This window comes from Crocuta crocuta, unplaced genomic scaffold (assembly GCF_008692635.1).
Source record: "Crocuta crocuta isolate KB4526 unplaced genomic scaffold, BGI_CrCroc_1.0 scaffold377, whole genome shotgun sequence".
Classification (NCBI taxonomy): domain Eukaryota; kingdom Metazoa; phylum Chordata; class Mammalia; order Carnivora; family Hyaenidae; genus Crocuta; species Crocuta crocuta.
The window spans coordinates 3620681-3909038 of record NW_027528209.1 but is presented as its reverse complement, the minus strand read 5'-3'; the positions used below and the strand labels follow the sequence as shown (position 1 = coordinate 3909038).

The 288358-nt window shown below is 37.3% G+C and overlaps 1 long non-coding RNA gene and 1 other non-coding gene across 2 annotated transcripts; one reads left to right on the top strand and one right to left on the bottom strand.

The window, feature by feature from the left end:
- Positions 1-47112: 47112 nt before the first annotated feature.
- On the bottom strand, positions 47113-47219 carry LOC144222518 (U6 spliceosomal RNA). Its single transcript, XR_013332420.1, has one exon. It is a non-coding gene; the product is annotated as a U6 spliceosomal RNA (small nuclear RNA).
- Positions 47220-50160: 2941 nt separating this feature from the next.
- Positions 50161-219975, top strand: LOC144222516 (uncharacterized). The gene is made up of 3 exons (XR_013332418.1): positions 50161-50318; positions 165975-166066; positions 219690-219975. It is a non-coding gene; the product is annotated as an uncharacterized LOC144222516 (long non-coding RNA).
- The last annotated feature ends 68383 nt before the right edge of the window (positions 219976-288358 follow it).

Here is a 288358-nt window from a genome sequence, read left to right as displayed (position 1 = left end):
TGAGTTTATTTTTGTGTATGGTGTGCATAAGTGTTCCAGTTTCATTCTTTTTCATGTAGCTATCTGATTTCCCCAACACCATTTGTTGAAGTGTATCTTTTCCTGTTACATATTCTTGCCTCTTTTGTTGAAGATTGACCATGTAATTGTGAGTTTTTTTCTGTGTTTCCTATCGTGTTCCATTGATCTATATGTCTTCTTTCTATGCCAGTGCTATGCTGTTTTGATTAATATAGCTTTGTAGTATAACTTGAAATCTGGAATTGTGATACGTCTAGCCTTTTCTTTTTCTAGATTGTTTTCATGACCCCCTATTTGAGGTCTTCTCTGGTTCCCTACAAATTTTGACATTATTTTTTGTAGTTCTGTGAAAAATTATGTTGGTATTTTGAGAGGGATTGCATTAAATCTGTAGATTGCTTTGGATAGTATGAACATTTTAGCAATATTTGATCTTTCAATCCCAATTTTGAAATTGGTTGGGATCAGTGACTCCTTTCTTCTGTTTTCTCTGTCTTAGATTGGGATTGTCGATAATTGTTACCCTATGCCTGCCAACGTTGTGTTTGTGGACCAGATAATTTGTCATCTAGGTACAGAGGTCCACAGATTTGGAGGAATCTTGCTCGGAAATTTGTCATAGCTTGAGTCTTTTTTTTTTTTTATTGTTTTTATTTCTGGGAGAGAGAGAGACAGCATGAGCATGGGAGGATCAGAGAGAGAGGGAGATACAGAATCCGAAACAGGCTCCAGGCTCTCTCCCTCCCTCCATATCTCCTCCCTTCCCCTCCTCTCTTTTTCTCTCAAAAATAAACATTAAAAACTGTAATAATAAAAATATTTTGACAAAGAGAATTCTTTTAATTAATACATAAAATTGACATAAATACAGAATTACTGATGTTAGAAACTGTGATATTGTGATTTATAATAGTAAATCTATATTTAGTCTTTGTTGTCATTTCTGGCACAGAGTTCCTGAAACCTCTAAATTTCCTAAGTGATAGGAGAGCAACAAAGGTGTCTCTTGTTATTTTAACAAGGTGACTTTTGAACTCTACCTAAGAATGGTGGCTGATTGCCAGGAGAACAAACCATGTGAAACCAGCTGAAAGTTCCAGCTTACTGAACTGGGATGGTGCGTGGGATGGGGGAGAGGAGATGGAGGTAGAATCTATTATCAATGGCCAGTGACTTAATCAGTTATGCCTCTGTAATGCAGCCTCCATAAAAATCTGAAAGGACAGGCTTTGGAGCGTTCTTGGGTTGGTGAACACGTGGCGATACGGGAAAATGTGCACCTCGAGAGGAGGTGGAAGCTCCATCCTCTTTCCCCATATGCTGACCTGTATATCTCTTCCATCTGGCTGTTTCTGAGTCATATAATATTATAATAGACTGGTGACATAATAAGTAAAATGTTGCCCTGAGTTCTGTGAGCTACTCTAGCAAGTTAACTGAACCCAAGAAGGGGGCTGTTGGAGTCTTCAGCCTATAGCCAGTTGGTCAGAAGCACAGGTACACGAGACCGCCTGGACTTGTGCCTGGTATTTGGTGTGTGGGGAGGGCCGTCTTATATAATTGAGCCCTTAACCTGTGGGATCATCACAGATAGTGTCAGAATTGAGTTGAATTATAAGACACCCAGCTGATGTAAGAGAATTACTTGGTGGTGTGGGACAAAACTCTTCCTCCCACATATTAGAATTGGAAGATCAGAATCATTTTAATAACTCAGCTAAAATTTCTGGCATCTTCAGGACTCATCTCATCCATTGATATGGGTAATTAGTTACTTAGTACCACATTTTCCTGCAATTAATTTTGATACTTAGTTTTAACCTTATCAATCAATTTTGGCATTTTAGAATTTAACTTTGAATTTTTATATGAATATAGGCTTCCAGCAGATGAAATAAATGGGTATAATTTAACCATGAGTGACAAGGGACTGTTATCCTTACTGCCAAATGGGGGCTGGTGAGCAATAATATTTAGCAGTGCTTTCACACTTGCTTGGGTATCAGTGGTATGATGCTCCTATGTATCAAGTTTACTATCATTAAAGAGACTCATCTGAACATTGTACTACTGGTTGCTCTAGGACTATCTTACTGTTTTGAAACTCAGAAATGATGATTTCTTATTGGAACTATGTCTATCATCAGTTTTCTTCAAGATGTTTAATATGGCTTGAATATTTTTAAAAATGCCAGAAGAAAAAAAATAAGTAGATTTTTTCTTAGCTATACCTCTGGTAGGGCACTGTACTGTCTTACTCCCCATGAATATGCTAGTGAAATTGGGTTAATCCTAGTTTCTCTAGAATGACTTGCAGCTTTGTTTAAATCTTATTTTTTTATTTCTGTGCATATAATCTAGAAATATTTACTAATATGCCGACATAAATAACTTCAAGTTGCTGTGAAGAACTCACTAAAGGCTGCTGAATCTTTGTGTAATGACTTTTATTTTATAAACCTCTTATAGACTTTTATCTTATTACTTGGCTATGGTACTTTTCTAAAATTGTTGCCATGGCTATAGTAACCTGTTGTGGATGAAGATATGAGCAATAATTAAATCTTGGAAACCTTTTAAGAAAGTTATCTACCTTTAGACTTCTCTGCTGAAGGCAGAAATTGTGAGATCATGGTGATATTAAATCACATTTCTTTTACTAACTTAGAGACAGAGAGTCCTGGGCTTTTTACAAAACGTAAAAAGCGAGTATCATGATTTCTAAAGGAAAAGAGATTTAAAGTAAATGTTTTGCAGATGTAATACTGTTTTAACCTTTACTGAAGGAGTACAAAATTCCTGGCACAACTTGATTTAGAATATTGGTCATAGCTTATTAAAAACTTCTGTTTCTATGAGAACAATATGTTATTTTAACATGGTGCCTGAATCTCCGGTTTGCCCCGAATAATTTTTCTCCAAGAGTCTCTGATAACAGCCTGTGAATATGACCCCCCCCCACACACACACTGTATTAGTAAACTACTTTCAGACTTTTCCTGCATTGCCTGTGAAGACAAGGCAGAGGAAATACAGGGTGCTGGGAAAAGGCAAGGATAGGAGAAGGTATTTTTATGGTGGTAGAAAGGAGAAGGTATTTTTATGGTGGTAGAAGTATTGATCAATTGATGAACTGTTTTCCCCCATGTACTTCGTAGTTATTCATACTCACAACGTGATAAAACTTTCTTATCGACTTACAGATACATAAGTTGGACGTGGTAAATTGTGATTGGTAGATAATTTCAGTTTTCTAATGTTAGTTACAAGGAATTGCATTTTTTTTTTTTTTTTAGAGGAGTTTGATCCCAGTGAACAGAGCTAGCTAAGGTACATAGCTTAAAGAGTTTGTGAATGTGAACATTGTTTCTATATATTTTCCATATTTATTTACAGATGAGGCTTTTTTGGTCTTTCAGTTTGGATAGAAATTATTATGCCATAAAAACACCTCAAGAAGATCTATGATAAATGTTCCATGTAATGAAATATTTATTTTAACAAGTTTGGTAGTAATTTTCATGTTTTTCTATACATACAATTCCTGCTTTTCTCTGAGCTCTTATTACTTTCCTTTGTTCTTATCTCCTGAGATTATTTTTACAATGACTCTGCTAGCTTTTCTGTAAATAAAACCTTTCTTACCTGACTTGACCTCTGTCATTTGAGGCTGTCACCACAAGTTTTAGTTGTGCTGTATAGAATTAACAGATTCTGTTCCATAGGTGCAGGCTGATACAAGCCCCAGTTAGCATTATACAAATGATCAAATGGAGAATGAATAAATATTCATAGAAATCATTATCAGTATTAGAAATAAGGATACTACTATTTTTTGGGCACCTTTTTTGGCCAGTTATTGTCCTAGGCACCTTACATATACCATATAATTCTTTATAGGTAGACATTAGTCATATTTTATACATAAGACTCAGAGAGGCTGTTACTTTTTCAAAGGTATAGTAGGAAACCCTCCAAATCCTATGGGTTTTTTTCCTGTTGAACCAAACTGTGAGTATCATTGCTGATAGACCACTATTGTTGACTCAGCAGTAGCATCTTCTTATGTGAGATTGTACCTGTAATGGATATATGTTAAAGTAAATGTCTGTTGAATAAATAAATTACATCAATATTGAAACAATATAAATGTAGTTTTGATACCTGACCTTTTACCCTTCAGGACCTATAATGAAATGAAAAGGGGAAAATGTAGTGGATAATTCATTCAACAAGTGTTTATGTTGTATTTTATGTATGCATAGTGCATAAGTTAATCAAAAGAGGGTATGGTGTTTGTTCTTAACACAAGGCATAAGGATATGAAAGAAATATATTATGATACAAACCATAGTTTTATGTCAAAATATGTGATAAATATAAGTGCACGAAAGAGTAGATGAAGTAGAAATACGTTGGACAGAAACCGTCAGGAATAGGCTTATGGAATCATAAGTGGTAATCTGGTAATAAAATGATTAGGAACACCATTCATTCCAAGCAACTAGGTTGGCAAAAAAAATTACTGAAATGATGTTTGAGTATGACTGTTATATATTTTATGATTTTTGTGAACTATTCCTCTACCTTCATCTTGTGGTAGGATTACATTTCTCTGCCCTGCTGATGTTAAGCTTCTCTGTATGATTTATTTTTGCTAATAGAATATGACATATGTGACATATGTTTCACCTGAGCAAAAATTTCAAATGTAATGAGTTCACCCTGATCTCTGGCTTTTCCCTGAAAAAATAGGTAAATCGTATTATCTGATCCCTTAACCAGAGAAGAGCCACAGTTAAGTTGCAGTGTACATATAACGAGCAAGAAATAAACATTTGTTGTTTTAAGCTACTAAGATTTTGAAGTCATTCCTTATGTGGCATAGCACACTGAAAGCTGATAAATGCAGTGGTATTTGAGGGTGGCCTGTGAGGAAGCCTGACTGGAAAAGAGGGTTTATGTTGGATGCTAAAGTTAAATAGAACAGTGGAAACAAGTTAAAGATTTGGGCTTTATTCTGTAGTACCTGGAATTGGTTGCCCATCGTGGTATCAACTGTCATGATTTACAAAAAAAGTGTGAGTTTCACCTGACAACATTGTCAACAAGAGTCATTTTTTTTTCTGTGGTAGGGATCAAATGTGAGTGCTTCCGAAGTATTTTTTGTTATGGCTAGAACTAATGGTTTAATGAATAGATTCTCTGATTTTACTTTTACTTTCCTGTTCAGTATCTCCATCATTAACTACCTCTCATCTGGGCTATCACTGGATTGCCTGGAATCCAGCATTGTCTCACTGAGGTAAGAATGAATTGGACTAGGATGTAATTTGGCTGGAATTTTTATGATTTTATCTGCTTCCTAATTAAATGAATGGTAGGAGTTGGTGGATGAATTTGATCTTTAGAATTTTTCTTTCTGAATTAGAAATTATTTCTTTAAGAAGCTCTTCAGTCTTTAGGTTACCATACTGAATGAATGTAAAATCTACATAGTCTCGATAATTAACTTAATATGCCCCTATATTAATGGGATAACAATGTAATTTGTTGCCCAGATAGGGCATTTTTGAGAACAAAATGGAACGCTACTAATAATTGTTCAGGGACAACAGACGTTGAATGAGACTATTTGGGCAAACCTGGATAAATGGTTATCTAATGTATGAATGGACTGAACTATCATGTATGTAACAGTTTTCTCCAAATTTCCTGGAAAAAAAAGAATTATTGACACTAGTGACACTGCTTCTTTGATGTCAGTCATGTGTTATACACATAGGTACTGCCTCTCTGTCACTTCCAATCACTCAAGCAACTCTTTTTTTTAAGTCTATTTATTAATTTTGAGAGACAGAGAGTGCAAATGAGAGAAGGGCAGAGAGAATCTCAAGCAGGCTGTCCAAGTCAGCATGGACCCCACATAGGGGCTTGATCCCACAAACTGTTTGATGACGAACTGAGGCACCCCTCAAGCAACTCTTACGAGAAGTGAGAGAAGGATGAGCTACTGCTGCAGTGAAAACATTAAAAGTTTAAATTCTCTTTGGTTTGAAAAGAAGAATGAAGATGAATATTCATTGATTTTGTTTTAAGAAAAACATTGGAAATTTAGTTTTTTCAGTTTGAAAGAACTTAAGACTTCTCTGCTGGTATTATCTTTCTACATTCTCTAATGTGAAATGTAACGAAAGCAGTGTTATTTGCAGTGCCAAGAAAACTGTCATTGTAAAATGTTTAACTGACTCCAATTTAACATAGACTTCAAAATGGAATATTTGTTGTGGAGTTAAACTTATTTAACAAATTCTATTTGGTATGAGCTCTTCGAGACCAGTAACTATGTTATGTTTTATCTTGTCCTCAAGTCAGAGTACAATTCTGAGCACAGAGTAAAAGTTCAAAAATATTTGTTACATCAGTGAAGAAATTAAAGAATAAATATAATTCCATGTGAAATATATCAATGTAGATTAAAAATCAAGACCTTTTTGAAGTCTAAATAGAGAAGTAGTGGAAAACTTTCTAGAGATAAAGAAAACCTTGAGTTTGAAAATGTGTGGCATTGTTAGGATGCAAACAAAATTTTAAAAGGTATAGAAATAGTGATAAAAAACTAAGAGATCAGAAGGAAGACATATGTTTACTTCTCTCTGAAGTGTTAAGTTATTGAGAGTGAGTAGTTTGTTGGGAATGTTAGTGATCCAGTGTTCCATAAATGGAATTACGCACATGTCGTAAAAAGGAAAGTACTAATATTTACTCTTGAGTTTATATTAGCATCATTAATTTCTACTTTAGAAGATGTTGTGGAATCTTCCTGAATTTTGTAATCCTCTTTTCTAGTTTTCTAATGTACTTTTTCTAATGTAATTTTCTAAATTACATTTGATGAGTCTAAGAGTGGATGTCAGAAACATGAAAAAATAGCAATTCAGAGTTTATCTTTTACAGAACCAAGCACACACAAAGAATCCATAAGAAATTATGTCATTCAGGGGCACCTGGGTGGCTCAGTCGGTTAAGTGTCCGACTTCGGCTCAGGTCATGATCTCATGGTTCCTGGGTTCTAGCCCTGCATTGGGCTCTGTGCTGACAGCTAGCTCAGAGCCTGGAGCCTGTCTTTGGTTCTGTATCTCCCTCTCTCTTTGACCCTCCCCTGCTCTCTCTCTCTCAAAAAATAAATAAAAAAATTATGTCATTCATCAGTATATTGTTCCTGAATAAAATAAAAAGAATATAAGAAATAAGCCGATAATTGTAAGATCATACCTGCTTTTTATATAAAGTGTCAATGAACTAAATTATTTTATTAAAAGAAAAATTAGTTGAAAAGATATACACAGGCCTTTCCCGTCTGCGCTCAAGGAGAAGCAGGGCTTTCGGAGAGATATCCCACCTCTAACTGTGGGGCTTTCCTTGAACTGGTGGCCTCGGTCTGGCACTGGACAGTGGAAGTTCCCTCCGGGTTAGGTGGTACCCCAGGGACACGGTCGGCATCAGGAGGAACCAGCTCCCTGCCCTGAAGTGCCTTGGCTTGTGGGATTGCAAGTTGGGTGGCATCATTAAGAACACATGGAGTGAGGGCGTGAGGCACGGGAGACAGCCCGCCCCCTCTGCGCCTGTGGCCCAGGCTACTTCAAGGAACAAACCTAAAGTGCACATCGTGGAGAGTTCAAAACATCACTACGAGTAGNATACTGAATGTAAATGGACTAAATGCTCCAATCAAAAGACAGAGTAGCAAAATAGATTTAAAAAATGAGATCCATCTATTTGCTGTTTACAAGAGACCCATTTTAGACCTGAGGACACATTCAGATTGAAAGTGAGGAGATGGGAAAACATCTATCATGCTACTGGACATCAAAAAGAAAGCTGGAGTAGCCATATTTATATCAGACAAACTGGACTTTATTTTTTATTTTAAAGGCAAAGAAGGGCATTATATAATAATTTCAGGGTCTATCCATCAGGAAGAGCTAACAAGTATAAATGTCTATGCACTGAATTCAGAAACACCCAAATACATAAGACAATCACAAACATCGATAAGAATGTGCTAATAGCCAAATATGGAAAGAGCCTAAGTGTCCAACTGATGAATGGATCAAGAAAATGCAGTTTATATATACAATGGAATACTACATGGCAATGAAAAAGAATGAAATCTGCCATTTGTAGCAACATGGATGGAACTCAAGGGTATTATCCTAAGTGAAATATGTCAGGCAGAGAAAGATACCATATGTTTTCACTCATGTGGAACTGGAGAAACTTAACAGGACCATAGGGGAGGGGAAGGGGGAAAAAACAGTTGGGGGAGAAGGAGGGAGGCAAACCATGAGAGACTCTTGAATACTGAGAACAAACTGAGGACTGATGGCGGGGACGGGAAGGGGGTTGTTGGCATGGGGAAGGGCACTTGTTGGGATGAGCACTGGGTGTTATACGCAAACCAACTTGACAATAAACTATATTAAAAATATAAAAAAAACAAGAAAAAAAGAAAAGATATACACAAATACATAGATATATACAGACATGAACATATATTCACAACATACATACATACACATAAGTGACTGATCTCAAGAGTAACTCAGAATTCTAAATGCAAAAGTATGTATAAAGACATCTTAGGAATACTTGAAAAGATACGAATCGCATTTAAATAGACAACAGATTTGCAAAGTTGGTACAAATAACATTAAAATAGAAAAAGGAAACCTTGTATTGATAAAGATAAAGCTTTTCAGTTATAAATATCTTTGCACCAACTAGCACTTCATGAAAACTCATAAATCAAATGCAACAAAGGTAGGAACCTATATTGAGTAGCAGATTTTAAATTAGACTCTTAGTCCACTAAACTAAGTGGATAAAACGATATGCAAGCATAGGGAAAGGTTTATAAATATAATAAACATAGTACATATAACTGACATACAATGAAGTTTCTATCTTAAAAATATTTTTTCAAATGTGCATAGAATATTTAAAAAATGACTTTTGTTGTGTGCTGATCAAGAAACAAAGGAAATACCAGGAAATTTCTATAAGAAGACACCAAGAGTAGTATCTGTTAATTATAATTATTAAAAGTGTAAATTGAACATTGTGTTATTTATATGTTGCTGTATAAAAATATGCTTACAAATTTACTTCCTATGAGCACACGCATTTCTTATATCATAGTTTTATCTAGGTCTTCTGCAATGCTGCAGGCATTTAGCCAGAGAAGCAAGGACTTCTCAACTCACATGTTCTTTGGCAAAATCAATTCCTTATGACATGTGGCTACACATCAAAACTGAAGCATTTTTGTGTAGGTTGTATTTGTTTTTGTTTTTGTTACTGTTTAGTGTTAACAAAAAATATAATGAAGTGACTGGCTACAAGATAAATATACAAAACAAAATATTTACTTTCTACTTGCAATTGGCACATAGAAAACATAAATAAAAATATTTTATCTGTAATAATACCATGATATAAAATTGATTGTGATGAATTTGATAAGAGGATCATGTGGCTTTTATGGTTAAAATTATGTATGTATAAAAAACAAAAATGGTCTGAACAAATGGAACTTCATAAGCCCATTTTTGATTAAAGGACACAGTGTAAGATTTAACTTTTTCAAAATTGTCATATATATTTAAAATAATTCTTACTAGAATATTAATAGGGATTTTTGGCAACTAGATATGATTATAGAATATATATGAAATAATACCCCAAAAGACCCAAGTAGTATTTTTCTTACCAAAAATTAGAATATATTCTCAGGTCTCTGATATTGACATAAAAGTGGTATAGAAAAATGAATAGATAATTCAGCTAAACAAGATAGAGGGTGAAGGCGTAGATCCCAATAAAAGTGAATTAATATATTACAAAGTTATAATAAAATTGTGTTAGTATGTAAAATTTATAAACAAGTATGTTTTTCATTATCAAGCTAAAATGTAGAAACAGAGTAAATGTTCAACAATAGAGGAATAATTGAATAATTTAAATTTATATTTTATATAGCTAGGAAAATTATAAATTAAATATAGGTCAATTGTCTGAGTTATACTTTGGTAAGAAAAGCAAGACAGACAAATAGTATGATCACAATTTTATAAAACTGACAAAAATATATGTGCACATGCTAACATATGTTTAGATATATATATATTTCTGTGTAAGATGTGAAGATGATGAAAAATAAGAAAGAACATAGATATTGTTGGTAGGGTAGCTTTGAGTTTGAGGTGGGTATGGCTCATGTAAGTGAAAGATAAAGGAGCAGTCACTGGAAACTATTATTTCTTATATTTAAAAGAAAAGTGACATTCAAGTTAAAGGTAAAAAGAGATTTTTTTTTTCAACTTTTAGTTCACCAAAGTTCAGGATATTTGAAAATAAATTGATGAGAGTTTGAGGTAAGTAACCATTCTTGCACTGATCTCAAGTCAAATTCAACACAGCCTCTATATTTCTATGAAAGCTATTTTATAATATCTATCAAAATTTATAAAAACTTTTTTCCATTAAGCACCCTAGTTAAGTATCAGAGGGGCTCCCTTATAATAGTAAATCAACATGACCTTCTAATATTCCTAAGTAATTTATACTTATAAAACTTAGTATTCACTACAAAAGTTTCAACATTTTATGAAAAAAATTCCTTTATTTAAAAAATAATCTTGAAAAATCATTTGATATTACAAGTATTATTTTTATTGAGGTATAATTGACACATAAGATTATATTAGTTTCAGGTATACAACAGAATGATTTGATATTTGTTTATATGTATTGATATGATCACCACAGTAAGTCTGCCACCATATATAGTTATATTGTAATATTTTTCTTGTCATGAGAATTTTTAGGATTTATTCTCTTAATGACATTTAATTATGTAATACAGTATTATTAACTGTAGTCACTATGGTGTACATTATATTCTGTGGCTTACTCATTTCATAACTCATAACTGTAATTTTGTACCTTTTGACCCCTTCACTTATTTTGTCCACCGTGCCCCTCTCACCTCTGACAACCACCATCTGTTCTCTGTATTTATGAGTGTTTGTTTTATCTTAAATTCCTCACATAAGTGAGATCACATGGTGTGTATCTTTCTCTTTCTGACCCTCACTAAGCATAATGTCCTTAAAGTCCATCCACGCTGTTCCAAGTAGCAAGATTGCATTCTTTTTTATGTCTGAATAGTATCTCATTATCTACATGTACTATACTTTTCTTAAAAAAATTATTTTTTTAATGTTTTTTATTTATTTTTGAGACAGAGAGAGGCAGAGCATGAGAGGGGGAGGGGCAGAGAGAGAGGGAGACACAGAATCTGAAGCAGGCTCGAACCCACGAACTGTGAGATCATGACCTGAGCCAAAGTCGGAGGGTCAACTGACTGAGCCACCCAGGCGCCCCATATACTTTTTTTAAAAAATCATTTCATCAATTGATGGACCCTTAGATTGTTCCAGTATCATGACTTTTATAAATAATGCTGCAGTGAACATGGGGTACCTATATCTCTTCAAGATGGATAGTTTTTATTTACTAACCAGAAGTAGAAATACTGGATCATAAAGTAGTTTTATTTTTAACTTTTGGAGGAACCTCCATACTTTTTCCCATAGTGGCTGCACCAATTTACATTCCCACCAACAGTGCATGAGGATTTACTTCACATCCTTACCAACATTTGTTATTTCTTGTCTTTTTGATTATACCCATTCTAACAATTGTAAGATGGTATCTCATTGTGGTTTGATTTGTATTTCTCTGATGGTTAGTGATGTTGAGCATCTTGTCATGTATCTGTTGGCCATCTGTATTATTCTTTGAAAAAAACATCTATTAAGATTGCCCATTTTTAAGTCAGATTATTTGCTTGTTTGCTATTAAACTGTATGAGTTCTTTCTGGATTTTCAATGTTAATTCCTAATTGGATATAAGTTTTGCAAATTTTTTCTCCCATTCAGTAGATTGCCTTTTCATTTTGTTGATGATTTCCTTTGTTGTGCAGAAGACTTTTGTTTGATAAGAGTCCTACTTATTTATTTTTGCTTTTTTTGTATTTGGAGCTAAATTATTGCCAAGAACCATGTCAAAGAGATTACTACCTATGTCTTCTTCTACAAATGTTACAGGTTCAGGTATTACCTTTACATTTTTAATCCATTTTAAGTTAATTTTTGTGTATGGTGTAAGATACTGGTCTCATTTCTTTTGTAAGTGGTTGTCCAGTTTTCTTAACATCCTTTTTGAAGAGTCTATCCTTTTCCATTTTACATATTCTTGGCTTCTTTGTCATAAAGTGATTGATCCTATATATGTGGGTTTATTTCTGGGCTCTCTGTTCTGACCCATTGAACTGTGTGTCTGTTTTCATGCCAATACCATACTATTGTGATTCCTGTACCTTTGTAATATAGTTTGAAATCAGGGAGCATGTTGCCTACAGTTTTGTTCTTTTTTTTCCCCTCAAAATTGCTTGGGTTATTCAGAGTCTTTTGTGGTTTCATACAAATTTTAAAAGCTTTTTTTGAATTACAATGGAAACAGAAAAGAACACCAGTGTACTTAGATGATTAAAGTAACTGTGTAATGAATTTTCTGGAGCTCACAGGAGTATGTGGTTTGATATTTTAGCTGAGGCTGAAGTTGAAAAAGATGTAATTCTAAAAGCTAATGTCTGTTGTCTGAATTCTCTGACCAAGCCAGAAAATCCGTGGTTTTAACCCCAGTTTCCCCAAATAATGAATGGCAAAACAAACTCATATTTGATAAAAATGATGGTTAAATTCTCAATTGTTTTCTAGAATATAAATATTTTAGGTGTACAATTCTTAACTGCTTTCTGTAGTGATACTTTATGTCTAAAATTTTATGCATTCTCTAAATAGCACTATATAATTTTTATTTTTCTTTAGGTGGTGTTGAGAGTCAAGACAGCCATACTTTTCTGATGTTCCTTTTCTGATAGGATGATAACTATGTCTGTTTAAGACTACATTTTGGAGTAAATGATATGACAATAAAATGAGCTCTCAGGTCTATTTATATTAATTGTATTCATTAGTGTGATCGTAGTGTATCATAGTGTCACCAAAAGTTTTTTGAAATGACAATTGGCTTTTAAGTTTTTTTATCTCTAAAATCTTTATAAGACTACATTAATACTTCCAAAATAAACAAACTATGTTATTCTTATAATACTAATGTGCTTTATACATTTCTTATTAAAACATAGTTTAAAATATATGAAGTAGTAGATTTTAGAATGATTTTTCACTTGGACATTATCCAAAAACAGCAAGGAGAACACAAATCAGAAAGTTGGATTCCATTGTCAGTGAAGTTAGGAGATATAAGTAATCCCAGACCTTGAACATGAGGAGTAATTACCAAATACACTGAAGGTCAAATACAGGTTAGTAAGCATACTGAAACAGGATGCTCTTGGATGTAGAATTTAGACAGAGACTATGGAGTAAGTGGCACTTTAGTGCAAAATTAACCTTCAGTTATTTAAACCAGTAAAAATGTTTTTGTGGGCTGATGGTGAAATCTTTTTTCAACTGAAGGAAAAGACACACATATTTGCAGAAAGTTAACTGTCAGTGAAGGAGTACAGAGACAGAAGAGGTGATTTTATGTACAAAATAAGAGCTCAAAGCAAAAAAACAATATTTAAGAAGGAAAAGAAAAAAATGAAATCTTAGTTCATAGAAATCTAATTTTTAAAGTCAAAGCAGAAATGAAAGAATGAAGGCTAATTTAAAAACAGCTGAAAGGATTAAGGCTTGAAGAAAAGACATACAGACTTGGGGGTAGGGTGAAGAAATACAAGGAAAATTAAGTGAAAAGAGCAAGCAGTTTTTAAACAGTCACTGTTCATGTCAACTCTCATTTCTGATGTTGATAAGTTGTGTCTTGCATTGTCTCTCTCTTTTCCCAGGCCATTCTGGCAAGAAGCTTATCAGTTGTGTTTTTCAATGAATCAACTTTTGGTTTCATTGATTTTCTCTGTTGTCTTTTGTTTTCTAGTTCATTGATCTGACCTTTATTATTTGCTTTCTTCTGCTTATTTTGAGAATCATTTTCTTTCTTAAGTCTCTTATGTTTGAAGCTGAGATCATTGAATAAAAACTTTCTTTTTATTCTAATTTAGGCAGTTAGGGCTTTACTTTTATCCCGAAGTGCTGGTGTAGAACCTTCCCCCACATTCCCATTTTGATATTTTATGGCTTTTTGTTTATTTACTTATATTTATTGAATTGAAAATGTTTTCTTATTCACCTTTTGATTACTTATTTGGCCTATGGATGATTTTGTTATTATTTGAATATTTTCAAATATTGGGTAATTTTCCAGAAATCTATGCATTATTGACTTTCAATTCCTTTATAGTCATTGTACGTACATTGTATGATTTGAACCCTTTTTAATTTCTTGCAACTTGCTTTCTGGTCCAGAATATGGTCTACGTTGGCAAATGTGATGATGCATTTGAATAGCATGTGTATTTGGCTGCTTTTAGAGGGAATGTTCTGTAAATGTTAGTTAGGTCAAGTTCGTTGATTATGTGTCTTCTCTGTATTTACTGATTTCCTGTCTACTTGTTCCATCATTTATTGAAAGATGAGTATTTAAATCTCTCAGTATAATCATGGATTTGTCTATTGTAAAAATTCATTCTTACTAGTGGGAAAAAAAGTTTGTATGCCAAGATCATGTTGATGGCATCAATACACAAAATAATGTCCATAATTATTTCTTTTCAAATCCACTCTAGTGTGTGTCTCTCTCTCTCTCTTTCTCTCACTTTCTTTCTTCTTCCCTCTCCCTCCCGCTCCCCTTCCCCTCGCTTCTTTCTCTATCACTGTAGAGAGATAGATATTTATCTTTTATCATTGTAGTTTTCCTAATGACATTTCAAAGGAATGTGTCAGTTTTTATTTTCATTGAAGTAAAAAAATACATTTAATTTAAATTAGCTAAAAAATGTCCAAGAGTCTATGAATCCATATCAATTATGCTTAGCCACCTGGTTGCCATGCAAACCATTTATTTTATCTGGTCAAGGGGCAATTTGAAAGCCAGTTGACATGGTGATAATATTTCTGTTATGCAGTTGACATGTTGCCTAAAAATAGCATTGCACTGAATAAAGCTCTTTTACTGATCTTTCTAATGCTCTTTTCACTGAAAAATCACTAATGCATTTGTGTCTGCCAATTTCATATTTTACTGTGTAATAATCATATAGAAGAAATCTACAGGGCTTTTTTGTCTCTTCCAGATAAAGACATACTCTTAATACTATCACTTTTCTAACTATTGAGATGAACTGTGATACTGACAAAAATAAGTTCCCTTTTTTCATTAAAGGAATATGGTTTTATTTGTTAAGTAAAATAGTTATACTTAAGAACAGAGAAGTAGACCTATAAATGAAGATGAGATTTTAGGCTTTTAACCTGTGAGGCTGCTAAAGACTTCTGAAGATTAACTATAGATATTCAGGTCAAAGAGCAAAGATTTACCAAAGCATTTTTGGCAGAAATAATGATATACAGAGTTAGACTCGAACTTTCTAAATTATAATTACCAGCAAGGGGATTATGTTGCAACTATGAAACATAGATTTTTCAATAAATGCAGTTAAAAGTAAAATAACTTCTTATTACCTATAAATTTATGAGTGACAATAATCATCATAGTTATATATGGTAAGTAATGAATTGATAGATTACATAATGGTTTTTAGTTAAAAGAAATGTTTTTTATTCTCATAAACAAATCACCATTTATAGAAATAAAATTCTAAAGTGAATATGTAAAACCTCTTAAATAAGAGAGTAGGCAATAATAGGACTTCTGTGAAGGTAAATTTATTCTGAATTCAGTTTATGGAGTTACAGAGACTTTTCTGGCTAAACTTTAGCATAGTTTGGTATACCTGAAGAATTTTTAATAAAGCTTCATATTATGACTACACATGGAAAATGAACAAATGTTTCCATTTGCTGTACATTAATATTAGTTTGAGATATCCATCTCACAGGAGAGTTCTTCATTCATGTAGAAATGTGGATGTGGGAGGTATCTTACCTTAATGGTATATCTTATCCATGCCCTGTTCTACATTTTTTAAAAATGTTTATTTCTGAGAGACAGAGAGGGACAGAGCATGAGGAGGGGAGGGGCAGAGAGAGGGAGAAGGTGACAGAATCTGAAGCAGGCTTCAGGATCTGAGTTGTCAGCATGGAGCCCCATGTAGGGTTTGATCCCACAAGCCGCGCAGTTGGATGCTTAACCGACAAGGATTACTTTAAAAAAGTGGTGCTCAACCTTAATACCTTTTAAAGATTAAATGACTCAAATTACTAAGCCTATATTTCAACTCATTTATTTGTTTGTTTACTTATTTTAGAGTTTGAGTGCATGTGAGTGAGGGAGGGGCAGACGGAGGGAGACAGAGACTTCCTAAGCAGGCTTCAGCTCAGCAGAGAGCCGGATATGGGACTCAGTCCCACAACCCTAGGATCGATCATGACCTGAGCTGAAATCAAGAGTTGGGCATTCACTTGACAGAGGAACAAGGGGGAGAAGAAGGGCAGAAATGGTGGGGGAAAGGGAGAGAAGCAAACCATGAGAGACTCTTGAATGCTGACAAAAACTGAGGACTGATGGATGTGGGGGGAGGGGGGATGGGCATGGAGGAGGACACTTGTGGGGATGAGCACTGAGTGTTATGTGGAAACTAATTTGACAATAAACTATTAAAAAAAAAGAGTTGGGCATTCAAGTGAATAAGCCACCAGGCACCCCTCAGCTCACTCTTTTAAGAAATGTACTTGTTACTGAAGTAAGATATTATTCATAATGATTTGCACATGCTTACACAGTGAATCTTGAGATAAAATGACCACCAGTTGTCCTTTGTAGAGCTTTGAACAATTTGAGAAATGAAGCTAAGGAGTGCAATGGGCCCAAATACTATTATTAGTAGGAGAGGATCAATGGAGGACCAGGCTTGAAGTTAGCCATGTGGGCTTATTGGAACTGATAGTCAGAGTTAGGCTGGACCACGGCAGACATCTCTGCCACCCCCCCTGCCCACCTCCTGCCTATTGGCAGATGCCCAGAAGAAATAGAAAATGTCACTGTGTCTGATCAGTTACTCTTAAGAGGAAAGAAAGAAGTTGAGCCCATTTCTGCAAATTTTTCTCATCTAGTTTATAAGTCAGATAAGGCATTCCACCCTGAAAAGGGTAATAAGCTAAAAGAAAATCTTTCCTTGTGGAAATTCAGAGTGGGCCTTCTAAGAATATTATTTTTGAACTTTCTAAAAGGGCAAAAGAGGAGATAAGTAGTTTGCACAAAAGAGCTGTCCACAAGGACACTGATAAAAGTTATTTCTTTTTCTCTCCTGGTGGGTGTCTTTGTAGATTAAATGACCAAGATTCTTTGATAGATACATGCAAGAAAAAAAAAATACTGGATTGAGGCTGAACCAATAAATGAAAAGAAACTTGAATTATATAAACAGAAGATATGAGCAAAATTATAGTATTTGTGTTGCACACATGGGTGATACAATTATAAAGAAAAGCAAAGACATTATTTCTCTTCTTTTTGGAAGGTAATTTTCCACTGGTGGAAAGAAGGGTTTGTGTCTGGATGTTATACATGCAAGGTCTTCTGAGATGGCCTTTCTCATTTCTTACAAAGATGTGTTCTTGTGAGCTTTTAAGTTCAACTTGTCACCTTACCCAGGAGATCCACACTGACCATCCTGTTTAGAAAGATTTTTATCTCTTTGTTTTATTTTGTCACTCTAATTCTCTAGAATGTCCCCTCCATGAAAATAAAGATTGTTACTGTATTACTAATGTCTATCACAGAGCTGGATATATAATTGGAACTTTGTAGTTATTGATTAAATGAGTGATTGACATTCAGAACCTTGTGATTCCCAAATCCTTGCTTTTAACCACAAATTATGCTGTTTTCTTTAGTCTCATCTTTTGTCACTCTTTGCCTCAGTCCCTGGACCCATAATTCTAACATACACACCTTGCCATCTTTTTTGGTCTGTTTGCTTTTCTGTTCTTTATACCCTCACATTAAATCTTTCTTTCATCTAGCAAGCCCATAATCATTGTTCCAGATTGAGCTCAGGCATAATGTTTTCCAGAGCCTTTTCTGATACTTCCTCTTTTTTCAGGCTAGATTAGGTAGTACCTGTCTTTCATGTTCCCAGAATATCCTGGGGATAATGTCTGTCACTGCACTTGTCAAATTTTATGTGTCTGCTTTTCTTACTGTGCAGTGAGTGAATGTCTATTGAAAGTATAGAAGGAGAACCATTGCTTAAGACCAACCGATTAGTAGAATTATTTGAAAGTATCCCAATACGTGAAAACCTTTCAGAAATAAAAAACAGACTTTGTAAAAATATCCAATTCTATATTGAATCCATAAATCAGGACTCCTCTCATTTCTCTGAGCAAAAATGGATTCAGTGTTTTTGTAATCAGGTTTATTAGTCATTTTAATTCCATTGATGAGACAGTTACAGACTATAGTCTCTTGACATCAAAGAAGAATATGAAAATATGAACAATAATTAATATGTAATTTCTAATAATTACTGATAGCATGTTAGAATAGGTTTTGACTATAACAGAGAACTGTGCCTCAGACTGGCTTAAAATTGGATATTTATCTTAAATAAAAATAATTTAAAGGTAAGGTGATCTCCAGACTAATTTGAAGACACTTCTTGAGGGGTGCCTGGGTGGCTTAGTCGGTTAAGCGTCCGACTTCCACTTAGGTCATGATCTCACGGTTCGTGGGTTTGAGCCCCGCGTCCTGCTCTGTGCTGCCAGCTCAGAGCCTGGAGCCTGTTTCAATCTCTGACTCCCTCTCTCTCTGACCCTCCCCTGCTCACGCTGTCTTTCTCTCTCTCTCTCCTAGAAATTAAAACAAAACAAAACAAAACAAAACAAAACCCATGAAGACACTTCTTGAAGTAATCAGGTTCTTTTATCTCTTGCTCTACATCCTTTGCAAATCAGCTAGGCTGACTTCCCTCAGGATTGTAAGATATTTCGAGCAGTTCCCTGAGTCACTAGGTAAAATTCCGAGGAAGAATGGTGTTCTTTCTTCTGGATCTTCTTTTGAAGAAGGAAGAGTCTTCTCCCAAAAACTCCTAACTGACTTCCCCTTTACGTATCATTGACGAGCAGTGAAGACTTGCCCATTTCTAAACTACTGAGTGGCATGGGGAAATAGACATTTGATCTACTCTAGTTGCTAGGGATGGAAATGATTATAGGAATTAAAGCACTGAGGCCAGTGTATACCTAAAAATCTTGTTGCCTTGAAAGAATTAGGAAATAGTAAATTTAAAAAAAAGGAGTTGCTGGCTATTTTCATGTTGTAAAATTCATAAAAGCCAAAGTTGAGAAGAGAGGTGTGACTATTACCTATATCATTCTTAGATTTTGCAAACATTAAACATACCTGTAGGTAAAAGAACAAAATGAGAAAAACACATTGGGTATATATCTAGCTCCCTGTTCCTGAGTCAGTGTACTTTCCAAAAATGTGATTGACTTACTTTCCTGCCAGTTGGTTTTCATTCATTTTCTCTTTTAACCTCAATTCTGGAATATTTCTACTGCTAAGATAAAGGCTTAAAAAATGTCTCTGTGCTCAGAAGCTTTTTCATTTAACTGTGGCTGAAAGATACATTATGAATAGTATTGACTTTTTTGACCTCAGTCAAGTGACATGAAAGCTTAACCTAGATTCATCTTCTCCTCACATTTGTCATAAATCTCTGACATGTCGATATTCTATATTTGAATGCTTTGTGCACATTAGCAATATTGTAAAATCATATTGTATTGTGACAAGGCACTAAATTTATTTCAGAGAGGGTCCATTTTAGCACTATATGCACTATAAGTAATAAAGCAGTTATTGATTTTAATGACAGATTATTACAACATTAATAATTTAGTTGAAGCAGGACCTTTCTTCATTTGAAATTGGAGAGTTGTTAAAGAATAAAAGAAGCAGCAAGCCAGTTAGCTTTCCTTGTTTTATAATGATGTTGTTCCTCATAATTATGTGGTGTCAGTACACACACTTATATAGGTCATATTGAGTTCAGGAACATAGGCATACAATCTGTACTTTAGTCATGGCTATTTAAATCTTAATTCTCATTGATGATAATGGGGACAAAGCTTATAAATGATCTCACTGTGTTCAGATAAAAATGATTATGTATTCCTTTTCACCCTTGGTAAGACCTACTATCACAAATGATAAGAATGATATCACAGTAAAAACAAAATCAGATGACCTGTCTAAAGAATTAGATTTATTTAAATGAAATGCAAATGTAGTTTAAGGTGGCTGCTTATCCTTAATTGAATTTATTGGAAGCCCTAAGTAGCTGTGAAATTTTTGCCAAAGGACTATATATGAATAGCTGAGTCACTAAATGATCTTTGGGGTATTAAAATATAATATATGATACATTTCCTTATTTTCAATTGTACAGAATTTCCTCACATGAATAAAAGAGCCAACTTTTTTCACCGTTGAACTGTTTGTCATTATTTTGTTAAATTAGATCAAGATTTGCCTTCAAACTCAAGCACACTATGCCCCCTTTTTTTAAACTTATGATGTGATATATGTCCTCTGCCCTAATCATGACTCCTCCATTTTTACATGCAGTGTAGCACGTCCCCATTAAGAACAAAATATTTAGGGTTTCAGGTCTGGGATGGCAGTGTACAATTATCTTTGATCCAATTACCCTTCCTTCTGGAGCCAAACCCAATTATAAGACATTGAAAAATAGAAAAGGTGAATCAATCTCCCAGGAAAATAAGAACTGCCTATAACCCCAAACAGCAAGATATGAAGAAAATAGTTTAGTAATTGGACTGGTATGGTAGATAACATGGGGTAGAGAGCTGTCTATATAGATTTTTTTTTTTTGCAGAATGAAGAGTTCTACAAATTGGGGGCATACCCTGAAAGCTTAAACCTACAACCCCATGCTTAGAACAGTGCTTAGGTATGAGCAATAGAAGTAGGAGGCTTCCTAAAACCTGGGAAGCCATATGGAATGTTAAGATACTTGGGGCTGAGCAAAGACCCAGGTGTTAGCAGAGGAAAAGGTGGTGACAAGCGTCCCTGAGGCTACTCATGTTGGTCAGCGTGAAGGACGAGTAATAACTAAATCAGGACACTCACACACATATACACAAACCCAACACGTCTTGCTAAAGATCTGTTTTTAGTATGAAAGAAATTTATTTTATTTGGACAAAATGTTAGTGAGAAAATTGCCGAAGGCAAGAAACTCCCAACTGCTTGCTACTCAAAGTGGCTTCTTGCTCAGCTTAAAAAATAATTGGACACCAAGCAAAGATGTTGCAAGAAAAATTTGGGAACAGAATTTCGCATTCAAAAGGCAGAGAAAGAACACAATTATGTCTAATGCAGGTAAATAGGAGCAAAAAATATCCAAGAAATAAAAGAAATTGAAAAATATATGAACTCTGGAACCAAAACCAATAAAATAAATGGTATAGAGATTCAAAGAAGATATGGCAAAACTGAAGATGGAGAAGAAAATTGGTTAAATTCTGGGAAAAAATAGTAAAAATTACAAGTAACTGAAAGCAACTGATCAGATCAAATAAGTAGGGGTACATAGGACAGAATAACATAATGAAGTTGGTTACAGTTGATATGCTTACACTATTCCCCCCAAGGGAATAATAGGAAGTTACTCAGGTATCTCTGTAACATATTAAGAAATGACTAGGTATCAAGTTATATATAAAACCAAACCAAAGGACACTTACAGGAAGAAAGTAATATTAATAAGGTCAGTAATGAATTGGTTAGAAAACAGAAACAGACTGTAATTAATGTAATAATGAAGACATTATTGAAATAATGAAATTAATGCATATAATGAAATAATGTAATTAATGAATACTCCAAAGTTAATTCTTTGTAAAAATTAATGAGAATAGGAAAGAACCTTTAATACTGAGAAAATTAGAAGTATACAACAGATACCAATATTTCCTATGCCCACCATTAGTATTCCTGCTTTTTTAGTAATAGAATCCCAGTTTTTTAGCTAGAGACATGGCTACCCACAAAGCCTTGTTGTCCATCCATTTTTACAACTGGTTTTGGCTGTGTGATTAAGTTCTGGCTGCTAAGATGTAAGCAGAAGTGTCATGTTGCAGCTATTAGCATATATTTTTAAAAGCAGCTGCCCTTCCCCCTGCTTTTGCCTAGCTGATCTTCTTGCTCTTCCTTGGACATAATCCAACAAGGAATGTCTAGACCTTTCTACATGTTTTCCCTTCATCTGGATGGCTGTTTCTAAATCTTTTTGTTTCTTATTTCATTCAACCTCAGCTCCAGTGTCACCCTCTTAGACCTCCCTTGACCACTCTGTTGGGAGCTCCACATCAACTCTCTATCCCCCTTGTCTGTTTTATTTTTATTGCACTTGTAGTGCCTGAAAATATTTTGTCAAAATATTTATTAAAATATAGTGATGAAGAAAAAAATCTTAAAAGCAGCAAGACAAAAGAGGTCCTCAACTCACAAGGGAAAACCCATAATGCTTGTATGAAATTTCTCAACAGAAACTTGATAAGCCAAAAAGAAATGGCATAATATATTCAAAGTGCCAAATGGGGAAAATGTGCAGTCAAGAATACTCTATCCAGCGAGGCTATCTTTCAGAATAGGAGGAGGGATAAAGAGTTTCCCATCCAAAAAACAAACAAGTAAACAAACAAAACCCCAAACCCAAAAAGAACAAAAAACAAAAAGTCTCAAAAAACAAAACAAAACCAAAAAAGAACAATCATATGCTGCCTACAAGAGACTCATTTTAGACCTGAAAACACCTGAAGATTGAAATTGAGGGGGTGGAGGAACATTTTTCACACAAATGGAGGTCAAAAGAAATATGGAGTAATAATACTTTTATCAGACAAATTAGACTTTAAAACATTATAAAAAGATACAACAAGGGCATAACAGGGACAATCCAACAAGAAGATCTAACAATATTTATGCAGCCAACCTAGGAGCACCCAAATATATAAAATAATAACTAAAATAAAGTACCTAATTGATAATAGCACAATAATAGTAGGGAACTTTAGCACTCCACTTAGAGCAATGGACAGACCATTGATAAAATAAACAAGGAAGCAGTGGCTTTGAATGACACATTGAACTAGATGAACTTAACAGACGTATTTAGAACATTACGTCCTAAGACACCAGAGTACACATTCTTTTCAAGTGCACTTGGAACACTATCCAGGATAGATGTGTATTAGGTCCAAATCAGGCTTCAGCAAATACAGAAAGTTTGAAATATCATTTACCTTTTATGATAGGGCATACTGACCGTCTCCTACATTGTTGGAACGAGTATGCATTGGGGCAACATAATTAGATAGTAAATTGTTAGTATCTCTCCCAAATACCCTTCTCACTGGGGAGATTTTCAGTTTTTGTGTAAGTAGATAATGTTCATGGACTTGATTCTGCAGTTCACATCTAGGATTGAATTTATTTCTATGTGTGGGTTTGATATAGATACAAGGATTTGTTGCAGTAATAGCTTATAAGAACTACATGTTGAAAACAACTTAAATGCATGTCAGCAGAAGACTGGCAAAAAAGTGATCCACTCCCAGAGGGGATGCTATGCAGCTGTTAAAAAATGATATATGTGTATGTGTGTCTCTGTGCACATGCATGAATACATGTGCTACTCTAGAACACTTTCCTAAATAAATTATTCAGTTATAAAAATGAAAACAAAGTATAAACAGCTATATATTGTTCTTTAACTGGGGAAAATACAAATACGTATCTTTATGTACATATTATATACCTGTAAACAGAAAGACAACTAATGAGACTGGTTGATTATAGTAAGAGGGGCAGAATCCCTGGGGGTTAAGTGGGAAAGAGCATTACTTCTCAGTGTAAACACTTTTGTGTTGTAATTTTAAAAATTATTATATTGATATTACTTATTTAGTACATTTTTAAAAATAAAAGAAATAAGTTTGCCTTCTTACATATATTTACACATTTTTCTTTATGTTGTTTTTGTTTTCATTGTATGCACAAATTTAATTTTGACTTCTTGTATTTTTTTTTTTATTTTACAATGAAAGTAGAGCAACATCATTTCATCTGTATGATTCATTAGAGCTAATGTTTTTCTTTTTTGGAATATTTATCCTAAGATGGAAATTTTCACAAAGAAGCAATGCTGAAAAAAAATCCACCTACCTTTACATCATATAATGCATTTCCCTTTCTATACAATAAAACATGTAGAAACAATGTAAAATGGCTTTATACTTATTGCATTGATGATAATGGAAACGGATGCTTTTTAAACCATGAAACCCTCTTTGCACTGCTTTGAAATAGCCAATTAACTTACACTCCAGTTTGGTTTAAGTGATTTGATAAAACACAGAATCACTCCATCAATCCTTAGTCATGAACCCTTGTTCTCCTAAGGTTAATGCTCCATTCTACTTCATTGAATTGAATGGTTTCATCTGTTTATATATTAAAGCAAAATATATATTTTAACTAGCATTTTAGTTAGTTCTCATTTATATAAAATGCAGTGAGAACAAGGTTGTTATGAAAATAGAATGGTGTAATAAATAGTTTCATTATGGGATTATTCTGCCCTTTCTTCCTAAAAGGGTAAGATAGTGTTCTATGAAAGGAAATCATAGATATAAAATACAGTATTTTCTTCCCATTACTTTATTCCTAATGTTCTGCAAGATTTAATACACAGTGTTTTAAAACTCTGAGCCCAAGCTTTGTAAGTCATAGAACACCACAGGGAAGAGATGGCATGAGCATTAATTTCTTCTTCTCTTGGCTATTGTAGTGAAGCCCTTCTGTGGCTACAGAAGCCAGCCCTTGTTTTTTAATGTTATTTCAGTATGAACTGGAATTTTCCCTGTTTGTATGTTTAGCAGAATTAGTGTGCCAGTGAGTGGAAGTAATAGTCTTAGAGAGAGATTTTATGCACATGAATTCTATCTCTACAGCCTGTCCTGCTCAACGGCTGCTGTTCACATGGTGATTGGACAAGTGCCCAAGGGCATAGGTGCCAGGCAGGGATGCCTTCACCCTGACAGTTTGCACAACACAGCACTGTCATCTCATTAGCAGGCATAAGCATCTTTGCCACATGCTGATTAATACAGTTGCACCTGCTCTCGCCATGTCATCCTAAGGATTAGAGTTGGACTTATTTTGTATTCCTCCAGTCTGCTGGCCACTTAATTTCGTGACATCATTGGACAACAAAGTCATCTCAAGAGGTCATCTGGTTCAGGCTCCTGCTTCCAGGCGTACCAGTAGTTAACTATTGAAGGTGAATGTTTTTCTGTTACATTGAAGAATAGCTAGTGAGATGGTAATTCTACAATTTGTAGCAACTTCACTATTTAATCAGTTTGTAATTGTGGTGGCCCGGGATGACTGATAAAATAAATTACATCTTTTTTTTTTGTTTGTTTTATTTCCTGTGGGTTTTTTTGGTATTTTTTTGTTACTATTTATTTATCATTGTTTTAGTTAGAAGGCAGAAAAGCTGCTTTTCAGAAGTTGCTAGTCTTGTCTGTCTCCATCCGTGAAAGCAATCAACTGCACATGACTTTGGAGGATCTCCCAGGATCAAGAAGATTTTTAGAGAGAGCAAGAGAGAGTGAGAAGAGGGAGAGTGAGAGAGAGAATCTTAAGCAGGTTCCACACCCAGCACGGAGCCCAGCATGGGGCTCGTGAGATTATGACCTGAGCCAAAATCAAGAGGTGCCCCTCAGGAAGAAGAATTTGAGTGGTTCCTTTACTTGTGTAAATATGAAGTACCAGTTGTCCTTGGGCCTTTACATATTGCATATGTTGCTTGGTGGCAACAAAAACCATGCATAGGGAATGGAGGAGCCACCTACTGAAAAGGGAACCACATGCTTCCTCACTTCACTGTTTTTTGTCATAGTAGCAACAACTGGAACATTCCTGACAGATTCAGATCTTCCCATGTAAGATCAGATGGTAAAAATAAGTAGCCCTTCTACACTACACAGAAATTACCATGGGCAGAGAGAGAGTTTATCACCCGAGTGGTATGTGTCCCTCTCAAATTCATATGTTAAAGTCTGAACCGTCAGTACCTTAGAACATGACCGCATTTGGAGATAGGGTGTTTAAAAAGGTAACTAAGTCTGAACGAGGTCCATTAGGTTAGGTGCTAACCCAATGTGATTGGTGTACTTATAAGAAGAGGAAGTTTGTATACTGATACAGAGGGAAGGCTAAGTGAAGGCATGAGGAGAAGGCAGCCATATTCAAGCTAAAGAGAGAGGCCTCAGGGGAAGCCAAACCTGTCAACTCCTTGATCTTTGACATGAGAAGATACATTTCTGCTATTTAAGCCACCCAGCCTGGGTACTTTGTTATGGCAGCTGTAGCAAACTAATACAGAGTTTGAATAATGGTCTTGAGTCAATGCAACTAGCCAGACTTGACATTGCACTATTTGAAGACATGTTGTACAGCTGATGCTGGTGAGGTCCTCTGACTCAGTCACATTAAGCACAGTGAGTATTTTTGGAAGGAGTAGCTTGAGAATGAAAGTAAGGGTCTACCTTGGACTTAAGTAGCCAAAACTGAGCATTAATATTGGGGAGAGGATTCCTCTCTCTTTCCTCCTTTATCAAGAGAAACTATTTCCAGACCAGCAGTGAAGGTGTGGGTCTGCTTGTGAGGGAATGCGTCAGCACACAGGGCTGTCTGCCTTTACAGTGTCAGGCAGGTGCGGGAGGCACGATGTTCTACAGCTTTCCTCCACCTCAGCACTCAGTGAACACGTACTTCCCACCTGTTGATGCTCTTCTCAGAACCATGTGTACAAACCCATTTCATGGTCATAAGTGAAATAGGAATTCAAAAGTGTGTCAGGTGAAGAAATTGGACACAGAGTACACTCAAATTGGGATAATTTGAATTTATTGTTACTTTTTTTTTATTTTTTATTTTTTGGTTTCCTGTTTAATTTTTTTTGCTTAAAAAAATCTTTACTAAAGTGTGAAAGGAGAGTAGGTGAATCACAAAGAATAGTTCAGTAGCCTGGCCCTAAAATAAGTGAAGAGGAGCTATTACCAGAGAGAAGCCCAGGGGGAGAAGGTGTCTTCAGAGTGATTTCAGCAGAGATAGCCAGCTAAGACATACCCTACTGTAGAGAGCCGGAAGAATAAATACCTGGACCTTCCTCTCTTCCTGTCTTCTGCAATCCTGCAGTCCCTATTGGCTGAACCCAGTGTCACACCAGAGCCCACATCTTGCATAAAAATCAGTTTTCTCAGGGTAAAAAAGAGTGCGGAGAAGGATGGAGATTAGAATTGGAATGGCAAATAGAAAAGTTAAAACAATTGCCCAGGGTCACACCACATAGGAGAAAATGATGGAATTTGAACTCAGTGGTTAGTTTGTGAGGAGCCATGTTCTGATTTTGTCACCAGTTGCTTATATCCTAGAGAGGCCATCCTCCTACAGGCAACGGCACACTCTGGTTCCAATACAGTAAGCTCTTGGGATCTGTGTGGCACCCTGATTGTCATGCTATTGGCTGGAAGTCTAGCTGTAATCAAGTCTTCCAAGTACCATAAAGGCTGTGGGAATTCTGAATTGTAGAATATGAGATCCCTTTCATGATAGGCCTGATGGATACAGTCTGTTTTAAATCTGATAAAAATGACACATTATGGGCTCATAATGTGTAATTCTATTTATGTGAAGTTTAAAAACACAAACCAATCTGTGAATTTGAAAATGATTGCCTCGGGGGGACTGAGTGGTAAAAAGCCTAAAGGAAACTTCTGGAAAGAGGGGTTCCTTTTGTCATCAGCCAGGCTCTCACTTCCTATTGTTCAAGTTGGTTTTACTTTGATGGGTCCTCAGAATTGACCACTCTGAATTGACCAATACCAGCCACTTAGTAAAGGTTTTTCTATTTGAAGTCACTTTCATAGCTGACTTTCCCCTCTGGATAGCCAACTTCACCTCTGAGTATTTTAAATTTTTAGTCATTCTGGTTTCATTCTCTGGGCTCTAAGTTTGTCACATCCTTTCAGATACAGATCAATTAAATCCTGATATAATAAGTAATACTGATATAGTAAACTAATTTTGAGCCATGATCTGTAAAGGAGTGCAAGTTGTCACTTTCCAGTCCTTAAATTTTCATTTCTGTTAACCCAAAATCATTAGATAAAACATGTAACTTGTTTTTTTTTAACTTTTACTTTTCACTTGGCTTTGAATACCATGACCTCTTCTGCCACATTTTCCCAATAGTTAATTTTACTTTGTCATCATTGTGATATTTATTACCTTACAATTTGTTTAGTCTAATGCTGCGAAGTAGTAATATTTGCACTATGGTATGTTACGGTACTCAATTATTTTCTTATCAGGATCTTATGATTGAGGACTGTGCTCAGAGCTTGAGAAACAACTGAATAGGAATAGCAGCTGTAAACATATATAATTAATTTGAACACTAAGATGATAAAAACAGTAATCATCTTCCAGCAAGCCGTTCATTATGTTCTCTTCCGTGTATATGGTATTGTTCTAAGACAGGGATATGGCTCTGGCCCACTCAGCTTTATTTCCCTGTCTCTGAAAGGAAGAGCTTTAGTGCAGGAAATGCCAGTTTTACTTGCCCTCATCTAAGGAGGCAGTGTGGTAGAATGGATTAAGATGAATCCATTTTACAAATCCTTGCTTAGTAACCTTCTGACAATATAACCTTTGGCAAGATCCTCAGCTTCTCTGAAACTCTTTTCAATAGTAAAATGTCCATATTAACTCCTATGTATGGCTGTTGTGAGAGATGAGATAATATATGTCAAATTCTTGCATGTAGAGTGCCCCCAATCTGGCAGTTATTACCTGAAGATTGTATCATTGGGTGAAAGTTAGTGTCATGTGTTTCACATCATTAATGATTCTCCATTGAAACTTAGCTTCTGAACTCTCAAGTCATGGATGCTATATTGCTTTTTCTTTTTTATACAGTAGGTTACTATTCCCTTGGCACTATTTGTAGCTCTTCTACACCTAAACTAAACAAAAAAGGAATGGTTACCAGATAATACACAGTAGTGGCTCAAAATTTTCCACACTGGGAACTAAAGAATGCAAGAGAGATTTCTTTACTTAGACATTTACACATGTCAGTAGTGTTCTCCAAGGAGATCAAGATACTTTGCTGAATATGATTTTAGGGCACAATAAAAAGGCTTATTTAAGGGTAATTCTGTTTAACTTAGTAAGGCTCATGCAAATCAATTAAAACCATATTTAGAAGATAAATACATAGTCATTACTCTTTATATTTTATCCCTCCTGTTAAAAGGAGACTGAAATACAATAAATCATTTATTCAGTAAACACTGAATAACTCGAGTATGTCAGGCAGTGTGACTACTTGATTAAAAAAATAATAATCCTGTTTAGTGTCCTCATGAATTTGACATGGATATCCTTAGCTATATGACATAAGATGTATATATCAAATAGGGCTCTTAACTTTAAGCAACAAAATCAAAGCTTTCTTTTAAGTTTATTTATTTATTTTGAGAGAGAAAGAGAGAGAGAGAGAGCGCACAAGTGGGAGAGAGAGAAGGAGAGCAAAATTCTCTCAAAAGAATCCATGTGGAGCTTGAACTTACGAACCATGAGATCATGACCTGAGCCAAAATCAAGGTCAGACATTTAATGGACTGAGCCACCCAGATGCCCCAGGAATTNTATATGACATAAGATGTATATATCAAATAGGGCTCTTAACTTTAAGCAACAAAATCAAAGCTTTCTTTTAAGTTTATTTATTTATTTTGAGAGAGAAAGAGAGAGAGAGAGAGCGCACAAGTGGGAGAGAGAGAAGGAGAGCAAAATTCTCTCAAAAGAATCCATGTGGAGCTTGAACTTACGAACCATGAGATCATGACCTGAGCCAAAATCAAGGGTCAGACATTTAATGGACTGAGCCACCCAGATGCCCCAGGAATCCAGCTTTTAAACAGAAAAGGAGTCTTCTTAAAGGATGTTATGGAGCTCTTTGAAACCTTGGTGGAACTGAAAAACCAGAATTTGGAAATAATGCCTCAAACAAGCGGCCAGTGTGAAATAGAACTGGATGTTTCTCATAACACCTTGTTCTTGTGAGCAGGGAATCACTCATCTTTCTGTCCCAACATGGCAGAAGCTTCAGCTCCCAGAGAACTTGTTCCTGTATGAGCTTCAGTGTCAAAGTGTGTGCTTCTCATTTGTGGATTCTGAGTCACTTGGCAGAGCTACTTGGGAAAGTGTGTTTCTAAAGTTTTGGGGTTTACAATGAAATACCACCTCAAACCTATCAGAATGGCAAAAATTAACAACTCAGGAGACAAATGATGTTGGCAAGGATGCAGAGAAAGAGGAACCCTTCTGCACTGCTGGTGGGAATGCAAACTGGTGCAGCCACTCTGGAAAACAGTATGGATGTTCCTCAAAACATCAAAAATAGAACTGTCCTACCATCCAGCAATTTAGGTATTTATCCAGGAGATACAGGTGTGCTGTTTCAAAGGGGCACATGCCCCCCAGTGTTGATGGCAGCACTATCAACAAGAGCCACAATTATGTAAAGAGCCCAAATGTCCATCAACAGATGAATGGACAAAAAAGATGTGGTGTATATATATACAGTGGAATATTACTAAGTAGTAAAAAAGAATAAAATCTTGCTGTTTGCAGCAAGGTGGATAGAACTGGAGTGTATTATGCTAAATGAAATTAATCAGAGAAAGACAAGTATCATATGATGTCAGTCATGTGGAATTTAAGATATGAAACAGATGAACATAAGGGAAGGGGAGCAAAATATATATATAAAATCAGGGAAGGGGACAAACCATAAGAGACTCTTAAATACAGAGAATAAACAGCATTACTGAAGGGGTTCTCAGTGGGGGGATGGGCTAAGTGGGTGATGAGCATTAAGGAGGGCACTTGTTGGGATGAGCACTGGGTGTTGTATGTAGGGGAATCTCTGGATTTTACTCCTGAAATCATTATTGAACTGTATGCTAAGTTGGATGTAGATAGATAGATAATGAATGAATGAATGAATGAATGAATGAATGAGTGAATGATGTTTGGGGATTCTGTGATGGTGGCAGCCACCAGTAAGTTTCATAAAAAGGGAAATTCCTTAAATATTAAAATAAATAGATGACTTCATAAATATAAATTACAGTTGTCTCAGAAAGTACAGAAATAAAAGATGTTTGTCAGAAATTAGGATACATTTGATGGCAAGAAACCTAAACCTCAACTAAAGAAAATATAGAGCAGAGTTGGTTGATTCAGTGCTTCAAGTGATGTCATCAGACACTCAGATCCTTTCTATTTATAATTTGCCTATTATGGTATCAGTACATTTTATTTATTCTTAACGTTTATTTATTTTTGAGAGAGAGTGCACGGAGGAGTGGCAGAGAGAGGGGGGAGAGAGAGAATCCCAAGCAAGCTCCATTCTGTTAGTGTATAGTCCCAAGTGCAACTTGAACTCAGGAACCATGAGATCAAAACCTGAGCTGAAATCAAGAGTCAGACCCTTAATGGACTGGGCCACCCAGGTTCCCCACAGTATTAGTATATTTTAAATCAGGTTCCCATGGATAATAAGGATGGTATGCTTCATGTTCACGTTCAGTGGGAGAGCAAAAAATACATTACTTCCAACTCTTCCCTTTGTCTGGATGACCTCACTTCATCACTTTCCCAGGGAGCCTTGGAAGGACCATGTGAGGGTTTACCTGTCTGTATTATTGAGCCTGTCACTGAAGAATGAGACGGCATGGTTACTATCCTGGTGCAGGAGAATGCCCAGACCCCAAAACAAAATCAGAAAAGACCAAGGGAGAGGTGAGTGCTATGTTGAAAGCCAATAGTATGTCCTACATTGTTAGCTATTGCATCCTTTGAAACCCTGGGTAAAGCTAAAGACAACGTAGTTTAAGGATTTAATTTAATTGGTCCTGCCAGCAAGCATGTCATTTGAGTGTATGTTGTGAGCATGGTAACTTAATGTCTTGAGCTCTGGAATCCTGTTGCTAATTTCACTTGCTATCAGTTTATGTTCACTATACACTTTAGTGATTAGGATTAGGCATTCCAAGTGGTATGATGGCTCAAAGAGCATGTGCTGGCCACAGGATGAAAATATGTGATCCTATCAGCAACTGTAGTTATTAGTGTAATGAGTGGATTAACATTTTGGCTTTAGACATTAGTCTCTTCGTTTTTGTTTTTAATGTGAGTCAGGATCCCTAAGTCTGAATACATGAAAGACCCTGAAAAAATGTAGCTTCTGAGGCTACAAGAATGAGGGCTGTATTAGTTTGCTATGGCTGCAGTAACAAAGTATCACAGACTGGATGGTTTAAAAACAGGAATTTATTGTCTCACAGTTCTGGATGGTAGACATCTGGAATCAGGGTGTAGGCCAGTTGGTTCCTTCTGTGGGCCTTGTGGCCAGGATCTGTTCCATGCTTCTGGCATGCAGATGATTTTCTTCTTGAATTTTTTTCACATCATTTTCCCTTTGTGCGTTTCTGTCTCTGTGTCCCAATTTACCCTTATAAGGACATCAGTCATACTGCATTAGGGCCCACTCTAATGACCTCATCTGTGCTTAATTACATCTTTAAAAACTCTGTTTCCAAATAAGGTGACATTCTGAGCCACTGGGAATGAAAACCAAAATATGAATGGAGGGTGGGGTGGGCACAATTCAGTCCATAACAAAGACTATACCCTAGACATGGCCGTTGCTTATCAGGTAGGCTTTTTTCAGGAAGTCTGAGATGGCTTTCATTCGACCCCCCACAATTGCCAGAGCAGTAATACAGATTGCTGTGGGTACCCAAAAGAATGAGTAGTACTTGTAGGTAAAAGGGAGCCTTTGAGAAGGAGGCAATATTTGCGTTTGGCCTGGAAGTAGGTCAGATGGAGCTTCACAAAGATGATGGAGTTATTTAGAAATGACTGTTAGAAGAGAGAAAAGAAGCAGTGGAAGCGGGAAGCTGTTGCACCAGTTCTGATAAACTGTGATGTTTCGGTCGACGGGCAGTCCAGGCATGAAAAGAAAAGGATGGGTGGAGAGAGCCTCTGCCATAGACATGCACAGGGCCTGGAGACATATGGGTAAGGAAAGAAAAGGAATGTAGCGACGCATTTGGGAAGAGGTGTTTTCCTGTCAGAGTTCCCCTTCATCTCTCCCTTCAAATATGCATGTTAGTATGAACTGCTCTGTCATCCTTTGACAGGCCCTGTGACAATATTTGCTAGTAGTGTGGATAATGATATGGGCAGAGGAGAGAAAATAGAAGGCTCTCTCTAGTGATCAGAACACAGATACATAGGAAAAGAAATATGTTTATGTCTGAAATATTTCAGCCTGACATCTAGTTCTTCAGTTTAACGTGTTGTCTACAAGTTTGAAACATAAGCTGGACACTGAGATGGCATGCAGAGAAAATTGAGTACACATAGGAACCATCTGTTAAGCAAAGGAAGTCAAAGAAAAGAGACAGTAGATAGGAGGAGCTCAATAGATACATTATGGAATAGGACCTTGAGCCTGGGTGCTAGAAGTACTGTCTGGGACCAGAGGTCCAAGCTTCTGGCTGCCTTACCACTTCCATGAACCTCCTAAATAATGAATAAGTTCTTTGTGTGAAATCATCTTTGAATTGTGAGCCTGGATTTCTTCCTTCACTAGCATTAAGTAAGCCAGAAGAAAACCAACAAATATCATTTTGCTTCTTGAATACTCTTAATACTCTTACTATTTTCATCTCTTTGAGTCTGAGGGATGGAAAGAGGAGGGAGAAGCAATAACACCTCTTAGAAAGCCACCATTCTTAGTCTTTATTTACTTTTTGTTTAATCCATGTCTGACATTTAGGGTAAAAATAAACTACTGAGAAATGTTAGAAAACTTTGGTGAATTGAAGTTCAGTCTTTAAGCTTGGGTGCCTGGCAGGGTAACTTCAGTGCCTATTAAGAGAAATGTACATATTTGCTTTTACATGGAGGAAAGAGGTAAAAACACAGTGTGATATAGATAAAGGATGATTGAATGCAGTATGTGAAACTGGGATTAGATCACGTCTGCCACTTACTGTCCCCAGGAGTTTGAGGATACCACCTAACCACCAGAGTCAGTTTAAGCATCTGTAGCATGAAATGTGGGACCAGGTAGATGGTTTTTAAACTCTTTTTTTCTTTTTTTGACAGAAAATGAATTTATCAAATACACCCCTACTCAAATTCCAGTCTGTATTCTGGATGGGTGGGATAAGGAAATTAAGGACTTTGAACCCCAGTGATTTTGACTTCTTTTTATTCCAAAACAATCCCTCATGTGTTTTCTTGGAACCAGTTAGATTATCCCTAATATATTAACTAGCTCTGTATTGACATCAGTCCTAATAAGACATGCTGACTCAGCAATTCTCTTTGGAAAACACTTGGAGAATTGTGGTGGTGGTGGTGGTGGTGGATGGAAATGATTCACAATACAGGTGTAAGTTATTGCACATTGTTCTAGGATGTGATACATGGATACATGATGCTGTGCACATTAGTGCACATAATACGATCAGATCTTGACTAGAACCTATGATAGTCTGAAGACCTAAGAGCTCTGCTAAATCACTGTTCTCTCTCCACCATTGGACAGAGAACCTCAGAGAAGGAAGTGTGTGGTAGTCTTTCCATAGCCAGATTTCCCCAGAAGGAATTTCTGCTGATTAAATTCATCCCCTTTGAACAGTATTCATTTCTGACCAATCTCCTATATGTTAATATGTTATTTTGTTCAATAAGTCACTGTCTTTAATAAAATAACGTTCAAATTTATCTTAATGGTGACTCTACCTCCTTTCTGATATATCCTGTGTTAATGTGTAAGGTAACTGTCAGAAAGCAGATTTATTAAATATAATATTATCTATGTATTTTTTTCAACTCCTTCATGATAGACACATTGCATGCACCATCTCAGTGTTTATAGTCAGCTGGCAAATGTAGGGATGTATCTTAATTACTTTTCCATGGGAAGAAACAGTTCGAGAGGTTACTTAACTTGCTCAAGATTTCAAAGTTGGGAAAGGGCAGGACTTGGAGATTCTATCATATCCTGTGTCCTCTCCATTCCTGAGGGCCAGGGGTGAGTGTGCCTGGGGGTGGGGACAGAACAGTGAGGAGGACCCTTCAATGTGTCTCCACATACTGGCATCGATGTCCTTACTTAAATATCAGACATACTCTATGCCAGTCCTCTCCAAATTCACTATTTTCTCTCTTCAGACTATAGTTTTTAGTTACATGAAGACACCTAAATGCACTCACATATTATTTTCTCTCTTGTTTAGATTTTTACTACCTTTCTGACCAAAGCTCTTTATAAGATGCAGGTATTGATGTAGCTCTCATTTATACAGTTGTTAATTATTTAATCCACATATCTCCAGGCTACTCCTTAGGAATCCAGCTTGCTTGGGCCTAGAAAACAGGACTATAAGACAGTGACATTGATTATAGAGGGAAAGAAAATCACTAGCCAAGTTCTTCATTTACCTTGCAAGGTGTGTTCGTATTGCCATCTGAATGAATTTTTTTTTTTTTTTTTACAAATAGTTTATTGTCAAATTAGTTTCCACATATTTTTTAACATTTTATTTATTTTGAGAGAGAGAAAGAATGAAAGTAGGGGAGGGGCAGAGAAAGAGGGACAGAGAAGGAATCGCAAGCAGGTTCCACACCACCAGCATGGAAACTCATGAACTGTGAGATCATGACCTGCGCTGAAACCAATAACTTGGACACTTAACCAAATGGGCCACCCAGGCTCCCCTGAATAAATAACTTTTAACTGAAATTGTGGACACCGCAGCTCTCTATAGCCACTTTTCACGTAGTTGCCACAGCAATTTTCCAAAAATCCTGTTATATTCTTTCTTTCCTGTAAGTTTAATTGAATACCAGGTATTCGTATGTAGTTTTTAGTATATATTTATCCATTTTTTGTGTTCAGACAATGAAATGATTTATTTCCTCTTAAAGGAGATGTTTACAATTTAGCATGAAAAGGAACTCTGTTTTAATGTAAAGTTTCAGTCACCTTCTAAAATGTAGATAAATGGCTTTAAAGAGACCGTAAGTTTTCCAGCATGTCAAGATTTTTGTTTACAAAACACTGTCCTAATGAGGTTAATATAGATGAATTTGGAACAAATGGAGTGAATAACTTTGAAACATGCAGCTTCAAATGTAACAGAGTAAGTGTTTGGTAAAATATGTTCTAGATTTCATTGAATTCCACATATTTAGATAATATTCTATTGGTAAATACTCCAATCTCTTAAACATTCTCATCTAAGTTGAAATTTTTTATCCAACATATATAATAAATGTGCCTTTTTGTGTTCTTAAAGTATGTTATAATGTTCTTTGTTAATCTATGACCAAGTCACATTTGAAGTAAGGGGGAAAAAACCCGTTTAAATAAATAAAATCTATCTTAATTCCCTCAGCATGTATAATGTGAATTTCATTGTTGCAATGAGAACCCACACTATTTATAGTGAGCTTGATGCTTGGGTTTGACAGGCAGCCATCTGGGGCACTGCAAGAGGCCATTTTGAAAATGCAAACCTTCAATAAGATCAAAGTGTATCCAGAAGTATTAAATTATATCCAGATAGAAAATATGTGTGTTCATTCTTTTATGTGAAATTTAACATTGATACATGCTCTATAAGTTTTCTTCCATGCATATACATAAAATTCATGCCACTGAAATGCTGAGAGATGGCTGGGAAAAAAAATAAAAGAATCTAAACTCGGATCACATGTCCTTTCCGGGCTCTAACTGTGGCATTCATCTGACATAATAGAGACTCAGAAACACAGTGCGCCTTCACTCTGCGGGGGTTACAAAGCTGTTCAGTGTAGGAAATCAGCACGTGAATATCTCTTCCCCTTGCTAGAAAATGAAAAACACCTGACACTTGAGAACTGTTAGTACATGATTTGAATGCCATTAGGGGCTGCTCCTACACATTTCATATTACAGCTGTGGAGTGTGTAACCCATGAATAGCACTTGTGTTATGTTTGCTTTAGAAAACTGTGTTGATCCCTCCAGGCGCTCTATTTGCAAGTACTCCCACGTGAGGCATAGAGCAAGGGGGAACTGAAGCAAACTGATCTGTCTTACAGAGAGACTGTTCTGTAAGGAAATATTTTTAGAGGCTGGAGACATGGATAGCGTGCCTCCCATTCCGGTTGTCACTTTTGAAAGACGATGGCCAAGGAGATCTTTTATTGACATAACAAAACCTGGGCATTGGATATGCAGGGCTCAAGTTATATGCAACCATTTCTATGCAGCTCAGAGTTTTAATAAAGTCTGACCCCACCTCTTTGGGTTTAGTTTGTGGAAGGAGGGTTATAACATGAATGTTTTTCTTTGGTGAAAGAGATTGCTCTTGAGAATTTTTTGAGCTACTCAAGTTGTGAAAATCAGATCAGGGATAATCTTTCAGTACATTACATGAGGTTTGTATTTCTTTTGTGTTTCTTTCAGGATGGCCTTAATTTAACACTACAGGATTGCAGTAAATTCTCTCAATTTCTTTTCTCTGTATACAATTCAGTCTCGACAAAGTGATATATTTTAGGAATATGTAAGCTGATGACTAAGCTTGCTTTTGAATTAATGAGTGCATCTTGAAAATGATAGCTTGATTTCAGCTGTAATTTTCTGTTTAGATCACAAATTTTATATCTTAGTTCTCTTGATAAGCCCCTTGGGTTATTTTAGGACTTTGTGTTTTTGATTTTAGGTGGCTGTCAGGGCTTATGCAGGTGTCTCTGTAAAGAAGCTTGGCTTAGAATATGGTTGGATATGAAAAGATGTCAGTTACTGAGCAAAGGCTATGTGATGATGATTTATATACTTGACTCCATGTAATGCTCGCACACAAGCTCACAGACACTCTACAAGTTAGATATTATATCCATTTTCACAGATGTGGACAGTTTCTCAAATTACCAAGCTAGTAAATAGCAAAGATGAAAGGCAGCATCAAGGTGTTTTAATTATGAAGTGAATGCTCTTAAACATTATCCTTTATTGCCTTCTACAAATCATTGTGAAACTTTCTCAGAATTCACCTCTTTAAAAAGATCTTTTCAAGTCTTGACATAGCTCTTGCTTACTGAACAGATTTGTCTTCCTCTTTGCCTTCTTAGCAGATACCTAAAGAACTATCTCATGAAGTTGGTAGAATCCTATTCCTGCATATAGTGATTTGCAAGCCTGAATGTCCTTAGCATCACCTGGAAAGCTTTTAAAAAATACTCGTGGCTGATTTTACATGACACCTTTTTTTATCAGAATCTCTGGAAGCTGAGCCAGGACATGGGCATTTTTAAAGCTTTTCATGGTGATTCTAAAATATGGCCAGGTTTCAAAACTTGTGCTATACATTGACATAAAATTCATAAGTTCTAGTTCTCCACATTTCTTTCTCAACTGTAGTAAAAAAAAGTAAAAGTAAAGATTTTCTGTCTTCTTAGAAAGGCAAACTGATGGTATCTTTATGTATTTCCAGAAGGACTTATCAGCACACCATTCTCCTAGTTGGTATGTTCAGATCTGTCTGCATCTGTTTCCCTAGTTCAGGAATATGGGTTAGACCTAGCAACATGGAAGGCAGTGGAGATTTCTAAAAATCAAAGTTGGGGTGCCTGGGTGGCTCAGTCAGTTGGACATCCGACTTCAGCTTAGATCATGATCTCACGTCTCTGTGGGTTCGAACCCTGTGTTGGGCTCTGTGCTGACAATTTAGAGCCTGGAGTCTGCTTGGGATTCTGTGTCTCCCTCTTTCTCTCTGCTCCTCCTCCACTCGCGCCCTGCCTCTGTCTCTCTCAAAAATAAATAAACATTAAAAAAAATCAAAGTTAATACCACTTGATCTTAAAAAATACTTTGTCTCTTCTCTCCAACAATTTAAAGGGGTTGTCATTCAGAGGGCTCTGCCTCACTTCCACTAGCATTTATAATCACTTCCATTAGAGGTGGGGCATGGGTTTAAATTTGTGCAAAGAATATTTATTTGATATTTATCTGTAAATATCAGATGTTTATCTGATATCTATTTATTTAGCAACATCCTGGTACGGAATTCCTTCCAACCATTGTTATCTTTATTTGCTATTGAGTTAGTTTGTGACCAACTATGCTCTCCAGGTTGGCTCATTCCTTTAAGCCCAATTCTGTGAGCCAAGTTTTTATAGATCTAGATTTTTCAGGTGGGAGTTAGCAAACTTCTTTTTCTCTGTTATTAGCAAAGATGAGGAATAATAGCCCATTTGCCTTTTTAAATAATGTTTATGGGCAAAACATCACCCCCATCACTGAAAATGGCAACATGACGTGCCACATGTATCTAGAAAAGTGAGATCTCTCTCAAGAGACAATGCTATGAAATCAAGATAGATGTTACCTGAAAAGAAACCTGTTGTTTTCAAGAGAGATATTTTTGGGGATCCATGTGACATCAAATTTTCACACCAAATGAATTATCTTTGGGAGTTGGATAGCAGGTAAAAGAGTACCCTCGTCTTTGGTAACTGAGGTAAAGCTAAGATTTATAAGTGGAGTATAACATCTGGTTGCCTCTCCTGATCTACTTACTACTATTTTTCCACTCTGTATTTTGCTCTAGAAGGCTGAACTACACAGACTATATAAGCAGGCTTCCTTGTACTCTGGCTATAAGTTGGCCAGTGGGATTATTGACTGGTGATTGGTATAGGATGAAAATAAAGTAAGGGTATTTATCTAACTTACTCATTATGGAGCCAGTAGAGGTTGTAAGCAGTTCTTTAATAAGTCCCATGGTTTTTATAAGGTGGGACTCTTTATACAGCTCTTCTCCCTAATTTCGCTGTTCGTTCCTTTTGTCCATTCATGCCTAACGTGGTTAAATGACTTCCATTTATTGCTGGCCCCAAGGATCTGCATTATTCTTTGTTTTCTCCCAAACCCGACTACATATTTGCTAATAGTTCCTTTGGTAAACTGTCTGAAACTATCAGTTCAAGTGTGCCATCTCCAAGAGATAATCATAGGAAGAACATAGGGCTTCAATTATAGAAGAAATCCTAAATATGATAGCATTGTTAAACTTAGATGTGCCTGACAGTTTTCTTGGGAAGCATTCGTCTTAAACTCTAGGTAGAAATGTTGGTTACTTCTCGGGGCGCCTGGGTGGCTTAGTCGGTTAAGCGTCTGACTTTCGCTTAGGTCATGATCTCGCGGTTCATGGGTTCGAGCCCCGCGTCGGGCTCTGTGCTGACTGCCAGCTCAGAGCCTGGAGCCTGTTTCAGTCTGTGACTCCCTCTCTCTCTGACCCTCCCCTGCTCACGCTGTCTCTCTCTCTCTCCTAGAAATAAATAAAAAATTAAAAAAAATTAAAAAAAAAAAAATGTTGGTTACTTCTTGAGGCTGTTTTTCTGGTTTTTATTTCTTCCTTCCCTTTCTCTCTCCCTCCTTTCCTTCCTTTCCTTCCTTTCCTTCCTTCCCTTGCTTGCTTCCTTCCATCCTTCCATCCTTTATCCCTGCCACCTAATTTTATTTACTGTTTTGCTCGGAGAAATTTGATATCCACAGTTAGTTTTAACCCAGAAGTATAAATTTAGGGAAGAGAAAATATATGGCATTTTTTAGGGTCATAACATATTGATAAATCATTTGCTTTTTTTTTCAAAGAATGGTTACAAGATCTTTATTATAATAGTTAAAATATTTAAGTCTAATCATGTAGTGGTCATTAGTTTTGATTGGCACCAATATTAATCCATCAACTTTCCAGGCATATAGTAAGACTGTACTTCCTGACTCTCACGCGATTGGAAGAGGTAATGTGACTGATTATTATTTCTGGTCAATAATTTGTGAGTGGAAGTGAAAACGGCACTTTGGGGCTGGTCCATTTAATGTCAGTAGAAGGATAGTCAGAGTTCTTTCAGTTTACAATAGTAATGAGAAATTTGCATGCAATGTGTGATCCATCAACTCATGCCACAGAGTAAAGAAGACCTGGCATGGAGTTTTGAACAACTTTGATTTCATGTAGTGGAAGTGAGAATTTTTGTTTGTTTGTTTCAGGCTCTCCTAAGTATATGCTATATTAACCAGCTCAGGCTGCTATAACAAAATACTCTAGACTGGATGGCTTAAACAACAGATACATTCTTTTTCATAGTTCTAGAGGCTGGAAATCTAAAATCAAGGTGGTAGCAGCTTAACTTCCTGGCAAAAACCCTCTTCGAGGTTTGTGGGTGGCTGTCATCACAATGGTTGGAAGAGAGAGGGCTCTGGTCTTTCTTCCTCTTCTTATAAGAAGAGGTCTCTAGCATGGGGGCCTACTCCCATGACTTCATCTAAACCTAACTATTTTCCAGAGCCTCATCTCCAAATACCATTGTATTGAGAGTTAGAGTTTCACCTTGTAAATTTTGAGAGGAGGAGACACAAACATTCAATCCATATCACGTAAAGATATACCTTATTCAAATTCAGATTAAATTCCTAATAATGGAATTAGTTTTTATTGATTTGTATCTTCATACACTTTTTTTAATAACATGGAAAAGGGTAAAGTTATGCCCAGTGAGATAGAGGAATTATGTGTAGGAATATATTTTAGAAATAGATGACAAATTGATGACAAAAAGAATTACTGAGAATTAGAAAAGTGAGGATACTTTGTGCCTAAGTCCACACTGAATTCTGGTATCAGGACAGAAAAGCTGGGCATCTAATATATGCTGAATTGTGCCAAGCCTTTTAATAATATTTAAGAGTCACAGTAATCCTGCAAGAACAGTCACTAAAAATATGTGTGGAGCACCTTCTGTGTGCTAGGCATTTTACTAGATGCTGAGGAGATAGCAGTTAGGAAAATAAACACTCAGAGAACTTACCTGGGAGCATGAAGGAAAGGCAGCAAGAATTTACACTGAAGAATGGTTAAGGGATGGAGGAAGAGGAAGGAGCAGATGCCCTGGGAGCAGATAGAGAGGGTGTCTAATTTTGACTGGTGGCCCAATGAAGGATTCCTATAAGGGTGTCTAGGCTGAGATATGAGTTATAAGAGTTAGCGAAGCAAAGAGAAGGAAGAGTTTTCTAGGTATAAGGTGATGGTCCATATGTGGAGAAAAGCAGACATTTCTTAGGAACTAGAAAAAGTATAACGAGGATCTTGCAGCCATTCCACAGGCTATAAATTCTGGCTTTCTAGACTGCCTGTGGGTTGGGGAATTGATCTAGAAGTGCAGGGAAGTTGACTCACTACAGGAAAACTTGATCAAATGGGAGATAGAAAAGAAGAGAGATATGAATAGATAAATTTCCTTCCTATTGCTCCCTCTACCTCTAAAACAGATGACGATGATGATGATGATAAACTAGGCTTCCTTGAGAACCTAGTATATATCAGGCACCATTCAAAGACTTTAAACTTTCTACCACATTTAGTCCTCAAAACACTTCAAAATCCTAATGTACACACAGATAATTTGCGTAGTTTGCCCAATGTGGCCTTTTTATTATGTGGCAGAGCCAGGCTTTGAACTGAGATCTGTTGAAAGCATAGCTTGTGCTATTCAGTCAGGTGGAGGTTGGGCTTACTGCTAGAAAGGGATAGTCTAAATGGGTTGGTGACTACCTGTTAAAAATAGCACTTAAGGAAACCAGATGGAAATTGCCCAGCACTATTACAGTTTGTAACTAGGTGATAGATTTGGTCTTGTGATACCCCCTCCCCCCCATATTCTTGAGTATAGGGTTGCAGTTTCAATGGTGCCTTAAAGTGTATGCAGTGAAACACAGCTGGTAACTGACTTTAACTATAATTATTGGCCTCTTACCAGTATTTAAAGATGCAATGCATGGATCAGTGCTTTGAACTTTGCTTTTTAGTTTTTATCAACCGTGTACCATTACTTTCCTATGGACCTTTTCTTCACCTTTATTTAGATCTTGCACTGGTCTATAATTACATGAAACCAAAAATTCTCTATGGATTGATTTCCATAAATTACAAATATGTCATGCGTTATGTTACTAGACAAAAGGTCAGCAAACCAATTTGTTACACCAATAGCACATTTATTACAGCCTGGACAATGCTCCGTTTGTTGAAAGCCTTCTGGCTTTAACTCTTTAGCTTGGGTTTCAGCGGAAACACAAATTGTATATAAAATGGAATTTAAATCACTGTTATCCATAATAGTTAGAAAACTACATAATTTTGAATAGGGAGTTGTGAACTGGCTTTTGAGTGTAACACATTTAATTTTAATTCAATAGTCTGTGATGGGGGAATAAATACATGGTATTTTGCAACATACTAAATACATCAATTCCAAATTAATCCTGTCAATGTAGAAAGTAATTTTATCATATTAAATCGCAAGTTTAGTAAAAGGAATGCTAATACCTTATTGTTATCTTAAAAATAATGAAATATTACACATTATGCAACTTGAAAATTAAAGCAGATTCTCTCAGTGCCTTGAGTGGTCCTTATAATCAATTAAAAGTGAATCTAATAAGATGAGATTTAAATGGCACGAATGAGCTAATTAAATTTCAAAGGAGAACCTATATCCTATCTGGCAGCAGCTTGTTTGGAACAATATTCATCAAATGATTTTGGTATCACTCTATTCCCCAAATGTGAACTCAAAGACTTTTGGTCCTTCCCTTAAAGTTTTCTTATTCTCTTAAGAGTAAGAATAATAATAATAACCACATTCTTTTTTGAAAAAAATTAATGTTTGTTTTTAGAGAGAGACAGAGTGCTAGCGGGTAAAGGGCAGAGAGAGAGGGAGACACAGAATCTGAAGCAGGCTCCAGGCTCTGAGCTGTCAGTATAGAGCCCAACACGGGGCTGGAACCCAAGAACCCTGAGATCATGACGTAAACCGAAGTCAGACACTCAACTGACTGAGGCACTCAGATACCCCAACAGCCCATTTTTTAATTCTCCTGGAGTTGAAATGTTAGCATTATTAACTTCCCTCTTCTCTTTGTCTATTACCTTGTGTGATGTCAAGCCCTGCTTTTCTGATTGTAGGTCCCCCACTCTTATCCCCTTTTCTGTGCCACTCAACACCACCAGAGCTTCATTTTCTTATTTTGACTGTTAACTGGTTTTTCCTGCCCTCAGTCCATAATACACATTGATATGTGATATTATTACTGGAACATAAGACTATTCATGTCATACCCTTTCTCAAAACATTCTTTCAGCCACAGCCTGAACTCCCAAGTACCCTGGCATCATTCCAGCCTAGTATAACCCATTCTTTTTCTAACCATTGAATTTCATGATTCTTGCATTTCTTAGATTACTCATTACCCTCAAGTTATGTACTGATCTCTTGTGTTTTTGCTTGTTTCTGAAATCACCAGCTCCCATTTTTTGCCCATCGACATGTTTCCTTTATTTCACAGCTCAATTGAAGTGTTTAGCCCTGTTTTCCTGAGTAGCAGTTAAATTATATTACTTATAATCTATCAGTTATTTGTATACATTTACTGGTGCTGCTGCTACTACTACTACTGCTGCTGCTGCTGCTGCTGCTGCTATCATCACCACACATGCTCACACATTCTTCACAGTGTTTCCATGGCACATATTTTATGTTCCATACTTTAAGTAGATGATAGGCTGAGACTGAGAATTTAAATAGCTTCCCAAGGTCACATAGCCAGCTCTAACAGTTCAGGACCAATGCTATATCAGGTGACTCTAAAGCCACAGGACCTTATATTGTATGGTAATCCATAGGTACTTCCATACCATAATTGGGTGATACGTATACTTGCATATTCATACCTATAGCACTACTCTAGTAATGTAGATGATAGACATAACTCTTGTAATGTAAATTTATACTACTTTGGTTTTTTTAGAGTTTTCAGAAATATTCTGACTCTTAGGCAATTAATGGCATATTTAATAACTAATGTATTTTCTATATTTCCTGAATGCCTTCCTGATGAAAGGCACCTGCTGTGCATCACACTACATATGGAGGAATGAATTCCTCTGAAATTTGAGACTGTTCTCACCAACCCAAGAGTGTTTATTCCATGAATACTTGGTGTATTCCATCTTTTGTGGTTGGACTTATGATCCTCAGTAGGATTCTGAGAATAAATTAAGGAGGCGGACATTGACAGCGAAACAGAACTGTTCCTGTGCCCTAAGAGCCTTGCTTTACTTTTAGTGACAACTAGGGATAGCATTTAGTAGTGTCTGGGCCACCTTGTACTCGTGTGGGGCTACAGGACAGCTCTGTGCTAATTCACAGGGAATCCAGGAGGAGGCACATCAGAGATGTAACAATTAAGCTGCGAGGCAGCTTTGGTTGCCCCTTTGTTTCTCCACCAATTTGAGATCTTTTGTGTGCTTTTTCTCTGTTCATTTTCCATTCTGCGCTCTTATGCTAATTAAAATTCTAATCACTCTGACAGCTAGAAATAGAAGAAATATATATAATTCTTCTGTGCTCAAGAAGGTAATTTCAAGGTGTTTCAGCTGCCAAAGAAACAAACAGAAATGAGACAAAGAAGCTAGTTGTCAGAAGGACAAATGAATTTTGTTGTCCCGTTCTCCCTACAAATATGAAACTTTAGCAAAGGTAACAAATTCCTATTTGGCATTATAATAATTTTAAACACCTAAATGTTAATCAATATGGTTTACTTTCCTATAAGTAAAGGGTTTTTTTGGTGAAAATAGTCGTATATGTTTGTTCATGTAAAACATAACTTAATGTTTTTGGAGAGGCATGAAGTAGAACATCAAAGGTTTGACTTGATCGCTGTGATATGTTGTTTTTGAAAGTGTTTCCTTTTAATCTTTGATTTTTAGATCTTCATTAAATATTTAAGGGACTAGAAATCCATAATTAAAACAAAGAGAAATTTGTGGTATGATTTCTCTAATAAAATTGTGATGTTAAATTTTAATGCCAGCTGGTCTAGAAATGTTAAATAAAATTGCATCCAAGATGTACTTGAAAATGAATTTTTTAGAAAGGTAGGTTTCCTGAGAAATTTTCCAACTCAATTAATAATCAGGCTGAGTTTTTACTGTGTCTGTGAGAGATCCAGAAATTGGGTAGGATTTGGAAGATATTTAGCAGATAAGCTATTCTCTGAATGGATTGACATTGACTGATTACTTAATTTTACTAAATTGACCGGACACTTGTTAAAATACGATGAATTGGCTGACTGATCCAATGTTATTTAAATCTAATTGAAAATATGTTTAAAAAAAGATGCTGTTAATCAACAAGAGTCATTGAATGATTCATGCTAGACATCCAGATACTTACGTAGGTTTACATGCAACACAAGACCTCTAAGGTTTTGTTATGCAATAGGGTTGTTTATCGTGTTGTGTAGTTTTCAAAGAGATAGTACTGGCAACAATGTATTTTTCCAACTTCCATAGCCTAGCCAACTGAGGATTTATTTATATATTACTTATTTAATTTTTTCATTCATTCATTTATTATTTCATGACCAAAAATTAGTGAAGAAAAGATTATACTGATTAAATAAAACCTACATTCAGTGGTGGTTACAACTGTTCTTTTAAATCCGTTACATGTTTTTTTAAATTTTTTAATTTTTTAATAGAGTTTATTGTCAAGTGATTTCCATATAACACCCAGTGCTCATCCCAACAAGTGCTCTCCTCCATGCCCATCACTCATTTAAAAAATATGGAATGCTTTACGAATTTGCATGTCATCCTTGTGCTGGAGCCATTCTAATCTTCTCTGTATCATTCCAATTTTAGTATATGTGCTGCCAAAGTGAGCACCACATGTATGTTTTAGAATCAAATAGCTAGTGCAATTCTTTATAAAAGTAAACCTTCACTGTGCTATTTTATTCATGAGCCAAACTGTGTTTTTGTTGTTCTTGTTCAGTGATTGATTCACTAAGTATATCATCCAGTAATAAGTATTTAATAACACACAGATATCAAAGAGTCCGTAAGAATTCAGTGTTGTGTTTGTATCAACTTCAAGAGACTGATAATTATTGAAATATCTAGGGAGAGTACTACATGGCTCATACGTTGGAGTGAAATATTTAAATCAACTAATGTTCTTTTTTAATTTGTAAAGTAGCACACAACCATGAATGAATGATTTATTGTTGTGTTTATTCTAAAGTGCTTTTGAAGAGACAGTGCTTTAATGAAGAAAGCCTAGCAGAAATTTCATGGATAGAGACAGTATACATACTGAAACTAGTAAGATGAAAATGTATGAAATTAGTCATCAGATTTTCCAAAACCGAAAGAAAAACTCATATCTATGAATATCTCTATACTTATTGGCAGTGCACTAGATAAAAGTTTATGTCTCCACTAGAATATTAGGGGATCATATCTCAGATCTCTTGTAAATATCTGGGTTGTTGTGAGCAAACCCACGTAAGATCTCTGAGTCTCAGTTTCCTCATCTATAAAATAAGGTCAATAATACCATCTCCCAAACATTAGTTATAGTTGCTTATTATTTTTCTGTCTTAGTATGAGTACAAAGGGGTAAGACAAGCCCTAGCTATTTTATCATAATTATGATAAATTTTTATAATTGTTATTGAATACCTGTAATGTTTAAACTTTCATGCCAGGAATTAAGAGAGACAAAGATGAGTAAGGCAGCAGCACTCACCTCAAGAACCATTTAATTTAGTAGTACAGACAGCTATGCACACAAAGAATATAACAAATGAGAGAAAAACTGAGTTAACAGCTGAGTAGGGAATAACCTAACTTCTGTATAATGGACTCAAATAATTGTGTTATTGTTTGCCAGTTTTTACTTCTATCTGACTAGTTAGTTTTAATATTATCTGTGAGTTCAATATGGTCACACACCTTAAATCATTTCATTGACCTTGCCTATTTAACCTGTGACCATAATCAGAATATATGCAGATGCTTCAGCATGGCTTGTGGCCCTCAACAAGGATACAGTGACCATATAATTTTCCTGTAAACCAGATGCAACTGAGACTTCCCTAAACTAGAAGTCACCGAGAGCAAAAAGGGCACCCTTAATAATTATATTGGAGCAATAGCAAAAAATATGAAATCAGAACCTGTAGTTACCTTACCCAGAGCCCATCCTCGGGAATAATGAAGCTGATTTTGAATCAAATTTCTGCCCATTTCCCAGCTTAACCCTAATTCCTATATCCAGATTTCTCCCGCCCTTTGGATTCGGATTTTGTGTTTGGTCAACATAAACTCTGCCTCAAAGGACTTGCCTTTCCTCATTTCTTTGCTTCCTGAGGCACCATACTCTTTCTTGGGGAAGACACTGATGGATGCCTAGCACCATTGTGCTTGGCCACGGAGATCTGCCAAGTCCACAGTGATATCCTGTAAGGGAACATTTGGACATCAGATCTAGGGCTAAGGACAAGGCTGCAGGAGACCTCTATGATTCATTAAGAGTGAGAAGTTAGTTTACTTAAGCCTACGAAATTTGATGATAAAGATTTATATATGTTAAGACTAAGTATCCAATTTTGGCTCTTGCCGACAGGCAAGTATTACGATTTTTCACAGATACCTTCCAATTGATAAATTTTATAAATAAAAACAGTACTTATATTATTTTTAAAATCCCCTCCGTACCTGAAATATTTACATTTAGCTTCCACCTCTTTCCAATATTGTCCTGAGTATGCAACAAAAATGGTTTAATTTGATGGATACTATGATACAGCACACAGAGAAACACAAAGGGCTTTGATCATAACCTTATCATTTATTTCCTTTGTGACTCTGAGCAAGTTGTTTACCCATCTTTGAATCTCAATTTTCAATGAAGACATGAAGTTAAGTGACAACTATCCACTAGTATCTTTGTTGGTATAAATGCTTAAAAAAAATCTGAGTTTTATCCCCCTTCTTTCTTCTTCCATTTTTGTTATTATCCAACTGGCTGTTTCTGTCTTACTTATCTATCCACTGAGAGAAAAACACCCACTAGGAAGTTTATACATGTGCCTGACTCATGTTTAGATTATGTGTTTCTCCCCTGACATTCATGGCTTAGTGACAGCTTACTCTACACACTGTCCTCAAAAAAAACAACTGGCACAGTTGAAAACAAAAGTCATTTCTCTAGCTCAGCTTTGAATTTCAGGAGAGTTTTTTCTTATTCCCTCTTTTACTATGGCAGATTAAACATACAAACAAACAGAAAGTAGTCTTGAAATTCATACTTTTCAGTCATAAGAATCAGGAATTTGAAAGAAACTTTCTACCTTCCAAAAATAAAATATCAAAATCATTGATATCAAGAACTAAAATCTCCCATGCTAAAAATATAGAGCTTATGGAAATTAAATATATAGCATTAAAGAAGCAGGACATAACATGAGAGCATTCTGTTTTTTTTCCTTTCTGGAATGAGGTGAGAATTAGATGAGATGCTAAGAGGGAAAGTTAGAGAGGAAAGCATCAGGATCAGACAGGACCTTCGAGAGATCTCAACTCTACCTTTCCTTGGAGTTTACATCCTCACAGGCAGTCAAACAGGGAATGATTTGAGGAAAAGAGGTTTTGAGCTTCTGAGGCAGAAAAGACTAAAGGTCTGCTTCCTGGTTGTAACCTTCTGAGGACTCAAAACTGTATGGCACCCAACAGCACTATGAGAGTCTTTAGAGTAGGGCAAATGGCCTCCAGAACCAGAGGGTCCACAATGACCACTAAATCTTCTTTGTTCTAGCTACAGTAGAGAAGAAATAAGAAAAAAAAAAACTACTTACGGTCATCAGGGAAGAGGAAGAAATCCCTAGCTGGTCACCAGGAGCTGAAGTATAGTCTTCCCAGAATGTAGTCTGTTTGAAGATATGGCAAACGTGATGGAGCCTCAGATGACCAACAGTCCAGGTGAGAAGGGGTGTAGGGAGCCTGTTACCATGTGTAATCTGTATGACATTGTTCCAGAGGGAGAGGAGCTAAGGGCTTAGGCATGCAGTGCATCCCTGAGCACAGGAAAGTCTGAACAGCTTGAAATCTGAAGCTGGCCTTCACTACTCATGTTACTTTGAGTGCTATATGATTTAGCTCCTGGTAAGTTCTCTAGCTCCATCTGCTCCTACTCTTCTGAGTCTATACTTGCCCTGTAGTTTTCTTACTCTTCTTCAAACATGGGAAGGTTATTCCTACTCAGTCCTTGGCAGTCTGCTCTTTCTGCTGAAAACACTCTTTGTTCAGATCTTCACAACTTTATTCTTTCACTCAAATCTCAAATCTTCATTGAAATTTTTCTTCAAAGCTCTATGGTTCTATTCTTAAAGATGCTACTGCCATCATTTTTCCTAAAATAGCCTCTTCTATCAGCCTTGCTGTCCTTTTATCTTGCTTTGTTTGTTTTCAGATTGCTTATTACTATCTCAAGTTACATATTTAAGTGCATATTATGTGTGTGTGTGTGTTTGTGTGTGTGTGTGTGTGTGTGTGTGTGTGTGTGTCTTAACTAGACTGTAAGACTGTGAGGGCCAAGATGTTTCAGGTCTCCTTCATGTTTATACCTCTAGGGTCTAGCATGCAACAAGTTTCAGTTAATACTAGTTGAATGGCTATATGAATGAGTACATGAATTCCTCTTACACAAATATATGTTCTGGAAGAAAGGGAGCAGAATGAGTAGAAATCTTGATAGGCTGGCTATTTACCGAAAGAGTTTAATGACTTAATAAATCTGAAGTAAGCAGGTTACTTTTAACAGGTGAGATTCAAAATCTATCCACATTCAGACATACAAACACACTTCTGCCTTCCCTCCACAGACCGGAAATCGGGGTTCACATCTAAGCTAAATCGTATCACAATAAAGTCACTTTCCTTCCTATTGGAATTGTGATACTGTATTTTAAGTCTTCCATGCTTTCATTGCCAGTGCTGATAAAGTATCAATATGAATTCAGCTCAGAGCTGCAGCTTATCAAATAATTGTAATTTAAAAAGAGAAAAAAAATTGGAAATATTTTTAATGGGTAAGAGAATATTCTAGATATTTTATCCAGATCATGATAACAAACCCACACCAAATAAAGTACTCTGCTATACAATAAAGTTTGTAAGGCATTTGGCCAGACACATTATGTTTGGAGCTATATATGATTTTTTAATCCATTAGTTTTTCTCTCCCAATTCATAACATCTTTCTAAAAAGCCAGTTTGTCAGGATCTTGAACCTAGCCTGTGCATTTATCCATTATTGCTTCTAAATACCTGCAAGTGACAAATAAATAAGGAATAAATTCTCTTCAGTACTGGGATTTATTTTCCAGTGCCATCAGTGGACCAGGCTCATTAAACAAATGAGATCAGAATGATAAGAAAACTATAGCTGAAAGTATCCTCAAAAGAAAACTATAGGAGAGACTGGGGAAAGATCAAGGTGAAAGAATAAATGCAGGGAGCAAAAGCTTCCCTAGGACAGTTGTCAGAATAATAATTTAAATGTCTTAACGGTATTGAGGTAAACCATGCCCAGCCCATATCTCCCGTCCTACATTGAATGTTTGACTTCACGTTGAAACTTGAGAGCCATATACTTTAGGGTGTGACTTTCCTAGCTGGGAAGAATGCCTAGTATTAGCATTTGAGTTTACAAGAGAAGCCAAGCACAGTTTGAGGTAACTCTGGCCTGTCAATGAAGATTTGAAGTAGGAAAAAACAAACAAGCAAAAACTGGGCACTTCTTTTGAAAAGCAAAATAGACTCAATTTCTTCAATGTCAGAGGAAATTTCTCCTTATTTTGGCAGCTGGGTGGGGGTGGGATGGGGAGTGGAGGGGAGAAAAATTGTCTGCTTGTTACAGACCCCTTGACTTTACAGTGAATGTTAGCAATCAGTAAGTCAAACCACACTGAAAGCATTTGCAGGCCAGACCAGAACGCTATCCTGATCATAGCAGAGGCATGGTGGGGAAATGAAACTTAAACATTTGCAGAGAAAATCCACACCAGCTATTACACGAATTAGCCTCAAACGTCTTTCATGTGTATAAATGCACATCCCAGATATTTGAGGAAACTCAACAGCATGGAATCAAAACACCAAGATAAACAATGAGATTAAATTAGTGTGGAGCAAACAAACAAAATTCAAGAAACAAAAACTGAACGTTCTAACAAGTACACTCAGAAAGATTCGAGAGAATATGCCGTTTCAGAACAAGAGCAGGAATTTGCAAAAACAGCAAATATATTTATTGGGAAACAAACATATGAATGCAACTATAATTCAACAGAAGGGCTGAATAAAATATTTGATATGACTGAAGACTCTTTTAGTAATGCAGGGGAAGAAGTCCAGGAAGTCTCCCAAGGTACGCAGCCAAGAAGCCAAAATGATGGAAATGGTGAGCGCCAGGTTCTTGTAACAGTAGTTTTAACAGGGTAAACAGTATATTGAAGCATAATCCAATGTAAAAATAAAGGACACATCTTCAAAGATAAAAAACAACAACAACACTTCACGAGCTTTCTTTTAAAAGGACCCACTGGGTAGTTTAGCAAAAACGATTTGTAAAAGAACAACAACAACAAGAAAAATCAAACATATACTGGAACTTTTTAGAGCTCCATCAACAAATAAAAAATCTTGAATGCTTTCAGAAAAACAAGAAAGGGAAATTAAGTTGACTTTCAAAGAAAGAGCAATCAACAAAATTATCAGATGCTTGTTATGTAATACCATATAGAGAAAATAATGGCAAATATCCTAGAATAAGTTCAAGAGAGGTATCTTTTATTTATGTCTATTCTAATCTGTGTGGGTCGCTTCCTTCTGCTAGCTTCGGGCTTAGTTTTTACTTTTTCAGGTTTGGATTTTTTTTCTTCCCCCTCTACATTTTTAAATTGTAAACTTAGGTTGTGGACTGACTGGATATCTTTCTTCTTTTTTAATGTAAACATTTAGAGATATAAATTTCCCTTTTAGTAGTGTTTTCATAGCATCACACAGATTTTGGTATGTTGTGTTTTTATTTTCATTTGTTACAAAATATTTTGTACTTTTCCATGAGATTTCTTCTATGACCCTTTGGCTGTATGTGTCATATAATTTTCATATATTTGGGGTTCTTATAGTTTCCCTTCTATTGATTTCTAGTTTAATTTTATTATGAAAAGATGCTTCTTATGATTTGAACCTTTTCAGTTTATTAAGACCTGTTTTGTGGCCTAACATATGGTCTGTCATGGAGAATGTTCCATATGCACTTAGGAAAAGAAAACGTATATTCTGATGTTGGTGGGTATAATGTTCTGCATATGTCTTTTAGGTTTAATTGTTATATAGTGTTAAGTCCTTTATTTTCATATTAATCTTCTGTCTGGTGTTCTTGCATTGAAAGTGGGCTAGTGAAGAATCCTACTATTACTCTAGATCTTTTTATTTCTTTCTTCAATTCTGTCAGTATTTGCTTTATATATTTAGGGCTCTTATGTTTGGAGCATTTGTGTTTATAATTGTAACATCTTGGTGAACTGATCCTTTTATCATTAGAGAATGTCCTCTGTGTTTTGTAACAGCTTTTGACGTAAAGTCTTTTTCATCTCTTATTAGGATAACTAACCCATGTTCTCTATTTGCATGGCATAACGTTCCTATCCTTTTATGGTCAAGCTATGCATGTCCTTAGATGTTAAGTGAGTCTCTTAAACACAGTATATTGTTGAGTTCTGTTGTTGTTTCTTAAATTCATTCAGCCAATATGTGTCTTCTGATTGAATGAAAATTGCATTTACATTTAATGTAATTACTGAAAGGGAAGGCTATATACTGCTGTCATTTTGAAAATTGTTTTCTGTGATTCTTATAGCTTTTTCGTCCATTTTTCCCTTTCTTCCTTCCTTTGTGTTTAGCTGAATTTGTGATGACACTCTTTAATTCCCTTCTCATTTCCTTTTGTGTATTCTATAGATATTTTCTTTGCGTTGACCATATCACATACAATATCTTAGAATTGTAATCATCTATTTTAAACTGATACAAATTTAACATCAATCCCATGCCCAAACTCCTTTACAACCCGCCCCTTTTATATTATTATTTTTTAAAAATTATTTCATGTTTTATTTATTTCTGAGAGAGAGAGAGAGACAGCATGAACAGGGGAGGGTCAGAGAGAGGGGGAGACACAGAATCTGAAACAGGCTCCAGGCTCTGAGCTAGCTGTCAGCACAGAGCCCAATGTGGGGCTTGAACTCATGAACTGTGAGATCATGACCTGAGCCAAAGTCGGACACTCAACTGACTGAGCCTCAGGCGCCCCCCCCTTTTATATTATTAATGTCACAAATTACATCTTTACATATTGTGTGTCTGTTAACATTGACTTATAGTTACTTTTATACATTTACCTGTTAAATTCTATAAAATAATTAGAAATGGAGTTAAAACTAAAATGATAATACTACAGGTTTTTATGTTTATTTATGTATTTACTTTTTAGAGAAATTTATATTTTCATATGGCTTCAAATTATTCTATCATACTGATTTTCTGTTGCAGCTTTCAAGATTCTCTCTTTGTCCTGGACTTTCAACAGTTTGATTATAATGTGTCTCAATCTAGGTTACTTTGAGTTTATCCTACTTGAAATTCACTGAGCTTCTTATATTTGTATATCCATTCTCCCACCCTACCCCACTCCTCCTCCCCCACATCAAATTTGTGAAGTTTTCAGCCATTATTATTTCCAGTAAGTTCTCTGCCCTTTTCTCCTTCATTTCTCCTTCTAGAACTCTCATTATGCTATCTTGGCCCACTTTATAGTGTCCCATAAGTCCCCTGTACTCTGTCCATTTTTCTTTATAATTTTGTGGGTTTTTTTTTTTTTTTTTTTTGCTTCTCAGACTCAGTAGTTTCCAATGACCCATCTTCATGTTTACTGATTCTTCAGTCTGATTAAATCTACTATTGAACCTCTCTAGTGATTTTTTTGCACTTCATTTGTTGTATTTTTCAGCTCCAGAAATTTTGTAATTCTTATACACACATACACACTTAACTTTTTGTTAATATTTTCCTTTTGTTCATAAATCATCCTCCTGATTTTGCATAAATTGCTTGTATTCTTTTCAGTTTATTAAAAATATTTAAGACATTTGTTTAAAATTTTTGTCTAGTCAGAGTTCTTTGTTTCTTTAGTTTTGTTTTCAGAGATTCATTTTGTTCCTTTGAATCGGCCATATTTCCTTGTTTGTATGCCTTGCAATCTTTTGTTGAAAAATAAACCTTGGAAACAACAGCTACTTCTTTCAGTATGGGCAGGCTGGCTATGTGCAGGAGAAACGTTCACAAATCAGCCCAGCATGAAGACTTAAGGTCTTCCCAAACCTTTCCTGGGCATGCATCTTCTTTGAGCCTCTGCGTGTTTATTCTTCCAAATATTCCATACAAATACGTGCTTTTAAATGTTGTAATTTCCCCAGGAGTCTCATTCCTTCTTCTTCTTGGGGACTTAGATGTTCTAGTGCATTTCTCTGCTCATAATTTCTTACCCCCACACATCTTTAGGTCTTCGGTCTCCTGTGCCATGGTGCCTGCTACAGCCTTCCATGGCTTTCAGCCTGGCATCCAGCCCCTGCTGCTATTCATCTCTGAGCTCTTAGTCCAGCAATTTAGAAATTAGTCCTTCATATAGCCCACAGAAAGGGCTGTGTTGCACACAAGTTATGCTTTTTTCCTTTCATCCTAAGGGAAGGAACTTGCAATTGGGTGATTTCCCCCTGACTTGATCATGCTACTATAGGAAGGGGGAGCAGTAAGGACAAGCAAAAACACTGTGAAGTTTCCTACCATTTTGAGTGTGGCTTTTCGTAATTGGTTGCTTGCTTGGTTGCTGCAGATTTTTAACTAGTTTTCAGACCTCCTACAAAGCCGTTTTAGCTAGTCTGGAGCTGTTTACTTGATGTTCCAGGGGAGGATGAGAGCCCGAAGCTTCCTAGTCTGCCATCTTGTTATCTTCACCCCCAAAAAGGTATTTTAACTCTATACTTTATATGTAGTCTAATGAATATTTAACTGTGATATTAAAATGAAGTCCCGTTTTGGCATCCAGAGATTCAGTAAGTTTACCAGTCATGATGTCTTTCTGAATAAAAAATAAAAAATACTGCAACAAAATCTTAATAATAATTTTAAATGTTATTATTGTTATTACTATTATTCAGGTAATAGAAATCAAAGAATGGTGGTAAATTAATAAACACAGAGAACATAGGACTCTGTTTTTAAAGTGTTGATAAGTAATGAAAAACATAACAGTATAGGATAAAAATTCTAGAACAGTGGTTGATTACAAAGAAAACTGGAAGCAAGAGAGAAAAGTGATGGCTTGTTATATTCTTTTTGTGTTCAGATAGTGGATGTGATTTATTGTAGGTTTTGATGACAAAAGCTTATATGTCTGGAAGAGATCATACGGCTAGGATTATATAACTGAGTTTAAAAGCACAGCTCCGTGGGATGCCTGAGTGGCTCAGTCGGTTGAGCACCTGACTCTTGATTTTGGCTCAGGTCATGATCCTGGGTTAGTGGGATTGAACCCTGCATTGGACTCTGTGCTGAGTGTGGAGCCTGTTCACTTGCTTTTTCTGGATTGCCTGGGTGGCTCAGTCATTTGGATGTCTGACTCTTGGTTTCAGCTCAGGTCATGATCTCATGATTTGTGGCTTCAAGCCCTGCATCGAGCTCTGTGCTTACAGTGCAGAGCCTGCTTGGATTCTCTCTCTGCCCCTCGCTCTCTCACTCTTGCACTCTCTCAAAAATAAATAGACTTAAAAAAGATTTTTTTCTCTCTCTCTCTCTCTGCCCCTCTTCCCTGCTCATGCTCTAAATAAATAAATAAATAAATAAATACACAGATCCTGAGGTGCCTTTCTGGCTCCGTCGGTACAACATGCAACTCTTGATCTCAGGATTGCGAATTTGAGCCCCTGTCAGGTGTAGAGATTACTTAAAAATAAAAACTCTATATTTACATTAAAAATTATAGATCCCAAGTAAAGTCCTGTAAATCACAGACAGTAGAATATTAAAACAAATGGTAATATCCAGTGTCCGTGAAGGTATAGTGAAACTGATGACCTTATACACTGTTAGTGCAAGTAGAATGGCTCAAGTCTTTCTGGAGAACAATTTGCAGTATTCATCAATTTTTAAAATATGTAAATTCTTGCCCAGCAATTCTACTTTTATAAAAAGTACCTGGCATTTTATCTAAAAAGACATGTATAAATATTTTATTAATGTATTTTTTTCTGAAATGAAAAATAAAAGGAAACTTGTATGTACATTGCATGAGTTGTTTTGGATGTTAGTGAATACATATTGTGAAATACCATTTAGCAGCTTAACAGAAGAAGATCAATTGACATGGAAACAGCTCCAGGACACATTATTAAGTCAAAAAGCAAGTAGTAGAAAAAGGTATACATTATGATTGTATTATCTAAGTAACAAGACGATAACACATATTTGTGTATGTGTTTATAAATGCATAATGTATAATCTAAATTATAGTAATAGTCAATGATGGGAATGCGATACGGAGAGTCTTGGCGAATCATGAGACTTTTACTTTTTACTGTGTGTGCTTCTGTATTGTTTGAGTGTATTGTCCATAGTTTCTTGTGTGTAAAATATATAAAAGCATGTTTAATCAATCAACCAATTTCGAATAATCCGACCCCCTAGTCACATAGGTAATTTATATTTGTCATTAACATGGCTGTAAGACCTTGCTACCATTTTTAAATGTAAACATTTTTTTCTCAGAGATTTTGGCATAAACACAAAGTAACCCGGTTGTTAGGGTCAATCGTGATATTATTGAAGATTAGTAAATAGGTAGAGAGAAATTTGTTTCTGTTCTAGGAGAAGAAAGAATGCAAGAACTGAGTGCGGAGTGGAATCAAATAGAAATGTGTATACAGTTAAAATGTTTAAATCAGCCAATTCAAAAATAAGGCTAATCCAAAATATGATATCCTAAGATTGTCTCCTGATGTATTAATTTGCCTACCCAGCTACTTATTTTGCTGTTTGTGTGACTTTGATACAGTATTATTTTTAATTTGTATGTGGTGTGTTAATTTTCATATGTGTTTTTTGTTAACAATTAAAAGGAATTCCATTTCATCAAGCTATTTGATTATATCCAGTCTTTTGGGAGGACAGGAGCAGAGGTTTGGCATGCTGGTATTCTCTGCTTTGGAACACTCCCTCCCTCATTTCTTTTAGCAGTCAGCAGAATAAACTGACACGAGGGAAATGCCTGCCAAGGAACTTTAGAAGGAGGCAGTTTTTAATTAACAGGGGCCAGAGAAGGTGATAACCCCAAGGGGTAGTGAAGAGAAATTAACATGGAAAAGCAGTTCCACGCTTATGTGGGTCCCAAAAGGCCAGCCGTATTAGTGGTGTCTGTTCTGATTGAACTTTTGCTGTGTCTTTTTATTGATTCACTTGTCAGAATCTGACACAAGGACCGCTGCCCGTCAGTTGTTTGCTCAGAGTGGTGGGTTATGGCTAGAAAATGCTTCCTTGTACACCTGACTGCAGAGTGAGAGCTGTCGTTTTGGTTATCATCTTACAGACATGATGAATGTTGTTGGGCTTTACGTAAGAATTAAGCATGTGTACACACATACAGCCTGACAGGGTTACTTACCCTGCATCTTAGAGCCTTTATATTCTCTTAGTTCTCTGCCTGGTTTTGCATAAAACTCTTTTAATTATTAAAATATTTTAAAATGCAGTTTCAGGGATAATAATTACGCTGACTGTTGCAGACACTTTTTTCTGCCATTTACCAACTCCTTGCCTTATGAAACATTTTAAAAGGATAATACCTTGTGAATAAATATTTCAAGTTTCTCTCCCAAGGATGAAAATGAATAGTAAATAAAGCATATATAGATCTTGGGAAATCAACTCATGTAATAAAGAGGAGAAAGTGGAGGAATTTTCTCTCTCTCTTTTTTATTTAACTACTGAAGATGGTACATTGAGCTGGCAAGCCTAGGGTGGGCCTCAGGAGAGCTTTTGTGCTTTTAGCACAGTTAGCATGGAAACATTCTTTAAAATATTTTAAGAACGTTTTAAACACTGTGTGGGTCTTTTTGCCTCTTTGAGAATCACGCTTACTATGGAATTCTGTGCAGGCTTACCAGTTTCAAAATAATGCTTTTTCTAAAGCAAGGGAAGACTTCTCATACTTTTAAAAAAGATTTGATGATCACTTTTTCTAAATTCAAATAGTGTTATCTTTGTTAGTTTCCTGAAATATAGTATTTATTAAAAACCATTAGTAAGAAAATAGTATGATCATTGTGATGCTATCCTGATCCCTTCCCTAGAGTTTTTTTCCCCATTTTTTCCCTATCTTTTGAGGTTTTAGACCCACTTGTAAAGACTTGATTCAGCCAGTTACATATCACTCACATTCAGAGTTAATGACCATCTAAATCAGTGACCATTAACCACATGTAGCAATTGAGGACTTGAAATGTGCTCAGTCTGAATTGAGATACACTGTAAGTGTGAAATGCACACTGAATTTTATTGATGTATTATGACAAATAAAATATAAAATATCTCATTAATAATTTTTTATATTAGTTACATGTTTTTATAATTTGATATATAGGGCTAATATATTATTAAAATAATATTACATGATTAAATTTTTTTTTCAATGTAGCTACTAGAAAATTTAAAATTACCTCTGTGTCTCACATTATCTTTCTATTGGAAGCACTATTTTAGGTAATAGTAAAATTCACTATTAAGAATTTGCTATATTACCTGCACTATATCAAACACTTGATATGTATTATCTCATGTAATTTCATAATTACCATTGAGATAGATATTATAGTTATCTCTCTATAGACAAAGAAGTTTAGGCAATAGGTGTGAAGTAACTTGCTTAAGATTATGCAACTGTATAAAAATATTTTATTCTTCTTTCAATAATTATTATTGACTATCTACATCCTATTGGGTGTAAGACACGGTGCTCTTCATGGGCAATGGACTGTACTTAATTAGTCTGTGATATGTATTAGTTCAACTTAAGATGGATTAAATATTGCCAAATTCATTTTTGCAAACTCTATTTATTAGGTGTATTAGGTTTTAGTAGATAAAGCATTAAAGTGCTCACATAAATTTCTTGTATTCCATGGTAGGGAATGTTTGAAATGCATCTTGTGAAAAGTTTGAAGAGAAGACATTATATGAAAGAGACTGACATATAGTATTGAATTTAGAGTGAACTCTGATTTCAAATATAAGATTTAAGGTTTATATATGTTTGGTATAGGAGAGAATCAGGCAGTAGTTCTAGACCTAGACAACTCTCTTATTTTCTACAGAGCGGGAAGTGTTTTGTGGAGCATAGTACACTTCTTCTCAGCCATTTTCAAGTAAAGAGAAAAATCAGAATCAAGAAAAGGACAGAGAATGAGAGAGAGAGAGAGAATGAGTTAGCCCTAAATTGTATTAGCCTTGAAATGCATTGTGTCTCCCCATATCTATTAAAGATCTTAATATCTAACCAGGCTTCCAAAGGGGGAAAAAAACTCAACATCATTTTCAATTCCTTCCTCTAACTTTCTAATCTCCTCTTTTCCATACCCTCAGGTTTGCCTTCTCCTCTCATACTGCTCTCATTTAAAGTCAAATTCTGTAGAAATTTTTATGGTCTCCAACATGGTTCCTGTTTCCAGAACCTTCCCACTATAATTTATCATCCATATTTCCTCTGTGGCTATTTTTCTAAAATATACACTTGACTGTATCATTTCCTTACTTTAAAGCCTTAGGAGGATCTACTTAGCCTCCTTAGATGTTAAGTTTAGACTCCTTACAAAGATATTCCCTGCCTCAATCCATCTGCCCAGCCCCCACCTTTCCCTGTTTAAGCCACCTATTTTCCAGTCACATTGAAACTATGCAATTGCTTCTGCATGAGCAATTGGGAATTAAATGTCTGAATCCTGCCAGTACAGTACCATTTCACCATGTGTGTGTGGTCACAGCCGGAGATGAATTCATACCAGATCCCTGAAGCCTGAAGGCTTTGTACACTCTGGTTGTTATTTGATGATTCAGATTCACACGGCCAGACCTTTGTAAACCGGAGTTTTACCTGATAGATTCCAGAAAAATGCCTTAAGGAACTTTGGCCTTTTCCATTTCCAAATAAAATCTGAAACCACTTCCTGCTGGATAATGTAAACCTGATCCTGATGGTTTTTATTTCTGTATGTCATCATTTAGGTCAAGACAATAGATGTTGAGAAAACATTTATTATTCCTGAAATCAAATCCTTGAAAAAAATATTGACAGATGATATTTTAATTGGTTTGGCCTCTTCGGTGATTAAATAATCATGAAAACGTCTTCTGTTTAACAACGGCTTGAGGTCCTTTGTATTCTTGCCTCGAAGTGGAGCAGTTTCTAGCTGGTAACACTGTGATTGATTTTTCCATATCAAATACAATGTTACGGTCTATTGTTTCCATAGCAAACATATAGCATCTGTCTTCAAATTCAGACTGTGGTCCTGCACTAGCCAGTATTACTTTATATGACCACATCCTTCCATTACAAGTATGAGTGGATTAATATTGATTTTTTTCCCTCTTGTCCAAGACTGAAGGTCTATCTTAACAGAAATAATTTACACAGCTGGCATATAAGGATATGCTTACTCCTTCTTGCTTTCATGGTAAAGATTATTGCTTCGTCTGAAAATCAGATTCTGCTATTTTTAACCCATAAATAGGTTGAAAAGGGTAACATGCTTTGTAGCTCCAGCCATTTATGTTGCCATATGTTTCCAATAACATCTTGGAGCTTTTAGAAAACTTTGACCTTTTATTCTGTTCAAAACTTTAGAAAAACCGCAAGGAGCTGGCAAAAACACCTATCACTCTGACTTGCATGCAGTATGATTTAGCTAAACACCAAGAATTCTAAAGTGTGTGTGTAACCTGTTTTATAACTTTGAATTGTTCCTCTTAAGCCAGAAATTTACAACAGAATCTCTCAGCTTTATCCAATTATAATTCACTAAGTTTCCGCCCACCACGGCCCCAAAATACACCCATCCCCATCTCTGTCCTCTTGCTCAAGAACATTTCCTTGCCTCGAATGCCCTCACTCTTCCTCTGTTGCTACAGTAAACATATCCAGACTTCACAACTTAGATAAAATTTTAACTTACTCCTTGAAGCTCAGTGAAACTGTTTTTGTCCTTGGTGATTTTTCCTTTTATATTCTTCTAATAGTAAAGTGAGCCCTGTAAACATTAAGTATCAATTACATCATCTCTTGTGTGTACCTCATATGAGCCTGGATACCACCCAGGATATAGTCAATTTCTAGATAAAATGTATGTGAAAGAGTCAAACTACAGAACATTGCAGACATTAGTTATATCTGAATTTGTACTGTTTTAGTTCCTTAGTATCTCACCTAGCAGCAGGTGAGGCTAGTGTGAACTGGTAGCTGCAAATTCCAACATGGGGGAGTTCCTTGCTCCAATGCTAGCTAAGTTGAAAGAGGACTGAATTAAGAAATTAAAGAATCTGAGTTCCAGGCCTGGTTTCACTGCTATCAAATTGTATTACCTTGAGCAAGGTAATTACCATTTTAAGAATTCAGATTCTTTGCTTAAAAATGATGTGGTCATGCCTGATTAGACCACAAAGAACTGCTTTTTCTTTTATACTCAGTCCAAAAGTCCATGTGATGGATTCTGCACTGAATTATGTGCCATGACCCTGCCTCCATTTTTCGTGGGTGATGGGAGTAGAACATTCCTGACTCAAGCTGAGCCAATCAAACTCTTGCTTTGAAGAGGGAGATTTTTCTCTATCTTGGTTTATATACTTATTTTACTGAAGTGTATTTTTCAGCAACTTCCTGACAACAAATTCCCTGTATGTTTAAGTGCATCTTTATTCTATCTTCACACTTGATTGAAAGTTTGATCTGGCATGGAGTCATAGGATTAAAAGAATTTTCTCTCAAAATTTTAAAAGCTCTACTATCATCTAGCTTTTGTGGTGCTGATGAAAACCTGAATCCCTTTTCTTGTGTGTTTTTTTTTTTTTTACTTTTTTATTAATGCAATTTTCTTCTGACTCTCTGAGGACATTTATTACAGCTTAAAAAAATTAAAGCTGTTGAACTTCTTGGATTCAGGGAAGGTGCTTATATTTGTCTCTTCATCAAACCTGGGAAATTTTTGGCTATCATTTCTTTAAATAATTTCCCTGACCCTTTCTCTCATCTCTTTCTGGGACTCTCACATGCACATGTTGGTCTCTTGATAGTACCCTACAGGTCCCTTAGGCTCTATTCACTTTTCTTAAATCTTTTTTCTTTCTGTTCCTCAGATTCAATAATTTCAATTTTCCTATCTTCAAATTCACTGATTCTTTCTTCTGCCTGCTTAAATCTGCCTTTGATTCCCTTTAGTAGAATGTTTATTTAGTTATTGTATTTTTTTAGTTCTAGAATTTCCTGTTTCTTTTTAAACTCTCTCTCTCTTTATGGATATTTCATTTTTGTTCATATATCATTTTCTTTGCTTTTCCCACATCTTTCTTTAGTTCCTTGAAGATCTTTACAGTAGTTATCTTAAGGTCTTCTTATAGCAGGTCTTCTATCTGGTATGGATGATTTCCTTTGGTTTAATTTTTTTTTTTCCTTTGAATGGGCCATACTTTCCCATCTCCTTGTATATCTTTTGTTTATTTGTTTGTTTTCATTTTGCTTTTTGTTCGATAACTGGATATTTGCATCTAATCATGTGGGTAGCTCTAATAATCAGATTCTCCCCTTCTCTGGGGCTTGATGTTTCTTGTTTGTTTGTTTTCTGTTCATTTTGGATCAGTCTGAGGTGCAAACTTAAAGTCTTCTCTTTTTTTTTTTTTTTTTTTTTCTGACCCTGTGCCTTTCCCGGAGTATGCACAGTGACCTGCTGATTTCCTCTGTAAACATGATTGCTTTTGAATGTCCTAGTCATTAATATCTGGCTTCTAAGAGGAAGAAAACAGGAAAATCAAGAAGGAGAAGTTGCTCCCAATTTACATCTTCTGGAACTTGCTTCAGCCCAAGGGCATGGGGGTGCAAGTGAACACACACCAAGTTGCCTGCCACAGGGCTGGTGGAGAACAGGCAACCACTGCTGAGCTGAGACTGAAATTAACTGCAGTTTATCCCTTAAGCTTTGCCTTCAAAGTTGCAAAGCTCCTATAGACTCCAGAGTTCTAAAATAGTTTCATTAGTAGATTCTGCCACTGCTCTTGTCGTCCACGTGGGGAAACAGATTCCTGGTGTTTCCTACTCTACCATTTTATCAGAATTCTCTCTGTAAAGTAATTTGTACACACTTATTTCTTAATTTCAGCCACATGCCAAAACCTATTTATAAAAGTACATGTTCAGCCTGGATCTCAAATTTCCTATTTTCACATTCTGCAGTCTCATGGGGCTCGAACCCACGAACCATGAAATCATGACCTGAGCCGAAATCAAGTCAGGTGCCTAACTGACAAAGCCACCCAGGTGCCCCTTAACTACTTTTAATGTAGGTTTTCAAATATTCTCTATTTTCAGCTCAGTCTATAATGTTCAAAGTGCTAAATTTCTCAGTGGTATTTAGGGAAAATTGGGTCATTTATAGTCCATGTTCTCCTTTTCCTGCCACTAAAATTTTAATTTCTTCCACTGTGCTAAGATAGTATCACTCAGCCATTTGCTTCCCATTTCCCAAAAATTGGTTGAAATGAATTCATCTTCCATTTTCCTCCTATTATTTTTCTGTCCTTGTTAGCTTTTTTAAATTATTATACTACTCTTATCTGGTTTTGTGGGGGAAGAAAAGATGTGATTCCTTGCCATATTTGATGCCTTTGCAACATGTGATCCCTTTGTAACATTAAGCCAGAAGTAGGATTCAGGAATATGGATAATTATTAATAAGCTTCCTAGCTGATCTCATTTCACACTTGTTTAAGAAAATTGCTTCACAGGGGCGCCTGGGTGGCTTAGTCGGTTAAGCGTCCGACTTTCGCTTAGGTCATGATCTCACAGTTCGTGGGTTCGAGCCCCGCGTCGGGCTCTGTGCTGACTGCCAGCTCAGAGCCTGGAGCCTGATTCAGAGTCTGTGATTCCCTCTCTCTCTGACACTCCCCTGCTCACGCTGTCTCTCTCTCTCTCTCCTAGAAATAAATAAAACATTAAAAAAAAAAAGACAGAGCCAGTTTTTAATACGAAAATAGATCAGTGGATTTAAAAAAAAAAAAAAAGAAAATTGCTTCACAGAGAAACAGATGTGAATTAGGTAATATTGGTTCTGAGAAAAAGGTAGACATGAAAACAAAATTATATTTCCTGAAATAAGTGCTTTCATAGAGGTGTATATGTTGCTATGGGAGCAAATGATGTTGAGGGGAAACTAGCTAAGATGGGAATGGATCTTTCCTCAGGATGTAAGATTTCAAGGTCAAGGGCAGTTCAACCAAGGAAAAAGTCTAGCAAAGAGACTGAAGAGAGGAAGTAGTTCATTATAGGTTGGAGCTATACAACCCATTAGAGCAATGTCACCATGTTTCGTATGGATGAGGCACAGATGGGGTTGGCAGCGAGGGGACTGTCATGACAGTAGTGGTAACAGATGAGACCAAAATGTAAGAGGGTTGTGGGAAGATTTTAAGCACATAAGGACACTTATTAGCTACAGTGTATTAGTAGATGATGGAAAGACTAAGATGAAAGAAAAATGTGAACCTGGACATAGAAAAAATGATCAATTAAAAACCTCTTGCTATCACCATTGTAAGGGTTGATGATATCATAAACTAGATGGTGCAAAGGCCTAAGTGGATAAGCTCAACACGTATTTGGGAGGAAGAATGAATAAGATTTGGTGACTAGGTATGTAAAGAGATAAAAAAGGGAATAGGAACAATGGCTTTCAAGTTTCTGTTTAGAATTCAGTGGCTGTGATAGCATGCATTCCAAAAGAGAAACACAGATTTTTAAGAGGAGTGGAAGAGAGCTAATAGAGATTATATTTGGTTGTTGATTTTTATGACATGAGATATCCAGTAGAAATGTCCAGTCAATACTTTGGATTAGAAATTTAGGAGAGAGTTTGGGATAGAGAGAAAAGAGTTGGGGGTCATTAGTTTATATATCATAGTTGGAGAGTAGGAATTTCTCTGGAGAGATTATAAAATCAGAGTAATAGCAGCTACCAGCTATCAAATATTTATTATGTGGCATTCATAGTTGTGTTTAATGCTAACGACAACCTTACAAGAAAACTACCTCACATTTTATTACAGAGAAAACAAGAGCCAAAATGACGAAACGGGGGGGGCGCCTGGGTGGCTTAGTCGGTTAAGCATCCGACTTTCGCTTGGGTCATGATCTCGTGGTTCGTGGGTTTGAGCCCCGCGTTGGGCTCTGTGCTGACTGCCAGCTTAGAGCCTGGAGCCTGTTTCAGAGTCTGTGACTCCCTCTCTCTCTGACCCTCCCCTGCTCACGCTGTCTCTCTCTCTCTCCTAGAAATAAATAAAACATTAAAAAAATTTTTTTAAAAAAATGATGAAACGGCTTTCTTTGGGTCCCTTAATAAACTTATGAGGGAGCCAAGATGAAAACATAGATCTTCTTTAATTCTAGAATATATTCTCCATCCATTTTGCTCTCCTCTAAGAGAAATGTAGTTAAGTTGAAGATAAAATTCATTTCAGGAGCAAGCTCCTGAAAGGAATCCTTGAAAGTTAATGATAAGTAGGAGCTCTATTAGTAGAGGAAAAGCAAAAGAATGTGGGGTTGTGGAATTTAATAGAAAAAAGAAAGTCAAGGAAACAGTTAACAGTGGCAAGCACCATAGGAAGTTCAAATAAGACAACAGAAAATTATCTGTTGGATTTATCCACAAAGAGTCCTTAGATGACTTTGGTGAGAGTGAAATCTGTGGTGTGCTAGAAGCTGAAGCACATCACTGTGAACTGTTAAATAAAAGAGGAGTGAGGACATAGAAACAATTAATTCAAGATGTCAGACTGTGAAGGTGAAGTGAGACGAAGGGTTCTTGTTAGGTGTAGTATATGGTAGAAGGATAACATGAAAGAGACTAGAGAATGTCTAGATGCTAATTAGAAAGGGTAAAAAACCAGTAGTGAATTTGGAAAGAAAGGGCCTAATTTATAAACTAATGTTGCTGAAGGATTCCACCAGAGCCCCAGAGTAGCATTTTATCCTTACACTTTTACAATTGGAAAAAAAAAAATTTTTTTCTGGTTATAAATGTAAATCTGCCTTATTAAGAAAATGTAAATGGAAACATATAGAAATTGGAATCTATAACCGTATCCCTTGGGGTGCCTGGGTGCCTAGGAGGTTGAGCAACTGACTCTTGATTTCAGCTGAGATCATGATTTCATGGTGGTGAGATGAGCCCCATGTGTGCCTCCATGCCGACAGTGCTGAGCTGGCATGGGACTCTCCCTCTCCCTCTGCCCCTCCCTGATCACATGTTCTCTCTCTCTCAAAATAAATAAATAAATGAATAAATAAATACCCCTTAATTTCCAACCTTAACCTAGAATAAATGCCTTTGAAAGTCATTTATTCTTTCAACAACTATGGAACTGTAATGTTAATACTGGTATATAAAAAGATTTTTCATTTTTGAACAATATATCATGGACAGACATCTCTTCATGTTTGTAAAAAAGAGCAGTGTCAGCCTTTTAAAGTCTTTATAGTATTGATAGCCTTCACAGTATTGATAGCATTCCATTGTAGGATATTGTGTTAGTCCATTTGGGCTCCTGTAACAAAAATATCATAGACTACTCAGGCTTAAAGAACTGAAATTTATTTCTTACAGTTCTGAAGGCTAGAAGTCCAGCCAGCAGTCTGGAGAATGCCCCCTTCCTGGCTCATGGACAGTTGTTTCCTCAGTTTCCTTATACAGCAATAGAAACAAGGGAGCTTTCTCTGGCCTCTTGTCCTAGATTTACCAACACCATCCATGAGGACTCTACCCTCTTAACATAATCATCTTGCAAAGTCCTCACCTCCAATTACCATCCCAATGGGGATGAGGTTTCTCAATGAATCAATCTGGGATGGACACAAACATTCAGTTAACAGGAGATACAATAAAACCTTGGATTACAAGTAACCTGTTCCGTGACTGTTCCGCAAGATGAGCAGACATTTTTAATAAATATTAACTTGATAAATGAGCTATGTCTTGCAATATGAGGAGTATGTAATGCCAAATGTCACATGATCACAACTGAGCCAATGATTCTTGAAGTTCACTTTGATATACAAGTGCTTTGGATTACAGCCATGTTTCCTGAACAAATTATGCTTACAAACCAAGTGAACATATTCTACTCATTATTTAACTATATATTTTATTTAACTCTATTTAATTTAACTCTGTATTTTACTTTATATTTAATTAATTGCATATTAAAGGACATGCAGAAAATTTTTACTATTTACTATTAAAAACAATAATTATACTATGATCCTTTTTTTTCTTGGAATATCTTTCTAAAAATATATCATCTGGGCCAAAGAACAAAAATTCTTGTTAACATGCTGATAAATAGATCTAATCTCTATTCTCACCATTAGGACAAGGGTCAGGAGGATTTCCTCCAAAGGGATGGTGGGTGGCAATGAAAGGAGATTATAAATGAAGTCCTGATTTTATAGATTGGGCAAAGAAAATTGAGAAACCATCTTGTCCATCTCCTACCCTCCCTTCAACCTCCTGCTATACTTTCTAATTTCTCCGAAGTAGAGGCAGAAGTTTGTGCTTACAGTAGAGATGGAGGAGATGTCATTGGGATTCGAGGGGAATGGAGACTATTTGAAAAAGCCAGTATGAGGAGAGGAAGAGAGCTGAGTGTAGAAACTGAAGGAAATCTGGTAGCAGTGAAACCCCACTGGAGGTCAGAGGCCATCATATTGTACACCTATGATGTTTTTTCTCACTGGCGTCTGTGCAGAGAATGTAGCTGAAGGATTCACCTAGCCTGAGATTTTGTTAGGTGGGTCCAGCCAAGGGACAGAAAGGTAAGAAAGTGTAGAACTGATATGGGATTCAGGCTGGATAAAAAATAAGGGAAGGGAAGATACAGATTTAGAAAACTTAGAGTACTAACTGCCTGGCAGTGACCCAACCAAATGCATTTATACTGTTTTCCCTGTCAGTGTCTTTAGTATATTGTTTACATATTATTGTTTACACATGTACTTCTATTTATATAGCCATGCTTTAAGATGTATACATACCAAACTGCAAATAATCAATTTGATGAATGACTTTTGGATCACTTAGTAAATTAGTATTCACATTGCACCTTTGTCCACGTATGTTTTCATTTCTAGCCGTTTGACCATGACATGCAAACATACTGATTTGTGTACCTGTAGCAATATTGCAGTTGAAGGTTGGCCAACCTACAAGAAAAATGCTTGTCGTAGTCATACTACTAAAGCTAATTAGTTTTATTATAGAATTTAAAATATTGAAAAATATATTGCTCTAATAAATTCATATGACTAGATTCATATAAATATCTTTGAGGCTCATCAACAAGCACTATCTCTATACACCAACACAACAGAACTCTCTTCTGATAAAATACAGTTCAGGAACACCGGGGTGACTCAGTCGGTTAGGTGTTTGACTCTTGATTTTGCTCAGATGATGACATGATTTGTGAGATAGAGCTTCACATTGGGCTCCATACTGACAGTGTGGAGCTTGTTTGGGACTCTCTCTCTCCCTCTTTCTCTTCCCTCTCCCCACTCATACTCTCTTTCTGTCTCTCAGAGTAAATAAACATTTAAAAAGNAGCTTCACATTGGGCTCCATACTGACAGTGTGGAGGTTGTTTGGGACTCTCTCTCTCCCTCTTTCTCTTCCCTCTCCCCACTCATACTCTCTCTTTCTGTCTCTCAGAGTAAATAAACATTTAAAAAATGTAGCTCATAATATCTAGTGTTTCGTGAGCTCCTTAAATTTCTATGTGTAGCAAAATGATTTGAAGTTATACATTACTTTGCTTAAATAGGTACAATTCTTAGGAGTTCTAAACTGTTCTTGATTGCTTTTTTAAAAAAAAAATTGAAAATGACTAAGATTTTATAATATAATCTATTTTGGCATACCTAAACTTGACTCCTTGCATGAACTTAGCATCGGCTCACACTTTTATGAATTATCCAGCTTATACATAATTAAGGTGAAATTAAAGTCATTATCTTTTAAGATATAAATTTGCACAGTGAATTCCTTTCTTTCCTCTTTGTGTTAAAACTCTGTTGCTCCAGTTCATCTATCTGAGAATTTAAAGTAAATTCATTAATTTTATTGTTTTATTATTCTTGGAAAATATTATCTAAAAGATTTAGTGTGTTTGTCACTGAAGTTAATGTATCGTTACTTCTTAAAGAAGGACATGAAATATACTTTATCCTTGATGAGACATTTTCTCAAAATGCTTTTTTTCCCCTTTTAATAAATATCAATCAAATACCTACACACTGTCTAGAACTCTGTAAGACATGGGGAACAGAATGTTGTCTGTGGCATTACTGATCCCTTTCTTCCTGTGTTTATAGTTTAGGAAGTTTAAAGTGATGTTAGGTAGAATCCTTTGCTGTTAAATCAAGACACTGTGTGAGCTTTTGTGCACTTCTTCCAGCTGGGCTACTTTGAGCAGAGAAGGAAAACTCATACCAGAGATATTTGGAATCTTTGGTTTCTCCTAGGTGGAATAGGTTTGTTCTAAACACTTTGCCACCAAGCAGCTAGTTGGTCTCCTCAAGGGATGGAGCTATATCAAAGTCTCAGTGTTTGTCTCTACTGGTAATATGCAAGACATTGAACAGTGGCAGCAGCTAGATTGGCATTGATGAGTGGTGCCCATTATTCTGTATATTTGTATAGCCTCCATCCCTGCCATTATGACTTTCTTCTTCAAAAGCTCTTGTACCAACACCTGGGCAGCTGATATTCCCTGGAGGAGTCATCCAGTGTACAGAGCCTTCTGTGAGTGGATGTTCTCTGGGGAGAATACACTTGAAAGGACACATAATGCCACACTTAGCTTCTTTTCCCATACATTCACTCATATTCTTATCCATACTCCTTGTCTTAGCTTTACAATCTTGTTCCCTTCAGGTCCTGACCAAGCCATTTGCCACTATCTTTTGAGCCTCTTCCTATCTTCACCTCAGACCATTTCTCCCTTTATATAAAGTAGTTGAATAGGTATGTTGCTCAAAGCTCTGTCCACAGGGAGAAGTCACATAAGAAACAACTGTCCCATGTAAAGAGGATGCATTTATCTGTGCTCTGAAGGACTTTCGTCTTTCACCTCTTCGTGATTCTTGCTTCACCCATACTTTTGCTTGGAGCATACATTGTCAGTGTCCTATGCCTATCCCATTACTCCTACTGCTTCCACATGAGTAATAAGTTGTCATGGGAAACACCTGGGACTTTGCCTGAATGTACTTAGGTAGACATTGCTGGGGGGGGTGGTTACCATTAACACTAATGACAGTAGCCCTCTGACTGCATGAGTTCATGCATAAATAGCCCATCTTCCCCACCCCTAGGGTGGAATGACTTTGAGGCATGTTCTTTACAGAACCCTACAAACTAGAGTGTCCCTGAGCTTCAAGTAGCTCTGGTGACAGCATGCTCAGTAACACTCTCTGATTGGCCTCTTTGTCTTACTTTTTATCTCCCTACCGGTGGATTCTAAGATCACCTCCCTGGTAAATAACTTGCTCTGAACTGCTTGGCTCAGGGTCAGTTTCATGGGTGCCAGCATAGGAAAGTTGATTCTAGAAAGCTGCCCTACAGGATTCTAGAACTGGATTAATTGGAAGCCAGGACACTGCTTGTATTAAGTATTAGGATGAGAGATCTTGTGGTCCTGGAGCATGATAATCTTTGTAGTGGTACCAGATAGGGTGTAAGTGAAGGGGGTGCACTGATGTATGCAGTAGCTCTAGAGCCTGATCCTTGACAATATGGCTTTTGTTAATGGACACAGATGCTCTAATGGAAGAGTACAGATCAGCCAACTGTGAACTCAAATTACAGTGTAAAAACGTAAAGTCATCTATGACAGTACTTAAAGAGACCTTTATTCACTATAGCCAAAGGATAGGCTGAAAATCAAGAATCAGATTTGATTGTGAGAGTTCTAAAAGAGTGCTGATATTACAGCTTTTGTGAAAAAAGATAGGAACCAAATACGAAAGTTTTAAGATTCTGAGACTGGAGTTGGGGACATAAAGAGAGGATTCATTTAAAAAAATATGAAATCTTCTGATTCCCTAAAACCTCTATGCTGGGAAAAGTGGCCTTTTCTTGATAGAGGACACCTGTCCCCTACTGCCTAGTGATTTTGCAAAACTCTCACCTGAATCAAATGCTTTTTTATATGGCACTTGTATTCTCAAAACCTGTCCCCATCTCTCTTCTTTGCTTTTAGAGCAGTAAGAACAATCATGCCTCAAAAGTGTTCAAGCAGGGGAGAATGTCCTGAATTTTCAAAGAAAGGCATTATTCAGTGTGAGAGAACTGTATATATAATTTATACTGGCAGAACCAGCCAAAAATACCGGGGGAGAATTTGAGAGTTTTGGGGCAGGGAAGGTGGGATTTGAGACTGAACTGTAGAGTTTACTGATGTGGCAGCATTATCTGGATTTACCATTATGGCAAGGATCATTGGAGCTAGTGAAAACATCCTGGTAGAAGACCCTGTGGTGTTTAAAACAGTGATGGCCTAGAATAAAGGAGGTAGGACTGCTAGAAAGACTTGACATAGTAATAAAGAGAAACCTAAAATGCTTGGACAGCAGGACACAGAAGGCTGGATTTACTACCTAAGTCCAGTGACCTGGCAGCTGCCTCCAATCCCCAAGCCGGCTGCAAAGTCACTGTTATCTGTAAAGTGATGAAGAATTCACTCGTAAATAGGTACCATAATGGTTGAGAAGTTCAGTGGTAAGTGTCTTTCATAGGCCATAGTTGATAGCAAGAGATGCTGCTGTGAAATGAGGTTCTCTGATATATAAAATATTAAAGGACTCTGGAATGGCATAGACCAATTGGTGGTATTTAGCCATCAGGACATTATAACCATGATAATGATATTTATCGTCATAATAATTCTCTATCCACTGGGAAGATTTCCACTCTTCTTGTTTCAGGGATTGCCCTGAGTGGAGCTGTAATGTGAATTGTCCATTTTAAAATATTTTTCTTATTTATTTTTTTATTTAAATCTAAGTTAATATATAGTGTAAAAATGGTTTCAGGAATAGAATTTAGTGATTCATCACTTCAGTACAGTACCCCGTGCTCATCCCAACAAGTGCCCTCATCAATGCCCATCACCCATTTAGCCCATCACCCCACACAACACCCCTCCAGCAACCCTCTGTCTTTGATAACAACTTTAAGATCAATGTCAGGTTCAAGAGAATAACCTTTGTGTGGTACTGAGGAGTAAAGTGGGCTTCAGAGAGAAGAGAATCTTATCACTGAAGTACCCAGGAAAGATATAGCCTGGAGATGAATCAAGAGATGAATGAACAAGAAAGAATAAACAAAGTGACTAGATGTTCTAATAAGGGAAGATTCAGTGAAACGAAGACTCTAAAGCTGAAGTTCTTCACCTGGCGCCCATGACCCTGGAGATGTCTGTGGAGGGAATTCAGGTGGTCAGTGGACTTGACCTAACTTTCGCTAATCTCTAACTAGAGTTTATCATTTCTTTCAATTACGACTATAGACAGTAAGCAACAGTAATATTAACAGCACCTATAACCAACAGAAATCACAGACATTTTCATATTAGATTTGTTGCAGACCTCAAAATACCATTTACATTTACTGTGCTTCAGAATTGCACTGTTTTTTGACCCACCACTAGATCTTGTATTTAACAGATTACTAGATAAGTGCATATATGTGTACATCCCAGAGTTGTTTTTGAACAAAAAGTTAAAACCAATATTGTGAAGTTTGATTTCCTTCGTTATCCTATGTACATTATTTGATGCATTTTAAAAAGTTATTTTGAGAAGGGGTCCAGTGCCTTTCATAGGCTTTCAAAGTCATTTGCTAGTGCTGCACAAACTGTGGCTTAAACAGCAGAAATTTATTGTCTCAGTTCTGGAGCCTAGAAGTCCAACATCAAGGTCGTTGGAAGGACTGATTTCTATTGCAGGCTGTAAGGGAGACTGTTCCATACCTGTCTCCTAACTTCTGCTGGTTTACTGGCAGTCTTTAGCCTTCCTTGACTTCTAGATGAGCCACTCCAATCTTTGCCTTCATCCTCATGTGGTGTTTCTCCTGTGTGCATGTCTGTCTCCAAATTTCTCCTTCTTATAAAGACTCTAGTCTTACTGGGTTAGAGCCTACTGTAATGACTTCTTCTTGATCATGTCTGTAAAGATACTATGTCTGAAAAAAGTCACATTCTGATATTCTGGAGCTTAGGACTTCGCCATATATTTTTGCCAGGACATAATTCAGCCCATAGCACTTCCCAAGTGTCTTTGGCAAGAGATAAGGGCACTGCTTTAAAGTTGGGTGGTTCAGGAGGAGCCTGATAATATTTCGGGTTTAGCCAGGCTGGTAAAATAGGGACTGTGCCTTAAAGTTTACCCAGCCTGTATAGAGTGTGTTTGCTGGCATTTCCTCATACAGGCAAACTACATATATACTTTAAAATGGCTGACTTCCTAGTGAAGCCTGGGGGAGAAGAGTGATACCACCAGAGAAGAGAAAGAGAAAAGACTATAAATTCCCGGGGCCCAGTGTCAGGAGAGGAAATCCCGTCTAATCTCCCCAGGTGGTGGCAGCTGAGTAAATTACCTAGCAAGCATCTGTAACGCATTACATTGCAATTATCCCCGAAGAGTTCTGAAGGCTTGTAAGCAGCTGAAGATAAAAGGCAGCTCTGCTAGAGGAAGAGCTGCTTCCTTTGCAATTTTACAGTGTTTGAGGAAATACACCTCCTAGGACAGCCGTCTCTTTCAGTAAGCCTTAAAGTACAAATAATCCCCTAGTTATGCAAGGATCTTATGCTGAATATACTGCCTACATATGCGTAAGACATGCAAAGAAATTGCATGGGGAAAACTAATATAATGAATCTTAGGAAATAAATATGATATGTACTTCTGGAAGGAAATCCACCAAGAATTTCCACAGTAAATATTATGATTGCCTATTTAAATCTTGACAGCAAAATATATAAAGAGCAAACATTTATTAAGTACTTATTAAGTGCCAGGAAGTGTACTGCAATTTTTTTTACAAGAGATCATCTCATTTAATCTACGCTCTAATTCTAAAAGGTAGGAATCGTTATTAACCCCAGTTTACAGATAGGGAAGAAGAGGATCAGAAGGTATAAATAGCTAGCACATGAAGTGTTTTCTCTGTTAGTAACCACTGGAGCCAGATATTTTATACTCATTTTTAAATTTCCTAATCCTTTCCAGTATAAGCAAATAGTAAACTCTTCCAGGTATATAAGTTAATACCTTAAATTTTTTTTCTACAGACTCAGAAAACTTTTTCTAAGTGTTATTTATATTAAAGGCTCAAACTTAACAAATACAACCATTTACTCAGTGTAACATTGACGTAAAGAAGAAAACGTAATTGTAGCCCTAAGTACCTAGTGTGTTTGCCACAGAGCATGAAGTAGTGAAACACATAAGTATGTATCTATATAAATAGAAAAGTTATAGTTCTTATTTGCCTGTTTTTTTTTTTGTGAACAAACCACTTAAGAGAAATAAGGACCATGTAATCTATCAACCATGTATACTTGGGCTTTGGCTTCCAGTCTGAAACAAAATGTTTCCCAAATCATGTGTACAAGCTTTTTTCAATTATGTTTATTATTTATTATGCTTATTTACCAAACTTCCTTCCTTTCCTTCCAGGAACATCATTTTCTAATTACAGGGTCAAACAAATTTATTGTCTCATGCATTTCCCCTCAGGATTTTGTCACTTCTGGCTACCTTCTCTGGTCCACATGGCACTGGTCTGGAAATGAAGGAATAAAGCAGGCAGTGATGTACTCATAAATGATTAACAACCAGCTGTCTGGAGGATACAAGCTCGGATTTGTAGTGGTTGCCCATTTTTGTGGTGGCAGTATTCGACAGTGTCCAATTTCAATCTGCCAAGATGGCAGCTGAATTCAGAGCTTAGAAGATGTGTGGAGTAGGACACTATTATATAGTGTACCTATCCTACAGATGAGATAGGTATGAATCGCCTCAAGTTCATAAATAATATTAAAAAGGGGCAAAATTAGGAAGAAGTGATGAGTTTTGAGTATTTTTACCTTTGCTGTTAATATAATTTATTTAATCCATGAGTTTGTATAACTTATTTTTTTAACAGCTTAAGGTGTAATTTACACAGCATAGAATTCAGTGTACAGTTCAGTGCTTTCCGTATACTTGCAAGTTGTGCAACTACCGTGACAATCTCACTTTACAATATTTCATCACCCCCAAAGAAATTAGGTGCTTGTTAACTGTTACTCTCCTTTCCTGACTGTCCATTCCTTCTTCTCTCAGCCTCTGGCAGCCACTCATCTACTACTATTAGTTTCTATAGTTTTGCCCATTTTGAACAATCAGATAAATACAATCATTCAATATAGGTTCCTATTATTGAATTGTAAAATATGTTTTATGTGTTTGTGTGTATACATGTGTGTACATACATATATATTTCCAATGGATGTGCCTTACATTTTCCCTTGTTCTTGCCTTACTGTGCTGATTAAGAACCTTCCAGTTCAATGTTGAATAGAAATAATGAGACTGGTAATCATTGCCTTGTTTCCGATTTAACATGAAATGTGAAGTTAGTTGTAGGCTTTGTTTTTAGTCTGTTAGTATGGTGCATTACGTCAACTAATTTGTGAAAGTTAAACCAACATTGCATGCTGTGATAAAAGTCACAGTCATGATGTATTCCCTTATTTATATATTGTTTAAATACATGTCCTAAAAGTGTGTTTTGAATTCTCATGCCTGTGTTCATGAGAGTGTTGATCCAAAGTTTTCCTATGTTTTTTGGTGATCTGGGTATCAGAATAATGCTGATTTCATAGAGTGAGCTGAGAAGTATTTTCTTTTATTGTTTTGAAGGATTTTTAAAGACTCAATAGTCCTTCTTTATTAAGTGTTTATGGAATTCATAACCTAACTCATCTGGTGTCGTTGGGGGAATATTTTCAGCTCCAAATTTAATTTCCTTAATAAATATGGGACTTTCACATTTAACTATTTCTTCTTGAGTGAGTTTTGGTAGCTTGTTTTTTTTTTTGAGGAGTATATCCAGTTTATGTAAATTGTCAAATTTAGTGGCATAAAGACCTTTATCATATTTATTATTATTTGAATATCTGTAGGGTATTTAGTTGGGTCTTGCTTTTATCCAATCTGTCAATTTTTACCTGTTCACTGGTGAACTCAGACTACTTAGATTTAATGTGGTTATCAAAATGGTTGGTTTTCAACCTATTATGTTGCTCTGTTTGTCCTACATCATCTTTGTTCTCCTCTTTTGCTTCTCATGCCTGTTTTTGGATTGCATTTTTCCTATGATTCCATTTTCTTTCCTTATTGACTTATTAATTATAACTCTTGGTGTGTGTGTGTGTGTGTACATGTCTGTGTTTGCTTTAAATTTTCTAGTGTACACACTTAAATTATCACATATATACAAGTAATATTACACCCCTTCAGTTACCCGGTAAGAATATTACAACAGTATATTGTCTTTCTACTCTCCCAGACTTTACACTGTTGTTAATCATTTTCTTTCTGCATCTGCTTTAAACCCCACCATATATTTTTATAATTTTTACTTGAAACATCTGTTTTCATAAGATATTTTAAGGACGCCTGCATGGCTCAGTTGGTTAAACATCCACCTCTTGATTTCAGGTCAGCTCATGATCTCATGGTTCGTGAAATTGAGCCCCAAGTATGGCTCCTCCCTGGGCATGGAGCCTGCTTGGGATTCTTCCTCTCTTTCTCTGCCCCACCTCAACATGCACGCGAGTGTGTGTGTGCACATGCCCACACTTTCTCTCCCCTCACAATAAACTTTGAAACTAAATAAATAAAAGATATTTTAAAACTAAGAAAAATATTTTTTTACAACCACCTACTTACCATGTCTGTTGCTCTCCCTCGTGTCAATCCAGATTTCCAACTTGATGTTATTGTTCCTTCTGCCTGATAGACTTTGTTTAATATTTGTTGTAATACAAATCTGTGTGTGATCACTTTTATCAGTTTTTTTTTTTTTTATTTTTGCAAAAATTCTTATATCACTTTTGCTTTTGAGAGATATTATCACTGGATATAGAATCTTCTGCTGCCAGTTTTTCTTGCATTCCTCTTACGGATGCTGCTGTATGATCTTCTGACTTGTGTTGTTTCTGATGGGAGCTGGCTGTTACTCTTATCCTGGTTTCTATGTAAGTGATGGGTTCTTTGGCTGCTTTTTCAGATTTTCCCTTTATACTAGTTTCAAGCACATTGATGATGTTCTACACTAGTGTAGTTTTCTGTTTTCTGTACATGTCTTGTACATCTTTATTGTGTTTCCTGGATCTGTTGGTTTAGATAGATGGATAGAGTGAGAGAGTGAGAGAGAGAGAGAGAAGGAGAGAGAATATCCCAAACAGGCTCCATGCTCCCAGTGCAGACCCCAACACAGGGCTCAAACTCATGAACCATGAGATCATGATCTGAGCCGAAACCAAGAGTCAGATGCTTAACCCACTGAGCCACCCAGGTGACCCGAGAGAATATGAAGCAGGCTTCGTGCTCAGTGCAGAGCCCTCCGTGAGACTCTGTTCCACTACCCTGGGATCATGACCCGAGCCAAAATAAAGAGTTGAATACTCAACCAACTAAGTCACCCAAGCCACCTATGGATTATAATCTTTACCAAATTTGGAAAATTTCATACATTACTCCAAATATTTATTCTGTATACTTTTCTTTCTTTTTCAGGATTCTACTTGTATCAGTATTAGGCTGTTTTAGTTAGCCCCAGATTTCACTGATGTTATGATCATTTTTTTCCAATCTTTTTTTCTGTGTTTTATTTTTAAAGGTTTTTTTTTTAATGTTTATTTATTTTTGAGAGAGAGACAGAGTATGAGCAGGGGAATGTCAGAGAAAGAGGGAGACAGAATCTGAAGCAGGCTCCAGGCTCTGAGCGGTCAGCCCAGAGCCTGATGTGGGGCTTGAACTCATGAACCAAGAGATCATGACCTGAGCTGAAGTCTGACGCCCAACCGACTGAGCCACCCAGGCGCCCCATCATTTTTAAAGTTTTTATTGCTGTTTTTAAATTCACTAATCTATTTTTATGCAGTATCTAATCTGTACTTAATCATATACAATATATTATATTGTATATTATATATATGGAATTTTGATTTTTAAAGAGTTTTTAATAATTTCTTATTTATGATATTTTTTAAATGTTTTTATTTATTTTTGAGAGAGACAGCACAAGTAGGAGAGGGGCAGAGAGAGTGAGGGAGACACAGAATCCAAAGCAGGCTCCAGGCTCTGAGCTGTCAGCACAGAGCCCAACACGGGGCTTGTGAACTCGTGAACCATGAAATCATGACCTGAGCTGAAGTCAGATGCTTAACTGAGCCACCCATTATTTATGATATTTTATGATCTCCTTAATGTATACATGCTTTCTTGCTCTATATTTTTGAACATATAGAATGTTTGTAATTATTTTAATGTATTTGTCTGCTAATTCTATTACTTTTATTGATTTGTTTCTGTTCTATTCTTTCCTTTTTTACATGCTCAATTGTTTCTTTTTATTGGATATCACATATTTTAGTTTTACTGTATTAGGTATATTTTGTAATTCCTTAAAATATTCCTGAACTGTATTCTGGGATGCAGTTTGTTATGTGGCTTTTATGCTAGGGCTTATTTTCCTGAGTAGTGAGACTATAAACTTCTGGGTGTTTCCTGTGATGTGTCAAGTAGTACTGAGGATTTCCACTGTGGCTGCTGGGAGCATGAACTTCTCCTGGCCTTGTGTGATATCTGAAACTTTTCCACTTGCTGCTTTCTGGTGATTCTTTCCCTAGCCTCATGTATTTTCTTATATTAATACAGTTTTTAGGCCTCAGTAAAAGACTCCTGATAAAACCAGTGCAAATGTCTGGAACTTTCTTTGCAGTTCTCTTGACTCTGGTTCTCTGTTCTGAAAATTCTAGCCCACAGAGACTCCCCAGATTTTCAACTTGGTTTTCTCTTTTCACAGAGACCACAGATTCTGTTTGGGTGTCCCGTCCCTTTGCATGGCTGGGACACATTTATTGGGCAGTTAGGCTGGGGCAATTATAAGGATCACCCCCATCCCTTTTCTAAATGATTTCTGCCCTGTCTTTCCTAGGAACCACTGTCTGAAACCCACTAGTTGATATATTTGCTCTAGTTTTTCAGTTGTTCATGTGAGAAGATAAATCTGGCCTTTGTTACTCCATCATAGCTGGAACATGTATGATCTTTTGGCCATAGAGGAAGTGACCCACATTCAAACTGGTGATTATGACTGTCACATGTATATAGTTATCCCTATTTGAAAATACTTTATGGTCACTTATGAATCTTTTGGAACATGCTCCATAACTTATTGCCTTGATGTATGGACATTCCCTATATATGATCTTTGTGTATAAAATACAGATGACACAGGTAGATCACTTCAATATATGACTCAGCTCCACATGCAAAAATGACTTGAACAACTTGGAGATGGAGTCTGTGGAACTGCTCTTTGTGGCCTACGGTGAAGGGTAGAGGTGGGAGAGGCATGGGCCATCAAGAATCCAGGAAGTCACTGATACTGGGTGCAGTGTTGTTACCTAGTACTTCTTGGGTGAGTGAACACAGAAGTGAGAGGTCAGCATGTTTCCTGCCCGTGTTGGTTGTTCACAGGGTTTGCTCCAGTGTCAGTGCTTGTGGCAAGCTTGCAAGTAGAATGAGGACAGAGTACTTTATTTCCCCATTTGTGCACCCAGTATCATTGATGTTTAAGGAACAGAAGCCTAGCCCAAATGAAAATGGGGTTGATAGAACAGAAGAATATAAAGGATTCAAGAGTTAGAAATATATGTAAACCTCATAAGAAGTGATAAGTCACAGGGAAAAATGAAGGCAACTACTTTTTAACTCTGTCTTTTGCCTCATATTTTCTTACCCTGCTTGTCTCCATAACTCCATTCTGTGTTTTTTCTCCTGTGGATCAGCTTCCTTTACTCATAGACATCATGTTCAATGCAAAATAGCACCTTCAATTTTTGGTCTCCAGGATCTTTCAGCTCAGCTCTGTAGACTTAATTGGCTCAATATTTCAGGGAGAGAAATTTGATTGGCCCAACCTTGGCTAGGTGTCTACCTAATGTTACTGTGGCCAAGATGGTGAGGAGAGTCACTCGATACAGATATAGACAACCAAGTGCACCTATGAGAAATAGAACAGAGAAGGCTCTTCTAATGACATTTACCATAGTCACATGCTTAGTGTACCAGGCACCAAGGGCAGAATAAATGAGAGGAAAAGAGGGAAGTGAGAGCCCAGCTTATTCTTCCCTGAAGTGTTCTGCCTTTCAGCTAACACTAAGAGGGGCGCCTGGGTGGCTCAGCTGGTTAAGCAGCTGACTTTGGCTCAGGTCATGATCTCACAGTTCATGGGTTCCAGCCTCGCATCAGGCTCTGTGCTGACAGCTAGCTCAGAGCCTGGAGCCTGCTTCGGATTCTGTGTCTCCCTATCTCTCTGACCCTCCCCTGCTCACACTCTGTGTGTCTTTCTCTCAAAAATAAATATTTAAAAAAATTTTAAAAAATAAACTAACACTAAGAGCCAACAAGAGTCTTCATCATGTTAAGGCCTCTTTAGTATGACTGAGTCATTGATTGTGTCATCTCTCATTCCTCATTGCCCTTAAGTCTCACGAAGGATCTTGCTCATTTTAAGCAAATAGACTCTGTGGAAATCCCAAGTAGGATGAAATACCATTTTTGAAGAAATCCTCTGCCCCTGAGAGATTTTCCCAGAGCCAGCTCTACTCTAATGTCTGGTTCTAGAAGTCGAGGAAACTACCTGCTTCAGATTCATTATAATTGATATCAATGACAGCCTTGCTTGAATGAGAGTTTCAGCCTCCATCCTCCTAAAGTCAGCATGAGGACACAAACATGAAAATTTTGAGGAATATAGATGCAGTAGTTCTTCTCACATCACATTGCTTATCCTCTGGACAGAGTAATGCCCCTCCTTCCCAATATATGCAAACTATTATGTATATAGTTTTCTTGTGTTCCATTAACAGAGGCCCTAATACTTCCCTCAAAATTCCATTTCAGTTTTGAAAACACAGTTAAGAAGACACAGGNAAAAAAAAAAAAAAAAAATTAAAAAAAAAAAAAGAAGACACAGGACCAACTGGATTTGGCAGAAAATTCTACCCTAATCAAGTCAGTATAAAATGTGAAACAGATTCTAAATTATTCTGCCATTAGGGATTGTTCTTCCTAAACTAGTGTCAATTCTGGTTTTTAAGAGTATGAAATGTTCACTTAAAAGTCACTAAATCTAAGCGAATTTGCCTACACTGATGACCTGCTGCTCCTGAGAAAAACACAATGTGTGCCCCTAATTACTGTCGCTTTGCGGTACCTCTTTTCAGTTGCTCGTTCTCTAACAAAGTTCTACAAAGAGGTGATGTGACTATCTGTGCTTTGCAATTCAAGCTGTTTTTAGAGTAGAGAGAATTTCCCTGGAACTGCCTCTCTCTCCCTTTCCTGACCCCTTCACCCTTGCATTCATTAAAGTCAAGTTCCTGGCTCAAGTTAAGGGAAGATTTTCATTATTATCTTTGGCAAAGGAACTCTCTATTGTGGCTTTGATTTGAACTTCAGCTCTGTGAGTGCAGGGGTCACATGTGAATTTGTTATGCTTCCTGGCAAATGTTTCAGAATAAATGAATCTGATGAAATTCTCATGAAGTATTTGTTTTTTAGTGTTTCTCTAATACACAATAAATTGTAATTTATGAGCTGTAATTGAAGAAAATTCTGGAGGAAGTTGTGTATAAGATTAGGGGGATTATTAAATCAACTTTATTGTGTTTTCAAAACTTAAAAATGGTTTACAGCTATAATAAATTGCTTGAGAGTGCTATCAACCCATAAATTTTAATAATTTAATAAACATTCTGCAGTTGAGTCGGGCTCATGGCCAAATCCCAGGGCTGGGTTTGTGTCGTGCCTAGTAATATGTGTTTTAGTTTACCTGGCTGATAAAGGAATGAGCTGTTCTCCTGCATGATACATAGTGATCGGTCATTAATTTTAATGAACTAAAACTGGGAACTGAATTTTGAAGTCAGAAGAGTGTACTGGGCTTCTCTGCCTTTCTGCATCTGTTGAACTGGTGGCCATTGTTGCTATTTAGTATCTTCAAAGTAAGAGGCTCATTTCATTTCCAGTAGCCTTTTCACCTTGAAAATTAGTTAAAAATGTAATCAGGGACTCACCCATTAGTGAGCTGTTAACTGCATTTAAAAAATATTTTTAAAGTAATAAAATCTTGTAATAATTTGCAGATAGTTTTCCCAGTTTTCCATTGCCAATTAAAATAAGTGAAATCTCTATAAATTTAGTCAAGAAAATGTGTGATATTTTTGCTATCTCTTGTGAAACTCCATGGTGAGATTCTCGCTGAGAAGAGCAAGCCCTGTGTGGAGAGTCTGGGTTGGCTATAAATGTGTGCCTTAAAGAAATGTACTTCTTCTCGGAGTTTTGCATAAGACATTATTCTCCTGTCTGTCTACACATGCCAATGCCTAGATTGTAACCAAATTGGTTCATGTTTACTTAATAAAATATTATTTTGCTCTTTTTCCTTCTGCTTTCAAATGAATAAACTTATCTTAAGACTGAAGTGACTGCTCTATTTAGACTTTGGGTTTGCTTGTTCTTCCTTTGCTTTTTATGATGATCACAAAAATAGTCACTGGCATACTAACGGATACTTATGTAAGATTTAAACTATTGACTTTAGACTACACATTCTGTCTTTAAAAAGCAATTTTATGACCATGGCAAAAGTAAGTGCAATGAATACTGGTGTCTTCCTTCTGATTATTTAATTCTCACTTTCTCATCTTACTGATTTGTCTGAAAGAAATATATCATACTTGATAATTCTTATCAACAAAAGAATGTCATTTGGTAACTAGATGTGTGTATATTTATGTATTCATCCACGCAAAACAGGCACATGCTAATATATGCACTTGCCGTGCCTACGTTTCACTTAATGAAGAGTTTCACTTAATAAAAATCAGCATTCATAGCCCCTGCGTAGTCAGATAAATTAGTTAATGCACAATAAGCAGCTCTTATGTATAATGCAAAAGATTAGTCTTATCATTTGCATAATGTGCTACAAACGGCCCACTGTTTCAAGCAGTAGAAGCTCACCCATTAAATGTGAGTTGAAAGCTGAATGACGTCAATAAAGTAATTATGCTTCATTTGGCATATCTCATTCATTCTCTAGAGTTCAGGACCCTATCTGAGCTCTGTCGACAGCATTGCTGAAAGGCATTGGTAATGGTTCAGAAGCATAACAGTGGAGCTCTGGAAGGGAGTCTGTTGTGCTGAGTCTTCACTATGTACTTATTCCCCAGCACAAATTTGTTTTACACTCTGGCTTATGCACGTACCCATGTATAAATCTGTGCATGTAGGAACTTGTTAGTCTATAGTGAGAGTAAAAAGTAAAAAAAAAAAAAAAGAAAGAAAGAAAAAAATCAGGCCAGTGGAGTATCTACACCAGTGACTTCTATATTTACCACAATCCCCAGTGAAAAGACTGTGAATGAGGGCATTTGTGTCTTCCTCAGGGACATGTTTACGAACTCCCTACTTTTGCCAGTAGTATACTCAGCATTCACTGCCACAGGGTTGCTTCTCGCCCCGTCGTCTATCTTCAGACACGTTCCATGTCCTTGAGAAATTAAAAGGCATTCTTTGAAAATCTAGTTCTAAAATAACATGCATGCGCATACACACAGGTGCACACTTTACTAATATGAAAATTGAGATCGCGTAAAGTGACACNATGACCTAAGCGAAAGTCAGTCGCTTAACCGACTAAGCCACCCAGGCGCCCCATAAGTCTCTTGATTCTTAAGAGTAGTGTTTTCCTGGGGCACCTGGGTGGCTCAGTCGGTTAAGCGTCCGACTTAGGCTCAAGTCATGATCTCACAGTTTGTGGGTTCGAGCCCTGCGTTGGGCTATGTGACAGCTAGCTCAGACCCTGGAGCCTGCTTCAGATTCTGTGTCTCCCTCTTTCTCTGACCCTCCCCTGCTCACACTGTCTCTCTCTCTCAGAAATAAATAAAACATTAAAAAAAAAAAAAAGAAATCCTAGTGTTTTCCTGTTTATGTAAGTATTAAAAAAAGTTTCTTTTCACATTTGTTTACTGTTTCAAGGATAGGGAGAGAAATCATTTTATATTTGTCATGGTCAGCTGGCAAATATTTTTGCAAAGCTTCATATTAAAACCATAAAAATGGTGGCTATGGAATTGCCTCTGGAAGATGATGCATTTGCACGCTCAGTATCTCTCTCTAACCCATTGTTCAAAAGCAGACTGTAGCTGATCTTTTTTCCATAACCCCTGCAGCAACAGCATTTGGACAAACATGGTAAATGATGACTTTCTTCTGAAAATAGGATTTTACTGAAATCCTCGTTTTCTGATTAATTGAATCTTGCTTACTGACTATAGAAAATAATTTTGTTTGCCAGAAAATGTTTTTGTTTTGAAATCATTTATTCTGCATGGTGTTGTTCATTATATTCCATAATAATAATTTTTAAAAAATCAGTTGACTTCCTAGTACCTAGATAATTTTGTCATTTTCTACAGGACATCTCACTTATATGTATACTTATGTGACTCTATATGCAGTAGTTCTGCCATGGCATATCCAGGGTTTAATGCTAAAAGTAGACTAAAATACTGACATATGATCTATGATTTGTTGCCCTTGTTTGCTAATAAGAAGCTAAAAATCAAAGATATTGTTAAGAAATGAATGAAGATATTTATATTCAGAAGCCTACAAAATAGGAGACGTTTTGATATTTTAGCCAAAGAAAGCAATCAGAGAAAGAAAAAAAGGCTTAAGTTTCTTATAATTATGAAAAACTGAAGAAACATTTAAGCAGAAATTATTGCATTTCAGTTTGATAATTTTATTCATTTACATATATACTTTTATTTATCGAGGTAAGTTCAAATGGTTTTTTTTATTTTAGAGAGAAAAAGTTAGAGCATGAGTTGAGGAGAAGGGCAGAGGGAGGGAGGGATGGAGAGAGAGAGAGAGAGAGAGAGAGGGAGAGAGAATCTTAAGCTCAATGTGGGGCTTGATCTCATGGGATCATGGCCTGAGCGGAAATCAGAAGTCACCTGCTCACCTAACTAAATCACCCAGGTGCCCCTATTGAGATAAGTTTAAATCAGATCATTCTTCACCTTCACCAAACAATAATACAAATAATAGACACATAGATTATTTAAAAGTCTTTACTAAAGCTAATTTGAATAGCACTAAACAGCCCTAGAAACAAATTGAAAACATAGACTATCCCTTCCTACATAATACCAATATCAATCAGTAAAAAGTCAGATATTATTAAATAGAAGTATATCTGCAAATGACTAGTCTGAAAACATTTTTTGAGTTTACAAAACTATAGCTGTGGCTGCCTTGATGTGGATTTTGCCTAATTATCTTCTTGGCCTGTGTGTGTGTGTGTGTGTGTGTGTGTGTGCGCGCGCGCGCGCGCAGCGAGGGAGGTATTTTCCGTGAGCCTTTTCCCTTTGAGAGGTTCAGATGAAATGGATTGTGAGAGAAATAATTGTTGGAGCACCAACACTGCAGCCATAGTCCCCCTCACCCACTATGCTCTTTGGTCTGCATTGTATGTAAAGCAGTAAGAGGTTAAAGTCCCACCCACCAAATGCAGAGGGAGTACCGCTGAAACAGCTCAGTTTCAATGGTCATTTCCCAAGTTGAAATAATATAAAGGGATTCATACAGATGCCTCGAATAAAATTGTTCTCAAAGTTTGATAGGTCATGCTCATAATGTGGATTGATTTCATTTGAGGGTGTACTTTCATACTGTATCTGTGTTACAATAGAGGGTTTTTATTAGGCACTAGTAAATGGTCTTTGTGACTACTGCTATGACAGTCAGTGTTATATCTTAATTAGTAGTATTATTTCTAGTTCAACTAAAATAGCTAAAGGGTCCTCGTGGGATCTATTCTGGGATATGATTTTGTTTAATCTTATTATTAATGATAATAAATTTTTACTTTGTTGGAGTATCATCTGTATGCCAATGATTCCATTATTTAAACAAATAATTATTCCACATTACAGTTTCTTTTAGAACATGACAATAACAAATCATAGTTATGGCTTATTCAAAGTAAATTATGTCTAAAACACTAATAAAATTAATTGCAAGATGTTTGATTGGAAACCAGAGCTGGTTAAAACAGGAGCTCTCTCTTACGGTCTTTGATAATGCTTTACTCTCTGGAATAAAGCTACCAGCATAAAATATCTCAGTGCTTGTTAGCAAACAAAGAGTAATTGAAACTTGGTTGCTAGGAGACATTATTTCTCATTGTTGACAATCCTGATTTTCTTTGATTACTGACACTATTGTTGTTCATTACACAAACTGGATGTTTTTATGTAACACTGAAGAAACATATTTTGGAACCCAATTGTTGTGTGAATACCACCATGTGCTACCAGAGAAATGTTTATTCACAGGTTCGGTAGGTTAACTATCTCTAGGAAGTGTTTGTTCAGAAGGCTTAATACATATTTTCTGATTTCTTATAAAATGTAAATTCTACTGGGAAGTGAATTTTAAGTTATACAGGACAAAGACTCTGTATAACCCATGAAATTAAGGTTTTCCTAAACACAGAAAAATAACCTTATCTGTGTCATTTTAACTCTTTTATTATAGTGACTTCTTTTTTATATTCCAGATGACTTCATTTGCTTGAGGGAAAACAATAATTAAAATATAAGAAAATAGTTATTTTGAATGAGGTAAGGATTTAAGCATCTTGAAAGCAAGAAGTTTTACAATGACTTAGTAAAATGGCACTTTGGTATCTATTTTTCTCCAGTAAAAGATAGTCAAATATCTTTATTTATAGGGCAAGAGTTAGCATCATTTTAGCAAAGCTTCAACCAGGAAGACAGGTTTGCAAGATGGACCTGCAAAATTTTTACTCCAAATGGAATTCTGGTTATTTTTATGCTCTCTGACCCTACGTGTTCTTACCACTCCATGACAGTCAAGTCTGCTGTGGGTTCTTATCCTCACAGCTGTGATAACCACTCTTTCCTACTCTTGGGTCATTTTTGTTATCCCCACTCTTCACAGGATAGAAGGAGAACAGACAAGAACTGTATAAGCTTCCTCTCTTGTCACACTTAATTGTCTTTTGTCTTTACTCCTTATGTTCTACTCTTTTACTGCAGAAAGAGGACGTTTTCAGTGCGAAACTCTCCTTTCTGCTTCTCTTCTCTTCCTTCGGAAACCTTGGCTCCCAACTTCCTTCTCTTTCCCTTCAACAACCAATACTTCTTTTTCTTTGACTGGCTGTACATTCAGGCTAAGCTTACAATTCTTTTTGTTTCTTTTTTGTTTGTTTTGTTTTTGGATTTTGGTTTTTTTGCTTACCAGACTTCTGTTTTATAAAAGTTATTCTCTGGTTATAGATAGTCTCATTTTCTAACACTATGCAAATACTTTCACTGAAATTGCTATCATGTATGAGTGGTCTCTCAGTCTCCAAATCAAGGGCTTTTTCTTAATTCTCATTCTTTTGACTTCACATTACTGCTGGTTACCTTTCCTTCTTTTAGATCTCTCCCCCACCCTCCTTCCTTTAAAATCGTTATTCTGGATGTTTTCCCAGCTCTTTAATGATTTATCACATGTCTTCTTCTTAAGCTTCTCTTTCTGTTCTTATATCCTAAAGTTATCATTCCTGTCATCAAAGTTTGTCTTGGCCTACTCTCTTCTTACATTTTCTCCATTAAATATCTCATGCCATCTGACAACTTCAGCTGTCATCCCTTTGCAGACCTCTAGGTAAAATTACATATAAAATCCAACTTTCCATCAAATTCAATCCTGTATATTCAACTGCTGCCTAATCACTTTTTATACAGATGCCTCACTGGCGTCTTAAACTCATCAAATCCTGTGGTTCCCACTGTCACCTTTCTACGAAAATTTCCTTCTTCCCTATTACTTCAATCTATATCAGGTTAATATCATTTTATAGCCCTTCTATGTTATTTCCTTCTTCAACTCAGTAGCTTGATCCTTTACATTTTTGTCTTGTTTTCTTTACCATCTTCGTTCAGCTTTCCATTGACTCTCCTCTAGATGGATGAAGCCTCCTAATTTGTCTAAGTCATTGGATGCATTTATCAGTTTTATATTTGAAAGAAAATTCTAATCATAGCATTATTGTGATTAAAATGATTAGTAGTTTCCCCAAAGGCTACCAAATGGTCCCTTCTACCCTTATCTCCCATTTTTTTCCTCCGTTACTTGAACTACCACAGCATTTTGTGGTGCTCATGAGTTTATTATACTGAATCATATTGTAGCCTTTTAAAAATAACACCTTTTCTCATTCATAATTGGATATAAATTATTTGAAAGCAGCGTTTATATTTGATTTATCTTTGTATCTTTCATAATATCTTGGACACATTTAATATAAGTGAATAAATAAGTTTTTGTCCAGAGATGTAAGTAAAGACTATTTTTCAATATAAGAAAATATGTAATGAGTTACTATGTAGCTTTAAATTATGTATCTTTTTAACATATATTCTTCTCGTTTCTTTTGGAGATGAGTGCTTTTTATATGGATGGAGACAAGGACAATTTTGAAAAGTGATTCTAAATTTTTGCAAAGATGTTATTGATTTGTACTGGCATGTGCTAAGTCCATGACTTTATACTACAGAAGAGAAGGGGAAAATATAATGTTGTAAGATTCTTAAATAATATCTGAATTAGTATAATATTCTTAGAAAATATACTGTGGTAAGTAAAAGATGCACACTGTAAACTTTTGAACAACCGCTTACTAAATAAAACCTAGAGATACAGCTAATAGGCCAATAGTATAGACAAAATAGAAAAAGAAGGAGGACTCAAGTTTTCTACAACAAAGCAGAAAAAGAGGAATAAAAGGGTCAAAGAACTAATATGGAAAATAGTTTTTAATAAATAGCAAAATGGTTGACTTAAACACATGCATGTCAATAATTATATTAAATATACATGTCCAAAATCTCTTATTTAAAGTCAGTGATCATCAGACTGGGTATAAAAGCTATACCCAAGTATATAACATCTAGAAATTCACTACAACAGTATGTCAACTAATTTTTCATATATATACACCAAGGTAATTCAAATGTAAAAGTTTTATCTTTTTGAACAAATTGTGTTGATCAATTTGATTTCCATATGGAAAAATAATGAAACACAAATAGATTTTAGACCTAACCTCAAAAGCCAAATCTGTATGATATCCCATAACAAAATCTTTGTGTCATTGGAGAAGACACAAAGACAAAAATCATGAAAGAAAAAATAGAGAAATTAGACTTCATCAAAATTAAAAATTTCTATTCATCAGAAGATACCATTAAAGAAATACAGAGACAAGCCACAGAATGGAAGAATATATTCTTAAAACATATGTCTAACAAAGACTTGCACCCAAAGCATATTTTAAAGCTATTGCAATAGATCATAAGAGGAAAAACAGTCTAATTTAAAAACAGGTAAAGAATTTGAACTGATAATTCACAAAAGAATACGTAAGAATGGCCAATAAGCACCCAAAATGATGTTTACCATTATTAGTCATCAAGGAAATCAAAATTAAAATCAAAGTTAAACATTACTATAAATTCCCTAGAATGCCTAACAGTAAAAAGATTGACAATACTAAATACTGGAGACTTTGTATAACAAAGGGAACTCCAGTTTATACACTCCTGGTGTTATAAACATTTTGTGTCATTTGCCAGTCATTAAAAAAAAAAACAAAACTATATGACCTAACATTTCCACTCCTAGGTATTTACCTGATGGAAATGTTCATAGTGACTTTATTCGTATTATCAACAAACAGTCAAGAGTCCCAATACTTATCAACAAGTGAATGGATGAATGTGCGATAGTATATCCATACAATGAAATGCTATAGAGCAATAAAAAAGAATAAACTACTTGTAAAGGAACAAGATAGATAAATCTCAAAAACATTAGGAATAAAAGAAGCCAGGCATGAAGAATATGTACTGTATGATTCCACTTAAATGAATTCTAGGATAGGCAAAATGAAAATGCAGTGGCAGAAAGCAGATCAGTGGTTGTCTGGGAGCTGGTGCTGGGGGTGAAGGTGGTGAAGGATAGGACAGAAGGAAACTTTTAGGAGGGAGAAAAATGTTCTCTTTCTAGATTGTGGTGTTAGTTGGGCATCAAAGATCATCAAACTATGCACTATAAATGGTTGAATTATGCTTTATGCAAATTGTATCTCAATAAAATTGAGTAAGAAAGGATAAAATGAAGAATGGGTTGGACCTCCTTTCCTTATTGTTTTACCAGTTTTCATAAAGTTTGTAATGAGTCATTCACTGTTAAAAGAGAACAAGTGATTCTGGGAAGTAACATGCTATACACTATCCATGGGCCCTGTGCAAGGCTATCATGTGCCTAGTGTGAATTTATGAATAGCCTTTTAATACGAGAACAACTCAAACTTAGAACCAGATTCAGTCTGATACCTCTAGTGCAATTTTGCTGAAGATTCCATTCAGTGATTATTTTGGCGGGAATGAAAATGGGATCTACATTTAATTACAATTTTTTATTATTCTTGTTATGTTACCTAATATTTCCAAATATACCGAGATAAGATAGCATAAGTGCAAATAAATATATTTAGCTTATAGAAAGTTACTTGGAAAGTGGATGAAGTCTGAAACAACATACATTTTTTTTTTCTTTAAACCCTACCAGTCTGGTATACTGTCAGAATCCGTGAACGTACACTGACATGTCATTATCAGCCAGAGCCCATAGGTTACATGGAGGTTCTCTCTAGGTGTTGTACATGCTGTGTGTTTGGACACACAGATTTATAATGACATATGTCCACTACTGTAATCTCATCAAAAAGATTTTCACTACTCTAAAAATCTATGCTCTGCTTATTCACGCCTCCTCTCCCACCTCACACTCCAGCCCTTTGCTACTGCTAATACTTTTTACTATCGCCATGGTTTTGCCTTTTCCAAAATATCATGTAGTTGGGATCACTTTCATATAGTATGTAACCTTTTCAAACTGGCTTCTTTCATGTATTAGATGCATTTAATTTTTCTCTATGTTTTTTTCATGGCTTGAGAGCTCATTTCTTCTTCTTCTCCTCCTCCTCCTCCTCCTCCTCCTCCTCCTCCTTCTCCTCCTCCTTCTAAAAATATATTCCTTTTTCCAGATGAACCACAGTTTATCGATCCATTCATCTACTAAGGGACATCTTGGTTGGTTTTAAGTTTTGACAATTATGACCAAAGCTGCTATAAACATCAGTGCACAGGCTTTTGAGTAGACATGTTTTCAGTCTCTTGGATAAATACCAAGGAGCATGATTGCTGGATTATATGGCAAGCGTAAATTTCGTTTATAAGAAACCACCAAACTGTCTTCCAGAGCGGCTATATCACTTTTGCATTCCCAGCACCACTAAGTGAGAATTCATCTTGTTCCACATCCTCACCAGCATTTGGTGTTGTTAGTATTCTGCATTTGAGCTACTCTAATGGATGTATGGTGGTATCTTATTGTTCTTTTTTTAAAATTTAAATTTTTTTAAAAAATGTTTTTTAAGGGGCGCCTGGGTGGCTTAGTTGGTTAAGTGTCCGACTTTCGCTTAGGTCATGATCTCGCGGTTCGTGGGTTCGAGCCCCGTGTCAGGCTCTGTGCTGACTACCAGCTCAGAGCCTGGAGCCTGTTTCAGTCTGTGACTCCCTCTCTCCCTGACCCTACCCTGCTCATGCTCTCTCTCTCTCCTAGAAATAAATAAAACATTAAAAAAAAACCCCATATACGTGGTGATAATATTAAAAAAAATAATAAAAATTAAAAAAAATGAAAATGTTTGTTAATTTTAAGAGAGAGGTGGGGAGACAGAGAGAAACAGAGCAAAAGAGACGGAGGGGCAGAAGAAGAGAAAGACACATGGAATCTGAAGTAGGCTGTAGGCTCTGAACTGTCAGCACTGAGCCCGACACAGGGCTTGAACTCATGGACCATGCTATCATGACCTGAGTTGAAGTCAGAGGCTTAACTATCTCATTGTCTTCATTTGCAATTCCCTGATGACACATGACATAGAACATCTTTTCATATGCTTATTTGCCATCTATATATCATCTTTGGTGAGGTGTCTGTTAAAGGTCTTTGACCCATTCTTTAATCTGGTTGTTCACTTTCTTATTGTTGAGTTTTATGAGTTATTTGTGTATTTTGGAATGCCCCCCTTTATCACAAGTGTCTCTTGAAAATATTTTCTCCTAGTTTGGTATTTGTCTTCTAATTTTCCTGACAGTGTCAGAAAAATCAGAGCCAAAGTTTTCATTTTCTTAAAGTTCCATTTATCAATTTTTTTCATGGACTTTGTTTTTGGTGTTCTACATAAAGAAATCATTGCTAAACCCAAGGCTATCTCAATTTTGTCCTGTGTTTTCATCTAGTAGTTTTATGGTTTTGCATTGTACGTTTCAATCTATGATGCATTTTGAGTTCATCTTTGTGAAGGATTTAAGGTCTATATCTAGATTCATTATTTGCCTGTGAATGTCCAGTTGTTCGGGAACAATTTGTTGAAGAGACTACTTTTGCTTTATTGTATTGCTTCAAATTATTTTTTAAAAATAACTGACATTAATGTTTTTTCCTTTTTTTCACTCTGCCAGTCACTATTGCTAAAATTTTATTAGCTCGTGCTTTTACTCCTCAGTGAATAAATGCCTCTAGTGTGAGGTCAAGGATGACTAGTTCCCCAGCTGTCAATATTCAGGCAGACAATTGATCTTCTCATTTTATTTAACCTTAGTATCCATTTCCTTTTCCCCAGCCCCAGCACTACTTAGAGAAACTAAATGTGTCTACTGTCATCAGTGCTTAGTGTAAGTGTAATATGACATGAATCAAAGACCCTTCAGGCCGAAGTAGAGAGTGATAATTTATTACTGAAGAACAGAGACTTTTCTGAATTTTTTTTTTAACTCAGGCAGGTCACTCTGAATTAACCAAGCACAAGGGCAGCAGGTGCTCTCATTAAGTTTATAGTCACTGGCAGCAGGTAGGAAAGTACTTGTAAAGAGTATGCGGCTGCATGGATGCCTCGAACGGCAGTCATGTTGTCCTACATATGATGCAACAAGGGTAGGTGGGCAGCACATTCCTTCACTGTGCTTTCAGCAGCTCTGGCAAATGGGGTCCAGGTGAGTGGTGAGTGATTGCCGAGCAGAGAGACTGGTGACTTGTGTTCTCTGAAATGGTAGATGAAACCCCAAGGCCACACGAAACTTACCCCAGTTGTCTGGGAGATCAGAGTGCCCTTTGGGGCCATTTCCCATCACACATCAGCATCTTCCCTGGTCTGTTTATCCTAGCCTTTTTTTGTCCCCTTTCTAGAAACTGAATCTAAATGTGGGCACCGTTTTTCTAGGTGGTAAGAAATGTCAGATCTAATAGTAATAGCCCTGACAGAGAAATGGTGGTTTGTTAAAGTGTAGTTCATTCAGTGTGCATATTTTCTCTAGAATGAACCCATCACTTTAGTCTACAGTAAGAGAAAGAATAGTTTTTTATAGATTTCATAGAACTCTCTCTTCAATGTCTACCTTCCTGCGTTTTTATTCACTTCTTCTGACTCTCTTTATCTTTTCTCACATCAGTAGGATGTTGTATATTTCCTAAACACTTGGGAAATTTGAGTTGAAATTTTGGCTGAGGAGGCTTTCATTCGTTCTTTCCTTCCTTCTTTTCTTTCTTTCTTTCTTTCTTTCTTTCTTTCTTTCTTTCTTTCTTTCTTTCTTTCCTTCCTTCCTTCCTTCCTTCCTTCCTTCCTTCCTTCCTTCCTTCCTATCTTTTCTTTCTTTCTCATTAGATTTCTTTCTCTTATTTACTTACTTATCTGATTTTCACATTAGTCCACAGTTAATCTGTGGTCATTTACATTGTGCAATATTGAATAAATATTTTAAAGTGTAAGTGACAAATAAAAAACTAAGAAAGCTAAAACTTCATAGTCAAAATTATTACACATAGTAAGATAGATGAGTAAATGCTATTACTCTGCTTGAAACTTGTATTTGTTGAAATGATATTGGATAAAGAGTCTTGATGGATCTGTGGCAGAACAAATGATCTATCAAGGGAATATAGTCAATAATATTGTAATAACATTGTAGGGTGATGGATGGTAACTATACTTATGTTGGTGAACATTGTGGTGTGTCTAGAATAGTCATATCACTATGTTGTACACGTGAAACTCCTATAACATTGTATGTCAACAATACTTCAAGTAAAAAGAAATAAAAGGAAGTTTTACAAGTTTCCACTTTGTACCCATTAAGTTATCTTAATCAGAAAAGCCACTGAAGGCTTTTAGCGTGATTGTCTGTGTTGTTGGTGATATGACGCTAGTGAGGCAGCAAATGCAGTTACTGGTTAGGCTACTGATTTTTCTCCATTTGGTTGGGATAGATTCTGACTCTGACTCCAGCCAGCCACCTCATCAATATAAAATGGAAGGACAGAATGTTAGATCTGGAAAGGAGCTAAGGGTCCAGCTCGTCTGACACTGGCTTTGCCATTGGTCATAGGAAAGGAAGCTGAGTTGGAAAAACCTGGCCCTTCTGTCAGCCCTAGTGAGCAAGGATAAAAAGGAAACATGGCAAAGACTCTGATGACTGATGGTCTCATGGATTCAGAAGAGCAGGCTTTCATTATTTGTTAATTATGTTTCTAAAGCACAGTAATTATAGCCTTCCTCCTGCCCTTGCTACATACATGAAAAGGACTTTTTTAAAATATAGAAATATTCTTTGAAATCGTATTTTCTTTAATTGGAATTTATTTCTAGTAAAGAAGAATATATTCACTCTCAGACTTCACAAAAAATTTCCTAAAAGCTTAAAGAAAGCACCCTGTATGTGAGTACAATATAGCTTTATGGTCTACTTGTAGTTAGGTTTAACTTCCATATGAACATCCACTTATGTGAGCATATTAAATTGGCCCATAAAATATGTGATATATGTGTGTATGACATTCTATGCAATGAATATAAAAGGTATGAGAATGTGTGTCAAAGGCCACTTAGTGGATAACTATATAATCAGTGTGAATAACATTTAGTAAAGCACTATTTGCTTTATTACTAGACTAACATAGCCTGTGGGAAGAGTAGAGTGTCAAAAAAGAAATATGAGCTTGTGAAATTTGTGTGCTTGTCTTCAGGATAGCCATATGTTTGTAATGGGCATGCAAGGGAAATTCAGTTCACAATATACATAGAAAAGTAATATCTCAAGAGATTTCCAATTACTAGTAGACAAACATAAAAGTAATGCCACCCCTTTTTATAATGGAGTACTTAAATAGAAGAGCAACTTAAATGTCTGACAATTTATTTTGTGACATATATGCTAGAGTAGAGATGTGGCAGAAATGGCTATAAATCATTCTAAACCATGCCAAAGGCAAGTGCTTTTATTTACCATGGTGCTTTAGCAGATGCCTCTGTTGCCCCATGTCACATTGCATCCCCTCTTGAACCTCTGATTTCAGCCAGAGCGACAGTGGACCCTTCTGTGCCCTGACAGAGTCCCAACAAACATTCAGCACCTGTCCTCATGGCTTCTGACCTAGAGTTTTCTCTGTAGTTGCCTGAGTGTGCAAGCGCAGCCCTGAGTGTGCAAGCTCATCCCTGAGGTGTGAGGTAATTAGTACCTCACGACAGCCCTCAATCAACAGAAAGATCAGCTGAGGACAAATTCTGCAGCTCCCTGAATTTGAGGCCAACAATTCTGGAAAGCATTTGGTTCACTTCCTGGGAAGATGTGCTGGAACTGAGCACTTGTCGCTCCCTAGGGCAATGTCTGTCAGTAGTGCATGTTGGTGGCAGCCTTTCCTCCTTTCTGTACCCACTCCCATACACCCCCTTACAATCCTGCTTCCAGGATAAACTATTTCAGGCTCTGTATTCTGGGGTGCCCAAACCATGACAGTTACGTAATTTTCAATAATGTAGTTTTCTTCCTTAACGTGTACAACCAAGAATTTGTGAGACTTCATGGTACTTGTGTAGAACAAGAGGACAATTTGGGAAGTTAAGAAACTTTGCTGTTTCTCTGACTATTGGCATCACCTTCTCTGGGCTGCATTCTCACAGCTCTGGAGGCCTCTGGACACAGATGTAGCCCATGAAAAAGTTTAATTTATTCATATCTGTTGCACAGTATTTGACTCATTCTCCTGTTGAGATATAAAGCATACATGGTAGCGTTTATATTTGTAATTTTGTTTGTCATTTAATCAAAATATACTTGCTTTCTGTGGAAAATCCCAAAGTATATGAAAGGACCATGAATGAAAAATAACAATTGCTGTCTTGCCATTCCTCAGCTCTTGTCTCTTTCCCATCAGTAATCTAAGCCACTTCTGTATTTAGTGCTTCAGGATACTTCCAGAATTTCAAATAAAATGCAAAATGCAATTTCTTAGTTTAAAAAAAAATGACTTTCCAAAATGGAATGGGAGAATTTCAACATGACTTAAAGTTCTCTATGTCTCCACTTACCCTATTGTAATTGATAGGTGTTTTGATGATCCATTTGTATCTTTATGTACAGTCTATTCTGTCTCTTGATGTACAAATTCTGGTATTATTTATTTACTCTACACGCTGTAAGATGAATAAATTACCTTCCCTTTTACCTCCTGTCTCTACTTAAGATCTCCTGTCTTTCACATTATCAAGGGTGACAACATTCACATTGTCATCTGTTGTCATAATGATGTTTCCTATGTTTTGGCTATATATTCTAAAGGCTGAAGAAACATGTAGGTTTTACATTATTATAACTATATAAGTTGTGTTCATGGAATAGCCAAGTGATAAGCTAGGATTAAATTTCCTTCTGTGAGTATTACTGTTCCTTCTCCATGAGTCCAAAATCATGGCCTTCCTTCTGTGGCATTACTAGTTCACCAAATCTCAAGTCAGCCTAAGCATCTCTCTTTTTAAGTAGTTAATTGTGACAGAAAACTACTGGTGAAAATGACTACCTAGATGGAAATACCTTATATAGTCAACTAGGCACTTCCAGGATATGGAAAAAATAGTATGAAGACCTTCATGCTTTTCAGCAGAGCTTGCATTTTCTATTAGAATCTAAGTCCAGGGATGCCTGGGTGGCTCATTCTGTTAACCATCCAACTCTTGATTTTGGCTCAAGTCCTGATCTCATGGTTTGTGAAAAGGAGCCCCATCTCAGTCTCAGCATTGATAGCACAGAGCCTCCTTGGGATTCTCTCTTCCTCTCTCTCTCTATGTCTCTGTCCTTCCTTGACTCATGCTTTCTGTCTCAAAATAAACAAATAAACATTAAAAAAAAATAGAACCCAAGTGGAAACTAATTTTTTCAGGCTTTGATTGAAAGTCTGCCATCTGGGACCTTACCAATGGCTGTGGCAAGAAAAGACAGCATGTGAAGAAATCATACCTGATCTTCCATGCTTTGACTTACAAGTGGTGCCCATCCATTCTGCTCAGAGTTCTTTGGCTGAATCTAGTCACCTGAGTCCACATAATTACTTGAGACCTAGGGAATCTTAAGGAGCTCAGGAATATTTGGTGAATAGCAAATAGCTCTGCCAAAGTATTCATTCTTCATTTATACACACTGGTCATTTAAATTTAGCTGTTTCATGTAAATAGTAAGCAAACTATAATGGAATATATACACAAATTTGAGTGCACATCTACTCTTTATCTGTGTGTATATGACCCAGACTAATATTCTACTTATTGACTTTCCTTCCAGAGCAAGGCACTAAAATGTAGACAAAACTAATTTCCAAACTCAAGTTATTTTGTCTGACTGAAATTTTCCAAGGGACATATCAGAGTGGTCATAATTTTATCAATTGTTTGGTATCCTGTTACATTTCCTTGAATTTTCTTATTCTTGAAAATCCTGTAGATCTTTCTAATTTTTTAAAACATTTTTACTTCCTTAGTCTCGAATGCTTTATTCCTGTGGGATTTTACTCTTATATTAGTTAGCCTTTGATTTTTGTATCAATTTTGTTTAGTTTTGTTATTCATTCTGCAAGTATATGCCAGGAGTTGTGGTGAGTTATAGAGCAAAGCAAAGATTTGGGGTAAGCAGACAATGCTCTGTGTTGTCCTCTATATTGTTTTAGTATTGTGGTCTCATATCTTTATTTGAGTGACCTTGAAAAACTTCTTATATTTGACTTTTAGTTTCCTTTTATGTAAAATGAATTTATAATAATTCCCAAGGTATATTTGCTTGTTTTAAACAGGTAACAATAACCTCTGTAAAATATATAACACAAAGCTTGATATATAATAAAAAACAAAGAAATGTCAATTCTCTATTACCAGATTGCTAAACAGAGACTCTGTGGTAGATTAGACTCTGAAGAGCTGGGCTGGAATCCATGTATCCTCACTTAATAAGTGGATAAAAACAGCAATTTATTTGATGTTTCTAAATGTCACCTGTTACCCAGAAATTAAAACAATAATGGCTATCTGACTATACTGTCAGAGAAAACTCATCTGAGAACAGGCATGGAGAATTTGGGCCTAGAGTGAGACTGTACAAGTTCACATCCAGGTGTGCCATTGGACTTGTTTATGACCTTAGATTTTTAGGTTCTTGACAGAGGTGGTAATGATTCCATTTGGGAGGCAAGGTTGAACTTCTTTTTCTTTTAAATGAGCAAAAAAAGTCACCATTTTTGGAATACCAAGACTTATTTGCTATCCCCCCCCAAAAAACACTGCAAGATTCAGATTATTTCTTTTTCTTTAATTTTTTAAATGTTTATTTATTTTTGAGACAGACAGAGACAGAGTGTAAGCAGGGGAGGGGCAGAGAGAGAGGGAGACACAGAATCTGAAGCAGGCTCCAGGCTCTGAGCTGTCGGCGCAGAGACTGATGCAGGGCTCAAATTCATGAACCATGAGATCATGACCTGAGCTGAAGGTGGACTCTTAACCACCTGAGCCACACAGATGCCCCAACATTCAAGTATTTCTACTCTAGGTTCAGCTCTGCACTTATGAGAAGTCATTCAAATTTCATATGTCACCATCTTTTTACGGATTGGGGACATGCAGAATATTGCCTGCAGAAGGTCACTTGCTTTCAAGGTAGAGGGTGTGCTGGCCCTTTTGTAACCTTGCCTGGGACAGAATTGAATGTCAGTGATGACAACAAATTACTCCTTTTTTTCTTATTTGAGGCAGGCTTAGTAGACAAGTCACTCTAATTTTTAGTAAAATCTTAAACTACAAAACTTCACTTTTTTTGAACAGATTTTTTTTTCCTCAGCAGAAAATTTACAAGGTTTAGAAGTTCCATTCACTGTCATGAAAATGAAAATTTTCACTCTTCTAAGAAAGATGCAGATCTTTATGTGCCTTTTTTAGAAGAGAAGACCAGTCACAATGCATTAATTTCATTTGTTTCCCAGGAGAAACAGAGAACCATCAGTTGTACTGTGAGGATAAAGGCCTTTATGGTTGTTAAAGAGTCTCCTAAACCTTTGGACAAGTTTCTTAATCTCTTTAAGCCTTGTTTTTCTCACTTGTAAAATGAAGGCAATGATTGTATAGTATGAGAAGTAAATGTGATAATGAGAGGAATACCTTTCTCCTTTCTCTTGTGCTGGGCACAACAGCACATACTCACTGTTAGTTAACTTTTATTAGAAGTATTTATAGTAAAGAAAACATACTGTTCATACCACCATTTAGTTCATAGTGAATTTCTATGGTAGGCTTTATGGTAGTAAATTTTTAAGTATATCAGAAAAATAATCTAACATTTATAGTTTTAAGATTATGTGACCTATTGAATTAAATAATTATCTACTTATAATCTCATATTAGCATGAAAACTCATATATTTTTGTCATACAAATATGACAAGTAGTGATTATTTAAAGGTTATTCCACAGTTTGTGATTTTATTAAATGATGAAGCTACTTTTGGACTTCATATTGTAAACACAGATTATTATTTAAAAAATTTGTAATGTTTATTTTTGAGAGAGAAAGCGCACATGAGGGAGAGAGGGGCAGAAAGAGAGGAAAACACAGAATCCAAAGCTGGCCCTAGACTCTGAGCTGTCCGCACAGAGGCCAAAGCAGGGCTCAAACTCACAAACCATGAGATGAGGACCTGAGCCAAGTCGGATGCCTAACTGACTGACTTTCCCAGGCGCCTCAACAACAGATTATTCTTAATGAAAGATAGTGTCATTATCACTGTTAAAAAATTGAATTCAGATCCTGTTCCTAACCTACCAATTTCATTCTTCAGGCAATAAACAAAATGGCTTTTGGATATTTCCATAATGTTTTGAAGGAAATATTACAAATTCTTAAGAAGTTCCAGGAAGTTTAAAAAGTTGTTTCTGGAGTAGTAAAATTACTGAATAGACTTAAGCTGAAAAATTTTTGATACACTTGCCACCTTTTGGTATTATTACTTTTGGTGTGTGTAAAAGTACACTTTTAAAGCAGGTTTTGTAATTCATATATTTAATTGGTGCTTTATAGTTCATGTTCAGTTAACACATTTTGATAAAAGAGAGAAAGTTTCCTTTGATACACCTACTATCGGGATTTTAATGCATTAGTTCTTATCCCCATCCCAGATTTCTTTAAAAAAATTTTTTTTAATGTGTGTTCATTTTTTGAGAGACAGAGAGAGACAGAGCATGAGCAGGAGATGGGCAGAGAGAGAGGGAGACACAGAATCTGAAGCAAGCTCCAGGGTCTGAGCTGTCAGCACAGAGCCCGGTGCAGGGCTCAAACCCACAAACTGTGAGATCATGACCTGAGCTGAAGCCAGATGCTTAACTGACTGAGCCACCCAGGTGCCCCAAATTTCTTTAAAAGAATAGGGGAGTTCACACAGTTATTTATATCTCACATGAATTACTGTTTCTGAATTTCTGAATCTTTGGGCATTCTTCTACATATGTTGCATATTAGTATCCAAGTTCTTAATCCCATTGGTAAGATGTAGATATTAGCGTATCTTTGTCAATGATACCAGAAGTAAGCTATTAAACAAGTTATGACACCAGTGAACCATTTAGTTTATTTTTGTAAGTAAAGATTAAATGACACAAGAGTAATACTAATATTGGAGACTTTGTTTTAGATCAGTTTTATTCATCTTGCTTTTTACTAGTGGAAGGAAAGTTGGTGTTGCCATATAGTTTCATAAGAGGTAAACCAGTGGGATTTATGTACTTATGAATTATTTCAGTAAAATATGTTTCATTCATAGATGTTACTATTACAAAAATTGTGCTTGAAAGAAAACATAAAAAATATTTAAGGATTTATTTTTAACTGAGATTAAAATGAACCAAATATATATAATATATATATTATATATTACATATTAAATATATAATATCAACACAAATTATTTAAAACCAAGCATTTCTAACTTTGGTATTTTATCTATTTTTTTTTAATAAGAGACCATCACAGTTTGACAAAACATAATATTTGAAATGTCTGACCTTTAAGAGATATATTCAAGATTGGGGTTTGAAGGGGTGGGAGCAGATATCACTATCCTACATCATTCTGTCCATGTGTGAACTCCCTTTCAGGATTACAAATCGCCAAAGACAGATAGAGTCATCTGTACACTGTTTGAGGAAGACATTTCCTCTCTTCTGTTTCCTATTTACAATTCCACTGGGTTCATAAAATGGTCAGATGCTACAGAGCCATGAACAAACTACAGTGCTTTTAATAGAGCCATTCATCTGCTCCTTTTGAAGGTTAGTGCTCTCTCTCGAGGGAAGGTTCTCAGATAATAAGAGGAAAATGAATGCCAGTTGAGCACCTGTAATCAAATTACTCTTAATTCCCTCAACTCTTGTCAGATATTGAGCTCCTCGTATCATTTCATAGGTGGGCATTTTACAGACCCCCATGGTGTAATACAGTTAGTTTCCTTTCCCACTTCCCTTTCTCTTTCCTGTGCTCCAGCCACCATCCATCATGACTGGGTAAATCCTGTCAGACAGAAAGTCCCAGCCGTTCAAACAGTCAGACACTGAGCCAGCCTGGTCTACTTGTGCACCTGTCACTTCCCAGCATTCAGCTTGTGAGGAAGGGGGGCCAAGAGAACATTTATGGAATGGATGCGGGCAACGTGCCCAGCTTGTCAACAGGCACAGTGTGGTCTCAGCCTCAGTCCTGGTAGGATGCTTCTGCTCCTGAAAAGATTCACAGTCTGCCTCACCCCCACCCCATCCCAAAGAAGGACTGATCTGTGTAAAACGCTTGCTGCTTCCAACCTAGAGCAGACCATAATTGAGTCCAGACTCTCCCACACCCAACATGTCACATGTTACAAAACAAGCACTGCACAAAGCACTGGGCTTGTGAGTCTTTCAGCTGCACCGTAACTCATCCTGCTATAAAGGCTGCAGAGGGAATTTGTAGAATGGGGTGAAGTGTTCCATTTCATTTGTATTGTATCACTTGGGATCTGAGATGAATTCAGGATGCAGCCGCAGACATGCTTGGAATTTCATTGATTTTATTATGTTGGTTAGAACTTACATATGCTTTATGGGGTTTTTTAAAATCGCAACTTTTATTGAATGTAATTTACGCATAGTGCATGCAAAATAACGGTGGTTCACTGTGACTGAAGAAAGTGTAACACAGGGAGTATTTTTGTTTTTTATGTCCAATGACTTCTACCTTAAAAAACCCTGAGTCAGGGATATATGCAAAGATACAGACCTAAGAACTGTGCAATTGTAATGAAAATAAAGCTTTAACTATTTTCTGAAACTATCTCCAATCAGATAACTCCTTTATCACTTATGGTAAAATGAATGTCAGCTTGAAACTGTCTTCCTCACAGGTTTGTTAAAAGGACAAGTTAAAATAGCCCCCATCAGAGATATGCTTGTTAAGTCTTCTGTAAATCGGTATGCTTATTTTTTGTCCATTCTGAGCAACAGAATTTCTATTTCTTTCCTCCTTCCCTTCTCTTCCCTTCCCTTCCTTTCTCTCTTCTCCCCTACTCTTCTCTCCCCTCCCTTACTCTTCTCTCCCCTCCCCTTATTCTTCTCTCCTCCATCCCTCCCTCTCTCCCTCCCTCTGTGCCTCCTTTTCTTCCTTCCCTCCTCTTTCCCTCCCTCCCTCCCTCCTTCCTTTTCTTCAGTAATGGTCAGGCACTAATCTAGGCTCTGAATTAAAATACTGAGTGACACAAATGCCAGCTCTGTGCTTCTTGAATTTATGGCTTCATTGTTTTTAAGTATTTATCAATAGAGAAAGTGATTATACATCTAGAGAGCAGTACTTGGAGGGACATTTTAACCAAAAAATTTATATGGACTCTTAAGAATTTGTGGAACTCAAATTTTAGCCTAGAAGACTAAACCAGACTCTGCCATGAGAACAATACATGTATTTTACTATTCTTCCTTTTATAAAGACCCAAGCACATGCATTCTGATACCGATACACAGTTTATTTTCCCTGTGGATCTGGCAGAACATGTGAGGCAATAATATCTTTGCTGTTTGGATTTTGTGTGTCCACATGTTTCATCCTGCCATATTTTGTTAGGATGCCCATTATTCCTCCAAGGCCACATTTGATCTGCTTCATTCTTTGGGTTTGTTTAAACTAAGGCTTAGTCATTTGATTGCAAAGAAAGGCCTTCATTCTTCCAGTACACTTAAAAATGCTGGGTGATTGTTGACAGGCTAATCCTGGCTGCTCGGTGTTGCTAATCTAATGCTTTTCAGTATTTTATTGTCCAAGGAACATTTGAAAACTTACCTATTTCTCACTCTCTGAAAAGGCACATGTTGTCATCTTTCCAGTGGTAATGTCCTTCCTTTTCCTTGCTGACAAATGCCAGGCTTTGTTCACCATTCTGTGAGTGTCTGTGTACTTCTGGAAAAGCCACTCTGGCCCAGAGGAGAATCTTGATTGGTCCCAGGCAATTAATGGCCTACTTTCTCATCATAATAGATTGATCAGGGTGTGGGCATATGACATAATTCTGGTCAAAGACATGTTAGGGTAATTCTGGAAAGATTTTTGTCATTTGTTAAAGAGCTAAATGAGAGTAGTAGTTCTTTTTTCTATTTTTTTTTCTTCTTTCTTTCTTGACATTGTTACATGCACGTGATTCCTGGAACTGAGATAACCTTCTGAGGATCTTCAAAAGAACAAACCTAAGATAAGTTCATAGTCTAGAGAATTAAATAAGACATGAGAATCTGTGTCTTTGAAACCCAGCCCTGGAATTATTCTACTCCCACACATTTTGTTATATGAGATAATACAACATATACTTACTGTTTGCTGTGCTTGCTATGTGTTCTGTTATGTGGAGCCAAAATACATGCTAAGTCACATCCTTTTCTGTATTTTTAAAAAAAAATTTATAGTTTTTATTTATTTTTGAAACAGAGAGAGACAGAGCATGAGCAGGGGAGGGGCAGAGAGAGAGGGAGACACAGAATCTGAAACAGGCCCCGGGCTCTGAGCTGCCTGCACAGAACCTGATGCAGGCCTCGAACCCACGAACCTTTTCTTTACATCCTTTTCTTTAAATTATTTGGGATTCTGGGGTGCCTTGGTGGCTCATTTGGTTAAGCGTCTGACTTCAGCTCAGGTCATGATCTCATGGTTCGAGGGTTTGAGCCCCACATAGGGCTCTGTGCTGACAGCTCAGAGCCCGGAGCCTGCTTCAGATTCTGTGTCTCCCCCTCCCCCACTCATGCTCTGTCTCTCTGTCCCTCAATAATAAATAAACGTTAAAAAATTTTAAAAAGATATATTTGAGATTTTAAAATATAATGAATGCCACGACTAAGATTAAATCAATCCAACTTTGATCTTGAAAGAAATATATTATTACTTTGATCATTTGGTATCAGTGTAAGAACTGAGACTACAAGCTTGTCAAAAGCATTCACTTCCTAGTTTGTGTGGAGGGTAAATGACAAGATGGATCACTTTTAATACCGTACCTGTGCTCTGTTTTATTTCCAGCTACACATGTACCACTTTCTATATTCTTCCAACTCCTGTCCTTGTAGAGAATTATAGCTCTAATATCAGGTATCCAGGTCTGTTGCTGCTAGGCCTGTGATGATGAGTTAGATGTTTCAAACTCCTTTGATAGGAAATCACATCCTACTGGGAATATCTCTAAAAACAAGACTCCCATATTCATGTCACAAACACTCACCACATGTACCTCTTAACTAAATTTGTGGAAGCTGAGATCTTATGGTGGCCAACCTCCCCACTCCTTGGAGGAAGACCTAGGAATGAGGCCAAATCAAAGAATAGTGTTACCAAGATGGAGAGTCACAGAGTCCTGTGGATATTTTCAAGCTGATAGATTTAGCCATCCCTAAAGATTGAGCTACTCAGTAGGCCCTTTCAGTTATATGGATTGAGTTATATTTACCATCATAGGTAAACTAATGTCTTTTCAATATGCCCACATCCTAATTCCCAGAGCTGTGAAGGGCTTTGCAGATATTTTTAAGAGTATAGGCCTTAAGGGGCCCTGGGTGATTCAGTTGGTTAAGCATCTGACTCTTGATTGCAGCTCAAGTCATGGTCTCATGGTTTGTGACTTCGAGATCCACATCATTGTCTGCACTGACAGTACAGAACCTGCTCAAGATTGTCTCTTTCCCTCTTTTTCTGCCACTCCACTGGTCACGTGCACTCACAAGCTCTCTCTCACTCTCTTTTCAAAATAAATAAATAAACTGATAGAGAGACTACAGACCATAAATAGGGAGATTATCCTGAATTTTATGTGATCTTAACCTAATCACACAAGCTCTTAAAAGCAGAGAAACTTCTCTAGCTTCAGTTAGAAGATTCATGTAGCAGAAGGGGGAAGTCAGAGGAATTCCAGAAGTGAGAAGGAGTCAGTTGCTGAATGTAAGATGTAAGAACCAGAGAGAGAGTCCTCTAGGAAGTAAGACTATCCCTCAGTTGAGATCTCACACACACAAAAACCAAGGACCTTAGTCCTGCAACCAAAAGGAATACTCTCCAGTTTGACTCAGCTTTGAAGTGATTCTCCTCCAGAGATGTCCAGTTAGAGCCCATCTGGCTTACTCTTTGAATTTGGCCTATGGAGATCCTAGAGAAGAAAAAACAGTCAAGACAATCCAGTCTTCTGACCTGCAGAGATGCGAGATAAACACGTTTCTTTAAGCTGCTGAGTTTGTGGTATTGTGTTACTGCAGCAATAGAAAACTGATATAGTTACTAAGTAGGATTTTTTTTACCATTATATATTTTTATAGTTCATTTATTTTTGAGACAAAGAGAGACAGAACATGAGCGGGGGAGGGGGAGAGAGAGAGGGAGACAAAGAATCTGAAATAGGCTCCAGGCCCTGAGCTGCCAGCACAGAACCTGATGCAGGGCTTGAACCCACGAACCGCAATTATCATGACCTGAGCCGAAGTCGGATGCTTAACCAACTGAGCCACCCAGGCACCCCTGTTTTACCATTATAAGCAAAAGTGCCTTGATGAATATAATGTTATTTTCAGACCCAAAGATATTGCAATATTGGAAGAAAATACACTGGATTTTATTCTGAGTATAAAGTAGCCGTGGTCTCGGTAAAAACAGAGAAACCTTATTCTGAAATGATTTTAGAACGGTGTGGTTTTTGTTTGTCTCTTTGTCTCTGTAGGGTAGAAAAACAGATATCTTGAGAACAAAAACTGCATCCCGTTGACAATAAGAGAACTATACAGTGGGGTAGAAATAGGAAAAGAACACATTTGGAGTTCTGGTTTGACAATAAGACTTGCCACAGGGATGAATGAGCACATTAACAGGTCACAGGCAAGTTAATCCGCAAAGGCACACAGGCTCATGGGCAAGGTCAGAGCAGGTGAAAGTCCCAACGGAAAAAAAAAAAAAAGGTTGATGAAGAGGAACTGAGCAGAGGCAAAGGAAGGAGACCTCTCAGTCTGATTCAGTGGCTTTGGAGGAAAAATTTTAACCTAAACTAAGGGCTAAAAATAAAGATCTAAGAAACTAGATTTATAATTCCAAAACTGAAGTAAATAAGGGAGATGATGGAGAAAATTCAAGTTATGTCAAGTTGGGTGTTAAGTTTATGTTAAAATATGGCAAAACAAAGTAATGGCAAGCAAGGATGGTCTCTTGAAATGCTCACTTTGGCATTTAGGATTTTGCTGGGAGGTCAGTCCTGTAGGCATGCAGCACCTTCATTACTGACCTCAGCAAAGACAAAGCATTCACTATCAATCACACCATTAGCACAAATATCAAATGAGTGCAGCCTGGCCCACGCTCTCAGGCGCACAACTTAAAAACACTGTTACAAGGCAGAATGTTCCGAGCCTCCGAGCTCATTTCCCAGAAGTTGGCTAAGGACCAGTCCTGAAAACAGGTCTTTTTTGCGGGGGGAAGGGGGCGGAATAGACAGGGTTTGAGCAACTGAAGCCTGCTGAGTTAACCCTTTCCTGCAAAGGCGGTTTTGTATCAGAGCCTTTGGGTTATAAATGCCTATGAGGTTGTATTAAGAGTGACAGGACACTTTACAAGCCAGTTCACAACATGCTGTGAGTGCATCAGGGGACACTAGCAAACAAGAACACTCTTCAGTAGAAGCACATATTGGCAAAGGATGTCCCTTCCTGTGCAGAAAAACAGAGGCAGAAGGCAAGTATGTTCCAAGGGGCCACAGCCTCTACTCAGGCTGGAGTCTGTTATTCTAACTTTTATAATGAATTAGGAGCTCAGTCCCTCAAATGCCACAGATGCCAATGAAAACTCATAGTGACAGCTTCAAAGATTGTGGGGACTACACCACCTCTCATTGCTTCCTATCCTGGCTCATGTTGTAAGTCACATAAACTATCTGTATGCACACTGAACAGAATAGCCCACTCTTAGCCAGGAGACCAACCCAGAAGCTCCAGGTACCTCACGCCTTGCCCAGGTGTGCAAGGGCTGAGAAAATCCTTGAATTGCCCACCTGCCAAATATTAGCTTCTTAACCGCTTTAGAAGCTACAGGGTGTTCTGAGGCTTTGCCTCCTATTCTTTGGTGTGATAGCTCTTAACCTGTGAAGAAAAGCTGCTCATTCTTTCTCAGAACTGTGTGCTTTCTCAGTCAAACTATTTTATGTCACTCGCCCAAGGAAGTAGGAATAGGAATTTGCTTATTTTCCCCACTGGAAGACAATATTTTTATTTCACTGTGGTGATTAAAAATGTGGGTTCTCTGTTGGGACTATGCAGTCCTCTGGGGGACGGGGAAATCACAAAGAGGGAGAGAGACAGAAGGAAAGAGCAGGAGAGGTGGGGAAGGAAAGAGAGAAGAAACTATTTTGACTGTGCTTTGGGAAATTCATGGGGGAGTACAAAGAGTTGTTTATTTTTTTGTGCATGATTCCAGGGGTTGGCTTGGTATTGAGGCTACAGCAATGAATGAAACTGCTTCTACTTATATCTTCAGGGAGTTTGTATTTTACTGAAAGTGGAGATGGGCAAAAGACAGACAATTCAAAATCAAATAGCTCATTGAGGGATACTATAGAAGAAAGCACAAAACTGTTGGATAGGAGAAAAGACATCGTGACATTTGCTTTGTCAAAAAATATATATTCCACTGCATACCTTTAGCAAGCTACTTTGAGTTCTCTTTCTGTTCTAGGACTTTGGGATCTTAGAAGCTTAATAGAAGATTAGGATGGATCACATTTGAAGGTACTTACTGTCCGTGTTCAGTGAAGAACCCCTTAAGTGCACCAGCCCAGGACCCTAGCCAGTTGGGCAGGGATACCGTGACCATGATTCATATGTCTCAGCCAACACTTCTCCACCGCAGCATTGCAAGACATGCTCTCAGACTTTGCCTCCCTTTCAGTTCAGCTTGTGTTAGAGCCATTCATAAGGGGCCAAGAGTGAAAAAGTAGAGAACTTTAAAGATATTATCTGTGGGTTGGCATGAATTTCTCATCACAAACATATGTGCAATGATACACGTTTCAAAATTTCTCTAATGTCATTTAGCTCTTGAGGTCACTTTAGTTGATGGTGGAAAACATAATTTTGTCAATTCAGGGTAAGCTTACACTCATTCAGACTCATTTAACCATGCATTTAAATCCAGTCAATTCAGAATTTTAGAAAGCTTTTCAGGGCTTGTATTTAGTAATAATAGCATGATTTCCTCCTTTCCTTCCTTCTGTCTTTGGTGGCATCTAAGTTCAGAAGGGAGAAGGGAAGATATTTGTGTGTATGTATCCTGGCCTTCAGGGCAGGACTACTTCTAGTCACTGTCTGAATCCATGGACATCTAGAACTCATCTCTTTTGGTCTTCATTTCTCTGCTGTCATCGCCACTACTCAAGTATGGCATCCACACATTCTACATTTTCCTGACTAATCCCTCAAGATAATATCCTGTTAAAAAGTGGCATTGATGGGTAAATTAACTTGCCATTAGGACTTGACTTTTTGTCCTATGAGATCTTCTCTCACTTCTTTATGAGCTGTAGGCATCTTGAGATACATCATTTGTGAGAACTGATCCTTTCTCTGATTTTTCAGTGTCCCCTCTTTCCCTTATGTAACAGCCCTGGAACTGTAGACCAGGAATTCATTGCTCCTACCTCTTAACTAGGGAAAGAGTGGAAAACATTCCAGGTGAAGAAGTTGTTAGGATCTTCTGGGAACGTAGACTACACTTTGCAGAATGGCTCCTGAATTCTCAGTGAAAACGCTAGAAGCTTGCCTTACTTCTGCTCTTATATTAGAAACTCCTTTTTCTCCCATTCAGCCAGATGCTCATTATATTGAAGCTCAACAAATTACTTAGGGCATGGGAGAGAACCAACGTGGCTACCATTAGGGAGTTAATAGAATGTGTGGAAAATTAATAGCTTGGTGACAGTAAGGTGATTGTGCACTAATCTCACTCCAAGTTATAATTATACATTCAGCATATATATGTAACAACTGAACCAAAGGAATGGGATATGTATTTAAAGGAATTACTCTAGAGCAAAAGCATTCATAAATTTAAGCTGAATTATAAACCACATGTGCTAGGCCTTTTAATAACTGCTTTGACTATTATGTGGCTTTGCTACTTATATGGGGTACTGGGCAGAGAGGGGGGATCTATTTTCAAATGTGCTTTCCTTCTCCTAGATCAGGGATTTGCAAACTTGTTTTGTAAAAGGCCAGACAGTAAGTATTTTGGGCTTTGTAAGCCAGGCTATCTCTGTCTCTGTCACAACTACTCAGCTCTGCCTTTGTAGCATAAAAGAAGCCATAGACAATACATAAACAAATGAGCATGACTATGTTCCAATAAAACTTTATTTACAAAAACAGAGGGATGGCATTGGCTCAATCACTATGGTTTGCAGACCTCTGCCCTAGCTGTGAAAGCAGCCCTTTCCCAGTTTTTGTCCTGCTGTAGCAAAATGATTAAAAACAGTGTGCTTGGGGAAAATGTGTTAACAACACGTCTCAGTTCTCAGGACCATGATTCGTTTCTTGTTCTATTTTGTAATTCACACACTGGGCACAATGCTGAGCATTTAAGTGTTTTTTTTTTTTTTTTTTTTTTTTTTTTCCAAAAAAGTGATGAACTTTCTTCAACTCTGTCCAAGTGAGGACACATTTCCTGCCTCTTCTTGGCAAGTGTCTGTGGTCAAGGGCGGATCTGAGGCATATGGAATACTTCTCAGTGGAGAGGTAACAGATACCAGTAGTGACAGCTGGGACACTCTCTATGAAACAGACCAGATTCTAGACATGACACATTCAGATGTCAGGCATGATTCATTTCTGAAGTTGACATTTTAAAAGTATGTATTCTTCATAGATTACTTGAAATATTTATCATCCAGAACTGTTCTGCATGGTATTAGTTCATGCTAATTGTACGTTGCCATTTGGTTACTGCTTTTTAGAGTGGCTAAATGATGCCAGTTATTATTTCATTAACCCTAAACGATGGAGCTGTAGCTTCCTTCAAATTTTATTTCCCTGCCTTTGTTCTCTCTAATTACCGTTGTTCTTATAATGTTAGAGGTCATGCAAAAATATAGTTCTGGTACTTGCATCCATCATAAAGATATATAACTGTAGATGAAATTGGAAACAAGTGATTTTGTTGTTATGGCTAGTCATCAGTGGAGCTAAAATTACTAGAAGACTGCAGTAGATTTACATGCCAGCGTTTTATTCACAGGAGACACTGGCACTTTCCACTTGGGGCAAGATGAAAAGTCCCTTATTTTCTTCATTGTGATCCAAATTAAAGCAAAGTTTAATTAAAGTTTCATTAAAGAAAGAGCTTTTGTAGTCCTGGGAAGCATCTTTTTCTTTGAGCGAAATATGTTTTAGAATGACACTCTTTCATCTCAAGTTTTTAATGTTTTTCTGAGGGAAGAAAGGGAATAGATACACCATTAATGAGGTGTGATGTGGCTCAGCCAAGAGTAGAAAGCACCAGGTGTCCCATCGACTCTCATCTGGGCTGAACATGCTGTGGTGCAACACCTAGAAGCTTTCCTGACTGACAGTCTCTTACCATGATGCCACCCGAGCGACCTCTAACAGAGTGCTCCTAGTCTGATCACGCTCCCCGCTGCATTCTCATCAGGTTTACTATTGTTCTTTCATACAAACCTTTTGATGCCAAATCTCTTCCCATCTTCCTCTCTTCAGTTTCTGCGCCATCTGCCTACAACTCCCTCCTTTATCTTCTGCAAATAAATGCACCCTGTTAGTGTTCATTTCCTTTGAAGTATCATATAACTTTTTCTCACTTTCAGTGTTTTACACACAAATCAGTTTATTTTCCTATCTGACCTCTGATGTCACTTCTTGGAAATGAATTTCAGCACTTTTTGCCTATAAAACGGGTGGCATTATATGAAAGGGCTGCACAATGGACAGTATGAGTACAAATCAAAATCACATACTTTCTTAGCTCAGGTTTCCCTGAGAAACAGAGTCTGAGGCAAAAACATGCATGCAGGAAGGTTATTGGATAGTGCCCTGGGGAACAGCATCTATGAGAGCATAAGGGAGGGAGGATTGTACGGAGAAGTTAAACTGCAAGACAACTATACCTGAGACTTCAGAAAGCCACAGAGAGCTCTGCAACTGTGATGACCCTTTATAGATATTCCTTATCTTAACCAATTCTTGGATGCAGGATGAAAGCAGTCCTTTGGGCAAGGAAGTTCTCAGTGGGTGAGAGCAATCCCTAGCACTCTCCCCCTTACTTGAGGACACCAACCTCAGGTTCTGTCTCCTGATTACCTCTTGGTTAATAGGCTTATAACTTGGATTAAGTCACTTTATAATCCAGCTGGGGTCGTGTGAGTCTCATAAGAAAGGAAAGGGACATTACCCTGAAGGAACTCTTACAATTAGCCAACATATAATGGAAAAAGACCAAATTCTAAGAGTCTTTGGTTAAGAAGGCAAGATCATAAGATTCAGTAGCAGAGAGTTTATATGGGAGCATTCTTTTGAGATACATAGGATTTAAATATGCTGAGGAAGATCCTAGAAGATGGGTGGTAAACCAGTGACGAGCATAGTTCATAAAAGCGTGGAAAAGTGATGGCCCACATGAAGTGCCAATGAAATGCCAGAATTGTCTTGATAGATGGTGGAGAAGAAAATGAAAGACTCCAGAAGGTAGGTGTACTAGAGTAGATGTGGTACGCAAAGCTAAAAGATCTATCAGATGATTATGTTTCAGGAGAAGTCCATAAGGAATCCACATGTGAGAGGAGTACAAATATTAGTAAAAAGTGTAATGATAGCTATCTTCCGTTAGCCAAGCCTTATACTAGGAACAGGCATTACAGAAGAGATAGGACCCTAAAACAGTAAAGGCCATGAAAACCAAGTAGATGCAGTTATCATGATTAGTTGCAGGGATGGAGTGACAGCCTGGGGATCTGGGTTGTAGAGAATATGAAGATGCCATAGAGCATTGCTAGAAACAAGATATATGTGTAGCCAACATGGGTACTACTCAGCTTGAACCGTCAGAATCAGACAAAGATGGATGACCCGGAGGCTGAGGGCTCTTGTCTTAATAAGGAATTGTGGTCCCTTGTTCAGTTTCTGAATCAAAGTGGTTTGCAGACAGGGAACCTAAGAAAAGATGCTGTAACACTTTAGCACATGTATACTGTGGTGATCCCCTCAGTCCCTTCTTAAAGAGATCTTTATTGATTTGCTTGGGTGACTATATACTGAGGAAAGGGAAAAAACCCTAAGAGGGCTGGGCCTGATGTCCAAGTTGACATCAAGACCCTGAAAAACAAAGTATCATGGCTCACTTGTAATAGTGGTCACCTATAGGGGCCAAGTAATAAAAGCATTCTTGACCAATGTCTGGCCTCCATTGGGTCTCTTGGGTCGGCTGCCACATTCAGTGGTCATTTTCCTAGCTATTAAATATTCAGTTGAGATTGACATATGTCATAATTGGCTTAATGCTCACATTAAGTTCATGGCCTATACTATATGACCTCTGATATTGGGGAAATCCATATAGAAGCCTGTTAAGTTTTACTCTCCTCCCCCTGTCAAAATAGTAAATAAAAAAACAGCATCCCAGAATGGAGGAGTGGATTAAAGTAGTGCTATCTTTAAGAATCTAAAGCAGTGCTGTCCAGTGGAACTTTTTATAATGATGGAAATGGTTACTGAGTGCTTAAAATATGGTTAGTGTGACTATAGGAATGAATTTATAATTTCATTTAATTTTAACTTAATTAAGTATAAATAGCAATGTGTACTTACTGGCCATCTAATGGAAGAGCACAGATTTAAGGGATACAGGATGGAGGTCTCATCTTGTTTCCATTTAAGTCGCTGTTTTGGCCATTAAAAAAGCCTCTTGGGTCCTGAGAGATGAAAGTAAGCCATGGAACACTCAGCTAAGTGGTATTTGTAATTGCAGCTGCTATTCCAGATGTGTTATTTTTCTAGAGCAATTTAACATGGCCTCAAGTCCATGGCCTTGGATAATAATTTGGTGAATACTTTTATCCATTCCAATCACAAAGTAGAATTACAATTTGTATTTACATGGAGGAGGCAAACAATATGCAATTGTAGATTTGCTCTAGGGCTGTTAACTCTCCTGCCCTCTGCCATAACATAATCCAAAGAGATCAGGACCATCTGGATATCCTGCAGAACACATTGATCTACTGCATCAGCGATAAGCATAACAAACCTGCCTCCAGTGAATCTTTCCTGAGAGTTGCTCTCAGAGAGTCTAAAAATGTTATTGAGCCTGTGAAACGTGCCATCACATGACTGCTTTGTTGGGTTTTGGTGTGTGTCTGTGTGTGTCTGTATGTGTGCTTATACTAATAGTACTAATAATTCATGTTTACATGAATACCAAATTTGGACTGAGACTTGCTCTCCACCTGGCATCCAGTGGTGAGGGAGGAGGGTTACAGCACCTACCTATCTCTTACTACTATAGAATCTGCTATCTGCCAAAAAGGACATAATAATGAAAAATGAACATGGTGCCTGCATGGCCCAGTCAGTTAGGCATCTGACTTCGGCTCAGGTCATGATTTCCCAGTTCATGAGTTTGAGCCCCATGTTGGGCTCTATGCTGACAGCTCAGCGCCAGGAGCCTGCTTTGGATTCTGTGTCTCCCTCTCTCTCTGCCCCCCGCCCCCCGCTCACTCTCTGCCTCTCTCTCGAAAATAAATAGACATTTAAAATTTTTTTTAAAATAATGGAAAATGAACAAATTGGCTGTGGCCTTTTTTTTTTTAAAATTTCTGAGAGAGAGAGAGAGAGAGAGAGAGACAGCGTGAGCAGGGGAGGGTCAGAGAGAGAGGGAGTTACAGAATCCGAAACAGGCTCCAGGCTCTGAGCTAGCTGTCAGACAATGGAGAATTGTATCCCTGGTTCTGGGATATTTTTCATAAAAACCAAGACTAGTAATATAGAATCAGAGCACTTTCTCCTTTGTGTATTGAATAATTTGTACTATTCAGTTCTCTTTCAGGGTTACGCATTATTCATCAGAACATTTTTTTGTTAATAACATAGTTACTTCATCCTTTATGATATTTATTATGTTATAAATAAAAATACCGTATGTTTCATGTTCATTGATTCCATAATCATATTTTCTAACATGAATTAAATCTTCACTTCCAGCATATTGCCAAATTTTGCCTTGTTTGGTGATATCTTTGGAAGTTTCCTTAGGTACCAAATTGCATCCACTTCATGAAACTTTGAGATGCCTGCCAGTGGAGTCTACTTGAATATCATTATTTTTTATATTCCAAATCTTTATTCCTTGGATCCTTGGCGATTCCATTTGCTAGTATACAATTTATGTATTATGTATTAAAATCATGTATTGTGTATTAAAAATAGTATTTGACTAAACATTCCAAGCGAGGTTATTTCTTTATGCTTCATGTGCATTCAGCCTATGTGAAACATCAGTGGTATCTCTTGTGTTTGTTATAACCTTGTATTTTTAGCAACTGTTCATACTAACCATAGTTTTTCTTTCTAAAATGACCTTGTGGAACCCATTGTTATGTAGCCATTCTGTGACTAAGATTCCATCACACGGTGGAGCTGGCTGATGGCTGAAGTTTGAGCAGACGCAGCTGGTTGTTACAGCTGTGGGTCACAGCACGCTACATCAGACCAAATGTTCATTTTGTCGACACTGCCGAAATCTTTCACTGATGGAAGTCCCATTGACTTTGAACAAAATGTACCCAAGTGCCTCTTCAATGAGCATGCTAGAGAGGTGAACAAAAACCCAGCACCCGGCATTTCTATGCTTGTAGAAAGTGGAGTTATAACTAAAGTTTAAATTGGAAGGTTAAAGCTTATGCACCAATGTAGTGGTCATATCAGACAGTACTATACTCTTTCTTTTCAAAAGCTTCAGGGTACCAATATCTGTGTAGAAAAGAATGAGAATTCGTCAGCTATCATGAAATGTTGTGTCATTTCAAAAGTTTGTCTGAAGGTCTCCAAATCAAATAATGTTGCTTCAGAGGATGCTGCAATTGTGTCTTCCCAGTACACAATTCCAAAGTTTTCTTTTTATGGCCATGTCAACATATATGTGCTTGAAAAGACACCTGTAAAGGGACATTTCATGGGTCAAGCCCAATTTTACCAGCCCTTTACAGTAGGTATAAAATTAAAGATGCATTCTGAAAGCATAGTTGTGGCATCAAAAGTGAAGGGACAGGAAGGAAAAAGTACAAACAAGGTAATAGTAGTCTTCTGACTTTCATCTTTTAGCCTTGTACCTCTTCCTTCTCTTGGGTATTGAGGCATCTTCTTCTTTGCTTCTATTTTGCAACCTTGATCAGAGAGAAGAAAATGTGAACAGAGAGATCTTAGAAACAGCATTGGATGAGCAGAGGAGCTTATATTTTCTCAGAGGGCAATGTGAAAGGAAACAAACATTTTTTTATACTTCTCTTTTACTCTTTGCTGCTCTTGGGTACCTTATTGGCATAGTTGCATATTCAGTCTACATGTTAACGATTCTCACATTAGTTTCTTAGCCATGTTATTGTTAGTAACTAACTCCCCTTCAAATTATTGCTAATAATTTCACATAGCTACTCCCTGATTGACACCTCCCATCTTTCCAGTTCGTTCTTTCTCTGTTTCTGATCCTCCAACTTGAGCAATACCAACTACCACTGCCTACAACCCGCAGTCCTATCATCTCTTCAACATCCCATGCCTGTCTCATCTTCTCTTTCTTACTGAGGCAACTTAAATTCTACCATCATTTTAACTACTTCCTTGCAAACATCTACAATTCTATATGTTTCATTTCCTCTTAACATCCTAGCAAAACCAACCCTAAATAAATAATCATCACCCATATAACTGAGCATGGCTGGAAGATAATGCATAACTGTAGTTTCACTTTAAATTCATGATTATGAACTCAAAAACTGATCTCTAAGAAAGCCCAGCAGTCTTATAGTTCCATAGTTGATTTACGCACGTGCTCTCCTAAGCGAGTAAGTCACAAAATTGCCTCTCATTTCAAATCGTTAACACGTTTTTCCTGTTCCTATTCACAGTTGAGGATTTCATATCCTATTTCATTAAGAAAATTAAAACACTTGAAAAAGAACTTGCCTAAGTTCCATTCCCGCGTCTACCAGAATCTGCACCTGCACATTTTGTGCTTCCTCGTGCTGTGGGACACCAGTCAGCCTGCTCTTATCCAGTGCCAGACACTTCACTTGGGTTCACATTCTCCTCTCTCTTTTTCTCTTTCTCTTTCTCCTTCTCTCTTTGTCTCGTTCCTCCCATCCTTCCTATCAACATATGTTCCCTCAACCACTTTTCCTAATCTTTAAAATCTTCAGCAAGTAGAGGTCACTTGAGGGTTGATTCCTCCCCGACCCCACCATTATCACCCCGGTTCTCTGTGTCTCCTTGTAAAAACATTTTTTTTATTAAAACAACAACGAAAACCAACAACTCTTTGAAATAATTCTCCATGTGAAGCCTCTCCAATTCTCCTTTACCACATAACTTCTTAAATCCAGTCCAATCAGGCTTTTACCCACATCTGTTGAACAGAGATCATTGAATCCCTTTTTCTACCCTGACAGACTTTCTTCTGGCTTCCAAGCAACACATACACTTAGGTTCCCTTTCCCCTAACCAGCTGCTGCTTCTTGGTACAATTATAAATTTTTCTTTTCTGTCACACACTGAACAATTTTCTTTTTTCACAAATATGTTCCACCTGCTCAACCCCAATCCAATAAATTTGCTCCTTCTTTTTCTGTTGCTCAGGCCACGAAACTTGCAGTCATTCTTGACTTTTATCTTGCTTTTGCTTCCCACGTGTATTTCCTCAACAAATTTTTTGGTTGTGAGTTCAAAATGTATTCGCAGTCTGTTTACGTGGGTCATTATCATCTTTTGCCTGGATTATTAGGCTAGATTTCTAACTGGTTTCCCTGATTCTGTCCTCTCCATACTTTGTTTTCTCAACACAGCGGCCAATACATCTTTTTAAATGAAAGTCATCATTCTTCTGTTCAGAATCATCCAAACTAAACCAAAATCTTTACAACAGCCTATGAAGACCTACATGTCCTAGATCTATTTCTTCTTTCACAGCGTCTCCTAGTTTTTGCCCTCGACTCCACTTTGCTTCAGCCACATTGGCTTCCTTACTGTTCCTAGAATTTGGCAGATACATTTGTGCCTTGGGACTTTTGAACTGCCTGTTTTCCCTTCCCTGTCCTCCCTATACCCCTGAATCTTCCGCACTCAACTTGTTAAGTTTTTTCTCAGAAGTCATCTTCTTAGTGAGACTAACTTTACCACCCTTTCTTTAACACCACACCTTCTTTTGCTGCTACTCCCTAACACTGGTAGACCTGACCAGTTGTACAACTTTTCTTTCTTCTCCTCACATATTATTTTCTCTTTTACTTATTATTACCTATTAATATGTAAGTTCCAGGAAGACAAGGAAGGTTCCAGACCTTTGGCATCTGGATTATTGCTTAGAACATGGTGCATACCCAATAAGTGATTGTTAAATGGGTGAATAATGCGACTGAATCTTTCCCATAATTATCTATTGATGATGTATACTTGTCTTGCCAGGTCTGCCATGAATTCACACATATCTGCCCAAAAGTACAATCTAACCTTAGAGAGTGGCCCTTCCCTCAAGGAATTTAAAATATCCCTAATGTAAAATACATTATAAAATGTTTACTTATCAACGTTTCACTGACATCTGATATACCACTTATTACTTGAAACTCTAATTATGTATATTTAATTTTAATTTATATTTCTGAATTATTTAACTCCAAATGTTGTAACAGCCTCTCATGTACTCTTTCTGTGGATTTAAGAGATGTTATCATTTTGACTTTTTTGATTCGTAAATGGTGGTCTCAGCTATATTTCTACATTCCTATTACTATTGCCTCTCTTGGTGATAACTAGTGTCCTAAATTTAGAATGTTTTATTCTCCGATGTGATTCTATAATTTTACCGTATGTGCACTCACAGAAATGAAGAGTTTTTGGTTGCATTTATAATTTTCCATAAATACTATCATCCTGTCCATAGTCTTTGATGAGTTACTCTGTTCACTCATTGTTACATTTTGGGTGTCTTTATATTGATATATTTTAGTTACTTTAAAGTATTCCCCTTTGCTTAAGCATCAGCAGTTGGTTATTCATTCATTTCTCCATAAATGAATAATTCTTCCCAATTCTTTTCTTCAGATATGTGTTAAAATTGTCCTCTTTACGTATGATTCATTGTGTAGATGTGTTGGATTTTCCACATTGAATATATATAGGAGTATAATTGATGAGAGCTATGGTTTGTGCATCTTTAATTCAATAGGTATTGTCACATTTATCTCCGATGTAACTGTACATTCCCATCAGCAGTAACACACATTCAGTTTTGACAACTGAATCACTGTGAAATCATATTTTCTTTTTTAACTTGTACTGAGGATCAGGGAGGATGAGTGACTCTTTATGATCATTGGCATATCGAGGTTTTTTCTTCTATAAACTACTTTTTCATGTAATTCCTGCCTTTCTATTGGATTCTTCATATTGATTTATAGAATCTGTTCATATATTCTGAGTAGTAGCTCTAAGTCAATTAGACTTAGTCAAATGATTAGTTATTAGTCAAATAACTTTTCCAGCCTATGACTTGTCTTTAAACTTGGTTCATAGTGTCTTATGTCATGAGGGATTTTTAAATTTTAACTTTTAATGTAAAATAGCAATCTTTTCTATGGATTTATACTTGATGTGTCTTACTTTATAAATACTTTTCTTTACTGATGTAATAAATATATTTTATTCTAAAAGTTTCACTTGTTAGCATTAGGCTTTTAATCACTCTAAGATCTGTGTATATGTGTGTGTGTTTGTAGAGTAAATATGGTTGTGGCTTTACATTATTCCAGCATCTCTTACTGAATTGTCCATTCTTTCCAGGTGATTTGGAATGCCATTTCCTTCATATCTCACTTTTTGTTATACATGTCTGTTTCTTGGCTTTTAATCCTGTTCTATTTTAATTCTCCATATCACACTGTGTTGACTGACTTTGTGATTTTAATTATGAGGGAGCATGGGGTGCCTGGGTGGCTCAGTCGGTTGGGCAGGCGACTTTGGTTCAGGTCATGATCTCACGGTTCATGGGCTCTAGCCCCACGTCGGGCTCTGTGTTGACAGCTAGCTCAGAGCCTAGAGCCTGTTTCAGATTCTGTGTCTCCCTTTATCTCTGACCCTCCCCTTTTCATGCTGTCTCTCTCTCTCAGAAATAAATAAAACATTAAACAAATTATGAGGGAGTAGTCCTCATCCTTTTCCTACTTAAAAATTATCTTTGCTGTTACATTTACTCTTAATTCACTCTGATCTGGCTTCTTTGGCCATCATTTGATTAAACACATGTTTGCAATGATTAAGAAACAACTATTAGATAATATGGATGTTTTTTATATTTTCTTAATTAAACTCCTAAGTGACATTGAATACAAGTGGACTGCTCTCTTCTTTTTAAAAAACTCTTGGCAAGTGTTCAGGGTCTTCTACCATCCATGTCCAAGCTTCCAGTCTGTCTTCCTCTGCATTTCCTGTCCCCTCTCCCACCACATTCCAGCCCTAACATTGCTGTTACAGTGCACTTCCATTCATTGACTCCTTTGTGACTTTCTTCTGTGCCTGAAGCTGCTTGGTGAAAAGATAAGTACTTTTCAAAATGGTCACTGTGAACCCTTCCCAAATAGCCTTCAAAATGAATTTTTAAAAATAAAAATAAAAAACAAAATGATATCATTGCTAGTTACAAAAGTGTTCTTTTCAGGGTGCCTGGGTAGCTCAATCGGTTAAGTCTTTGACTCTTGACTCCCTTCAGGTCATAATTTCGCAGTGGTGGGATTGAGCCCCATATTGGGCTCTGCCCTGGACATGGAGCCTACCTAAGATTCTCTCCCTCTCCCCTGCTCGTGCTCTCTGTCTCTCTGTCTCAAAAAAAAAAAAAAGAAAAAAAAGGATTCTTTCCTTGAGAGATTGTAAGCAACTTGAGAGCAAGAACCCCATGTTTTTGCTTTGGTTTCCTTAATATACTCCATGGTATAGAGCAAGCATTCTTTCATTTATTCATTCACACAACAAATGCCCACTGAGATCTATCGACCGTGTACCAGATATTTTTCTATGCACTTGAGATACATCAGGGTATAAAATAGACAAAAGTCCTTGTTCAAAATCTGGAGGAAAGCTGAATTATACCATACCATATGCTAAATGTATTTCCTGATATATAATTTTCCTATCTTCTTTTCATGGGAAGGATGGCATCTGTATTTACAAAGCAATTATCATTTAAAATGTTTTAAGAGCTTTTCCTCACTAGTAGTAATTTGGAAGTTAAATTTGGAAAAATTCAGCATTGAAGGAATTCGATAAAAACAATAATTAATAGAGAGAATTTGTAAGTGCAGTGAGAAATTCTGTTGACTGTAAACTTGCTTCCTATAGTAAGTACATGCGTCTTTTGAATATGCTTTTGTTGACTTTTTATTTTTATGACTCACTGATTAAATGATATTCAAATGAAAAATATATGAAACAAATATCATCATATGTGCATTTGTATTTGTAAGCTCAAAAGTAATACTTTAAACAACAGATAGGAGTATGGCCTAAATGAGCTAAAAATTGCCTTTGTCCTAAACATCGCTTTGAAATTATGTGGGGAACAAATAAAAAGCCCAAACTGTAATTTCCAAAAACATTGTTCTATTTATGTATGCAAACTAACAATTGTTTGGCCAAGTAGTGTCTGAAAATACCTTTATCACTTCCCATTCAGTAATTGCTGGACCAAGAAAGACCTTCATACAGGTCATGTTATTGCTTAATTAATTTAGCATTAAAGCATGACAGGGCGTGTTTTAGTGTCTATTAATGCATGCCTTGGGTGCCTTCAAGTGCTTGAGGCATGTATTAATAGCCCAGTAAAGCATGTCCTAGAGTCACCTAGTATCATTATAAAATGGTTATTTAATTTGGAATTTTATTTTTAAGCCTTATTTTCCAGTGAATTTACACTCTGCATTCTTCCACTGCATGAAATAGTTCTTACAGTTAGGATCCTTTTTCAACTCAATATGCCATACAAGTGGGGGGTGGGGGTGGGGGGATGTCAGCAGCACTTAGCTTCCATGTTGTGAATATGTTATATATTTCTACACTTGCTGCATAAATATAAACAGAGCCATAAAGGAGGCTTTCGTCCACTACATAAATGTTTTTAGAGGAATTGTCTGATGAGTAGAGGAATAATTTTCCATCCAGTAGAACTGAGTTGTCTGACCATAATCACTTGTACTGCGTCTTTGTTACCCCTTACCTCAGTGATATAAATGATAAATTGCCTCTTGTCTTCTCTCTGAAATGCTACTCTTGATTGAATAAGAGATGTGATATGACCTAAATAATGGAATGAAAGCATATGAGGGGAATATTGGGTACCCCCGGCTCTCATATCCCACTGATGATCCCTTGTCAGAAGCAGAAACTCTTCTCTGATACTCCCCTCACCTTGCTCAAGCTGCCCCTCTTGTGCCTATAGTCCTTGAATTGACCTTACCTAGGGTCCCCACCTTTGAAGCGAAAACCAGTACTTCTCAAGCTCCACCTCCACGTGTCCTCACTGCCTCCAGACCTATATCAAAAGTCAGATTACACAGAATGCTCTAGAGGGATTGAAATTTGTAACACCAATTATAGTGTCAAATTTGAGAGAAGAAAGTTTGCATGTGAAACCAGTTGCAAAGGGGCACGTGGGTGGCTCTTTTGGTTAAAGGTCTGACTTTTGATTTCGTCTCAGGTCATGATCTCATGGTTCATGAGACAGGGCCTCACCTCAGATTCTGAGGTGACAACGTGGAGCCTGCTTATGATTCTCTCTCCCTGTCTCTCTGCCCCTCCCCTGCTTGTGCTCTCTCTCTTCTCAAAATAAATAAACTTTAAAAAAAAAAAGTTGTGACTCAAACCATAAAAGACTCTTAAATACAGAGAACAAACTGAAGTTTGATAAGGGGGTAGGGGAGACAGGAAAATGGGTGATGGACATTGAGGAGGGCACTTACTTGTTGGGATGAGCAGTGAGTGCTATATGTAAGCAATGAACCACAGGAAGAGCACACCTTACACACTGTATGTTAGCTAATTTGAAAATAACTTTTATTAAAAATAAACAAACCAACAAACCAACAAACATTTGTGAGATTGCTCTTCTGTATATCAGCAAAAATTTGAAAAATGTGTTTTAGAACAGGTGCTGAGGGGGTGGGCTGAGGGAAGGAGGTCTGTGATTTCTTTCAGGGTAAAGTGTTTGGAAAGGACACGTGAAATAGATTGTGGAACAGACGATGTCCTGGCTTAAGTGTTGAAAGTGGTTTGCTTGAAAGGTGCCTGAGTAATGATTTCGATCAAAAGCCTGTTGAACTCACATGATGGACCTGTACAGAAGACACATGGGTCTAGGACAATGACAGTGATTGTTGTGAGCTTAATTAAGTGATATCTTCCATTGCAGCTGCTATTGTCTGTGTGGGCAAATCAGCCCGGGGCCCTGGTAGCTATTATGCAGCTGTTGAGCTAGAAAATCCTTTTTTGTTTTTTAAAATTTATGTCAATAAGCAAAGAACATCAGAGGCCATGGCTTTTACCTGACAGACAGCTATTTAGATTCATCAACTGCATCAAGGCTGCAACAGCTATAGTGATATGTCTATAGGACCTAGAAAGCAGTGAGTATTCTAGAAGCCATAAAAGAAAACATGACTGCCAGAGTAGAAAATAAATTCCATTAAAATAACTATAGAGCTCTGGGACCTCACTGATGCTTCTGGACTCTCTTTATGTCAAAATTGCCTTTTTAAAGTGAAAGTTAGTTGGTATATCTTATACACCGTACCTTTCAAACAAGCAAGCAAACAATAGAACATTCAGTAGGCCTGTTTGATGTTTGCGAATAGTTTATACTTGATAGATGAACAGAGTTGGGGAAAGCCTTCCTGCTGGTCTCAGCTACAAGGCAAGTAACAAGGGCAGTGTCTGCTTTGAACCAGTGACTTGATGATACAGAAGTGTTTATAGCAGATTAGGAAGCTGTCTGAACTGGTGGAAAGACGTAGCAGGAGAATTACCATGGACACCCAAGGATTTTAGAACAAAACCATGCTTCTTCACCTATACCTTTTCTCCTTTTCAGAAATTGCCCCTTGTTTTGCCCTGGTCACACATATAGACTGGATCCCTGGTCATCAGATAACAGCTGCCCCTGTAATCTGAGATATCCGATTTGAACTTTCCAGGAAGCTATAAAGTCAGAAGGCTAGCAACAGTTTATTACAAATTACAGTGACATACAGAGACCCAGCTTAAAAGCACAGATTAGTTACAAGAGCATTCCCAGTGGACATACTTCTCTCACATTGTCATCCCTACATCAGTCAATACCTACGACTTCATAGGTAGTTTCCAGGACCTGAAGGGGATAACAGAAAATGCTGCACTACATGCTGACAGCCAGAGGCAGGGTCTTGTGATGTTGGTAGCTATGGAAGTCTGAAGAACACTGGGAAGGGTCATCCTCCCTGTGGTCATAATTCCAAGTGGTGAGTCTCATTATCTATTTTGTTTGGTAAAGAGATGTCTGAAGCTACAGCTCTTCACGGAGACAAGTAGCAGCTAATTGTGGAATTATGGAAGGAGTAGAATTTGGGGTGGGAGATATATTGTTTTGTGAAAAAGAAGATTGTATAAGACTTATTGGCATGATTTTCTGAGTTTGAAAATATATTTTCTATGTGAGTGATCATGAGGAGCTCTGGTGTGGAAGAGAATTTCAACACTCAGGTAGATCGTGACGGCTGTACATCACCATCACTACTGCATGGATATTAGTCAGCTTCCTTCCCTGGCAGAGAAGTCACCTTAATGCCTTCTTGAAGGGTCATGAACAATGGGACCGTGGTGTTAGGAATAACATTTTACATAAACTCACCAATAGATATTTACTCCCATGGAGGCTAATCTGATTACCATCCCTCATAGGGAAACAGTTTGCTAGCAAGAGTGGCCAACCCTGTGGCTGGATATGGTCCTATACCATAGATGAGTCAGTCAGCCATATGCCAATAGTTCAAATATATCCTCTTTTTCTGGAATAGATGACTATCTATATATTGATTCGCTTTCCTTGTCTACCATGCACTTGCCAATGACCTCACGTGTGTACTTCTTAATGCCTTTTTTATCATCATATATCAAGTGTCTGGCCTTATAAAAATATGATAGCTCTTTTGAAGCCTTAATTTTTGCAATTGCTGGAGGACCTTGTAAGACTGGCATCTGTTCTACAGGATCTGGTATATAGCAAACCAGTGGCTGATATTTTGTGGTCATTCTTCCATAGCCAGAAAACATGGGTCTGGGCCACAGAGAGACAGAAGCAAGAGTGACTTCTTCACTCTTGCAGTTGGTGATACACTTCCCAAATTTTTGTTCCACATCACCTTTTCCCAAGACTCTACTGATTTGGAGGTATTAGGACTTAATGTTTGAATGATTCCACCAGAGGACATATAGTGTGTTTCCATCAGATTAGAAGCTGAGACTGCTTCCGGCCATTATAGGTACCTCATGCCGCTGAATAAATGAGCAAAAAAGAGGATTCCTATATTTACCGGTGTTCTTTTTCTAGTTATCAAGAAAAATAGGATAACAGCTAAGCAACGATAACAGAGGAATAACAGTAAGGATTGCCCCTTCTGTAGAAATTACATAATATCCAATGCAGGCAGATTCCTTATGAATGAAGTTTTAAACAACCTCACCAGGCAAAGAATTCCAAATTAGCTGAGGTGCTCCTGATGGAATAGGAGTATAGAATGGATATTGGAAGAGGGAACTTATTAGTGTCCCCAGAATTTCAGAAACAAAGATTTCCATCTTTACTGCTGTGGTTCTCTGCCGACCCCCTACCTTCTCTTCTATTATTTCCCTACCCTTTTATACAGGATAGTTGGAGATGATTAATATCACAATAGAGCTCTCAGTTGAGAGTCTGTCATTATATAGTGATAGAACTGGAGGAAGAGTGCTGGATACGATAAGTGATGAGAATTTTAATTGTTGCTCTTCGGGGAGAGGAAGAGTATATTTGTGTTAAGCACTAGCATGTTATTGGGATGTTTAAGATGGAATATATTAAGGTTGATGAAGCCATAGCGTAGACTCTAGTTGACATGTGTTATGTCTGCTGGCTGCCGAGAACCATTTGACGATCCTTCCTATGTTTGGTGATGTACCTGCCCTATAAGTACTATCTCTTCAAGATCTGAAGCCTGGGACCTGTCTTTCCCAGCTTCCTTGGGCATTGTGACAAAAGCCCTATTAGTCTTACTATTAACTACAAGTTAACTCTTATTAACTATTAACTGTTAACTAATTTTGAGGCTTATTGGATACAGTACAATTGGGCTCTTCTTGGCTGCAGAGATTCTTTTTTCACTGCTCACATACTGGAGATCCTAAACTGTAAGGAAGAGGGTTGTTCCGTTATGCTTTCTCTTAAAAACAGAACAAGCTTCTATGTCACATATTTCTTTTTTTCCAAAAATGAAGCATTTATTTCATTAGAATATACTTTTTAAGAAGTTTATTCATTTTGAGAGAGACAAAGACACTGCAAGTGGGGGAAGGGCAGAGAGTGCAAGAATCCCAAGCAGGCTCTGCATTGTCAGTGCAAATTCCAGTACAGGCCTGGAACCCATGAACTGTGAGATCATGACTTCAACCAAAACCAGGAGTCAAATGCTTAACCGACTGAGCCACCCAGGTGACCCAAATATACAGTTATCCACAAACTAATCTAAGTCCTATAGCTAAACTAAATTGAAGATTTTTTTTTCCTCCAGAAGCTATTTTGCTTGAAGAAGCATCGCCAAAGCTGTTCTTATTATATTTGGAAGAGACCAAGGAGTGTGAACAAGGAAATGCTTGCTTTTGAGTTATGCCAAGAATTAGTCTAGCATTTTAGATTTCTGTGCAAAATGATTTCACAGACTCTTGAATGTGACATGAACATGAATGTAACAAATCCCTGTCTAATTACTCTTTCTTCACTTACTTGACACAGTTTTTCAAATTGTTTAGGGAAAAAGTGCAAAACATTCCAGAACACTCTAGAGTTCTGCACTCTTTTTAAGGTTAATCCACTTTGTTCATTTTGACAACACTGTTTTTGGAATGGTTAATATTCAAATATTTATTTATTATTGTCTTGGGTTTATGTTAGAGTGTAAGCATTTTTCTAGAAAAAAATTGATTTTGACATTATTCATTAAACGATCTAAAATATAATCTGGCAACAGTATTGTACAAAGAAAGTTGAGGCTTAGAGGTTCCTAGGTTCAGAGGTAAAGATGAACCAATGTTTTTCCAAACAAAAACCTCTTTTAGGGTTAATCACAGAGAAAAAATGATATACTGATAAAGTAAACATTGAAGTTGATCTGTCTTTGGACATTAGGAGGGCAGTCTGGGTATGCTGGGTACTTGGTGGTTTGAGAAGAGTCATATGAATGAGAGAATACCAGAATAAATTTTAAGTTAATAGTTATTTTTATCTAGCCTGTGAAAAATGCAAAGGCTACAATCTTTGTTTTCATTCTTGTTAAACATGTTTTTATTAAAGGAGGTCTGTTTGTCTGTCTGTGTCTTAGTCTCTCTTTCTCTCTGGCTCTTTCTGGCTCTTTCTAACTCTTCTGGCAAACCTAAGCTTGAAGTTAGGTTTGAGTTAAGCCTGATAAATTTCTGGCTTAGGACACATTTGGCTAAGAAAGAAGATTCCCATTCAACCTTTGGATCCAAGAAATCCTGCTGGAACAAAACAAATACCACTGCCGCCTACATACTTATGTTCTCTGGCTTTCTAGTTCACAAAGGTCAAGAGCAAGCATTATTAAAATGGGCATACCAGGAAGGGGTAAATACCATTTTGCCGTAATTTATACTTTAATCTACTCTGGTAAGTGCAAGTAGCTTGGCCTTACTTTACCTCTTTTTGTAATGCATCGCACCCCTTGGTACACACAAATTTTATTTTTACTTAATCACAGCCCATTACAAATCCAAATGGGAACCTTTCCAGTGCTACATGCCAGTAATGTGGGTTTAAATGCCTGTAAAGTTTCCCTAGATAATCAGACTTCTATTATGTCATCACATGGGCTGCCTGGGAAGAATGTTTAGAGAACTGAAACCCGGGGGTGGAGGATGGGGGCTGGAGGGGGAAAGTGAGTGGAGTTCTCAAGAGCATTTCATTGGGAATACAACTCTGCTCTACTTTAGAGCAGACTAAATATTAAGGATAACATAGGAAAAAGCACACACATATCTTGGCAATAAATTATTTTTGTTTTTTTTTTCTCTCTGGCACATTTTTGGTCATTCCTTCTGTTTCTGTTCAGGCAGTAGTTCCCCATATGTTGGAGGTGTCTCACATTCATTAGTCAGACTGGGTCCGCTGTGATTTGCAGTGCTTGCTTTCACAATAGCCATGTGCGCTATATATTTCTTGAACGGGAACTCGCACAACACTTCCCATTTGCCTTCAATCACTCGCAGATGCAGAACAGCCAGATCGTTTCCCTTTAAGTAGCCTAAGGGACTCAAGGAATTCAGAGGAATTCTAAACCAAGTGGTTCCTCTGAGTTGCCTGACTTCACTTCTTGAACCTAAGGCTACGAATCCAAGGGTAATATAATCTGAGTCTTTCTGAAGTATTCATTTCCTTTACTTTGTTTTTCTTCTGAGCATCAAACTTTGTAAACTCAGTTATCTTCAGGCATTCATGGTACATGTGAATTGGTATTGGAAGAAGTACAGCATTGAAAACTAATTTCGTACTTTCTACTAATGTGTCTTCATGTTTTTGAAAAGGTTCTGAAGCATCGACTAGAAGACAGGTCCTTTGTGGTCAAGACACCTGGGATCAGCTTATGGCTTTGCAGTTAGCCTAGATGACTTAGGACTGATGGAACTCTCTGGGTCTCTGGTTGCTCATCAATAGACTATGGCTCTGAGACACCATAACCATGACCTCTCTCCTACTTGGTTATCCTGACCCAACTCCTGCCATTCTAAGTTACTGTTAATTGCAAACCTGTATATGCATGTATAAATGCATATACACATACATACCTACAAATAGGTCCCCAGATGGATCTGAGAATCTAAAGAGGAGGGGATTAAAAGAATTTGAAGAAGAATATGATGAAGCAGAAATTAATGAAATTGGAGAGGCTTTGGACATGGTGTTGAACATGGAAATTTGAGAAAACAGAAACAAGCAAAGCAAAGAAGAGCCTAGAAAAGACAGAATTATGAGAAGAAAGGAAATAAAATCACAAAGCTTATTTTATTTTCCCTCTAATGAGAAAATTCTAGTGTAGAGATTTTTTATTGATTTACCTCTGCGTTGGACCCTGGGCTTTAAGTTTTGGCCAGGAAAGAACACTCCCTGTTGAAAATGGAGACCAGATTTCTTTGCTGCCAGGAGTAAATGGTTCAACACAGAATGTGTTGGGGGCTGTAAGACTTAGATCATTCAATGAGTATACTTTTCAAAAGCCACTTTACATGATATAACCATTGAATTAGAATTACTAAGTTCCACTTATCACAAAACAGCCTTTTTAAAAAAAATTTTAATGTTTGTTTATTTTTGAGCGAGAGACAAAGTACCAGCAGGAGAGGGGCAGAAAGAGGGAGACACAGAATCTGAACAGGCTCCAGGCTCTGAGCTGTCAGCACAGAGCCTACCGTGGGCCTCGAACCCATGAACCACAGGATCATGACCCGAGCTAAAGTTGGATGCTTAACCAACTAAGCCACTCAGGTGCCCCTAAAAACAGGCTTTTGTGATTTAGGGTGTTGGTGTTGACCAAATCTTGTTATTTTCCAAGCAAACTGACTCTTGTTTTTAAAGCTCTCTGTATTCTTTAAAAACAAGCAAACAAACTACTAATGATATATTTCCTGTTCATTTGTTTTCAGCTTGTTGTATGGTTGTTTGGTAAATACTATTTGAGGTCCAGAGTTGTTTCAGATGGTTTCATTAGTCCTAGTCCAAGGGATAGGAAATCATGTCCTGATTGCACAAGAGTTATATGATCAGTATGGGTTTTGAGTACAAACATACAAAGTTTTTAAAAAAAAAAAAAAAAGAATAATTTCAAATCTCTAAAATACTACATCGTGTCTAAGCAAAATTATTATGGGAATCCAGAAAACTCGTGCTAAAAACCATACATTCACTGATATGATGAAATATTTTTTCCAATGTGTTTATTTCCGTTTTGCAAAACACCTTAATTTAGAAAAAAGTTGTGTGGTTTTGATCAGCAGTCATGCACTTTACTGAATGAAGCTTTTTTATTTCTGATCACTTGTTGAGGAAGGTAAACATTACATACCTCAAGCATTTAAAGTTTAAGAATGCCCCAGTTGCTTAAGACGGTTGGCCTTTGTTATAAAGCATCCCTGGTGTTAACAAGCTCATCACATTACAATCCCCAATACATAGGACAGTGCTTGGTGCTTGTAGTATCTTAATAAAAATGTGCTCATTCATTCACTTTAACACATTGTTTTCTCCCATGTTCATATCCCTTCTCTTATTCCTACCATTCTCTATTCTCATCCCCCTATATCCTGCTTGGCAGTTTTTCCTTTTATTCTTGTGTACCTAGCCCTTTCCTTCTCCAAGCTTAAACCCATAACTTTTCAGCTATACAGCTGCTTCCCAGGCCACCCCAAACAGAAAACAATGCTTCCCTCTCTGAAATCTGAGAGCCTTTATTCTCTGCACCACTCACTTGGCACTTACTGCTGACTATAGCTGGCAATTTTCCAAATTTTGTAAGCTTTTTTTTTCCCCCTCCTCACTAGTTATTAAGCTCCTCCAGGGCCGGAACTATTTTATACAAATGTGTGTTTAACACAGTCACCAAATTAGTGCTTTTTACATAGTGAATTTTTGGCTTGCTTACAAAGACTGCTTTATTACCTGCTACATTTCTGTGTGGAGGAAAAACATTTGATCCATATGGCTGTTCAGTTAACTCAGGTGCAAAATGAAATTTCCATCTTAGAGAAGAACACTTACAGTGGAAGTGAGGCTGTCTGTGCAAATGTGTGTAAATAGTCTGATCATATGTGTTTTGTTTAAGAAACTAAAATTACAGAATTTTTTAAAGAAGCTTGTTGATGAATGCCACTTTGTCAGGTCAAAGTAGTACTTAACTAACTTAGCGAAGGGTGGTAACAGCTCCAGTGATGTGAAATTTGGGTCTGGATGCTCGAATTTACTATGCCAGCAATCACAATGGACAATTCACTACTAAATATAGTGAGAATGTGCTAAAAGTGACTTGTTAATCTAAAGGGCTATTTTCAATTGGAAATGCACAAAGGCTTGGCTCATACCATGTTATACATTTTTGTGGAGTTTCTTCTGAAGCCCTAAAATTAATTGCAAACCACGATTAGTGCAAAGGATATGAAATTTGAAAAAAAAAGATATATAAATGAGTCATCTTGAATATTGCCCAACCTCTACACCATAATTCTTTTTGCATTGTTTTCTAGGGTTGATGCCATTTACTTTGATTCATCTATTCAGTTTCTCTAGGGATCCTGCTCAGAACCAAAGGAGAGAGCATGTTCAGAGATGATAAATTCATGCCTTCTGCTAGTCACTCTCCAGCAGAGTCTGCTCCTGACATCTTTTTAAATCATTTCTATTCTTTTATCCGGCATCCTTTTCCTTTTTTTTTTTTTTTTTTAACTTCTGCTCTTATCACAAGGTCCTTCTGCTAGGAAGTAGTGAGTGGTGATTGTGCTAATCTCCACCTTTATATGGGAGTTGAAGATTTTGTTTGTTTTGATTTTCTTTAATTGGGATACTTTAATGTATAGTGTATCCAAGTCTATTATATGAAAGTGGGTTAAACTTTTTACATACTGAAAAGCACAGTTAATTCTGTATAAAGATAATTTCTTTCAAGTAAATCAGTCTTATTTGAATATCACTGAAAGCAAATGCTGACTTAGAAGGATCAACAATCAATCCCAGGTTTCAAAACACTGCATTTTTAAATGCCCCTTGCAATATATCACCATGTACATGAACTTCAAGATTCATCTGCTTCCTTAGTTTAAATGAGAAATGAGTCCCCACTGTTGTTATCATTTTACTCCTCCAAACCTCCACCACTATCAAAAAAAGTGGGAGGTGTGATTGCTCCATGATTAACAGTTTATGCTCAGATTTTTCACAAGGCTCATAGATCTGCCCTGTCTTCATTCTCTTTGCCCTACAACTTTTTCTAGTTGTTATATTTCATATTGCTTTGGGTTTAGAAAGCTGCTCTGATTCCAGGCCAGCATGTAAGCAGGATAGGGCGTATCCCTTTGGGCTTTCCAGAGTGTTTATTTCTTGGAGAACTTCTTAGTAAGGGTTGCTTCTGAGAATCTTATACTTTTCAAAGGCCTTAGAACCAGTAAGTACATTCAAATTGGGATTCGTTAATAGTAAAGTAGGTGTTGAGTTACATATTTAGAAAACACCAGAAATTCATCAGCCTTTCTGATCTACTTCCCTTCATAAATCTAGTACCATCTGGAAGGGAAATAAGAAAGGTTGGCAAGATTCCAACTTACCTTTGCTGAAAGTATAGAAGGATTCTTAGAGAAAGACAATAACCTCCAGTTAGCTTTCTCTTGTTTTCTTTCTGTAAATTCCCCCCGAATTGTAGTTATAATGAAACATCACAAAGCTATTATGTGAAACAATCATAAAGAAGCTATTCCCATCCTCACTTTGAAACCTCAGGGAAATTTATATTTTCCAAACATGGAAATCTTTCCTACACTTTCCAGCTATTGAAGAATAAATAATGAGAGCCACACACACACAACAAAGATATTGTAGTCTTTGTCAGACTGGTGAATCATTTCTCAGTAGAAAGTACAATTGTGGCCAATGGATGTGACTAAAGAAAGACAAATAATACAAAAAGACCTTCTGTGGTGTCTGAATCAAGAAAAGGCCAGCACCTGCAAGAGTTAAGTACTGCCTTGCGACTTCCTTCATATTGTATTCCACTGATCCAGAGCTCAGCCTTGTTCAACACAGCTCCTAGCTTTTGCTTTGCCAGTGTCTGCTGAGATATATCAGTTTTGGACAAAAATTGAGATTACATAAAGCTAAAGGGAGATGTGAGGGATGTGAACCCTAAAGTGACAGGGTCTTCCTTGGAGATGTTAATAGTCAACACGTTCAGAAATATCATGGAAAAGGAATCGGATATGCCAGTGCATATCTCCATCTTCTGCACAATGGCAGCTTTAGTACTGCACATATATACAGAGAGTTTGAAACCTTTTCTTTCTCTTTTGTAGAGTCGGGTTTTTTTTCAATGGGCTGGCAAAAGGGAACCATATGATTTCAGCAGTATAAAGGAAAAATCTTTTGTGCCTGCTTTGTGCTGAATTGCACTCCCTGAATCTGTTGTGTGCTACCATCCAGGAAAGGGGACATGTTTTACCCTACCTCCACCCCACCCAGAAAATTGGAGAGACGGAATGAGTAGGGGCAGTAGATTTTGAATTTGAGACAAAAATGATTGTGTTCTATTTTTTGTGAAACATACAAGGCAAATAAGCCTACTTCTAGGATATTTTAAAAAAGAAACCTCAATTGAATCATATAAAAAAAAAATATATCCACATCCAGCTAAAACCTTACGGTGTGGAGTGTGTTAAGCTACCGGGAAGCTTTGTCTTACAGCTTGAAGAGCACATCCCTGGTACAGAGGGGCAAGGTCTGTACTCAAAACTCACACCCCACGCCACATCACAGCTGCCCCAGGCTTCATCTTATGTTTTGGTGCTGTTCTCCTTGACTCAGAAATGAAAGGAAGAAACAAGAAAACTTGTCCCCATAAGGCTGGTGTGAGGGGGGAGGCGGGAGGCAGGAGGCAGGGCTGGAGGGGAGGTAGGAGGTTACTCTGCTGTCAGTCAGCCCCAGAAAATGCCATTTCTGTGGATCCAGTGCTCGCTAAGGAAGCAGAAATAAAGCACTCTGATGTGGCGCCGCCCCCTCCCCTGCTGCACTCTCGCTCATTACCACTCTTTCTTTAAACTGCTGGGTAGACAGCTGGCAGCCCGTGCCTCAGAGGAGGCTGGAGTAAGGGAGCATATAAATTACTGTTGCATTTTACAGCTAAGATAAACTCAAACTGCAGGGTTATAGCCTGAAATGACATGAAGGGAAGGCTCCAGCAGGTCTCTCAAAAGAACAAGGAATAGAAAATGGATAGAAAGAGTTATTCAGGGAATATGGGATCATGGAGAAGGAAAAAAAAATCTAAACAAGTTGTGTAAAATCTGCTGCTTTAGTGGGTCTTAAAGAGCTTATGTCAGCTTAATTCTGTGTGGTAGCATAATGTAAATCTATGGGAAATGGGGCTTTAGGCATCTCTGCTCCATTCCATTTCTGCAGATTGCCAAGCATGGCAATAAATGTCAAGTGATTATTTATTTGATCATTAGAAACTTCATTAGATTTTGATTTGATGCTCTTCAACCTCCCTATTCCCTACCACCACCACCAAAACGAAAGCTCGATTTTGAAATTCAATCCAGCTAGTCTGATTGGGAAAAAAAAATGTTATGAAATAAAATCTAGTAAATACCAGCATCTAGATGACAACATTCTACATAAATATAGAATCTCCTCTCCAAGGAGCTTACAGCACTTCACTAACACGATGAAAGACACATTTTGGCAAGAGCTGTAGAATTTTTGGAAGCCTTTTTAGTATTTTGTTAGATGGAAGGCTGTTTCTGAGGTGAGATCAAACCCCCCTGGCTACAGACAGAGTCTGATTGTATGTTCTTGGCTTAACAGTCTTAGCTTATGATGTATTTGAACTTTCACTCAGCTTTCTGGAACTTGATTTATTTGCAGATTATATTACCTGGGAAAAGGAGTTTGCGGGCCCTTAGTTGGCTTGGGTAATTTGGTACTCGGCTGGCTGGTGCCTGTATGTTGATCTCACCGTTGCTCAAAGCACAGAACCTGAGCCTTATTATCTTCATTAAAAAAAGGATCTTTTTACTTTAGACTGTAGCGTCGGATATATGTTTACAGCTGACTTTTTCATGGCAGTTTCAGTTTTCCCTGTGCCTTTCATGCTGCAGTTTTCCTAGGAATCATGTGTAGTGTGGGAAACAAAGAGAGGAAGAGAGAAAGCACAGCAACTGGCTTGCTTCCTCAGGGAACAGTACTTGCATGTCAAAAGACCCACCAAATAGGAATTGGACTGACTTTCATAAAACCAGGGATTTAAGCACAGTGTGGGGTATGTATTATTGCCACAGAGCACATGCTGCAAAGAAGCGTAAAGAGACAGGCTTTATCTCTCTGCCTGAAACCTTCTTGGAACCTTCTGGGAGTGCACATTCTAAATCAAGAATCAAAACGTTTTCCCAGCACAACTGCAAATTGAAAATAAGCACTTGAACAACACAGGCAGAGATATAGAAGAAGAATGACTTTGAAATGCCTACAACCCACCCCAAGCCACCCTGGGTCTTTCTGTAGACATGAGCAGTATTCATCTCCGCTAAAGGGTATGTAACACTCGGTAGAAACAAATGACAGCTGACAAAAAGATCCATTAGATGCCTGAACTTGCCCCTTCCCAGCACATAGGTATTTTTCTGTTTTTTTTTTCCCCTCATAAAGAAAGGACAGATATTTTTGTTTCAAGAAGCATCCTATAGCCATAGATTTTTTTTATTTTTTATTTTTTGTTTTCTTTTAGCACTTGCTAGTAGATCACAATTGCAACAAGCACCTAAATGATGATTTTTTTTCCATTTGTCTAAGTGGTATGAACCATTGAGGACAATAAGCTTAGGAATATGTTACCATGCTGTATGTTTTAAAACAACAGTAACAACAAGTTGAAGGTCAGGAAGTCCAGCCTCCTTTTGTGAGAGAAGTTGCTATCATTAAAAACAAAACAGAATCTTTATTGCTGCATCATGATCAATGGCATTTATCGAACATGTTCCTGATGAAGATCCATGCACTAGGCCCAGCCGGCACAGTGGAACAGCAACAGCCTTCAAGGGTCTGGGTCCAGTAAAGAGAACAAACAACCCAGGTGAGGAAGGTGAGTCCTTCCTGAACAAAATCTTTGCTGAAGAAAGAGAAGTGGAAGTTGAAGGAGGTGTGTGAGGCCAGAAGCCCTACTGAGCAGGGAATGAGGGGTTAGGTGAGTGGTTTCTTGTTTCTGTGGGGGGTATTTGCAAGGAGCTCAAAGGCTGATGGTAGGCACGAGGAGAGCAGGAACACAGTGTGCGAAGGCCAGAGGAAGGGGCGTATTCTGGATGAGGAACAGGAAATGGCTTAGTTTTAGCTGGTCATAGATTCTATGTGAGAGACGTGGTGCCATTCATGAGAAAGGCCGGAGTTTGGGCAGAAGGTCTCTATAACCAAGTTGAGGCATGTCAATCTGATACACCAGGCAACAGGGAGTAATTACAGTTTTGTGTCTAGAGAGGAGGCTCTCGCTGTAGGAATGTGGCAGCAAGGATCGTCAGTCTTAGTTAGAAACAGGCTTTTTAGCTCACGGATTAGCTGCTGTCTCTATGCATTTTGTTCTAGGTGATTTGTCAATGAGCAGGTCATGCCCCTGCATTCGATCTTGTGGGGGTGGGAGTACAGACTTAACTAACCCAAGGAGGTGGCAGAGGTCAGGGAAGAGAGCAGAGGGAGGGTGAAGGCTGCAGGGATCAGACTTTGCAGTTACTCAGGGCAGCCCTGAGTCTTTGTTGCAGGGGAAACATGGTTTCTCAGGTCTTGAGTCCCAACCACAGTGTGGGTGGAAGAGGTAAAAGTATGGTGATGGAAGACGTCAGGAGATTTAAGAGTAAGATAAGCCAGTGCATACAGGCAGATAATAAAGCTGTGTGAGCAATTGAGTAAGAATGGAAGGATAATCTGCTGCATTGCAAGGGATGAAATGTGTGTGTNTTAATGAAAATATAGAGCAAATATTTGTATAAATATTTAAGTATTTATAATATTCATAAATACTAATTTACATAGATATTTAAATAGTTACATAAATGCAGAGGAAGTTGTCCTGGGTATTAGTGTAATAAGATACATGTATTTTGAGTGACTTTTTAAAAATTGCTTTATTTGATTATAATTGTTGAAGCTAGATAATGAGTAATTGGAAGGTCATTATGCCATTTCCCTGACATATGCATATATTTTAGGTATTTACATTAATATATGTATATATTGCCAATGTTTAGCTGATATACATATCAAATGTGTATATGTATATATATACTGTGTGGGTGTATATATATATATATATATATATATATATAATGTGTGTGTGCTTGTGTATGTATATATAATGTGTATGTGGATGAAATGTGTGTATGTATATAATGTGTGTATATATAATGTGTATGTGTATATAAAGTGTGTATTTATATGTATATAATGTGTGTATGTGTATATATATATATACGTACACACACAATTGTATATAAATACAAAATGTGTGTGTGTGTATATATATACACACATAATGTGTGTATGTGTATATATATATACGTACACACACAATTGTGTATAAATACAAAATGTGTGTGTGTGTATATATATACACACATAATGTGTGTATGTATATTTATAATATGTATGTATATATAATGTGTGTATAAGTATATATAAATGTGTGTATATTAATGTGTGTATGTATGTATGTGTATATAGATAATAAGTGTGTATATAGATAAAATGTGTGTATATATAATGTGTATGTATGTATATAATGTGTACGTGTATGTGTGTTTGTGTATGAATATATATACATGAATGTATATACACATAGATATACACAATGTGAGTGTATATATAATGTGTGTATACATAGGGAGCTTTATCTATAATGGGGGAAGTGATGATAGGAAAGAAAGGGAGCCTGTAATGCATCCTGGAAGAAGTCTTTATCTATCGTGCTTCCTGGCTGGAGGCCATGTATTAAAATGGTGGAGATACAACACTGAAGCATGAAACTAAAACATAACATAGAAGGATTTCTTTCTCTCAAAATAACAGTGGAGAAGGACTCCCTATCACATGCACACTAAGTCAGAGCACCAAGTTAGACTGAGGGAGCACTGCACTGTGGCTCCAGCCTTCTGGGATCAGCTGGAGACTCATGGAGCTTCCCTGCAGCATGAATCCTCCCCATACAGACCCGGCTTCTGCCCAGCTCCTGGCCATCTAGCACTTGAGCAGCACTTGGAAGGTTTATAGAGCAGCTCAGCTCTTCTGTGCCTCCTACCCTTCATGACTCACACCAAAATATCCCATCTCTGCCATCAAGGATGTCAACTGGACCTCCATGTAGTGAGTGGAAGAGGAATTGAAAGAGCCTTATCCTGAAGGGCTGCAGACAGCTGGTGATATCCAGAGGCTCATGAAACTAGCCAGAAGAGAGGACAAAGTTCTGCCTTAGTGCTCTGTGTCTAACCTGCATGGATGACTCCGCTGACTCATATCGTCTCTCCATCCCCACACTCTTTAGAGTGACACTCACATTATCTAATTAAAGGGAGTCAGATTCAGGTGAGGGGGGTTTTGTGGCCAAGGAATACTTGAAGAAAGCTGCATGAGTGAAGGGAAAGAGCAGGCCTACATACATTACTTTCAAGACTGCATTCAAAATCTCCCTTTCCTGAGGTCTTCATCACCCAAGATAAAAATATTGTTTCTTTGTCTTTGTTTCCTTTACTGACATAAATATTCCCTCTTAAACTGTAATTTTTATTGAGACTTCCTGGCTAGCTTCCTAGTACCTCCCCCATATGGATATTAAGTTCCTTATTGCAGAAGTGTAGTATATACAACTTTGCAAATGCCGTGGTCCATAAATTGTGTGCTGAGTTCTTATGATGAGTCAGACACTGTGCTAAGTACCTTTACACAAAAGAACTCACTTAATTCTCAGAAAACTAAGGAATATATATGATATTATTATCCCTACTTATAAATGGGGGAATTGATGCTTTGAGAGTTTAAATAACTGGTGTCATAGAATTTGAACCCAGGTGCTCTACCTTTGAAGTACATACACTTAATGAGTACATTGTATGTTTACAACATGTATGTGCAGCATGGACTCAGTAAATATTGATGAAGTGAGATTAGTCATGGGATAGGGTTGAAATAAGGTTCCAAGGTGTGGTTATGGTGGCAGACATTGGTAAGGAGTACCTTTTCCTGTGATGAGAGCTGCATGGGAGGTAGCGGTAATATGAAGCTGGGATCATTTAAATATACCCAAACTTGTGGAGGAGACAGAGGGTGAGAGGGATGAGACTGGCTGCTAGGACAGATGCAGGAGGCAAGCAGTAGACAATAGAATGTAGTAATTACAACTGACAAAGAAACGGGTAGAGGTTTGGGGCAGGCTGTTTTGAGGATGTTAGGTGGAACTTCTCTGTCAAACCAAATGTGAGAGAAATAGAAGACAAGAATGTGGTAAGATGATAAAGGAAATCTAACTTATCAGGGAAACCAATGGTATATCAGTTAGAATATATTTGGCTGCAAAAAAGAGTATGTTAGCAAAACTCAGCTTAAACATTGGGTTGTATTTTATTTATGCAACAAGATATCCCGAGGTTCCCTGTTGGCTCCCTTACTCAAGGATGCCATTAGGATCCTTTTTCCTTTCTGCTTTGTCATCTCAGAATGTTGATTTTCATATCTATGCTGGTTCCATGGTCACAAAATGTCTGCTGCAGATCCAGCCATTACATCTGCAAAGTGAGACAGAAGGAAACAGTGAAGAGTACACTGGTCTATCTTCTTTTACAAAGAAAGGTTACTATTATGCCACCATTCTTAGCTATGTTCTGTTCAGATTTTATTGGCTAGACTCAGGTCACAGGTCACCTAGCTAGGCAATGTTTGCTCTGAACACAATCATATTTCTCTCGGGAAGTAGTAGACATTGTTTCTATCTGAGAAACAGAGGAGAAACATATATATTTTCTAGTTTAAATAGGAAATGTATCTTTATTTTGTCTCAAAACCTGCCAAGTGGTTGCCTATCAAGTAAGTTCTATAATCAACAATGATTCATGCCCATAAATGTTCCAGTGTCATTCTTGGCCGTCATTTGTTACTTTGTTATTATATACCTTATGGCATTGCTGCTGTCCTGGTTTGCCAATTTAAGGAACATGTCACTGAGTAATTATAAGATACTTATCTATGGAGCTTTAAGGGTTTTTAAATATAATATTTATTGTGGCAACTCCTCAGTGTGATATTTGGAGTCAAAGTCCTGTTGGAGCTAGGAATGGAATCCAGCTTCTCCAGCCGGTTAGAACTGAATGCAAACTTCTGTGGGAGACGTCCCACAGTCTCTCTCTGTGGGAGCAATTGCATGAAATCCTCTTGCTCTCTGTGTACGTGTGAAGGTGGAATGAGGTGGGGGAGAGACAAAGAGACAGAGAGACAGAGACAGAGAGAGAGAGAGAGAGAGAGAAAGAGAAGGAGGAGGAGGAGGAGGAAGAGAAATAGGTTGTTTATAATGTCTATTAATAAGGTTCACATACTGTGTTTCAATGTGAGATCTAAAGTTCTTTTCTTCCTTGCTATCCTTCAATACCTGTTGGTATTTCATGGATTCGTCGTTGTGTTTTTTGTTTAATGGCCATATTTAGCATTGCATTAAATGCTAGAATCAATTTCAACCCTACATTTCTGAAACTGATTAGTTTGGTTCAAAATCATTCTAGTAATGTTTTGTTTTTTGTTTCCTGGTTCCCACAGCTCTTAAGTTCATGAAGTTGATATGACGTGATCCAAATAAAATCAGAAACAAAGCACTTCTGATTCTATAATCTTACAAAATTAGGTTTTCCATTTTGCCACAATTGTAGGTTAGTTCTTGTCCCTTTATGTTAAATGTTTTCTTTTTGTAAAAAGCTGTCACATTTGTAAGAGACTTCTCAGTCCCTTTCTATTTTGGTACAAGAGCAAGATATCATATTAGGAAAGTTATTACAGAATTGCTATGATAATTTATAACATTATGTATATTAATTTATCATAATTGCTTACTGTTCACTCTTCCCAACAGAAGCGTGGCTTCTTGATGGCATGTAATTCACCTTTTTTCAGTTTGCAGTTGTGTAAACAAGAGGACAGACAACCCCATGGGGGATAAAACAGGCTTCTGTACTTAAATGACTTAGTCTGAGAACTGTGATAGGCACACATGAAAATGTTCTCATTGTGCTCATCCATTTCTTCCATTTGAGGGGAAGAGGAACCAGCAATTTTAGTTACTTCTACTCCGGTCTTTCATTCCAAACTCTCCTGCCTTTTCTGGGCTCCTGAACCATCAGTTATACCATCTCTTCAGTGTCTTGCTTCTCTTCCTCCCGACTTAGAATTTTCTCTCAGACTATTAATGTCCTCAACTCTTTCTCATCCTAAAAATTCTTTTCCTGGATGGATCCATCACTCCCTTCCCCATGACTGCCAATTTCTGTCTCCACCTTCACATGTTTCAGTGACCCCTCACCCCGCTTATAATATGACTTTCACTGGATTCACAGTTGTCAGCAAGAAGCTGGGATGGATGAAAAGGCCTGGCACAGACTCCACATGGGCAAATCTGTTTTACAGAAACAGAAGGGAGTCTGTGCCACTAGGGTACGTGACACGACCAGAAACATTTGCAGGGATAGACATAGGACCGTCCTCTGGCTCTCTGTTGTGGGGAACACAATTGCTGATGATCATGTCTGCGGATGAGAGAGGGTCATACTAGAGTTGTTGCAAGCTTGACTGAACTCCCAGATCCAATATCAGGTAGCCTAACCTGAATCACCCCTTGTGGATGGTGTTTATTTCATCAACACCAATTTCTCATAAGTGTAGTATGAAGAGTAGAGAATGAAGTACACTAGTACTCCAACATGTATCCACTAGACACTCAGAAAAACCCATATAATTTCATATCCTCACAGAAAGAACTTAAAGAGACTAGACCTGGAGTCCTTACAGCCACCTTGAATTACCTTCTCTAATACTCTATGAGGTATGTTATTATAGACAGAATAACCCAGATGCACAGAATTGTTTTGCTGGGGAAGGAGGAATCCTAGAAGATCAGACCCTTTGGGAAGTAGGTGTTATATCCTTAAAAGATGGTTGTCAATTCATAGAGCAGATTTAGGGGTGGATTTTTGTAAAGAATAAGAAGCCAAGTTAGGAACTGGGGGGCAACCATGGGAACCGTGTCATAAGGAGTTTAGCTGCTATACTGCTTTCCCTTGAATTATGAGAGATTCAAAATCTTTTCTTCACAGATTGTGGTCTCATTTTTGGACATCTCGGGAAAGCCTGATATACACGTATGAGTTTTATAATGGATAAGTGGTGAAGACACATGGGGAGCCCAAGAGAGCTGAGAAGACTCAGCATCATCTCTGGGTCAAATCTATCCACTCCATCCCTCCAGATATAATCACTGGAGGTGAACTTTTTCAGTGGAGCAAAATGAACACATATCTCATTAGCATTACCTTGGTGTCTGTTCCACGTTCCTCTCCGTCAACATGTGTTTAGGGAGTCTATTTAATAGCCTTGATATGAAGTGCCAGCCCTACCATGCTGTCTCCCAAGCCCTTACTTTCCACCAGGAGTTTATATTCAGACCAAGCTCAGCTTGGTACTGGACGTGTCTACCTGGGTATATACTGCTCCTGGTCAAGTTGTTTATCTTCTTCCTACTACTCCACTCTGTTACTTTCTGAAAAAACTGAGTTTTCACAGCAATTTGGGATAACCACAAGGTCTTGTGTGTGTGTGTGTGTGTGTGTGACAAAAGACTTTGAATTGCATCTCTAATCTTTTCCCCAATTTCATTCCTTCCTCTGCATCTCGCTCTCTTGCTGCCCTCATTCCCAATTCAGTTGGATTCCTCCTGCCTCTGTCATCACCTCCTCAAGCCATGTTCCACCAACATTCTCCTTCTAGCCCAGAGATCAACTTAAACACACCAGAACACATAATACATACATAATGAAGTTTAAAATGTCCGTGTAGAATATTTTTAGTGAGTTTTCACCACTAAAAACCCTTTTCGATTGATCTGCCCTTCTCCCTCTCCTTGAGTAAGAAGCCCTTATTCCAACCCCCTGATATATACTAGCTATTCTCCTAGCATAACATATTCTTCGTTTTTTGCTCCATTTTTCTGGTTCACGTTATTCCTTCTAACCAAAAAACTTCGTCCTTTTCCCTTTTCTACAAAATGCCAAGCACTTGATTATCTCACAAAATCAAATCCATATGTTATGTCTTTAGGAAGCAGCCTCTGACTCTTACCTCCTCAGAAATGCCCTCTTTTCCCCTAAGCATGTTTACAAAACCATGTGATAACATTTTGGGGGAAGAATATCTAAATTTTTTGACCCAGGTTTCTTGAACTCAGGTTGTCTTTTAAATTTGTATCCCGGGGCGNCTCTCTGACCCTCCCCTGTTCACGCTGTCTCTCTCTCTCTCTCTCCTAGAAATTAAAAAAAAAAAAAAAAACCATAAAAAAAATTTAAATTTGTATCTCTATAACACAGCACAGTACCTTGTATACAGTAGTTGCCTACTAAGTGTTGAGTAACCAGAGAGAGAGAAAATTTAGGGCTAAGTCATGACATAGGGTCACTAAGCATGGAATTAATGCCACCAATGAAGTCATTTGTTGTTGAACCGACAAAAGTCACTACCTACTTCAACTGGCAAGCATGAGACATCTAAACGCTTCTTTCTTTAGGTAGTTTTCCATCAGTCCATGAGGATAAAGACATAGAGAAGCTCCTCAGCATATATCTCTAATTTTATTTCGGATTAATGTGAGTTTTTTATTCACACACAAGAACAAGATTTTTCCCTAAGGTTGCTAGTGTAGGCTTCAATGATATATTCATGACACTTACCTTCAGCAAGAAATGATTCATCTCCCTGGATCTCACTCTGAGTCTGTAGTAGATCAGGAGAATTTTCTGAAGTTTCTTTTATGTCCAGCAAGACTGGCTGAGACTGGGCATGAAAGCTGTCTAAATACTCTAATCTATTCCCTACCCACAGAAATGCGGGCTTCACACTCTCTCTGTTTGCTATCATGAATCATGATGCTGACAAGTAAGTCAGATTTATAACATTAAACAAAAGCTGATAGGAATAACTTCTTCCTGCATCCATTTGGAAAGGGCACTGGTGTTCTCTAGCCCGGAGCTGCTTCTGCCAAGGTAAATGGAAAGCTAAAATAGAGACTGAAAGATCGCCAGTTTGTATTTCATTTTCCCTAGGACAAACAAGATTCATTTTTTGCCATGAGAAGTCCCCATCCTGTTTTCTTTAAAGCTGCTTGCTGCTTTCTATAAATTCCATTGAATTGTTGCTTTAAAGTCTATTTATATTCTATTATTAGGTTGTTATTATCCTGGCCTTTATTATAATGAATCATAATATTCTGTAGCTACATGACATTTTTTCTTCTTGGATCATCCTGCTTAGCCTCATAAAAGAAATTAATCAAGTTACACCTTTAAGGAAAGCATTAAGCTACTTCATTGTAAAAGTGAACTGTCTTTGTTTGCTCTGATTGCAATTGTGTACAGTTTCCCAAAGAGGCATGTTAAAATATCAGGGGAAATTTCAAATGGTCCATTCCTTAAACTGATTGACTGGTCTCCCCAATTGTTGTTTTTAGTAGTGTTTTGAAATGCTAAGTATGTGCAAAGCAGATAGATGTTCTTGAAGCACAACAAAGATATGGGTGCTTATATCAAGTATGTATATATAAAGTTAGTCTTTTCCTAGTATAGTACACGCTTTTAAATGTTTGTCAAGAAAAGGACTTGGTGATTTTGAGCTGGCCACAGTTCTCTTGTTCTTCTTGCCCAGAATGCTCACAGGAGCCTGTGCCGAATACACAGAGATGAAATGTTTCTGACAGTATCTCATAATGGGACTCTCTGTCACCCACTACCACTTCCCGCACTTGGATCATTGTTAGAATTCCATTCTCTGCAGAGGGAAACATGAAGGAAAGTAATTACCATATTTAATTTACATATGAGGGAGGAAATTTCTAATAATATCTGTTGGGTTTAGATTTGAATTTAGTTTGTTTCTCCAGTGGAGGCTTGGCATACTACTCCATCTCGTAAATTTATCTTTCAAATTTTCTACATCTACTGGAATAAAATGGTAAGGAGGTAAAGAGGAAATTTCTGTCTCGAGCTATCTTTAGCCCATCTACCTGCCATCTGTAATCACGGCTGTTTACAAGTTCAGCATCACCTGGGTCCGCATCAATGCCGTCTGGTCTGGCAATAGATTATTCTCACATTGGAGACACTCCACAAACAGTCAGGACTTTCACCGTATACCTTTTGACAAGGGTCTGTATGTATCTGGAAGCAAGTAGAGCAGAGCCTGTTTACTTTTTCTTTCTTAAAAAAATTTTTACTTAAATCCAAGTCAGTTAACATAAGTGTAATAATGGTTTCAGGAGTAGAATTTCGTGATTCATTACTTACATATAACACCCAGCCCATCCCAACAAGTATGCTCCTTAATACCCATAACTTATTTAGCCCATCCCTCCATAAAGCACCCCTCCAGCAACACTCAGTCTGTTCTCTGTATTTAAGAGTCTCTAAAGGTTTGCCTCCCTGTTTTTATCTTATTTTTTCCTTCCCTTTCCCTGTGTTCATCTGTTTTGTTTCTTAAATTCCACAGATGAGTGAAATCATACAGTATTTTTCTTTGACTTACTTTGCTTAGCATAATACATTCTTGCTCCATCCATGATTTTGCAAATGGCAATATTTCATTCTTTTTGATCATGGAGTAATGCTTTATACACACACACACACACACACCATATATTGTTAATATATACACACCATATATTCTTAATCCATTCGTCAGTGAGTGGACATTTGGGCTCTTTCCATAATTTGGCTATTGTCGATAGCATTGCTATAAATATTGGGGTGCATGTGCCCCTTTGAAACAGCACACCCATGTCGTTTGGATAAGTACCTAGTAGTGCATTTGCTGGGTCATAGGGTAGCTCTATTTTTAATTTTTTTGAGGAGCTTCCATACTGTTTTCCAGAGTGGCTGCACCAGTTTGCAATCCCACCAGTAGTGCCAAAGTTTTCCCATTTCTTTGCATCCTTGCCAACATCTGTTGTTTCCGGTGTTATTAATTTTAACCATTCTGATAGGTGTGAGATCGTATCTCATTATGGTTTTGATTTGTACTTGCCTGATGATGAGTGATATTGAGCATCTTTTCATGTGTCTGTTAGCCATCTAGATACCTTCTTTGGAAAAGTCTCTTTTCAGGTCTTTTTCCCATTTTTTCACTGGATTATTTGTCTTTTGGGGGGTTGAGCTTGATAAGTTCTTTATAGATTTTGGATACTAACCCTTTATTTGATATGCCATTTGCAAACATCTTCTCCCATTCAATCCGTTGCCTTAGTTTTGTTGATTGTTTCCTTTGCCATATAGAAGCTTTTTACCTTGAAAAGTCCCAGTAGCTCATTGTCACTTTTGTTTCCCTTGCCTCCGGAGGTATGTCTAATAAGAAGTTGCTGTGAATTGAGATCATAGAGGTTGTTGACTGTTTTCTTTTCTAGGATACTGATGGTTCCTTGTCTTACATTTAGGTCTTTTATCCATTTTGAGTTTATTTTTGTGTGTGGTTTAAGAGTGTGGTCCAGTTTTATTCTTCTGCATTTCACAGTCCAGTTTGCACAACACCATTTGCTGAAGAGACTGTCTTGTTTCCATTTGATATTCTTTCCTGCTTTGTCGAAGATTAGTTGGCCATACATTTGTGGGTCCATTTCTGAATCCTCTGTTCTGTTCCATTGGTCTATGTGTTTGTTTTTGTGCTACTACCATGCTGTCTTGATGATTATTGCTTTGTAATACAGCTTTAGGTCCAGAATTGTGATGCCTCCAGGTTTGGTGTTCTTTTTCAGCACTCCTTTGGCTATTCGGGCTTTCTTCTGGTGCCATACACATTTTAGGATTGATTTTACTAGCTCTGTGAAGAATTCTGGTGTTATTTTGATAGGGATTGCATTGAATATGTAGATTTCTTTGGGTAGTATCAACATTTTAACAATATTTGTTCTTCCAATCCATGAGCATGGAATGTTTTTTCATGTTTTTTTGTATTGTATTCAGTTTCTTTCATAAGCTTTCTATAGTTTTCAGTGCATAGATTTTTCACTTCTTTGGTTAGATTTATTCCTAGGTATTTTATGGATTTTGGTGGAATTGTGAATGAGACTGATTCTTTGATTTCTCTTTCTGCTGCTTCATTACTGTGGTATAGAAATAGAACCAGTTTTTATACATTGATTTTATATTTTGACTTTGTTAAATTCATGCATCAGTTCTCGCAGTTTTTTGGTGAAGTCTTTTGGGTTTTACATGTAGAGTATTTTGTTGTCTGCGAAAAATGAAAGTTTGACTTCTCCCTTGCTGATTTGGATAGCTTTTATTTTTTAGCATCTATCATGCGAATGGACATCAAAAGAAAGCTGGAGTAGCCATACTTATATCAGACTAACTAGACTTAAAACAAAGATTGTAACAAGAGATGAAGAAGGGTATTATATTATAATTAAGGAATCTATTCACCAAGAAGATCTAACCACTGTAAATGTTTATGCTCCCAACATGAAGTACCCAAATATATAAATCCATGAATCACAAACATAAAGAAACTCATTGATAATAATACCATAATAGTAGGGTACTTCAACCTCTCATCTACAGCAATGAACAGATCATCTAAGCAGAAAATGAACAAAGAAACAATGGACTTGAATGATACTCTGGACCAGATGGACTTAATAGATACCTTCAGAACATATCATCCTAAAGCAGCAGAATACATATTCTTCTTGAGTGCACATGGAACATTCTCAAAAACAAATCACATACTGGGTCACAAATCAGCCCTCAACAAGTACAAAAGGATCAATATCATACCATGCACATTTTCAGAAAAAAAAAACAAAAACACTATGAAACTTGAAATCAACCATGAGAAAAAATATGGAAAGACCAAGAATACTTAAGATTAAAGAACATCCTACTAAAGAATGTTAACCAAGAAATTGAAGAGAAAATAAAAAGTACATGGAAACCAATGAAAATGAAAACACAACATTCCAAAACCTCTGGGATGCAGCAAAGACAGTCATAAGAGGGAAGTATATAGTAATCCAGGCCTTCCTAAAGAAGAAAGAAAAGTCTCAAATACACAACCTAACTTTACACTTAAAGGAGCTGGAAAACAGGCAGCAAATTAAAGCCCAGAACCCCCATAAGAAGGGGAATAATAAAGGTTTGAGTAGAAATCAGTGGCATCAAAATAAAATAAATAAATAAATAATAAACAGTAGAACAGATCAATGAAATCAGGAGCAGGTTTTCTGAAAGAATTAACAAAATTGATAAACCCCTTGCCACATTCATCAAAAAGAAAGAGACCCAAATAAATAAAATCATGAATGAAAGAGGGGTGATCACAACCAACACCACAGAAATACAGAGAACAATAAAAGAATGTTATGAGAAATTTTTCTTAAATATTTCCTAAAAAATTGGGAAATATTTAAGAAATGGACAAATTCCTGGAAATATATAAACTACTGAAACTGAAATAGGAATAAGCAGAAAATTTGAACAGATTCATAAACAGTAAACAAATTGAATCAGTAATCAAAAATCTTCCAACAAACAAGAGTCCAGGTCCAGATGGCTTCCCAGGGGAATTCTACCAAACGTTTTATTTATCTATTTATTTTCTACCAAACTTTTATTTTTTTTAAATGTTTTATTTATTTCTAGGAGAGAGAGAGACAGCGTGAGCAGGGGAGGGTCAGAGAGAGAGGGAGCCACAGACTCTGGCAGTCAGCACAGAGCCCGATGTGGGGCTCGAACCCACGAACTGTGAGATCATGACCTAAGTGAAAGTCGGACACTTAACCGACTAAGCCACCCAGGCGCCCCTCTACCATACTTTTAAAGAAGAGTTAATACATATCCTTTTGAAGCTGTTCCAAAAAAACAGAAATGGAAGGAAAACTTCCAAATTCATTCTGTGAGGCCAGCATTACCTTGTTTTGAAAACCAGACAAAGACTTCACTCAAAAGGAGTTACAGACTAATCTCCCTAATGAACATGGATGCAAAAATTCTCAACAAGATACTAGCAAACCAAATCCAAACAATACATTGAAAGAATTCTTCGCCACAACCAAGTGGGATTTATTCCTGGGATGTAGGGGTGGTTCACTATCCACCATTTCAATCAACATGATACATCACATTAATAAAAGAAAGGGTAAGAACCACAGTAAGACTACTGATTTAGTCTTATTTGAGAAATGATTTGTAACTGAGGTGTGAAAAAGTATTGGAGACTGGGATCAAAAGTCACACAACAATCACTTCTAAGTCCCATTTACAATTCAGGTTCTTTTTAACATTAATTGTGATGCACAGTGTAGAGTGAATAATACCCCTTCACAGGTGTCCATGTCCTAATACCCAGAACCTATGAATATGTTACATTACAGGGTATGAGGGACTTCTCAGTTGTGACTAAATTAAATATTTTGTAATAGGGAGATTTTTTTCTGGATTTTCTGAGTGGGCCCAATGTAGTTAAAAGTGTTTCCACTTCTAAGGGAGGAAAGAGAATCAGTTATAAAAGAAGCGGGTGTGATGACTGAAACAGAGAAAGATTCTTAAAGGTGCTACCCTGCTGACTTTGAAGATGCAGAAAGGGGCCAACAAACCAAAGAATGCAGATGGCCATTTGAAGCTGGCAAAGGCAAGGAAACAGCTTCTCCCCTAGAGCTGCAAAAGAACGCAGACTTGCCAATATCATGATTTTAGCTAGTGAAAGCCATTTTGAACTTCTGACCTCTAGAACTATAAGATAATTACTCAATATTGTTTAAGTCACCTAGCTTGTGGGTAGCTTGTTATAATGATAATGTGAGACTAATATATTCACTAATGATGATTAAGGGAGGTGTAGGGGTTAGGATCACATACTCTAGATCTGACTTGTCTGGGTTTGAGTCATGGTTCAGTGTGGTCTTCAGCAACTTATTTATAGTCTTTGTGGCTAAGTTTTCTTATTTTTAAAAGGGTACACCTATATCACATTGGGCATTATAAGGATTAAACTGATTAGTGCATATAGAGAGCTAAGAATAGACAAAATATGTAGTCAGTATTGAGCCATTTGAGTTAAAGATAGCTAGAGTTAGCAGTACATAGATTAAGGGGATTTTATTTTTAAAATAGCAAGAAGAGCAGAATTTTTATTTTTATTAACCACATAATAATTAGTGATCAGAATTTAAAGCAAATCTTACTGGCCTTCATCTCTTCATATGAAGGATGTAGACCTGTACATCTGTAGATGTGGTACAACTCTCAGTTTCCTACAATTTTGATTCTCTATCATTGTGTTAAGATTACCCTGTACGTCTGCTTAGTTCCTTAGTTTATTATATAGGAATTGTCTTATATGTTTTGGGTTCTAATTCTTTAATTCTAAGACAATAGGTTTTCGAAAATCTAGTGCCAAATTATCATTAAAAGAAAATCCAAAAACCAAAGACCTCAGCTTTCATGCCATTTATAGGTTTAACGAGGGAAAAAATAAACATCTTAGAAGAGATAATCACAGGAGAGTTTGGTTACTCTTGTGACTCTTTGGGAGGGTTATCGACATTAAATGTGTGGTTTCTCAACATGTTATTAATGTTCTAATGGTCCTTTAGAAAGATAGATGGTAAGTAAAACTAAAGTTGACCTTAGTTATGTTTTGGAGAAAATTTTTGGAGTCTTGAGTTGAAGATACAGTAATGATAATCGTCTGAACAAAAGTACCCTACAATTGCTTGGTGAATCTCAAACATGAAGATAAGAAACAAAAACTAATCAGATGAGCACAAAGCGATCCTTTGTTCCCAGGACATTATATCACTCTGGTTGGTGGAAGGAGCACTTGAAGGGAGGGAAAGGGACACATCATTTTTTTCTCCTCAAACTCTCAAAGATGTTTTAACTTCTAACAAATCACCCATGTCTTCCCATGTAGTGAATACCTCTTTATTACCAGCACCCCCCAAAACAAAACAGTCAAGGACTCGTATTAGACCATGAAAGACTCAAGGAAGAATGTTGGTAAATGAAGCCAGACAGAGGATGAAAGGACTGATGGACTGAAAACCCACAGACGTGCTGACCTTTTCAGAGAGTGAAGGCCAGTGAGTCCCAGATTGCTCTGGAAAATTTGGAGTGATTTCTCTGGACATGTTACAGAAAACATCTGGACAGGAGGGACTTGGTTTAATTCCCCACAATTTGTTTTCTTCATGATTTCTTTGAAAAGATTTTTTTTTATCAGAAGGAATGCCGAAATAAAGGAATGCCACAGCAAGCCAGCATTACGTAGAATCACACGATAATTGATATTGAAGTAACCTAATTATTTTCTCTGGTTTATTCCCAAAAGTCATACTCAATTTGCTCTATTGTCACAAGGAATTTCAAAGAGAGAACAAAGATGTAAAGAACTCTTTATCCACTCACTGAAAATTTATTGTGCACTGTATAGTGTTAGGCACTGTGCTGGCCTCTAGAAAATTAGAAAGTATTACTATAGTTAAATAATTTGTTTGCCATTTGGGAATGTAGCAAAGCGACTGTAGGGGATGGCTAAGGTAAGACAATAGCTTCCAAGCTGAAGATTAAAAAAAAAAAAAAAAAAAGGCACAATAAGGAAGGTTGTAGAGACAGGTACCCAGGGCAATTCAGAGGTCCTGCGTAGGTCTTTACCTGTCTGAAATCATGAAGTATGACAAAATAGTACATACCATGGGTCACTTGAATTTCTTGGGCTCTCTCCATTCTATTTTATTTTTAATGTGTTTTCTTCCCATTGAATGATTATCTTAGGAGTCAACAGTTTTGACAGCATTGACATATTTGTATTTCTACTCTTGCAGGAGAAATAGTCATTGAGAAAACATTCTAACTGTTACAGACTGGATTTAGGGGAAAAAAATACCACTGAGACCCAGTGAACCAGACCCCTAAACCTCCGTGTCAAATAAAAATGAGCCATCAATGTGTTTGCCGCTCCACTTGTGGGGCTAATCAGTCTGCTTAGCCTTACAGGATGGTCAGAGTAGTTAATTAAGAGCCAGGGGAACTGGGTTCCATGGAGCAGAGAGCCGTTTACAAGTGAATGCAGGGTGAGGTAGCTTATGGCCAGTGCTAACACATCAATCCCAAATTGGTTAACCAGTAGAGTTTAAAGAACAACAACATCTAAATTGGGCTTTGAATAATTGATGACAGCAGCTGAACTATTAAAGAAATGTATCTTTCCTCTAGGAAGCCTATACGCCTGTAATTACTGAGCTTATTTTCTCTGATTGGATACAGTTTCTCCCAAGAATATTTTCTTCCCTCTGAAACATGAAGAGGAACTCCAGTGACATGTTTTTGATGGGAGGAATAGAAAAATGACATGCTTTAAAGCAGCTGCCAAATTAACTGAACTGGTTTCAAAGAATCCAGCCCATAATTTTGCTGTACAAGTAGGTATACAACAGGAGGAAAACAGAAACGGAGGATTAACTTTTCTGCTGAGGGCAGATTGGGTGTGATGGTGGGGTAATGAGGGTGTCCACCACCACACAGTCTTTGAGATAAAAAGAAAGTGATTTTTAGAAGAAAATCAAAAGCCAGGTTTTTTAAATATAGTGATTACAGAGATCTTGCAAGAGAAAGGAGTGTAATTCATCGTGAACTTGTGAACCATTTCCTCAGATGAAACAGTTATCTTTCTAACCTTCTAACTTTGCCCTTCAGAAAGAGTATTGTTTGCAGAATCACTTCTTGAAGAGGTTTGCAACAGTGCATAATGCATGTGACACTTCTGGATCAATTCTTCCTCTTACCTCTTTTTCTAATGTGTCACACATGTTACATTTCTAAAAGTTTCCATAGAAACGGTTAATGTTGGACTTCTGAAATTGTGATGGTAGGAGGTAGAAGAACCAAGAAGATAGTTGGGGAATGAATGACCCACAGATGTGTTAAAATAAAGTTAAGGATGTGTGACATTTAGGTGCTACTTGAACAGCACAAAGATTGTGCAGGTGTGACATAAGGCTTTAGAAACTTGATGAGTAAAGTTTGGACGGGAGACAGTCACAAGTCCAAAGTTTGAGCATCAAATTCTGATCCTGAAATTATATGCATCTATTACCTATGTGTATACAGTACCTCAGGAATTCGTGGTAGTCTCTAGCCATCGCATGCTTTACTAATTTATGTAAAAAGGCACAACCAAAATTGATGATGGATTCCTTCTTTTAGTAAACCTGTATTAAAATGCCTATCATACGTCAGGCTCTCATCTAGGTGTTCCAGATCATTCCACAAAGCAGAGGATGTCCCTTTGCAGAGCTTACATTGAGGTGGCAGCGTAGACAGTTAATGGAGTAAAATGTTACAAATTGCTGTTCTGTGAAAAAAAAATTAACACTGGAGGGTGCCTGGGTGGCTCAGTTGGTTGAGGTGGCTCAGTCAGTTGAACGTCCCATTCTTTCATTTTTTAAGAATTTTAATGTGTATTTAATTTTGAGGGAGACAGAGACAGAGTACAAGTGAGGAAAGAGCAGAGAGAGAGGGAGACAGAATCCAAAGTATGCTCCAGGCTCTGAGCTGTCAGCACAGAGCCTGACATGGGGCACAAACTCATGAACCATGAGGTCATGACTGGAGCCAAAGTCAGACACTTAACTGATTGAGCTACCCAGGCTCTCCTGAACGTCTCACTCTTGATTTCAGCTCAGGTCATGATTCCAGGGTTGGGATTGATACCTGCATCAGGTTCCATGCAGTGTGGAGCCTGCNTCTCTCTCTCCTAGAAATATATAAAACATTAAAAAAAAAAAAAAGATTTTCTCTCTCTCCCTCTGCCCCTTCCCCCTCTCACATGTGCTCTCTCTCTAAAATTAAAATAATAATAATAATAATAATAAAGAGATACATTTGAGTCAACTAAGATGGGTGGTTGGGTTCTAATTTTGATGAGGGTGGTCTGGGGAACTTTACTGAGAGCACAAGTAAATACTTACAGGAATTGAGGAAGTAGACCATGGGAGGAGCTGGGAGACCTCTCCAGGTAGAAGGGACTGCCCCAAGGCAGAAGACTATCTGCTTATTCTTGCTGCAGTAGGGATGCCTGTGTGGCTGGAAGGAGAAAACAGGTTAGCAAGTTGTAGATCCGAAAGGTAACCATCAGCCAGGTCATTTGAATTTTTAAGCCATTATAAGGATTTTGGCTTTTACTCTAAGTAAAATGAGAGGCCAGTAGGTCATTGGTTCTTAAAGTATGGTCCCTGGACCAGCAGCACTAGCATCATCTGGGAATTATATGAAATATGAATTCTCAGGCCCCACCCACATCAAAATTTCTGGTGGTGGGGCTCCTCACTCTGTTTTAATAAGTGCTCAAAGCGATTCTGATGCACGTTCAAGGTTGAGAATCACAGGAGTGGATGATTCCAATCAAAACGACATCATGACCTAACTTGATCATTTATCTTAAGACTTGTAGTGATTGACCATAATTTGGGCATTCTTGGAAGTAAAAAGGAATCCTAAAAAAGGTATAATTTATCTTTTTAATTTTTTAATGTTGGTTTTCTTTTTAATTTTCTTTTTAATTTTTTAATGTTTTATTTATTTTTGAGAGAGAGATAAAGACAGCGTGAGCAGGGGAGGGTCAGAGAGAGAGGAGACACAGAATTAGAAGCAGGCCCCAGGCTCTGAGCTGTCAGCACAGAGCTCAACGCGGGGCTCAAACCCATGAACCGTGAGATCGTGACCTGAGCTAGAGTCGGACGCTTAACCAACTGAGCTACCCAGGCGCCCCTATCTACAACAGATTATAAGGTGAGATGTTCTGGGTCAAACCAGGACATGGGAGGCCATAAATCACTCATTTATTCTATGAAATATTACATGCTCTTCTAAAAAGAGATCTAGGGGCAACTGAGTGGCTCAGTTGGTTAAGCATATGAGTTGATTTTGGCTCAAGTCATGATCTCACGGTTCATGGGATCAAGCTCCATGTCAGGCTCTGTGCTGACAGCGTGGAGCCTGCTTGGTATTCTTTCTCTCTGCCCTTCCCCTGCCCATGCCTCTCTCTCAAAGTAAATAAATAAGCCTTAAAAATAAATAAATAAATAAATAAATAAATAAATAAATAAATAAATAAAAAGAGATGTAATCACCAAAATGGTCTTCTACAACTTGAAAAGAACAGGAAGAGGAAGAGCACTGCAAAGTATAGCTTCCAAGGCTGGAAACTTCCACTCTCTTGAGCAATACCCAGCCTGAAGTTCATGGGAAGGANGGAAATTCAGAAAGCTTACTGTACATAATCTGCAATGATTTAAAACGAAGCTGGAGCTAGAATGGGACTTTTATGGAAGCCTGACCTTTGGTCTCGCTCATTTCATTACCAAGTATTTTACTGCTGACATTTAGTCTGGGCCAAAGTTTGTTCCTACGCATTTTGAAGTCGTGACATTTCATCATGTGGTATTTTCCTTTTGATTAAGGTGCTAGAGCATTAGTTGCCTTATAAATTTAATAGTGTTTCAGTATTTTATACGAACATGCTCTTTTTTAAAAATGTGGCTCCATAGAGGGAGTATCTAATTTGATTAAAATATATATATATCTATATATATAAATGAGGAATCTCTGAAGAGTGAAATGTTGCTCGTATCAAGGGTGGGCTGAGGCGCATTCTAAACAAGCCCCCCCATAGACATAACATGAGACAGCATGAAGTGCAGCGCCTATGACCAGTGCCCATGCCTCCTGCACCATTGTCTCCTTCCTGTGACACTGTGGAACACTTCAGGTCTTCTGTTCATTTCAACCCTGTGGAACCACAATCTTCACTCTTAAAAACATTGCCTAAGGAAAATATAAACTAGCTAAAAATAGAAGGAAACACATAGTTTAAGCTTGAGAAGAGATTAAGGATTAAATCTTAGGCTTCTCAAAGGCAGTTCACAGACCACCTGCATAAAGGTCACCAGGAGAGCACAGTAAATAGGCAATCACAGGCTGAATCAGAATCTCTGGGCAGGGGGCTTAGAAATCTGCATTTTTAATAAGCACTCTAGGTGATTTCCATGCACCGTGAAGTTTGTGAAGCACTATGATATGGACAGTGTCCAAAAACAATATTACCCAGAGATCCAGAAGGTGAAGATATGAACAATTATAATGTTGAGATAATTGTCTATAGTTAAACTATTTTGGTTCGAATGACTCTAAAGTAAGGAGAAAGAGGGAAGAAAAAGAGAAGTCAGACCCCAAAGGACTCACTGTACCAGGTCGGAGGAAATGTTAAAAAGCTTGAGAAATAGCCAAATAATTGCTGGGAGGCGGGAAGCTGGGGAAGCCAGCCTGGGGATCTCTTGGGACTAACTTCACATTGCTAATTTACAATCACAGGCTGCATCTGTCACTTTTACAAATCAATGAGAATGCCTACCCTTTAATAGCATGAGGTTACTTGCAGTGGCTGCCAGTGTGGGCCATCCAGACGAGACCTTTCAGGATGTCAGGAAAGAACCTCAGTGACGCACATTAACACACACACGCTCCTTTATGTCACTTCCAATTTACTTTGTCTTAAATTGTCAGCAAGGAGAACTCACGCCCATATTAATAACGAGAGGTTTGCATGGAGGCCAAGAAAAATAAACCCTGCTGATAGCTCTGTAGACAGCTGGTTTGTTATAAGTAGAGCCAAAAAAAAAAAAAAAAGTTGGCTCTTTGTATTTGTGGAAATTTTATAATATTTAGGGAAGGAACTGGTGGGAGAATGGTTACAATGTCTTTGTTTAGGAAAGGAAGGCATTTTGAGAAAATAATCAAGATTGTCATGAAACATGATTTTTACTGTAAACAGCAGAAAAAAGGGAAAACCTAGTAAGGTAAAGTCATGATAAGTTTCAACCATCTGGAAATCTAATTGTGCTGAAAAAAGAGCACCTAAAATATTCTTTTTACTTTTCCAAAGACAAATGAGGAAACTAAGATGCTCTTTTGTGAAGCTAATTCTGATCAAAAAGCAAGAAACTGTTCATGATAGGAAGTGGTTAAATAGAAATAAACAGTGACCATAACCAGATATGGGACTAATGTATTTAAAAAACAGATTGCAGAAACACTTAAAAAGAAAAAAAATCAGATTTGTCTTTCATATGAGCCTTAAAAGGGACTGTTCTCCAAGGAGTGTGGTAGGAAAATGAACTTCAGTTTGTACAGTCTCCGTTCAAATATTTCTCAGGGAACTGATTTAGCTGCACAGAAAGATTTCCCAAGAGCAGGGAATATAAAAGAACATGTGGAAGAGGTAGAAAGAGCGGCACATAGCAAAGAATGAGAATGAAAGAGCTGTGTAGACTTAGAAGAGCAGGATCAGGAGGTTAGAGGCCAGGGTTACTGAAGCCTAAAGAACTGCTAAGGATAAGAAAAGGCTGTGTAAGCCATGTCCAGGGACACTGTGAACAGAGAAGGGATGGGATCGCTGCTGGAGGGAAGTGGTACGCTGCTAACGGAAGACTGAAATGTTACCAGATTATCGATGTATTCATCTTTGCATGCCCTGCGCTGAGTACAGTGATTGTCCCCCATCAAGTATACCACCCGTGTGAGGAAATGGATGGATGAAGAGCTCTGGTGGTAACAGTGATTTTGAAAATAGAAAAGTCATAGAATAAATATGAGTTTTATCGAAGAGATTTCAATACCAAGATAAGACACAAAATTAGTCAAGAGACTTGCTTATTTTTAAGTAACATCTCTCTACAGACCAAGAAGAATGACATCTCAAGAGGCAAAGCTCTGCAAATCTGATGTTAGAACTGTTATTAACAGTGTTTGGGATCAAAGTATAGAGGTTTCAAAGATGCAATCAGAGTGTTCTAATCCAAAATTTGAAAAAGGGAAAGAGATGGATTTGGGGTATTTCAGAGCAGTGATAGGAGTATTTCTGCCATAATTCTATAACATCTTACCAAGTAGAGAACCTGGAGTGATTTCAACAACAACAAAATGATGGTTAGAGTCATTTTAAGAAAAGTGGACTTATAAACAAGCACAATTTATTTTTTATTGGATTCCCTAATCTATTCGTGAAAGAAACATTATCATCACTGTTATTTCAGTAGAGCACCCTACAAAATTTCTTTTATACACTTAAAGGAAAGATGGAGAAGGGTAAACTTGGTGATGATGCAAACAATGGGTTCATCATTCCCAACCATATTCCAATAGTACCAAAATGAGATATTCCTAAACTGTGCTCTAGGACTCTGTGTTTGGCCTTGTCTTGTTCAATATTTTGCTAGATCATTTGAATTAAAAACAAGCCAACAGAAAAGGGTACTTATAAAATTTGAATATGACACAAAGCTAGCGACAAAAATAATAGTATACTGCTAGTCTGAGCAAGATGACATATATTTCTTGTCTTAGTTCAGACTGATATAACAAGGCAGAGTAGACTGGGTGGTTTATAAACAACAGACATTTATTTCTCACAGTTCTGGAGGCTTGAACAGGGTGCCAGCATATTCAGATTCTGGTGAGGACCCTCTCTCTTCCAGGTGGCAGATGGCCATCTTTTCCCTCTGTACCCACATGGTAAAAAGGGTGAGGGAGCTCTCTGGAGTCTTTTATGAGTGTTAATCTCATTCAAGAGGACAGAGTCCTCATAACTCAATCACTTCAAAAGTCTCCACCTCCCTATATCATCACGTTGGAGGTTAGGATATCAGCATATGAATTTAAGAGGGACACAAACTTTGATCCTCTAACACTTGTCTCTTCCTTCTCCTTGCCACTAAGTCGACAACATACCCTAGAAAGAACACAAGAAACAACCAGGCAAGTCTGAAAAGTGGTATAGTAGGCTGAAAAATGTCCCCAAAAGAGGTCTACATCCTAATGCCTGAATCCAAATATTACTTTACATGGCAAAAGGGATTTTGCAGATGGGATTAAATTACAGATCTGGAGATGAGGAGATTGTCCTTGGATTATCTAGAAGATTCCCTCCTCCTAAGAGTAAGGCCAGAGAGTCAGAGTTAGAAAAGGAAGGCTATATCATGATGGAAACTGAGAGTTTGAAGATGCTGTGCTGCTGGCTTTGAATATGGGGAAAGGGGCCACAAGCCAGGGAATACAGGCAGCTCCTGGATACTGGAAAAGGCAGGAAACAGATTCTCCCCGAGAGCTTCCAGAAGGAATCAGCACAGCCTAAACTTGGATTTCAGCCAAGTGGAACACAGTTTTGGACATCTGACCTGCAGAACTACAGGAAAATAAATTTGTGTTATTGTAAGCCACCATATTTCCGGTAGTTTGTTACAGCTTCAGTAGGAAACGCCTATCGATAAAAGGAAGGAGAACTGATTAGGGACCACAGAACTGGAGTAAACACATGATGGCAAGGTGTTTCACGACCTCCCATTCACCACCCAACAAAAGAAGATCATCCAGATCCCAACCCTTAACCTAGTGGCCCAGCTCATCCCTCCCCTTGACCAAACAGAATAGGACAATGGCAAAAATAAAATACAACCACAACACTAAATGTTGGTAAAATTTAGAGAAACTATGTCGGTCATATGATGTCAGCGGAAATGTAAAATTGTAATCAACCTGGGAAACAGTTTAATGTTCCCTGTAATACTATACTTGAAACTCTCATACAATGCAGCAGCCATTGTCTTGAGCATTTGTCACAGAGAAATGAAACCTGTGCTCACGCCAAAACTTATCTACAAATATTCTTAACAGCTTTCAAAATAGTCCCAACCGGAAACAACCCAGACATCTTTCAATAGATGATTGGTTAAATTAAGTATGATGCATCTATAGCATGAAATATTACCCGGTAATAAAACAACAACAACAACAAAACAGCTATTGACATGAAACAAGTTGGATGAATTTTGAGGTAATTAGGCTTAGTTTAAAAAGCCCATCGTGGAAGGTGTTTTGATTCCATTGATGTAACATTTTTACAAGGACAAAATGATACAAGTGGAGAATAAATTGTTGTCAGGGATTAGGGATGGTGGGAGGAGGTGGCTGTGGCTATAAATAGAATAATAAGGAATCCTTTTGGAAATGTAGCTTTTAAAATGTTGACTGTATCATGTCTGTATCTCATTGGTGGTAGAGTTTTACAAAATGTTACTATTAGGAGAAATTTGCTAAAGGGTACATAGGGTTTCTCTGTACTATGTTTTACAACTATATGGTGAATGTATCTAAAAATAAAGAATTTATGTTTTAAAAAGGTTGTAAAAAAATTCATATGTGATAGAATATTTGTCAGTGGTCCTGATAATGAATTCTCTTACCCTTAATTTGTTATAAAAAGATTTTATTTAACCTTTGTGTTTCAGATATTTGCACTGGGAATAGAATGCAAAGATGACCTTTGTGATTCTTTTCCTGCCTTAAAGATGTGGTCCTTTCATCTTCTGGCTGACCCTTAAATAATGTGGCTTTGAACTGTGAACATCTACTTATATGCAAAGTGCTACAAATGTATTTTCTCTCCCTTATGTTTTCTTAATACCATTTTTTCCTCTTATTTTATTATAAGAATACAGTATATAATACCTGTAACATAAAGAATATCTGTTAATCCACTGTTTATGTTATCATTGAGACTGTAGTCAACAATAGGCTTTTGGTAGTTAAGCTTTTGGGGAGTCAGAAGTTATCTGTGGATCGTTGACTGTGTGTTGAGGGTGTTGGCACCCCTATCCCCTGTGTTGTTTATGGGTTAACTGTAGTTTCTGATGAAAAATGTTACTTTTTGTAAAGTTACTTTTCTTCTTTCTGACTTCCTTTAGGACTTTCCTTTGATTTTTCACTTGCTTGAACATGATGCATCAAGGTGTGGTTCTCTTGTTATTTCTTCTGCTTGGGGTTCTCTGTACCATTTCAGCAATCTGGAAAACCTGAGATAAAATCAGGTTTTGGGTGACAAAGCCCCTAGAAGTTAGTTGTAGGGAAGCACTTCCCAATGGCGGATTAAGAACCTCTGAAAATCCTTTCCTCCAGAGAAGCACCAACAACAGTGCAAAATGGCCCAGGTCAACATTTTTCTGAACTCTTTAAATTAACCAACATCCTGTTAACAGTCAAGGAACATTTATTCAAGAAAAATGTTTGAGTGAATCTTGGTATGAACTGCGTGATAATGGTATATGGACTCGCCTTATATCCATCTTCTTCTTCCCAGCTGCATGGAAACCTTGAAAATTATTAGCCTCACAACCGTGAAAGCTATGAAAACCGGGGTCTAGCAACCACTGGAGGGATGGAATTGGGCTGGAGGTGCACTAAAATCCCTATCACTAAAGAATTGTTACCTTTGACTTACATGATAGCCCTCTGTAAATGCTCATTTTAAAGGATTCATCTCTATTCGTCTTGACTCAGACTCCCTCAGTGGGAAAGGCCCTATCTGTAGAGTGCTGGTTGAAAATAATACAAAAAGTTTAGAAAGAAAAGTTGTTAGAAATTGTTAAAGAAGGACAGGAAGAAGAAAAGGAAGACGAAGGAGGAGGAGAAAGATCATCCTGACTGCTATAATGAAAATAGAATTTACAGCTTTATAGGTGGAAAGAGAATAGAGGCATGTCAGGTGACAAGGGCTGAGAATGGATTATTGTAGCTAGCAATATGGATGTTATTGTGTGTCTTTCTCAAGAGCACTTTTAATGAAGTAAGAGGGCTGGAGGTTAAGAGAATGGGAAATGAATTGCAGACAAGTACAGACAATCATAGAATCGTGATATTTTTGGTTTCCCCAGTGCCTTAGTTAAGCACTTCATTTTATAGGTGTGGAATGGAAACCCCAAGAAATTGACCACAAGACATAGCTAGTTAGCGGCAAAGGGGGAAGGTAACAGCCAAATTTTCTCTCTCCCATGTTAAATATCCTTCAGTCACACAAGATTGCCTCCTTCTGAAAGAAAAAAAATGGTAGATTATCATCATGTATTATTATTTAAAAAGAGATTCTGACCTTCAGAAATAAAATAATTTGCTTTGTCGAAGAAGAAGATGGCCATTATTTTGATTATGCCATTCTGAAAAGACGAAAATATAGAAATAACTTCCTACCTCCCCTTTTAATTACTGCTCTCTATTTCAGAGAGGTAGGGGTGATTTTCCACTTAGTTACCATTATACAGATACCATATTCAGCTATTTTTTGAACTGTGAATGTTGGCAGCAAAAGAGCAATTTCATTTTTGTATTTTGATCACTTTTTTTTATGGACTTAACCCCACCAAAGAATGTTATCTCTCGTTCTTAAATCTTTTGCTCCGAGTGAGTTGTATTTTGTTTTAGAATAATAAGAATTGAATTTCTCTTTTTGCTCAAAATCAAAGCCTTTTAAAGGCCTCTCTGCACCCCCTTCTCCTACCTCTTACCCATTTCTGATGTTCTTTAGAGAATATAGTGTGGTGAATAATATCAGGTTTTTATCTATGTATCACCCGGCTCAGCATGATCCCATAGAAGAAAATGGAAGGCATAATCCACAGTGGTCAAGGAGCTAAAGACTAAACTTGATCCATAATTAAACAATACATTCACACGGCTGAGCAAAGAGCTTGCAGCTACTGCTAATCTCTGATGTTCTCTTACAAAGCTTATCTCCATTTGAAAGCTTTCTTTTAGAACATTTCCCTGTCAAGTAGTCTAAATTATTCACTGCTCTCAATATTAATTTTAGTTGTATATTTCTGGTATATTCCATACAATGGGAGAGAAACATTTTATGCAGATTTTTAATTAAGATTAGTCAAAGCCACCATGCTAATAATAATAACAAATAGACGCATACCACATATATACACTGTGTGGTTCTGGCTCATTAGATAGAATATGTAGCAAACAGCAATGAAAGCATCATTTCTTTGAACATTTACTTTAATTATGATACTATATACCACATATAATATTTATTCTAGGGGTGTGGAGAGGATTTTAAGATGAAAAAGTATAATTATGGTAATTATGATTTGAGGGCTTTCTTTCTTGAATATTTCCTTTGGAGATATGTGTGCCAGGAAAAAATATTAAGTAAAAAAAGGCTATGGGCATGAACAAACACTTTGTATTTTAATAATCCTCATCGTATTCAATGCTGCTGCCATATTAGCATATTGTCATTTCTGCTTTTTTCTTTTTCTTAAAAAATCTATTTGCATAATTATGTAGAGTGCAATCTCTTTCAGGTTGTTCGCGGGTATGGAGCACTTAGCATTGCATATTACTACGGGAGATCAGCTTCTGTAGATATTCATGACTTCTTGGATTTGAAAAGAAAGTAAGTGTATATATTTTCTCTTATTTCTGATTTTTTGTATGAAGAGGAAGGCTTTGGCACGTTCAGACAATGAATGTTAAATTGTCTTATTTTCTTTCTGAAATGCCGTATATGTCCTTTACAAATACATACGTATACAGAGGTATTAATTTTTGCCGTAATGAGTTATAGTTATATGAAATTTTGGCCTCTACATTTCTCAATGATTTTCAGGTAATAAATGAGGTATGAATACATAATAAAGAATAGAAAAAAACTTTAAACACTGGACTAGTTTCCAGTGATCCTTAAGTAATACATGCATACAAGTGCATTCATAAACATACCAATGTACACTTACATATGATCAGTTGCCTACACAGGGAAAATCTTAAGTATGCAATAAATATTTTGAATGAAGCCACTTATATATACCATTTTTTGGTATAATTATTTTATGGCCTTTATAAAAAAATACCTACACATATGTTTAAAAAGAAAGAAAAGTAAAACAAAATGGAAAGTTCTAGAAAAGAAAACAAATATTACTGCAAATCTCAGCACCCATCACTCAACAATTAGTCTTGGTGACCATCAGCTTCATCTCCCTTTGTTCACACACAAGCTGTGTAAAAGATAGGAAGAGTTTAAGACAGTTTCATAGCATCATGCATAGTATTTTAAGCTTAAAATTAAGCTTAATATGATTTGACTTTAACTGAAGAAAAGGACCTACAATGAGACTTACAGAATTACTAAGCCTGTGTGTGTTTGTATGTGTGCTACACACGTGTGTGCATATGCAACACATACCTCTTAAAGATTGCTTTTAGATGAGAATAACAAAATTTTTAACAAAATATTATTTTTATTTATTTTAATTTTTTTTAATTTATTTTTGAGAGAGAGAAAGAGCATAAGTGAGGGAGCAGAGAGAGAGGGAGACTGGGAATCCCAAGCAGGCTCCACACTGTCAATGCAGAGCCCGATGTGGGCTGAACCCACAAACCACAAGATCATGACATGAGCAGAGATCAAGAGTCTGTCGCTTAGCCAACAGAGCCACCCACGTGCCCCTAGGTTCTCTTATTTTTAGAAAAAATGTCCAATTTAGTAAAAAAAATATTGTGTACCTCACACAGCAAGTGTGAGAACTGGAGGACTATGTTTGTGACTCATATTCAATGTGTAATATGCAGAAATGTATCAAAGATCCAGTGTGAGTAAGACATAGTACCAGCAATTCTGTCAGTCGTATCTGAGATGGTGGAAATGTTACTGGACAAGTATTACTACAGTCTGAACATATTTGGCCATCCATTCCAGGAAAAAAAATGAAACAAACCCAACAGACCAACTACAACAACAAAATTAAACAAAGTTGGGTTTGTTACATTACTTGCCTTGAAACTGAAGACTCATGAAAGCTACTGCCTGCTGGATCCTGGCTGCAGAAACAAGTGTTCTTAGCTGTACCTCCAGGAAGATGGGACTCATACTATGAGACTTTATCATGTTTCTAGAATTTTGAAGGATTGAATGGTCAAAGCTGACAGTTTTCCATTCCACATCTCTTGTTTCCTGGTCTTATAATCTCAATCTCTTTCTCTCTCTCTCTCTCTCTCTCTCTCTCTCTTTTTTCCATTATTTACTTCCTCCTTTTCAGGGAGCACACTCAGTAATACATACTGAGCATTTGCACTTGATAAGTAATATTTTGATACCTGCATGTCTAAAAGGAGTTATTTTTAACAATATATTTCAAGATTGAAAAATATTTGACTCCTTGCTAAGAAATATGAGGAAAATATCACTCATACTTCCTCCCACATTTACCCTTTTAGCTTCTCTTTTTTTCTACTTTTAATTATATTATCATTTTAACATTTCTAAAAAGTATAACATTCCCAGTAGACTATATAATTAAAATTACTTTAGTTTTTTTTTTTTAATCTTTAGTGTTGGCATAAATGGATTCAATTCTCACCAAGCATTCTTTTTCTATAGTTTCTATTTTCCTCAGCTCTTTATTTTGTATTATTTCTTGTTTGGCTAAATTTTACTGTGCAAGAGTGAGAAGTTCTGTCTTTAACTTTAAACATAAAGGATAACTTCCTGCATATAAATTTGGGAAAACAATGTTTCTTAGAAATTTACATATTTCTATACTTTTTCTGGAACTGAATATTTTTTTGGAGACCTCTAACAACTACCTGACATCCCCTTTGAATGATACCTACACTTTCGTTCATTCATGTCTATCTATGTGATTCTTCCTTTATCTTAATGGGAATAAATTTTTTTTTAATATCTACTTATTTTTGAGAGAGAGAAAGAGAGAGAGAGAGAGAGTAGGGCAGAGAGGGATGGAGACACAGAATCCAAAGCAGGCTCCAGGCTCTGAGCTGGCAGCACAGAGCCCAACAGAGGGCTGAAACTCATGAACCTCAAGTTCATGACCTGAACTGAAGTTGGACACTTTATCGACTGAGTGACCAAGATGCCCCTCCTCCTTTATCTTTAAAGACTGAGGAATTTACCAGAATTAATACATTTATATCAATCAATCCCTCTGTATCCATTTTCCTGAGAACACTGTGAGACTCAGAGTGAAGCCTCCCATGTTGCAGTACAGTTTAACTGTGTACTAATTTGATTTTGTGCTATTTGCTGTTCTCAGGAAAACAAATTATATATACAGATTTTCCTTGACTGTGATAGGATTACATACTGATAAACGCATTGTGAGTAGAACATACTGTTACATTGAAAATGCATTTAATACAACTACCAAACATCATAGCTTAGCCTACTCTACCTTAAACTTGCTCAGAACACTTACGATAACCTCCATTGGGACAAAATTATCTAACATAAGCCTATATTGCATTAAAGTGTTGAATATTTCACGTAATTTGTTAGACTATACTGAAGGTAGAAAACAGAATGGTCATATGGCTGTAGAATGGTCATGAGTGTATTTGTGTTTACCTTCTTGATCACATCACTGGATGGGAGCTGTGGCTCTCTCCCACGGCCCAGCATCATAAGACATCATTCTGGTTATCTCTAGCTTGCGAAACCATCAAAATTCAAAACTTGAAGTACCGTTTCTACTGAATGTGTATCACTTTCACACCAACATGAAGTCAAAAAATTGTAAAAACCATTGTTAAGTCAGGGAACGTTGGTAGTGTAATATCATATGTTGTATCCATGTTTCTCCATAGTTACATTCATGTTTTGTTTTCTGCTATTTTATGTATGCGATTTACTTCAGCCTATCCACTGCACTTTTGGCTTTGTTTTCAATTATGTTCATTTTTATATTATGTTTTTAAGGTGACTTTCAGAACCATCCTGTTTTTATTGTTCACTTTAATTTTTTTCCCCTAAGATCTAGGAATTTCCAACCCTTGCTGTCTTTTGTATTCCTTTTGAACATTTGTAACTCCTGCCATTTTATTTTTTAAAAATTTTTAAACATTTTTATTTATTATTGAGACACAGAGAGAGATAGAGCATGAGCATGGGAGGGGCAGAGAGAGGGGAAGAGAAAGAATCTGAAAGAGGCTCCAAGCTCTGAGCTGTCAGCACAGAGCCTGATGCAAGGCTCGAACTCACAAACCGCGACATCATGACCTGAGCCGAAGTAGGATGCTTAACTGACTGAGCCACTTAGGCGCCCCTTCTCTTGCCATTTTAAACATTAAAAGTGATTATATTACCTGTCATTTCTGTTCCTGACATTATCTAGGTTTCTTTGAATAATTCTTTTTATAATGTCTCTTCTTCAATTGGACTTTTTTAATGCTTTCAATCTTCTATAAAAAGCATGCTTTAATGTGTGGCTTTTCTGTTAGAGCTTTTGTGATTACTTAATGAAAGACACAACTACATGGCTCTGGTGGCCTTCCCCCTTTGGATAGCTTAGCTGAGAGCTGGTGCAGTGGACTAAACTGGTCTGCAGAGAGCCAAGGTCTTTAGCTCATGTCAATATTCCTGGTATGTAACGTTGTTTCCAGGGCTGTTAGTTTGCATATCTTGAATTTTGGTATTCGTATTCCTGAGGATTGTTCTAGGGCCTACACTTCACTTGATGTATTTCTCGTTCCTTTGTGTAGCAAATGCTACAGCCTGAGGGCCAAATTCAGCCTACTTCCTGTTTTTGAATGGCATTTGAGCTGAGAATTGTGTTTACATTTTTATATGGATGGAAAAATCCAAAGAAGAATAATTCATGAAACATGAAAGTTAAATGAAATTCAAATTTCAGTGTCCATAAGTAAAGTTTATTGAAACACAGCCACCCTCATTTGTTTGTATACTACCCATGGCTGCTTTTGTACTGCTGTAGCAGAGTACAGTAGTTGCACAGAGAATATACAGCCTGTATTTCTGTATAAAATGTATACTACCTGGTCCCCTACAGAAGAAGTTTCCATGATTTAGAGAAACTAGGTGTTCCTCATTCCTCAGGTTAGGCTTACCTATAAATAGGCAACATGGTGTTGGTCTCACTCTTGAAGTCCTCAGTTGCACGTCTCACTTGCTGACCTAGCCAGACCCCGTATCCTAGAAATATGGCTTTGATGCATACAGAACATTTTTGTCCATCCTGTATTACAGAAAAATGAAAGTATGGAGGACTATACTCACCCTACTATTCTCTGCTTATAAAATTTTTCTAAACCTATTCTCTGTTAATATTGAGATCATATGATGCTGTGATATGTGAACTTCTTGCATGATATGACTTATCTTTGAATGGTAATTGCTGCAAATGGAAATCATGTGGGTTCAAACTGAGCATGTAGTGACTAGAAGATCGATAGGGATCTAAAGTAATCCACTGCCTTTATTTTGTTTTTGTACACACTTTTTTTTTCTTTTCTTTTTCTTTTATGGTCTTTATCGCTATCTTCCCAACCCTTTTGAGATCTCAAACTGGATCTCTGCAGGGGTTTTTTCCCCCCCATCTTTCTAGATGATTCTGAATCTCTTAATTAATCATGATCATTTTGTATGCCACCTTAACTATGGGGAAATCTGTACATTGTCCCTGATCTCTCATTTTGATTATCATTTAACAGTATATAGTAAGTGATCTTAGATTTCTTCTTTGATCCATGACAGTGTTCTCGTTTCCCTTAGGATGGAATGTTTTCTTTTAGCTAGTAGTTGGTTTTTGTTGGTGGTGAGATTTGAAGAAGCAGAGGGAAGGGAAATTTTCTTCAGCCATAGAACTAGAAACAACAAGCTGTTTTTATACTTCTATAAATTTTTAGAATCACATTTAATTGATCTTATTCTGTACCCCTGAATTTAATTTCTGCCCTGACTAAACGACTAAGATTTTCATCTGTGCAAGAAAAATCACTAAGACTTGTTTAAACTTTGTGATTTGACATTCTTAGCAATATCCTTTTAAAAAAAATATCCTTTAAAAAACAACAACAACACTAGGTTTATACTTGTAAGAGTGGACAGTTAAATCCTTTGTAAATATAACCTCCATTATTTCTTCCACTAGAAAAAGGTAATGTTGACTTCTAAAGAGACCCAAGTCGTAATGACAAAATACTTCTCTCATTTCCCTAATATCAGCCCAAGCATTTCCTTTCATTTAATTTTAAAAACCAAGTTAATCTATTTTTTGCAGATTGTGATAGTTTCAGAACATCGGGCATGTCTCCCAGAATACTCCCTAGAAATTACATGTGTGAGATTTTCATGTGAGATATTTCTGAGTGAAGTTTATTATGACTTCCTAATTAGATGTGAGTATCAAGATTTTCTTCTTTTTTTTTTTACCAGAACAATTTTTATTTTTATCTTTATTTTTGTATTTTGTTTTATAATTTATTGTCAAGTTAGCTAACATACAGTGTAGTCTTGGCTTCAGAGTAGATTCCTGTGATTCATCACTTACATACAACACCCAGTGCTCTTCAAAACAAGTGTCCTTCTCAATGCTTATCACCCATTTTCTCCATCTCCCCAACCTTCCACCTCCATCTACCGTCAGTTTGTTCTCTGTATTTAACAGTCTCTAATAGTTTGCCTCCTTCCCTGTTTGTAACTCCTTTTCCTTCCCTTCCCCTGTGGTCTTCTGTTAAGTTTCTCAAATTCCACATATGAGTGAAAGCATATGATTATGTGTCTTTCTCTGACTGGATTTTCTTTTCTTTCTTTCTTCTTGTTTTCAAAATGATATTTCTTTGGTGAACGCCTTTAGGGGTAGTACGCCTAGACCAAAGGAATAAAATGCTTAGGAATGTCGGTTCTTTTTGAGACAACAATTTCAACAACACAAAAAGAGAGTTAATAACAACTACAAGATATGAAGCAGTATAGACTCAAGATCTAGTAGTATATTTGGGAGTTTGATCAAATGCAAGCTTTAGAGATTTTTTTCCCCGGACAGCAGGAAAAATCAAAATATTTATAGAAGGATGTGAGCCACTATTGAAATTTTTTATTGTTTTACCTTTGGAGTTCATTGATGTTTAATAAATATCCCTTTCTAAGAAAAAATATTAAAATTTTAATTATGATGAGTCAAAAATTTTCGTTAATTCTCTTTTAATTTATCTATTTCCCCAGTTGAATAAAATTTGTAATTATTCAAAGATGGCACAGCACAATTTGGAAAAACCTCTCGTGACTAATACAATTGAATAAAAGCAGATGTTTATTGGATTCTTTTCTTCCCAACACTTTAATGAGTAAGAATGTTGACAGCAATTGTTTTCTTCTCTGCCCTAGTAATGGAGAGTAATTAAAATGAAATAAAAAATAATGCACACTGCAAAGATGTACAAAAATTCTATATTTCCCCTGGCCCTAATTTATAGGCAAGTTTTGGAATATTGTTACAATGCCAGTTTTTTCCACATTGTTTGTCATCTGAAGTTTATAAAATTATAACTTGCATTCTGTTATTGGTTACCATAGTAAACAAGTTCTTTGATATATTCAGACAATTTTTCCCCTCATTTAAAACTAAGAATGTTAATGTTTATTTATAGTTGAAGAACTCTTACATTAAGTTTCATACAATGAGTTGTTAAAAAGTGACAATTTACCTCATAATATGTGGTTATGATTTGGGATATATTGCATAAATGAAGATCCTGCATTGCCTCTTTGTTCAGAAATAACATAGCATGACATAAATATTATTTCATTTCTGATTAAAGAGGTTTTAATATCTTCATTTATATTGACTTCTTCTTTGTAACTAACTTATCACTATGAATACTCATAGATAATATTTTCCATTTAGGAATCAGTCTGCACAAAAAGCATGAAAGTGAGAATGGAGGAGGAGCTATTTCATCTATGAAATGTTAATATATGAGTTTATTATTAAAATATCCCCTTTGTAGGAAGGAATACTGGAATAGTTGTGTTGTTAATTAGCCATGTATAACTGAAAGGAGAATAATTGAATTGAATAATTGAAAACAAATATGTATCTGAATATTTCCAAGGTCTGATCAATATCATGTTAATGGTAAATTATGTTATGTTGAGTCCACAAACTTCCTTTCCCTCATAGGTATTTTATTTTATTTTATTTTTTTATTATTAAAGAATGTTACATTAGTTTCAAGTGTAAAAGATAGTGATTCAGTAACTCTATATGTTATACCTACCACAAGTTGTAGCTACCATCCATCACCACCCAAACTATTACAATACCATCGGCTATATTATACAGGTACAATACCATGTACCTTTTATCACTGTGACTTATTTATTCCATAACTGAAAGTCCATACCTCCTAATTCCTTTCAATTCTTTTTGCTCATTCCCTCCACCCATCTCTCTTCTGGGAACCATATTGTTCTCTGTACTGATAGGTCAGTTTCTGCTTTTTTTTTTTTTTTTCTGTGTTTATTATTTGTTTTGTTTTTTAGATCCTACATATAAATGAAATTATATGGTATTTGTCTTTCTCTGTCTGACTGAACTTTACTTAGTCTAATACCCTCTAGGTCCACCCATGTTGTTGCAAATGTCAAGATCTCATTCTTTTTTTGGCTAAATAATATTCCTCTGGATACATATGACCATATCTTCTTTATCCATTCATCTACTGATAGACACTTACGTTTATCAGTTGTTCTGTGACACTTAGTGACCACACAACTTGTATGCAAGTGTTCACAGCAGCATTATTCTTAACAAACAAAATCTTGAGGCAACTTTACACATCAAAAGGTTAATGGGTAAACAAATTACACTACATATCTATATAATGGAATACAATTCAACAATAAAAATAAATGAATTACTCAAACAAATAAAAAAAAACTAGATCAACTAGAAAACACTGGTTTTAATAAAAGAAGTACATAAAAATTGTACATATCATATGGTTGCATTTATAGGATGTCCAACATCAAACAGTGCTGTCACGTACTGACAGAAATCAGGTCGTGTTTACTGGGGTGATGGTGAGGGAATTGATTGAAAAGAGACACATGGGAACTTTCTGAGGAAGTTTATGTGGAATATATTTTCATGTGGAAATATTTGCTATTTTGATTCATATGGAAATTACACAGATGAATACATTTATCAAACATGGTATCATTTTATTTTATTTTATTTTAAATGTTTTATTTATTTCTAGGAGAGAGAGAGAGAGACAGCGTGAGCAGGGGAGGGTCAGAGAGAGAGGGAGTCACAGACTGAAACAGGCTCCAGGCTCTGAGCTGGCAGTCAGCACAGAGCCCGACGCGGGGCTCGAACCCACGAACCGCGAGATCATGACCCGAGCGAAAGTCGGACGCTTAACCAACTAAGCCACCCGGGCGCCCCAAACATGGTATCATTTTAAATGGGTACATTTTACTACATCTCAATTATATCTCAAAGATGAGAATTAAATGTAAAACAACAGTAATCCAGCAGACACATAACATATAGGTTAAAGTTTGTAAAGTGACAGTATCCAGTGTTGGTGAGCATGGGGAGCAATTTGAATTATCTTATATGGGTGGTGAGTAAATTGATAAAATCACTCTGTAAAAGAATTTGACAGTATTTAATGCAGAAAACCTTTTGTATTCTCTAAGACCTGAGATTTCACTGTAGAGTATATATATCCAAAAGAAATGTACAAAAATATTTGTAGCACCACTGTTTATAAAAGCCAAAAAGTATAAGCAATTTAAATGTTCATATCTAGTGGAATGGATACATAAACTATGATTATTACATAGCACTTAAAACAAACTACTGCTACATATCCCATAGATGAATCTCAGAAAAAAATAGTGTTGAGTGAAAGAAGCCAGACAGAAAAGAGAATGTAAATTTTGATTCCCTTATATAAATCTATCGTCTTAGAAGTCAGGATAGTGGTTTATTTGGTGGGGACAGTGACTGGCAGGCATAAAGGGATTTATATAGATAATATTGTAGTTTTAGATGTTGATTACCTTGTATGTCTACTTTAAAAAATTAAATGGAGCTTCGTGCTCTTATTTGTATTCTTATCTCAGTGATACTGCAATAAGAAGCTTATTTAAAAAGTTGAACAACTGAATGAAATAGAAATTGTTCAGTCTTATGGCAGTCTTGGATATAAGACTATATGGAGTCATGAGCCCAAGGACCCTCAGGAAATCAGGGCTTTCATGGAATACCTTCCCTGTACCCAGTGCTATGCTGATTTCTGGGAAGAACATTAAACAAACCAAAACAAAACTCCAAAATCCTAAACAAACCAGTTTTACCCCAAAGGTTGTAATAAGTTTTTTTTGAAAGAAGAAAAACTGACATGACTTATCTTAAATATCAGTAGTCTCCAAAAAGGCAGAGAAAGGCAATAACATATTTGGATGGGGTTATATGTATTTCCAAAGGGGCTAATAATGAAAGCCAATGTAATTTCAACTTTATGTCTTAGAAAATGACATCAAATGGTAGTATTATCTATTACATCATGAAATGTTAGGGTCATGCCTCATAAAGACACTGAGACCTCTGTTTGGTTCTTATGACACAGAATTATTCTACACACAGGATTATTCTATTACATGCACCATATATATAGCATGCACAAATATAACTGACATAGGCCCCTTAGGGTCAGAAAATAAAATAAAATATCAGTTTCTTAAAAAGATACAATAATATCACCATCCTAGCCCCTTCACTAAGTTGTTGAAAGGATTTTCTGAGATAATTTGAGGAAAACATTTTTTGTAATAATTCCCACTATGTGTTAATTATTATCATTAAATCTTAACATTCACAGTAGCTAAAACCCAGCATATCTCATATTCTGACTTTGACAAGAATATTAATGCTTTTCAATGAAGGTGCATGAAACTTAACTCTATGTACAGCTAAGATCTACTTTGTGGAGTTAAGAGGGATCAAAATTCTCTTGTTGTTTATTTAGTTGGCACTTATAGGAATACTCATTCGGGCACTCTAATTTATACCCACCACACCTCCCAAGACACAGGTTGCCTCTATAAAACCTAAGTAATATATAAATTTGGAAGATGTTCAGACCAGCCTATTACAGAGTATGTTCTGCATAATGTTAGTTCCGTCGGAGGTTAAAAAGGTAACAAAGAGGAAAAATACATGCTGTGGTTAAATGCATTGAACACTAGTTAATAGGTTTAATTGGCAACATTGATTTCTTCAGCATAAGTATTCATGAAGAAATTTACATTGTGAATTCACAATGCGGGAATGATGTGCCTAGGAAAAACTCCCTTTTTCTCATTGACTCACATACACATAGTTTTAACACTGGATGTTTGAGGTACCCCCCTACCCGAAGCAATTCTCTGCAGTGTCAGTTGGGTGTCCTGCAATTATATTTAATTCTGAAACTACCCAGAGTCATCACAGATCCTATGGTTAAAGGGTTCAGTTCCACAAATATGCTCCTCAGTTTAGGTACCAATCACAAGTAACAGATCCAGACCACTTCTGTCCAACTTGGCAGCAAATTGGAGATTCCTATGACCCATTCCTTGGATTTGATTCTTTACTAAAACAGATTACTCAAGTAGAGAAACGCTTACTTACATTTACCACTTTATTATATAATAGAGAATAGAATCAAGATGAACAGCTAGATAAAGAGATACATAGGGTGAAGTCCCGAGAAGTCTAGAAGGGCTCTGAGTGCAGGTGCTTCTGAGGCTGGAGTATACCACCCTCCTGGCCCAAGAGTGTGTTCACCAACCTGGAAGCTCCCCTAACTCCTTACTATTGGAATTTTATGGAATCCTCGTCTATAGGAAAGATGAATTATCATCTCCATTTCCAGCCCCGCTTTGAAGAATAGGGGTGGGTCTGAAAGTTCCAAGGTTTTTATCCTGCTTTGGTCTTGCTGGTGACCAGCCCTCATCCAAGAGTCACCTCATTAGAGTAAAAGACATTCCTTTCACCCAGGAAATTCCAAGGAACCTAAGAGGTCAGTGGCAGATGCTCTCATTAGTCAGGAAATAATAAAAGTCTTAGGATGTCTGTGTCAGTAACCAACATCAAATTAAATCAAAAAATCTTCCCAGTGTCCCTATTTACAAGGGTTCTGGATACTCTGTGTCAGGAACCAGGAAAAGAGACGAGTATATATATTTTTTATTATTTCACAACATGTTATGGTTCTCAAATATATTTGGCCATTTGGTCAGAAACAGCTCCCTTCATGACACTTCACTTAGGAATATATTCTGCGATATCCATTTGGGGAAGTGCTACTTTAAACCACAGTATGAGAGAATGTCATGGAGGATTTCCTGGTTACCCTCCATAGTTAGTTACCTTTAGTTTCATATCCAGCTACTCCTGAATCCCTTCTGATGACAGGTCAGGATGGCAATGAACAGACAAAATTAGGGCTGGACCTCCAGAGGCCCTCTGAGGAGGTACACTGGTTTGGCAGAGGAGAAAAGAAACATAACATTCAGAACTTTCTGCCCTTGCTGTGCAAGACCTTTCTACTCATTGCGTCCGCCATCATCACCAAGCAGTTCTTCAGCCTAAGATCTTAGTGGCCGGAACAGGAAATTCCACGTTCTATTACCAGTCTCGGGTTGGCATGCATTTTTATCTTCAGACTTACTGTCTTCTTTTTTTCATGGCATTGTGGCTGTCTGATTTAGTGGGTGTCATAGGACAAAAGTATCTAGAAGAGGCCACAGTATGTAAACGATAGCAAAAGTACCAGCAAAGAGCATTAAAGCAATTACCTTGCATATGAAATTACAAGCGTTAAGGCAGTTTGAGGTCAGTAGAAATCTCTGTCGTATTTCAAAAGCTTTGGGGCTTCCTATTGCTCTCTGGGAGTATTGCGATAATAAAAGCATAATACAAGCCTAAGGACCTTTAAATGCTATTAATTAGATTCACCATAAAAGGATTGTGAAATTAGAATTGTTGTGCTCTCAATTATGATTTAATTCAGTAAGATGACAAAATTCTGTTTTACAGTGATGGTTCAAGGCAGTCAATAGAAAGCGACGCTTTGAATATAGAAAATTGTTTTATACTACTGTATGAAACAAGTATGATATACTATCTGAGGGAATGACTCTACCACAGTAAGTACAATCACATGACCTAAACATACAAAATCATGTGGGCAGGCAGGAATATTTCTTTTGGCGTGTGAAGGGATACTTGAAATTAGGTTGTTCTTTTTATTTTTTTTTTCAGTTTATTTACTATTTGTGTGTGTGTGTGTGTATGAGAGAGAGAGAGAGAGAGAGTTTGCGAGCAGGGCAGGGACAGAGAGGGAAGGGCAGGGGACACAAAGCAGGCTTCATGCTGACAGGAGAGAGCCTGATATGGGGCTTGAACTCACAAACCATGAGATCATGGCCTAAGCTGCAGCAGACACTTAACTGACTGAGCCACCTGGGCATACCTTTTTGTAAGAAATATTTCTTTTTCTAAGTAATATTTTTGGGCAGTTAAGGAGAGAATGGTATAATTTTTAACATAGTTTGTTGCAATGTATAAACATTTTATAAAACCTATCATGAAAGCAAGAGATAGTAATTATGACTCCTCAGTGATTACCTTCTAAAATGGTTAAAAACATTTACAAAGTTGGGTCTGTTCAGAAAAAAATTTTGACTACTTAACAGTTATCACAAGTTTAAAAATGCTTTCTCACTGATGCTTTCGTAATCATTAATGCTATATTTGTCAGCTTTAGTTAGAATTAATAGAGGCTACTGAGGTATTATCCTAGGGCATTGGCATAGAGACAGCCACTAGATCAATATAAACCCTCCTTAATGTCAAAATGAAAAACTGCTGGAAGGAAGAAAGAAAGGAAAGGGAAGAAAGAAGGAAGGAAGGTAGGAAGGAAAGGAGGAAGGAAGGAAAAAACTTCGCAATGTTTCCCTGATCCTTGATCAAACAGAATTCATAAGTAAAGTGTTTAAATTCAACCTGTTTAGAAACAAGTTTCCACCCATCAGAAGCTTTCAGGAGATACCCAGCTAGAGAATTATAATTTGGGATGGTTCTCTTGTTTTATTGGTATCTCCTAAATAGTAATGTTCATTTTGCCTGTGTATTTGTTAGGATTCTCCAGAGAAACACAACCAATGGGACTCCTCTCTCTCTCTCTCTCCCTCCTTTTCTCTCTCATATATATATGTATATATGGATTGGATGATGTCCATCTAAATTGGTGAGGAAAACCTTCACATAGTCTGATTCAATTACTAATTTCTTCTGGGATCATCCATATAGACTTACTCAGAAATAATGTTTTACCAGTTGTCTGTGTAGCCCTTAGGCCAGTCAAGTTGATACATAAAATTAACCATCAGAACCTGTATGAACTTTCACTGTCACAGTGGCTGCAAACTTAGAATGTTGGCATCTGGAGACACTGAAATACTGTTCCATTTCCCACCCGACTTATCTCTTCTCTGCCTGAGATGTTTTCATTTGAAAGAAGTGTTTTGTGTGAAAAGGAACTATAAGAGGTCAAATTAAGAGAGTAAGGATAAAGGAAATCTGTCAAATTATAAACACCAAATGCCTAATTAACTTAAAGTCAAGTTAATAACTCCATGAAATCCTGGCCTTCATTACTCCATTCTTTTTTACTGGGAAAATGGAATAATGAGCTCCATGTGTGGAACATTACCAAAAAGGAATAAAGACCAGGTCATTTTTATTAATTACTGTGAATTGCCACGTTCATTTGTTATTGTACAAAATGTGCCAATCAAATAACTTTGGTTTTTAGGATGACTCTGTTTACTTAGCCTTATGTAGGCATTACACTAATAATATGAGGAGAGTGATTATACATACATTCAGTGCTTCTTGGCTATGTGTTCCTGCAGTTGTTTTGGAAAAATGAAGAGAGATTGGTAGACTTTGAGATCCTGGCCTTCTGGGAGTAAGTGAAGAGGGAAAAGAGGGGATTAATATAGAGTGCACACTATAAATGTCAGTGACAAATTTGAGTGTCCTGGGAGGAGATATTCAGTTTTTACACCTTTTCCAGTAGCTTCGCAAAGGGCTGGTATAACTATTTGGATTAGATCAAAAGAAAACGATGATAACAACCATTGAACTGTGGGCATATTTCCTTTGAACAAGGATACTTTCTTACCCAAGATACCCCACTGTTACACAGTTATTTAGGCGTATCCTACACTACACTTCCCTTCTATTATTCCGTATGAAGATTATAAATAGAGGCTGAGTGTCTCTCTTAAAGCCTTTCACATGGTGAGGCCAGTATATGTTGCTCCCTGCAACAAACCTTTATTTACAATAAGAACTAGGAAAATATGTGTGCTTTGCTGTCTGTCTACATTTTTTAATAAATATGATTTTACTTTACACCATATGCCATGAATAGTACATGTGCCTATGCTCTATTTGCCTTACAAAGAAGTTAGACTTTTTTTTACATATATATCTTAATGTAATCTCTATTCTAAGGTGAATTTAGATATGATTATTTTTTAAACAAGGAAATATACACAAAAGGTAACATCTATTCAGGGTAGAAATCCCAACAAACTATAAATAGAAGAGGATTTTCTAAACTGTTAAGGGAATCTACAGACTTTGAGCTTTGATCATGCTTGGTATCGAAGGACTGAAATCTTTACTCTTAAAAATGGAAATGAGGCTAGGATGTCTATTCTTAGCATTTCTACTCACCATTATACTAGAAATCCTAGCCAGTGCTACAAGACCAGAAAATGAAATAGAAGCTATATACATTTGAAAGCAAGGAGTAATATTGTTTATTTGAGGATAGTATGACTGTCTATGTAGAAAATCCTAAGGAATCCATAAAAGGAAAAAAGCTATGGAACTAAGAGGTGGATTTAGCAACCTCTTAGGATATAATTTCAACATTCAAAAATCAATTACATCTCCATCTTATTTCTGTGGTAGGCAGAATAGTACCTCTCCATGACATCTACACCTTAATCCTTGAAACTTGTGAATATGTCACCTTATATGACAAAAGCAACATTGCAGAAGTGATGGAAGATTATCCTGGATTATCTGAGTGAGCCCACTTTAATCCCTCTCTAAGTGGGATTAAGATCTAAATCCCTAAAAGTGGAGAGTCTTTTCTGACTGTGGCCAGAGATATGAGGATCAAAGAAAAGTCAAAGAGATGCAACATTACTTGCTTTGATGATGAAGAGGGGAGACAAGAAAAGAATGCAAGCAACCTCTAAAAGCTGAAAAGGCAAAAAATGGACATTTCCTAAGAACTTCCAAATAACAAGGTATCCTAAATGATACTTTGTGAGACATGTGTTGGGCTTCCAGCCTATAGATATAAAATACAATAAATGTTGTCTCAAGTTACCAGTGTTAACAGTAATATGTTACATCAGTAATAGAAAGCTAACATCAGTAGTAAAGGAAAATAAAATCAAATATCAATACAGTTTATAATAGCATCAAAACTATGAAATATCAAGGGACAAATTTAACAACATATATGTAATACCTGTAATGGACAGCTACAAAATAGTGCCGAAAGAAATAGAGAAGACCTAAATGAGTAGAGATGGATACCATGTTCATGGATTAGGAGATTTAACTGAAAAGTGAAATTTTGAAACCAAAAGCACTTCTGTGGGTATATCCAAAGACCATAAAATATTTGGGAATAAGTTTGACAAAAATGTGCAAGACTTTTACCTTAAAAGCTAAAACATTTCTGAAAGAGATTAAAGATCTAAATAAAGGGAGAAATATATGTTGGTCTTCAATTATAAAACTCAGTGTTGTTACAGTATCTAATCTCCAACAATGATCTATAGATTTACTGCAATCCCAATCAAAATTCACGAAGAGTGTGTGTGTGTGTGTGTGTGTGTGTGTGTGTAGAACCTGGCAAGATAATTGTAAAATTTATATAGGAATTCAAAGGTTCTAGAATGGTCAAAATAGTTTTGAAAAGAAGAACAAAACTTGGATGATAGTAACGGTTTGATTTCAAGACTTACTATAGGAGAGAGAACTTAAGATGATGGAGCAGCATGGAGACCCTGTGCTTGTCTCATCCCTAAAATGCAGCCAGATCAGCACCAAACCATTTTGCACCCCTAGGAAATAGATTAACACAACAAGTTGCATAACTTGAGCCACAGATGTGGAGGTACATGGTGTGGAGAGATGAACTGGGATAAAGAAAAGCTGAAGAAGGTGGGGATCTGTTTTTGTGGAGAGAAGACAGAAAAAGGGAAAGGGGGAGAGTACAGTGCACTAGGATTGTCCCAGAAAAGCACTCCCTTGAAAGTAGCTGGAGAGAAATAGTGAAAACACTCACAGGGGACCAAACAAGAAATCTGTACCACAAAACCATTGATGAGAAGAAAAGAGAGGATTTCAATCAACCAGAATCCTATAAATAGTGGAGTGCAGAGTCTGAAGTTTCAGAGCTCAGTGCCTGGCAGAGTTCTGGTGAGGAAGTAGTGTGAATCCCCAGGAGCAGACCGTGGGATCTGAGAGCTCTGTGTTCCACATGGGGATAAGTGGTTCCCGTGCTTGGAGTGCATTTGGTGGAGTTCATATGGCCTCCCCATAGACAAAGGTCCCAGTGGACCCTGGAGACCAGCCATGTTTGCTGTCTTGGGACAAAGACGTCAGAGTGAGATGAAACCTGGCTTTGGCTATGTTGTGGTTTACCATTCTCAACCTCTGCCACTGCATGATTGCATGAACATTTTTCTAGGGCAAGCCAGCACCCAGGCATTTCTTAGCAAGACCCTCCCCCAGAGAAGTGGCCAACGCCAAGCCTCAGGGTTCTATGAAGCATGAGGCTTTGGAATACAACCCTATCTGAGATAAAACTCTGGAGGGCGGTACCACCTGGCATGTGGATAGGTTGGATACAGACAGGGTAGAGGTAGGGAGTGGATGGAGCCCTGAGATAAGGAGGGGTGCTTGAACATGGGTCCATAAGAGCATGAAGTTTCTGTGCCAGAGAGTAGGGAGCTGGGTAAAGCCATTTCCACCCCTCCAACGCATGCACATATCCACACTGATCTGCCCCAGTAAGCTAACTAATGCCATCTAGTGGAGAATAAAGCCATTATACCAAATCCTGCCTCCAAGCACATCCCCTAGAAGACAGGCACAAGTCAATCCACCTGCTTAGGGTACAGACTATAGAAGACTTCATACTTTCAGTTTTAGGGAAAACTGAATGTAACTTCATTCCGGTTTCATTCTGTTTGTTGGTTCATTTATTTGTTCATTTTATTTGCTTCTGTTTTTGCTTAAATTGTTTTCTTTTTTCTTTCTTTTGTTTCTTTTCTTCCTCATTTTTGAATACAGAAAGAGAAAATTTTATTTTTATTTTTTTATCTTTTTAAAATTTATTTTAAAATTTTTAATTCAATTTCATTTTTTATTTCATTTTATTCTATGTATTTTTTTAATTTTTAATTTTTTTCTTACCTTTATTTTATTTCTTTTCCTTTTTTCTCTATTCTGTCAGGCTTCTTTCAACTAACAGAGCAAAACATACCTAAGATCGAGCTTCCCTTATTTGATTTTTTGTGTTGTTTTTAATTTTTTAATTTTTTTCAATTTTTTTCTTCCTCCAAAATGACAAAACAAAGGAATTCACCTCAAAAGAAAGAAGAGGAAGAAATGACAGCCAAGGGCTAATCAACACAGATATAAGCAAGATGTATGAACTGGAATTTAGAATGACAATAATAAGAATACTAGCTGGGGTTGACAAAAACATAGAATCCCTTTCCGTGGAGATAAAAGAAATAAAACTAGTCAGGATGAAATTTAAAATGCTATAAGCAAGAAACAATCTTGAATAACCACCACAACAGCGAGGAAGAATAAATCAGAACAACAGATCAGCGATTTAGATGACAAAATTATGAATAATGAAGCAGGAAAAAAAAGAGGGGGGAAAGGCAAAAGAGCACAATACAAGAAGTAGAGAACTGAGTGACTTACTAAAGAGGTTTAACATCTGAATCATAGACACCTCATAAGATGAAGAGAGAGAAAAAGGGTCAGAAGGTTTACGTGAGCAAATTAAAGGAGAAAACTTTCCTAACCTGCGGAAGGACACTGACATCAAAATCCAAGAAGCACAGAGAACTCCCATTAGATTTAACAAAAACCAACCATCACCAAGTCAAATCATAGTTAAACCACAAAATACACAGATACCAAAAGAATTAGGAAAGTAGCAAGGGGAAAAAAAAAAAAAAAGTCCTTAACCCGTAAGGGAAGACAGATCAGTTTCGCAGCAGACCTATCCGCAGAAACAGACAGGCTAGAAAGAAGTGGCCGGATATATTCAACATGCTAAATGGGAAAAATATGCAGCCAATCCAGCAAGGCTATCATTCAAAACAGAAGGAGAGATAAAGAGTTTCCCAGACAAAAACTAAATGAGTTCAGGAAATTTTAAGGGAGACCCTTTCAATGGAGAAAAGACAAAACAAAACTAAAAGGACCAAAAGCAACAAAAACTAGAAAGGACTAGAGAACATCATCAGAAACCCCAACTCAACAGGCAACATGGTGTTGGTAACATTGTGTTGGTGGTAAATTCCTGTCTTTCAATACTCATTGTAAATGTCAGTGGACTAAATGGTACAGTCAAAAGGATATCAGAATGGATACAAAAACAAGGCCCATTGAGGTGCCTAGGTGGTTCAGTTAGTTAAACATCCAACTTCAGATCAGGTCATGACCTCGCAGCTCATGAGTTCAAGCCCTGTGTCAGGCTCTGTGCTGACAGCTCAGAGCCTGGAGCCTGCTTCAGATTCTGGGTTTCCCTCTCTCTCTTTGCCCTTTCCCCACTCATGCTCTCTCTTTCAAAAATAAGTGTTAAAAAAAAAGTTTATTTAGAAAACAAGGGCCATCTATATACTGCTCACAAGAGAATCATTTTAGACCTAAAGACACTTACAGATTGAAAGTAAGGGGATGAAAAGCCATATATTATGCTAATGGTTGTCAAAAGAAAGCTAGTGTAACCATACTTATATCAGACAAACTAGATTTTAAAATAAAGACTGTAATAAGAGATGAATAAGGGCATTATATCATAATTAAGGGGTCTATCACCAAGAAGATTAACAATTATAAATATTTATGCCTCCAAGATGGGATACCCAAATATATAAATCAGTGACAAATGTAAAGAAACTCATTGATAATAATACCATAATAGTAGGGGATTTCAACACCCTACTTACAGCAATGGACAGATCATCTTAGCAGAAAATCAACAAACTATGGTTCTGAATGACACACTGGACCAGATGGATTTAACAGGTATATTCAGAACATTTCATCCTAAAATAGCAGAATACCCACTCTTCTCGAGTGCACATGGAACATTTTCCTGAATAGATCACATACTGGGTCACAAATCAGTCCTCAACAAGTACAAAAATATGGAGATCATAACTTACATACTTTCAAACCACAACTCGATGAAACTTAAAATCAAACACAAGAAAAAATTTGGAAAGACCATGAATACTTGGAGATAAAAGGACATCCTACTCAAGAATGAATGGATTAATTAAGAAATTAGGAGGAAATTAAAAAGTACATGGAAGCCAATGAAAATGAAAACAGGACAACCCAAAACCTCTGAGATGCAGGAAAGGCAGTCATAAGAGGGAAGTATATAGCAATCCAGGGCTTCCTAAAGAAAGAAGAAAGGTCTCAAGTACACAGCCTAACATTACACCTAAAAGAGCTGAAAAAAAGAACAGCAAATAAAGCCCAAAACCAGCAGAAGAAGAGAAAAAATAAAAATTAGAGCAGAAATCAATGATAAAACAACAACAGAACAACAGCAACAACGAAAAAACAGTAGAGCAGATCAATGAAACCAGGAGCTGGTTGGTTAAGAAAATTATAAACCCCTAGCCAGATTGATCAAAAAGAAAAAGGATAGGACCAAAATAAATAAAATCAAGAATGAAAGATGAGAGATCACAACTAACACCACAGAAATACAAACAATAATAAGATAATATTATGAGCAGTTATGCCAACAAATTGGTCAATCTTTAAGAAACAAATTCCTAGAAACATATAAACTACCAAAATGGAAACAGGAAGATGTAGAAACAGACCCATAAGCAGTAAAGAAATTGAATCAGTAACAAAAAGTCTCCCAACAAGAGAGTCCAAGGCCAAATGGCTTTCCAGGAGAATTCTACCAAACATTTAAAGAAGAGTTAATACCTATTCTTTTGAAGCTGTTCCCAAAAAATGGAAATGGAAGGAAAACTTCCAAACTCTTTATGAAGCCAGCATTACCTTAATTCGAAAACCAGAGAAAGACCTCACTAAAAAGTAGAACTATAGACCAATTTCCCTGATGAACATGGATGCAAAAATTGTCAACAAGATACTAGCCCACCAGATCCAACAATACATCAAAAGAATTATTCACCACAGTCAAATGAGATTTATTTCTGGGATCTAGGACTGGTTCAATATCTGCAAATCAATCAGTGTTATAAATCACATTAACAAAAGAAACGATAAGAGCCATGAGATCCTCTCAATAGATGCAGAAAAGGCATTTGACAAAATATAGCTTCCTTTCTTGACAAAAACCCTCAAAAAAGTAGGGATAGAAGGATCATACCTCAAGATCCTAAAGGCCACATATATACAAAAGGCCCACCGCTAATATCATCCTCAATGAGAATAACTGAGAGCTTTCCTCCTAAGGTCAGGAACATGGCAAGGATGTCCACTCTCACCATTGTTATTCAACATAGTGTTGGAAGTTCTAGCCTCCTCAATCAGACAACACAAAGAAATAAAAAGCATCCATATCAGCAAGGAGGAAGTCAAACTTTCAGTCTTTGCAGATGACATGATACTATGTGTTGTAATCCCAAAAGACTCCACCAAAATATTGCTACAAATCATACATGAATTCAGCAAAGGAACAAGATATAAAATCAATGTAAAAAAATCAGTTGCATTTCTGTACAATAGTGAAGCAGCAGAAAGAGTTGTTAAGGAATCAATCCCATTCATAATTGCACCAAAAACCATAAATATCTAGGAATAAGCCTAACCAAAGAGGTGAAAAACCTATACACTGAAAACTATGGAAAGCTTATGAGAGAAATTGAAGAAGACACAAAAAATGGTAAAACATGCCATGCTCCTGGATTGGAAGAACAAATACTCTTAAAATGTTAGTAGAACCCAAAGCAATCTACATATTCAATGCAATACCTATCAAAATAACACCAGCATTTTTCACAGAACTAGAACAAAGAATTCTAAAATTTGTATGGCACCAGAAAAGACTCCGAATAGCCAAAGCAATCCTAAAAAAGAAAACCACAGCTGGAGGCATCACAATTCCAGACTTAAAGCTGTATTACAAAGCTGTACTCATCAAGACAATGTGGTACTGACACAAGAACAGACACTCAGATCAATGTAACAGAATAGAGAACCCAGAAATGGGCCCACAAATGTATGGCCAACTAATCTGACAAAGCAGTAAAGAATATCCAATGGAAAAGTGTTCCCTCAGCATATGGGGTTGAAAAACTGGACAGCAACATTCAGAAAAATGAAACTGGACCACTTTCTTACAACATACACAAAAATAAAATCAAAATGGATGAAAGATCTAAATGTAAGACAGGAAGCCATCAAAATTCTAGAGGAGAAAACAAGCAACAACCTCTTTGACGTCAGCTGCAGCAACTTCTTACTTGACATATTTCCAGAGGAATGGGAAACAAAAGCAAAAATGAGCTATTGGGACCTCATCAAGAAAAAAGCTGCACAGCAAAGGAAACAATCAGCAAAACTAAAAGGCAACTGACAGAATGGGAGAAGATATGTGTAAAGGACATATCAGATAAAGAATTAGTATCCAAAATCTACAAAGAACTTATCAAACTCAACACTCAAAAACCAAATAGTCCAGTGAAGAAATAGGAAATAGATACTTTTCAAAAGAAGACATCCAGGTGAGTAACAGACCCATGAAAAAATGCTCAACATCAGTCATCATCAGGGAAATACAAATCAAAACCACAATGAGATACACCTGTCAGAATGGCTAATATTAACAACTTAGGCAACCACAGTTGGTGAGGATGCAGAGAAAGGGGAACACTTTTGCACTGCTGGTGGGAATGCAAACATGTGCATCCACTCTGGAAAACAGTATGGAGGTTCCTCAAAAACTTAAAAATAGAATTATGCTATGACCCAGCAATTGCAGTACTAGGTATTTATCCAAAGGATCCAAAAATGCTTTTTCGAAGGGACACACACACACCCCAATGTTTATAGCAGCACTATTGGCAATAGCCAAAGTAAGGAAAGAGCCCAGATGTCCATCGATTAATAAATAGATTAAGAAGTTGTGTATATATTCAATGGAATATTACTCAGGGATCAAAAAGAATGAAATCTTGCCGGGGCACCTGGGTGGCTTAGTCGGTTAAGCGTCCGACTTTCGCTTGGGTCATGATCTCGCGGTTCGTGGGTTCGAGCCCCGCGTCGGGCTCTGTGCTNGTTCTTCTTCTTCTGTGCAAAAAAAAAATAAAACCTTTAAAAAAAAAAAAAAAAAGAATGAAATCTTGCCATCTGCAGCAACGTGGGTGGAAGTAGAGTGTATTATGCTAGGTGAAATAAGTCAGGATATATTTTGTTTAAAAAAAAGACTTACTATAAAGCAACAGTAAACAAGATCATGTGACATAGGTGTAAGGTTAAACTTATAGATAAACAAAAATAGAATTAAAGACTTGGGATGCCTGGGTTATTCACTTTGTTTAAATGTCCGACTTCAGCTCAGATCATGATAGCACAGTTCGTGAGTTTAAGCCCCATATCGGGCTTGCTGCTGTCAGCAGAGAGCCCACTTCAGATCCTCTGTCCCTCTCTCTCTCCCCCTTTCCTGCTCATGCCCTCACTCCTTAAAAATAAATAAATAATAATTAAGGGATATTAACTCAGCAATAAAAAAGAATGAAATCTTGCCATTTGCAACTACATGGATGGAACTGGATAGCCTAATTTGAAATTTATTTCATTTATTTTTTTAAAAATGTTTTAACATTTATTAATGATTGAGAGACAGAGCATGAGCATGGGAGGGGCAGAGAGGGCAGAGACACAGAATCCAAAGCATGCTTCAGGCTGTCAGCACAGAGCCCAGTGTGGGGCTCGAACTCACAAGCCATGAGATCATGACCTGAGCTGAAGTCAGACACTTAACCAACTGAATCACCAGGCACTCCTGAGGATTTATTTTTTAATTGTATTGGTTGAATTCTTCATATTATAATATTTCATAAAAAACAATAGTCACTATTTGAGAATAAATTTAAGAGCAATACTATTTTTTATATATTGTAGTAAAATATGCCTTTACCAATTTATTATTGAGCCCTCAAATGCCAGGAGATTGGGCAAGAATGCACGTGACAGATGATAGTCAATCCACATATTAACATTTAATTGGGAAACATTTTCTTTCTAATCTTACTGGCTAGATCTTACCTCTGTTATGTGAATTATCTTATGTCAGCATATATTGGTAATATTATTTGATGTTACCAAAATAATGATACTTTGGGCCATTTCTTACAGAGATAAATTTATCTCTCAGATCATTATTTTGCTCTCACTTTTAATCCAAAGGTAGATGATATGTCAACTCCTTTAGCATTCTAGCAATGTGGTATGTCTTTAAAATAATTCTATGGTGAAATGTTTGGGTAGCTCATCTTAGAAAATGGAGCCTATCTCCTATATATAACTTCAGTAAGTTGTATAACCTTCTGGGTTACTCAGTGTTCCAAATAGTAGCCTATAAAGTTGGAAATAATTGCGTCTGAAACCTACCCTCCTCTTAGCCCTGGGGTATAGCTGATACTAAATTTTCTTCAAAAGATACTACATGCTTAATAACCTGTTTTTTGTATCTGACCATACATAGTCCATATATATACATCTGCCATCTACATCTGTCTGCCTGTCTATCATCTATCTTATCTATCTATCTATCTATCTATCTATCTATCTATCGTGATAGGCACACTAAATATTAAAGAGATTTCAAATGTAAGTACATGAATATAAGATGTAGGTGTGTCTAGGTTATAGCAGAATATGTGTTTTAGTGAGGGCATACAACATATTTGTGCTTTGAATATAAGTACCTTCCCATGAGATTAGATGAGATTGATATAAAAATATAGATTTGTGTAGCATTATTTGCATATTAATATATCGCCTGTATTTCCTGGGTCCGTTTTTATACAGGAATAAATGATCCATTTATTAATATGATTTTAAATCTACTTCATCTGCTTACTGCTTTAAGAAGAATTCTAGGTTTATTTTCAGAGTTCAGGGGTTGTTAACACAACTTCATTGCTTGTTGGCCTCTTCCTCCATTTTAGTGCCCCTAACCATTGATGAAATGAGAAATTCCTACTTTGGAGGAACATCAACTGAAAGTGGAGGTGACATAATTTTAGGTTCAGAAAGTATTTAGGTTTTAAAGAGAAAACAGACCACTAATGCTAAATCCACTACTGATTGTGACATTGTAGAATCTGAAACCTACACAGAGGAGATTTTCTGTTTGTGTTAAAGGAAAGCTTTCAGTCAACCATCCAAAGACACTATTGAGTCTTGTCTTTGACCTCAACTGACTGAAAATCCTGACCAAGGTAAACGTTGCTTTTGTGAAAAGTAGACGTATAACAAGTCTTTACTGAAAAGTAGAAAAATAGTCTCTAGCTATGCACTCATACATGGAGGAAGAATAGCTGCCGCCTTCTATCCTAGGATACCATGTAAAATATATTCATGAATCCATGTATCCATACAGTCTGTGGAGGTTTTCCTCCCCAATAAAAGCAAATGACACTAGCATAAAGCAGTCCACATACCAAGCATGAAATGATTTCCCTGATATGCAAAAAGACAAATGATAAAAGTGGAAAGTGAGATATGCAGGTTAAGCTAAGTATGCTTTTGGAGCTGGCTGCATATGTAAAGCTTTCAACAGAATAATATTACACTTTACTGACAATGAAATGTCCATTACATAGAAGAATAATCATTATCATTAAGTGAATTTCCTGCTGAGTACATTTTTCACTGTGAGTAGGCCTATCTCTTGGGACATTTGCAAGGTAGTCTCTGTAAAATTGTTTAGATGGGAGAAAGTGAGACTATTGGTTGTTTGATTTAGTTGTCAAATAAGAAAATAACTTGAGAGATTTTAAAGCATGCTACTAAGGAAGATTTTATTCTGGCCATTTAGGACAAAATTGTATGCTTCTTTCTTGTATTTTCATCAGAGTATTTTATTTATTTTTTTAAAATTCTAATTCCAGTACAGTTCACATATAGTGTTATATTAATTTCAATTGTGATTCAACAATTCTGTACATTACTCACGAGTCATTGTGATTAGTGTACTCTGAATCCTCTTCACTGGTTTTACCCATCATCCCCCCACCTCCCATCAAGTAACTGTCGGTTTGTTTCCTAGAGTTAAGAGTGTTTTTTGGTTTGTCTATTTTTTCCCTTGTTCATTTGCTTATTTATTAAAATCTACATATAAGTGAAATCATATGGCATTTGTCTTTTTCTGGGTGACTTATGTCACTGAGCATCAAACAATCTAGATCTATCCATGTTGTTGCAAAAGGCAATATTTCATTCCTTTTTACAGCTGAGTAATATTCCATTGTATGTATATGCCACCTCTTCTTCATCCATTCATGTACCACTGAATATTTGGGCTTCTATAATTTGGCTATTTTAAATAATTCTGCAATAAATCTAGGAGTGCATATATCCCTTCAAATTTTCATATTCTTTGGGTCAGTACCCAGTAGTGAACTTACGGGACTATAGAGTAGTTCTATTTGTAATTTTTTGAGGAAACTCCTTACTGTTTTCCACAGTGGCTGCACCAATGAGCATTTCCAATAACGGCATATGAAGATTTCTTTTTCTGCACATCCTTGGCAACACCTTTTGTTTCTTTAGTTTTTTATATTAGCCATTTTGACAAGTGTGAGGTGGTATTTCATTTTGGTTTTGATTTGCATTTCCCTGATAATGACTGATGTTCAGCATCTTTTCATATGTCCCTTGGCCATCTGTATGTCTTATTTGGAGGAATGTCCATTCCTGTCATCTGCTCATTTTTAAATTGGATTATTTCTTTTCTCAGTGTTGAGTTGCATACGTTCCTTATATATTTTGGATATTAACCCTTTATTGAATATGTCATTTACAAATGTCTCCTCCCATTTGGTAAGTTGTCTTTTAGTTTTGTTGTTTCCTCTGCTGTGCTGAAGCTTTTTTTTTTCTTTCTTTTTTAATCTAGTCTCAGTAGTTTATTTTTGCTTTTAGCTTCATTGCCTCAGGTGACAGATAGAAAAATGTTGCTATGGTTGATATCAGAGAAATTACTGCCTGTGCTCTCTTTTAGGATTTTTATGGTTTAAGGTCTCACATTTAGATCCTTAATCCATTTTGAATTTATTTTTCTGTATGGTGTAAGAAACTGTCCAGTTTCATTCTTTTGCGTATCGCTGTCCAGTTTTTCCAGTACCATTTGTTGAAAAGACTGTATTTCTCCTTTTGCATATTCTTGCCTCCTTTGTTGAAGATTGATTAATGATGTAGCCATGGGCTTATTTCTGTAGTCTCTATTCTGTTCTAATGATCTATGTGTCTCCTTTTGTGCTAATATCATACTGTTTGATTACTACAGCTTTGTAGTACATCTTGAAATTTGGGATTGTGATACCTCCAGTATTGTTCTTCTTTATCAAGATTGTTACAGCTATTTGGAGTCTTTCCTGGTTCCATATAAATTTTAGGACTGTTTGTTCTTGTTCTGTGAAAAACACTGTTGATATTTTGATAGAAACTGCATTAAATCAACAGATTGCTTTGTGTGGTATTGACATTTTAACAACACTCTAGGAATCCATGAACATGGAATATCTTTCCATTTGTTTGTGTTTTTTCAATTTCTTTAATTTATATTTTATAGTTTTTGTAGTACAGGTCTTATGCTTTTTTGGCTAAATTTATTCCTACAATTTTTCATGCAATTGTAAATGACATTGTTTTCTAATTTCCATTTCTGCTATGTAGTTATTAATTTATAGAAATGCAATGGATTTCTATATCTTGATTTTGTACCCTATGACCTTACTAAATTCATTTATCAGTTCTAGCAGTTTTTTTTGGTGGAATCTTTTTTTGGTGTCATGTCATCTGAAAATACTGATAGTTTTACTTCTTCCTTACCAAATTGAATGCTTTTTATCTGTTTTTCTTGTCTGATGCTGTGATGAGGACTTTCAATACTATGTTGAATAAAACTGTTGATAATGGATTTCCTTGTCTTGTTCCTGATCTTAGAGAAAAGCTCTCATCATTTCACCATTGAGAATGGTTTTAGCTGTGGGTTTTCATATATGGCCTTTATTCATTTGAGGTATGTCCCCTCTGGACCTATTTTGTTGAAGATTTTTATCATAAATGTATATTGTACTTCGTCAAATTATTTTTCTGCATCTATTGAAATAATTATATGATTTTTATCCTGTCTCTTGTTGATGTGATATATCATGTTGCTTGATTTGCAAATATTAAACCACACTTGCATCCCAGGAATAAATCCCACTTGATCTTGGTGAATGATTTATTAAGGTATTTTGGATTTGGTTTTGATAACATTTGTTGAAGATTTTTGCATCTGTGTTTATCAGAGATACTGGCCTGTAGTTCTCCCTGTCTGTAGCGTCCTTGTCTGGTTTTGGTATCAGGGTAATTCTGGCCTCATGAAATGAATTGGGAAGCTTTCCTCACTCTTCTATATTTTGGAAGGGTTTGGAAACTATAAATATTAACTCTATTTTTTTAGATGTTTGGTAGAGTTTGACTGTAAAGCTGTCTAGTGTTTAACTCTTGATTGTTGGGAGTGGGTTTTTTGTTGTTGTTGTTGTTTTACTACAGATTCAATTTCATTGCTGGTAATCAGTGTGTTCAAACTTTCTATCTCTTCCTGCTTCAGTTTTGGGAGGATATATATTTCTAGGAATTTATCCATTTCTTCTAGGTTGTCCAGTCTGTTGGCATATATTTTTTCATAATATTCTTTTGTAATCCTTTGTATTTCTTGGTGTTAGTTGTTCATTTTCCTTTCATTTGTGGTATCATGTGAATCCTCTCCTTCCCTCTTTCTCTCTCTCCTTTTTACTTATTTATTTTTTTATTATTTTTTTGATGAGCTTGGCTAAAAGCTTATCAATTTTGTTGACCTTTTCAAAGAACCAGCTCCTGGTTTCATTGATCTGTTCTATTAACTTTTTATTTTCCCCATTTCATTTATTTCTGCCTTAATCTTTGTTATTTCATTCCTTCTAGTGTTTTTTACTTTTGTTTGTTATTTTTTCTAGCTCTTTTGGGTATAAATTGCATCTTTTTTAACTTGTTGAGACTTGTTTTGTGATATAATATGTGATCTATTCTGGAGACTATTCCATATGCACATATGACAGATGCAAATTATGCTATTTTTGGTTGAACTGTTTAGAATTTTTCTGTTAGATCCGTCTGGTCCAATGTGTCATTCAAATCCACTGTTCCTTATTGATTTTGTTTGGATAATCTGTTCATTGATGCATGTGGGGTGTTAAAGTACCCTACTATTATTATATTGCTGTCAATTATTTCCTTTATGTTTGTTATTAGCCACTTTATGTATTTGGGTGCTCCCATTTTGAGTACATAAATATTTGCTATTGTTATATCTTCTTGTTGGATTGTTTTATTTATGATTATATAGTGTTATTGTCTTGCTACAGTCTGTTTTAAAGTCTGTTTTGTTTGATATAAGTATTGCTACCCTGGCTTTCTTTTCACTGCCATTTGCATGATAAATACTTTTTACTTCTCTTCACTTTCAATATGCATATATTTTCAGGTCTGAAATGAGTCTCTTGTAGATAGCATATAGATGAGTCTTGCCTTTTTATCTATTCCATCACCCTATGTCTTCTGATGAGTATTTAGCCCATTTATGTTCAAAGCAGTTATTGGTAGGTATATACCTATTGCTGTTTTGTTACTTGTTTTATGGTTGTTTTTGAAGTTGTTCTCTGTTTTTTTCTTCTCTTGTTTTCCTCTTTCATGGTTTGTTGGCTTTCTTTAGTGATATATTTGGATTTATTTCTCTTTATTATTTTGCATAACCATTACTGGTTTTTGATTTGTTGTTGCCATTAGGTTTGTATATAACATCGTTTGCATATAACAGTTTATATTGAATTGATAGTCATTTAAGTTTAAATCCATTCTTTACTCCTGACCCCCCACCATATTTTAGGTATGTGGTTTCATATTTTATATCCTTTTATTTTATGAATCCTTGATTAATTTTTATAGATATACTTATTTTTACTGCTTCTGTGTTTCTTACTTTTCTTTCTCCTACTTATGGTCTTTTCACTTAAAGAGTTCCTTTTTAAATTTCTTATAGGGCTGAATTTTTAAAACTTTTGTTCATCTGGGAAACTCTTTTTCTCTCCTTTTATTCAGAATGATAGCTTTGCTGGATAGAGTATTTTTGGCTGCAGTTTTTTTATTTCTTTTAATACTTTGAATCTGTCATGCTACTCCCTTCTAGGCTGCAAAGTTTCTGCTGAAAAATCTGCTCATAGCCTTATAGAGTTTCCCTTATATGTAACTGTTTCCTTTTGTTGCATTAAATATTCTCTTATTATCATTCTTTCTTGACATTTTAATTATTACGTGTGTTGGTGTGGATTTCCTTGAGTTGATTTTCTTGGGGTCTCCCTGTGCCTCTTGGGTCTATTTCTGTTTCTTCCATAGCTTAGGGGAAATTTCAGCTATTTTTTCTAATAAAATTTTTCACCTCTTTTCTCTGTTCTCATTCTGGATCCCTGTAATGCAAATATTATGCCTGATGGTGTTGCCAAGTTCCCTACATCTATTCTTATTTGTTATTATTTTTCTCTCTCCTATTCAGCTTGATTGCTTTCTATTAGTCTGTCCTCCAGGTCACTGATACATTCTTCTGATTCCTCTAGTCTACTATTTATTCCATCTAGTGTATTTTTAATTTCTTTTATTGAGTACTTCATTTCTGATTCTTATTTTTTATGTTCTCTGTATCTTTGTTAAAGATCTCACTGAAGTCTTCCACTTTTTTCTCAACTTCAGTGAGTATCTTTATGATTATTACTTGAAATTCTCTATCAGGCATATTACTGACCTGCATTTCTTTTAGATCTCGTACTGTCACCTCATTTTGTCCAGCTCTCTGTGTCTGTTTCTGTGTGTTAGGAAAATCAGTTCTTTCCCCTGCTTTCAAAAGTAGTGGCCTTCTGAAGAAAAGTCCTGTATTTTCCTGCAGTGCAATGTCCCCTGCTCACCAGAACCTAGCATTTCATATGTCTCTTGTGTGTTGAATATGCCCTGTTGTTGTGGCAAGCTGCTTTTGCCTTAATTGTAGTCATCTACAATGGCTGTCTTTGCCTGTTGTAGGCAGTATTTCATCCCTGTGGTGTTAGTGGGCCAGTATAGTCCCATCTTGTGCTTCAGTTGAGTCAGACCAGGCATTTTCCAGAGATACAGTAGCACTGAACTACAGGATAATGTGGGGACATGGCTCATGGTGTGGCAAGGTCTGCAATGGCGTGAGGAGAATAACAGCTACTGGACCACAGGCAGATTGGAGGGGTTGGATCCACAGAAACATGCAAGGTTGTGATGTCTGGTGTTAGCAAGATTTCTGGCAGTCTGCTCAAGGGTTGCATATCCACAGGAGAATTCATTGGCAGGTGCACTATTAGCAAGTTAAGTATCTATTGTTGGCACTCTGAGTTTTCCTGCAGTTGTCCATGTGTTTATGCTGGGGGGAAGGGGAGATAAATGGTACCTGCCAACTCCAGTACATGCTCTGAATTTAGTAAACAAATCTCCCTTCCTTATACCCCAGATGTTTTCAAACTGCTACTTCTATGCTTTATCTCCACAGGGCTTTTTGTTGTACTGTCTCTTGAAGGATGAGAACTCAGTTTCTGCTCACCCTCCTGGTTCTCCAAGACCCTACTGATTAATAAATTTCCAGGATTTAAATCCTACTGATTTTAAGAACTTTTGAAATTTGGCCCTTCTTATTTTCAATGCCAAATATCAGGAATATTCATCTTCTCCATGCGGGCTCCCCATCTTGGGTGCATGATGTGAGAGTCCGTTTCTTTCCCATCTCTGTGCCCACAGCATCACTTCCTGTCATGCACAGTCTTGTGGTCCATTTACCTCCCAACTCCTTTTCTGCCATTTCTACCCTCTTTAATGTGGCCTCATCTCTATATTTAGCTGTGGAGAGTTTGTTCTGCCAATCTTCAGGTCATTTTCTAGGTTACTTATACTCATGTGGCTGTTATCCGGTTGTATCTTTGGGAGAAAAGAAACTTAGGATCCTCCTATTCTGCCATCTTCCCCAGAAGTCTTCATCAAAGTATTTTCCAGGAGAAGAACAGAGATGTTGAAATTGTGCTTGAAATAAACAAATCCGATTACACATGAAGACTCTTCATCATCCTTATATTCATAGGTATCTATATAGGAAAGCAACTGCCCCTAAAGTCACATTAATCAAAGGAAAATTAGAAAAATATATTTTGAAGTACACATTTATTCTNAAAACTTTAGACATGGAAAGGTTTTTGTTTTTTTTTTTAATTATGGATATTTGGTCACATATTTCACATCTTTTGTTGGGTCATTTATTTCTGGCCTTCATGAGACTTCCATAAATACCACACAAAGACTTCTCAAAATACTTTTATTTCATGCTTCAATTTTTAAACATTCCTTTGACACGAGCGCTTCTAAAGAGTTACAGGAATTAAAATTGGACAGATTTTGCATATCTCCTAGCTCTCCTTTGCCTTGATAAGAATCTAGTTGGTGGAGTGAGAAATGCTTATATCAGGTAAATGAGAATATTCATGAATACTATGGACTCATAATCTCATCCCATCTAAATATATATATATATATTTTTTTAATTTTTAAATGTTTATTTATTTACTTTAGAGAAAGAGAGAGAGAGAGAATGAGAGAACTCAAGCGGAGGAAGGACACAGAGAGAGAGGGAGACACAGAATCTGAAGCAGGCTTCAGGCTCTGAAGTATCAGCACAGAACCTGATGCCGGGCTCGAACTCATGAACTGTAAGATCATGACCTGAGCTAAAGTAGGATGCTTAGCTGACTGAGTCACCCAGGTGCCCCAAACATTTATTTTTTGAGGAAAAATTATAGTAATAGTAAAAGTTGGTTAATATTTTATCAGTGATTATTATGGACAAGACACTATTGTGAGTGTTTTAGTTGCATAATTTTGTTCAATGCTCATAACCACACTTTAAGGTTCTCTTGTTATCTCTATTTTAAAGAAATAGAAATTAAAGCTCAGAAGCATCAGGTGATTTTCTGGTAAACAAAGAAGACAATATTCAAGTCCAAGTAAACTAATTCCAGTGCCCATACCTTAACCCTTTATTCACTAGTACCTCACTGTGAAAAGCCCACAACAACTAACCAAGTGCTCACTGCATGAAGAGGGAGAAAAAATGTTTGTTGAGTGTGGGTAGTTGCACTGGTTAGATATGTTAGCTAAATTCTTTTATCTTGACCTGTGTTGATTTTGCTTATTTGTATCCTACAAAGGAGTTGGAAGGAAAATAAATGTAAAGGAGCCAACCAGGTTTCTCAGAGTTTGGCTACTAACCATAACTTTTCTATAGTTAAATTAATAGTTCTGTTTACAAAGCTATTTGTCACATAACTTTCTTTAAGGAAAATATGAGGACTAATCACTAATAATACTTACTCTTAATCTGTAGTGGGTGCTGAGCTAAATGTGTAATGTTCACTAGCTCACTTAATTTCACACCCATGGCTGTTGTGCAGGACTCCAAAGCCCACCCATATTCCCAAATATTAGGCCAATGTTTCTTTCAAGGTAAATCATGTTATGAATTATAGAAATATATCTCTAAGATCACCTGTTCCTATTGTGTGTATGTGATGGAGGTGGAGATTTGAAATGCAAACCACTCTGTAATTAATGTAGCCTGTAATCGATTTAGATAAGGGATCATCACAATGACCAGCTCGGGAAACAGTTTTATTATTTCAATCAACAATGGAATTAGATCTACTCAGCAATTACCTAATCAACTTCTCAGCAGGAAGCTGCATAATAGCTAAAAAACTCTTGGCCATTTAGTTAGACCTGTATTGATAGGTATTACTTTAATAACTGTATTATAAATTCATTTGGGAAGATGCATACTGCTTTTTTTCCTTTCTAAAACGTATATGTGTTAATATTTGAGAAATGAATCTGTGATTTTATAACTTTCATGTCCTGTTTGCAAAAATGTCAGTGTATTTTGTAATGGTTTAGTCTACTCAACTCTCCATTTTGATATGCTCAGATAAGTTAGTTATTATACGTTACATCTGGTCACCTACTACTCTGTGTTTTTACTCATGAAAATGGCCTTGTTTCTGTTTTCTTACCAAGTTTTATTATATTTTGCATTTCCCCTGTATCTTTGCCTTACAATCAGAATATCATGAATATCATTGAACTTTTTATATTCAAGCAGTGGAAGAATTCAGTGCATTTACAATCCATTCCTAAAGTTAAAACAAAATAGAATATAATACAACCCTTCATTGCTCCTAAAACTAAAACTCTTAAATCTTAGCTGGTCATTTGTTGTAGTAGCAGTTCCATATTGCATCCCTTTCTTTATACAAGCAGATTTTTAATAGAGAAATGTTCATAGGACATTTAATCTCTGCTATATCAGAAACATTTCACATACTCAAGAAGAGCCAGATCAGGAAGATAGCTATTTATAGATCATTGAGATGGAAAGATTCTCAAGAGGTTATCTAATCCACAGCCTTACAATTTAAATCTGGATAGAAAAATAATAGTATTCTAACTTTTCCTCAGCTTGTTCTTTAAAATCAGCAAGAACAGCATTATGTGCTAACACAGAGTATAACCATCTCCTTTATATTCAGAATGCTCTTCAGAGTTCTCATAAATCTCTGTATCTAAATTCAGTATTCAAATTAATCTCAATGGAGACCTAAAATCTCATCGTCCACCAAATCCACACTGTCTAGCTAATAATCCTGAGACCATTATGGCCTCTCCACAATCTGACTGCCATCAAACTCTTTTTCCTAGACATCTCACACATCTACTATTATTCCAAATGAGCCCTGAGCAGTATATGCCACCACTCAGTACACACTATACTCCCCTACAGCCCTAGGTCTAGAAAACACTCTAAAATCAAGCCCAGTTCTATGTCACCTCCATCACAAAGACTTCCTTCTTCATGCCATCCAACAGGCACTGTGGATTTCCTGCTTTTTATTATGAATGTCAAAAGTGTGTCTTTTGCTGGACTAATGCAATTGGTCTATAGGAGGTGATGAGATGTTGCCAGACTTCCTAAAGATCTCTGATAGTTACACTTACTGTTGACATGGAAATAGGATAAGAGAGACATGTGTTTTTACATATTTTCTTTTATTTTTTAAAAGTCTGTTTATCTGAGAGAGAGAGAGAGAGAACAAGTGGGGAAGGAGCAGAGGGGGAAACACAGAGTCTGAAGCAGGATCCAGGCTCTGAGCTGTCAGCACAGAGCCAACATGGGGCTCAAAGCCACGAACCATGAGATCATGACTTGAGCTGAAGTTGGACGCTTAACTGACTGAGCCACCCAAGCAACCCACCTTTTATATTTTAAGGTACTCTTTTTCTGCCCATTTCTTAATAATTTTCATTTCTTTTTCCCCCCTACCTTTGAGGTATTTTATCTAACTCTATGTTTCAACAATACTGACTGTAATTGTTGTTGTTGTGTGTATGAGAGACAGAGAGAGCAAGAGAGGCTGAAAAACCATATAGTCCCCACCATCCTAATAGTATTAGACTTGAATACTGTCAAATAAAAAACTAGACTTATATTCTCACTTAGGTGCTATGCAAATGAGCCAAAATTGCGTAGCTCTTTACCTCTACAATAAAAAAGAAAGTAGCAAGACCTCATTACATAGGCAGAAAGTGGAATAAATGTAGTTCCTAAAAATGTCAGAATAAAATTTTACAATCTGATGATTTACAGTTCATTCTATGGTTTTAGTGTGTAAAGGATAAGCATATCTAGTAGAAACGGATGAATTGGGTCAAGTAAAATTGGAACCCATTAAAATTCCAACTTGAACCTTTGAGGTATAGAGAGGCTTGGCCACCCAAGTGATATATTATACAGCCCATTATTTGCTTCTGAATTTCCTATTTTTCATCTGACGATGAAAATGGAAGGCTTGAGGATCCTCTTCTGAAACTCTTCATTTTGGAATCCATGTTTGAACATTTAAGGAGAGATTGAAAATCACTGAGTAATATTTGCCTGTCTCAGGTTTCAAACAAATTCTTAATGCAAAGAATTTTGCATAACTCAGATTCTTGCATTTATCTTCAAACTCACTTTGTCAATATGATGCCTAAACTCTAAAGACATGTTTCTAGTCAAGATTATTATTTTGTCATTAAAACAAAGGCACCAAAACAAGCTTGCATTTACTAACCATTCAAAAGGAGAAATCTGCATGCTTCTCACTTGTTTGGAACAACTTGTTTCAAAAGATGCTGTATATTTATATGCATGAGGCACTATCCCCCTAATTATAATTTCCTTTTGCCTATTTAAGAAAAACACAACAGATGTATTTCTACCAACTCTTGGACTGTCACATGGCAAAAGAACAATTGAATAAATGCTTCAAATAAATGTTCAAGCACTTCGACATGAATAATTTTTCAGCATATCCTTGTTGCCATATTAAAGCGTTTAACCCTAATGCTATCTTTGTTGAGAATGCAGATGATGAACAAGATGGTTTGCATTCTACTCAGATCACTTTCCTCTGTGATCAGTAAGCATCAGAAATGGAATCTACAGATAGCAGAGCAATTGCATTTTAAATGTCACATAGCTGCCTTTATTATTCCAGCTGGCTTGTGGAAAGAAAGGTCCCTCTGTTAATGAGACTAACACTGTCAGCCCCATTATAATAGATTTAAGCAAATAAATAACATGTTTGCCATTTCTTCTCTTGTTTTTCAAGCACTATTTTTGTCACTGATCTCACTGCTACAGACATTTGAGTGGAATAACTATAATTGTTGCATAGCTCAGGAAATGAGAAGTACACATGGAGTCTCTATTTATTTTAGACAATTCAGCATATTAATCCAAATTGTCCCCAAAGCCTGTCCTCCTCATGGTTCTTGCTCACACTTGCCATTAACGCCAATATGACAAAAAGATACAATGGGTTAGGTTTAGTGGTTCACTAATGCGTGGCAGTACCTATTGCACACTTGACAAGAGAGGAATAATAACCTAGTTTCAAAAAGAACAGAGTCTGCTGTGAGAAAAAAAAAAAAAAAGGTATAGTACAAGATCTGTCTAAATTATTGCCAAAAATTGATTTGACAATAGAGACCACCAATCTTTGGTCTTCTGGGATTCAGGAAAATTAAAAAATCCACTGGAAAGAAAAATTCCATCTTATTGAGAAGCCATAAATATTATTGTATGAAAAAGTCATACTTTTATAATCACCCACAATAAGTTAGCATATTTAGACACTGACTCTTGCTAAAGGAGTAAGCCACACCAGTAAGTATCTTACTCCTTTCCAGTTTAGCAATTCTCTTGTAGACAGTACATGAGTCACATAATGGTCCTCTGAGATATTGAGCTTTTGACCATCTACAGGGTCTCTCGGGGTCACCTAATGAATAACATGTCTTTAAATACCACCTTATACTCATGATGCCCAAATCTAGACCTCTAGTCTTACCTGTCCCTGTAACTCCAAATGTAAATACCAACTGCTTAGTTGACATTCCTTACTTACTGCTTAAAAAACACCTCAAATGAACCTAGCCAAAACAGAACTCTCTAGAGTTTACCCAGACTTTTCTTTCTCGTTGTTTCTACTCGATAAATAACTACCCACTCAACTGTAGGCAAAAAATCTCGCAATAATTGTATACTTGTCCTTTTCCTCTCTTCATGTCCTTCCAACACACACAACAGTATTCGTAAAACACACGTTTTGGCTATCTCCGTCCTATCCCTCAGTCTTATCCCTTCTCTGGTCTCCACTGCTAACACTGTGGTGTTAACTATAGTCTTTTTTAACCTGGACTCTTTCAGTAGTTTCCTATGTGGTCCCACCAACCCTTTTCTCCCTCCCCTCCCTACTCCTCTCCTTTCTTTCTAGAATAGAGACTCTCTGAGTATCATTTTATAATGAACAATGTCAGAATTTCCTAAAGTGCTTTTAAACAGGAAAAGAGAAGAGTGGAAATGGCATATTAACATTTTTTATCTTGCAGATTATGCAAGCTCAGAGAATAAAAAGGTATCTCGCATACTCATTATTTAAGTGCAGTTAGGGAACACACCAATAGGTTTCTTGATGTGCAGTTGAGTGAATCTCGAAACCATTCTATGAAACAATCTCCAGCATAAACTCCGTTAATTCTAATTCTTTTAAGTCTGATGTGTCATAATGATTAGGTAGTTAATTATAAAATTTATATTGCTAAATTACCTATCATTTTATTTTGGTTTGATGAAGTTATAAGCCCTAAATAGTTCTAAATATTGAAGAACTTTCTGAGTTACACAGCTAGTTAAGACTAAGAAAAATGGTGTCCTCTCAATTATCTTTATTGTTCAATAACTTATGAATAATACAACTTAGAATTACTTAATTTTTAAAAGAAGGCAATATTATTTCATCTAGCTGGGATTATGCAATTTTCAATTAGCTTTACAAAGAGAAAGTAGCCAGAGGAGGTAATTTTGTGGTACAAATATAACAGATTCTTTCTAAATATATTAGATATTTTATTTGGCTTTGGTGGTGGTTGTTGTCTTGATGTATTTGCTATGAAACTTCTTGGGAAGAAGAAGAGGAAGATCTAGAAATAGTGATATCTGTACATATTCCAAAGCTGAGAAGTAAAATCAACATTACTCCAGAAGCAACTGTGAGTATGTTTATCTTAGTGTATTTTCTTTTAAGCTTCAGTAACGAACCTCTAAAATTGTTATAGTATACACAGATAATAATCAGTGAGGTTTTTCACATTGCTTCTGAAAAAATTGCCTTGTGTTCCAGTTTGAATTAGTGTATTATTATCCATTGCTAATTTGAGGGCTTTAGTCTAGAATTAGCACACAGCTGCAGAGAATGCAAGCACATGAATTGTGGATTAGCTGGAGTCCATACAAAGGGGAAGGAGTAAATGAGGGAGATGCAACAAATTGTATCCTCCAAATAGCTCCCTGATTTTGCCAGCTATTGCTTATAATTAAAAAGTGAATTCCTTGGTGGGAAGGAAACTATGCTCCTATATTTGGCTTGTTTATTATAATATAATAATAAAATATAAGGTTGCCTTACTCTCCCCCCACCCTCTTTTTTGGTGGGAAGTAGGAACTTAAAACATATAATAATTTAACATACTTGATTATCTCTCCCACTCAAATTGAACAAATATCACCACTTTGCCATATTTGCTGTAATTTTTCTAAAAGCAATACAACTCTGAAGAAGCACTATTAAGCACCTTCGTAGCCCTCCTCACCCTCTCAGCATTCTCTCTCTTCCTCCGCAGAGGTAACTGAAATTCTGGAGTTGGTATAGGCACTCTCTATCTGAGTTTTCATACTTTGGCCCGATGTTCGTAAATTTACAACATATACAGTGTTTTTCCATGTTTAAATCTCATATAAATGATAACATACTATATATCTTACGCTGCTGCAACTTAATTTTGTTTTACTCAACAGTAGTTTAGATGACTTTTCTATTGTGATACATATATTTGTTCATTTGAATGACTGTAGTAATAATCTTGCCCATGCTTCCTAGTGTGCATGTGCTGGGACAGGAATCCTTTATAGCAGACGTTCTCAAATGGGTGTGATGCCCATCCCAGGAGCAATTGGAAATGCAGGGAAGCTTACTTTCTATCACAATGAATTCACTTTCTAGGGCTTGCATAACACAGTACCGCAGGCTAGCTGACTTACATGGGAACTTATCAAAAAATCATTATGTTGTAACATTATAACCGCTATGATTTTTTGATAAGTCTTGATATCTCCTAGGGAAATTACCATTTCTTAATGTTCTACAAAATGGCCTTAGTTTTCTTGGCTTTTTACTCTTCTACCTAAATTTTTGAAATTGGCTTTTCATGTTACTAAAAAAGAAATATGTGGGATTTTCTTTGAAAATGCTTTTGGGGTGATTGGATGGCTCAGTTGGTTAGGTGTCTTACTCTTGATTTGAGCTTGGGTCATGATCTCACAATTCATGGCTTTAAGCCCCATGCTGGGCTCAAAGCTGACAGTGCAGAGCCTGCTTGGGATTCTTTCCCCCCCCCTCTCTCTGTCTTTCCCCCTCTCCTGCTCGCTCACTCTTTCTCAAACTAAATGAATTTTAAAAAATGAAAATGTTTTCTAAACTTATAGATGAATTTTGGGAAAAGATTCGTTTTTAAATATTGTCCTCCATCATGAACATGTTATATCTCATTAGTTCAGGCTTTCAAAAAATTATTTCTTTTAGTAATATATTATAATTTCCCTTACAATTATTCAGCTTTGATTAGACTTGTTTATATTTATATATTTATTGCTATTATAGAGGGCATCATGTCTTTGTTACATTATTAGATTAGGTATTAATGGACTATAAAAGGGATGACCTTTTTAAAGTTTATTTTTATTTATTTTAAGAGAGAGATAGAGAGAAAGTGGGGGAGGGACAGAGAGAGGGAGACAGAATTCCAAGCTGGCTCTGTGCTGTCAGCACAGAGCCTAAAGCAGGGATCAAACTCATGAACCTGCGAGATCATGACCTGAGCCAAAATCAAGGTGCTTAACCAAGTGAGGCACCCCTAAAGGGATGATTATGATTTTTGAATGTTGGTCTTAGATTCCAGCAGAATTACTAAAATTCTCATTTTAGTTCTGACAGGTTTTTTTCTAGAACTTCTTCTCCTTGGGTTTTATATGTAATCATTTTTTAAATGTTTTAATTTATTTTTGAGAGAGAGAGAGAGACAGCGTGAGTGGGGGAGGGGCAGGGAGAGGGAGACACAGAATTCAAAGCAGGCTCCAGGCTCTGAGCTGTCAGCACAGAGCCAGACATGGGGCTCAAACTTACAAACCTCAAGATCATGACTTGACCTGAAGTCAGATACTTAAGCACCTGAAATGCCAAGACACCCCAGTAAAATAATCATATTAACCACAAATGATCAGAAATTTTCTCTTATAAAGTCTCATACTTTTTAAAACTATTTTTGCATTGGCTAGGGACTTCACAAAAATGTTGAATAGTTTCAGTTGACATATACTTTTTGTCTATCTTTTAATGAGAATGCTTTTCCAGTTTAACAATTAAGTATGATGTGTTTTGTAGGATTTTAGTAGATACACTGATAATCCTGTACTTACAATTTGTAAATATTTTATGAAGATTAATAAGTTTTTGTTTACCAAAAAATGTCTGTGTCTATTGAAATTATCACTTCATCTCATTTAGTCATTTAATATGATGAATTTACTTGAATCCCTGGGACAAATCTTGATTGGTTAAACTGTAAAATGTATTGCTTTTTATATGCTATAACAGATTTATTTTTTAATATTTATATGCATGTTCTTTTTTTAATGTTTATTTTGAGAGAGAGAGAACATGCAAGCAGAGGAGGGGTACAGAGAGAGAGAGAGAACCTCAGGCAGGTTCTGTGCTGCTAACACGGGGCTCGATCTCAAAACCACAACATCTCAACATGAGACAACATTAAGAATCAGACGCTTAACTGACTGACCTACCCAGGCACCCCTATATGCATTTTCACTAGGATAATGTGTCTGTAATTTTCTTTTCTTATACTCTTGTGTTCAGTTTTGATTTTGTATCAGAGATATACTAGTTTCAAAAAGGATTTTATTAGCAGCAGAGACATAATTACCTCCTCTCTTCTAATTTCATTTTCTTTTTTTTTTTCTTGATAAGAGATGTCTGATGGTATTCTGGCATATCTCTTTTTCACTTTTATCTAGATGTGACCATGTAATAAATTCTGGTAGAGCTGCCACGTTGCTGTGTGAGATGCTCCTCTTGGAACTATGTATGCATAATATGGAAGTTGTATATGATGGCTCTGGTTCTAGGTAAGGAGATCTAAACAGAAGTGTTGCCATAAAATATTCAGGAAGTGTTCTTAAAAAAAAAGTCACTCTTATTGTTTTACTTTTCTTCTATTTGGCACACCAGACATGATCATTAGAGCTCTGTCAGCCATACTGAATCATAATATGACCTTGAAAATGGAAACCTGCTTACTAAAGGTGGTGGTGGAGAAAGATTAGAACCTGGATTCTTGAAGATGCTATAAAGTTGTCTTGGCATATCAGCCAGAAAAAGTGTGTGTGTGTGTGTGTGATGAAGTTTTATCTATTGTAGTCCTCTATTATTTAAAAATTTTCAGTCATATGCATCTGAACCTAATGCTTATTAGTACTAGTGGCATTTTTATTGTTTTTATTCTGGTCACTGAAATAATTTGTGTCAGATAAAAATTCTATGACCCTTTAATGGTTTGTTTACATTATTGTATAAATCCTCTGGGCTTAAGTTTGTAGTTTGTCTCACTAACTTCCCCTTCTGAGTTTCCTTCTCAGAAAAGGATGTTCCAGGTACATGGAGTTGCTGTTCTTTCAACATTCACGAAGTAGATCTCTATGGGTTTAAGGGGTAGGGCAGACTATGGCACTCAAGGAATTATATGGCTCATATCTTCTTTCTAAAGAAGCTTCCAGGGAAAACATAGTTGACTGGCAGCCTTCAGATGCCACATTTGGATCCACTTAAACCAAACTACTACTAGCCAATGATGTAGCACAATGGGAGTGCTAGAGACAAGTTATTTCTGCTCACCATGGAATTACCCTAACTGTCAACCTTTGGTCAAGTAATCCCTTTAGACGTGGTTGAGACTTGCTCAGAATTTTACTTTGTCGGAATCTCTTTCTAGTTAAACCTCCTTCCTTCTCTATCCCCTTTCCCAGGAGACAGACCAGTATCATATTCTAAAGACATTCCATGCTTATTTTTCTTTTCCCTCTTTTATTCCTTCACAGGATTTCCCTCAGTAACTGTCTTGCATGTTTCATTCTGTTTTGCTATGTACTTCTCAGAGAGCCTGTACTAACATAGAGTCAAGACATTAAAAATGCAAAAGGGAGGCACTGCCAACTAAGGAAAGAAATAATCCACTTAGAAAATCATCTAGATAACTAGGAATAAAGCCATGGGGCCTCAAAGTATGAGGTAAAAATAGAATTGTAAAAAGATGACAAATTCAGCGTCCTAGTAGGAGCCCTAGTAACCCTATGTCTGCGGTCGGCCTCAAGTCTACCAGCCACCTTGTGCTCATCCACCCTGATGTGCATGATGTCATTGATGAAATAGCTTAATGTGACATTCTGTGTGGTCTCCAGAAGTCCCACCCTAGGCAGAAATAGCCTTTGTGTACTACCTTTATCATACTCAGGCTGCTGGGAGCCATTCAGAGGATCCATGACCTTAGAACAACCCCTTGAGGGATCTGAGGATGCCGCGGCTGCAGGATGTCATTCAGTTATCTCTCTACTTGCCCTGGCAGCAAGTCTTCTTAAAAGGAAATCTGGGAGGCACAGTTCCTTGACTGTCACGGACCCTAAATTCCATTTTGTCTAATATTAGTACTGGGACATCTGTAAGCACATAGGATACTATATGTGCTATATCCGATATCATACTTGGTGTCATAACTGCTCTTAATACCACTACTAATTATTTAGTTGGTAGGTTATTGATTATCCAGACTATTCGATTAGTGAATTGTCATTTGGTTATTATGTACACTATTTTCCTTATCATTTCTTTCTGTTTTTACTTCGATTTTATCTATAATTAATAGATAATAATATAACTTTTTATTATACATCTCCTGGAATTTTATAAATGCAGCACCTATTCTCTTTCTCACCAGTAGGTATTAGACCTTTTTTTTTTTAATTTTCAAAGATGTAAAAATAAATAAAAAATAAACATTCAAATAGGGTTATTACCATCAAGCATATTCATTTTTAATCTCATTAAGTGGAAAAGTAACTCTCAGCAAATAATTTGCATGTATAAAAGATATTGATTTGGTGGTGGTAGATAAGAGGAATCATTATAATAATAAAACATCTAGTATCTTTCATGGTCTTTCAGAGAAAGTACACAAAAAGTATTCCAGTCCCTATGTGTAGAAAGCACAGGTGCTAACAAAGTATGTACTAATAGGAACAGCTCTCTATGTCCACCAAAACCAGTTCTGAGTGGAAGGAAAACAGAAACCAAATGATACCCCAAACCTGAGAATCTTGAGACTCTCCCTTGGGGAGGCTGACGTCTATTTGTTAACTGGTTTGTATGTGTTATGTTAATGGGGGCAGGGTGTGATAGAGTGAGCAGCCTAGGGTAGAAGTCAACCAGAAGTAGATTTGCTAGAGATGCACTTGCCTCTTTTCCACACTGCCTTAGAATGGTCTTTGGCCATCACATCCACATGTAAATCAGGCTAGCCCTGTCTGAACCAGAGGGATAGTAACAGGATAGCACAGAAGTCCTACTAAGTAAAGAGATGATGGAAAGAAATGATTCAGATTCACCACCTTCACCTCTCTCCATAATTCTGAATCCTTTCATTTACATTGAATACATTATGTATAGATTTTTTAAATTAGGCCAGTCCTTTTGAGTCTGTTTCCATGGTCTGTCATTTTTCTTAGTCTTCATTCAAGTTGAATTATCTTTTTACAGGCATAGTTTCTTTTTACTGAATATCAGATGTTGCATAGGAGCAATTATTTTTAAACATTTATTTCTCAACAAAATATTGGCAAATCAAACCTGGCAATATGGAAAAAAAAAAAACACATCATAACCAAGAGGGATTTATCCCAGAAATGCAAAGTTGGCTCAACATTAAAATATAATCTGTGAATTTTACAATATCAACAGACTGAAGAAGAAAAAATTATATGATCTTCTCATGAGATGCACAAAAAATATTTGATAAAAATTTTATATTCATTAATTATTTTTTAAAAAAGCCTCCCAGTAATCTGAAAATTGGCAGAACTTTCTTCAACAAGATAAAGGACATTGGTTAAAACAAACAAGACTAAAGAACCCACAGATAACATCATACTTCAAGGTGAAAGACTGAATTCTTTTCCCTTAAAATTGGTAACAGAGCATGAATGTCTGCTCTCACCATTTCTGTTCACAGGAGGTTGTAGCTAGCACAATATGCAAGAAAAAGAAATAACCGTCATCTGGTTTGGAAAGGAAGAAATAGAACAGTCTCTGTTCACAAATAATTTGATCACAAAACCTCTGTATACAGCTACTAGAACTAATGGGTGAATTTAGCAAGATCATTGGGGACAAAACCAATATAAAAAATCAATTATCAGTATACCAGCAATGAAAAATTAGAAACTGAATTTAAATACAATAGTGCCTTTTACAACAATGGCAAAATATGAATACTTTGTGGAAAATCAAATATATGTCAGATTTGTATGTTGAATACAAAATGATGTTCATAGGTAAAAAAAAAATAATAATAAAGTCAAACTGGTAGGTAGCTAATTCTCCCCAAAAATGTTCTCCTGATTTGGTGGAATCCCAATTATAATAATACCAAGAACCTGTGGGTGTGTGTGAAAGTAAAAGAGCGGATTATACAATTTATATGGAAAAAGTAAGGAAGCTAGAATAGCTTCCTCCAAAGTGGGGGGAAAAAATCACCTGGAAGACTCAAAGTACCTAACTCTAAGGCCCACAGCACTCATGACAGTGAGGTAAAGAGAAGGGACAGACATACAGATGAATGAAACAGATTAAGCAGTCTACAGATAGGCTCAAACACATATTGATTTTTAAGAGTTTTCAAGGCAATTCGATGTAGAAATGACTCTATTCAATAATTGTTGGAACAACTGAGACATATGCAAATAAATGAATATCAACCCATACCTCACACCATAAACAAAAGCTGACTTCGGTTGAATAGACCTCAATATAAAACTTAAGACTATATCACTTTAAAAAAAAAAAAACAAAAAACAAAAAAAGCATAGGGGAAGTCTTAGTACCTTTGAGTTAGGTGACGATGTTTTAGGGAGCCAAAAGCACAAACTGTAAAAGAGAAAAGTGATAGATTGGACTTGATCAAAATTAAACATTTCTACTCTTTGAAATGTGCTGAAAAGGCAAGCCATGGAATAAGGTAAAATAATTACAAAATGTATATCTATTAAAGGACCTGTATCTAAAGTATATGAAGAATTCTCACAACTCAACAGGAAAGTATCCACTAAAAATATGGACAAAAGATTTGAACACCAAAGAAGAAAAGGTATGGGAAATAAGCTTATGAAAAGAAATTCAACCTCATTAGTCATGAGGAAGTTAAAAATTAAAAGCAAATAGAGATACCAATGTACATTTAGAGTAAATTTTTAAATTAAAAAACAATAAAACAAACTCATTGCAGTGAGTACATGAAGTAACTGGAATTCTCATACATTGTTGGAGGGCAAGCATGATTATAGCCACTTTAGGAGAATAGTGAGCAGTTTTTTAAAAAAGTAAATATAGGGACACTTGATGGATCAGTTGGTTGAGTGCCCAGCTTTAGCTCAGGTCATGATATCATGGTTTATGGGTTTGAGCCTCGTTGGGCTCTGTGTTGACAGTGTGGAGCCTGCCTGGGATTCTTGCTCTCTCCTCTTTCTGCCCCTTCCCTACTCACATTCTCTCTCTCTCTCTCTCTCTCTCTCTCTCAAAATAAATAAATAAGCTTAAAACAATAAATTTAAAAAAATAAATATATATTTACCATATAGAATTCCACTTCTGGGAATTTATCCAGGAGAAATAAAAATACATATCCACACGAAAGTTTGATATATTATATGTATAAATGGGCATATAAGATATTTATATTAGCTTTATTTTAAAATGCCAGAAATTGGAAACTATTAAAATGCCAGTGAACTGATGAATGATAAACTATGATTCCATTCACCCAATGGAATACTACTTAGCAATAAGTTGGAAAAAAATGACTGATTTATGTAAATACAGAGATAAATTTCAAATCCGTTATACCAAGTGAAAATACCCAGGCTCAAAGGCCACACACTGCATGATTCCATTTACATGACATTGCAGAAAAGACAAAACCACAGTGACAAAAATCAAATTGGTTGCTGTGGTCAAGAGGTTGGTGGAGAGAACTGATCACAAAGGGACATGAGGGAACTTTTATACCCTTATCATGGAGTCAGTTACTCAAGAGTGTTTATCTAAAACCATAGAACTCTATACTAAAAAGAGAGAATTTAACTGAATGTACATTTTACCTCAATGAACTTCACTTGAGAAAAATCAGTCCATTAAGGATGAATATGATGTAATTTGTACATCTGGTTTTAGTAGACAATTACTGGTACTAGCGATCTGGGATCATTTCAATCACTGAAATTGCATTAAAGTGACTTGAAGCTGGTGTCTGTGTCTGCACAGCTTGTCTATATCCAAATCAGTCTTACTCCTGGAGTCTAGCTTTCAGAGTCCTAGCACAAATAACTTGGGTCTCCTAACGGTCGGTGGTCCCTGGACTTCTATTTTTGTCCTTCTTATTTATCACTATTTCTAATTACTAAGAAAAAAAGGTGGGGGGAGAGGGGTGTTTGCTCACCTTCCAGTGAGGAAACCGGAGTCTTGATCACACCTCTCCAAGGCAATCTGAGAAATATAGCTGCAGATGTGCAGTCCAGGAAGAAAGGGAACCACCTCTGCCACCTGAGGCTACCAAGTAATATTCTAATTACCATTTTAATTCTTGTAGCTAATCATCTCAGAGACCTGCCCTTCTTTTGAACGTTCAGAATGGTAAATTTTTTTCTTGTTATGTAATACTTTTGATATGCTTCATCATGAATTTTTAAAATTTATCCTAGAGTAAAGAGAGATTTCTCTGGGCCTACCCTGTGCATATTCTTGTGGCTCCTGGTCTGTTTCTTCTCTCAGAGAGAAGAGCCTGCTCAACGCCCAGCCCAGTTCTCAGACTTTAGCAGCTTTTTGTCTACAACAGTTCCGCTGATCTGAGATGAATTCTTTGCTTGGTCCTGACCCTGCATTTGTGTTTTAATTCATGAATGTGTAACATCACTTCCCAGACGACCCACCCGCTTTCTGCCTACATTTCTGCAAGTTTCAGTGGACGGTCTCTTTCTGTTTGCAGTCGGAAGTCATGACTAGCATGCAGGGAAGGAGGAACGGCATAATGCTGCCTCAGAACGTAGCACCCTCGGTCCCAAGAACAGCTGCCTGGCTTGGTGTTACTGTAGACAGTTTTTCTGAGCCATGGGCAAAGAAATAGGAAAAAAAAATGAATGGCTGTAAACTACTTTTGAGGGACTGATTTCCACTGTTTTTAATTGTATGGAACCTGTAAATCATTTTATATTGTGTTGTCTTAATTTTTAGGTAATTGGAAACTCCTTGATTCTGGTATTAGTTAACTCCAAGTGCAGTGGTGGTGACAACATATGAGGATTTATCCTTTCTGACTTTTAAAGAAAATATTTTAGTGAGAAAGCTGGGATAAGCTGGGTCAATAACTTCTTTCCAGACCCCATTTTAAATCACACTATTGTTGTGTTTGGCTTATTTACAGGTTATTTTTTTTTTCATCGCTTAATCTTGATTTATCTTTAGAAAAATTTCCAAATTCTTCAGTCTCCATCAGTTTTAAGAGCTCTAAATCGAAGCCTCCCTAATGTCTATAGTACTTGGACAAACAAGATAAATAAAATCAAGGGCACAGCATTCCAACTGTGAATTGCATTATGCATTGAGAATGATTCAGTATCTGACAAGTCATATGAATAATAAAAAACCATTAGAACTGCCTTCTGTTCATATCTACACAAACTCAAAAGACCATATCACATATACCGGAGGCCACATTTTATATCAGTGAGTGTTAAACTCTGGATACAAGTTGTTATGCACAAAAAAGGAACAGGGACATACTTAGACAACTAATTTCTACTTCTGTGAGGTTTTTATTTTGTTTTTATACCCGGTAAGTCAGTGTAATATGTTTTATATGTGATAAAAGGAAAAAAATAAGAACTTAGCCACTTAATCCATAACAAAAGGAGGGTGAAAATAAGCAAATATTCAACTTGCATAGTCATTACTGGTGGGGCTATAGTTATGTCGCTTAGAAAAATCATTATATTTCATATATTACATATAGTTAACTCTCATCCTTTTGTGGCATAAAACATAACGATCCTTCCCACATCTACATAAATAAACCTCCCCACCCTTTATCTTTACAAGTCACTGTGACATAGCTCCCAAACTAGACACTCCATTAAATTGATGAGTAAATAAATTAAAAAGACCAGCAGTCTTTTCTAATTTATATGCTGCTTAAAGGTGTTATAAAACAAAACTTGCTTTTAATATTTCCGGGCACTCCACTCATCTAAATTAAATAAAATTCACATATTTGATGGGTGGAATATGCTATTTATATTTATGTATCAGTGACTGCTACCTTTACAAATGGCTCACCCGCCCTCAAGTATAGCAAACAGAAGATGCATGATTATTCCACATCTTCTGCAAACCTATGGGTGGATTTTGCTTCTAGACATACATTGGTAGAATGTGCTTTTTATGTCTTGGAATAAGAAACTCACATACAGCCAGAAAGGATGAGATAGAGCTCGTTTTCATCTTTCAGTAGAGTCTGTGTTTTTGTGTGTCATCCAGGTTTTTGCTTTTCATTTGGATTTTGTTCATTTGCTCCTTTGTGCATTGGACACTTTGTTTTTTGTGTTTAATACTAATGGGATGTTCTTAAAAGACTATATTGCCAATGAAGATACTTAAGCCCTTGTTTTCTCCTTTTCAGAACAATATCCCACTTCACTTTCTTAAATTTACTAGGCTTTTGTGGGTTTCCCCACATGTTCCGTGAGAAGGTTGGCAGATCTGGGATTTTATGAGAACTGCACGACGGGTTTCTTTTTCCAAGTCTTGCTCGCGGAGAAGTTTCTTTCCAGCGCTTGCCAGATTCCGGTCACCAGCTCGCTCTGCAGCATGTCCTGTCGGGAGCCAATTAGAGCGCGTGTTCAGGCTGGATTGCCATCTTCTTTGAGACGTGCAGATCTTTCTGAATCCTCTGGGCTTTTAATGCAATGTTGAAATCTGCTCCTGCTTGACTCCTACAGCTGGTTTTGATCAGGCTCCTCTAAAGAGGAAGTTTCAATTAGCACAGCTCCAAATGTGCTCTGGAGGTATATTTTTATGACTGCTCAACTAATAGCACGCTTTGTTCCTAGTGGTGTGTGACTTCTTAGCAAACACAGCCATTCGCGTGAGTCACCAAGTGACTTTATAGCAAGGCTAGGCTTTGCCAAAACCCAAAGAATGAGACGGCCAAATTGAATTAGTGGTTGAAGCACATTAATTTATGCTAGATAAATGTTATTGTGGTCCCGTGGGCAAGTACTCAGGTCACAGGCTTTATGAACTATTTGCAGGCAGAGGGCTGCATAGCAGTAAATCAGCCCTGTAGCAGCCTTTACAAAGGGCTTAGAGCCACTTACTCTCTCCTGTTCCCTTAAATTGCTTCCACCTTTTCCTCCACCTATCGCTGCCTTCCATTGAGACAGCCCCCATTTTGTACACGTTTTGTGATATTTAACATATAAGCAGTTGGATTAATGATTTGTGTTGGAGCTGCCTGGCTCTGGTTGAGACGTGGCCATCTATTATGCCTGTGGCCCTCACCACAGGCAGCTGTGTGTTTATCATTCCAGGCTACAGATCTCAGTGGGTACAGAGCTCTGGCTTAGCACCAGCTTTCAGAGTCCATGCAGCTGTGCAGTAAATGGGAACCTTGAAGTCTCAAACACAGCACACACAACCGAGTCCTGACAGGGCTGTTTCTTTTCTGGGGAGGAATTAGATCCACTTAAGGCTGGATTATTTCTAGAGTAAGAAAAGTAGAAATAAGTGTTTTCTGGCTGCAAATTGTGGCAAGTGAGAGATGATGCCAAGACAGAATTATGCATAAATGATAGTGTTTAAACTTGTTTTTATGTGTTTAGATGTGCCTCTGCCAAAAAACTGACAAGGCCTCTTTGTTGGCATTTTTTCAGACAGAGACCACTCACACAGTGAACATTTTCTTAATAAAGAAGTAATTGTAAATCACTGGTGTCTAGGCACGTGATAACCAGTTTACCTTAAACATGATCTCTTGTGAAACACAGGGAAAACAACTGGCTGGGCAGAGTGATGCATCACGGCCTCCCCCACCCCACAATCACCAAAGATGCCGGGGTATCGATCGAGGACCTGGCAAATTTAGTGCAGTGGATAAGGGAAGGGGCTTTGGAGTGGGTCCTAGGTTTAAATACTGACACTGCCTCTTCTTCGCTTTGTGATCTGCAGCAATTTGCTGCTTTCTGTGTCCTCACGTGTGAAACAGAGATGACAGTAATACCCACTTTTGTAGTGTTAAGATTAATGACATTCATGAATGTAAACCACGAACAAAGTAAATGGGGAACAAGGTAAGTTCTTAATAAATTATGGTTTCTATTAATTATCGATGTGACTATATTACTGCTGTTGATCTAAAAAAATCTCTGCCTTTATTTCAATTTCCCAGTGGCTTCTGGAAGGAGCTGCTGATACAGTAGACGTTGCCTTTTCCTGGCATTATCTATGCTCACCTGAAGAATATTCAAGCTATCATATTCTGTTTAGCACACTGATCTTGACCTACCTAGCCTTTTGGTCCTCCTCTACTGTGATGTTTGGTTTCATTTATGTATATTTATATGTGTGTGTATATACATATATATATACATACACACACACACACATATATATATATGTGAAGATGGCTACTATGACACTCATACTTAGCATTCAGCAGAGAGGCTGATGTATGACAAGTGCTCATCTCATTTTTGTTAAATTCACTTTCATGTTGACAAATGCCCACATGTGTATGCTTATAACTTCACGTGTAAACTTGCTCACGGTAAGTTTTTCTACAAAATTCAGCATGCATTCCCAAGATTAGACAAGATATCATCTACAGATTTAAAAAAAAAAAAAGAGAACTGCTGCCCCTGTCGTACTGGGAATACAAAAAGAAAACAAAATATAATTGACTCACAGTCTTGAAGATTTCTAAATTAATTCAACCCTATGTATGTTTCTGTAGCTGAGTTCCAAGCCAAAGCTCCTTCAAATGTTTGAATTTAATCTGTTAGTTGCTACGCAGTCATTACCTAGTTACTTAGCTGATTTAAAAACCAAAAACATAAATTTGTCAAACCTTTCTAACCTATCTATATGTATGACTTCATTAAGAAATTTTTATTTGTCCCGCTTTCCTTTTTAAATTGAACTTCTTAAGACTGAGTGATTTGTCTTCTGGAACTCTCAAAAATGTTTGTAGCTTCTTTTTCAGTATGTGCCTACTGAATATTACATAAAATGATGTACATGGCTTAATTTCTCATGGCCAATCTCACTTCCTAGGTCATCAGACAGAAATTTTTTATCTCATGGGCTTTTTACTTTTTTTAAAGAAAAGTTAAGTGTAATCTAAGGTGCAAATAGTTGTTGAGCAATACCTGGGCTTTTATAAAATTTGTTAGCCTTAGTAGTAAAAGTTCCACCAGAGGAAAGATACTGCCTTCTTGCCTCCAGTTTGGTCCCAATGCCCAAAACTGTCCTCTGGAACATAAGGCCTGGAGTATTTGTTGAAATAATTGCTTAGTTAATGAAAACTGACTGAACAATAACTCATGCCTGCTGCATGCTTCTGACTTTCCCTTCAAGTTAGGCTTCATCTACATATTTTTCCTCATTCAGATAAAACTTAACTTTGCTTCTTAACTATATCGGTTTTATAATTGAAACCACCTCCTCAAGGATCAGTTTCAATGAAAAAAAAATGGAACAGATAGTATTGCTTTATAGTAAATGGTGAAATTTGCATAAAAATGTATCTCATTGCAAGGATACTGACTTTTAAACTATAACCGATACACGTTTCTTATGGCACTTTTTGAATAGTCCACAGTGGTAAGATGACTCCTTGTTATATTAAAAGGATATGGTCCAGTGTGTAACCTCATGAGTAGCATCTGTCTGGGGCCAGAAGTCATGGGGGTTCAAAAGCTTCCCATGGAGATGGCTAATCAATAAAAGTTCTATGTTCAGGATTTTGTACATTTTGTTAATTAGGCCAAAGCAATAGGCCTTTGTGGCAATTATTCAGACAGTGATGTAAAAAGATAGCCTGACAAACAAACCTCCATAATCCACTTACATCTCACAGAAGCCAAAAGGTTGGAAAAGCCTATTAACAAGCTCCCTGCCTGTCTATTTGGAGACATTGTTAAATGGAGAGTCTCAGCACCTGAGGCGGTCTGTTAATAAAGATCGTTTGTAGCAGATTTCTGTTCTATTAAGAATGGACATAAAACAGCATAATTTAAAACATGTCAATAACTCAAGGCAAAAATGCCAAACATAGTCTGTTCCGTCTTTATAAAATAGAGCCAAGTATACACAATGAAAGTGCCAGGAAGGCTTCTGCTGAGTTTAGAGATTGTTCGTGATAAATAATGTGATCCTTCAAGTTAAAACAACCTCTTGGTTGGGTGTCTCTGTGTCTTTTCTGTGCTAAACTCAAGGGATCTTTTTTTTATTTAAGGGCCAATGAGATTCCTAACCTCCAGTCCTAGAAGATGCCTGGAAACCGGTGCCCTTTGTCAGCCTCATGAATTCATAATCACTTGTGAGTGCTTCATTCCGCCCCGCCCCCCCCCTCATTCTTTCGTTCTCCTGAGTGGCATTTACTGGTTGTTTGGGAACAGATCTTTATAGACAATGAGCTGCAGTTAGGTTGTTTTCAGAAGAGTCACTGAAGAATCCAAAAAACCAAGCACCAAGTCACCCCTTGTCTTATACATTTGATTAAATATGCTTGTCTGTTTGCAGTGACTGTGCTGTATTTTTAACACAAAAACAAGGACCAGAGAGTCAATATTTCTGCAGCATTTATCTGGCATTACTTTGTTCCAATGGCAAAAGCTGATTGATGGCATTCTTAAAGAGCACATTGGGAGGCTGAGAAAAAGTATCTAAAAGGGACTGCAGGGGCGCCTGGGTGGCTCAGTCAGTTAAGCATCTGATTGCAGCTCAGGTCATGATCTCACAGTTCGTGAGTTCGAGCCCGCATGTGTGCTGTCCCCACAGAGCCTTGATCCTGCTTCAGACTCTGTGTCTCCCTCACTCTCTGCCCTTCCCCCTCTCTCTATCTTATCCTTTGCTCTCTGCCCTATCCCCCTCTGCTCTGTCTCTATCTTAAAAATAAATAAAACGTAAAGGGACTGCCATGCATTGCTGCAGATGTGGGCTAAAACCTGCCATGTTCAACAGGCCTGTAGATGAAAATTTAACAGATTCCATCTCCTCCATCAGGCTTGGGTAGATGGTTGAGCCTGAGTGATAGTATCTTCTGTATTAGAAGGCCTCTCATGCACTGAGTGGTGGTTTTAATTAAATCCAGTAGGTTGAGAAAAGTGGTTTGGCAGTTTCAATTGATTTATTGTGTTTGTGACATCTGGGCCTGATTTATTGTATTGACTTGCAGAATTGTTTTTGGACGCTCATCCTACATATTTTCATTCTGGTTTTGGGGACTCACAGGCTATAAATAAGTAGCACTTTCAATCTGCGGTGATTTTAGTTTTCTCTGTGTTTTTCTTATTTTGGTAAGATGGGAAACTTTTGAATTCATCTTGTTAATGTGACTATTTGCACGCCTGAGATTTTGTGGGTTTATATGCATGAAGAGAGCTGATTTAAAAGTAGTACTGGGTTGAATTTCATTATCAGCATTTCATCTGCCTTGTGGGGAGGGAGAGTGAGAGAGATTGATGACCTTTTAAAATTTAGTCTATGAATTGACAAACTATTTGCTCCATGTTTTGGCTTTGTAAATTTTTAAGTTTGGGTTTTAGATACAAATATGCCCAGTGATCTGAACATAGTGAGCATATTCATCGGGATGTTACAAACAAGGGTTACCCAACCCCAGTTTGACTGTAGACAAATCAACTTTAAAAAGTGTTGGCTCCAAACTCCACAATGCATGTGTGAGCAGGGAGGGGAGACAAGAGTCAAGTTGTAAGGAGGGTGGGGAAGCAAGCAGGTCTCAATCAGCCTAAATATTTTTACGAGTCTGTGAGTGAGTGGTTGCACATCCCAGCTACAGACACTGTAATGATGTGGTGGGCCCCCAGGGGTGTGGCTCTCTATTCCCTACAGCTGGGGCCACTTAGCCCCTCACCTGAATCCCCAGCCAGGGTTCTGGAACAAATCAGGGAAATTTTAAGGAGTCTAGGTAAGTCTCTCAGGCAAATCAACTTTAGGTCAGCCTGTGGCTTAGCTCAGTTTAAGCTTCTGTCTCAGTATTAGAAGCTGGTGTCTGTCGGTGTGCCTTATAGTCAGCCACTTAGTGGTATTTAATCCACTTGGCACCGCTTCCCATGTTTTGTTCTTGTGCCCTTATCTCTATGTCAGTAGCCTATCTTGTTAGTCTTTGAGTTTCCTTCCGGAATGCCCAGGAGTACTGCTTTGAGCCCAAATTTGGGACCTACCTGACACTAAACGTTTATTGCCTATGGCAGAATCTACTCATGACCACCTACTGTCAAGATGTTTCTCTGTGGGCCCTCGCTGGGTCTACCAACTCAGTGCAGTCTCCCTGTTAATTTAGGTTCACTCTGTGTATCTTAATACACAGCATAATCCGTAGTCTTAGCTTTAAAACCCTAATTTTTTTCCCTCACTTTCTTTTGTGGGAGTCTCAGTTAAAATAGAGAAAGACTGCTCACCACTAAAGCTATATAGGGTTCATTTGGAAACTTTTAATTTATTCTCTGTGGTATCTGAGTTGCTGCAGATAGCTCATAAACTTACTAGGTTTTTCTGGGGGTGTTCAGTGGAATTCCCCAAACTGGATGAGTTGGAATATGTGAAAGGAAACTTATTTATAGGAGGCACTTCCTGAACATCTCCAAACAGGCATGGATTTTAGCCCAGCATAAAAGCTTGGAAAACCTTATTCATATCAAACTCAAACAAGAAATAATGCCAGATGATTTTTTAAAAAACAATTTTACTGGGATATACTCTACATACCATTAAATTCACCATTTAAATTGTATAAGTCAATGATTTTTAGTGAAGTTTTAAAAAATTGTTTAGACTTCACCAGATTTCAAGTTCAGAACAATGTCATTACCCCAAAATATCCTGGTCTCAAAGAGGTAGTCAAGATTTTTTATGTGAATTATCTTAAACTAAGTTAATCATAGAATGATATTCTGCACATAATATAGGAAGAAAGTACACAAAACTTATACACTTTAAAACAGCATATTGAGGGGCACCTGGATGGCTCAGTCAGTTAAGCGTCCAGCTTTGGCTCAGGTCATGATCTCGTGGTTCGTGGGTTCTTGCCCCGCGTCAGGCTCTGTGCTGACAGCTCAGAGCCTGGTGCCTGTCTTCGGATTCTGTGTCTCCCTCTCTTTCTGTCCCTCTCCTGCTCGTGCTTGCTCTCTCTCTCTCTCTCTCTCAAAAATAAATAAAACATTAAAAAAAAGTAAATAAATAAAATATTTTTAAAAACCCAGCGTATTGAAGTGATCTCATGGGTGCTAAATTTGGATAATGTGGTTGATTTAATCCAGGAATAAGACTCCAGTGTATCCTGCCCTTCATACAGAAAGAATTCTGAGAGACTTTTAAAAATAACTATTCTAGAGAAGAATAAGTCTCTATGTGCACAAAAGTACCTCACATATTAGAAAGAACTGTGTCTTCTGTGCTAAGTGCTAATTAGGAAACACTTTCTCATTAATAAACATCAATCTGATTTCCCTATGCTGTGGGCTTCCTGCACATACCTGCAAGGTCTTACACCTGCAGGGTAAACACCAAGATTTCTGAAGCCACATTTCCTAATGGACTGCAAAGAGCTGGCCTTGAAAGTATAGCATAAAGAGAAGCCAGAAAGAATCTTCTCAGTAGGAAGCGTGCAGTTCTACACTGTCATAGATAATGATCCTTATGGTGTTTTTCCCTTGTGACCCTACTCTGTAGGCAAGGGACTATATTAGCAAGATACCGAGGATTTAAAAATTTGGTTCATAGGTTATGTGTGCATTTAGTGAAGGATGCCTTCTAAGAAACTAAAGAATTCGTCTGAATTGTTCAAAGTAAAAGGCTGACTGTTTGCTTTTACTTTCACTAAAACATGTCACCTAAGAATAGCAGTGATCTGGAGGAAGAGTTTTGCTTGGCAGGCTTCCCAATCTTGTTTACAAGAGTTTTTGAAGCAATTTTATTTTTATGAACAAGACTCTATTAGACCATGAGGGGAAATGCATAATTAGGTGTTGAACCTTGAAGCGTTTATAATCTAGTTGAAGAAGTAAGGAATGCTTCCCCAGGACAAATTATTAGAGTCAACTCTTATTGTAGGAAATGCCTTCTTTTAAATAACTGCAGCAGTGATTGGATATAAACAATATTTACCAAGGAGGACACTTGGTGATATCTGATAAAGGTGATCAAAACAAAAGCTACCTGGGTTCACCACCCCTTTCCTTTCTATGTCTTCGTCTTTGACCCAAATCCCCCATTAATGGGAGAGACAAAGTTTCCTGTTATTGAGTTGATCAGGTAAATAGTAAGCTCTTATTTTTACTGGATTAATGGCTTTGAAAAGAAGAAACAAAGATGCTCAACAAGCATGACACCTAAATGCCCATGAATCAACTGTCCCTTTTTTCTATAAAATGTTCATCTTCTTATAGAGGGATATATATTTTCTCGGGTAAAGACCATGATGTTGTAGCCTTGGTAAAATCCTAGCACCTGTGATTCAAATGTATGCTTATCTCTGCAGCTCTTCAAAACATATTAGCACCTTCCGCCCCCCCCCAACTACTTTCATTTTTTTTATAAATCATGGGTTGAGTATGGCTGACACACTAGTACATTGCTATTACAGAAATTGGGTTTCCTCTTATCTCATTCCACTAAACCATTTGTTTTAAAAGTTACAATTGATATCTATAAGCCTATGGATGCAAGGGTCATTTATTATAGGCCCATGATTTCTCTACAGCTTTGGGTCTTATGGACCCAAATATTTTATTTGTAATATCAGACTGATTGAGTTCTGTATAACATCAAATTTTATCTCCGTAGGAGTGAAAGTCTAGCTCTCTTAGGTGGATATATACCTAAATACTTCCTAATGATGTAAGTAAGGGGACAAGAATCTATTTTATCTTGAGTTTTGTTTCCACAAACCATCTCAAACTCAGCAGGCAACTGTTTTGAGGAGTACAGTCTCCTGGTGAAAATCTCTGATGCACTTTTTGCTTTGGTGAAGCGTCCTTGGAACAGTCTCCTAAACACACTTAATTGTTTCGTGGTTTTTTGCCGTTGGTTGAAATGCAAAATACTTTTTAATGGCTATCAACGGTGAAAGAACTAATCAATACAAGTTCATTTCTGTCCACTTCTCTAATTCCAATTTAATAAGTTTGTCTTACAGGGAAAAATTAGGTAGCAGGGCAGTTGGGAAGGAGCTTAAACTCAGAAGTGGTTCAAAATGTATTTACAATTTAAGTGTTATATAACTATCCCCTTATTTTAGCAATAACTTTAGATTGATGAGTTTTCTTTTCTTTTTTTTGAGGTTTTTGACTCACAGAGTATGAGAAACTTGCATTAAAGAACCTACTTCCGAATGTAGCAAAGCTTTTTTTTTTTTTTTTTTTTTGATGGGAGGGAGGATTATTATTTTTTTAACTGATTGACACTATTAATGATATTAGTATGAGATTATTGTTCCTAAAAATAAAATGTAACTGACTTGGTTTATGACTAGAGAGTCATTTCAGGCTTGTTTTGGATAAATCTACCACCTAAAGTTCTTGGATAACACCTGGTTAAATAAGTTAGGAAATAACTGGTTGGGAGTAGGACTTGCAAGTTTCGAGGAGGAGAAGGATCCTTTAGAGAGAGAATTTTCATTGATCTTGACATCCTTGAGATGTCTGGTCTTCTAACCCTTCCAACCTGGTTCTTCTAGGCCATCATTTTCTTCCTAGTTTTAGTGTTTTCCCTACCAATTACTACTGTACCCACTTTGTCATTGCTCTCGCTAAAAGACCTCATTTTACTTACTTTCTGGGTCCTTTTTCCAAATGACTGAAGAAAGTCATCCTAAGAAGACTGAGTTCCCCTTAACTGGGCCTTCTGAGTGTCTCTACTGGTAGTTGAAAGCCTTTATTCATGCAGCTTGGCGTGTCCATTTTTCATTCTATTCTTGTATCTTCTCTGCAGCCATCTGCCAGGTAGGTTTCTTAGGCGTGTGGCAAGGATTGGAATCCAGCACCTCCTGAGATCACTCTTTCTCTTCATGGACAGATCCTATTGCTAGGAAGAGCTTCCTTGGGATGCATTAAAATCTGTGTCCTGTAGCTTCTGCCCCTAGATCCTACTTTAGCAGTTAGGTGATGATTGAGAATATGATATTTTAACCCAAGTATTAGCTCAAAATCCCTCTCTTCACTATCTAGCCTTCCCCCTCTGGACCTTCTTTCCAATATCAGCCCTCAGCCTTGACCCATGATTTCATCTCCATCCCAGTTGGTAAAGAGACTTGATCCAACTGTTGTTTTCTCACTTCAATCCCTAATTGCCTTCCCTTTACTCTACCAATTCCTTTATGAATTTGCTCAGGTCTACCTTACACCATATAATTAAAATAAATAAAGCCTCCTCTTAGCCCTAATACTTTCCAAACAACCATACAATCTTGTACCATCTTTTTTCTGTCAAGTTATTTTACTAGACTTCTATAATTGATCTGTGTTTTACATTAATTTTTATAAGCTACAAAGGCACTATTTAACATAGTGTTTCATCAATTTGAAATAAACCTAGTAGTTAACAGATTTCCAAAAGTAGACAAAGGTTAAGATTTGATAGACACTAATATATAAAATTAGAACAAAAAGTTGATATTGCCTAATAGATAAACGTATGTATCTGGTCTAATCTCTTTGCATTTAGGAAGAATCTTCTAGGAAAATTTTTGTCTTTATGTCACGTTTAAATAAGTAATAACCCTCCTTCCCAAATTCAACTATGCAGACTGGGAGTGGAATAATATACTAGTATTAAAAGATGCTGTTGTAATCTATTAAGTTTTCTGTGATAAGCAGGACATATTAATAATGTACTATAGAGTTTTTAAAAATCCCAAATATTATAGTCTTACTGTGAGCATCACTCTGTACTCCTGTTGCAAAGTGAAGATCCTGATGCCTTTTGTACTCTTAGTCCCTCCCCTCTCACTCGTGATGAGATGGGGTGTCATTGGTAAGACACAAGAAAAAGAGAGAGGTTGTTACCATGAACTATGTAATAGTATTTTTTTAAAATAATCAGTATTTAAATAAAGGTTTCTTTGTTGTGTGAAATGTTGCTCTGAGAAGTCTGATAAACCTAAACACGCTCCAAGGAATAGTGGGAAAAGCTACTGGCCCTTATGTTGAAGCAGAGAATGAAGAAGAGAATGGAGAAGTTAGAAAGAAGTGGAAAAATATGAAGATCAATCACTATTCATCTTCACTATTCACAAACATGCCATAGAACACAAATTCTTAAAACAAATAAATGGAGTAAAGGGAATTATTCTTAATATGAAAGTAATTCATCATTAAATGGAATTCCTAACAGTTCTCTTGAATAAAATAGTACCCCGATGGTTTCACAGTGATTCACTATCTGATCACTTAAGTCTTGCAAGTTACAGATCTTAAGATGAGCTATATCTGTAAATATAGCTGTGTCTTATATAATATATACAAATAAAACTCATGTGTATATTTGCACATTAAAATTTTGTGAAACACTCCAAACTCTAACATTCTCATATTCTAATGGATCTCTGTAACTCACAGTGACGTTCTAGAGTTTTCTAAATTCTGAGCACCACACAAAATTAAATTTGATTCAATCAATTTTCCTTGATGGAAGAGAACATTACTTAAACATTTGCAATTTGTGACCTATGATTGCGCTCTGTTAAATGTGATTCGAAGGTCACGTCTAACTTAAAGCCATGGAACACAGTGCAAATTCATTACTTCATTTTAATTCATGTAGTGCAACAGCTAAGATCCCTTGAATATTTGTACCTCTGACCCAGAACTGTGAAGGAAATCCATCTTTCTGATGTTGCCGTATCATTCAGGCCTCCATGGATGAGACTGCAGAACCCTCAAGGAAATAAAAGTTCATGATATTCACCAGGACATCTACGGAAGTCCACTATTGCTATCCTACAATGCAAGTGCATAGTACACAAAAGAGAAAAGCACTATACATCTCTCACCAGCAAATGAAACCATTAATAATGTCTTAACACCATGAATTATATAGTTTCCAAAAGCAAATGGGAAAAATAGCCAACCAGCAGTATTCATTACAGCCGTTTATGAAGTTTCTCAACTGTGGAAAGGATTTTGGAATTAATTCAGTAAAGCCTCTTGTTTTAGAATTAAGGTGACTGAAGACCAGAAAATGTAAACTACTTGAGATTACACAGCTTATCAGAGGCACAGTCAAGACAAGAGCTCAGGATTCCCGATTTTGGTCTAGTCCACTACACCAATAATTAGTTGCTAAGACAACCACGTATTCTTATGATGTCTTAGGTATAGAAAGCCAACTGTGAGAAACATGCATTTTCCTAGACCGTGTGTTGTCAACATGGGGTATATCACCTCCAAAGGAGTGAACATGGCCTGGAGATTGAAAAACTCTTAGATGTTAGATATGACAGTGGTTTGCAACCTTCTGAAAGACTATCGTAGCCAGTCAGATATACTACATATCTATGGCTTCCAAGTTTCAAGGTAAGGGATGAGGTAGAAGAAGAAAGGATTAAGAAAAGAACATGTAGAAAAGCTTTCTAAGGTCCACAACTTTTTTTTTTTTTAATGTTTACTTATTTCTGAGAGAGAGAGAGCGTGTGAGTAGGGGAGGGGCAGAGACAGAGGGAGACACAGAATCTGAAGCAGGCTCCAGGCTCTGAGCTGTCACCACAGAGCCCAACGCAGGGCTCAAAGTCACGAATTGTGAGATCATGACCTGGACTGAAGTCGGATACATAACTGACTGAGCCACCCAGGCGCCCCCACAACTTTTTTTATTTTAATCTAGAGCTCATGGTTTTAAGTAAGGATCTTAGGCAAGTGGCCCAAACACTGCTGAGTACAGATCCTGGAAGCTCAATTTTAGAGTTAAGCCAGTAAGTTGAGCTCCAGAAGTATGCTTTGCTATTCTCATCCAGGTTGGTGACCTGTGGTGAATCGTACCAACTGCCTTTTTATAGAACTAAATTCAGGTCTTCATCATTTTTTACCCAGAGAACAAACAAAAAAAGAGGTTACACAGTGTGCTCGGTACTGTGAGCAAGGTACATATAAGGTGGCTGTAGGAATCTAGAAAAAAGTCTTAATGTAAGGAAAATACTCAGGCTGTTTCAGGATCCGAATCCTACTTCTGTCTCTTACCACTGAATTGCTCTTGAGATTGTCCAAGCTGCAATTTCCTCACCTATAAATTTGGATTTATCTGTATTTTTCTGTCTTATGTGGTAAGTGTATAAAGCAATAAACCTAGAACATAGAGTTGTTAACTAAATGATAATATGTATCATTATTATTTTATCTGTTAATACTTGCAGCAGCCATTAAACCAAGACTAGTTCTACACGGATTTGTTTAGTAGGCAATTTGTTCGTGTTTCCTCTTTTGAAAATTTCTCCCCTAGTCTTTGCCCCTCCTCCTTTCATTCTTCTTCTGCTTCTGACACTCCCTATCTGCTTTTGGATACCTTGTTCTGCCTGCATAGGGATACCTGAGCCAAACTGAACTATCATGATTCACACCAACATCGCCTTATCTTATATTTCTACCCTCCCATCTCCAAGAGGTGACAGTTTATGTGTCCCCCATGAAACTTTTAACTTCTTGAGGGCAGAGATTCATTTTTTTAAATTTTACAATGTTTATTGTTTAGAGAGAGAGAGAGACAGACCGACCGACCACAAGTGAGGGAGGGGCAGAGAGAGAGGGAGACACAGAATCTGAAGTAGGCTCCAGGCTCCATGCTGTTAACACAGAGCCCCACATGGGGCTTGAACTCCTGAACTGCGAGATCATGACCTGAGCTGAAGTCGGACACTTAACTGACTGAGCCACCCAGATTCCCTGAGAGCAGAGATTCATTTATGCAACAGGTTTTATTGCACATTCACTCTGTTCCAGGCACTGGTCTTCAGGTATGAACAAAACAAACAAAATCCTACCCTCATGGAATTTGTATATCCATAGAGTAGAAAGACATAGAATATGAGTGAACCATAGAGTATGTTAAGGGTAAGTGCTAAGGAGAAAAATAAAGTAATAAAGAGGGATAATAAGGAAGAAGTATAATTTTAAAATTTGGCCAATTGAAAGCTCTCCCACCCTGCTCTACCACACACACACAAAAGGCGTTTGAGAATAAGATCTGCAAGAAGTGAGGGGTTGGGCCATGGGGATATTTGAGGAAGAATGTTATATCCTGAGAGCTGGGAGGTGCATTTTCATGGCTGCCACAGGGCCAGAACTGTACAGGCACATAGATCATTTTTAGGGTGTTGGCATTTTCTCTGAGGGAAATAGAATCGTGTCTTTTGCTCCGTAACACCACAAGTACTGGGCCCAGTGCCTAAAACATGCTAGGCATTGAATAAATGATTGATGAATGAACCTACTCAGTCAACACTACATGTACATGCATACTACCAATTAAATAATATACAAAGACTGGCTTTGTGGTGTCCTATTTAGACAGGTACCGTGTAGGATAAGCCTGAAAACATAGAACTCATTGCATATCATTGAAAGAAGTCATAGCAGAGTACATGGTTTTATACCTGTCAATTCTTTGCTAATAGACAGTAACCACAGACCTGGTGAGGAAGTTGGGGAGAGAGGTAGACAAGATGACGCAGAGAAAGTATTAGGCAGAGCTTCAGACAATTGGATGAATCAGTAAACAAACAACTCTGGATGCTGAATTAAATTTGCATTGCAATACATAATGAATAATTGTTTCATAAAGGTACATCCCATCAATATGTAACTGGATATTCAGTATTTTATCTGGCAAGTCTACCTCCACAAGATTTAAGTGGAACTTCTGCATCAGAATTGAATTCTCAACATAGCCTGACTGCTGTGAGCTCTCATCCAGTGGTCTGGGGAAATGATTCAAAGAATGTGGGTCAAATAATCTGAGTCCTATGTACATTTATTTTTACCCATCATTTTATATTTATAGTATATCATTTTACAGTCTATATGATGTAGTGGTATAGTAGCATATCTGTGTATCGTTTATTTATAACTTACAAATAAATGCTTATTAGAACTCAGTAGTCAAACATTTATTCCTGGTAAGGAATCAAAAAGTTGGAGAGAGCTGTGCTATTCGGTAGAGAAGCAGCATTGGGACAAAGAACATCTATTCTTTTACCCCTAAAAAAAAAAAACCAAAAGCAAAAACAAAAGCCGCTCAAATCAGGAAAAATCTTATTTTCTTGGTAAAAATGTCATTGAGGTATTTAGTTTGGGGAATTGTGAAATTGACCAAATGTGCTGAAATATAGTTTCTTGTCACAAATAGCTGATGATCACTAGGATAAATCACTGTTAAGTAATCACACTCAGTCAATTCATTTTATGCATTGTTCATCTTATGAAAAAAAAGTACTTTGGACTTGATCCCTACACTTCACACGGTCAGTCATACTTTGTTGTTTTGTTCTGACAATTGCCTGTCTATCTTCCAATTTGAAACGATAAAAAGTGGAAAGAAAACAAGAAGCCGCAAACTGCTCCCACTGTGCGGAGTGACAGCATTGTAATACCACAGAATCTAGAGACAGATGGTGGCTTATAGCAGACATCAATCTTCAATGAGAGTAAATTTAGGATAATGCCCCTCTTTGGTAATGGACATGTCTTTGCAAAGTTATTGCTGACAGCATCCTCTAACGTGCTGATTTGCTAAGACAAGGTTTTTATTGCATCTAATCTTGTCGTAAGGCATGAAAAAAATGGTTGGGTACATGTTTTTCATGTATAGTTTTTACAAGAATTGCCTGCATTAGAGAGTGGCTAAATTGTTTTCCATATTTTATGGCACATTTCTAATGTTCCACCGCACACAACATTGATCACTCAGTCCATTAGCTTATTATGATATCCTGAAAGGAGACACTTCCTTTGGGAAAAGCCATTATTTGAAATGAGATAAAGGTCCTGACTACATAGGACAAAGTGGGGTGGACTCTACTGAGCAATTCTTAATTTCATCAAGGGATATAAACAGATGATCTATATACGTATATGTATGTGCAAGTGGAACGTTTGTATTTTTTCAAAATGTCTGACCTATCCAAATCTGCTTTGCCTTTTGAGTGACTTGGACACTCCCCAATAGCTCAGACTCTCCCCATTAAGGGTGGAAACAGCTTTCACAACACAAAACTTGTTCATAGTCATATACATTGGGAAATACTCATGGCATTATCAGCGTTGTAATAGAAAAATAGGGGGAAAAAAACCAACCAGGACTGTAATATAGGAATTTATATACTGTTGTAGAATAGCTGAAGAAACATACCCAGAATGTGGAGTATCGCAGAGATTAGGAACAACAGAAAGGGCCATCACCAAGTAGCACTTCCAGATCCGAAGCCACTCAGAAGGACCTGGACCCATTCTGGAGCTGTGTTTAAGAGCTGGGGTCATGAAGGAAAGGGTTTTTTTTTTTTTTTCCCCCAACCGGCCTGGAATCACTGTGGAGGTACAGCCCTGGAAGGAGACCTCACTGAAGAGAAGAGAGAACATACTGGATTCTCCCCTTTTGGCATTCTCCAATTTCCAGCAGCTCTTCCCTTAGGCAAGGAAGCCTTGTAAATGTGGTTCCCAGCACTGCAGAACAAAGCTGGGAGCCAAGAGATAAACAGATAACTGGAAATGGAAGCAACTTCCTTCCCTGCTTCATTTAATATGCTTTTGGGCCTTGTAGACTCTTTCCTACACAGTAAGACACAATTTTGCTCAAGCTAAGTAAACTTGGAAATCTTTGCTGGCAGGAGTAAGGGTTGAAGTGGAGGCTGAGGTGATAGAGAAGTGGTCTACAGAATGTGTTTTGAAAACTCTTGGCAAGTGGCTTTTCAGGCTCCTTACACATTTGTGCTTTGAGAAATGTAACTGTATGGGAAAATAAAGATGCCCCGTTGTATTCTACACCTGCTATGTATCAGAAGCTTCTGCAAGTATCACTTTATCATCGCAGTGGCCTAAAAGGGGAATTCATGTCTCTGTAGGGATATAAACTATGATATCTTTATCTACTACTGAAATCTCCAAATCGTGTCTTCCTGGTAGGGGGTCCTTTGTATCTGCTGTTGAGATGGGTAGACAATACCAAGTTCTGCTTTGACAAGAAGCACAGACCACTCCAATTATGTAAAACCTCCAGTCTGGAAATGTAGTAACACATGAGTTACTGTACCGGATCAGACCTTGGGTCCAATCAATTATTTTCTCTTTGACAATAACACAGATGGTTTATGGACTGTCATGTTTGTTCTCTAATAAATTTCTTAAATACTTTTAGGGTCATACTTCACTTATAATAGCTTGTTCTTATCGAGTGCTCACTTGATGACAGGCACTGCTGTAACCATTCTACTTTTACTAATGAATTTAATCCCCTCTATAGACCTGTGGATTGGTTTTATTATTGTTTTCATCTTCCAAATGAGGGAATAGAGACAGAGAGCATTTCTATAACTTGTCTAAACGCATGGAACTAGTGATGGTCGAGTTAGATTTCAATCCTGTGTTCTAAGAATTATAAGACTCCCCACTATCCCCTGACGGCCCTTTATGGATTCATGGCTAGTAATTTTAACTTAATTCTTTACACAAGAAATTTTGTAATGGATAGTTATGGTTATTTTTCTTGAAAAAAGGCAAAATTACAATCATACTAATTATAAATGTCGAGATGTCAGATAGGCTTGGGTTTTTAGTATGCTCTTTGGAACAAAGAAATTACATATGCTTTTTTGCTGGTTCACAAAATCAGGCCATAAATATTTTCCACACGCACATCCAGTGTTAATTAAATGAAATTCTCGGTAAATGAGATAAAATAGTTGGAACAATAATACTAGGATTCTTGCTTTTCAGAATATAAGGCCTTAGGGGAAGGGGCTGGGGAGGGTCTGTTCTAATGGAGAATGAAGACAAGGCACTATAGGAACCCTGGACCCTAGACACATTGTGGAACCACAGACGTGTCCATCTTGTTTGCTAGGATTACATTTGACATCTGATTCGGTGTCTTGGTCTTCTTTTATGAAAAGCAAACAGTTCGTGATATAGGTCCAGCGCTGGACAAATTAGAGGCTAACAAAGATCACAGCATAGACTGTAACACCTGCCACCTCCCGTGTGGAGAATGCCAAGACAGTGGGCTTGTTCTGTCTTAGAGACAGGGATGGAGAATGAGAGCATTCTTTTGTTACTTTTGTTCCTCTACTTCCCTTTCACCACAACCAACCTATAGGTGGCAGTAGTCTGTGTGAAAGATGATGATATCCTATGGGGCACCTGGATGGCTCAGCTGCTTACGTGTCTGACTTGGCTCAGGTCATGATCTCACAATATGTGAGTTCAAGCCCTGTATCAGGCTCTGCTCTCAGATCCTCTGTCTCCTTCTCTCTGCCCCTCCCCTGCTCTCTCTCTCCCTCTTAAAAATAAATAACAATTTTTAAAAAGATGATGGTAGCCTAGATTATGAAGGGGGCAGAGGAGCTTAATTTGAATTCATTCTAATAACTCCTTAAGTTAGCACTAATGAGTCATGGCAATAGTCTGGATGAAGAGGTTTGGAAGATGGAAGAATCAAGGCTTCCACCCAGGTTGAGCTATTGAGTGTATGCTGCAAAACTTACTACTGAGGGGAAATGCTAGTAGAAAACAGCCTTTATTGTTCTGGTCATTTTATTATTTTGGTGGGACTTGTGGTATTTGAGTTGTATTTTATATACATTAAGTCTGAGTTTCCTATAAGCCCTTAAATGTCAAGGGATAGTGATATATACCTCATGTGTGCAGATGAGAGTCAGGACTAATACAGACGCTGTCAACATCAGCATTTGGATTTTTTAAAACTTTTTTTTATTAGGTTTTAAAATGTGCACAGAAGTAGACATTAGTACAGTGGATCCCATGTACGCTTAACCCAGTTTCAACTAGCATTAATTCTTGGCCAGGCTTGTTTCAACAATATCCATCCATTCCTTGCTTCCCTCTCCCTGCCACCACCACTAACACTACTGGATTATTTTGAAGCAAATCCTAGATCTCATATAATTTCCAAAATTAATTGTTCAGTATGGAGTTTTAAAAGTTGAGAGGACTCTAGGAAGCTATCATCACAATGCTATTGTCACAACTAAAACAATAGAAATTTCTGAAATTTCTATAATTGGAGTTGGTGTTTCAATTTCCTTGCCTGTCTATAAATTTCTTACAAATCAAGTTCTGAATAATGTCCATACATTATAATTAGTTGCTTTTTCTCTTATGTTTCTTTCTCTTTGCTCTCCATTTCCCCCTCAAAATTTATTTGTTGATAAACTAAATTATGGTCTTAGGGAGATTCTGCCCATCTGTACTTTTCTGATTGCATCCCCATGGTGTCATTTGCCCCATTATTTTCTCTTTCCTCATTTTTTCCCATAAACTAGGAGTTGGATCTATACGTTTTTACCAGGCTCAGATTTGATTTTGGGAAGAGGGGAAAGCAGAATATTTCTCCTATGGTGGCAGATATTTCCATGAAGAGGCACATAATGTCTGGTAGTCTTGTTTTTCTGACTTTAGCAATCACAGATGATTACCGCATAGATCCATTATTTCATTTAATGTTGCAAAAAGCCTTTTAAGTTTGGTTTCTGGGTAATCTGGACGCATTTCATGCTTTTTACCTGAAACCAACCATTTCTCTTAGGAGATCCAGTTCTTTTCAGTTGAAAATTTTGGTTTTTAAAGAACGTGAGTTGGGTACTCATTGTTACTGGGTTGGTGACTGTGGTTACAGCTATCACACATTCATGGTGATATTGTCCTTTTAAATTCAGGATGACTGGACTTTTACTTTTAGGTGGTAGCTACTCTTGTGGCAAATATATAGCATAACATATAATTCAATCACTGTGTTGTATACCTGAATGTAACATTGTGTGTCAAGCATAGGAAGGAAGGAAGGAAGTGGATAGAAAGATAAGAAAGAATGAATGAATGAAAGAAAGAAAAAGAAAGAGAGAAAGAGTAAAAGATGGGAGGAGAATGCAGGGGATGAAAGGGAAGAGAAGAGGGGAGGAAGGAGGGAGGAAGGGAAGGAGGAAGATAAATAGATTAATTACCAGACTTTTACTTAACCTCTTCTGTCTTGTATAGTGATGATTTCTAATGTTATCACAAAAAGTGATTAACTTCTGTAAAAGCCCATAACTTGGGTCCTGTGAAAATAGATATTTAGGGGATAGAAAGAAAAAAAAAAAACCTGGCAGAAAGGAGCAAGCAGATGTGGTGTCCTGAAATCAAGGATAAGATACTTTCATGAGAACGAGGAGACAGTGACATTAGATGATCCCAAGAAGTTAAATAATTTGATGTGAAATTGTGTGAATTTGTATTTGGCAAAAGAAAGCTACTGTTACAGTTGAATGACAGGCACAGAACCCCAGCAGTTTGGCTTGATAAGTACCTGGGAGATGAAAAAATGGAGACAATATGAAGAGGTTTGTCCTCATTCTGAAAGATGGAAATGAGGTGGCTGTTTGTAAGCTGTTTTCACTCAAGGAGTATTTAATTAATAAAATCTAGGTCTCAGGGCAACTTTTTTCTTAAATATGAGAAAGAGAGAGAGAGAGTAAGGCACTCATGCTTACAAAATGTAGATGAATGGGGCATAAATATATTTCCACACAGGTTTCTTTTCACACTCCTGGACTCCTTAGTTTACTGAAAGATTCAGTGTATGAAAATGTACATACACGTGGTCCCTCTGGCAAGTCTGTCCGTATACCATGAGAAGGTCCATCTTCGCTGAATGGTAGAGGTCTGTAGGAATTATAAGTCACCAAGGTCCCACTGCTCACATATCACTGCTTTACATTAGCTCTGGATTACTCTCTCTTCCAGCTGATGAGTCTATCGTTCAGACTGGACCAGGATTCACAGGGTGAAGACAAAGAAATATCCAAACTTTTTGTCATTTCCATGTGTTGTAATAGATTCACCTAAAGCAATTACCTAGACTGTATATTCTCAGCCTCGCTGGCTTGGCCAGATGGCATGTTCCTCTCCTCTACAGACTGTTAGTTTATTTTAGCAAACCCTTGAGACTGCTTTAACATCCCATAAATGGAGTGGATGAAGGCCAGGTTCTTTCTAGGTTAATGATTTTGAGATCAGTATTTTTGAAACCTAAGCACTGTTTCAGCAAAGGAAAAAAAATCAACAGATGGAAGTGAGGGTCACTCTCAGTGATTATGATGGCAATAAAACAGCTTACATAAGGCAAAGAACAGACTGTGTGGCTGAGTTGAGTCCTTCCCCATAGTTATGTGGTAATAGATACAAAAGCAAATCAGGCCTGCCTGTTGCTTTAGAATCTTTGGGAGTGAAGAGAAATGGTAACAAGACAATAATAGTTCTCTTTCTTTTCAGCATGGCAACATTTTACTTTTTACTAAGAGTTCTATTTTCCAGAATTGTAACACATGCCTTGGAAATGAAGGGGGTTATGGTTATACCTTTTTATATTATAACAGAATCTGTAGCAAGAATAGTATATATTTTGAATCCAGAGAAGGCTCTGTTGAAATGGGCCCAGCATGACTACTCAAATTCAGCATATCATTTCTCTGGGAACAAAATTGTTATTAGTAACTACAATTAAAAATAGTTTACCTAAAAATAGTACCTGAGAAGACATGAGTGTTTTCCTTACAAAGAAATTCCAGAGAGGGAAGGAGGGCGGGTTTTAAAGAAAGGGAAATATGAAAGATTAATAGTGTACTTTGAACCACAGTTCTTTTCTTTGCACAGGTGCAGGGACAATAAGAGCCCACTCTGGTTTCAGGTTTTCTCTCTCTCTTTTATCTTGATTATTGCTATCACCAGAGGGCTTCATCTTTCAAGCAGCATGTACAACAAAGATCAAATTAAAGCACCTTAGGCAGAAGTGGCTTGGAGGATGGGTACAGGAGCTGGAGCTGAGCATGGTTAAGGATCACTAATAGCTATAATTTTCTCTGTGGCTGGTGGGGGGGGGTTTGGGTGGTACAGAATCTCTTACTTTCGAGCCATATATTTATTTTTGAACCAAAAATTCCTGCTCCTAAATGATCTCTTTTTGCTGATATCATATGCAATTGGTCTGAAAGCAGTATTGTACTGAAGAGACCAGAAATATAGATTAAATGTCATGAAGAATGGCCTTCAAAAATTGCAACACATAATTACCCATGCCTTTCTTATGAGCTAACATCTTGGGGCATGTGTAAACTGGAAAGCTAAGCTGGTTCTCACAACCTGTGGACCTCAAAAATGACTGGCCATGCCAGTTTTACTTCTCCCCGAGGGTAGATGGAATCAGTACGGGGAGAGTGGACCATGCCATCCCTAAATATGAGGTCATGGAAGCAAACCACCATTTCTGCATTTATAAGTTTCTCATTACATACACAAGTCACACATTAAGGCAACATGTTTTTGTTCAAAGGACGTTATAAACTTGAGAATGCTTAAGTTGTACGGATTAGGCTATAGCTCTGAGTAGATCAACATTTCTTAAAAATGATCTTCTCCACTTGGAAAATACGCCTTCCTGATTTCCATTCATTTATTTAAATATTTAAACCTAAAAAGCACTTAGCTCTCCTTTGCCAGAGTGGTTCACATCCTGACAGTCAAAATGGCCTGTGCTGACAGAAGGCAGTAGTGGGTCTGGGAGGAATAAGGAGATAATACTTCACCTTTTATCTTATTTTGAAAGGTTTCTTTTACAAAAGTTGGAGGAGAGAAGACCCCTTTTGCTTTATCTCTCAAATCATGCACATCGCAAAGCCCAGCTAGCCACCATATGAAAGCAAAAATGTTTCCATATTAACGATGAGGAGCTGAAAGCATACAAAGAGAGTCAGTGGTAACAAGGCAATATTGTGGGGGGTCCTTTCTGTGTCAATGTAACTTCAGTATGTACTGTTTCCGACATACTACCTTTCCATCATTTTTAATTGTCCTGTAGAAAACAGTCTCAAAGCTCCCTTCAAGCATTTAAGTCATGAAGTCATAATCTTTCATGCATCATTATAGGAACCAAACATTGCCAGGTTTTACATTTTAAGTCAGCTTCCATCATTTGAAACACACACACACAGAATAAAAAGCTCTGCCTTCACATTCTGAACTGAGTTGAGGAACACTTTTATCTGCCATTTGCAAAGAATCCCTCCATTTTTCCTGTGGAGTCACTGTCTGATCACATTCCTCGCATTCGGGGGATCCCATCTGTTTATGTTAGCAGTAAGCAGGCGAGGCAGAAAATGGGGGAAAAAATCAGAGGTGGGAAACAGAGTTTTGAAAATGTGTGAGAAATGTGCAGAAAACACACACGTATGTACACATATTTTAGCAATTTTCTGGAAACAATGGAAATCACTTCTCTTCTCGAGAAACCTCCCTTCCTCTCTCTGCTCTCCAAACGCCATCCAAAACCCGTGTTTTAACAGCAGTAATCTTCCTGGAATGAAACAAAACATGTTTCACAGGCAGCATGGGAGCCTGAGAGCCTTGAACATATGTGCAGCGTAGTGTAGTACGAAAATATAGGCCTTTTTAATTAGACCTTAAAACCGTTTTTTTAACACTATTTTTTTTTGGAGTTAGAGAATTGTATGGTTTCCTGTCATATAGATTCATGCTATACCACCAAGCTTTTTTTTTTTTAATTAATACACAAATAAAGGGTACATAATGGGTTGCCCAGAGATGGCACATTTATCCTCACTAATGAGGGTACAGTGTGAGGATGCTCACTTCTTGCCTAGGGCTATGCTGTTTTCAGTTCTTCCTCCTATAATTGCAGAATTAAATAGTTTACACTGGCTTTTGTGATTAGGAACAGGAGAAACACATTTTAGGAGGTTAAAAAATCCACTTGAATATGGCATACTTAGAATTTTCTGATCACGCCAAGCCTTTAAAATTTTCTGTCTTGCCAGCAACCAGCCCCCAACCCCACCCCTAATTCCCAGAAGACTCTTCACTTGGGAAGAATTAAATAGTAAGAGTTCCAGCCACTCTAATTGACCAGTAAGAAGGACGGAGCCAGATGCCTGAAAAAGAGATGAGAAGAAGTGACCAATGATGGCAAATAAATGCTTGAACATGGCAACATCTATCTTATCAGGCCTTGAGCTGTAGGCTTCAAGCTGGGCTTGTGTTAAAGCCCTTCTCGTAGGCCGTCCACTAGATATAAAAACAATAAAAAACAAATGACCAAAAAACCCCCAACTCTGCCATCAGTAGCTGTGCCATCAACTAAATGAGATGGTACAGATATAAATAACTGAAATATAAGGTAGACCAAGTTTAGCCAAAAGAATATGGAATTATTCATGTTGGAGAATGCTTCTTGGGAGAGGGGGAAAGTCCACCCGGTAGTAAGTTTTAGCAAGACATTGGTTTCAAACTTGGGCTCCTTGCATTAAAGAGAGGGTTTCAATTTATTACTGATGTTGTTTAACATCTTTTTCCTTGTGCTCTATCCCTCTGTGCCTACTGCAGCGCAGACCAAGGAAGGAAGTGCTCAGTGAGAAGCAGGGAGAGGAGAAACTCACAAGATCAATGACAAAGTAACAGTTGAAAATGGAAGCTTAGGGGTGCCTGGGTGGCTCAGTAGTTAAGGGCCTACCTCCTGATTTTGGCTCAGGTCATGAGCTCACAGTTCATGAGTTCGAACCCTGTGTCGAGCTCTGTGCTGACTGTACAGAGCCTGCTTGGGATTTTCTCTTTCTTTGCTCCTCCCCTGCTCGCTCATACTCTCTCTCTCTCTTTCTCTCTCTCTCTCTCTCTCTCTCAAAATAAATAAATAAATATTAAAAAACAAAGCAAAGGGAAGCTTAGTGTAGAGATCTAGTGGTTTATAAAACAGAAGAAAATGACCCATATCTCACTTTCTAATTAATATCCCTCACTCCATGATTCTCAGTGTAAGGTTGCCCTAGAGTCCTGTCATTCTGCACATCCACAGAAATTTTACAGTTGTGACCAAAATAAGTCCAACAGAAAATGTGTTTGGTAATGATATGAAAAATAATAAATTGTTCTACTTCTGGATGGAAAGATATATGAGGTAAGTTTACTGACGTGAAGTTGTAAGCTCTAGTGATAAAGGTGTTAATATATATAAACAATTTACTTGCTTTTGTATTAATATAAACTTTGTTTTGTTTCTTCACTGGTAATAACAAGTGTGGGCTACACAGAATAAAGACCATTCTTCCTATAAAGAGAATAGATATAAATGAATGTGTACAATATCTAGCTGATACCTATCAACACAAAGTTCTGACAAGAACACTTCATTAGAAGGGAAGAAACCTATGGTCTGGTTCCAATTTTGCCCATTACAGACACCATGTCCTTAGAGAAAGTACTCAAACTTTAATTTTTTTTAATGTTTTAAGAGAGAGAGAGTGCACATGAGTGGGGGAGGAGCAGAGAGAGAGAGGGCAAGAGAGAATCCCGAGCAGGCTCCACATTCAGCAAAGAGCCTGATGCAGGGCTCAGTCTTAAGATGGTGATCATATCCTGAGCAGACATCAAAAGTCAGTCTCTCAAACTTTTATCTGAAAAAAATAAACGTGACATTTATTCCTTATTTACAGCAATTTTTTGAGGGTTAATGGAGATGTTTTATGTGGAGGTGACTTAAACATTTGCACATTAATATTCAATTAAATAGAATCTTGTGAATAGTTGCTTTGAAATGTTAAATTTGAAATGTTAAATTAATAACAAGCTGCAATAAGCCTCTTACAACTCAGCAGTCTAATCCCTTTACAAAGTAAAAGACCTGATGTTCAAGAATTTCAAGTTCACGGTGTTTACCACATGCATTTGTTTCTTTCTGGAGTTCTTTCATTGCTATAATTATCTCATCCAAAAGAATCAACTGGGGTTTCCAACAAAGTCACCTATAGGAAGCTATATAAGTTAAACCTCTTTAGACAAATGTGATCAATTGTAAACTTCTTTGGAATTAAAGTATTTCAAATAGACTTATGGACCAAATAGAGTCAAATATTGTTGATTATTTGATTCTGAACATTCTTAGGAACTATGGACCATTCAAGGTCATTGCTAATCACCTTGTGTCATGAACATAGTTATCTATGTTCATATTAATGCACTTTAATCTCTACCTAATTGATCTCTTTTCTGATCACCATCATGGTATTTTGGAAATTAATTTCCAGAGATTCTTTCTAGAGATTGGGCAATAGACCAGTTGCTTACTTTGAATTAAAATATTCTCTCAATGTAAAAGGCTCAGATTATGTGTTAATTTTTACTAAATTTACTTCAGTTAATCATCTCTTAAAAAGCAATTAAATTGCTCTACAAAAATTTTATTTTAATGCTTGTTTCCATAAATTTCCTTGCAAATTGTGTTATTCTGGGATTGTAGGTCAGAATCTTGCTTAAAGAATTTATAGTTTCTTGTTACTAAATAGATGGAATTAAAATATATATATAGCTCTATTTTGTAGTGTGTGGGCTTAGTTTTTCTTAGCAAATCTTTTTTTTTTTTTTTTTTTTTTTTTTTTTTTTTTTAAAAAATTTTTTTTTTTTTTTTTTTTTTTTTTTTTTTACTATTGTTTCTTCAAAAAGTTCCCATGTTAAGGGAATATTTTCAAGGTGTCTTTAGGAAGCTTATTACAAAAAAGATGGGATGGAGGAGAGGGAAATTATTGGAAAAGCTCTCGTAAAACCAAAGGGAGAGAAAACACTAGGCTTTAGAGCAACCAAAGCATGAACAGGAACCCTAGGAACCTAGGGTGTCACATTGGGCTTGCCTAGGCTTATATCTTTACTTCTCTCTTCACTTTTTTCCTCCTCTCTGTATAAATTATTTTATTGATGTATAAAAGTCATAAGTTCAATACGTTTTCACCAAATGAACTCCCCAGTGAAATCATCATCCAGACTAATAAGAAGACTAGTACCCGTAGCTGGAAAGCTCCCTCTTTGACCTTCCCACTTACTGTGCTGTCCTCCCTAGAGGTGGACTTGGATCATAAATTAGTTCTGCCTGATTCCAAATGTTCTAAAAGTGGAACTATGTTATCTGGAGTCTGTTATTCCTGACCTCTTTCACCCAATAGTATTTTCCTAGGAGTTATCCTTAATGTTAGGTGTAGTTTCACTTGGTTTCATTGCTATGTAGTACTCTTTTGTGCAAATGTACCACAGTTTATCTTTTCTACTGTGGCTGGAAATTTGGCTTGTTTTTCATCTTTGACTATTAAAAATACGTGTGCTCCTATACCCACGTATAGTGCACATATTTGTGCATTTCTGTTGGATATATACTTTGGAGTAGAAATACTTGGACATAGGTTATATACATATTCTGCTTTAGTAGATCCTGGTAGACAAATTTCCAAAGTAGATATCTGAACCATGTGTGGCTTTTCTACTTGTTTCACATTCTCACAGTAAGAAAAATGCAAATTAGAACCACAATAATTTGTCATTATACTATAAAATTATACTATATTGTAGTAGTACATATCCAAGATGAAATTAAGAGTATATTAATTATAGTATTTTTCAGGTCCAAAATTTTCACTTAATTTCTTTGATATATATTCCTTTTTGCAGTGGGAAGTTTCCATCTTGTCATCTATTTTTTGAAGTCCTTTTTTTTTTGGACTTTAAAATAACTTGTCATAGTTATAAATATATAAATATTTATTTAGCATATATATAAACATATAAATAACTATGATAAGTTATTTTGAAGTCCATGTGAGATAAACCCAAAGTCTAGAGTATCTATGTTTCTGTGGTGTACTCTCTCTCTTGTCCTGTCCCTTGATATGCCTTGTAAAATTTTTATTGAAGGCTGGAACGTTTAAGAAAAATTGAGAGGTTTTGGAAATAAGAGAAGATTTTCTTTAGCTTCTTACAGAATGTTAGAATGGAGTAGGTTGACTTTATCCAGTATTACCTAGAATTGGTTTGGGACTGGACTTTAGCCTTTTTTAAGGATTGATCTATCTAGTTATTCACATGTCTCAACTGAAGGCTGAGCTCTTTACCAGGATCTTTGGACTTAGGTGCACTCTTAGCTCCAATTTTTATCTCTCAGTCCAATGAGACTACTGGTAACTAAGGTTTTCACCTTCTTAGCAACTGTTTACTGCTTGGTTCCCCAGACTCTTAGTCTCTTTCATTTATAAATGACAATTGCTTCTGGGGAAAGCAGCTTAGAATGTCAGGTTTATCTCCCTGAGCTTCCTTTCTCTTCAACATATCGGCCCCTCAACCTTGAGCTGCCTTGCTAGCCCTAAATATCAAAATTTTGTTCCCCAGGTCCATGAGACACTAGACAGCTACATTCAGCTTCCATACCTCTTAGTCAACTTTCCTCTTGATTTATTAGTATGTCAGGCAACACTGCTTATGAATCAGCAAATGGATTGAGGCAAAGCGTTATGGAATGTCATGTTTACCATAGTGAGTTTCTCTTCTTCCAGACATGTTGACCAATTAAGTACTGGCTGTTTTAATATTTCAACCATATTTCAAAGAGGTTACTATTATATTTTGTTCATTTTTTGCAGTTGTTTCTATTCTAAGATTGACATGCTACAAATCAATTCATTATCACTGGGTGAATCAGAATTCCTATCTTTCATTATCTCTTCTATTATGTATGAACATTTTCTCCTTTTTCTCAATTTGAGTGGATAATGGCTTCTCTGGAGCCTCATGACTTACGTGTTCAAAACTTAACACTGAAGGATGTTTTGTGTGTCAGTTCCAAATTTTCAAGATGAAATTTAGCTGGTTGAGTGTTATCACTGACACTGGTGTGTGTCAGGGCAGGGGAGTGGGTCATCACTTAGCCTGTTATCTAAATTATAAAGAATTTGAAAAAAAAATGCCTAAGAAGTGACAGTGGGTTTTGAAGAAGCACAAAAAGGGGATTATACTACTTAAAAAGAAGCAGAACCAGAGAAGAAAGGCAAATAGACATAACAAATATTTGGCCTGAAGTCTCAAGTTGTACAGTCCAGTGCCTCTTTTCTGATGATTTCTTTTTTCTTTTTCTTTTCTTTTTTTAAACAAAAGTTAAATTTATTTGTTTATTTTGAGAGACCGAGAGAGTATATCAACATGAACAGGGGTGGGGCAGAGGGAAGAGAGAGAACATCCCAAGCAGGCTCCATGCTACCAGCACAGAGCCCAATGTGGGGCTCAATCCCACAAACCGTGAGATCATGACCTGAGACGAGATTAAGAGTCTGATGCTTAACTGACTGAGCCACCTGAGCATCCCTCTTTTCTTTTTTCTTTTCTTTTCTTTTCTTTTCTTTTCTTCTTTTCTTTTCTTTTCTTTTTTTCTTTTCTTTTCTTTTTTCTTTTCTTTTCTCCCTTCTCTTCTCTCCTCTCCTCCCCTCCCCTTCTCTTCTCTTTTCTTTCTTTCTTTTCAGTGAGAAACTACCATAGTGTCTTCCCAGATTATAATAATCAAAAACTCCTTGTGTGCTTCATCTAGTTTTAATTGTACTTCTGTAACTCATATTCAAAACATACATAATCTTCCACCTCTAGGTTGATGAAATTATCTGACACAATTCAGAGTAAGAAGATAATAAGTAGACAATTTTGAATGTCTTTTATTGCTCAGTACTGTTGTGCCTCTTCAGTAGGCCCTTGATCTTATCACGCACCTGTGTGTTAGTCTGTAGTGTTTTGATTTCCTTTGCATTTCCAATTGCTAAACATTCACCTTAAGCAATAAGACTCTCTCAGGTGGCCTTCTAGTATTTTCTGAAAATTGTTGGCTTTCTGCCATGTCTATGTCACTCTTCCCATGCAGTTCTATGTTAGTTTGTAATCTGTGAATTCTGTGCCCTAGTTCCCTGATGCGTGTCCTATGTTCATGTTTGGAAAAAGTAGGGACTTTTAAATCCTGTTTGGCTAAAATAATCCATTCTTCTGTGGCTCCATTTTGAAAACAGAGAGTTCTTCATTGAAAACAGAGGATCTGTATAATACTGGTACATTTCACCCCCAAGCAACTCAGAACCCATTTCTGGTTAGCTACATATCTTTCTGTATTGGATAATTCCATAGTTTTTTCAAACTGAATGAACTCTTTTCTTGAAATAGACCATTCTGAAAAAGAGAGTAAATAATTTATAACCCTTATGGAATGCTTTGTTTATTCACTGCACAAAATATATTGGATAAATCTTAAGTATCAGCCTCACTCGAAGCACTTATGATAGAGCAATAAAAACAATAGATGAGATCCCTGCCCTCAGAAAGTTTACATTCTAGCAGTGGAAAATAAAAAGCAATGATAAATAAATAAGTAAGCAAATATATTTGAGTAATTATTTCAAATAATAATAAATATGTGAAGAAAATAGCATGATATAAAAGAAACTATGGGGAAATACAAGATGTGGTAGGAAAGGAAGTACAGTTCAAGGAGTTGACATTTGACCAGACACTCAAAAGATTAGGTGTTGCCCTTGCAAAGATCTGAAAAAAACAAAAGTGACCCAGGTAGAAGCAAAAGATAAAATCAAAAGCAAACAGCAATATCTTTGTGCTAGCAAGCCTGCCATGATTCCTTTATCTCTGTTCTTATGCCTTTGTACAGTATCCTCCCAAAATGAGCATCCTACAGTAACTTGTGTAACCAACACAACAATTCCAAAATAATGGTGTGTGACTTATGAAACCAGGTCATCAAAGATATTGAGGCTTCCATCTTGCTCCCTTGGAGCAATCAATCTTGGGGAAGCCAGTTGTCAGGTTGTAAGGACACTCATGCAAACATGGGTAGGTCCCTGTGGTGAGGAACTAATGTATCCTGCTAAGAGCCAGTCAGTAACAGAAGCAGTCTGCCAGCAGCCATGTGCATGAGCCATGGTGGAAATATATCATCTACCACCAGGTAAGCTTCCAGATTACTGGCAGCCCAGACCAGTATCTTGACAGCAACTTCATGAGCGACCTCAACCCAGTACTTACCAGCTAAGTCACTCCCAAATTCATGAGCCACATGAGGTACTAAGAAGTGTTTGTTGTTTTAAACCACTGAGTTTGGGATCCTTTGTTACACGGCCATTGGTAACTAGTATAACTAATGAGTTTGGTAATGGAGGTATAGTGGTGCTGTAACAAATACCTAAGTATGCTTTGGAACCGGACAGTGAAAAGATAGGAAGAGAAGAGAAGAGTTCAGGTACCTTGAACAGACTTTAGGTAGAAGCCTGATGGCTTTTGAAAGGCTGATTGTGAGGGCTTAAAGCAGAATGAAGGAAAAGGGATCCTTGGTGTATGTTGGTAGAAAGTTTACCAACACTGTTAACTGCAGTTGCATGGAAAGTAGAAAATGTGTTTAAGGAATCAAGTGATCTAACTAAGGAGATTTCCGGACACTTTTCTGATTACAGAAAAATCCAAAGGAAAAATTGTTAAACAAAAAGAGACAGGACTTTAAAATATATTTAAAAACCTAGGGGCTTCTGGGTGGTTCATTCAGCTGAGTGTCCAGCTTCAGCTCAGGTCATGATCTCACAGTTCATGAGTGTGAGCCCTGTGTCCGGCTCTGTGCTGACAGCTCGGAGCCTGGAGCCTGCTTCTGATTCTGTGTCTCCCTGTCTCTCGCCCCCTCCCCCACTGGTGCTCTGTTTTTCTCTCTCTCTGTCAAAAATAAACAAACATTAAAATAATTTTTAAACCCTGAACTTCTCTACTTGGCAAACAATGCTAAAATTAAGAAATGATTTCCAGCCAAGGGTAAAACCCACGGTCTTACTTGGAAAACATATTTTAATGATAAAGTCACGGGGGTGGTAGTAAAGATAATTTGCCAAGACCATATAAAGAGCTAACGTTGTACCTCTTAGAACCTTCAATTAAATGGTAGATTTGCTAAGAAGCTTAATGTATTGTCTCTCAGCAGTATCCGGGGAAGGCCAGGGTAAAGAAAGGTTTATCTTAAAGAAGTTTATGGTTGTGGATTGTATCTAAAGGTTTGAGTTCCAGTGGGATTCACAAGTAAACCACAGAGTTTAAAAAATTATCATATTGGTAGAAACACTGACAACTTGGACTGAAAAGGATAGAGACATTACAAAAATGAAAAGAAAACCCCCGAATGCTATTGATGGAAGCAGGCTAAGAAAGTTTGGCAGCTGCAACCATAGACCACCTTTTGTGGGAAAGGAAAAATGAATTCGATAAAGGAACCAGGAGATCAGAGGTCAGAACCAAGAGCCATACAGAGTTATTCCTGGACAGGAGTAAGACTGATCCCTCATAAGGGAACTTCCAGTATTGGTCTGGCTGGATTTCAGTGACTCCTGTGTGCCTCCAATTTACTTTCCTTTTAAAGGGTTATTCTAGTATCCTGTTATTGTATGTTGGGCATGTAGGGGGACAGATACTTATTGCTACAGTTCATAGATCTTAAGATCAGAAGACCGAACTAGAAGAGCTATATTTAAGGAATTATACCCGAGGAGCCTCATCTGCACCAGGACCTTTATTTAGATGACACAAAAATTTTTAAATTTTTTTAAAAACATTTTTTTAATGGTTATTTATTTATTTTGAGAGTGAGAGAGAGAGAGAGAGCAGAAGAGGGAGAGAGAATCCTAAGCAGGCTCCACACTGTCAGTGCAGAGCCCAGTGCAGGGCTGGATCTCATGACTGTGAGATTATGACCTAAGCTGAAATAAAGAGTCGGACACTTAACTGACTGAGTCACCTAGCCGCCTCACACAATTCTGGACTCTGAGCTGGTGCTGTAATGGAGTGGGTGACTTTGGGTGGGGGTGGGTCACAGGGAGTATATTTTGCATGTAGAGAATATGTGGATCACTGTAGGACAAAGGGCAGGCTTTGCAAGGCAGCCTCCAAGATGACCCCCTATTATCTCTGCTTCCCGGTAGCACCTTTCTCACATTGGGAGAAACTGACTTTAATTATCAGCAGGATATTTTGGAAATGACAGAGTCTGAATACTGAGGCTAGATTATAAAAGCCATCGTAGTGTCTGTTTCTTTTTTTTCCTCACTTGCTCTGGGGGAAGCCAGCCACCACAGCATGGGAGTACTTCAAGAAAGAAGGCCATGTGGGGGCGCCTGGGTGGCTCAGTCTGTTAAGCATCCAACTTCAGATCCGGTTATGATCTCACGGTTCGTGGGTTCAAGCCCTGCGTCAGGCTCTGTGCTGACAGCTAGCTCAGAGCCTGGAGTCTGCTGCAGGTTCTGTGTCTCCCTCTCTCTGACCCTCTCCTGCTCATGCTGTCTCTCTCCCTCAGAAATAAATAAATTTTAAAAAACATAAAAAATTTTTTTTTTTTTTGAAAAGACCATGTGGCAAGGATATAAGCCTTCTACCAACCATCAGTGAAGGCTGAGAGGCCTGTTGCCAATAGCTGGGTTAGTGGATCTTCCAGCCCCAGTCAAGCCTTCGACTGACTAAGATCCCAGTGAGCATCTTAATTGAAGCACCAGTAGAGATCTTAAACCTGAACACCCAGATAAGGCACTTCAAATTTCTGATCAACAGAGATCATGATGTAATAAGTTTTATTGTTAAGCCACTATTTGGGAGGATTAGGCAGACACATATATCAATATGGTTTAAGGAGAAGCAGGGCTAATATAGTTGAAATTTTATGAGTAGAACAGAGAGTGATAGAAGATAAATTTGGAGAGAAGCTTATGGGTAGATTATACAGGAACTGCAGACTATGGTAAAGAGTTAAATTTTATTATAAATTCAATTGAATGTCATTGAAGAGTTTTTGTTTTTAAGTTTGTTTATTTTGAGAGAGAGAAGGAGAGAGAGAGAGAGAGAACAGGGGAGGGGCTGAGAGAGAGGGAGAGAGAAAATCCCAAGCAGGCTCCACACTGTCAGCACAGAGCCTAATGAGGGACTCAAACTCACAAACCATGAGATCATGACCTGAGCCAAAATCAAAAGTTGGATGCTCAACTGACTGAGCCACCCAGCCAGCCCAAATGTAATTGAAGAGTTTTAAGCATAAGTGACATACTGAGGAGAAAGAGAAATAAGACAATTTTAATTGTTTATTCATTCACTTAGCAAATAAGTGTTAAATGCATATTTATAGCAGAAATTGAGCTGGGTACTTGTGATACAATACTGAGCAAGGTACAAAAAAATACGTCCAATATAGAATGTTACATTTCAATAGCAAGTAGACAAGCTAAAAGTAAAACAAGGTAATTATAGATTGTGATTCTCTCTCTCTCTCTGTTTCAAAATAAATCAAGAAACTTTAAATGCAGGGGATAACTACCAGGTTTCTGAACTGATAAGTACTAAAATCTGATTTGTACTTTAGGCCAATCATTCAATACTATATGAAGAATTTTTAAAACTAGTTTATATTAAAATTATAAATATTTATATGAAATCTATTAAGTATTCAAATTTCTATTTTTGGAGGGAACAAGAGGCAAAAACAGGAAGAGTAGTTAGCATGTTTTTTTTTTTNTCCCTGTCGTGTTCCAGATCTCAGGGGGAAGGCTCTCAGTTTTTCGTAGTTAGCATGTTTTAATCAGCTCTGGCTAGAGAAAATGTGGCATGGATTAGGCTTGTGGCAATCTATATAAAGAGAAGTGGATAGATCACATGGATTCAGGATGTATTTTGTAAATAGCTGTTGGAATTAATGCTGGGTGAGGTTGGGAGGGTGGTTTAGTGAATTGCATGGGCTTTGTTGAAATAATTTAATGCCACGATTTAATTTTTTGCCTACATAATATGGCAAATATTTTAAATGCTTTAAAAATTTAAAGCAAATGTAAATTAATTTTGTTTCAGATTGCTAAGGAAATTTTTTATAATGCCTCTTGAAATCATTCACAAAATAAGGAATTACTGATAGTAGGTAATATTAATTCTTTGAGCTTGCCAAAGGTATCTAAGGAAATAAAAGGAGAAAGCATATATGATAATGTGTAATAATAATCCTGCTAATAGAAAACACCATCAAGGTGTGATGGAGCAGATATAATGAGAATGCTTTTCTGATGTGGACCTGTCTTGATTTAGAAATTAGATGTCAGACCCCTTCTTTGGATACACATGTGTGTGTGTTCATATGTATTCATTCATTATAGGTGTAGATATTTTATATACCTTTTAGGCACTCGTATTTTTACTCTTGATCAGAAAGTCTCATTGCTTCCCTGCTTGCCGCTCATACAATGAACTTTAGTGTTGTATTTTATAATATCATCAGGGGTATTTTCATTTCAGGGAACCCACCTTCCCCCGTTTTTTTCAACGAAAGGAAAATTTTTCAGTTCTGGTGATTTTTAAATTTCTTATATCCATTACAATATTTCCCCCAATATCTATTTTGTCAAATGCATCAGCTACAGATTACTGATAAATATCTGAAATGTTAGATAGTATGCTTTCTTCCAGGCATTTGTATAAGATCAAGCAATCTTCCCACTTGACAGTTGTACAAGGTGATTTCCACAACTCCGTCATCTGTTTGCACTTGCAGTTTCTCATGTCTTAGGTGAAGCATATTGTGCAAAAGGTGTGTGTCCACATAAAAGGCAATTGCCTTGTGGTAACACTTTTATCCCAGACCATTCTTTACAAATATTGTGAGGCAGGGCATGAAAGGAAAACCTCTGTTTGAAAATCTGGAAGCCCCATGAAATTTGGGGTGTGGGATCACAGCCTCTCTTCTCATTTCCAGTAGAAATCTGTTTGTGGGTTTTCTTTGCCTGAAGTGATGTTAACTTAACTCGTTCCATGCTTCTTTCCTTTCCTTCCGTTTTATTCCCCACCCATCCCCTTCTTGTTGCTGTCAGGAACTCACAAACTCTCTCTCTTCATGAATTCAGCTACCATCTCCACACCTTTACTTAATCTCATTTTACCCTATTGTTATCCATTCTTTCCGACCTTCAAGCCCAGCTCCAGTACGGATGTACACGTTGTTATATGTTTATATGTGTATGTGTACGAAGATACACAGGTGTAAGAATTTTTATACACTGGTGAGTCTGCAGACAAATTGATTTCTCACACTTTCTTCTATCCCCCTGACCTAAACATTGCCTTCTTCATATTCTTTTTTAATCTCTCCTGGAATGAGGCCACACACCCAGCTTCCTTTAACACTCTTATTTCTGAATAACAGCTTTTTAGCTTCCAGCCCTGGAGATTTTTATTACCACTTGGGAATAACAGAAGTTACTAGAGACGGATGAGAAGAGCAGGTTTTCTAGCAGCTCTGAGGAAATTGCTGCAGTACAAAATCATGCTGGGGGCTGGAATATGTTCTCTGTGGATAAGAGCTATTACTTGGGAGTTTCTTTCCTTTTTTTTCCTTCATGATAAATACACATGCAAAATAATGTTTTGTGATGTGTGTGTGTGTGTGTGTGTGTGTGCGTGTATCTTTATGTGTGTATAAATTTGACAAAAACTAGCTAACTTATTAGCTAGGTAACCATTGTCTAGTTTAGGAAATAGAATACTGCCTGTCTCCAAGGAAGGGAGGGAGGGAGGGAGGGAGGAAGGAAAACCAAACCCATGTGCCCTATCTCAACACATCTTTCCTTCTCTTCCCTTCCCTTCTAGAGTAACCAGTTGCCTGAATTTTGTATTCATAATCTACTCACTTTTCTGTGTAGTTTTATTACCAATACAGTAAATTGACAAAGGCTCCAAATGTTCCAAAGGGGGAAGCAGTGCAAAATGTCATGTTCCCCTTAATGAGTTTTCCTTCTCCTGAGGACCTTTACCCTTGAAGTTCTTGCCACCTCAGGAGTTCCTCAGTGCCTCCAAACAGAAGTTTCTTTTGTCTTATTGGTTTTTATCTAGCTTTTCTAGTTATTCTGGATAGGACAGTTTGCTCCGTCTGAGTGAGACCATCAATTCCAGAGGCTGAATCCTTCTCCTACTTAACTCATAATATGGAAAGTACAGTGTGATGTGAAGAGAACTGAACCCAGGCTGGGAGGTCTCTTATATGTGATAGCATTGTAGATGTTTACAGGCTTGCCACAGAGGGATGGCAAAGGGCATTTTAGGCAGGTGGAATCAGGCAAAGCAGTGAGGATATGACATGGCAAGATATCACTGGGCAACTGCAGAGAGTTTCTCCTTTCCTGCTTCCTTCTTTGTTCTGAGTGCTGAGGCTTGCCGGTTCCAAGCTGTCCTGAAAACTTGAATGATATTCCTTCCTTTGAGTTGGAGAATCAAACTCTACATTAAAGAAGGCCAAGATAAATAGCATATGAGCATGAGTTTCACTATCAGGCTCTTTTTTAAAAATCTGCTCCCTCGCCAGTGTCTTTCACATGTCTTTCAGTGCACAGCTGCTATAAGCCCCTCTCTTAATGTGTTAGCCTCTGACGTTAGATATGGAGATATCTTCGATATCTCTGATGGAGATATGGTGTGCACGATCTTACTCTACCAGGGCCATGGTAAACTTACTGCCGATCTGCTGTGTGCCCATCACTCTTGGCTCAAGGAACTCACCATCAAGTTATGGAGCCAAGACCTAAGTACATGAAAAGCCAATTCACTTTAACAGTGACTCATTAAGACTTGTTATGTCTGGAATGGCACTAACTCCTGTGAGACAAAAATAAATAGGATTTGGACATGTATGCCAGGAAAGATATGCAAGAATTACCTGGACGCAATAACTAAAAAAAAAAAAAAAGAAAGAAAGAAAGAAAGAAAAAAGAATAGAAGCAGTAAAAATGACTGTCAGCAGAAATTGAGTCATCGATGATATCAACATTCGTTGGGAATGGTACAAATAAGTCAAAATCAATTAATTCAGTTTGAATGTGTTCACATAGGTACATCACAGACTCATGTTGACTGGGAAAAATACATTGCTACCTTTTATATAAATCCAGACCACACACATATGTACAAACATTTGTAGTACTAATAATGATCGCTAATATTTATATGGAACTTAACATGGGCCCTTAAAAATACTTAAAATGTATTTTATTCTCACAATAACCATATGAGTTAGACTCTATTATCATGCTCATTTTTCACATAAGGAAACTGAGAAGTTTAATAACGTGTTCAAAGTCACACAATTAAAAAGTGGCAAAGCTGGCTCTAGAGTCTGTCCTCTTCAGTGCATGCTGTACTGGTATGACTTTTATTCTTTGAATAGTATGTTATTTCTTAGAAAGAAGAAGAAAGACCTATAGCAAGTGTCTCATATTAATTTTCCCTATTTTCTGTTTATTTAAAATATGCAATGAATTGAAATTTAAAAAAATAAATGGAATTCATCTCTTCTGGAAAGATAGATATCCATGAAATAAAAACTATCTTGATGCAGTGGTATTGTTATAATTACCAAAATAATTAGAGTAACTTGAATGTTTAAAAGTATTATTACTGGGGCAGCCTTGTATGGCTTAGTCACTTAAGCATCCAACTCTTGATTTCAGCGTAGGTCATGATCTCATGGTTTGTGAGACTGAGCTCCACTGCTTCTTGGGATTCTCTCTTTCTCTCTCTCTCTGCCCCTACCTCTTGTGTTCTCTTTCTCTCTCTCTCTCAACATAAACAAACTTAAAACAAACAAGGAAACAAATAAATAAAAGCATTACTAGCTTGTACAGATACAGCCCTGGGAAGTGGGTAAGACAAATACATAGTATTTTTATATATAAACAAACTGAAACAGAGAATTAGCTGCTAAGGCTGTGAAACGATTAGTTGTTGATAAGCTAGTTTTGTTGCCCTGTCAAATGATGATAATAATAGCACTCCTCTCCTTAAGAATAGTCCAGAAACACGTCAGGCATGGAGAAGTGCCTAGAAGGAAAGAAACCCATGGAATAAAACACTAGTACATCCATTCCTTTATATGCCAAAGAGGACGCTTTTCCCCGCTTCTCTTTATCAGAAATCATGAATGAAAACATGAAGAGTCACTGTCCCATCTCGCCACCATGTCTACCACCACCACATCACACTAGATAAGGCAATCTAGACTTCATGTTTTCTTCTCGACCTGTGCTGTTCAGTGTGCTGACATGTGGCCACATGTGGCCACTGAGCACTTAAAATGTGGCTGGTATGACTGAGGAATTGAAATAAATTTTGTCTAGTTTAAATTTAGAAATGAACCACAGATGAAATATATTTTTATTAAGTGCAACTTTATCATTGTGAAGACACTTCACTTTAACATTTGTTTCACTTCAGATACTATTGTTGCATCACAGTGTGCATGTCAGACTTGTTTCTACTTTTACGCAGAAATACATCACCAGTCAAGTCAGATGTAGTCTGATGTAGTCAGTGTCAGTGGATTGATTCAGTGTGAATGGTTTTTGTATGCCTAGATGTAACAATGTATTGATTTGAATATTTTATGCAAACAGCACAAATTACAGTGATACTGACAATGCACAATTCATTTAATTCCACATTAATATGGAACTTTACCTACTCCAGTATAGTTTTGTAAATTTTCCTTCCCTGTCATGTGCTTCATGGAATTGTTTGCACTCAGTCACATCCTATGTCTTAAATACTTAATTTTTCCCATAACGCTGTCATCCCCTCCCCAAAAAGTTTATCTTGAGATCTTAATATGAAAAGTGCCGGGAGCCGCACCGGCCTCTATGGATGGCAGTCACAGCAAGGAAATGGCAGTGTTTGCACAGCTACTGCCATGAGAAATGAAAACTGGTATCTCCTGCTACTACTGGCTCATGTTGTGCTGGTATTGACCAGGCCTCACAATATTCCATATCAGACCAATATTCTGAACACAGGTACCTCATTAAGGAAAAGCATATTCCTGCCTTTGCAAGAGAGATTTTAGATGAAAGCTCTATGGATGATTGTCAAAAGGCTCTTCCTAAGGGCCTTGCAGATCCAAGACTTAGGGGGTTAAGAACACAAGAATTACAACTGAGCCTGGCCCCGAGACAAAGAGCCTAATTTAGAGTTAAGGTACAGATAAGGGCAGAACTTAAGTTAATACTTACACCTTCTCCTAATTGGTGATGTATGGCAGTCCCTTCCCCAAGGCCTACTTTCTGCAAACACCCTCCCTTACAGGTGGCTAGGATGAGGATAGATAAGAGTAGCTAAAGCATTACCCACAAACAAAAGGCTGACACATTTAGGGCCTCCATGGTGTTCACACATTCAGCATCAAATAGGTTTCCACAAACAACTTATTAACCAACTCAAAAACATTCATTTGAGAGCCAGACAGAATGACTCTTAGCCCATCTATACACTTAACCTATGACCTAACCTTAGCGTTATTAACTTAGAACAAATATGTATCCTGTCTTTTACTAAGAATACCCTGCTAAATCTTTAGTTATAAGATTTACTTAACCTCACTATAATTGGAATAGTTCTGCAAGAATATTTCTGTAAAACCTGCTTCTGTACACTTTCCAAAGCATCTTATCACAAAGAGTTATCCATTGTAAAAATTCCTTTTTCTGATGTCATGTTATCATTTAACCTATAAATAAAGACACCAAAACCGACAGGACAGAGATGCCTGCCTGGTGATCAGAAAGAATCACGGGGCTCTCTCACTCTCTCTCTCGCCGACACCGTCCATCCTTCAGGGACCACTGGACCTGTCAGAGCCGGCCTCCGACAGAAAAGAACTTAGGGGCTTATCAAAATGAGAAAATCATAAAAGACCTAATCCAAAGACCTGGCTCAACAGTCTTTCTCCTCCTTGTTCTGCTATAGCTATGTAGCTGGGGTTAGATAAACATACCAGGGTCAGAAATTCCCCCACACAGACTCTAGCAAGGGTAAGAAACCAAGTAGCTTTACATACCACAAAAAAGGAAACTAGAAGTTTGGGCATGACAGGTGTGCATTCAGAAAGGTGGAGAGAACCCCGTGACACTGGATCTATGGTAGGGAATAGCTTCTTCTTCCCAAGAACTCCTCTTACTAAGTTAGGAGATGGGCCTGCTCCCCACCTGTTAGCCTTGATTTAATAAAGATACATAGTAGTTTACCACTTGCTTGTCTTTCACCCCCATACATACTCTAAAGCAGTAGAAAGCTCAGAATGCCCAGGGCTGCATGTTTGTAAGTAAAGAGCTCTCATCTATGTTTCTGTGGGGCTGTTAACAGCATCCTAATACCAAGTGAAAGTGACTCATGCTCATGGCCCTCTTCATAGACTATACGTCACCTTCTATCTCACCCCCAGAAAGGATACAGACAGCTCTGTGAGTGGTACCTGTGTGTGATTATGTGTGTGGTATCTTGGCCGGCTATTGGACACTATGGACCCAGGGAGGTAGTAGTGGTAAAAAGCCTTCTCTCTGCTTTTATTTCCCAGATGGGGAAAGTGTAAGAGAAAAGGAGAACAGAGAAAAGGTTTTAGCAATAATAGAAGGGGAAGGAGAACATGCTATTTACTGGCTTGCGCTACATCTTCAAGCAGTGTGCAAGTTATTCTCTGGCTACTGGATGGCAACCAAATTGAAAACTAGGGCCATGATAATTCACCCTTGGCCAAGGCCAGCTCTCATCCCATGACATCCTAGCTCTCAAGGAGATCATGGACAGACATATTCTCCTAAAAATAGTAATTGTTTTATACTTATAGTAGTGGAAGTGGCCGGTGGCCATAGAATAAGGTAGGCATTGGTTGGGGTATATATATATGTCAGAGGTAGGGGTGGTAAGGCAATGCTTTGATGGACACTGAGCCAGCCAGCCAGAGACTAAGAACAAGGTAGATACTGCTTAGAGATCTGTTGTATCAGTTTTTCTGGGAAATAACTGAATGAGACAATGATTTCTCCCCATTGGGTGGGTACCTTGAAGTGGGAAATCTCTCCACAGAGTCTTTTCATTAGGCTTGCCTTGGTGACATCATTGCAGAGCACACAATTCTGTCAGACATCAAAAGTGAACATGTTTACGGTGAAGACACACAGTTTCGGGGGGGTGGGCAGGATAGGGCAAAGAGTAAGGAAGAGGCTAGGTGTAGATTAAATGGGAAATAAGCAAAAGAATGAAAAGACAAAAGAATGGACCAGAAGGAATAGAAATGGTCCCATCATCCATTATCATCCTTCTTTTCACTATAGAATACACAACCCCGATTCAAAGTCTATCTCCTTTTGTGTGATCAGGGCACTGCAGAGCACAGTGATGCCATCTTGGCAAAAGTGTTCATGGACTTTTCCTCGAGCACAAAGAAAATATCTGCCTGAATGTCCTCAGGCATGACATCACCCTTCCCAGAGAAGAATACTTCTCTGACTTCTGTTCAGCCATGCTCAATGATTATTTGTAGATGTTATCCTTAATACAAACAGTTTAACCATCAGAGTGGGGTACCATATTGTGATCTTCATTGACTGGGCAGCACATCTCTTTCAAGGAACCTACAACTCATGGGTCCACAGGTGAATCCTGTCCCTTGTACCAAGGATTCAGCCCCTACTCAGCCCATTGAAGCCTAAGTAGTCAACGTCAGCAAACGAGTCCTCGTCCTGAACCACTTTTATATCATGTGCTCAAAGCGTTGAAACACTTGAAGGACAAAGTAGAACAGTTGCAGAGAAAGATTTCAAAGAGGTTGACAGACGGGGGGAAAGGAGGTGACAGGGTGTAAAGGTTCCCATGAAAGCTGTAGGGAAAAGGAAACACAAAAACCAGTACTGGTCTCTTGTCCAAAACAGGTGGAGTGAGGTAGGGGCAGTGTAGTTCACCCTGGCTCCATTCCAGTTTCTTCATTCTTCTCCTGTCATAGACCTAGTGAAGCAAACTCCAGGTCCTAAACAAAATAGGACAGTCTCTGACCCCAGAAGATATTTTTTTGCTCTTAATAACATACTTAATAATAATGTACATTCATCATTTTATTTGGTTCTCTCAACCTGAAATCCAGAGAAGCTGAGAAGGCATAAATGGAAAAGAAGGAACTAGAGAACAAGGAATATACATTTCTTTGAGCTCATGGACCAAGGCTATCTCAGTGAGGGGGAGGTGCTGGTTTAAAAGATCTGAGTCACATAGCAGGATACACCTGGCTTCTAGGTCTTCTCTTGGGAGACTGGATGTGCACATGGAAGGTGGCTAGAAAGTGACATCCAGAATGAAGTGGGGGCCTCGTCTAAGTTGGATCCCCACCCTCACTCTGCCTCTGGCAGTGTTTCCCCTTCTCTGACTGATGACCACATGAGATAGCAGAAGAATCCCCAAAAGCAGGAGAGTTTCTTCTCTTGAGTCAGGAAAGTTTTGTCAAATGTTTTGTGCAACATCAAGGTTGCATGATTCCAGAGTGCATCATTCATTCACATTTTACAGAATTGTGCCCCAGGAGGTGAACCGACCTAAGACAAGGTAAGAATGAGGAATCCTAGAGTCATGTAACTTCAGGTCCTAAGCACTTAATATTAGGACAACTATGATGCATAAATGGTTTGGCATCTTGCTGATGGAGTGGACACCAAGTCCTTAGAGCCCAGCTGATGGGACCACAGATTTACCTCTCAAACCTGGCCTTATCTAAGGAGGTTTTTAGGAGACACCTCAATCCTGAGATCTTCCATTAAGAATTGAAATCAGGGGTGCCTGGGTAGCTCAGTTAGTTAAGTGTCCAGCTTCAGCTCAGGTCATGATTTCACAGTTCTTGAGTTTGAGCCCTGTGTCAGGCTCTGTGTGGACAGCTCAGAGCCTGGACCCTGCTTTGGATTCTGTGTCTCCCTCTCTGTCTGCCCCCTCCCCTGCTCTCTCTCTCTCTCTCAAAAATAAACAAACATTAAAGGAAAAAAGAATGTAAATCAATTTTTCAGACTCAGGACAGGGGCCTAGGAGACTTTGCATCTATTTGGTTGCCCTGTAGGGTAACCACTGGGCACATGTGGTAATTAAAATTTTAAATTAGTTATAATAAAGTGAAATTAAGAATTCAGATCCTCACATTGACTATGCACATTTCAGTTGCCCAATAGCCACATGTTCCTAGTGTGTATCTTATTAGGCAGTGTAAATAGAGCATTTTCTTCCTCACAGAAAGTTCTGTGTGATAATGAGCTCCTATTAGTCCTAAAGTCCAGAATCTGAGTTAGCCTTTTATTTCCCTGTGGTCATCAGGACAGCTTTGGGTTTCCTGAAGGAGGCCAAGTGAGCCGGTAGGGAGGAGCAAGTCCCTGGCACATCCCTGCCAGCAGGAGAGGCCTAAGGGTCCAGACTTGAGCAGTCAGTGGCTGAGACCATTAGAACAGAAGAGGGGAAACCTCCTGGAGATGAGCTCTGTGGACAGCCTTTATGAGGAAGCAGTGATGGATTCCCTAAGTTGCAGAGTCCTCTGTGGAAGTAACTTCTCTATCAAGTCTTCTGCCTTGCACAGTCACCAGAGAAAACGTCCATTTGGGTGAATAGCATCTTTTGATTATCTGGTGAGCACAAAAATGAGCTTATCTGATGGCAAAATTGTGTAGATTGTCAAGTTGTCTTTCCCATCCACAAAGAATATGCTAGAGGAGATACTGATCACCTGTTCTGTATGTCAGGAAGCAGCGAATATAGCCACATGAACTGTAGATGCAGTCCATAAATTAAAAGCACTTGACATTTTCTATAACACATCCCAATGATATGAATCATCCACTGTCCAGTAAATGGGGTACGCTGAACATTTGCATTCATTCACTGAGTTGTCATAAAGACAGAGTGCTGGAATTGTTACTTCTAGTCCTAATTCTGAGCATTAGACACTTGGGAAGCGGGCCGACTTTGCTCACGTAGCCCATAGCAGGTCTCTGCATGTGAGCCGCCATAACCATCTTTCTGCTCTCTTAGTGTGCTTTTCAGTGAGTGCTAAAGAAATGCTTTAGGAGCTGGAGAAAGCTGTCAGATCCTCTGTGAGATTAAATGCACAAGCTCAACAGAACAGAAAGGCAAAAGGAAATCTGTTCATGCAGGGGCACACTTGCTTTGGCTTGCAGCTGTCAGGGAGGGAGGGAGCTCCCGTGCCAGCAGTAAAAATGGGCTCCTCCTTCAGCTGCCTAATGATACAATTTTCTTAGGAAAGTGCAGTTTTCTTGGGCATGCCCATTTAGACACTTCGGAGAGAGTATTTCATCAGGAAGAATTTGCTTTGTCTTGAAATTGCTTCTGATAATATGCAGATCCTCCTAAACAAGTAAGTGCTTTCCGGAAGCTCTCATGCCTTACAGTTGCTCCATTTCCTATTAGGGCCAGCCTGTGGATGTGTGTATCTCTGTCAGGATGTGATTGTCTCCCATGTGCTCTGCAGACCAAGACCACTACCTTTAAAACCACCCCCAAATCCCGAAGGATGCTTTCCTGCTCACGCCCAGCAGAATGTAAAAGAGGATGGCAGAAAGTATGATTTTCTTCCGAATAATCAGATTCATACACCTTGGAAACCATGCATCCCTCATAGTTACCTCTTTCTCATTCTTTTTTCCTAGTCCCTCCTCATCTGCTGTCTGGTAATGTCTGAGTGCTCCAGAGACCTGTCCTTGAGCTTCCCCAGGTGATCGCCTCTTTGAGGTGATCTCATCCAGGCCTGTGACCTTAAGTCCCATGTATATGCTGCTGATTCGTAAATTCAAATCTCCATCCCCATACAATATCTGAAATTTAACTCCAGACATCCCCCGCAAGAATGTGGTCCACCCAAAGCATGCCCCATCTCGGTTGATAGCAACTCCACTCTCCATTTGCTCAGGCCAAAAGCATCAGTCATTTTGAATCAGCCAGTGAGGTGCTGGTAGATGTTTCATGATCAACTCTTAAGGGGGAAAAATGTGTGTGTGTGTGTGTGTGTGTATTCATGTAAACATATGTGCATGTATATAAATGTAAACGTGGGTATTTCCAATTTCCGTGGTGTAAATGTTCTCATCACTGCTGGCTTTAATGTGACCGTTGTGACTTCACAAGCAATGGCTCAGTTTGCTCTCCTAAGCTGCCCTGAGCTGGCTGTAACACAGCACTGGGCACTTACCTCTTTCTCTCACAATTTACATTTAGTGCAGATGTAAATCCAATTGACTCTATCTGCCAACCATACCCAGACTCCAGCTGTTCTTGGCCCCTGCACTGTGCCATTCACGTTCAAGTCCCTATCATCTCTCATCTGGAGTATTGCAGTAGCCCCCTAACTGATCTTCTTTGCCCCATATATTTTACTGTGAGCCAGAGGGATCCTTGTAAAAGATAAATCATGTCATGCCTCTGCTCAGAACCTTCTAGTAGCTTCTTTGTCGCAAGGTGATGTAAAAGATATCAAAAGCTACTAGTACTCCATGTCTATCTTATTTTTCTGTGCTTTCCTCATCATCTTTTAATATAGTTACTTTACTTATTATCATCTGTTTATCTGCTTTCCCATTTTGGAATGTAAGCTACATGGAACCACAGATTTTTGTCCCTTCTCTGAAGCCTCAGCCCCTAGAAGAACAAATAGACGTATAGTTAGCATTTGATAGATAAATTGTCAAACGAATGGATAAATTAATTAATGAATCCTACACCTTGACTGCTTTGACTTGCTTCTCATCTTGCTACCCACCCGGGTTCCCGGGCCTTCCCTGCCCCTACCTGGGGTGTTACTGCCTTATTCCTGCCTCACTCCCAACCTGGATCACCATGTCTCACTACTTCGGACCTCACATTTGATGGGTCAAGCCCTGAACCTCTCCAGCCCTTCCCCACTTCCAACTCTGCTAGTTTTGGTCTACCTCATTGCCAGCCACAACCTGTTGTAATACACAGAATGTTCCTTTTCGGCTGCCTCCCAGCATAGTTTAGAAACCTACCCCAAATGAATATTCATATAACCCATTTGCTCTTCTATATCTGACACCACGAAGATCACAGAAAAGTAATAATTTAGATGAATGCTTATACTTATGTATTAAGCAAGTTTCCATCATCACCTGGTGCAGGTACCTAAAAGGACTAGTAAATGATCAGAGTCATGATAAATAAGATTTATGGAGCTCTTACCATATGTGGGACACGTTGCCTTCTTTCTTTTCACATCTTTTCATATCTACTTTTGCCAGCTTTGATCAAGAATTTCGGAGTCTGAAGTAGCTTTTCAATCAGAATCCTTGTTTTTCCTTCTTTTCCTTACAATCCTGTTGTTCACACTGTAGTCTCCCTAACTTTTAAAAGTATTTTAAAATACCCCCGAACCTTATCACCATACTTTATAAAATCCAGACTCATTATCAGCATCGAATGATAATATTCACCATCAGTGGTTCTTGTTGTTTTCAAGCCTTGTTCGAATGCTTTATGTATAATTATCATTTTGAATGCCTTCAACAATCCAATGAAGTAGAAAAAGAGGCATCAACAGGTTAAATGTTTTGATCAGTGTCATGCATTTAATAAGTGGCACATTTGGGATTCGAACCAAGTCACTTAACCACTCTGCTGTCCTGTTCACCAAATGAGCTAACTGGCCAAAGCTACCATCTCAGTTTCATCTCCTACCATGCCTTCCACCTAGCAAACTGTACTACTGGCATCCAGACTCACTTTCTCCTCCTGGAACACGTGAAATCTCATGTCCTTCTCAGGAAGGCTTTCCTGGACCACCCAATCTAAAGTGAAAACCTGTCTCTTGTAGGAGGAGGAAAAAAGCACAGGAAAACCTGTGCTTTTCCTTATGAACATTTTGCTTATTTATTTATATATTCATTCTCTCTGACCACCACATATTTATTTTATTCACGACTGTCCACCTCCAACTCTTCCATTTCCTGATAGACATCTGTAGAATCCATTCATTAGAATTTAGTGTTCTTCAATCTTCACTACAAACTCTGAGGAAGTACAATAGTTCACTGACAGAGGTAGTAAGTAACTTGTTCAAGATCTAAGAAGCCCTAAGTGGCAGAGCTAGGTTGGAACCCCATGCTTTCTGGTTGCAGAGAATCAGCCAGCTACATTGCTCCCAAGGTGCTCAGGATTTAAGGACCCTAAACAAGGAGATTACTAAAGCAGCTGGCAGATGGGCTTGATAATCTCCCCTATAATTATCTGCAAATTTGTAAACCTTGAAGTGAAAAATAAATCCTCCCTACTCAGGTTTCTTTTGAGAGTAATGACTGAATGACCAAATGGAGCCTCATCTTGGGGGCTGCACTGAGCAAATCAAGGCACAAGGAGGCAGCTAATTGCCGAACTTGATTGCAACTGCTAATCACAGTCATAGGGAAAAAAGTGTTGGGAATTAATTAGGCAAGGACCTTCCGAACAGCAGCAGGAAGCCTCCAAGTGACCTTTATTTACAGTCAGTTAAACAGAAGTGTGACTAAAAATGCCAGGGAGCAAATCAGATTATTAATATTGATTGCTTAAAGAAAATGAATAATTTAGAAGCCGAGTCAGAATAAATATCCAGTGACAGAGATGAAAGAGCACAGCATACCACATTTCTAACATTCATCCGTCATACGGCAGTGTCCCCTGCTCGGAAACGGAGAATTTTCACCCTCACAAAGCACAATTAGTTTCATGACCCAGCATGATTGCCACTAGGAACTATTCTCGTTCAGCCAAGCATGGGGGAAATCCACGGTGTTGAACTAAAGCTTTTGTCAACACTTGGCATGGTAAACTAATTACAAGTTCGTGGAAGGTTTGCTTTCCGATTTTTATCAATACATCAACCAAAAGAAGTGGGAATGCATTTTCTGTACTTACTGGGAAAAGCTCACAGGCTTTGCTTTTGTGATGACCATATATCTTTTTTGGTGCGGATATGACAGCTTTTCAACAGGGAGGGCAAAAGTTGCAGATTGCTTGTAAGTAAAGATTTTCATAGGCTGTATCCAACTTCTCGTAAAAGTGGTCTTTTATATACTTAAATCAGTTTCTTGCTGATTCGCTTCCCCAGCACCATGCCTCTGCCCTAACTTCCCCAGCACCATGCCTCTGCCCTAACTTCATCTGCTGATAAGACAGATACAGAAAATGTATTTACAGCAAGATCTTGAATAGGTGCTTTTGAATTACAAGTTTTCTTTAACTAGTAATTATTGAGATTTTTGAGGCCATGCTTAAAGGTTTAAGTTATACTTAAAGTTATACCCTCCTCTACCTGAAAATACTAATTAATTATCTTGGTTGGGCATTATTCCAATAATTATGTTCTAGGGCAATAGATATTAATAGTTTTGCCAAAGTGGAAACATTTCAGAACTACCACAGTGGTGGAGAATCCAGGCATATTTCCTTTGGATAGGGCTCAGAGAAATTAAGCTCTGTTGCTATCAGATTAATGTAGCAAATTAACTAGCCGTGTTCAAGGCAGCCACAATTTCTATGTGACAGTAAACATAATTTGTAAACCAATCAATAAAGCAAGTCAAATCATTCATTTTCTGTATCCAGCACAGACATTAGTATTCATTTATGCCTATACTAATTTATGTCATTCATGTCATGTATCAACTATAGATATTAGCATTATCTCATACATACATAAGAGAAACAGATACTGAGATGAAATGTTCTCCATTTGTACACTGTGAACAGAATTGAATTGTCCCCTCTCTTAAACACAGATGTTTGAAGTACATCCCTTTAGTTCTTGGCCATAACATGTCAAAATGGATTTCTGGATAATCTCCCTAGGTGGTCCATTTCCCTACAGTTGGGAAGGAACCACATGCAAGCCTCAGTGAGGGTTGAGATCATTTCACATGTGAATTATTCACATGCATTCATTTCATTCGCTTGCCTGGTAGACTTTAGCAAATACTGCCCAACTAATTAGTCTGACTGACCACAGGTGAGACCTAAACCCAGCACACCTATGTTCTTCTAGTCGAAAAAGGTGGCTACTAAAGGTAGGAAGATTGCATCCAGCATGGCTGATGTCTTCCAACCAATGTCTGGTTGCCGATTTAAGCATTGATGAGGTGTCTGTCAAACATGAAGGCATTCTCCCTTCTCTGTTACAGATATGAGTTCACAGTAACAGTGGGCCTACTCTAAAGGAACTGGTTGATTGATTATTTCACAATAACAGGAAATACTACTGCTTTTGACCTGTCCAGGGGAATAGTGGGAGGAAGGTCATCCAATCATGCATCCATCTTGTTATATGGACTTTTTTCCTCATGAGAATTTAAATTAATATAGCACTCCTGGTGGAGGGGGGAAAAAAGGTCATGTAAAAACCAGACTCTTCAATCTTCTATGGTCAAACACGCGAACGCCAGCCCTGCTGACTGATAATCTTCTGAAGGAAGAACTCTCTTTCATTTGAGTATTGCAGGGAAATAGAAACCAGTAGAAGATTTTTCTTTACCTTACACATTTGAAAAATATCATTGATAGTCTATGTTATGCCATTTCTAGTATCTTTTTCCTGGATGCTTTAAATTAGCATGTTGTTTAAAAAAAAAAAATGCAAAGCTGACGCTCCAGGATATGCAATGGCAACAAAATGCAGAGAGCTTTAATTAAATGCCAGCATAAAGCCTTAATCACATTTGATGTTAAAGTAATACAGTTTTTATAGAGGTATGCTAAGTGGCTCAGGTAGCTGGCAGGTGGGTTACCACAAGTCATTAGATTGTGAGGGGATTTTATGGGTTCTAGTTTGCATCTAGATACTAGCACGCTGACTGTGGCAACCTCTCTTCCCCAAAGCAATTTTCATTTTTGAAAAAAAACAAACTGTGCAGAATTATGGCCTCTCATTTAGATTCCAGAAGCCTACCTAAAATGGGACTAGACTAAGAAGTGGAACACAGCTTTTCTGATTCTTTTTCTTTTTGCAGGCCCCAGAATGAATCAGGGTCTTTGGAAAGGCAATAATATGCAAACGCGCATCTTTCAATACATGAAGTTAACATTAAATACATGACTGTATGTTATTCACACATTTCTCCCTTTTGCTACCAGAGAATAGTGATTTTCACATTAATTGTATGTCATTTGTAATGGGCATGCCTGGCTTTCCATGCAGATGTGCCCTATTCCTTCTCACTCTGGGAAGCAAGTACAGTGATTGCAGTACTTCCTGATACCAGATTATAAAAGCAGCATCTTTAGAATTTGTAAATGTGCTGTTTTTATTTTATCCCTTTGTTTATACACAGATTAAAACATGATCCCCCATGGCTGAAGCCCATAATTGAATAGAATGTTCTGAGGCTGCCACAGAGCTGTGGAGGAATGCTTGAGTGACTTCGGAACAGAGTCAACACCTGAAGAATAAATTTTCTCCCTGATCGTTCACCACGGCCTTGAATTTAAAAAAAAAAAAAAATGTTGAGAAGACATAATAAAAATGAGACTATTTAATGAGCAAAGAAGTGTAGCTAGACACTATACTGCCTACTGCAGGAAAAAAGATTTCTCAATATTACTCGCAGGAAGTGGGGGTGGGGGATATTTTCCATATAATTAATTTCATCTTAATTTGCTTAGCTTTCTGTCGAAGATCATCAGATTGAAACTGCAATATGTTTCTTTGTCTTTTTTATCCCCCTGAAGTCTCAGCATAATTCAGAACAAGGGAAAAGCGATTCTTTTGCACTTTGCATGCAAGTCACAGTTTCCTTCTTGGGTTCCAAAGGGTCCCTGGTCTCCAAGCTCCAGTACACAGCTGCCACTGCATATGTTGCTGCTAAAAACTAAAACTTGCTGAAATAATCATTCCCTATGTTTTTAAGAGGCTGTGTTTAAAGTCCTACTTGACACATCTCATTTCTTTAGGGAGCTTGAATTCGTATTCAAAAACGAATATAAAGCAGCAGAGCCAATAAAAACCTAAGATTTTTTTTTCTTTCTGCTCAGTGTTGAATATTCTGAACAACCCTTAGCATCACTAATAATCAGGATGCTTTCAAGCCCGAGGCACTATACGTACTTGAGTTTCTAAAATGCAAAATACAAATATAAATTAACACCGTAGAGTGAATAGAGAATATGGATACTTTCCCATATACAGGATTTAAAAATAAAAATTTTCTGTTCCCACACACAGAACCAGAACCACTTACGTGTGAAACCATTAGAAGGCTTATTCATTTTATTTTCCTTCTATGATCTTGCTCCTGATTATTTCCAGCACCTTTTCGAATAAGAAACAAAAGTAGAAAACTAAAGTTTCAACTGGTTTACTAGCATATAGAATCCACACCAGTTACCCTTAGATATGAGGGATATGTGAGATGCCTTTAAAAGGCTGAGATACCTCTAAGCCTAGACGTCCATGGACTTCTACTTCTTCTATTACATGTAAATAAGACAGTAAAAATAGGCGCCTGCGTGCCGAGTCAGTGAGGCATGCCAACTCTTCACCTCGGCTCAGGCCATGATCTCGCAGTGCATGAGTTCAAGCTGGGCATGGAGATCTGTACTGATGGGGTGGAGCCTGCTTGGGATTCTATCTCGCCTTCTCTCTGCCCCTCCCCTACTTGGGGGAGCTCTCTCTCTCAAAAATAAATAAATAAACTTAAAAAGAAATCTGCAAACACATAGCTGCCAAGCAGTAATTTGTGAAGTTAACACAGAAAAAGAACTGTTTGGACACTGCCAGAATTTCCATACATTTTAAAGTTTGGTTGCGAGGAGAGAACATTATTTCCGAAGATAAAAAGCTTTGTTACCAGCATCCCTGAAAGGTGAAACTTAAAATATAAGTTAATGGAAGATAGTCTGGGCAGAATTCACTGATAGCCTGAAGAGCAAATTATCATTTAAGGTTTCCTACCTTCTTCTTAAAAAAAAAAAAAAAAATTCTTAATAAATAAGGATACCAAGGCAATTTTCTCAAAAGCCTCAAGCATGTTTTGTGGAGTTGCTTTTTTTTTTCCCCTCCAACTTGTTTTATTCACCCGTTCTGGACTTCTGGATTGTCAAATAGAAATAGGAAGCATTTCTTAATGAAAAAAATGTTCTAAATGTGGTTTTAACCCAATAATCATTACCAGCTTGAATTTTGAAGAATCTAAAGATTGTTGTTTTTATGGTTGAGAGAGAGGAGAGGAAAAAAGTTGCATTTGAACAGTTCAGTGGTTTTGTAAATAATATTTATGTTTAAATTTGAATGCAAAGTGTGGGAAATTTAAGGTAGGATGGAATTCAGTAATTACAGAGTCTCCTTTTAGCTAAGTTTTAATCAGTGTGGAAGAAGATCTGCCTTTTGTGGTTTCCTTGTATTCAGATGATGTCAGCAGATTCTTAGGCAGGAAAATAGATACATGTTACTTTGATATTTCCTTGGGAAAGTTGGAAGTGTATCCCATAGGGAGGTTATATTTTGTCTTGCCTAGTTAGTAGCCCCAGAGACACAGGAAGTCACGAGAATATCTGTTATTTGATTATTACATAACCATTCAATTTCTGAATAATTCAATTATTTAAAATTTTTCTTTTAGAAATGTTGTGAGTGGGCAAATGTAAAATATTTTTTAAAGAATCTCTTGTTATGAAGTGCTTAAAGATTTAAAAAAGCTATCTCTGACTAAGTCATTTAACTTTTCATAAATAAAACTTAGACTGATGAGATACTTTTCTACAAACATGTCCCTAACAATTCATGTGGACCATGTTGGTCATGTTGTAATCCATTTTATGTCCATGGTTGAGTCTCAATAAATTTATCTTCCTTTATTAAACCCACTTGAATATTAAAGTAATTTCAGTTACTATGGTTACTAAGTTTAACTGTATGGATGAACTTCTTTAATCTTTTTTTCAACTATCTTAATAGAAAGTTCTAGTAAAGAATGTGAAATCCAAAAAAAAATATATATATATATATATATATATCTTAGAAAAGCAAATACAGACAACTGGTATTAAATGGAATTAAATTTTACATAGAATTAATTACCCTGGATAAAGATTACTGCTCAAAATGCCTACAATTCTCAAAAAAAAAATTACAGATTGAGAGCACTATTCATCATTATTTAGCATAGCTAAGAAAAATATTTTATATAATGTTTAATCACCCCTATTCAGGTTATGACAGAACTATTTATAAAACCTTTTACAGATATCATAAGTTGGGAGGGAAAATATGTTTCAAAAATATAGAGCCAGTTGGCTAATTGATGGCTCATGTGGAAGTTTGGATAAGAAATAACACAGAATGGGGTATTAGTCCTGCAGATAATACAAGGAAGACTGTGATGTATAGATCCTGAGCTGACACTACCCATTAGACTTGACTGATCACTTGTGAGAAGCAAGAGACCAGAAACCAACAGTGACTTCAGATTTGCCAGCCCTTAGATTTGGGCTGCCGAAAGGAATGTGGTTACATGAGTAAAAACAGGGGAAACAGGAATCTTTGGATACTATAATGAGTTCAGCTTGGAATCTTTAGCGTTTTCCAAGTTAGGATTGCTAGATGAGACGCAGGAACAACTGAGAGCATAAAGTTTTGAGGCCGGAAATACAGATGTGGATGTCATCTACATTCTCAGCTGTATCTACTGCTGATACATAAGAAATGAAAAATAAGAAATGAATGTAGAATAAAAGAAAAATTCTTTATAATCCTGAACTAACCAAATAATATAATAATACACTTCAAGTCTTTTCACTAGACACGTCTGCATATGTGAATATGCTTTTCAGCCACTCACTTGCATGGGTTACTATTCTGTTTTGAAAACTTGTAAGCTGGCAGCTAAGATGTTTTAACATCATCACTATTCCAAAGCCTTAGAGTTAATTTACTACCTTATGACCAAATTGCAGTAGGGAAAAATAATACATGAGGAGAACACCCATGCAAATTCCAATATATATTAAGTGCTAGTTAATAAGGGATTTTTTTTTGTTCTGGTTTTGAGTTTTTTAGTGCACCTAGTTTCAAAGAGGATTTGAGGGGAAGAAATGTATTTGGAAAATGCCTCTGTATCTTAGGTTAATGTGCCAAATCAAAATTGTCTTCCGTAAGCTTCCTCCTCTTCCGTCTCTGACATGCTTGCAGCCAAGTTAAAGCAAATGCAGACTTGGATGATCAAACAACTGTTTGGCAAATGAAATGTCTTTTCTCAGAGAAGAGAGCTTGCTGTAGGTTGATAGGCATCACAGTCAGGGCGATACCTTTTGGGCCTGTGATAACAGTTTTAGACATGAGATCCTCACACTGCTAAGTTTCAGAGGCTTTACACAGAATCGCATTTTCCTGTTAGGTCTTCTCTTTAATTTTTTAAAGAAATGTTTATTATTTATTTTTGAGAGAGAGAAAGAGAGAGAGACAGAGCAAAAGCAGGGGAGGGGCATGGAAAGAGAGGGAGACACAGAATCTGAAGCGGGATCCAGGCTCTGAGCTGTCAGCACAGAGCCCCATGCAGTGCTCGAACTCCGCAAATCTCAAGATCATGACCTGAGCTGAATGAAGCTGGATGCTTAACCTACTGAGCCACCCAGGCATCCTCCTGCTAGGTCTTGATGCAAATACATGAGAAGAGAAGAAAAAGTACTCAGGAAAGAAAATGTCATGTAAATAGAAGCATGAAAAAAAATTTTTTTGCTTTAATCTGTGTTCAAATAACATCGCCTAAAAATACAAAGATCAGTGGGTGTGTGCCTCTCAAGTCTGCAGTGAGAAAAACATCCAGAAGTTCACAGAGCTCAATTGTTTTTCCAAAATGCCTGATTAGGAAAATCAATTAACTAGGCATAATGGGCCCTGTGGAGAAACTGCTTCATTTCATTGGAACAGGAAGAGAAATGTGAAAAAAAAAAACAAAACAAAACAAAACAAAAAAAACCTAACTATATCTTCCTCTATGGCTTTACCCTTCCACAGAGCTATCACACACACCCACACACGGAGTATAGATAGGAAGATGCCCAAATGTTTCTTCACCTGGTTGAGCCTCAGCTACCATATTAAAATCCCAGCTTCCTTCTTACAGAATTCTGATCTTTATGTATAGCTCCTGGGCAGTTTTACTCCTTTGGGCTACCACCGAATCATATGGTCTTGGTCTCCCAAGAGTAGCTTCCAAATAGGATGTGATCTCCACGTTATCGTTTCTTTAGAGATCTGGAAAACAAACAGACCGAGACTTTTCCTTTTTTCAGTTCCGGTGTTCACACTAATGGTGGCGGAAGGTGTAAGCAGCAACGATGGCCAGAACAAACACAAATTACAGTGTTTCCAGAAATTTTCCAACTTGCCTTGCTGATTATCCCAGATACCTAGAGACTCGTGCTGATATATTTTGCACTAGAGCATGAAGTTAATCAAACTTTGCTTTCCTGCAGCCCCCGGACCTTCTCTAGATGATAAAGACTGCTTTGTTATTTCAAATCCAGTGAGTTCAGCAGAAAGGCCTAATAAAACCCATTGGTCTGAGAACAGGTGTGCCTCCGTGGAACATTTCTGTAAGCCTGATCTTATGAGGATGATTGGCATTTTTAGGGGTAATAGGATTCTGATTCTCATCAGTTCAGTGTCTCTGCCTTTACAGGTACAGGGTCCAAGTAGGGCATTTTCTCACCATGAAAGCTCTCTATGCAGAAACTAAACCTAGAAGCATCGGGTACTGCTTGGACTTCAATCCTAGTTCCACCAGATCCTGCATTAGTGAGTTTAATCTCTCTCCCTTCGTGTCTCATCTGTAAAAAAGAGTTCATAGTATTACCCACCTCCTAGGGATGCTGTTAAGAATTCACTAAGTTCATAAGTGAAAATGGCCCACCGGTGTGCCTTTTGTAAGCATTGTATAATTGCTGTTGCTGCCAGGATTCATCTTGCAGTGACGTCGTATTCGGATCTACACTGGTGTTTTGGGCTGAATTGTGTCCTCCACAAAAATCATATATTGAAGTCCAAACCCTCAGAGGCTCAGAATGTGACTGTATTTGGAGATGGGGTCCTTAAAGAGATAATTAAATTAAAATGAAGTCATTAGGGCCTTAATCCAATATGACTGTCAGCCTTTAAGAAGAGGACATGAGTACACAGACACAGAAAGAATAACTATGTGATGAAAACACAGAAGATGGGCATTTGCAAAATAAGGAGAGAGGCCTCAGAAGAACGTAGCTCTGCTGTCACCTTGATCTCAGAACTTGTAGCCTTCAGAATTGTGAAAAAATAGATTCCTGTTGTTTAAAACACCAATGTCTGTGGTACCTGGTCATGGCAGGTCCAAGCACACCCATAAAATCGGATTTCAAAAATCAGATGGGGCGCCTGGGTGACTCAGTCGGTTGAGTGTCTGACTGCAGCTCAGGTCATGATCTCACAGTTCGAGGGTTTGAGGCCCCCATCGAACTCTGTGCTGACAGCTTGGAGCCTGGAGCCTGCTTCAGATTGTGTGTCTCCTTCTCTCTCTGCCCCTCCTCCATTCGCTCTCTGTCTCTGTCTCTCTCAAAAATAAATTAATTTAAAATAAATAAATAAAACAGGAATTTTCTTTTTTTTTATTTTTTTTTTAATGTTTAATTAGTTTTGAGAGAGAGAGAGAGAGAGTATGAGCAGGGAAGGGACAGAGACCCGAGGAGACAGAGGATTGGAAGCAGGCTCTGCCCTGTGAGCACAGAACCCAACACGGGGCATGAACTCACGAACCCTGAGGTCATGACGTGAGCCGAAATCAAGAGTCGACCGCTTAACCCGCTGAGCCACCCAGACTCCCCCAAAATAAGAACTTTCTAATAAAGGTTCTGATTGAGGATTTTCTTGAAAGTCAAAATATTTGACAACAGTGAACTCCCCTCAGCTACATGGAAACAATGGAAGGAAGTTGAGCAATAAATACACTATATCTTCAGAGAGGGACTGGATTATCCAGTCGACCACAGGTCACCATTTTTCATTTTCTGACTTCCAGTGCACTGGCTCCGTTGGTATTTATGGAATCTGATCTACAGGCCTCATTCAGTCATATTTGCTGATTTTTATATTGGTTCTGATTCTTCTAAACTTAGATAATCCTTGGAGTAAAAAAAGACTTTTCCTGTCCTGACACCCGTGGAAAACCTACATAGTGATGACAGCACACCATTTGTGGGCTTGGGGTTCACAAAGTAGTTACCTGTGCAATTCCACTTTCTCTGCTACTTAGCAACAGCGGTAAAATACACATTTTACAAGTTGTGTGTGTGTGTGTGTGTGTGTGTGTGTTGCGACTCTATGTTTGAGAATTCTTTTTAACAGGACAGAACACATCTCATTCTTTAAACCCATTTGTATATCATGAGGCCATAGCCTTCCCTTGCCTGATTCGGGCTGGAATCTCACCCACTGTTCCATGTGCAGCACATGGCTACCTCATTCTAAAAAGCACCATCCTTTCTAAGATACCAGTCCAAGGCCCCATCTGACATGGGCAGCCAGAGATGCTCTGCCGTCATCCCATGCTGAACACTCTGTAATGAGGATGACTCCTGCTTGGAGCCATTTCTTTTCATGAGTTGCAGCTACCACTGGAAGAATGGTTCATGTCTGCTGCCGGCCGGTCAAAGAAATACTGTCAGCTTTTTAGTTACAAGCTGTAAGCACTTGCAAGTCAGAGGGAGGGAGGAGGAAAAAAAAAAGCGTGCCCAAAGTTATTTCAATAGGCAAGCTCTAACGCATTCTAAGGTTAATACTGCCTAATTAATGACAGCGCCAAATGGAGCCAAAAGCGTGAAGTCTGCAAATGGCTAATAATGAGGGCTAGATAGATATATCCCACTTTCCATGTATGTTCATAGGGCTGGCTGCAGAATGTAATTGAAATAAATGGGGGTTTCTACTTATTTCTTCTCCTTTAATGCTAAGTGTTTGCTCTTCTCTTTTCTTACCTTAAAGAACCTCACTTAATGGCAGCAAATCTTACACCTGATAGTGTGACTGCTGGACTCCTTGACACAAAACCCTTGAAGGGCATTTACAGAAGCAGTTGGGGCCGGGAGCTGGTGCTGGGGAGCAGGCGGGGGACACAGTCATATGCACCCATTCAGCCTGCATTTCTCTCTTCATAGTTACAGCTGATGGACCCTAACTGTTGGGCTGGGAAGGAGGTGGGGAGATTGTTGTTTTCAACTCCTCATGTTTGTTAAAAGTGAGGCTTTCCATTCTTACTATTAATACGCTCAAATCCAAATCATTTTTTAAGTGCCGTGACCCTTTAATGAAAACAGCCAATAAGATAGGATCTGAAAAAGACAGATTTTAGGAACAAGGGATTTTTTTTTCCTTGTGCTTTGTTTTCCCAGTCTTGAATTAATCACAGCTGTCTTTCACCAGCAAAGGTTATTTTTGTCTAGCATGCTTTAAATTAAAAAAACAACAACAAAGAGAGCGATCTGATGTTCTTCAAGCTTCCATAACCTTCCACAGAAAAGAGGGAAGCGTGAGCTCTGTGCAGCTAAGAATCCAGCTTTTAATTATATCTTTCTCGTGTTTACATGAACTTTAGTTTGCATTTCAGAAGCCTTATGGAAAGATTCCTGCGGCTGACCCTGGAGTAGTGGTGAATTTCTCCATCAAGTGAGTATTGATGAGCTGCAAAGTTCAGTGAACAGGAAAATTCTGCTCCTTTTATTGCCAATGTGACAGGTTACTTTATTACCATGCCTTTCACAGCAATTTAACAGTTACCCTGGTAACAGATTCAGTGAGGTAATGGGATCACAGGCATTAGAGCAGAGGCAGGCTGGCCGCTCGCGCAGCCATCTGGTGGCTGCTGTTCGAAGGCCGGCTGCCTGGTGGAGTCCTGACAATCACGGGGCCTGCATGGCAATGAGGCAGGTGAAACCGCAGGCCTGCCCTATTTAGCTGTACTCTGGTGATTTGTCTTTCTAATTCTATTGAAATAATAATCAGGATTTGTTTCTGATTAATTAACTAACCTTTTGGTAAAAAGATTAGATAACGAAATTGCTGCCTATTCAGAGATAATGAGATTTTTATTACTCTGTCAAAAGAAAAAAGTACATTTATGTGTCACCAGCCGCTGTGTCAAGAGGGAAAAAAAAAAAAAGAAGAAGAAGAAGGGAGATTTAAGTCTTTGTCAGATGTGTATATTCCTCTACAGCCGAAGGGTGTGCTTCATTCTGCAGGAACCCCTCAGTCTTCCTGGGAGCCTTTAGGAAGAGTTTTTCAAACAGCAAACAAAGTAATAAACACATTTAGGCCAATAGGCTTTCGGGGAGGGTGCTAATTTGTTTTAAAATGTCTTCTAATGCAGAGGAACGCTCTGGAGTCTCGGGGACTTGCCTGTACTGTGTGGGTGTATTTATGTAAGTGTGAGGGTGTGAAGAAAGCAGTAAAATCTCCACGCGAGGCTTTAAAATGACATATGTAGACAGGCTGCTTTTCCTCTGCACTACAGATATGTCTCCGGCTTGCAGTACATTTGTCTTCTGGCAGGAGTTGTACTTGGGCACCGGGAAGGGGAAATCATCCGAGCTTAGCAGGCTGGGAGGTCACCTGTGACTGTCACAGGTAGGCTGCGCTAGGAAATGAATTATTCTAGCTGAGTAAAAAGGGAAGCAGACCTTCTTCCCGTCTCACTCCAAGACACACAGCCGGACAATTTAACCTTTTCTCTTAAGAAGTCACAGCTCAATCCTTTGTTCGGGGGGGGGGGGACTTTCATTTTCTCATTCCTCTGTTGCGATTAAAAAAAGAAAGAAAGAAAGAAACCCAACCCCAGGAAAAGTGCTTCCCTTGGATAAAAAGATGCCAAATGAGCCAGCGGCAGTGAGCATCGTAGGGAATAAAGTGCAGTGTATTTCCAAATAAAATTTCACAGAGCTACAATATTGTTTTAATTACTAAAACCTGAGGAGGAAACACAGTGCCTGTCTCTTCCTGCAATGCAATAAAACCAAGACGTGGGAGGGAGGGCCAAGTGGTGGGCTGGGACCCAGCTGAGCATTTTGTTAGAGGGAATTTGTGTCACTGCCTTTTCAGACTCAACAAGATACTTCTGTTTCTTGTGACATCCTTTGGCCTTGGCTGCCTCAGTTTGTGTGTGTATGAACATGAAAAGATTTCAAGTGCTAAAAATGGAAGTTTTCTGTTTTGAATTTCATATGGTTCACAAACAAATTGAAACAGACACACGCACACACACGCACACACACACAAAAGAGGGGGATCAATCAGATGTGAACATTCCAGAGCTTACTTTCCTGTCTTGGGGTTCCCGCTCTCCACCAACAACCCCCCCACCCTTATTCTTAGTCCATCTTACAACAACTGCCAGCTAACAGGCTCATTTCTGATAACAGATGCTTGACAAAGAAAGAGAAATAAGACATTAAAAAGGAGAAGGCGGCTGCTGGGGTGGGGATTTCTGATAGTTCATTGCCAATAGCTTTTTACAGGAACTTGCTCTTGTTGGCTCGCTACCAAACGGAAGGGGAAGAACAGGCGGGGGAAGGGAGTGTTTGTCTTCAAACTCCCAGTGAAATATAGGGTTAATATTAGCAATTATTATTAAAATTAGCCAAATGTTATTAAATGATCTTTGTGTAGAAGAATAAGTATAGTTTTCCCTTTGGCAGACAATGACATCTGCAGCTCTACATTTTCATGAAATGACTATACTTAACAAAAACATTATTTCATTTTCATGGTATTTCTTTTGTGCCTAGGAGCAACCCTGTAATTGTTCACTTCAATTACAACATTACTATTTTAAACTGAAACCCATTTTATCTGCATGCCAGCTTTTTATTTGTTTTACCAACTATATCTATTTCCATTACTGCAAGGCTGATGGTTTGTCTCAAGAGGAAATCAAATCCATTAATTCAGAAATTTCAAGCCTGACTAGCTCTACCATAAGCAGCATTTCTTATGCTAATAGCAAATGTGCTGAGGCTGACAGAAACTGACATGGCCCTGTTTTTTATCATAACTTAAGCATTTATGTAAGAAGGCAAATCTAATAGTCCTAGGAAACTGTAAGTGTTATTATATATAATTCACTTTCCTGAGATCTGGACAGGGCTCTGGTTTGCATAGCCATGGTTTAAATCAAGCTGCCACGAGACTTTAACTCACCTGACTTTTCCTATTTAGCCAACATATTGCTTCACAACAGATACATCCAGCATGAAACTAGATTTGTGGTTTTGTTTTGGGATTTTTTTTTTTATTCTCAACATTTTTCCCCCCTCCTTGAAAGACTTAGGTCCATTCAGGGGAAAAAAAAATGCATTTGTATTCTGGTGATGCCTGAAACATATCCCTGTAACAGCATTAGCCTAAGACAAACCCAGACCCGTCGGCTTCATTTTTAATGCACACTGTTTGGGTCTCCTCACATGGTTTGTGTTCAGTTAGATAGTTTGACTCGATAAAAATCTGACTCTGACCCAAAAAAAAAAAAAAAAAAAAAGGAGACAGAGAGAGAACAAGAGAGAGAGATTCTCCTGATTCCTGCATAAGCTTTTGCCGGCTCTGTGACCTGTTTATGTCACCGGTAAAGTGTACAAGATTCCTCTCACAGAACCACGTCATCTTTTGGGATCTTAAAAAAAAAAAAAAAGAAAGCTCTAAAGGACCCTAGCCCTCCTTTGTCACCACAAAGCCCTCCAGTGCTATAAATCAGTCCTCATTGGGAGCTCTTATATACCAGCCATCACCGATAAGCTTTGGAGAAGTAGACAAGGCTTTTAGGAATTGCTGAACCATGAAGCTGACCTGCGTAGGGTTTTGTTGTAGGCTATTAAATCCAGGATGGCCGTTTTAAGATGATTCCGCTTTCTTCTTCCTTTGGCCTGGTTAAAGAACTTTACTCCCAGCTCATTATTTGGCTGATTAAAAAAAGAGAGAGAGAATGGAGCAACCTGCTGTTTGAGAAGACTACCTTCACACACCACTTTAATGAGAGTGACTTACGCTGACGTAGTTTACGGGCTCAAACATCTTGATGCTAATTTTGCAGCTAAGAAAAGATTTACTAACTGTACATACCACTCTGCTTTTGTTGGCATGAGTACCACGATCCTTTTCTCCAAAAAACGAACTCAAAATCTTTTGTAAACATGCATTATTTGGTTAACACATTGTAAATGGTTCCCAGTTGTGCTACACAAGCGCTCTTCACTATTATGTAAACAATTATTCACTGAAAGGCTTGCTTTAAATTGTAAATGAATATATTTCAGCTGTAATGTTGCTTTCAGACCTGCCCAGTGGTATAAATCTGGTCATTTGTTTTTTGCACTCTGCCTATTACTAACCAGTTAGAAATGTGCTGATTATTTGCACAAGCCTTTCACACTGTGAACGCAGTTAAATTGCTGTTTTATTTTTCCTGTGTTTGATGAGTGTTAACAAGAGCGCCATTTGAGGAAACCCAAACCAAATACAGCTCTTTAATTGGGGTTGGGGGTGTTTGGGAAAAGCCACCCGGTGAGTAATTCCACTGTTTAATGTTTGAGAGTTCGCCCACCCCACCATAGGACTTACGGCAAGATTAATTAAAGGGGATTGACAAAAATCCACTGCCTTGCTCAAGCCACAGGAATGGCTGGAAATATAGTGCATCCAGTTATGGGAGAGCAGATTACTTGGTGAGGTAGCTAATTCCCAACTCCCTTTTTAAAACTCCTGCCAGTGCCAAACAGCTCCATGTTTGGATAAAGCAGTTTTACATTCTGTATCCCTCAAAGGAAGCACAATTTGCAAAGAAAATGATGTAGCACTCTCACTGGGCACGTGACTTGCCTTCACAGAGTCTGCCCCGCGCTGCTGAAAGTTCCAGCTGACTCAGAGCTTTGTCTTCTTCTGTTTTTTCCTAAACAGTTATTCATGGTTTTTTTTATTTTATTTATTTATTTATTTATTTTTTTGAGATTTCCCTCCCCTTGCAGTTTATTGGAGCTTCTGTATTGTGCTGATCTGCAGAGCTTTGCAGCTAGAAATACTACGACCTCAGATGGTCTTGTTGGTCTGAACCAGAAGAAGTGTTGTGGCTTTATCTTGCTCTGTTGATAAAACTATAAAACTATGTGTTGCCTTACATAGCACTGACCTTAGATCAAGCCTAGGATAATGGAAGACGCCCCAGGTCTAGCCCTGGATTTGTTCCTAACTAGCTCAGTGAGACTGGACACTCAGTTAACCTCCAGGAGGCTTATCTGTGACATGAGGGTGAAGCGGTATGACCGATATTGTTCTTCTGGAGCTAATATTCTAGGTTGCTTGTGGTACATAATGCTAGATGGTTTTTGGCATTTATAAATAAATACGGGATGCTAGGTAGATAAAAGTAGGAAGCTCTTTATGTCCACATTGAATATTAAAAAGAAAACCTGTACTTTCCTTGTTATTGCCAATTCTATACAGTTAAGGTAGGTTATGTTGACGACCTTCAATGACTCTTCTTTGCAGCCATAACTGACTCTAGTATCAGTGAGTAGATCACATAAGTCATATGCTTTCGATCTAAATAGTTTGTAATTGTATTATTTCCAATTTTTAAAAATATACTCTGTCCTCTAGTGATCAGTATTCAAACTGCCTTTTTCTTCCTAATAAGCTATTTATTCAGATATTCTCTTTTACATTTTAAATTCAATGTGAGTGAAATAATGAAAGGAATGGGCACATTAATGTATACCTGTAAAAATAAAGAAAGAAAGCCTCCCCCGTCTGAAACTTTCTTTTCTCTAGTTATTGGTTCGTGTTATCACTCATGATAAATTGGTACTATAATCCTTGAGTACAAAAGGCCCATTTAAGAACCATTACTATCAGCTTTATTATAATGACAAATACAGGATTGATTCAGGTTTTTTGCTGGGCTAAACACAGTTTTCTAAATAAGAAACAGAAAAGCTCCTGGAAAATTTTTCCTCCCCACTATGTATATTCTGTGTGCAATTACGTATAACATACAAAAATATGTTTGAATTATATATGTTTTATTTAAAAAAAAAAACTTAGGGAAATACAGTTTTAAGTGTAGTTTTTAGCTTTTAGTCCTGAGTCTCAGTACATGGTTCACTTTAAAATTTAAATATTAGACCAAATTGAACTATTACCAGTGCCTCCTTTTACCGGCTTTCCCAACTGCCACACATTCGGTACTTCCTATAAAATATATATTTGACTACTCAGTGCTTTACTGTTTTCTTTGCCCATTCCTGCCCTGGTTCAGAAAGACAACTGTGCTGACATGATTTTTCTTTTCACCGCCCCACCTTATAGTGTTTAGGAATATTCTGCCTCAAAGAAGGAACCACTTATTTCAGGCTAGACATGTAGAGTATCAGTAAAGTCCATTCAGAGCTGAAGTGTGTGTAGAACAGCTCACCGTGTCCGTGTTAGTAAACTGGGGAGGGAAAAAAACGTTTCTGGTCTCTACCATTAACGATTGTTTAGACGAAGACAGACTTGGTTTCATTTTTTCTATCAAGCTTTCATGTTTATCGCAACAAATAGTCACAAAATACCGGCAGGAGTTCAAGCAAGTTTTCCCATCACTATGCTGAAAGAGTGTTAGAAATTGAAATATTCTAACATGCGGTGTAGCTATGCCTCAGCTGAGACTTCCTTGCTATTGTCAATTAGCTAAACTAATCTAGTTGGAAAATATTCTGTACCATTTTTTTAAGCAGGTGGAAGTCCCTTGACGTGACCTGGCTCTCAGCGGATGGCTAGCTATTTAAAAGATGTTTAAGATAAAGGTCACACAGCCTTGATTGATCTGTTTCTTTTCAATTACTTAAACTCTAAATCCTCAGAAGGAAGAGAATTTACCTGCATCTTCCTAATCTGAGATCTAGCACAATGACTCACATTTAGGAAGTATTCCATAAGTGTTTGTTGCCCTGAATAATTACAGCATCCTTAATAATATTCATTCTTCCTTCTAAGGTGGTAGGCACAAGTCATGTAATCAGCAGTGTAAACAATTTACATATATATGAAAATGTTCCTTCCTACGTACAGAATGTTCTTTTTGTGACTTTGCTTGAACGTAGACACAAGTTTAGAGGCTAAAAATCATTCCTATTGCAAAAAAAATGTTTTCCCTAAAATACAATTGAAATAATATACCTATTTGAGGTAAAGCAATATGCTAGGGGAGGGGGGGAAGATTATAAGATCTAAATAAAGAAATGAATCTTGGCATTTAGAAGGGTTTCTATTATTACCTACAAAGAATATGATATTCTGCATAAACCTATATGAAAACATGTAGCTGCACCTTCTTCTGCTTTTAGAACTGTTGGTGTGAGGAATTATAATTTGCCAATCACTCATATAAATACTTTTTTTACTTTTTAACAGAAAGAGAATGTAGTAGTCATTGTCCTATATTATGTAACTCTTTGTAAAGAAGTATGTATTCTTTTTGGTAACAGTAGTAAAGCATTTTTGAAAAAGAAAACTGGATGTGCTATTCTTTGAGATGCCGTGTGACAGGAAGCCCAGACAAAAGGAATCAGGAGAGGCTACCTAGAGATCGATGTTACTGCTATGCCAAGAGTCGTCAAGGATAAGGGGATTTAACCTAGAGACTGAAAAAGCAAGATTCATTTCGGAGAGAAGAGCATATGTTGTTCTTCAGCTTTTACTTTAAATCATACCAGATTAGAAATGCTGTTCTTCACCATAATACAATGTCATTTACATTTTTTTGAAGCTTAAGTAATAATTTAGGGAGGGGTACCTGGGTGTCTCAGCCGGTTGAGCATCCAACTTCGGCTCAGGTCATGATCTAACAGTTCCTGAGTTAAAGCCCTGCATTGGGCTCTGCACTAAGAGCATGTAGCCTGCCTTCAGATCCTCTGTCTCCCTCTCTCTTTCTGCCCCTCGCCCCTCTCAGAAATAAATAAACATTTTAAAAAATTAAATAATTTAGGGAAATTCTCTACCTCCTCCTTCAAAACAGTATTGATTTTTTTTAATGGCAATTTGGGATTTATAATAAAACAGCTATTAAGTAGGTCGCTCAGTGTGATCTTCATTTTCAACTCTGACAGTTATTTAATCTCATTTATTTGTTCATCTGTTCAACAAAATTGTATGGAAGCTCTATGAAACATCTCTAAGAACTGTGAGAGCTATGGGGACACAGGAGTGGAAAACCAATGTGGCCTCATGTTCTCATGATGCTTGTAGATGTGTGAGGCCATCTTCTTAATCATCAACAATGGGCAGGTCTAGAAGTAAATCTCCAAGAAATGGATATGTATATATTACNTTTTTTTTTTTTTTTTTTTTTTTTTTTTTTTTTTTTTTTGCCACAGAACAAATTATCACAAGACTTGGTGCTTGAAAACACCAATCTTTATTTACTATCTCACAGTATCTTCGGATCAGGAATTTTAGAGTGACTTTTCTGGGTTGTTCTGACTCTGGGTCTCTCAGGAGTTGCAGTCAGATGTTGGCTGGGCCACTGTCTTCTGGAGGTTAGGCCGTCTTGCAGGCTCTGCTTCCAAGGTCTCTCAGACACATGGCTGTTAGTGGGAGGCCTCAGCCACTCATTACTGGGCTTCTCCACAAGGGGGCTTGAGTGACCCCAAGGCTTCATACTGGTTTCCACCAGAGCAAATGATGCAGTAGGCCACATTCAAAGCTTTGACTCCTCAGCCACCTGAGTGGCTCAAGTGGTTGGTTAAGCATCTGACTTCAGCTCAGGTCAGGATCTCACGATCCATAGGTTCCAGCCCCACACTGGGCTCTGTGCTGACAGCTCAGAGGCTAGAGCCTGCTTGGGATTCTGTGTCTCCCTCTCCTTCTGCCCCTTTCCCACTCACACTCTGTCTCTCCCTCTCCAAAATAAGTAATAAAAATAAAATAAAATAAAATAAAAGCTTTGACTCCTTTTCTAACCTAGCCTCAGATAACACACATGATCCCGTCCACAGTATTGTATTAACAAACCTTAATTAAATGATGGAGGGAACCACACACTAGGGAATGAATACTAGGAGGTGAACCCAGTGGGCCCACGTTGGGAACTGGCTACTGCAGTTACTAAGTCTTTGGAAAATTTCCACATCTCTAATTTGTGATATAGTTGGTAGTTCACCCATAAGTTGACATTAACAGCTCTTTAGTTAAAGACTCTCTTAAGTTTAAGGTACACATTTTCAGACAGTACTGAGCTTTTTGTTTCTTTGTTTTCAATTAAATAATCATCATCTCTAGTACTTTGAAACCGTTATTCTTCATCAGAGGCCCATTGCCTGGAGTGAGCTTTCCCTCTCTTCTCTGTGAAGCATAAGGGCCCCAAGAAAGTACTAGAGTAGTTCCATGAACCATAGTATGTTCTTCCCGAGTAGTGAAAATTCTGACTCACCAAGGAATCATTTCTTCCATCTTGTTTATATGCTGAATTTATGACAATTTCAAGTTTTCAAAATTTTCTATGGAAAAAAAATTCAGAGTATTGATCTATTTCAAAATCTTACCAAAATGCCAGAATCCTTTATCCCCCATCTTTTAGAGATGGTAAGTGAGTAGATGGACTGTGTTGCATGATGGGAGGCTCATTTCTTCATGGCAAACAGTAAATTTGTATCCAGAAGAAAGCCTTCAGTCTCCTGAAAGTTGGCCCATGCGTCTTAACTCTGCCGTCTGGAGTGCTAGAAGACAAGTAAGGCCTGTAAGTTCCCCTTTTCTGCGTGACAGCCCTTCACATAGATAGCTGTCATTTCTTGCCCTTATAAACAGGTAATAAATTGACTATATGTTGATATTCTAACTATAAGTCATTATTATTTAAATCCCCTGAGGCCACATTCTATTTACCTACTTTCAAGGCATCACCATTTCTTCAAAGATATTGTTTAAATCAAAATGTATCTTTCTCTTCACCCAAATTAGTGAGATTTTACTAAATGCAAAAGCAAATACTTGTGAGATTTCTCAGAGATTGTGAATTTAATTTAATGGCCCTCTAGAAATCTGGAGCTTAACTGAAGCAAATTCCTTTTTTGCCTTCACATCTATTTTTGCCACAGGAGGACTTAAAAATCAGATTGCAAATCCTAAATGCTGCTGCCTTCTATCTGGTTGACAGGTATTCCTTGGGTTTGCTTTGAGTCAGGGATGAGATTACCTAATCCCAAGAGTCCTATTTTCCCTTTTGCCTAAAGCCTTCCTGGCATTAATTAGGTGCGAGGAGAAGTGTAGAATTAACCCTTTCAGGAATAGCCTTTACCTTCCTTTCATTACATGCTCTGCAGTAATAATGAGGTAATCACCCTTCATTGTGGAGGTTGCCATATTTTAAAGGAAACCCTAGTGTTACCAGAGAGAGTTCATAGATGTAATTCTCAGCCAGAGAACTACCACGAAAGGACTTGAGATTTCTTTTTTTTTTTAATGTTTTATTTATTTCTGAGAGACAGAGAGAGAAAGAGAGCATGGGCAGGGGAGGATCAGCGAGAGAGAGAAATACGGAATCTGAAACAGGCTTCAGGCTGTGAGCTGGCTGTCAGCACAGAGCCTGACACGGGGCTGGAACCCACAAACCGTGAGATCATGACCTGGGCTGAAGTCGGACACTTAACCAACTGAGCCACCCAGGCGCTCCAAGGACTTGAGATTCGAGAGTTTGCTCAGTACCCTTATTCTTGGAAACTAACTCCTTTTGAAAGAATCCCCTGTTGGTGGAGGCTGGTTTGTTGTCTTTTCTCTGACCTTCCTTATGGTGCAAGTGCCTATCTTGTGATAGCAATATTTCCATCTGGCTCTGTGCTCCTTTGAACTGGACACATGGAAAGATTTTTCTCTTTTTCTGTATTCCTCAACAATCAAGAAGGTTAATTCAGGGTTTCTGGAGAGTTTTATCAATGCCAGTAGCTCGCCTGTGGTTGCACACCAGGACAGCAATTGCTACAGTTTTTTAAAGTGCACTATTGTATCAGAGTCTTCAAAATCATGTTGAAAAAATGATTTTGTGAAAAACACAAATAGTGTTTTGGAACTACTAAAACCAGTGGTTTATGCAGGACCAAAAACAAGGTAGAGGTGCCTCATCTCCGCATATTTATTCCCTGTTAACCTTCTTCTAGTATTATCTGGGATCAGACAAAGCAAAAGGAATTATTCTCTCCAAAGAGGAAAAGAGATGGCCGTGCCAAACAACCAAGTGAAATCAACTCTTACCTCAAATGTGAATGTTCTGGGCTTGTCCTTTCCATAAAGAAGGTATATTACATCATTAAAAGAAGTCATTGAGTAACATAAACCATTTATTTCCAAGAAAATTAGGGATATTTCTCTGAAAGTATTTTTGTGTTTGCAACTAAATTTTGAGGAATTTAGGGCTATTTCTATGTTGGTTGAAATGGATTTCAAGGGAGTAAGGTGGGCTTTTTTACTCAAGTTTGCCTCAGAAGGGTAGCTAAGGGAATTAAAGAAATAAAATAATACCACAGGATTCCCTCTTACTATAAAAATTAAGCTCAAAAATTAGTTTTAAATAAAGAATTATCCTACTCAAATGGTATATTACATCATTGCCTGATGATATTCTGATCTGCGGGGCACCTGGGTGACTCAGTCGGTTGGGCGTCTGACTTTGGCTCAGGTCATGATCTCATGGTTCAGGGGTTCAAGCCCCGCATCGAGCTCTGTGTTGATGGCTAGCTCAGAGCCTGGAGCCTGCTTCAGATTCTCTGTCTCCCTCTCTCTCTGACTCTGCACTGCTCCCGCTGTCTCTCTCTCAAAAATAAATAAAACATTTTTTAAAATATTAAAAAAGATATTCTGACCTTCATGAATCTATACACAGCAAGTAGTTAAAGAGAAAAAAAAGACAAGGGCACCTGGTGGCTTGGTCACTTGAGCGTCTGACTCTTTATTTGGGCTCAGATCATGATCTCACAGGATCTTTGTGAGATAGAGCCCCACATCGGGCTCTGGGCTGGCAGGGCAGAGGAGCCTGCTTGGGATTCTCTTTTACATCTCTCTCTCTCTGCCCCTTCCCCTGTGTGTTCTGTATCTCTCTTAAAATAAATAAATAAAAATTTTAAAAAAGAGGGAAAAAAGACAATCAAATACTCTAAATGGATAGTGTTTAGATTATCAACAAGAAAGTACTTAAAATGCTTAAAGCCCTATATAAATACTCAAAATGGTTCCATGCTTGTATTGACAAACTCTTAGAGAATATTATGAAGTTATTAAAATTATGTGTTATCTCTACTTTACAGATAACTAAAGTAGAATAGACACTTAACGGTGGTAATGGATCTAGATTACACTGCAGTTAATGACTCATCTTGTTACCTACTATTTTCCTTTGTGAATCTCTCAGGATTCCATAGCCCACTACTATGAAGAAGAGTAAGTTCTCTGCTTGAATCTTGGTAGTAATATTTTCATCTATTTTATATACAGTAGTCAATCATAATGAGACTGGTACATGAGTAGTATAAATTTCTATCAACCAATCAGGGCAATTATGGAAATGAGAGGGGATGGTGCTAGTAATTATACTGGGACCTTATGTGATCATTCTAAATAGGAGTACAGATTGGAAAACTATTGACAAAAAAATATTTACATTTATATGTGTATAATTATATTATATTATAAATTATATTATATTTATATTTATATATCTTGTTTCAGTTTTAGATATTTTGTTTGGCCACCAGTGTGTGAATCCTTTTCTTATGTGTGAGAGTGTTTTTTGTTTCCTTGCTTTGTTTGTGTGTCTTTTGTTTTTGTTTTTGTGTTACTAGGGTAAGAGGTAGTTGAGGTGGGTAATTCTCCCCATACCAGGATGGAACATGTCTTCTCTCTTTACTTCTTACTATATCTGAGGGTATTGTGCAGGTCAGTCAGACGTATTTAGGCCAGTGACACAAAATAATAAGGAATTTTTTTTTATCTTCAGAGGTTTTCCAGAATATGTATGCATACATGTGTGTATTTGCACGTATATTTTTTCTTGTCTTAAGAAGATAGATGGAAATAACGGAAATGACTAATATTGAATACTCCATTTTTTTAATTTTTAATTTTTAAAATTTTATCTCCCACATAGCTAACATATGCTGTTGTATTCGTTTCAGGTGTTGAATATAGTGATTAAATAGTCCTCTACATTATTCAGTGCTCATCAAGTTGAGTGATGAGCATATCACCTTTTCACCTATTTCCTCCATCCTCCTGCCCATTTCCCTCTGGTAACCATCAGTTTGTTCTATAGAGTTAAGTGTCTGTGTTTCAATTTGTCTCTTTTTTTTCCCTTTGTTCATGTATTTTGTTTCTTAAATCCCACATATGAGTGAAATCGTATGGTATTTGCCTTTCTCTGACTGGCTTAATTTGCTTAGTGTAATACTCTCTAGATCCATTTATGTTATTGCAAATGGCAAAATTTCATTCATTTAAGTGGCTGAATAATATTCCATTGTATATATGTTTACCACTTCTTTATCTGTCCATCTATTGATGGACAGTTGAGCTGCTTCCATAATTTAGCTTTTATAAATAAAGTTGAAATAAACATAGGGGTGCATATATCCCTGTGAATTCTTGTTTTGGAATTCTTTGAGTAAATACTCAGCAGTGCTATTACTGGATAGTACAGTAGGTCTGTTTTTAAACTGTGGAACTCCCATACTGTCTTCTACAGTGGCTGCACCGATTTGCATCCACTGCAAGCAAGCACAAAGGTTCCTTTTTCTCCACATCCTCACCAACACTTGTTATTTATTGAGTTTTTTATTTTAGCCATTCTTACTGGTGTGAGGTGATAGCTCATTGTGGTTTTGATTGCATTTCCCTCATAGTAACTGATGTTGAGTGTCTTTTCATTTATCTGTTGGCCACCTGTAGTTCTTCTTTGAAGAA